General features: G+C 42.0%; 6 protein-coding genes and 1 long non-coding RNA gene across 19 annotated transcripts; 3 read left to right on the top strand and 4 right to left on the bottom strand.

Annotated features, from left to right (window-relative positions):
- The first annotated feature begins 237 nt into the window (after positions 1-237).
- LIX1 (limb and CNS expressed 1) lies at positions 238-35,348 on the top strand. The gene is made up of 6 exons (XM_081930763.1): positions 238-942; positions 11,551-11,714; positions 22,495-22,635; positions 29,231-29,326; positions 30,851-30,928; positions 32,790-35,348. The coding sequence occupies exons 1-6, from the start codon at positions 834-836 to the stop codon at positions 33,072-33,074; spliced, it is 873 nt and encodes a 290-aa protein (XP_081786889.1). The 5' UTR covers positions 238-833; the 3' UTR covers positions 33,075-35,348.
- On the bottom strand, positions 22,572-43,762 carry LOC309380560 (2'-5'-oligoadenylate synthase 1-like). 2 transcript variants are annotated; one of them, XM_081930671.1, is made up of 10 exons: positions 43,679-43,762; positions 42,144-42,309; positions 41,480-41,666; positions 41,155-41,345; positions 38,951-39,111; positions 38,636-38,760; positions 38,275-38,464; positions 36,939-37,148; positions 36,263-36,466; positions 22,572-22,688 (listed from the first exon to the last, which is right to left on the bottom strand). In XM_081930671.1, exons 2-9 carry the CDS (start codon positions 42,306-42,308, stop codon positions 36,310-36,312), a joined length of 1,386 nt encoding a protein of 461 aa, XP_081786797.1. In that variant the 5' UTR covers position 42,309; positions 43,679-43,762; the 3' UTR covers positions 22,572-22,688; positions 36,263-36,309. The 2 variants fall into 2 exon arrangements, with proteins under 2 accessions (XP_081786797.1, XP_081786796.1); XM_081930670.1 differs by lacking the exon at positions 43,679-43,762 and adding an exon at positions 42,879-42,933.
- Positions 43,763-54,156: 10,394 nt separating this feature from the next.
- Positions 54,157-96,502, bottom strand: LOC309380493 (leucyl-cystinyl aminopeptidase-like). 2 transcript variants are annotated; one of them, XM_081930446.1, is made up of 18 exons: positions 95,939-96,502; positions 85,684-86,530; positions 84,500-84,638; positions 82,181-82,312; positions 80,635-80,755; positions 80,046-80,200; positions 78,365-78,478; positions 76,683-76,814; positions 74,283-74,414; positions 72,367-72,530; positions 70,756-70,844; positions 67,127-67,310; positions 65,634-65,790; positions 64,443-64,627; positions 62,597-62,758; positions 61,635-61,775; positions 60,136-60,217; positions 54,157-59,490 (listed from the first exon to the last, which is right to left on the bottom strand). In XM_081930446.1, the coding sequence occupies exons 1-18, from the start codon at positions 95,958-95,960 to the stop codon at positions 59,359-59,361; spliced, it is 3,090 nt and encodes a 1,029-aa protein (XP_081786572.1). In that variant the 5' UTR covers positions 95,961-96,502; the 3' UTR covers positions 54,157-59,358. The 2 variants fall into 2 exon arrangements, with proteins under 2 accessions (XP_081786572.1, XP_081786573.1); XM_081930447.1 differs by lacking the exon at positions 95,939-96,502 and adding an exon at positions 95,701-95,817.
- Positions 96,503-113,154: 16,652 nt separating this feature from the next.
- On the top strand, positions 113,155-134,558 carry ERAP1 (endoplasmic reticulum aminopeptidase 1). Of its 3 annotated transcripts, none has more exons than XM_081930491.1 (20): positions 113,155-113,266; positions 114,975-115,487; positions 115,894-116,032; positions 116,488-116,622; positions 118,036-118,156; positions 118,317-118,471; positions 118,604-118,717; positions 120,648-120,779; positions 121,180-121,311; positions 121,460-121,537; positions 122,255-122,412; positions 123,067-123,146; positions 123,452-123,635; positions 125,994-126,150; positions 126,855-127,039; positions 128,140-128,301; positions 129,611-129,751; positions 129,844-129,925; positions 130,440-130,625; positions 134,426-134,558. In XM_081930491.1, the coding sequence occupies exons 2-19, from the start codon at positions 115,048-115,050 to the stop codon at positions 130,599-130,601; spliced, it is 2,757 nt and encodes a 918-aa protein (XP_081786617.1). In that variant the 5' UTR covers positions 113,155-113,266; positions 114,975-115,047; the 3' UTR covers positions 130,602-130,625; positions 134,426-134,558. The 3 variants fall into 3 exon arrangements, with proteins under 3 accessions (XP_081786617.1, XP_081786615.1, XP_081786616.1); XM_081930489.1 differs by lacking the exon at positions 113,155-113,266 and adding an exon at positions 113,374-113,585; XM_081930490.1 differs by lacking the exon at positions 113,155-113,266 and adding an exon at positions 113,374-113,544.
- Positions 131,754-191,972, bottom strand: CAST (calpastatin). 7 transcript variants are annotated; one of them, XM_081930509.1, is made up of 33 exons: positions 191,747-191,972; positions 179,139-179,198; positions 173,248-173,319; positions 164,236-164,295; positions 159,851-159,916; positions 158,703-158,753; positions 157,558-157,614; positions 157,355-157,468; positions 156,344-156,445; positions 156,203-156,265; positions 155,786-155,884; positions 154,337-154,417; positions 154,196-154,249; positions 153,070-153,168; positions 152,873-152,968; positions 150,443-150,544; positions 149,152-149,235; positions 147,652-147,699; positions 146,326-146,430; positions 145,787-145,885; positions 144,440-144,541; positions 143,272-143,373; positions 142,766-142,849; positions 142,029-142,076; positions 141,715-141,810; positions 140,975-141,085; positions 140,068-140,169; positions 139,165-139,257; positions 138,554-138,598; positions 137,857-137,946; positions 135,727-135,798; positions 134,393-134,453; positions 131,754-133,049 (listed from the first exon to the last, which is right to left on the bottom strand). In XM_081930509.1, the coding sequence occupies exons 1-32, from the start codon at positions 191,795-191,797 to the stop codon at positions 134,403-134,405; spliced, it is 2,559 nt and encodes an 852-aa protein (XP_081786635.1). In that variant the 5' UTR covers positions 191,798-191,972; the 3' UTR covers positions 131,754-133,049; positions 134,393-134,402. The 7 variants fall into 7 exon arrangements, with proteins under 7 accessions (XP_081786635.1, XP_081786634.1, XP_081786633.1 ...); XM_081930508.1 differs by having other exon boundaries at positions 145,787-145,888; positions 152,873-152,965; positions 191,747-191,970; XM_081930507.1 differs by having other exon boundaries at positions 145,787-145,888; positions 191,747-191,967.
- Positions 191,973-246,260: 54,288 nt separating this feature from the next.
- PCSK1 (proprotein convertase subtilisin/kexin type 1) lies at positions 246,261-276,806 on the top strand. Of its 3 annotated transcripts, XR_014172961.1 has the most exons (15): positions 246,261-246,797; positions 252,425-252,529; positions 256,249-256,359; positions 257,296-257,442; positions 258,066-258,142; positions 259,640-259,728; positions 261,901-262,073; positions 267,036-267,248; positions 268,892-268,992; positions 270,069-270,302; positions 271,259-271,416; positions 274,111-274,244; positions 274,722-274,883; positions 275,746-276,463; positions 276,693-276,806. XR_014172961.1 is itself a non-coding variant. In XM_081930554.1 (14 exons), exons 1-14 carry the CDS (start codon positions 246,615-246,617, stop codon positions 276,103-276,105), a joined length of 2,247 nt encoding a protein of 748 aa, XP_081786680.1. In that variant the 5' UTR covers positions 246,261-246,614; the 3' UTR covers positions 276,106-276,806. The 3 variants fall into 3 exon arrangements, 2 of the variants coding, with proteins under 2 accessions (XP_081786680.1, XP_081786681.1); XM_081930554.1 differs by having other exon boundaries at positions 275,746-276,806; XM_081930555.1 differs by having other exon boundaries at positions 246,668-246,797; positions 252,457-252,529; positions 275,746-276,806.
- A 523-nt stretch (positions 276,807-277,329) lies between these two features.
- On the bottom strand, positions 277,330-278,629 carry LOC309380679. Its single transcript, XR_014173017.1, has 2 exons — positions 277,985-278,629; positions 277,330-277,436 (listed from the first exon to the last, which is right to left on the bottom strand). It is a non-coding gene; the product is annotated as an uncharacterized lncRNA (long non-coding RNA).
- Between the last annotated feature and the right edge of the window lie 9,729 nt (positions 278,630-288,358).

Raw genomic sequence — 288,358 nt, forward strand, 5'->3', positions numbered from 1 at the left:
TCTGGGTCACGTGGCTAGCATGACTAAACCACTTCTGGTGCAACCAAACACTGTGACAGAAACCAGAGTGCACGGAAACGCCGTTTGCCTTCCCGCTGCAGCGTTACTTATTTATCTACTTGCACTTGTGTGCTTTCAAAATGCTAAGTTGGCAGGAGCTGGGACAGAGCTACAGGAGCTCACCCTGTCGCGGGGATTCGAACTGCCGACCTTCTGATTGGCAAGCCCAAGAGGCTCAGTGGTTTAGACCACAGCGCTACCCACATCCCTACTGTGAAATTTTGAGGTTCCTGCTCTCCCTTCTTTATCTTTAAATAGAACTTGGACCAGATAACCCATCAAATAAAGGGTTGTCCTCAGACAGCCCTTCAAGCAGTACATAAAGTAAGACATCGTCGAGCTATCCCCTATTAATCTTCTCATTTCCCTTTTCCTCAATTATTATTATTATTTTAAACAGTGGGGGTGAATTCTTATTAAGTCAGCAGAAAGTCCAACATTGTCTGCTTCAGCAGCTTCAGTCAATGTCAGGATGAAGAGAGGAATGTCTTTCGCATGCTTTGCTTCTCCCGCTCGCCAGTAGGTGGGTGTGTTTAACAGAGGAAAAAGCAAGGAGGAAGGAGCCTGTCCACCAGCCTCCCCAGCTAATTAGCTCAGCCTACAACAAAGATAAGCGAGCTGAGGAGGAGGACCCCCTGAAGGGTCTTTTGAATCTGGGCAATGTCTGATTGGCAGATGCTGAGGGAGATTCTTTGGTAATCCAGTTCATCAATGAGCTGCATAAATTCAGGAGAGGGCTGGAAGAATTCAGGCATGTGGTGGACACTTTGTGGATGCAGTCTGCAAGAAGGCAGCCCAAAATGGACAGAACCTTGGAATCTCTACAGCATATAATCTCCCAAGTCCTGCCTCACAGGGACCCTGCACTTGCGTTCAAAGACTGTAAGTACCAAAACAAAGTTTCTGGACTTTGCATTTGAGTCAGGCAGAAACCTGTAACAGAATAATGTACTATACGTACACACAGAATGGTTTGATTATATGTTTAATAAAGTTTTACCTGAAAACATGCTAAACTGTTTACCGTTTACAATTGTACCTATATACTAAGATTTACATATGTTCTTTCATCGTAACTCATGTCCTATTTATTTGTAGGAATAATGCTAGTTGCAAGTCACATTCACACTTCAAACTGCATCTGAAAGCAATCCCATTTATAAATACTGTTCAATAAAATTTGTATTAATGTCTCTTAAATTAAGTTCCAAGAAGTTCTCAGTGTCTCAGACTGCAATCCTGTACACACTTGATTGCAGGTAAGCACTGAGTAGGACTTACTTTTGAGTAGACATGCATACAATTGCATTATAAAACAGCTTCAATTTGCTGCCTTTAAGCAGAGACTGCTTACTTTCTAGTTAAAGCTTCGTTTATGGCTCCCTCTGTGAACTTTATAGGACAAGGTGTTAATTCATATAAGAGAGGGCATCAGAATGCAACCCAAAATCTCTTGACTCTGTGCTTAGAAGAGAAAATTCTTATATATTAAAGAGGAAACCAACTTGAAAATTCCCCAGAATTTATCGTGATGAATCAGACTAATAATGTAGTCTCACCTTCTCCATCAGCATGGTTTTTTTTGTTCAGTTCATTGCTTTTTCATAATTTGTGAAAACTGTCAGTTAGAATATTAGTCTAAATTACTCAGTCACATTTTAGAAAAATCACTAGGCTGGCTTTGCTGGGCAACATTTCACAGAGAAAGTTTATTATTATCTATATTACACTCTGCGGCACTCTGGGGGAGACACTCTTTGAAAGTATCTGCTTAATTTCTTTGTCAGGAGCTATGGTAAGAGTTAGCAACTCACCAGCCCTTTGCGTTCTTTCAAAAGGAGCATGGAATGAATGACTTTAAATAAGCAGCTGGTGAGAGAGAGCAAAGTTGTGTATCAGTTATTCCATACATAGTTTGACAGAAATCAAGAGTTAGACAGATAAACACAAATACAGCTCCTGAGGCCACCCAGAAGGAAAACTCAATGCCATTGCATCAGTCCCACGTTAAGCAGCAGTTAACAAACCTTGTGGAGGCAGAGACACCCCACAAGCACAAAGGATTTGATCTAGAAAAGGTGGGGAACTTCCCCCCTCCCCTCCCATTGTGGCAGATTCCTGAAGATCATCTGACAAGGTTTTGATTGAAAATGTATGTACTGGCCTCTCAGACAAAGTTATTGTGACCACCCACAGATTTGTGGGCTGGAAGGATGGCTACAATAAAGCAGGAAAGCACATGGGGCTGGAATACCATTTTCAATGGAATCTTATCACAAAGCGGGGTTAACCATTAAAAAAATAGTTCTTCCACTAGAATATATTGCATCCTGTTAACGGACTTTAGCCAGCTGAATGCTATCAGTCCCTACATTGATGTAGAAGAGGATGAACCTCCAGTAAATCAGTGTTTCAGAAACCTTGCCTTCAATATAAGTGTCTGCCATGGGTTTGTATGGACTTGCTTTTTACATTAATTTACTGTTCTTTTCTGTGTTGTCTTTAATGGTTTTATGGCTGTGCTTATTGTATTTTGTACATCACCTTGAGAAATGTATATGGGAGGCTAGTAGTAGTAGTAGTAGTATTTATACATATATTATGTTATTTATTTAGAAGAATTCTATTATCTACATGAGTCCCAAAGGCTGCTTATATTTCCCATTCACTTCCCCAGCAGTTTCAGTATATAAGGTCCTATAAGGATTAAATCCTTGTTCCTACAATTATGGTATTTGCCAACCCTTTGCTTTCTCTTTTCCTGAAGTCATTCTTACCAGTATCCAAACTTGAAATGGAGATTTATGTAAAATCACATATGCACAAGTAGTTTCATGGCACTATCTTAAAACTCAGGGCAGATGTATCGTATGCTGCTTTTCTGCATATTTTCTGCCCCTTTGGAAATGTATGTGGGAGTCAAACAGGAGTTTCATAGAATCATAGAGTTTGTAAAGACACAGAAGATCATCTAATCCAACTCCTTGCATTGCAGGAATATGCAGCTGTACCATATGAGGATCAAACCTGCAACCTTGGCGTTATCACCACCACACTATAACCAAGGCTGAACTTGAAATGTCAAATTCTGTCTTGAACAAGCTAATATTTGAACTTAAAATGCCCTGAATACATATACCAGATGCCGTTTCAGTATCAATGTTTAAGGGAGATATGTTGTTACAAACCAGATGAGAAACCTTGCTTTGCTTGGTCAATAGCATTCTCTAGTTCCATAAGCCAGAGGGAAACAAGAAGATGTGAGTTCTATGAATAGCACCACTAAAGACCACATATTAATAGGTTGTTATGTTATCCTAATCACCTGGGAATAAGTACCTTTGATAGCCATGGAACTAATTCAGAGTACTCTTTGTGCAATAGGATTGCTCTGTAAATCTCTTAAAGTGGGAACAGAGAACCTGTGTCCCTCCAGATATTGTTGGACTACAATTCCCATCATCCCTGACCTGCTGTCTGAGGCTCATGGAAGCCGGAATCCAACAACAACTGGTGATCACAGTTCCCAATCCCAGCCATAGAGGAAGCAAGCAGCACATTGATATTTTGAAAGAAAGATAATACCACAGCTACATGATCTGACCACCAAGGTCCATATGGCCAAGACGTGTTCAGTGCTGCAGCATTACAAATATGACATGAGCATCCTTAGACAACAGTAAAAGGGAAGATGGATTCTGTGGAATCTCAAAGGACTTGGGGTTATATGCAACTCAGTTCTACTCAGAGTAAACCCATTGAAATTAATGGACCAAAATTAGTAGTGCCCGTCAATTTCAGTGGGAAGGGGCACTCAACTGGTGTTTTATGGCAGGTGTGTTCTGCACTACATGGTTGACACATTAATAGTCCTTTAATGGTGGGTTTATTCTGCTTTATTACTTCTGTGATGGTTCCCCAGTGCTACCATATTATTGCTGTCTGGAAGACCACAGCACAACAAAAGCAGTACCAATATATATATTAAAAAAGGCCAGAACATTGGTGGTATGAAAATGTAATGGGATTTCAACAGGGAGGTACAAAAAGTATGGAATGCAGGGTTGTGTGTGACCGCCCTGACAGCATCATGTGAGCAATAAAAAAAGGGACATGTGCAGGGCATTGACTAGAATTGGATACAGCCCTTAGCTTATTTTCATCATGAAGCGGTTATACGATCAGCCCTTTACAATCTTCACATTTTTCTGAATTATTTGAGCCAATTACTTTGGAGATGAGAGAAGAAAATGCACAATACAACTGATGAGCAGTTCCCTCATATTTTACAAAAAGAGGAGGGGCAGCTAAAATGTACTGTGTATTTTGTATCACAAAACCAGCCCAGATGAGGTAAAAAGGGGCAAGAGTGGAACACTAACCTGCCCCTGTAAGGGCTCACTCACAGAAGCAAGGAAATAGTCCCTCAAGCAGCAAGAGGCCCAAAACATTACTCAGAAAGCCCTTTAAGAGGCCTGTACAGGCCACAGACCAGATCCGTTTGTCACAGGGAGGTGGGACACATGGACAGAGCGCTCCTTCAGTGTTTCAAGCTACTCGTTATTATGTGTTACGGTTGACTCAGGTTGTTCCAAGGTCAGCCAGAGGTAACTGAATTAAAAACAGGTTAGAAACCTACAAATTTGTGAACCCTCCACTCAAAGGCTATTTCAATTTCCCAGTGGTTTGGCTTTCTGCAAACTGAAAGGGAATTATGCCTTACAATAATTCCAGGTCTACCCTTGTTTGTAGGCCAATTACATAATCTGTAAAAACCACAAACAAATATCCATGGCCTCATCAAATGGCAGTCTGATGACCACAGTCTTTATGGATTTTTCTAGAATAAGCATGGCCACCATCATTCTTCATATTTATTGTTTTATTAATCATCTTGGGATCAGAACAGTACTTGAAATGCACAAATGAGAGCGCCTGGGCCAATTTCAAGACACATGAAACTCCTTGTTCAGGGGTCCTAATGCTAGTTTTGAAATTGTCTTTGGCAAGAGGCCTGCACAGGCAGGGAGCCAAGATCCCCTTCTGAAATAACATGATCCTCAAGGCCACCACCAGGAGACCTCACGGAGAAGTGGAAACACACGCTGATGCTCAACAGCTACACAAAGGATTATCTAGGAATAAATCACTGATAACTGCCTCAGTGGAAAAGCTTCATGACCTCAACTCAAGTCCTCAAGAGAGGGGAAGCCAGGAAAGTAGAAACATAACTGGATGTTTCAGAAATCAGTTCAGAGACAATGAGTGGAGCAATGCTAGAGAACCTGTGGCTCTTCAGAAGTTGTTGGACTTCAACTCCCATCAGCCCTGGTCAGCATGGTAAATGGCCAGGAATGTTGGGAGTTGTTGTTCAACAACATCCTGAGACACAGGTTCTCCAAGCCAGGAGTAAAGTCTGGCCCTCATTTGACTGCCTTCATTAATCAAGAATCTCAAGCAACTGTTTCAGCTTTTCTAGTGGTACTCCTATTCTTATTGGGCAAGAACTTATCTGATGAAACAGTACTATACTCTAAGCCAGTGTTTCCCAAACTTGGGTCTTCAGCTAAATTTGGACTACGATTCCCATCATCCTTGACCACTGGTCTTGATAGCTAGGCATGATGGGAGTTGTAGTCCAAAAACAGCTGGAGATCTAAGTTTGGGAATCTGCTCTAAGCTCAGGATGACTATGCATCCACTTCTTTTGTCTTCGAGGAGCAAATTAGACCTGTAAGCAGCAGGTGTGTGTTTCAGAATTGAATCCCTATTGATATATAGCAGGGATATGGAACCTGTCGTCTTCCAGTATTTGTTGGGCTGCATTGCCCATCATCCCTGGCCATTGGCAATGCTGACTGCTGCTGATGGAAGCTAGAGTCCAGCAACAGCTGGAAGGCCACAGATTTCCCATTCCTGCTGTAAAGGGATGAGAGGAGAGAAGCAAAGCGTACTAGGGTGGGGCAATAGGGAGATGCTGAATGGTTCCACTTTCTTCTTGTACCTCGTTGGGGTTTTATTGCCCTCCTGACACTGAAAGAGATCGCTTTTAAAAAGCAGTTTGGGATTAGAAAGTGTAGGCATCGAAAGTATCCCCAAATCACTTTAAAATTTGTCTCCTATCCTACTGTTTTATAGCAGCTTAACAGTACACCCAGTTCTAATGCGCAGGTTCACTGTAGTCCTCTTCAAAGACACCTGAGGACTCCAGGAGTTGTTCACAGAGTGCTCAGGATGCATCTCTTGCAAAACGCTGGCGTAGCTAAGAGTGGCTAAGAGATTGACCTGTGAACTGGGGAGTGCCTTGTTCTTATTTCCTCTTGTGAAGATGGGAAGGGTGGGCCTTGGGATGGAACCACGCAAGAATGGCTTGGAAATGAAGTGAAGGATCCGATAATGGAAGATGAGAATATGACCAGAGATGATTCAGACAAATGGAGGGTCGTACTCTTGTAATGAACACATAGATGCAAAATTTTAGGTTGTGGTGAATAAGGGTCTTTTGGGTAAATAGCAGTTCTCTCTCTCTCACTCACTCATGATACAGTAGTACCATGGAGACCGAGGCAACGTGTGAAGCAATTTATGACAGTGGTTATGGTCCCAATGCCCACATATGACCCTTCACCAGTCAATTGCTTTGTATATTTGTAACTCACACCACTTAAAGCTATCCCATAATGATATGCAGATCAGCATGGTTGTGCTGGCCCCCTGCATCTTTGGGAGCTCCTGGGACCCCAGTATCAAGTAGGAGCCCACTTCTGGACCGTCTTGGGTACCCCCTGCCCCTTGACTTCTTCCTCCTCCTCTTCTTGTCCCAGTGCTCTGATCAGCACTGGTCAACTGGTCTAGTTGCTATTTATATTTCCCACAATGCCCCTGGTGTACTGTTGCTCCAAGGCATGTGGGAAGTTGAACTGGTAGCTTAGACCTTGCTGCCCTGTGTTGCTCAGAGCACTCCCTGTTAACCACCAGATAAGCCTAACAGGAGCTGACAAGAGGGGACAAGACCCAACTGAGTCCCATGAAACTTGGAGACGTATCAATGACAGATTAGCCCAACTTATGGTCTTAGCAGTATGAGGGAGCTATAGGCATGTGCACATTTTACAGCATTTTGATTTATAAAATGCAACATGGCAACTGAATTAATATTATATCTCTTACATCCATGTAACGTAACTATTTCAGCCCCATGGCGTTGCTTTTTCTCATTCTACACATTTAAACAATCTGCATGTATCAAACTGAGCCCAACTTTTACAGCTTCAGTCGAGGTGTGTGTTAAATTATAGCCCCTAATGGGAGGCAGCTGTAAGAAGGTGTGCCTATAAGTTATGGTATTTGTTTAAATGATATGGTTTTACTGATTATGTGTCATAGATTGATTGAGGAAATAGAAGACAATTTTAGTAGCCTTGCGACAAAAAAAATAGTCTTTTACTTTAAAAAAAATACAACTTAAAAAACCCAAATATGAAATGTATATTTCTCTGCAGTCAAATGGTTATTTAATAATAGCCTGACAAGTTAGTTAAAACAACTCTTCTTCTGAAAGCCCTTTTAAAGTATAAAACTGACTAAGCAGGAAATACTTACCGTGTGTGTTCTTTATAAACAGATCGTTTGTGACAATGAAATATTCCCAGGGTTATGGCTCTGTTCCACATTGCCAGGAAGATTGCAAAACCTCTGCTTGGATAATCCTCTTCTAAAATAAAAGGCACTGTTAAGTTCTTTAGGCACTGTGTGTCCTGTTTATTTGCAATCTTGGCATGATACATTCTTGTTTTAGTGCCTTCCTTCGTAACTGTATCTATTGCTCAAAAGCTGAGTTTATTTTTTTAAATCGAGAAATACAAAGGTTCTTTGTATGGAGCTGATCCTGTTAGTGGGGAAGGGAGCATTCATGGTAGACCATTTCCTATGCCCTGTTGTCTCGTGATCACCTCCCCACCTCTTCCTTTTTCCATTAAAAAAAAAAAAAAATCCTATTGACACACATTCGTAGGTGGGTGCAGGAGATTAAGTCTCCATACATTCAAAGCACATTTAAAGCACATGGCTTCTCCCCCAAAGAATCCTGGGAACTGTAGTTTATTCCTCACAGAGCTGCAGTTGCCATCACCTTTAACAAACTACAGTTCCTAGGATTCTTTGGGGGAAGCCCTGTGCTTTAAATGTGTGTGGATGTGGCCCAACTACACAAGCTCCAGGGCTGGCTTTTGAAGAGCAAGCAGAAGGGTTTCTCAGATTTTAGTGCTGTGATGTTTCATGCCAATACAGTGGTACCTCGGGTTACATACGCTTCAGGTTACAGACTCTGCTAACTCAGAAATAGTGCTTCCGGTTAAGAACTTTGCTTCGGGATAAGAACAGAAATCGTGCTCCTGCAGCGCAGCGGCAGCAGGAGGCCCCATCAGCTAAAGTGGTCTTCAGGTTAAGAACAGTTTCAGGTTAAGAACGGACCTCCGGAACGAATTAAGTACCACTGTACTGGATATAATAGATACCCACAGCTGGCATAATAGGACATCAAAACGTTTGGTGCCCATCCTCTTTCCCTGCTGAGTTCAGGACAACCCTGAGACTAAGCTGGGGGAAGGGAGGAAGTTGACAGACAGTGGATGTGTTAGAGGCAGTTGTATTTTTCTAGAAAAAGAGGTTCCGGAACTCACCATGGCCCGTGTTCTCTTATACAGTGGTACCTCGGGTTAAGAACTTAATTCGTTCTGGAGGTCCGTTCTTTACCTGAAACTGAGGTACCACTTTAGCTAATGGGGCCTCCTGCTGCCGCCACGCGATTTCTGTTCTCATCCTGAAGCAAAGTTCTTAACCTGAGGTACTATTTCTGGATTAGCGGAGTCTGTAACCTGAAGCGTCTGTAGCCTGAAGCGTCTGTAACCCAAGGCACCACTGTAACGGCAATAGAGAGGTGCCGGAACTGAGTACCAGTGAGTCCAGCTGACAAAAGCCCTGGTTAGAAGAAGACAGGCAGGTGGTGGCTGGATGTGGGCAGCCTCCATAGACCAGCCTCTACTGCACAGACTTGCTGACCAGCTAGGAACAGACTCACAGCATAGACGTGCTCTGGCCCTCGGCCATTCTCTTTGCCCAGGCTTCCATTTTACTCTGTTCGTTGTTACATTGAGCTCACGACACGGGTAACCTATGCACATCCTTTGTATAATAATTTGATATCACCACCACAATTCCTGTCACACTCATAGTTTTAGACGGTTGAGGTTTAACATGTTTTTTTAAAAAGCCCTAAATATCAGCTTTCCCTTAATGGCTTTTAAATGGAATTGTTACGAGACCTGTGTGCATATGTATGTGTGTCCTTATTAGGGAAAGAGGAGTGATGGATGTAAATCTGGGCGCGATGCTGTTTTAACAGACCCGATCTAAAAATCTGAGTTTTGGTTTGGAGGGGTCCCCCCCCCCATCAGATATAATCCTTTAAGGCATGTTACCAGTTCTGATATTATCAGAAGTCAAAGCTGGGAGGGGTCGGGGAAGAATAAGGAAAGAATATCAGGGGAAGTCTTTGGTAAATGTAAAAGCAACAGGTCACCTATCATGCTTCAATCTACTAGATTGCTTTGATGACTTTCAGACATCAACAGCAAGTAGCAGAGCACATTAAATAAGCATTTAATAAAGTCTGCCGGTCTCAAGGGAGGAATACAACTTTAATTTGGAAAAACAATTCATTTCTTTGTGGCTTGGGTTTTCACCTTTGTTCAGTTTGTGTCAAAGCTTAATTCTACCATCACAGATTGAGATAACCATCTGTTTTCCATTTTAAGTTTTGGTTTAATTGGGGAAAGGGGTCTCCGTGACCTTCTGAAAGGTCGGTCAAATCAGTTTTTATTATTCCTATTATTTTACAGAGCCATTATATTTTCCACTTAGATCATCCATAGAAGTCCTTGAGTGAGAGACCAATCCAATATTTACATTCTATGATTCTCATAGAAAGCAGCTTTTCAGTATAGCTGGTCTATTAAAAAAAAAAAAGAATTTCTAGAGTGCCAATCACTACTTTGGAGGAAGACGCAAAATAAAGGCTCTTATTGAGCCCTTTCTGGAAAAAAAAGAATTATAATGCTAGATTTATTGGTTTTCAACAGGATCTGGGGACCTAATTCCCCACCAGTAGTTTTACATGCTACATTTTTCATCAACATGCAAGACATTGTTTCAGGTTGTCCTCTTTACCTGTATCAGCCATTTGCCAGAGGCAAGCCATCCCATTTGTGCCACAGATTTAAATAGACTTTAGTCAATATTTTGTTCCATGCCAACCCCCAATCCCTGAGTGGTGTGAGATTCTAGGGGGTTCCAGGCACTCACCCAGGGTCTGTGTTTCCTTTTGGAAATGAGGCACAGCAGAGACTGCAGTGTATTTATGATATATGGTTTATTTACACACACATATACAATCTGAGCCTACGACGAAGGGATTCACAGCATTAGCACCCCAAGAGGGTCTTGCTTCTCCCATAGGTCCAGTCTAGGATTCAAACAGACATCAAACATCGTGCTCTGCCTGCTGCTCTGCTTCTCTGTCACATAACTCCAGGCTCCCTACTCCAAGCTTCTGGTTCACATTGCTTCTCCCTCTCTACTCTCAACTCTGGCTTTATCTGTTGAAGGAGGGGCCCCACTCATTTGCTGCTGAATTCACGATCCACACACATATGGGAAAATAAAGCCACTTCTTTCCCCACCCCATTCTGTGAAAAATCACATGAGATGGACAGGGGTGTTCCACCCATTGACTCTACCCCAACCATCACATCCTCAGGTCTCTGTCCCACTGACCACATGTTGGGAGCATGTTGGTACAAGTTTCCAGGTAATGAGGAGAGCTTACACATGTTTATCGGGTTTACCTGTTCCGTTTATTTCTCCAGCACATGGATAGCATGGGAATGGGGCCAGGACAACATGGGTGAGATCAATGACTGATTTCTCCCACTCATGATATTGTATATGTGTGATGTATATTTTTTAACACATGAACAAGGTTTAGAAATGTGTTATTTAAAAGGGTTATATATAAATCCTAGGCAGGGCTCTGTAGACAGGATTGCAGCACTGCTTCTCCCTGAATAGAAGTGAGACCAGGAAGGGAGACTGGGCTGTATTTAAGGGAGCAATGCATTGTTAGTTCATTAACCATGAAGCCAACACAAAGTGGCCATTTGTGTCTAGTCTTGGTCAGCCAAAATCTATGACCTTTTCAGTTTGTGGATTAGGTCATCAGACTTCAGCCTTGGAAAACAATGAATTTATTGTACATCCAAATTTAATCTGTGGCTTCCTTTGCAGATTTCTTTCCCATGTTGACATCAATGTAAAGTTATAAAAGACATCCATCATTTTTTAATGCAGGGTTGTAGTTTCATTCCCATGCAAATGGAGATATATAGAATCATGGGTTATTACTAATGTATTGTCATTTCTCTGTTTTGGCAGTGAACGTTGTAGCAATGCTTCAGGAATTCTGGGAGAGCAAACAGAAACAGAGAGGTGTGTTTTCAAGTGAAGGCACAGTGGTCTACGAGTCACTAAATTCTCCTGGGCCTCCCTTTGTGAGTTATGTTACCCTGCCTGGAGGAAGCTGCTTTGGTAACTTTCAGGTAAGAATATACGCTGAAGCATTTTAATGAAAAAGGACTCTGCTGCAAGAAATTCAGCCTGCCATCATGACTATCACTCTCTCTGTCATAACACTAGAACTTTGGGTCAACCAATGATGTTGGTTTGGAACCAAAGGAAGTTTTTCTTCACACCATGCACACATTCAGATTATGTCTGGGCATATGGGCCAGTTTTGCTATGCTGCTTCTTATTTGAGAATAAAGCATTTGTGACTTATTTCCACCCTGATTCTTGAACACAACACATGGGAAGGATCAGGAGTGAAGGAGGCAGAGTGGCCTGCATGGCCCCTCCACCGACATTTCAGGAACCTCCTGTCAAGAGATGCATCAGTGAGACAAAACAAGTGTATACTATAGATAATGATGTATCTCTAAAAGAATTTCCAACTCTTTTTAAAATTCTTATTTTTCTCCAACCTGAATTACCATGTGTCCTGATCCCCTGGCCTACCTGGCAGACGGTGTGCCAAGACAAAGTCCCAAGTCCAGAAGACAATTCACACAAGCCAAGTCCAGGAAACACAGTCTGGGTTCAGTCCAAGTAAGCCAAGATAGGAGTTCAGTAGTCAGACACAGTCTAGAGTCAATCTCAAAGTAGAAACCCGTGAAGGTCCAAGGAGAATCCCAGGCAAGGTCCATCAACACGGGCAGTTAAGAAGACACAGTACCTCAGCTCTGCTTCCTTCTTAACCTGTGTCTGCTGATTGCAGCATCTGGGCTTGATGAGGCATGTGACCCTCACCTGCTCTCAGCTTGCCCCAGCTGAGGAATCACATGCCTCCTTCCCTGTCTGGCAGCTAGTGAACTAGGCTGCAGGCCCTGGCCTTCCTCTACTTCCTGGAGTGCCCTGCCCACTGTTCCCTACGTCTTAGGACCGGCTGTGTTCATGGGGACAGGGGCCTCTGACTCTGGTGAGGGGTCCCGCTACTCGGCTTCCTGTGAACTAGCCCCTGCTTCCTCATCATCCTCTGTCACCCATATTTTCTACTGAGGTCCAGCGCTGAGGGCCTTCTGGCGGTTCCCTCACTGCAAAAAGCAAGGTTACAGGGAACCATGCAGAGGGCCTTCTCGGCAGTGGTGCCCACCCTGTGGAACACCCTCCCATCAGATGTCAAAGAAATAAACAACTGACTTTTAGAAGACATATGAAGGCAGCCCTGTTTAGGGAAGTTTTTAATGTTTGATGTTTTCTTGTGTTTTTAATATCCTTCCCCATCCCCACCTTGCTCCTGGGTGACCCACTCCCAGCTGCACTGCTCCCCAGGATCCTTTTCCTCCTCCCCAAAATACTGCCAGTTCATGACACCATTTTACTGTATATTGGGTGCAGCGATAATTCTACATTCTCTTTCAAGAAAAATGGCACTCTTACAAACAGCAGAAAACTCTTAACAAGAGAAGTCCCCTTTTGAAATCCATGCCCCTTGCCGTTTTCCTTCAGTTACTCATTCTAGGCCTTCTGTATGTTGTTTTTAATATTTATTTATCTGGAATATTTATAAACTGTTATAACATTATGAAATACCATAGCGGTGTACAAAGCAATAAAAATAGAACAGATAAAATAGTTCTGAAATCAGATCCTGCCCACCCTTCTGGGAAAACCTGTAGAAAGTTTTCAGTGTCTGAGGAAATGTAGGCAGTGTCAAGAGTCTGTCTAACTTCAGTGGCTGGTGTGCATAGGAAGCTCTCAGAAGTGCAGTGAGCAGATTTAATTCAAGCTGGATAGAATTTCTTGAACTTGCAAGGTATTTTTAAATGCTTGTAGTGAGACTGGGCTGCCAAAGTTAGTCCCCCCCCCATTTTACTTCTTAAAATATTATGTGAGAGAGAATTTGTGGTTAAATGTGGTGTGGTGAATTTGCTGTATGCTTTTTATAAAAACATCTCACTATCTTATATGCCATCATCGCTGCATAATAATTCTCTTTGGTTTGCCATCACTTCCAAATACGTCAATAAGCAATCATTTCTATTACTCATGTCACATAAATGTCTCCCTTGTGCATTCCAAAAGTGCTTATAATGCACTTTTAATGCTGTTTGCATATATGGGTCATCCATTATGTTTAGCCTCAGTTATCAATACTTGTGCATCAATACCAACTTAGCTCTAGTTGTGGTAGCTGTCCAAGAGAACATTGGGCAAGTTACATAGGATTGAGCCCATCTTCTCTTTGGATGTGTCCCTCAAAAGCTTTTATAAATTGATCCCTCCCAGAAGATCGTCAAAAGGGAGCAGATGGGTCTAATTGCAGAGAGGAATTTCCAAAGAGTAGGGAATCAAGCACTGGAAATGTCCCGAACCCCTGGCAGAAAGTCAGTATTTCAAGTCCAAAGTCCAGGTCCAATGGCCAAGCCACACAAGCAAAGAGCAAAGTCCAAAGGACAGTAAACAGTCCAGGGTCAATCCAAGTAGCCAAGTCTGAAGTCCAGCAGTCAGAATACAGTCCAGAGTCAAACTCAAAGCCCAGTCCTATAAAGGGCCAGGTGTATCCAAGCCAAGATCCATCAACATGGGCAGTTGAGCACAGCGCCTCAGCTCTGCTTCCCTTTGGCACTTTGCATGCAGATTGCAGCATCTGGGCTGGATGAGGCATGTGACCCTCACCTGCTCCAAGCCTAGTCCAGCTGAGGAATCACACCCCTCCTCCCAGAGCTAGAGAGCCCCACCTAGCCAGCTAGGGAGCTGGGCTGGGGGCCTTGCCTGCCTCCGCCTCCTAGAGCACCACTCCCGCTTCTCTGTATGCCTCAGAGCCTGCCATGTTTATGGGAACAGGGGCACCTCTGGCTCTTCAGATGGGTTCTGCTGCTCTGGTTCCTGTGCATTGACCCTGGTCCCCTTGCCATCCTCTGTCACCCTTTGACTACTTACCTCCCCATCCCCTGCTTGCCCTGGTGCATCCCAGTCCCTGTCAGGGTCCTCTTCCTGCTCCCCATCATACCGCCAGTTCATGACAATACTGGTGGAGGATGGGGGGATGACGTTGGATGATATCTTTGGGTTTCCACCAAGCTTGTGATTTAGTATATGTAAGTCGGGTGTTTTTAGTAGAAGGGACAACTGAAGTGCTTAACTTTGTTACGTTAATGGCACTAGCTGAGCCTGCTATGCATCCTTCTTCATATCTGAAGAGCTGGTTACATATGGATGTGTTGCCATGACAACAGCTGGCTGGTGATGCTCTTTTAGGATGGGATAGGCCTCTCCTCCTTCACCTTGCTGGAGGCTGTGTCATGTTCTGGGTAGAATAGCAACAGGCCAGGAACTAGTCTGGTCTAGACTGCTCTGGAGCTGGAAGCTGGTTAGACACGAAGCTGGACTTGCTGTCTGTGCTGAACGTGCAGAAGCCCCTGAAGTGTCCTACAGCTCGGAGTTTGGGGTGCATGCAAGAATACTTTGCCTAAGAGGCATGCTTCCCATCCATAAAATTCTGGTAAGTTTAATAACTTGGATCTATAAGATAGCTTAAGAAAGTTCACAGAATAAAAAGTGCACAATCAACCAACAACCATATTTGACTGGTTCCTTAGCCTACTAGTCCAGTGTTTCCCAACCTTGTGCCTCCAGCTGTTTTTGAACTACAATTCCCATCATCCCTGACCACTGGTCTTGCTAGCTAGGGATGATGGGAGTTGTAGGCCAAAAACATCTGGAGGCCCAAGGTTGGGAAACACTGGTCACAAACCCTAACTGGCTTCTTCTAGAATAGAAAATAAAATACCTTTAAACTTATTATTTGATTGGCTGAGATATTGGCATCTTTATTTTTGTTCCATTTGCCCATTGCTCAGCGATGTGTTTGTGGCTCAATTTCAGTATTAAGCAGTGGGCAATTTTAATTTTGCAGAAATTTGATGGATTTTTCACAGGCAGGTGAGTAGCTGAGCTATCCACCCCTACCCCCGCCAGGGAATAATGCAATCCTCTGGCCTACATGAAGTATGCATCAAGATATCCACATTTTCCTGATGTCATTTGTATCAGGATGTCACAAGTACAGCCATTCATGAAAAAAGTACTTTATTTTCCAGTTGCAGCAAAGCAGGGCAACTTGAGGCCTATCTGATAAATTTCTGGCTCCCCTTTTGTTGAACTCTGATGTCAACCCACTCATAATGCTAGCAGATGTTTTTGCTTTTCTTACCAATAGGAATGTCACTGCCCAACTATTCATTTAAATATAGTGAAATAGGTTTAATACATCTTTAATTAACAACAAATGAATCCATATAACTTTTTTTTAAAAAAAATATTTTTTACATATGGGGATTAAACTGGGGGGGGAGGAATGCCTTAACCACCACTTGACCAATACTATCGTAAAGATAAATCCCCTGTACTTTGTCAAGGTTTGAACGCACCTGTGCTGGATGTCAAAGAATCATATGATTTAGGCTGAGTCTAGATATTGTGCCCCCTAAAAGCTGCTCCAGAGGATTAGGAGAGTCCCAAGATATATATCACTGGATGTGACATTGAGGAAAGGGGCTTGTAAGGGGAATCTTCTAGCCTTTGTGCCTTGGTTCACCCCCAGCAAATGCTTGTTGGGGCCCCAGAAACATGTTTCAGCTATGCATAGACTACAAGGACTTGTGATGTATAAATAACACCTTACTTGACATTGCAAGCAATTCCCCATTTATGTAGGCGATTACATTCCAAATGCAGAATCACATAAAATGTGGAGTCGCCATTAGCTGTAGGGTGAGGAAGAACTTTCCCCACCCTCGTTAGCTGTGTGAGGGCCATGCTTTCCTCCAGTTCACGGTACATACAAAGTTCGGACATCTTGCTGTGCATTAGAAAACATCGTGATTTGAAAACAAATGCACTGCTCACCTGAGAAATAGAGAGAACAGTGCAGCTATCATGGAATAATAAATCTGTGTACTGAAAACAAGGCAGATCTTGCAATAAATATTTACGGAGGTATCTCACTGCAGATTACAGTTCCTGTGACCAGACGCATGTCAGGTATGCAGCAGCAGACTTTATCTATATCCTAGTTCCTGTTATCTATCAATCCTAGTGATTGATATAAATCTTTGGAAAGGGCCTGTGTTTCATTTTTACTATCGCCCAATGCAAGGATGTTATTGCAATATTATTCATTTGTATTAAGTTGTTTTCCTTCTCCTTGCCTGCAACACATCCTCTCACACTTGCAGACTACCTAGCCCCTTTCAGCCTTCTGAAGACTCATCCAAAACTGCAAAAGCAAATGGTGTACAAACTATGTTTAAACTAGGTACTTTTAACTCCTTTTATATAAAGCTCTGCAAACTTCTGAGATATGCAATAGGGTTTCTAATATAGAATATGCCATTATTTATTTCCACCCTGGCAAGAGCCTAATTTCATTACCTGGGTTTATTGTGATTTACAGAGATCTTTAATTCACTGGGCATGGAGAATCATCACCTCAAGTATATGAGCATATGGTTTTCATCTCCTTCATTGTAGCCTTAGGTAACTTCCTGAAACCACATCCTTGGCTATTACAAGGCATGCAGTTGTCCCCCAAGTCTCTGCCTTCTGTTTCCATCCAGTGATATTTTGCATTCCCTTCCTTTAATCTCTAGATTCCATCCTTAAACTGCTGCAATGATTAAAATAAATAGGGACTTTAAATTGCAGAACTCAGACCACATAGTTTTCAATTTTAGCCAAAAGCGAGGGGAGGGGGGAGTTAGAAATCATTTAACCACATAATTTGCCTGGTTTTTCCATCCTCGGGTTAAACCTTCTTTCAGTTAATCCAAATACATTCACAATCTTCTGGTTGTGATGCCCTCAGATCGTTCCTGGGATCTGTGCATGTGAAGAATTTCATACATGCTGATGGTTGTCTACTAGCACCTATTCTTCCCCCTTCCCCACCTTATGTAGACTCCCGGTCCTCTCAGACCCAGCCATGCAATTCTGGGCTGCATCAATAAGGAGTATAGCATCTAGATCAAGGGAAGTAATAGTGCCACTGTATTCTGCTCTGGTCAGACCTCACCTGGAGTACTGTGTCCAGTTCTGGGCACTACAGTTCAAGAAGGACACTGACAAACTGGAATGTGTCCAGCGAAGGGCAACCAAAATGGTCAAAGGCCTAGAAACGATGCCTTATGAGGAACGGCTAAGGGAGCTGGGCATGTTTAGCCTGGAGAAGAGGAGGTTAAGGGGTGATATGATAGCCATGTTCAAATATATAAAAGTATGTCATATAGAGGAGGGAGAAAGGTTGTTTTCTGCTGCTCCAGAGAAGCGGACACAGAGCAATGGATCCAAACTACAAGAATGAAGATTCCACCTAAACATTAGGAAGAACTTCCTGACAGTAAGAGCTGTTCGACAGTGGAATTTGCTGCCAAGGAGTGTGGTGGAGTTTCCTTCTTTGGAGGTCTTTAAGCAGAGGCTTGACAACCATATGTCAGGAGTGCTCTGATGGTGTTTCCTGCTTGGCAGGGGGTTGGACTCGATGGCCCTTGTGGTCTATTCCAACTCTATGATTCTATGATTCTATGATCATAGCCAGTGGCCAGGAATGATGAGAGTTGTAGCCCAACCGTGTCAGGGGAGGGCTACAGGTTTCCAAACTCTGCAGTAAGGCAGCTTCATATTGTTACATCACCTCAATCTCCACACCTCTGTGATTCCAAGGGTTCCAGGTTACCCAGGGTTCATGTTTCTTTGGAAATGAGGCACAGCGGAGGCTGCTGTGTCATTATGATACACAGTTTATTTATACATACATACAACTTGAGGCTGTTCAAAGCATTACACTCAAAGCAGGTTCTGTCTCTCTCATGGCTGCAACATTGGAACCAAAACTGAGACCTTGGTAAGAAAGGCTTCGGAGGGGGCAGTTGTGGGAGGCACAACCAGTGCCACCCCGGTTGTGTACGTACCACCAGGCAGGTAAACGGAAGTATTTCCTCCCAGAGATTTACAGGGGGGGTGTTAGTAGTTTGGCCAATATGGAAGCAAAAGATTACTTCAAAATTCAGGGTAGGATGAAATTTGGGACACTGGTGGATGCTGTGCATAAAGATGGAAGAGAAAGTAAATTTGGTTTTCATTCTAATAGGAACCTACCAATTTTGATCTTACATACAAACTGAAAAGCAGCCGTCATTCAGGCATTTCACTTCTCCAGATTTTATGGTGTGGTTCTCCAACCAGTTGATGTGCATAAAAGTGTATCTGTTTGGGGAAAAGTTTGCATGAGAAAGCGCTCTACACTCCATCAGTTTACCTTGCCTATACCATGTGCATTTCCAAATCAGAATGTCTATCAGAAAGGCGATTAAATAGCAGCACAGAAAGAAACATTCCAGCGGTCTTTGCAACTAACGCTGAACTCGCAGAAAAGGTGCTGACATTAAGTTAAAAGGAGGATCCTGTCAGAGCTCGCTCAGAATCCTTCAGACTCTACAGAGAAGTATCCAGATTGTCTGAGTTGTGTTGATTTTTTTTAAGGGAGTTAGGAGAAACCGCATTTGCTGTGCAACAGCTTCTCTAAGCACCAGCTAATTCTCCTTCAGTTCTAGTGGATTTGGGTGATGTAGGCAATGTTTATCCTAGCATAGCAGCACTAGCTAAAAGGTGTGAATTTACATTGGAGGGTTATGTGTGATGAGCCTGTCAGCAGTTCTTCTCCTCAGATTTAAAAATCTGCCTCTTAAACTATTCTTCAGAATTTAAAATGCCGCTTGAAGGAAATGCTTGAAAACTCAGCGGCAAACCAATGGCTTGATTGTGACCACAGACCACACAGAAGGATAATGGGGTTTGGGGTTTTTTATTATTATTTCAGTTTGTGCCCCTATCTGACTTCTCCCCCATACCAATATTTCTTTTTCCTTGGCCTCACAGAAGAGGAGAAATAAGCACTCAAAACCAGAGAGCAAATCCTTACTTTGCTTGTTTACTCAATGTGTGTGCATTTGATAAAATATCTCCTGCCAAATCTACTCCTGTAATAACTTCTGCACTAACAAGTTCACTTCTGCGGTCTTTCGTTATTCATTTATCCTTGCAGAAATTAGAAGGCTTAGTTTTCCCCTCCATTTCTCCCTAATGGCACAGAGTGCAGCAAAGTGATCCCATAACTGATTTTGGATTGGCTTCTCCCAAGCCAGGCTATTCACTGCAGGCACTGAGCCAATCTTGACATCTGAAGGACTGCTCTGGCAAATACTGAGGCAAATTGGGCAAGTAGCATCCCAGAACAAAAGCATCCTGGGGGCTTATTTATTTTAGCTCAGGGTGATCCCAGAAGTTTCCAGCAAAAGTTTTAAGATGCATGTAAGCTCTTTGGAACAAAAAAAATGGTGAAAGATGCAAAGGCAACCCCATTGCCCAAATAGCATGTAAGGTAGAAGCAAAGGTCTGAAGAACATATTACGAAAGAGTACATAATAAAGCCCTATGTGGCCTAGGACCCACATACCTACAGGACCGCCTCTCCTGATATGCCCCGTGGAGGACCTTAAGGTCCACAAATGACAACACTTTGGAGGTCCCAAGTCGCAAGGTGGTTAGATTGGTCTCAACTAGGGCCAGGGCCTTTTCAGTACTGGCCCTGACTTGGTGGAACGCTCTGTCACAAGAGACTAGGGCCCTGCGGGACTTGACAGAGCTGTTCTGCCTGGCCTTTGGTTTGGACTCAGTCTGATCCTTATGTTTCCCTCCCCTTATGGATTTGATCTATGGGCTACTATTAAAATGAGGCTGCACTTTAAATTGTATTTTAACCTGTATTTTGAATTGGTTCCCCCCCCCCAATTATGTTTTTATTGTATTTTATTGGTGTTGGCCGCCCTGAGCCCGGCTCTGGCCAGGGAGGGTGGGGTATAAATAAAAAATTATTATTTATTATTATTATTATTACAATGCAAGAGACTATATACCAATAAATTAAAAGTGCATTGCATGAGCCAATCGGGACTAGCCCTACCAGTTGGCAGGGTGAGGTGTCTGCCTCAGGCGGCAGATGCTGGGAGGCAAAAAACAGCAAGGCATTGGAGGACACAGCTGTGTGTTGCCTGGACTGCTCTGCTACTTCGATACTTTTTCTAACACTTGTTTTGAGCAGTCCTTGTAGACACCTTTGCCCTGAGAAAAATTAAAGGGTTGAGCTTTTAACAAAACTCTTCAGGGCTCATTTCACATAAGTTCCAATGAGTCCTGCTTTCGCAGGAGGAACTATTTATATTGCGAGAGGAATATTTTGGGAAATTAATTACAGAAGGCTGCAGGAGAAAGTCATGTGTCAAGGAGCTAAACAATAATTCTCAATTTGCTTAAGCTTTTCTGTCTGCTATTACTTTCAGAAAGAGAAGTAAAATATTCCTGATTTGTAAATCTCTTGGCCTGCAAAGATTTGCCATTTGCTTTCAGACTTATGCAGCTTCTTTGATCTGCTGCTTTCATGGTCTTACTTAAAATAAATAGTTACTTTTATCTTTCCTTTTACTAGGTTTAATCTTCACAAAGATGGTTTAAATCCAAATTATTTGGATAGGTTTCTATTATAACGTTTATTATGAAAAGCACACAAGTCTGAATTTTGTCTTGGAATCTGAAAAAGTAAACATTCATTTTAACCCACAAGAGAAGGTTGAAACTAATATAAGAACTTGGTGAGTTATGTTCCTCGTGGAATGAGCAGATATAGGTGGACTTATCAAAATACAGTTTTAAAAATGGTTGCTGAAGAGGAAAATGACATTTAATTTTACATAAGGTTCCCCCACCCTTTTCAAGCTAGGAATAATAAACACAGCCCAACCCAATAAATGTTTAATGTCCCTTCAGAACATAATAGCCCTGATGGATCAGACCATCTACTCCAGCATCCCATATCTCACAACTCAAAGAGTTCCCACGTGTTTCTGGGAAGCCAGGAGTGGAATTCTAACCCAAGAAGAAGGTGGGTCCCACAGATGATGTGAGGCATCCAATACATGGGCCTTGTTGGCACATCATGGTCAGTCAAACTATGTGTGAATGAGCTCGCTCACACCTGCTTTGTTCCTCCCTGGCTTTTTTAGCTCAGTGAGGCTCAATTCTGTAGCCAAGGTTATACCTATGGTTACAGGTGGTGGTTAAGGAAGAAATACCTTAAACACAATCCTGGGTGCCGATGACAAGGTGCTAAAAGGACACGGGAGGAGCAAAGTAAGTGTGAGCTCCTCTCCATGGGTTGCTGTGTTAAGGTGGTCCTGGTAAACCAGGAGAGAGGAGCCTTGGGCCTGAAAGCCAAATGCAGCCCTTCTGTCTGGTCCATGGGACTTTCTTCAGGTCGTGGGAGAAAAACTAACTACCCTCATCATCTTAATGCCAAGAGGGGATGAGGTAGAGGGACTCAGAGGCTTCATTGGTGCCAGACTTCAAGGGTATCGTTGTGCCCATGGGCACCGTGTTGGCAACCCCTGCATTAAGCCCACAGACTGAAATTACCTAACTACACCACTGTGTGCTATAGCCTTTTTTGAGATAGGTGGACAAGAACATTTGGGGGAAATCTGAGCCCGTACAAAAGAAAGAGAATTGTAGAATCAAAAAGAGGGAAAAGTCAACAGAAACCTGGGTGGGAGCATCCAATTCAGGATGACTCATCTCTCAGGAATGGTGGTATAAATATTCCAATTCACATTATAAACGACAAAGTGTTCTATGGTGTTTGGAAGCTTCTCTCTTACCAGTTGAGGCAAACCCATCGTGCAAAGCTCTTACAACCATTTACTTCTATTTCAGTGCTGCCTCAGCAGAGCCGAAGCAAGACGAGATGCGGCAAAAGTGGCGCTAATCAATTCTCTCTTCAATGAGTTGCCTTGTCGCAGGATCACAAAGGAATTTATTATGGAGAGCGTTCAGGAAGCTGTTTCGTCCACCAGTGTAAGTTCAATTCCATGGCTTTGTATGCTGTCATTGGCTGCATTTATGGTAAACTGCAGAACAGGAAGACAATAATTAATGTAAGATTCCAGATAAGAGTATCTCCATTGATAGGCTAGTGCTACTATGATTCATGTGCCTTTTCTTGACCTTCATTTCCTTCACATGTGGAGTCCACTTGGCTGATGGTGAGGTCAAGGATCCTGGGAAGTGGTTAATCTGGGCTGATCTCCCTCCCAAGAAATGTGGATAAACTTTATATTTCCTGCAACCAGGGAGTCCGTCCTTTCCCTAATCTTCTATTAGTCTACGTGGCTGCACATACCATGAGTAACCTCAGTCAACATGGAAAATATTTTAGACCCTGTTGCAAATATATGGCAGGTCAAGGTGGACCCATCCATTAGGCAATGTTTTTAGTAACCACATAATGCTTGGAGGAGAAGTTAACAAGACATACTCTTACATTTCCCAGCAATTATCAACTTCTCTCCAGAAAGACTGGAGATAAGAGATGAACTGGGTAGCAGGTCCAGGGTAAGGAAATCAGATAGGATAGTTTTTTCAGATTCTAAGAATACAGTCATGCTCGGCAGCGGGCTCAGCAAAAGTGGAGCCTAGGAAGCTGCCTTAAGCAGAATCAGACTATTGGTCCATCTAGCTCAATATTGTCAACACTGGCTGGCAACAGCTCTCCAGGAATTCAGACAGGGATCTCCTCCCGCCAACCTAAAGATGCCTGGGATCGAAATTGGGACCCTCTGGATGCAAAGCAGATGATCTGCCATGAGCAGTGGTCCTTCTCCTACCCTGAGCGCTCTGGTGGAGCCGGGTGCTGGAGCTGTGATGCGAGATGTCGCGTGTGTGCTACGCACACTGGACTCCTCACTTCATACAAAATATTGAGGGGGCTGAAGACACTTCAGCCCCCTAGAGCTGGTGCGCCTGTATCAAAGGAAAATGCATCTCATTGCATATAGCTTGGACATAGTTCCCCTTTCCAAGATGAAACTGGAAAAGTTGACTCACCAATCAATAGTACATCGACCCAATAAAAGGAAAAGTTGTGCACGCTCTACCCTCACTCATACATTCTTTAGAGTATTAGTTAAGAGCAATGTCATTACGGATAAAAGATCAGAAAAGTCTGCTTGCAACCTGCTACTTTCCCCAAGGGCCACAGCCACTCTTGGATTGAATAATAAAATATAAGGGAAGCTAGCAACGGTTTCTTTTCTTGGGCTCCATGATCACTGCAGATGGTGACAGCAGCCACAAAATTAAAAGACGCCTGCTTCTTGGGAGAAAAGCAATGACAAACCTAGACAGCATCTTAAAAAGCAGAGACATCACCTTGCCAACAAAGGTCTGTATAGTTAAAGCTATGGTTTTCCCAGTAGTGATGTATGGAAGTGAGAGCTGGACCATAAAGAAGGCTGATAGACGAAGAATTGATGCTTTTGAATTATGGTGCTGGAGGAGACTCTTGAGAGTCGCATGGACTGCAAGAAGATCAAACCTATCCATTCTGAAGGAAATCAGCCCTGAGTGGTCACTGGAAGGACAGATCCTGAAGCTGAGACTCCAGTACTTTGGCCACCTCATGAGAAGAGAAGACTCCCTAGAAAAGACCCTGATGTTGGGAAAGTTGGAGGGCACAAGGAAAAGGGGACGACAGAGGATGAGATGGTTGGAAAGTGTTCTCGAAGCTATCAGCATGAATTTGACCAAACTGCAGGAGGCAGTGGAAGACAGAAGTGCCTGACGTGCTCTGGTCCAGGGGGTCACGAAGAGTCGGACATGACTAAATGACTAAACAACAACAACAGCAATGGTTTCAAGACTAGGGCTGCCATTACTGGGATTTCAAAGGCGGAATTGACGTCTGGGAGGAATTTCCAAAATGTGATCTGGATCTTAGGCAAGTCAATCATGGGGTTTTTTGGAGTGTGTGTGTTTTTGTAAAAAAAAAAAAACTCAACAACCTTCAGGGTGTCCTGGTTTTTGAAATATAGCAACCGTATTCAAGACTAAACCAGTGCTGTAAAGTATCCTAGTCTTTCCATTCACTTTCCCACATCTCTGTTTCAGTCTTTTATTCTCTACTATGTTACTGCCTCTGGCAAGGAAATGAGTTGGCAGGAGCTTTTGTCGCTAAACATGCCGAAACCGAATCAGACTGCTTACATCTGCATTTGAGGTTAGCTTCAGTTTGCGTGGGTTGGCTTGGTGATGCTGTAGATTGTCCTCAGCTACTGGGTTCTTTCAGGGAAACATCTGCATTTACTAATGGATACAGATTCCTTGTATGCGCTACACATAGCATAGTATTTATGTATTTATATAGACACAGAAGCACTAGGTAAATGCAAGCTAATTCTATTGGAGAGGAACTTATTTTCAGTACCTCACCCACATTATTGATTTATTAAAAGCTAAGTGCATTCACAGCCTTGGGATTGCTCTGCAAATAATCAGAAATTAATGTACCGAGTTAAAAGCCTATCAGAAAGTCCCGTGATACTCTGTAAATGTCAGCCCAGGTTTCAAGTTTCTTAAATCTGCACGTATGAACATCTTGAAACTGGAGATGCCATCTATTTTAACTTTCCCTAAATCTGTCTAAGGTGCAATTAATCCCTGTATATAATCACTCTCTGCACTTTAAAGCGCAAGTGGCCCTTCTGGTGCTGAATGACTCCATCTCCCATCAGCCCCTTGTAACTTGGTCAATAGTAATGGAAGGTTGGGGTTGTAGTTCACCAGATGTTGGGGTTAATTCTGTGTCCAGGGCAGCTGTTTACCAGCTCCATCTGGTACGCAGGCTGAGACCCTACCTGCCTGCAGACTGTTTTGCCAGAATGGTACATGCTCTAGTTATCTCCCGCTTGGACTACTGCAATGTGCTCTATGTGGGGCTACCTTTGAAGGTGACTCGGAAACTGCATTTAATCCAGAATGTGCCATCTAGACTGGTGACTGGGAGTGGCTGCCAAGACCATATAACACCGGTCCGGAAAGATTTTCATTGGCTCCCAGTACGTTTCCGAGCACAATTCAAAGTGTTGGTGCTGACCTTTAAAGCCCTAAAGGGCCTCGGCCCAGTACACCTGAAGGAGCTTCTGCACCCCATCATCCAGCCCGGACACTGAGGTCCAGCGCCAAGGGCTTTCTGGCGGTTTCCTCACTGCAAGAAGCCAAGTTACAGGGAACCAGGCAGAGGGCCTTCTCAGTAGTGGCGCCTGCCCTGTGCAACACCCTCCCAGCAGATGTCAAGTCAATAAACAACTATTTTACTTTTAAAATACAACTGAAGGCCATTGGAGGGCACCAGTTTGGAGAAGTCTGGATGATATAATAACCTAGATTCAAACCAAGTTCCCCCCATTTCCCACTGAATTTCAAATGAAATATCACTTAGAGGGAGAGGATGGAAGTTATTTCTCCTTTATCCCCCATTATCATGCTGAAAACGTGTCCATGTGGATTAGGCCTTTGCAATGGTTAAAAATAAGTAATCTTATTGCAGGCGTGTTACAGCTTCTTACAAGTTGCTCAGATTCAATATTTTTAGTCATTGGCAGCAGGGGGGAAAATACAGATCAGGAGAAGCATGTTGCTAATCCACTGAAAAGTAGAGCAAAATTCATGAAAGTTTTTCCCCCCCTTTTTAAAAATGCTGGCTCAGTGAAAGACGCATGCTGCTTGAGACTCCAGAAGATTTAACAAAATCCTCCCATCTGTGCAGAAGGAACTGCTGATAAGCAAACGGGAGATTTGAAGCGACTTGGGAAGAGGGTTAAGAGCAGTGTGAGACACACAATTTGAAACTGTTCCTCTCTGATTGTAAGATTCTGGGGAGGTGGGAGGAGGAGAGCAGAGCAGTGGGGAAGGCCTGGGGTATATCTGGCTTGTGGATGAAAGGATGCCTTTCTTCTTGAGCTTTACGAGTCTCATGCCCTTTTGAGGGACAATCCCATACATACATTTTGGAAAATGGACTATGATTTATTTGGAAATGATTTCGAAAAGAAAGTTCATTTAATGCAATTCATCATTTTTAATGGAAATTTTCTAAGGCGAAAAGCTTAAAATTGCAGAGTTTTAGACAGATGTCCCTTGGGATATTTAAAAGCCAGCATAAATATTTCAGCAGCAGTGTGTTAATGTTACTGCATTTCAAAAGCTATAAATTTGCTGACAGTTCTGCTAAAGAAACTGTCTTATGTACAGAGTTGTGTTCAGCTCTGCATAGCTTCTCTAGAACGTTAAGGATTATGAGAAGAATTATAAGCATTTGACTCACAAATTGTCCCTCCGAATGGAAAACAACAAATCACTGTGTCTAAAGTTTCAGTCCTCCACGTCTACAGGGTTGTGCTAATGGGTTGCCCTACCAAATGAGAATATGCAATATTATATATTCCAGTAACTTGAATCTACAACAGGTATGGGGAACCTGTGGCCCAACAGGTGTGCCTGGGCTACATCATCCCGAACCATCCTGAGTGCAGCTGGTGGGAGTTAAGAGTCCAATGATATCTGGAGGATCACGAGTATCTGCTCTGCAAGTATGATCCAAACCTTTTGAAGGATGAGCAGGTTCTTGGTGGGTCTGAGTTCCTCTTTGACCCTTGACTGCACCCCAGACTGGCTGTAAAACTGGACAGCTGCTCATCTCCACACCTAGTCCAAGTGTAGAGTTATTCTGCATTGAACTGCAACTTCAACAACAATGACAGCCTTCAAAGACGACCAAGCACCTGTTTGTAACACTTGATGGAATGCCTGTACCCTGAGAGTCAACATCTCAGGCACCCCCTGATGAACCTCTCTGGGATGGAGGTTTCAAGGGAGAAGGCCTTTTCAGTATGGCTGCCCATGTGCTGTGATGGGAGGGATTGGAGGGAAGGCTGGGGGCAGCAGCCCCAAGCGAGGGAAGGTGCACAACGCAGTGGCCCAGAATGACTTCCATCAGCAGCTCCAGCAGTTCCTATGTCTCAGATTCTCTCTCTCTCCTCCCTGCTCGCCCTCCCTATTAAAATGGGTGCCTCCCATTTTATGCAATTTCAGTTATGCACGTGGGGGCTGAGAATATAACCCCCTCGTAAGTGTGGAGACAACTGTAGTGGCCCTTATGTCTATGACGTGCTGCCTGGATGCCCATGTTATCATATTTTCGGTGCCGGGTTAAGATGTTCCTTTACTTCCAGACCATTGATGGAATGGAATGCGCTGTTTGTTTTTTGTTTAATGACTTCATGCGAATTTAATATTTTATGGATTTGTTGTTTGCTCGCTTTTGTTTTCAACCAGGGAAATTTTAATTGTGAGATGCCTTGAGTGCTCTTCTAGAAAATGTTGTCTGATAAATTTTAATAAACTAAACTAAACTGTCCCAGCTGGACTGTCCCCTTCAGCACCACATAAACATCTCCATCTCAAACCAGCTGCTCTGTGGAAAAGAATCCAAGAGACAGAAGGGCAGGTGAAAAAAGCCAACTACACAATATGCCTGTTTCTGCTTGGCTGGTTTTGTTTTGCTTTAAGTGTAGGGCTTTTAACACTTCCATTGTATCTTATTCATTTTGTGAACTGCTTTGAGGACTACATGCAAAAATGTTAGGTACTGATTTACTAAGCAAGTAAGTAAATATATAGCTTTGTAAACTGGTCTAAGATGGTGAAGACACCAAACAGGATCTCTTGTTGGATGGATTTTGTTGTTGTTGTTAAGATCTGCTGCTGCTGCTCCGAGGCACACTCAAACCAGACCTACCACAACTAGCTCACACCACCCAGTTGTGGTTATAAGTTACCGCCTTATATTCCAGTTGTTGAAAATCCTCTTTCAGCATCATTGAAGGAAGATGTGAACATTTCAGAAAACCACGTTTTATGTTAGGAAGATGCACATAGAAATATATGTGGTTTAAAACTAGCCATGATGATGTTTATGTCTCAATGTTATACCCTGGTCTGTAGCCAAAAGGAAGGAAGAAAAAGAGGCTATTGTGAATGGTTGTCTTCCACTTCCCAGATGATGGTGGTAATGGGAGGCATCAAATACTGTGATTTTATTATGGTTTTTGTAGTAGAAAATGGCCTAGTTCAGGCAACATGCTAAATCATAGTTGAGCATTATGAGAATGAGCTACAGTGAAACTCAGGCTCCCAACTTTCTCCCAACTCTGGCATAACTACCAGGAGGAATCTGGAAACGTAAGCTTCTGGTTTAGATTAATTGCAACCTGTCCAGTCAGTTGAACCTGTCAAACTGTGCTTAATGCTAACTGTGCTTTGGTTAAAACATAATCTAGTTCCATAATTTAGGATTCTTCAGAAACTTGCTAAACTATGGTTAATTGAAACTGGAAGAGAAATTTTCCAAATTCCTCCTTGCGACCGTGCCAGAAGAGAGAGAAGGGAGAATGCACAAGATTCACTGTAACTTGTTCTGTAATTCTAAACTATGGTTTAGCCTGATGTCTGAACACATCCAATTTGTAATCTGAGGATCTGGAAATGGTTTGCATTTTCCCCCACCTAAGAATGTGTTTACGTAATTCAGAAAGTTCCTTTCTTCTTGTTAAAGGGTACTTTAAATGATGCTGATGACCCAAGCACAAGTATTGGAGCCTATCATTATATGCTGGAATCAAATATGGGGAAGACAATGCTGGAATTTCAGGTACAATTTAATTCTTTCAGACGAACCAGTTTTTTAAAGGTTTGCAGCGCTGTGTTCAGTGGGTATATAACTTACTAAAAAAAGGATCTCAGCCTCAATAAAACGTATGGCTTCATTTATGTTTTGTACCTCCCTCCATTTCTTCCAACATGAACATTTATGCTATTCATACAGAGTAGGGCAGAAAGCAGCATCTGAAAATGTTCAGTTGAATATTGAAAAATGAACTTGCAAAAGTAACTAAATAAGGCTTGCGGCTGTGTATGTGCACATGCTTTTTCCATATATTCTGATTTGGCTTTTTCCCTTTGTACCCTGTTTTCCAGATTAGATTCCAGTTGGAGAGAAGTTACCCTTTATTCATCTTTACAGTGATTTAAATGTGTACTGGAAAACTAACTAAGCAGTCTGAGCTGATACTACTTGATGTTCCAAAAAAATTATTCAAGTCATATTTCAAAATCTGCCCCATGAACAAATTTCCTTTACAAGTATAGCTATACCAGCTTTGCTTTTGATGGTTGTTTTTCTTGTGTCTGATGAAAGGCAGACCATGGAAGTTTGACATAGCAATAGAATATCCAAGCGGAGGCAAGATTGTGCCTTTCTGGAACAGATGACAGCATGTTTGCAACACAGAATGCTCATAAAGTGAAACGCTGGACCCCTTCCAATTTAAGTCTCATTTCAGACAAATGGTGATGCTTACACATGCCCCATTGTAACCCCATTATTATGAAGGCAGTGTCTAAATTCTTATCTGGGTCCATTCTTCCAAATTGTTTTCTACATCCTTTTGCCTAGGACAATGACCGAGAAAACCATAAAAGATAATAGAGAAAGAGGCGCATAATCATTGTTCCAGGTACTTCCATGGTGCACTGAATAACTTTACTTTTATAATAATGCAATTACAAAAGTTGTTCTATAATTTTAAAAAATAACAAAGAGATAGGCAACGATAAACTAATAATTGCCAGTAATAGACAAAAGGGGTCCCTGTACCTTTACCTAATAGACAAAATAATTGTCTCAATACATACTTTAGAATCTCTCTCTAGTTATTAATGCTACTCTCTTGATAAATGTCAATATTCCAACTAATTTAGGAGCAGCATACATTGGGTTTTTGTTTTGTTTCACTTTTTGTTTGAAGGGCAAGTGATCTGGTGTGACTCAGACTTGGTTCCACTCTAATCCACGTACAAGCATTCAATAATGTTCTAGAAAGTCAAAAGAGTTCAGACATATTAGAGCAATCATCTTGAAGGCAATACAGAAAGACTAGATAATGGCTCTTCCTTGTGAACTCACACAAAGTTCCTGTGCAGGTGGAGGAATTAGTTCCACGGCTGGAACACGAGGTTCCAAAACAGCCCTTCCTTGATGCTTTTCAAGATGGAAAAACACATTTGAATCTAACCCAGTTCTCCCACAGCAAATCCCCACTATTGTTTCGCATACTGAAAGAGAGATTCGACTTTGAAGCAGTTCAGTCAGAAGCCATTGGTTTTTCTTCCATAGGAACTGATGATAGTCTTTCAGCTGCTGCACTGGAATGGAAGCCTCAAAGCTTTGCGTGAAACAAAGTGCTCTCGACAAGTGAGTACCACAGCACTAATAGTGCACCCGTATCCCCCACAGCAAAACTATACTCACTTCACCTCTACCCAGTATGTTCCTTATGTTCTATAGACATGGTCCATTCTTAGGTGCCATTGATGGGAATTGAAATCAGTGGGATTTTTAAAATTTAGGCACTCAGTGAATCCCTCTGAGTCTGAGACACCTCCCAAGTTAAGTGTGTCCACAAATTAAGATTCCTCTTTGAAGACTGTAATGTCATTACACATGTTCTAGGTTTAAAGGGATCCATTAGTGGACAAGTGCAAACCTAGGGTTGTATCCAAAAAGTCCCATTAGCACAAGGACTTCTATCTACACAGTGGACTTCACATCCTGAGTCCCTTCTCCCCAAATCTGTTCTATGGTTTTCTCAACCTTCCAGAGCAGTTGGGGAGGAAGAAAGACATGGGGAGAAGAAACGAAGAGAAAGTCCTGTTGCACAGGTGGAAGTGCTTGAGATAACAGGATGAATTACCTGGATGCAACCCATAATTCTTTTTTTTAAAGAATTATGTAATTTGTATTATAAATATATTAATGGGTTTTTTAATAAAAAAACACTGCATTTTAAAAATTATATACTTTCATAATTGCATAATTAATGTTTAAATAATTATGTAATGAGTTGTCTTCTTTAAATGTTAAGACCTGCATATTCAGTTACATGAAAAATTAATCTCTTTTAAATAACCCAGTGATTAAGGACTATGCTCACTTCTACCAAACAGACAAAGGCCTTTGAATGCCAATTGTCAGGAATTGCAGGTGGGGAGAGTTCTGCTTGTGGATTTCACATGAGCATCGCTTGGTCACTGTGTGAACAGAGTGCTGGATGAGATGGGCCTTTGGTCTGACCCAGCAGGACTCTTCAAATGTCCTTAAACCTAAGTGATGAGCTGATAGTTTGATAGAGAAGCATGAATGAATGATGGAGCAGCAGGTTAACAAAACCAAATTTGCTATGGGTTTCAAGTTCTATTATTTCAAATAGTAATGGGGCAAGAGAGCAGTTCAGCTCGCGCAGGGCAAGACCTTGCTTTTGGACATCCAGGCTCCTGCACAACTAGAATTTCTTCAAGCTACCTTAACTACAATTTTTTTGTTTGACTTCCACGGTCAAACACATTTCCAATATCTGTTCTGAAATGTCCATGTCAGTTGCAAAAGATCCCAGAGCAGAACCTAACCCATTATTTTAGAATAGTGGGGAAGGAGAGCTGGAAATAATGCCGATATATTTCACATCTGGCAACCAATGTGCCCCTTTGGTTTCAGATAGTACATGGGTAGGCAAGTCTATAAAGCCCAGGACACAAATCTTCATGGCCCTTTAGCAGCTATGGTGGCTAGAAGTACTAGAGGTAATGTATTTAGTGTTAACTCTGTAAATGTATACTCTTTTCTGACCAAACTAAGCCTCCTGTTGTATATTGTGCTCTAAGAGGCTTAGTTTGCTCAGAATCAAGTATACATATCCAGAGTTAACACTAAATACATTACTGCTGATAAATAAACCACCATAGCTGCTACAGTAACGTCCCCATTCCCTGGGGACAGTCCCCGGATTTACAAATCAGTCCCCTGACAAATCCATCTATTTAGTAGGAAGTTGAAAAGTGTCCCCAGATTCATTGAAAAAAATCTGGTACCCTTACACTACAGGGTCATGAAAATGTGTGTCCCAGGCTTTTTAGACTCATCTACCCATGTACTATCTGAAACCAAAGGAACACATTGGATGTCAGATGGGATTCCCCTGCCCCTCCAGCTCTCCTACCCCACTACAAAGCAATGGTGTATTTGTTGCTAACTCTTTTTTTTTTTGGATGGGCAACAGGAAGTGATCTCCTACTATTCCCAGTACAGTTTGGATGAAAGGATGAGAAGTCACATGGCTCTGGACTGGCTTATGAAGGAGCAAGAAACTCCGGGCATTATTTCACAAGAGCTGCAAGTGGCCCTTCGAGAGCTGGAAGAAACCCGGAAAGCTGGACAAGAGCTGCGGTTTTACAAAGAGAAAAAGGAAATTCTGGGCTTAGCACTGAGCCAGCTGTACAGTGATCAAGCTGCTGCCTCTTCAAATGATGATCGTATGAGTCTAGCCCTAAGTGGCTATCGCTAGGGCAGCCTAGGGCGCCGTTTGTATGAAACAGGTTTGCAAGGCTGGTCTGTAATGAGCTAATCCTGAATCATTCAGATCAATGTGAAACAACAGCTTGCCTTCAGCTGATTGTATAATGTACAAAGCAGAAACTCTCAAATCCCCCCCCCAGGTGAGCAGCATGAGTTCCAGGTGCATGTGGAATCCACACATCTCATGTGCAAGTTCACAGAATGCGTGAAGAAGAAGCATTACTCACACATGCTTCCTGTTTCACTGCATGTGAAACAACTAAAGCGGCATTACAGTGTGAAATTCTGTGTGACGAAGACAGATTTTTAGAATTATTATTTTTATAAAAAAATATAGCTTAGGTTTGTAAGTTCTTAAAGAACAGCAACAATCATTTAATAGCGTTGTATAATCAAAGTAAGTGTGGCAGAATTGTTTAGTATGTGAATTGAATTAATACATCCGAGAGATGTACAGAAATAAGGAGTGAAATGTCCCTGAAATAAGCAAAAACTACCGGCTGATAGATATATATATATTGTTATTTAAAGTAGTGGTTGAAGGGACAACAATAGGCTTCTAAACTTAGGGAAATCTAAGACACAAAAGCAGAAAGCCAGTTGTTATACTTGAAAAATGACCAACGTGGACATTCTTCTAGAAAAATAACTTGAGTCCTGATAATAAAATACATTAGCTACAGCAAAACCTTTGTAGATTTTTTTTCTTGTTTATATGAGTAGTAAGTAAAATAACAACACTGCGATAGGCCAGTATTTGCAATGGGCAAGCCCATTGCTTCTAATAGGAACACAAATCTCAACTTTTCATTATTTTTGCTCATTGTACTGTATCAATACAGCAAATGAGAAAAAGACAACAATATATTTGATCAGCACCTGGAAGCAGTGGCTGGCTGTGCCCAGGGCCACATTCAGTTTTCAATGCACCAGTAGTAAGACATGTGGGGCTACTGCATTTCTGAACATCAGAATGTCATCAAAGAACAACTGACAACATCAATGATAATATTTGTGTGTGATGAAATCAACCCTTTTGCAGGGTAAATGTAATGAATTGCTTTTATTTCTTGGCAGGGAAACAGACAACCATGTTTAATTTGTTTAGCTCACTACACTTATACTAGTTTCCTTAGCAAATGAGAAAAACAGCTTAGGGAGGATTCAGGGTGATTTAATAGCACTGAATGAAGTAGAGTCGTACCTTGGTTCTCGACCAGAATGCGTTCCGGGAGTCTGTTCAACTCCCAGAACTGTTCAAAAATCAAGGTGTGGCTTCCAATTGGCTGCAGGAGCGCCCTGCAGCCAATCAAAAGCCACACCAGACATTCAGCTTCCGAAAATCATTTGGAAACCAGAACACTCACTTCCAGTTTTCAATCGTTCAGGAGCCAAAATGTACAAGTTCCAAGGCATTCAGCAACCAAAGTATGACTGTACTGCTGCTGCAGCTCAGGACCAACCAACTTAGTCACAAAATTGTATGCTTAAGTTCTGGGTTCCAGGTTTTTGAGAAATCGCCAGTGCCTGCAAATCCTTTCAGCTGAGCGAGATCTCACTTGCCCCACAGCTGACATTATATATGACACTGTATGGAAGATGGGCAGGTGTGGCTTAGTCAAAATGGCCCCATGTGCCAATTGGGGAGGTTTGGTGAACCTTTTTGGCCAGTGAGATGAAGGTTTCCCATCCCTGATTCAACAACAACAACAATTTCAGAAAGTTCAACTGTACTTTGGAAGTAAATAATAATAATGACTTACAACTTTGCTCATGATTTTCAGCATTTGGTGAAGATCTTCCTAAATTTGAACCAAATTATTGGATGTTGTCAATGCCTGCCTTGGCTCTAACCTAAGCTATCTCTTCCACTGTCATGATAAACACTGCTCTGCTTATCAAGCACAATGCAGCCAATCCTTTCTGCTGGTTGTGTACTTGTGACTCTTACAGGAATTTCCATTGCAAGCAGATCAGATACACATATTCAGGCCTTTTTTCCAGACAGAACAGGTGGCTGCGGATAGCATGGCGACTGGTGCAGTGGCCCCCCCCCCGAAAAAAGCCCCAAGTTCCAGCACCTCTTTTTCTAGAAAAAAAGCTCTGCACGTATTATGAAGAGCCCTTGACAATGAGTTATCAACACTGTGTTGCAAAAAGGAAACCAGACTGTTCTTTCAAGATTCATCTATAGCTGTCATGGGTCTACTGCAGCAAATGGTAAAGAACTATAATACTGGGAATTAGAATCAACCATTAATTTTTTAAAAAGTATTTTACTGCCTCAAATCTTCTGTATCTTATTTGATCTCACTCAAGTGTTGAATTTGGGCAATCATTTTGTAAAATAAACCGTTGTGAAAACATTACAGGAAATATGTGCTTATTGCGAGCATTCCACATATTGTATGCGAATATTACAACAGTCTGCTTCTCTCTATGGTCCGTGTGAAAAAAAGTAATGTTTAAATCACTAAGCTTAAACATGCTATGGAATGTCAATGGAGAAGTAACCCCCCCCCAAAAAAAACCCTACTCATGCACATTTCTTATTTACTTCTAACCTAAATATTCTTGACTTTTTCCAATCTTGGCAGCAATTCTTAAAACCTTGACCTCCTGAACCATAAAATTGCAACCATTTTTTTCTTTAAGTTTTAAAGAAACAACAACACCTGGCCAACACTGATTTTTGTTTTTGAAAGGGAAAGTTACCGTAGTTTTATTTGCTGAATATTTCAGTCAACAGCCAAAGAGAGACTGCTTTTGGTAAAGCCTGAAAGGCCCTCTCTCTCTTTCTCTTAGTGGGGTTGATAAAATGTTTGCTCATCTTTCCTCTTACCTCCACCTGCTGCTCTCCCCTCTGAAACTTCCCACACCAACTGCTTTTAACCTTGCCAATGCTTGAGACCTATAGTTATCTTGCAGACATGGGACTGGAACCCCATGGGAGCAATCGCAAGTTGGGAGGAGAGGAAGCAGAGGAAAATGGATGGCTGTAGGAAGGGTTAAGCACCCCCTTTTACCTCATCACATTCTCCTCTCCAGATTACCTTCTCCCACAGCTGCTTTCCTCCGGAGGAGGCAGTTTCATTGCACACAGCAGGTGCACAACTCGTCGTTTTCTCTCTCAAGTTTTCATTCAGTTTCAATACTGACATTTTCCCATGGCAGTACCTGAAAACTGGGTGCTCATTCTTCCAGAAGCGAGGCCAGGTTTGGTTTCACCAGTTCTCTGCAAAAAGCCAGGGCTCCTTTGCTTGGATGCCATTAAAGAGCGGTTTAAGGAGGCTCTGCCTTGCCACATGAGCTACTTCGTCCCAGGCATTGCTGTTCTCGCACACATTAAAGGTTGGGTTCGCAGGATCCAAAACAAATGGCCTACGGGAGGAAGAGAGGCGTTGTCCATATGAACAAAGACAGGAAGTGCTAGGTGCCTCTTTTACAGTACATTCAAATGTAATGCTGTTTTCACACACAGAGCCTATCGTTTCAAGACCTCTTGAGCTGGAAATAATAATAATAATCATTATTATTATTATTTATTATTTGTACCCCGCCCATCTGGCTGCGTTTCCCCAGCCACTCTAAATATTGATTATTGCCTCATAAGAAAAGCTTTTAAATAGAGGGTGAGTGGGTGGAGGAGAGGTGGAAAGAATAACAAATATGTCCATGAGTATGGGGCGCAATCTGGACAGTTCTGCCAGGGGCACAATATCACCTAGCTATGGCTCTGGGAAGGAGAGGTTGGTGGAATCAGCTTTTCCTAGCAGTGGAAGCTCTAGATTAAATTTCAGCTGCTGGGGGCATGTACTAAAGAGGCAGACAAGTATATAATGGGCTTACTCACCTGGTTTGCTTTAGAAACACCTTTTGGAAAATTGGAAAATTGGGTCTGTAATGTTTGTGCCATACAGCACAGATTTCTTGATACTGAACCAAAAGCTTCAGGACGGCTCTCATTCCCTGTACATAGCTGAAAAACATTGGTTTCCCAGCCAGCTCCCATACATAGATGGTGATGAGTTCCACAGCGTAGGAGGAAGGGAGCCTGCGAAACCTAAACACACACACAGCACACAGTTAGCAGCTGCACAGAAGGAGCTGCCACAGGAAACGGTCAAAAACAAAAGCTGTAGATCAAATAAAGGCTAGAGACAGTAGCAAAATCCAATTTGGGCCTCCCGTTTGATTTAATATCCATGCCTTGCAAAGAATGATAAGCCAGGAGTAGCTAAGAAAATATACCGGTAGATTAAATATTGTTTCCCCCCTGGTAGGTATGCTCTCTCTTTTTGCAAGTATGTGGGTCACTCGCTCACAAGGGGTTGAAACAATGCAAAAAATCTACAGATTGCATTGTACCTTGGGAAAACAGAAGGATCTGAAGTTGGTCCAGTACTCAAAAGCTTGCCTTGGCTGTCCATACTCTACTAGGCCAGGATCCAAATTATTGGGTTATTTTGCAAGGCCCTTAACAACTTGGGTTCAGGATTATTGAGATTTACAGAGGAGTAACAGATAGTGGTCTCCCATGGTTTGAATGTGCAATTCATATTCATCAGGAGTCATTACTGAAATGAGGCTGCATTTTAATGTTGTACTTAATCTTGTTTTTAAGTTGTGTTTTAATCAATTGTTTTTACCTGGTGTTAGCCTCACTGAGCGCAGTCTTGCCTGGGGAGGGCAGGATATAAATAAAATTTATTATTATTATTATTATTATTATTATTATTATTATTATTATTATTATTAATTCTCTATTGTGTGCCCAACCAGGTCAGACGGGCTCCCTCTCTGTTGAACTTCTGGCACTTACTGAAGACACTTATATTTTTTGTTCCAGCAGGCATTCTAAACTGAATTGTGATACTATAGCCTTAACCAATTTTTTTATTTTCATTGTATTGCATTTCTTGTGTATAAATTGTTTAAATCAAAGGGTTCCCAAATGATGGTCAGTGGTCTGTGAGCTTCATTCAGGTGGCCATATGGCATCTGGCACAGTACATTACAATTTCTACAACAGGCAGAAAAACCATTAAGTGTTCTTGCCAAGACCCTCATCAATTTTCAAGTGGTTCAGGGGAACAAAGTTTGGGAACTGCTGGGCTTAATGGCAACAGCAGCAGCAGGAAGAGGAGATGATAAATGATTTCAGTTTTGTTTGGATACGAACAACCTACTTGTTTTCTTCTCCTGGTGTTGCAAATGAAGTTTTGAACCAGTGCTTCATTAAACGTATGAGATCTTTCACCCTCTCTGTTGACGCCTTGACAAACTCAACTTGGTACTTCAACAGGGCCATAGCGTACAGCTGGATTTTATCACTGTCACTGCAGTGGTAGAGCTTGCGGTAAAAGCTCTCTTTTAAACCTGTTAACGCCAGACAAGAGATAAGGCTAATGACACTCCCTTGGTCTCCATTTCTTAAATCAAATCGGACAGATTTCGGGCTAATGGAAATATTGTTGCAGTCTGAATTACAATAAAGGTAGTATTATTGGACAGTGAGGGGGGGGGGCACCACCCCCAGCCAGCTCTTACCTGCTGATAATGTAGGCCCAAACATGTCATAACAAGGCATTATGTCAAACAAGTGGCCGTGGTGATCTTTATAACAATTAAAGTAGAACCTTAGGGAAAATGGTGTCCTTTCCTGCAATATTACCCTAAGTAGAAAAGAAAGGGGAGAATAAGGCTTTAATTCTACCTCTACTTACCTGGGAGTAAGCCCTATTGAATTTCATAGGACTTACTTCTGAGTAGGCATAGTTAGAATTGCACTGTTAATCAGTGGCATACTAATGACTTTACAATAATTGGGGGAAATGAAGGGAGAACAAAAATCTCAGTCCAAACCTGTTGATCCAGGAAGGTTTAGTTAGTCTTTTCCCTAACTCTTCTAGTACTTCGGGAATTTTTCTTTGGCAGTCTTCTAAACTTTGAAATGCGCTGCTAAAAAGAACTATGTCCACATCAGATGAATCTTGCACATCAGTTCCTTTTATATATGAACCGCCCTGTTAGGTAAGATATTAACAGAAAGTTGGTTAGTCCTTGACTTTAACTCACCTAGTACCAATGTTCCCAAGGAAGAGCAAGACTACCCATGTGTCAGCTGTTCAACCCAGGCAATCTGCATCACTTTGGATCACAAATGGAGGACACTGCTTCACAGTAAAATGCTTATAGAGTAGATGATTCTGGATGGCTCCCATAATGTAGGCCATATCACATATTCATTAATGTGACGACTCTGGTTCCAAGCATCAGACAGGACTCTGATACAGAAGAGGAGCAGTTAAGTCTGTCTTACCCACCACAACTTGGGCAGAAGAGTGACACCCAACCCTGGAACTGGACCTTGAGACCATGGCGCCACAGCACCTAGAAATAGGCCCCCCATCTGCAGCACACAGTTAGAAGGAGTATCATGCAGTTTAAATAGCCATGGCTTCCCTCAAGGAATCCTGGAATTTGTTAAATGCACTTAGAATTGTTAGGAGGTTCCCCTTACAAAGATACAACTAGCAGAATGGTTCAGCATTCCCTCCCTCTTCTGATGGGACTCTGGGAATTGTAGTTCTGCGAGGGGAATGGGGGCCTCTCAGCACCCGTAACAAATTACAGTTCCCAGGATTCCCTGGGGGAACCATGGCTGCTTAAAGTGGTATGATACTGCTTTAAATGTATAGTGCAGATGGGGTCATAATACTTCCTGTGCATGTCGTACCCCAAAATGAACGAAGTCTCATTATGGTAGCCACCTCCCATTTTCCCATACATGGAACAGATGAAAGTAAGGGAAGGACACACAAGTGCTTGGATCCAAACCCAAGAGCTGTCCTTTAAAGTTATCCACTCCACTCCTTATGGATTGAGGATAGCATGGAACCCATAAGGATATAAATATTCCTTTGGAGCTAGGACTTCATCAGAACAAGTTGCTTGCTCCCAATGATCTGTCCATGGTCCTGCATGCCATGTATCTGACCCTCTTGTTTCTCCTGAAATCCAGACCCCTATCATCATCGTGGACTGTCATCTCCCTTAATTCTGGTTCTTCCTATCTTCTCCAACCACTGGTTGGACACTCTGTCTTCTGGGCCAGGCATAGCCTCTGCCACCTCTGGACAAGACAATTAAACCATGCAGGTTCTTGAAAGTGATGTTCACCTGGGACATGGCCTATCATAAGAACATTAGACAACCCTGTTGGATCAGGCCAACGTTCCATCTCACCCATCATCCTGTTCTCACAATGCCTATGGGAAGCCTGCAAGCTGGACACAAATGCCACAGCACTCTTTCAGCAATTCCCAGCCACTGGTATTGAGAGACAAACTGTCTCTGTCAGCGAAGGTAGGACATAGCCTTCCTCTCCATAAATTTGTCTAATCCTCCTTTAGAACCATCCATGCTCCCAACATAAATTGTATTGGGTTGCAAGCCAAATAGCTGCTTCACTCATGACATCTTTCCTCCATAGAGATAACGCACACCAACACAGTATGCTGTGCTGTGTTATGTCAATGTGAGTGTTTACTTTGCCATGAATACAGTATATGCATGTACATATCAGATTCTCAGCTGACATATTCATGGCAAGTCACTAGGTCTTGGCTAACTTCATATGTCTTTTCCCTTACATAGAGATTAAGAGTGATGAAGCAGCCCCAAGCAGCTTAAGATCCTGACTTACCAAAGTCCATTGATTGCAATGGGCCTACTCTGACTTAGTCAAATACCACCTTTTTTATTTAAATGTTTTGCCTCGTGCCCCAAAATTTCTCAGCCCATTGCTGTATTTGAAGGGAAGATTTGCATATCCCCCCAAGCAGGAAACTATTGCATTTTCAATTCTTATAAAATAGCATACCCTCACAGCAGGATAACCTTGAGGGAAATGGGATGTGTGCAACAAAGAGGGAACTAATGCATATTCATTGCATAAACACACACACACACAACTGTTTGCAAAGCTCCTTAGACATGAAATAGCAGATACAGGAAGTGCAACACTACTGTGATCAATCTCAAGTAGAATGTGGCATCATCAGTACCTTCGTAACATATGTAATTGGTAATGGAAACACTTCTTCAATGAACTCAATGATCTTTTCAACTTCTGATGCACAGCCCCACCTTACAGCATTTGAGTTTGGTCGGAGTTTTGCTTCCACAAATTTCGTTAATTCCGCAGGTGTTTTGTACTCTAATATGCTTTCAGGTTTAAACGCAGTGGACATTTGAGCTATACAAGAGAGAAATCAAGGTGAATTATGAGTTTTTGCCTGAAAAGGAAGGGATGAGGAGAAGCTCTTAAAAAGTAAGGTTTAAAATCGGGTGGTCCTTGATCATGCGAGCACTTCAAAACAGCAGTGCTACCTCTTTTGCTGGCAGTGAAGTGATGCTCTTGTTTCTCATGGTACTCCCTGGCATGGGCTGTTCCAAACTGCCTGGGGCACATCCTACAGGATGTCAGTGTTTCCGTGGCCACAAACTTTGTTCTCCTCTTACGAGTCATATCCCAGTAGCTTCTGTGATTGCTGGTCAGTATCATTTCGTGATCAGTCTGTTAATAAAGAAGAGAAGAGATGAACGGTATATATATCGAGCTGAGATGCAGGGCCAGGAAAGAGATTGAAGATGGGAGCAAGGAAGTATATGTGGATAGTATTCTAGTCTTTAAAATGGTATAGCAGAAAGTAAAAGGCCCTTTTTTTATTTGATATCTGGTTTTATGTTTGTCTTTCTTAATGTAGACAGGTGTATACAATTGTTTGCATTTTTGATCAGCCAGACATTTTAATCATTTTGTACTATTGTTATGATATTATCTATTTTATTGTATATGCTGCTGTACACTGCCTTGTTATGCTACATGAACTTGTGATAGATAAATGTTTTTACAAATAAATGGATAGTATTTTATCTTCTCACATTTATATACTGCTATTTTTCCCACATGAAACCAAGATACCAAAATAAAAATAAAAGTTCATTTATTTGCTTGAACAAAGGAGGAGGAAGATGACACGTTCCACCTTACCTTTGCATGCTGCAGAAGACACTCTCGCAAAACCTCCTTGCCACAAGTTTCACAGTGAACTCTCCCAAGATGTTTAGCTTGAAAATGGTATCTCAGAGCTGTGCGGCTGACAAAGTCATTCCCACATCTCCCACAGTTGTAAGATCTGGGTCTTAGGCCCCACATCCTTTAAAAGGACAAAACAAAAAGTTAACTATTCACACACACACACACACACACACACACACTGGGGGGTGGGTATGGGAGAGTATCTCAACTATAAGAATAGCTAAATTAGGAGTGTTATACGTCTGGAATACTGCATCCGGGCATAAATTGGGGAAATGTCCTGGAAAATCTGGATGTATGGCAACCTATGTTGGCAGTGCCAGTTTCCCATAAAAATATATCAGAAACTGCATTTTTTGTGATTTTGCCCCCAAAGCTCAACAACTTTGGGCAAAAACAAGGAAAATATCAAAAACTTTGCCAATATAAGCTCAACAATTTTCTGTCCAGATTTTCACTGATTGAAATATGCCAGCCGGTGGGTTATTTGTACCATACAGCTTAATTCTTTCAAAACTAGTTGATCAGAGCCTGTTCTGCTTGTGGCAACACAGCGAGGTGGCCACTCCCTAAATCATCTGACTAAATTATTCCATGTGCTTCTGCTCCTTCCCCGTTTGTTTTTCAAATACACCCTATAAAGGGGTAAATTACAAAGGAAGGGTTTTCTGCCAAAAATAATCTTACCTTGGCAAAGCCATGCTGTCTGCATTTCGTAGCAAGTGTGTTTATGTCCTCGTTTCCCAGTTACAGTCCTTTGAGGACAGCACATTTCTCAAGTATGTACCACCCCCAGATGCTTAGAATTCTGGGAATTGTGGTTTGTGCCTCCACTGTTGATTGTTCTCTTTGGGAATTGATAGTTATCACGCCTCTGGTCAGCCCTGGAGCCACAAAAAGACGGGATGCAGCTCCTTTTTATACTCTTAGAAGCTTTGCAGCAATGCAAAGAATTATCCATCAGATGCAAAACCTTTTCTTTCTCTTTCTTTCTTTCTTTCTTTCTTTCTTTCTTTCTTTCTTTCTTTCTTTGTTATGGGAGTTCTTTGCAAAGCTAGTGTTGTTCGTCACCTGGACAACACTTTTTGGCAAATATTTGATTTCCCCCACCACTTGGTTTATAGACTGTGGTTTAATGTGAGCCCCGAAACCCAGCCCAGTGTCTTAACTACATTTGCGGGCCATAGTTTGTTCTTGATTTGTAAGCCCTGGTTTGTGTTATGTGTAGCTTAGTATTATGTGTGAATGCAGAAGAATGTTCTCTTTTGTCCTTTTCTTATTCATAAACATGAAACACACCTTTTTCAGGGCTTGGGTAATCTAAACTTCTCCATTTTTACATTGTTTAGTCTTACCCAACTTTCACAGCTGGTGATTCATATTGCAGTTCTAACCATGTCTGCTCAGAAGTAAGGTGCATTGAATTCATTGGCGTTTACTCCCAAGCAAGTGGGGTTAGGACTATAGCTTAGTGCATAGACACTTACCCATTCCTTGGGACAAATGTGACAAGCTCTGCTTTAAATCTTCTCCCTAGATCTCCCTAAATCATTACTGGCCCAGCACTCTTGTATACTTACTCTCTGCCAAAATCACAATAGAGGCAATTATGATGTGTAACACACATACATACACACACACACACACAGAGAGAGAGAGAGAGAGAGAGAGAGAGAGAGAGAGAGAGAGAGGCAGAGGGAGGGGACCACCAATATTTAAGTTATTTTAAATGTGAGGCAAAGGTGTTCTTGTTTGTTCAGCCATTTGGATCTTGATATAGTTTGATATTTGGCCTGTTCTTTGTATAGCACATTTGGGGTAGGGACAATTGTTTTCCATGTCAGTTCCTGGTGAATGGATGTTTTTAGTACTACCTACCATTTTATTACTTTTGGTTATTTTACAGTACATATATTGCTTTACTAATTTGTTGTAAGTTGCTTTAAAACTTTTTTTCCTGTAGAAAGCAATAAATAAATAAATAAATAAATAAATAAAGTGGTACCTGGGGTTACATACGCTTCAGCTTACATACGCTTCAGGTTACAGACTCTGCTAACCCAGAAATAGTGCTTCAGGTTAAGAACTTTGCTTCAGGATGAGAACAGAAATCGTGCTCCGGCGGCATGGCGGCAGCTGGAGGCCCCATTAGCTAAAGTGGTGCTTCAGGTTAAGAACAGTTTCAGGTTAAGAACAGACCTCCAGAACTAATTAAATACTTAACCCGAGGTACCACAGTAGAACAAACAAAACTGAAACAAATTTGCAGTCAGGTTATAGAAGCAGCAGGAATGTGGATTCTCCTGGTGCCTTTTGCTGTGCTGCAGGAACAGTCCCTCCCCCAGACTCAAAATGGAAATTACATCCTAAAGATGACTGCACAGCCAGTGGCAGACTTCGGGCTTTCAAATTTCAGTGGCACTCTGTGTGGCACAAAAATTTAGCACCCCCCTGCCTTTCACCTTATGTTATAAGCTGTTGTTGCAGCACACGCTGCAGCACTCTCTTGGCTTGGCACCCGGTGCAAGTGAACCAGCCACTCTCCCCTAAATTCACTTCTGGTGCAGCATTTCATAGAATCATAAAATTGTAGAGTTGGAAGGGACCACGGGATCATCCAGTCCACCCCGACCCCACCCCCCGCAATACAGGAATATACAGCTGTCCCATACGGGGATCAAACCTGCAACCTTGGCGTTATCACCACCACACTATAACCAACTGAGCTATAGAGAGGTTCAATAAATATTATTATTATTATTATTATTATTATTATTATTATTATTATTATTATTATTATTATTATATTTATACCCTGCCCATCTGGCCAGGTTTCCCCAGCCACTCTGGGCGGCTCCCAACAGAATATTAAAAACATGAAAAAATATCAAACAGTTAAAACTTCCCTAAACAGGGCTGCCTTCAGAAGTCTTCTAAAAGTCAGATAGTTGTTGATTTCCTTGACATCTGGTGGGACGGTGTTCCACAGGGCGGACGCCACCACCGAGAAGGCCTTGTCAGGTTCCCTGTAACTTTGCTTCTCACAGTGAGGGAACTGCTAGAAGGCCCTCAGCAATGGACCTCAGTGTCCGGGCAGAACGATGGGGTGGAGATGCTCCTATAGGTATACAGGGCTGAGGCCGTTTAGAGCTTTAAAGGTCAGCACCATCACTTTGAATTGTGCTCAGAAACATACTGGGAGCCAGTGAAGATCCTTTAGGACTGGAGAGCCAGTGTGGTGTAGTGGTTAAGAGTGGCGGACTCGTAATCTGGTGAACCAGGTTCACGTCCCTGCTCCTCCACATGCAGCTGCTGGGTGACCTTGGGCTAGTCACGCTTCTCTGAAGTCTCTCAGCCTCACTCACCTCACAGAGTGTTTGTTGTGGGGGAGGAAGGGAAAGGAGAATGTTAGCTGCTTTGAGACTCCTTAAGGGGAGTGATAAAGCGGGATATCAAATCCAAACTCTTCTTATATGGTCTTGGTGGCCACTCCCAGTCACCAGTCTAGCTGCCGCATTCTGGATTAATTGTAGTTTCCAGGTCACCTTCAAATGCCCGTGTGGTGGCCCACATCACTCTTAGGGGTGGGAAAACATGTTTTTAAGAATTCAGACCTCCATGCTTCATAAGCATTTAGAGATAGTGGCTAATTGTGGGCTTCCAAATCTTGTTGCACTCCAACTCCCATCAGCCCCAGCCAGCATGGAAGTTGTACTTCAATAACATCTTACCATCTGAAAGGCCAAGGGTTGGTCACCCCTGTTTAAAGCCAATTATAACTAAACATTTTTTTCTTCCATCCATATATATATATATATATATATATATATATATATATATATATATATATGCTTTCGTAGATTTTCACGGGTACAGGAATGCAGGTTTTGGTGTCCTCGGGTGTCTTCCCGTGTAAAAGTTGGGGTGTCTAGGCGGCGTTTCGACGAGGTCTCACTCGTCATCTTCAGGCTGGTGCTTTCGGCTTCTTGTTACTGGAACAGAGCAGGATCTCAGTGTTTGAGTTCCTATAAATACTGTTGAGGGGGTGTGGTGTATAGCCTCCAATGTTCTGGGCAGAGAGGAAGTTCCCAGGCTAGTGTGCCTTTTCTTCTTTTGTTCCTTAATTACTTGAGGGATATCTTGAGTGATTTCTTGAGTGATATCCTGAGTACCACTTAGGTGGGTCATTAGGTGTGGATTAGTTGCTAAAGTCTTTGTGTCTTGACCTCTTGAACTTTGTGAAGAGTTTTTCTGAGAAGATGGCTGTACTGCACTTAGTTGTGCTCTGGCTTGGCTTCGTGTATAGGGGCGAGCTGTGGTTTTGTGGCCTGTGTCAGCCAGATCTGTGTGGGGATTGCAGGGGGGTGCAGCATCCGGAGGTGCCACCATGGTTTGGCTACTGGATGGTGTCTGTAATTTATCTGTGGAGAGGGTCTGGGTTTGGGTCTGGTGTGGTTGATTGGTGATGGCGTTCTGTGTGCCTCTGGATCTGGTGTCAGTTTTTCGCTAAATTTCTCGCCAAGCAACTTCAGCCCTATGCAGAATCCATCTCTTCACACGTTCCAAACTCCTTCCAGTTCATAGAAACAATAAAGAAGCAAAACCTACATCCTAATGACCTACTTGTGAGCTTCGATGTTGTATCTCTCTTCACACAAGTGCCCATTAATGAAGCCTTGACAGCCATTCAAAACAAATACAATCCCCCCGAATACATCTTGGACCTGACCAACCACTGCCTAACCAACACGTACTTCATCCACAATGGACAAAGATACAAACAGATAGAAGGAGCACCTATGGGATCACCCCTCTCACCGGTCATCGCAAACCTGTACATGGAACACTTTGAAACCAATGCTTTAGACAAGTCAGAACACAAACCCAAACTTTGGCTCAGATATGTTGACGACACCTTTGTAATTTGGCCACACGGGAAGGAAAAACTGGATAGCTTCCTCACACATCTCAACAGCCTACACCCCAAAATACAATTCACTATGGAAATAGAAGCCAACAACCAACTTCCCTTCCTTGACGTCCTAATCTACAAAAAACCTGATGGCTCCCTAGGACACACTATCTACCGGAAAAAAAACACACACCAACCGCTACTTACATGCACAATCACACCACCACCCTGCACAAATAAACTCCGTAGCCAAGACTCTCATCTCCAGAACCAAACGCCTGGCTGACAAAGACCACTTGACAACTGAGTTACAGAATCTCTCAAATGTGTTAATTGCCAATGGATACCAGCAAAACAGGGTTACGAAGCTAATCCAAAAAGAAACACCCCCCAAAAACCAAGACACAGAAGAAAACAATGGCATGGCCCTCCTTCCTTATATCAAGGGCACTACAGATAAAATTAGCAAAATCCTCCATAAACACAATATCAAAACAGCCTTTTGCACCAACCAAAAAATAGCCAATATCCTCAGAAACCCCAAGGATAAAATCCAGTTGGAAAACCAAGGGGTCTATGAAATACCCTGCAAAGTCTGCCCAGCCACGTACATTGGACAAACAAACAGACGAATAAATGCACGTATCGCAGAACACAAGAATGCCGTCAAAAAAGAAGAAAAAACTTCCTCTCTTTTCCAACACATGAAAGAAACAGGACACGAAATTAATTTTGCAGATTCCAAATTGCTCTTTAACATGGAACATCACCACAAGAGAATAATCATGGAAGCCATCGAGATAGAGAAACACCCTCACAACATGAACAAGCGTGACGACACATCCCGCTTGCCAGACATCTGGAAATTAGCCCTCCCCACAAAAACTGACACCAGATCCAGAGGCACACAGAACGCCATCACCAATCAACCACACCAGACCCAAACCCAGACCCTCTCCACAGATAAATTACAGACACCATCCAGTAGCCAAACCATGGTGGCACCTCCGGATGCTGCACCCCCCTGCAATCCCCACACAGATCTGGCTGACACAGGCCACAAAACCACAGCTCGCCCCTATACACGAAGCCAAGCCAGAGCACAACTAAGTGCAGTACAGCCATCTTCTCAGAAAAACTCTTCACAAAGTTCAAGAGGTCAAGACACAAAGACTTTAGCAACTAATCCACACCTAATGACCCACCTAAGTGGTACTCAGGATATCACTCAAGAAATCACTCAAGATATCCCTCAAGTAATTAAGGAACAAAAGAAGAAAAGGCACACTAGCCGGGGAACTTCCTCTCTGCCCAGAACATTGGAGGCTATACACCACACCCCCTCAACAGTATTTATAGGAACTCAAACACTGAGATCCTGCTCTGTTCCAGTAACAAGAAGCCGAAAGCACCAGCCTGAAGATGACGAGTGAGACCTCGTCGAAACGTCGCCTAGACACCCCAACTTTTACACGGGAAGACACCCGAGGACACCAAAACCTGCATATATATATATATATATATATATATATATATATATATATATATATTGCAGTACCAGCATTTAAGGAACTTGATGGATGTTGCACTTGAGACTCTAAATGTAGGTGATTCCATTTCAACTACATCCAGAAGTTTCATTGACATTGTAAATGGTTATAACTAGATTACATTTTGGGCGAATTAACTACCATTTTATTGCTATAAAGTGACACAAACAAAATGTTCTTTTCAAAATTTGGCGGCATCTAAATAAAAGGAAAATGCTGCAATGTTTAAAAATTTGCCCAATGTTTTTTTTTTAATAAAAAAATAAAAAGCCTAAAAATACACAATATAGCTAAATGCATAACAGTAACGTTTACCATGTGGTGGAATGAAATAACCATGTGGAACATGATACAGTAACTCCAAGAGTTAGCATATACATCCGGATACATAAATGCATACAAAAGTGTATGGTTAGATGAAGCAACGTTGTTTTATATTTCAGAGTGCAATGAAAGATAATATCAGCACACACAGAGAAAAAGAGCATTCCCTTTAATGGGAGTCAAGCAAAAGATGTACGATCGTATATCAGAATCTCAGACTTCCTGCAGCACATATAGACAAAGGGGAAATTATTTAGGCTAGCCCCATAATTTTATGCAGCATTTAAAAAGCATACACAATTTAATCTTCTGCAAACTTGCTAAATACGTACAGGGCCAGGCTACACAGATTATCGAGAGCTCGGGCACATTTCCTCATGTTATGATCATGGGGGAGGGCTGAACTTCTTTATTTTAGTTACAGACAGACAAAATTATTTGCACACTACTACCATTAACGGTCAGACTAAAGGAGCTTTCCCAACGTTTAGGGCTATGGTTGCCTCCAGATTGTCAGAGGTTTGTGGGGAGGACTCCGTCGTATACCAGAAATGTTGCTTTGTAGAATTAAGGCAGTTTAAAGTGTACTGGCACAAGTACAGTGGTACCTCGGATTAAGAACTTAATTTGTTCCGGAGGTCCGTTCTTAACCTGAAACTGTTCTTAACCTGAGGTACCACTTTAGCTAATGGGGCCTCCCACTGCCACTGCGCCACCGCCACGCGATTTCTGTTCTCATCGTGAAGCAAAGTTCTTAACCCGAGGTACTATTTCTGGGTTTGCAGATTCTGTAACCTGAAGCGTCTGTAACCCGAGGTACCACTGTGGTCTGCTTAAAAAAGATATTTTTGCTGTTAGGAAAGTGACAGGGAAATGCAATAAAAAGTGTGGTATAACCTATCAATTGATGGGAAGATGTAAGAACATAAGAAGAGCCTCACCATAAGAAAGCATGCCAGTGCAAGTAGATAAATAGGTACTGCTGCGGCGGGAAGGTACACAGTGCTTCCGTGCGCTCTGGTTTCTGTCAAAGTGTTCCGGTGCGCCAGAAGTGGTTTAGTCCTGCTGGCCACATGACCTGGAAAGCTGTCTGTGGACGAACGCTGGCTCCCTTGGCCTGAAAGCGAGATGAGCACTGCAACCCCATAGTCACCTTTGACTGGACTTAACCGTCCAGGGGTCCTTTACCTTTACCTTACCTGCATACTCTTACACACCTCAGTCAGTAGAGCAGGAGATTCTTTATCTTATGGTCATGGGTTCAAGCCCCACATTAGGCAAACGATTCCTGTATTGGATTGGAGAACTCTTGTAGTCCCTTCCAACTCTACTATTCTACGATTCTATGTCCCACCCCTTTACTTGTATGACCTCTGCACAAACAAATCAGGATGCTCAATAAAGAGCAGGCACTGTACAACCTCTGTGAAAGCTTTGTGCTGGCAAATGAGGGTGAATACTCAACAAACAGGTGGTCTGTAATGTACTTGAGACCCAACCGATATGGTCAATGGCCAGGGATGGGAGAATGTGTAGTCTTAAACATCTGGAAAGCAGGACATTGTGGACTTGGAGCAGGACTTGGTTTCAAAGCTCCACTGATGCTCCCTGGCCCAGCTACTGTATCTGAGACTTACTTGCTTTCGTTCATTCAGCCTTTATTGGCATAATGACTTACTTACCTTGTAAGGACAAAAAAGGGAGAAGAACCATATAAGCGGCCATGAGCTCCTTGGGAAATGGCCGGAACAATTTTTTAAAAAATGTAATACTATGCCATTCCAGTTACTCATACGTTTTTGTTCTACGCCATTTTCTAAGTAAGACTTGTGGATCATTGGTAAGAAAGCTTTAGGTCTTAATTTCAATTAATATGATTGTGTCTTCTCTCAGAACAATTGCAACACGCATCATATAAATTGGCTGCTTTACATATTCCAACGTGGCGAAATGATGATGGGCTTGGCTTGCGACCCCATCATGTTCAAATCCTGTTCTGTACTTTGCCATGGCAGGAAGCCAAAAAGCTTGTGTCAGTGGTGTGGATCAAGTGTTAAAAGAGCTGGGGCAGAGATGACTCAGTTCAAGGTCCCCACCCCTGTTCTGCTTATGGGATTGACACAAACAAGAGTTGGTTTAAGGCTAAGTGTGGGATAATCACATGTGTGCTGCCTTCGGCATCTGACAGGAAAGATTACAAGTGTCATAGAGAATTCTAGATCGCAGCCAGCAGCTGCTTTAAAAATAAGAATTCTAGTTCAGTATGGCAGCTGTCGTTACTATGGACCGTTCTCTTTGCGCCAAGGAGACCTGCAGAGGTGAGTGAGAACCTATAGCTGCCTCATGGGGCAGACACACAAATGGCAGCCATTTCCATATCAAAGGGTTTACAGAGGCCTCAACTGGTAATCACAACAAGAGCAATAAGTCCCTCTCTCCCATGCAAACTGAAATATTAGGGCGAGATGCTGGCTTCAGTGCTCATTCTTAAGTGAAAAGGAAAATGATTAAGAAGGTTCAGAATATAAGTTGTGCCACCAAACACTGTCAAGCTATGTTGGCGGAACACAGAAGAAAACACTGCTACTGAACAATTGTGTTTTTAGTTTATGAGTGCTGAAATTCAGATGTTAACGATTTGTAGCTGATCTCCTGGTCACATTCAATAACATTATGGGTTGAAAAGAAGGCCACTCTGTAGCACCACTTCCCCCGTGCTTTATGGATTGCATACTCATGTGCAAACTTCAGAAGGGAAACCCTGGAAGAATAATCGTGCAAGCTTGAGAAAGCCAAGTAGCTTAACTCTAGGGTGCACTAATCAGATATTTGAGTCGTATTTGAAAACCACAAACATACAGGAAAGAGAATAATAGGTTTGGAGATGTAAGACAGCTGAAGTCGGTTCTCTGTGCAGAAAGCAGATCTGTTTACATCTCTGATTTACTAGCATAACTGCAGTGTTAGCATTTCATGTTTTAAGTTTTCCAATCAGTCGTCCAGTTTTAAACACATCATCATCTGTTCCCCATGCTATGATGCAGAAGACAGGCTGCTTTTTGGAAGGCTGAGTGGAAGTGAGGTTGGCTAACATCAGCCCCAGGTGGGAGCACTTCAGAGAGAGAAATATAAGTGCAGGATCACTTTTATTTATTTATACTTTCCTCCTCAAAAGTATGCGGGTTTAAGTTCTACGCAGATAAATAAAGGAGTCAGTTATCACATCTTGGTAGGTGGACAGTCTATAAAATGTGGTTTTTCTTCCTTCATGGTTCACATGAAGACCACACAGGAGTTTGACTCCTCTTCATTCCAATGTCTTCATGATTTGCAAGGATATGTAAGAAAGTGTGAAGGGGGGGGAGCACCTTTTCCAAGAAAGCAAATAAAAATACCATCCTTTCTATTAAACTTTGCAAGTTTTGATTTCAAAGTGGAAGTCTACAGTGCGTCAGTTTTTTATATCAGCATGGGGGGGGGGGGCTCGGGACCTGTGGCTCCCCAGACACTGTTGAACTTAAAAGTCCCACCATCCACGATCACTGGCCATGCTAGTCAGAGATTGTGGAATCTGGCACCCAGTGGCACCTGGAGGGTCACTGGATCTACTTGGTTAGAGCTTGATTCTACTGACTTAAAGCTCCCATGACACACAATGTGCCTGAGGAAGGGAAGTAGAGCAGAAAATTGTCCTCCAGGTTTTCACCACCTGCAAAAGAGGCCCATTTTCCTCTTTAGAATTTTACATTTTGGGTGGGTGCGTGTGAGATTGACCTAATATATTATTGCAGATTGGCTGTGGATACAGGCGTTTTTATTTAAGCGTTTATTTTACGGCTTTCTAATGAACGTTTCTGAAGTGTGCAACAGAAATATAAGACAACATGTATAGTAAAAATGAAATATCCGTTAACGATCTTGAAAAAATTCCTAATTACACACGTTCCGTATAAGCATACAATATAAAATATGTGGCGTAAGCTCTCTTTGAAATGCCAGGTTTCCATAGCCATCTAAAAGCAAGAATTCCGCAAAGCTGGAAGCACAACCTTAATGGGTGGGTTTCTACTTGATGTCCGGCATACAGATCAATTAACGATGCCTTATTTTAGAAATTAAATCATCAGGCAGGGGCATATGGGGCAAAGGCGATCCCCTCAGGTATTGATGGCAGGGGGTCTTTCTTCTATTAAAAGGTGTGTTTTTCCCTAGCACATTGTAGCTCCAGGCCTACACTTCCTGATCTCATAAAGCACCATGGGATGCTACTTCATGCTATCCTCTCCTGGGTTTTAATCAAACTACAAGAAGCTGGGGAGGGAAGTAGCTTTGGAGCACCCGAGATCAGTACGCTCAGATTTTGTTTGGAATGTCATTTTTATTTTTTAAATCTCTCAGCATTTTAAAATAAAAACTTCTAGGGGTGGGGACTCACCCACAGTGGCCAGGTACATAGCAGATAACATCCCTGACTTCTGCGCATGCTGTAAAACCCAGTGAGGATGTTATGGGGTTTTCAGAAAATACAAGCCCCAGGAAGACTGCAGTGTAAACACTGGGGATACAATTTGTAGATAAAATAGGGCACCTTTGAAAGAAAGCAAAGCAGACAAAAACTTCTGTACCCTGAAAGTTTCAGAAATGTTATCTTCCCCTTTGATAACTTTCAAATGCAATTTTCTCAATGCTTTTTAAAAAAATGTGTGTTTTCAACACAGCACTCAGTTGAAACAGTTCATCCTTTTGACTAGGGTGTATTGCTGAATACAGATAGCTGTACAGCTGTCCTTAACAGATTCTACAACACCCAGAGCACAGAAAGGCTCAAGATGCCACTCTCCTTGTACCCTTGCCTTCTGAGTCTAGAACAAGCCACAGCTCCTGCACCTTGCGACCTGAACAACTGAAATATTTCAGCCCATTAAATATTGCAGAATGCAGAGCATGGGTGAATAACTTGTGGTACTCCAGACATCGCTTAGATCCAACTCGCATCAGTCCTAGCCAAGTGACAGGTTTGGGAAGACAGAATTTGAGTCCAGTACCTGGGAGGGACACAGGTTAGACCTCCCTGATTTAGAATGTGTCAAACAATGTAGAAAGAAGTCCAAAGTCTCAGCTGAAATCCTGTTAAATACATCTGAGGAATCAAAATAAAGCAAGAAGAAAGTCACATACGTTTGTATTTAAAAGATTTTATTTTCATTTCACCAAAAATAAAATAAAACGCAACAGTGTTTGCAATACACATGCCCTTCAATCAGTGCTCATTATATGCACACCATTTTTATTTGAAATATAAGAAAATAGGCTTTATTTCTCCTTTACAAATTAAGGAAAACCAAAAATTTGCATATAACGCTTATACATGTACATATGCACACCATTTCCAAAAATCCTTCTCCTCAAGGTAATATTGTACAACTTGGGTCTTTTACTCTTTTACTATGCAAGGTTCGAAAAAATTCCTGTTGCAGTTGATATTCCAGAAATACTCTGATGTTACCATTATTAAAGCCAACTTCTTGTTATCAATATAACTACGGATCTGGTGCAAATTTACTCTCAAATCCATTCTCTCTTTTTCTGAAGACTTTGCAAATTAAAAGACTTCAGACTCCATCATTCATTCCAATTTTAAAAAGGTAACTATTTTAGATTTTTACAGTAATTTGCTACATGGTGCCATGACTAACTTAAAAAAGATGCCAGACCATTGCTTTTGATCAAAGAGATGTTGTCATGTGCAAAGATCTGAATTTCTGCTTCAAAACAGCAGGTTTAAGTAACACAGCAATTCTGGGAGGTTTAAGTTATTGAAGGCTAAGACCTGAGAACTTAATATGGCAAAAAAAAAATTTTTTTTAAGGTGGCTAGAACTTTAAACATTTCATTAAACAAAGGATAAAACATTGTAAACATTTAGGAGCATCGGAGCAAAGCAGAGTTTACCCATGCGTTTAAAAAAAAGTGTGTGCATGGGGGCAAAGGGGGGTTATTTTATGCATCTAAGCAAAGCCTTTGAAACTGAAATTAAGGAACATGTATCTAAAAATTCACTGGAGTTTCAGTTCATGAAATGCATACAAAGCATACACTTAAATGAGGCAACCTTTTAAATTTCAGAGTGCAATGAAAGATAACATCTTCCAGAAGAGATTTAAGAAAGCCAATCTATCAGGAGGAGGAATGTTCTAATGGAGAACAGGTGAAAGATACACAGCAATATAAATACAAAATCAGCTCAAAGGTCAGCATCCTGCAGCATGGTGCTAGTAAGGAAAAATTAAGGCCACATTCCTTAAGAGTATTATCCTTACAATGCACGCCTGAATTCACATATGGTAAGATGTAATGGAGGAGGCAACTTTTTTTAAGCAACAGGATCCATTACAAACCTGCCATATCCATCCCTACGCCTCACTCACAGCTAGAAAGATACAGATTTTACAGTTAAAATGCAGGTATATGCAGCAGCTTTGTGAGATTACCTTCAGCCAAGCTGATTCTGCAACTATAAGCAGCTGGATGCTTCTGAGAGACTATGTACCACTGCTCTAGCTAGAGGAGATTTCAGATATCCTATATTCTGTGTATCTCTCTCCTTTCCTGAATTGTATCCAACGGTAAAGACACACAGACGGGGTGTTTCAAGGCATTTAAAAACAACTTTATTGAAGTTTTCTCTGTGAACATTTGGTGTGTTTCAAGCTACTGTGACCGCTTCAGGGAATTCTAAAGAACACAGCACATCTTTCCCCTCCAAAGTTCTCCACCCGTTCAGAAGCTTTAAGTGTGAACGGATATTCGTGCAGCATTTTCCAGAATTACCTGAAGTTTGCACAGGAGCTCAAAACACAAATGTTTTTTAGATACTACGTCAAAACTTGTTTATAAGCACCACACGTTTCCCCTTTGTTTCTGAGGGTACAATTCTGCACGATAAAATCCTAATGTTTGAGCCTGGTGACATGTGGAAGCCGCAATCCGAAGGCAGTAGGAGAGATGGGACTTTTTTGTACCATTCGCCTCACCACACACAAAAAGCTGATAAATGGCTGTCACCAGTTGGTTCTAAGTAATTGAGTCTTAAGCTTTTCACACACAACCACCATCCGGCTTTCATTAAACTCGTGGGGGGCAGAGGAGGACTGTGGTTGGCAGCCCTTTCGCAACGTTGCATGCTCTGCTAACCTCATCCACCAAAATCTGAAAGAGGAACCTAGGTGAATACAGCTGTATGTTTATAAGACATCACACTAAATGGGTGAACATCACTGGAACAATGGGCATCTGGTTTTCATTTAAAGAAGATGTACAGAAGATAACTCTCCATTTGTGAACATTAGGTGTGTGGTACATACATGGTAGATACATGTTTCTATGTGTGTATTTATCTTTAAATAGCTGGATAACGTTTACCCAAGGTGGGGCAGCAATAAGTCTAACTATGTAACATCGAAGTTGTGCTTAAATTGTGTGAAGACAAAACAGCTGGAGGTGCGACCTATAAATTGGCTAAGCCAGACAATTTGGATGGAAGCCTATTTCGTCACAATCCCCCAAATCCAGGGCTTGGACGCATACATAGCAAAAAAGCATACTTCTATGTTTCCCGTCATGTGCACAACACATTTCCTAACACTGAAGAGAACAGGCAATTCACCGCATGGTGTAAAAGCTCTGTGGCTGCACTATGGAGCACCACAGAAATGTGAATTATGTTCCTTGACTTCCAGTCTCAAAAGAACCAGAAAGTACTTCTGAATGCAGTTTTCCTATCACCGAGTATGCATATAATTACACATTTCTATAGCCGTAAAATATTGTGAATGGAGGGTTTTTAAATAAAGAGACATCCTTTTATATATCATTAACATATTCCTTGTGCAATCATTACAATATACTCTAAGGCACATGAATCATTACTATTTGATTTAAAAGCACAACCAAGAACGATACCATTCTTTTCATACAAGATCCTCAAAGAAAAGCTTAAAATTAAATTCGGTATTTGATTAACAAGTGGGTGGGGACACACACACAGTTTTCAAATTTCTAAACTATATTTCTACACCGAGGTGATTGCTTTTAGAAAAACAATCTTAAAAAAATGAATCTCGAACACAATTTGAAGTCAATTACTTTAACGGAACAGAAAATTTACCAGCAAGAAGGAATACACCCAAACTAGACATTAGCCCTAGATTTCTCTTAAACACAGTAGAAAACTCTTTAACTCCACATATAATTCAGCTAGTGAAAATATATACTTTATTACTACAGTGCATTTTTCTCCTGAAAGAGACATCACAAAACAGATTAATATTAGGTTAAAACAAGATACAATACCTGTGAGCTGCCACTTACAGCTTGAATTTACAAAAAAAATAAAATAAAATGGGGGGAGGATTCTAATCCCTCCAGTTTGCAGTGAAGTAATTATGGTACCCAGCAGTTGGCATTAAACCTTGATCTCACTAGTATTTTCTGGAAGATTGATGAGTTTTTATAGCTTCTCCTATAGACTGGATCCTAGGTCCAGACAAGTTTGATTAATATTGTTTAAATAGAAAATGTCACACATTCCAAAACAAACTATTTTAAAAATAAATAATTGAAAAATACTCTTAATCCAACAGCGCTTTAATTTAAACAATACAGTCTTAATTCTAGAAGGCAGGTGCATTATATTTTCAAGTACATTTCACATTTCCAGTAGCAAGCGCATCTATATATAGAGGACAGCCTCAAGTGACTCCCTGCCCTTAAACAAAAAGGGAAGCAACAGAATCTTGACCATCAGTACTATTATATGGGGGGGAAATGAAAGGGGTGAAGTCGCAGGAGTGAACTACAAGCCAGAAAGAGGGGGGAAAGCAAAGCCATTCAAGCACTAACCAACAACCATAGTTCATGACAATAATTATCTCCTCCCAATCAAAGAATGAATGCATGGTAATGTTTTCCACTGAAAGATGGGAAGCTCTGAGGCCATTTTAGAAAGTGAAGCAGAAATTGATGAATTTCTACTTCAGCCTATTAGAGACCCAGAAGTATTAAATCTTTATTACCTTAATGTATACAATTATTTTTCTCCTCTTGTTGCAAATTTCAACCTATCTGAAAAAGCCACCATTTCACTGCATTTATTGTGAAATCAACGCAGAGGGGATATGCACAGAAAGCTCTGCGAAATAAAACTATGGCATGGTAAGTTCTGAATGCTTCTCTTGAACAAATTACCATGACTTTCTTCATAGTAGCCCAAAGCTGTTTCAAAAACTGAGGCCGCACAACCTTTGGCCATTTCCCTGGTTTGGCTCATTTGTTTCGAAGTTATATTATCAGCTGTTTCTAAATCATGGGACAAGTTACGAGGAAATGAAGTGAGCTTTACTGTATTGGGCTAATATAACACAGAAAAGTGGAGCGCTATAGCACTTAAATATTGGAGATCAACAGGGTTCCACAGCATGTATTAATGAGGATCCTCTGGGAAAAGTAAATTAAGTCAAATCAGTATTTAAAAAACATCAAATCAACCAGAACAATCAGAACACTCTGTTCTATAGTGTCAGCCAAACAACAATGGAAACTAGTTTTTTTATAAGTTCCCTAATGAGATAGGAGTCAAAATCTTTGGGGTTTTACTCTGATCAATTGCACAATGAAAACTCCCCTCACAAAGCTATTTGCAAAAAAAGCTGTTCACTACGTGGCACTGGTAGCACCCAGCCATGTTGCAGACAAAAAATAAGAGATTTCTACCAATAATTATATTATTTCTGATATTTGCATAATGTCTAGAAATTACTTTGATGAAACAAAACTCAGAGCTTCCCAAAATTCAACATTTTCACTTTAGTTGTTCACTTCCATATTGTGTGTCTTAGCAGCAGCTTATAATCGTTTTTTTAAAAAACGTGCTTCAGAGCAGGTACGGTATTTACCATTCAAGAAGCTACAGACATTGAGGAAGTCTGATTAGACAGCAGCCTGCAAAGAGAGAAAACAGATCACAGGAGAGTTCTCGTTTAGCTGCTCTTTTTTTTGTTGCTGTTGTTCAACTTTCATTCAATATGTAGAAAGTAGAAGTGGATTTTCCTATGATGGAAGGGAGGCTCCATGACAAGTTACTGTCTTTGTTTTGCGTGAATGTTTGGTCAATGAACGAACATTCCCTTAGATTAGCATCTCTCTGTCTCGTCTACAAGCACTGCAAAGAGTGCCAACTTAAGAGATGTACCCTGAGCTAACTCTAACCCTCGCAGCGCAAAGCAAGTTGCACTGTCCCTTTTCGCACACGCTTCTTTTTGCACAAAAGAGCAAGAACTGCCACATTCTAAGTGGCTAACGCGGACTCTGGTGGATGCGATCACTATAGCAATTTTTCCAGTGTCTCCAAGTTCTTCTCCATCCACTGGATATTCAGCTGAATCCTCTCAATGGCCTCTCGAACAAAGCGTAGCTGAGCAGTCTCCTCCGACTTGGATTCAAAGAATGTCTTAACCTGCAGAAGCAACGCACAGAACAGGAATATGTAAGGACAATAAAAAAAACTAACTTTACCCTTGTGCTTCCAAGTGGCATAACAGGGGGGTTGGTGGTGGGGAGGAGCCTTCATTTGGGACTTGGACAATCTGCCTCTTCTAGTTTAGTCCTAGTTACACCAATGCATACCAAGTAAATATTAAAAATCCAAACTATTTACTGAAATCCCCCTTTTTTGTAAACATTTGGAATAACTTCCTGATGGACTGAGGAAGAGGCTGTCTCAGAAGGTGGTAGACTCTATTATATTTGATGCTTTTGAGCAGCTGGGATAGCCATCCATCAGGGATGGAGGAACAGATTTCCTGCATTAGCAGGAGGTTGGATTAGATGACTTTTGAGGTCCCTTCCAATCTTACGAGTCTTTTTTTATTTTTATTTTTTAAAAAGCTTAATTAACTCCTTATTTTGCTTGTGTGATTAAAGGCAGTTAACTCACCAGCAGTGGTTTCTCGAACTTTAAATGCCATCTTCCACATTGCTGTGTACCAAGAATACACAGCTACTCAAAGCCAGCAGTAACAGAGCAAAATACAATGTTCCAACTTCTATTTTATATATTTCCCCCCCTTAAAACTCTTCGGAATACTTTATTCAAACAAACCTCAAGCAGATGTTCTTGTGTTGAGAACTGACAAGTTGTCGCAATCACAATACTTTGCATGGTGTATGATCCACGGTGAAACCTGAAGTTTAGGAGAATGAATCAAACGTTTATTCAAAGCATATTTAACTCAATTCATGCCTTACCTATTTTGGAAGCTCATGGTGAATTACAGTATTCAATGTTCTTAAAAGTGATCAGCATTTAAAGAAATCTGTTACTCCTGGTCGCTAAACTACTAGACATACAAAATAAGTAATGGTGTGCACTGACTATGCTAGACACCGTTTGGACCTTGATTCAATGCTCCAGAAAACAGTCTGATTTGGCCCAAAGCCCTTTGAAGGCTCTCTGATTAATCTAGGGATCCAAATTTGATACCTAATTTGAAAAAAAACACACACCCTCTGCATTGTCTTCTCCCATTTGAGGGCTTTTTTTAAAGGCTAGGGCTTTTTCCCTTTTGAAAGAATTAGACGAAATTGGTAGTCACAGTAGCCCCTCCTAAGTAGATGAAGCCTACCTAATTATGGACTTACAGGACACCTTTGGTGTTTTATCAATGCATATATTTTATTTTACAAAATGAATGGTCTACAACTTTCTTTTTTGGCAGAATGGGGTGAAATCTGCAGGCATGGCAGTTCTTTTGAAGGTACAAGTCCTATCACTTTGCCAAAGGATAGCTGCAATGGTTTTCATGAAAGGCAGCCTTGCACAGGCTTTTAAACATCCAAATCAACCCGAATTGCCTTTGAGGTCCGTGCACCAATTGGGGTGGCTCAGGCAGAATCCTGCTCAGGTGAACCCCAAAACTAAAAATGGTTCAGTATTCAACTAAAATAAGGCTCTGGTCAGATAAGTTCAGTATTTTTCACAATTCCAGAAGACAATGAACAAAGCCAGAGAGTACACACTGAGAACAACTCTTTTTATAGATCAAAAGACAACAGGTTAATTATACCGGGGACACCGAAGGAAATAAACTGGCACAAAGAATGATAAATAGCTACAATTCCGCAACGTGAGTGCCTGCACTTTTCAGCATTTCCTCTCCTTCTGATCTACCCTCAGCCATATGTCCATGTGCCTGAAACTTCATGAGTATGATGAAATGGGACTGTAGTTCAGGAATGCTTATGCCACAATAAATTTGTTGAGTTTTTGAGGTGCTTTAAGGTGTTTCAAAAGAAGTAAAAGACTCAAGTAGCAGTGAAATGTGCTTTTGGTGAGTTACCGTGATTTGCATGCAGCTTCAGCAACCCAGCAAGTCTCCACGTAGCACATGCTATAGTGCTGAAATCTTTTATTCAGTAGGTGTTTATTCTAAACAGCAACGACAAGGGCACCCAAGGCACTAGGGCAAGACCTGAGCAGCATGCTTATTTAGTGCCAGTAAAAATCCTGTTTTATATGTACACGTTTCTCTCTGTGTTTGTGTGTAGCAGAAGGAAGGATAAAGACAGAATTTTATTACAAGAACTGAAGGAAAGCCTTACTTCCTTATAAGCTGATCCCAGTTCTCCTTAACGAAATCCCATGCTAGTAAGTGTCCAGGCAAATTCTGACTGGCTGTTGTTATAACAGTTGGAAGATCCTGCGATCTGATGATACTTCCTTCCAGGCTTGTTTGCATTAACCTATGAAGCAAAACAGAGTCAAGATTATAGGCACATGTGCATTCTTTTTAGAGATCTAGACAATTTATAACAGATACTGTAAGGGGGCAGGGCCAATGAGGGCCATCTCACAACTAAAAATGTCTACGCTTGTATATGCAAATACTACCTGTCCATTCATTCAGCAAATAAATCTGAACCACCCTTTAGCTGGGATGTCGTATAAAATGTGTGGTTTTTTATCAGGCTGCCTACTGCTGGAACTGGTGGAAACTTTTCTATGCTCATTGGACAAAAAGTGAAATACAGAAACACCTCAGTAACCTTGCAACTGGAAATTAGAAGCATATGTTTTTCGAACTGCAAACTGACAAACTTTCTGGAAGGGTCGTGAGTTAGAGTCTCATGTTGGATAAAACGTTCCTGCATCGCAGGGGATGGACTAGATGACCCTGGTGGTCCCTTCCAACTCTACAATTCTATGAGTCCATTAAACGCTTTATTCTACAAATTTGTTCCTACAAGTATACCTAAATATTTCAAGGAAGGACAGCACAAGAAAAGGTAACTTGTAGCCTCAAGTTTTCAAGCAATGTATAACACATGTCTATAAAGCAAGGAGAGAAAGCTCACACACCCCACATACAGCTGCTGCCAAGTCAAAACTTGCCCTGACATTAAAGTCAATGAGTAAAATCTCTCTTGTCAGTGCAAAAGGTCAAAGAAGGGAAGGTGTGTTAAATGCTGCACCTATTTTTTTAGACTTCCTTTTACAGTGACATATAGAAATTGCTCTTAGGATTTTCTTTATGATTATATGTGTAATATATGCTGCTTCATACCATATCAGTTTCTTAACATCATCTGCACTGGCCAATGCTTCAAGGATTTTGAGCTTTTCTGGTTCAGACACCAAATATGCATACATGCTTAAAAGATAGTTCCAGCCACTTTCGGTTTTTGCTCCGGCTGTGAATATGATCTTCATAACATCTGCTGGCAGGCTACAGAGAGAAAGTGCAAACCTTTATAAGAACAGCCTAAAAAGAGTAAGTCACATCAAAGCATTAGCTAGCATGATATGAACCATGGCTTATCTCAGTAAGTCCTTAACCAAGAGGCTAATTTGAAGTCGTCTGATGAGTGGGAGGACAGGGATCCTACACTGGCTATATGCCCTGTTCCAAGCACAGAATAGGATATAGCAGCCAAGCCAGGAGGATTTCGCCACTGCTTATCAGGGATGAAAACCCTTTAGTCAGTATGTGTGTGTTTGTGTGGCAGAAGTGGTGGGAGATTCCCCATCACCACCCACTCGCTTAAAGGAAAAGCAGAGCTGCTATAAAGAGCACTTTTGCAAAGGACCAGCTCTCTGCAAAGCAGCCATTCCTCACCACCTCTCCTCTAACCATTGCTGCGAGCAGGTGGGCAGTAGTCTCTCCCACATTTCAATGATGAAGAGGAGATGGCTGCTGCAAACAGCACTTTTCCAAAGGGCTTTAAGACAGCTCCCTTGCTCCTGGCCTGAGCCTCCAGAAGCTCAAATGGGAGCGTGGAGGCTGCCCTAAAGCCTTTGCAAGTCTGTGTGCTCCGCCCCTTTAAACCTCCAACAAGCAGGGTTTAAAGAGGAAGTATGGGGAGATACGCAAAGTCTTTTGCACGTCTCCACACAGTTCCCTGGGAGTTTTAAGTGTGCAAGTGATCCAAGTGTAGCTGGGGAAACTCAGCCACATGGGTGGGGTATAAATAATAAATTTATTATTACTAGTAGCAGTAGTAGTAAAGGGAAAGGGACCCCTGACCATTAGGTCCAGTCGTGGACGACTCTGGGGTTGCGGCGCTCATCTCGCTTTATTGGCTGAAGGAGCTTCCGGGTCATGTGGCCAGCATGACTAAGCCACTTCTGGCGAACCAGAGCAGCGCACGGAAACGCCGTTTACCTTCCCGCCGGAGCGGTACCTATTTATCTACTTGCACCGCCGACCTTCTGATCGGCAAGTCCTAGACTCTGTGGTTTAACCCACAGCACCACCCGTGTCCCTATTATTATCCAAATGACATGTGATTGACAGGTGGGAGGTCCCACTTACCTGTCAAATTTGGCCCGTGTGGCAGATCCTGATAAGGATCTGGCCCATGGAGCCACAAAGCTTCTCCACCCACTGCAAAGAAGCCTATGAAACATCAGGAGTGAGGCAGGTAGAGACATCCATGGGGAGTTGGACTGCATAGCTGATCCATGCAGAAGCAGGCCTGAATTCGTTGCCCATCAGTGTTGGCTTCAAGCTTGATCAGCGGGATTTTGAAAGCACCACAGAGGGCTCTTTGAAGCCTGTGTGGTGCTTTCAAGTCCCGACGATCATCACCTGATGCCACTGTGATGTCAGGTGGGTGACATGAAGGCTGCTCCAGCCAATTTTCATATATTGTCTGTGAGAAGATGAAGAGATGAGAATCTGGCCCACAAGCCAGGTTAGGTTCTCTTCCTCTGATATAAAGCTGGAGAATGCTTAATCATAAGCAACTCACCTGAGGGAGCAAAACCAAGAGATGCTGATCCATATTTCTATTTAAACTTGTCAGGCTTCAAGATGCTTGACTGCATTGAGAATATGTAATAGAAAACTATTTCTGAATGCCATAGTACACAAGAGGCAGCTTGAACCAAGGAGCAAGTCTGTGTTTTACCTTTTTGTGCCATTGGAGTCTTTCCATTCGTTAAATAGCTTGGTAGCATCCGTGCTGCAGTCTTCCAAATTATGGGTGCAAGCAAAGGTCAGCAATCTCGACTTCAGCTCCTGTTCTGAAAGGGTCCCATCACTTGTCCATTTCTGTTGGTTAATCTTGTCTTTAAATAGTTGTAACATCTTATGCTGGAGAATAAAGAGGAAAAGTTATCACTAGGCAAATTCTGCCACAACAAGCTTGTGCTAGGTTGGAGACTATAAACTGCAAACATCCCCCAAATCACACAGTTCCTTGCAACACTCCTGTATCTAATGCTCAATTCTGGCAAGTCTGCCATTCAGTTCTGAAAAGAATTTCCTCACTGTCTTACATGTGCTCAATTCTCAGCTGGCACCAAAATGAGCCCAATGAGTCTTTGAATGACCTGCGGCTCAATAGGCTAGTTCAAATCTATATGAATTATATTAACAGGCACATAAAACCAGTCACACCATCTTTAACTCACTTTCATGGACTTTTTTTTTTAAACCCAACCCCACTTTCAATAAAATCTTTTTTATTTGTCTGGTTTGCAGAATTCATGAGCTGAAACAGTGATAGTTCTGCTAGGCACACATTCCACATTATCACTGAATAATAATAATCAGCAGATTCATGTGGGACCAAATTATTTGATTGTTAAGGTGTATGCTTTCTGCATGGTCAAAATGTTACAAAAATGCATGCTGTGGCACCTTAAAGACTAAATGGTTTGTTTGGGATGGACACGAATAGATGCTCTCCTCCTTTGGTATATGACTACAGAGCAAAAAGCAGCTGGTTACAAATTTAAGAGGACCCTAATAATAATAATAAATTATTACTTATATTCCACCCACTGGGCCGAGTCTCCCCAGCCACTCTAAAGGAATGCCAAAAAACCACCTGTTCTTCTATTTTACCTAAGGTATCCATCTCTTTGCAGTTGGGGTTCAGAAGTTACAAATGGCATTTACATCTGAGAATTTACTACTGAGAAAATACAACATGCTTTTAAATGGAAAGCTCATAAGCAACCCATCCAACATTCTAACACTAAACACAACAAAACAGTATAATTTAGAAACTGTACTTTCATGTAGTACAAACTATTTTGCCCTACTATGAACTTCATATCTAGCTTCCACCACCTGCCTGCTTTCAGTAACTTACCAATATTCTTGCTGAAAGGGTCTGCATTCCTCTTTTTTCAACCAGGTTGAGGATATGGTTCATTTGGTCCAATGCTTGTATGATTGGAGAAGTGCTGTTTTCTTTCACTAGGTAGTCAATCAGGTCAAAGGCTTTGGCCAAAGACACCTTTCCTAGTCTAAAGGGGGCATCAAAAACAACAACAAGAAGAAGATACTGTCAAGCATTCTGACAAGCCTAAACAAATGTAAAAGACCTTGTTTGTGGTACAGGATATAAATTCTTCAAATATAAAATTGTTTTGCTTTATTTCTTCATATTATTAGATTTATTTATTTATTCTGGAGGCAAAACCTCCATAACAGATGATAAGTTTGATTCATTATAAGATTCTATTGATAAGTCCCCAAGATAAGTGCTGTTAAGATCTATCAAACAACACTGGACTAAATTCCTGCATCTTTCACTCCTCTTGCAAACTCACCATTTCTCGCCCTTAACAGAAGGACCCTAAACTAAAACCTTTGCAATTTCATACTTAAAGAGTTTCGTTATGCGCAACAGTGAACATCTAGGATAACAAAAGGTAAAAAATAATTAACACATCCAGATTAGATAAGGTTCTCCTTTATCCTTCTGGCCCACCAGGCAGTCCAGTTTGACCCACAAGGTCATTTCCCCCAACCACACTCACCTGCCCACTCGTAACATCAGCAGATGGGCAGAAGGAAGGGTTAAATCCTGCAATGGCTGTGTGCATTCGTTCCCAGCAAGAACCAGGCACATGCAGCCAAGACAGGAGGATTTAAAACCTGCATCGCCTACTAAAATGAAGACAAAAACCCTCCCTTTTAGCAGGGTTTTCCATGAAAACCCAGTTACTGGATCAGAAGGGGTTTGCATGGAATTGTGCTGAAACCAAAAGCTCTGAAGTAGCCCACCACTGCACTCCAACAACCTGGACATCCAGGTGACTGACAGATGAGCAGCCTTGCCTACCAGCAGTGGGGAGAAAAAGATATGTCCCGTGGGCCAGAAAAGCTTCCCCGCCCCTTTCCTAGAAGGTTTGTTCTTAAGACTCCAGATTTGAAGATGGATATATCACAGACAGATATATCACAGTTCGAGGGACGCGGGCGGTGCTGTGGGTTAAACCACAGAGCCTAGGGCTTCCTGATCAGAAGGTTGGCGGTTCGAATCCCCGTGATGGGGTGAGCTCCCGTTGCTCGATCCAGCTCCTGCCAACCTAGCAGTTCAAAAGCACGTCAAAGTGCGAGTAGATAAATAGGTACTGCTCCGGAGGGAAGGTAAACGGCGTTTCCATGCACTGCTCTGGTTCACCAGAAGCGGCTTAGTCATACTGGCCACATGACCCGGAAGCTGTACACCGGCTCCCTCAGCCAATAAAGCGAGATGAACACCGCAACCCCGGAGTCGGCCACGACTGGACCTAATGGTCAGGGGTCCCTTTACCCTTTATATCATAGTTCAATGTAATAACTTTAAAGAATTACCCTGCCAGATTAAAAATGTTGTGGATCAAATTGGCTCTGTCTCTGGAACTCAGAGCAGTGGGCTCCGTCTTCAGCAGGTCAATTAGAGCAGTCCAGTCCTTTTCCGCATACTGTACAATATAGTAACCATTTGAGTCTACATTGAACTTCACCCACTGCGTATCACCTGGAAGTTCAATGGCATCTAGGAAAGGGGGAAAAGGAGGAGAGTAAGAAAGCACTGAACTGATACAGTCTTCAGATCACTTGCAAATTTCTAGGAGTATATCAGGGCACTAACACTTCACTGGCATCATTTAAGCTCTCTGCCTTCCTAAATTTTACTGGGAGCAGTAGGAGCCAGCCAATGATTACAGCTGCAGAGCACCTCTTATCTACAACTGACTTGCAGCCAATACTATCAGCAATCAATCTGAGACAATGACAGTGTGCACGGCAAGCCTTCATTGGACAAATCTGCCTTTACTGCATGCCACTACACACGGCAACATAGCAAAATACCTATGCAAACTGCCCTGCTACCTGCAATTGTCCCAGCAACCGTGTAAAAGGGAAGAGAGGAAATAACTAAAGCTCAAGGCGTACTGTGAAATGTGATGCATCACAAGATCTGATGCACATAACCTATTCCCAAAGTTAATACTGTGTTGATAGGCTATTAACAGTAATGCTGGCAGAGACCTCCCATGGGATCACTCCCTCTCAACCTACAGAGGTGACAGGAAGTACTCAGTTTTATTTATCTGCTGAATGGCCACATGGGCCAGAAAAAAAAAACCAACTGCAGAGAACTTAGCACATTTGATAGGCGTATTAATGTGTTGAATCCAGTCTTGCATTTCACCTCACACTATATAAAAAAACGGGGAGGAATCCCATCCTTGTATAAAGCTTTCTAAAGTTAATCCCGGTACAAAGATATATTTTGTAAGTCAACTTACCTACCGACAGTACAATTTTGCATTCTTTTTCCAGAAAATGTTGTGGATGGCATTGGTTTAAACCCTTTCTCCTTAAAATAGGTTTACTGCTTTTCATTAGCATATTTAACTTCTCAACTATGCAGCAGCCTGGATTTTGGCAGTGGGATATGTATATATTTTTAACACACGCTGCTTTCATCTTCTCTGGAAACCAGTTTTCAATTATAGAAATGTATCTGTCCAGAAGTGAATTACTTGAGTCTCTGTGGTTGGCACCATTGCCCCATCCTTTTATTTTTTAGAGGAGCCAGGTTACAGAAAGCTATCCATTACAAACTTAATTCCAATTTCTACCATGAAGCAGGTCTGCTATATCCAAGAATGTACCTCCAGGCAAACAGAAGGTAGGTTTAGGCTACACATCAAAGAACTGTTCGTCTCAAGGGAGGCACACAAGGAGAACAGCTCACTAATTAGCTGAGAGTCACATAAGTCCTTTTCGGGCTTAACAGCATTTATTCATTTAGATCAAGGTTTCCCAAACTTGGGTCTCCAGCTGTTTTTGGACTACAACTCCCATCATCCCTAGCTAGCAGGACCAGTGGTCAGGGATGATGGGAACTGCAGTCCAAAAGCAGCTGGAAGACCCCAATTTAGATGAACTAGTTTTGCTTTTCCACATCCTAACCTGGTTAAAAAACACAACTACTCGTGATGGACCATTGAGTTCATTTTATGCTCAGACCCATTCTGGACTCTAGGTTTGACTAGGCTCCTAATGTCACCGGGAATGCAAAACTTCCTCTCTAACCCATCCTGAGCTGCCTCATCCACCGAGAAAATAAAGCAGACCTAGAGGCCTTCCCAACCCAAACTCTTCTTGACCGCCCCCTCCAAAACAACAAAAACATAAAAGCCTTGCCTGGCAGCAGTACAGAAAGACTTCAGTCTTCATTTTCCCCTAGATGCTACAGGAACACAATCCCAGACAATTTGCTTCTAGGGTATCGTAGATTTCCAAGGTTTCCAAAGCCTTGTCAAGAAATATAAGCCTTGAGAAATTACTTTCCATAAATCCTGGTGCTGGGATGCTGCTGAGAATATGCTTTGGTGGCAGGATTTTTGGAAAGTACAATTTTACTAAGGACCTAAAAGAAGCTGCAATTTCCAGGCATCCTGGCACCTAACAAATGAAGGCCATTTCAGCTACTCCTCACTGCTGCTACCACGTTAATGTCTGAGGGAAAGAAGGTCGTACTATTGTTAAGCTGTGTTTGACCTTTGAAGTGATTTGGGATTGGCTCATAATTAATCCAAACTGGGAAAATGTATATTTTCAAGTCTCATGTTCTAAACTTTGGCTGCAATCTTGGTTAAAAAATTATATTCTATAGACACCAGAAGCTAATGCAATTTAAACTATTTGTTTCTTGCAATTATTTATATTCCATTTGTCAGGGAACAAATCCTACCAATGCTTTACTATTAAAAAGTATTTTTATTGTGTTATGCTTCAAGTTTCTTAAGTTCCCAAAGTCATATACAAGTACCGCCAGTAAAATAATAAAAATAAATAAATAAATAAATAAATAAATAAATAAATAATCTGAAACATTTCCCTGGTCTAACGTATGCCAACTCATGAAGAGCCAAATCAGAAGTGAGCACTAGTAAAGTCAGGGAGGGAACACTATTCAAATAAAATGCACCTGAAATTTAGATGATATTTTTTGGGGGGACAAAATGTATCCAAATGTAAAAAGATTACTACCGCTAAAAATCTAGGACAAATTTCTATTGGCCACAATTATTCTGTGAGGGACAAAATACACACAGGGCCCGCTATCAGAAAACTCATCCAAAATCTCCATTATCCAAACACAAGGAATTATACCTAAACCTCACTATACATACTGCTGATTCAGATATCCAAAAAGATAGAGTTTGCCCACTTCCTTAATTGTTTGTGTTTTGCTGGTGGCCAGGAGTCATTTTGGGCAGAAACTATGGAGGGAGGGAGAAAGACTGGACAAATCTTTATCTGCCTTCTGCTGACTGGCTGCAGCAGTTTCAGGCAGAAAGCATGGAAGTAGAAAGCATGGGTTTAAAATGTTCTCTTGAAAAATAATGGAAATGATTTCAGCCCATTGTGCAAATGCTTGCCTAACAATTCTCTGGGGAGCATATGGTGTTCGGAAAGCAGGACTTGCATGCACTCTTGGTTAACAAGGTGTAACCAGTCAGAAGCTACAGAATTTAGTTGCTACAGAAATTGTACTAGTTCAGAGGTTTAAAATCCTAAAATGCTTAGCATGTTACAACTAAGAAAATAATCATTTTGGTATGCCCCCCTTTCCTAACCATGCCCCCCCCAAAAAAGAAGTGTTTCGACTGTAAACACATTATGTAAATGAAGTAAATGAACTGTATTGCAAACCCAAAATAATGAGGGCATATGCACTTTTCTTCTTTCTTAACTATAAGCTCTGAACATTGATCATTTATTTTACAGAAATTAAACCCTAAAGAGTCCCCTGTCCTTGTTCCAACACTAGCCATCAAAGATCAACGATGATGCTTCTGAAAGATGCTCATAATTTGGCTCTGGAGACTCTCCAGGGGAAAACTATTCCACATCAAGAACGTGTTTGTGCATTGGTTGACTTTACCATCTGGGAGGACAAAAGCCTTCAAAAACATACATACCTGACTTTTGCTGCAGTAAATAATTGTAAGAACTGTAGGGTAAGCTGTCATTGCTGGTGGTATAAGAAAGAGGAATGCTCCACAAATAACTGGAAGAGGAGAAAGTGTTTACACAGTGTTAAAGATTGCTTATCCCAAGCATAGGCAAACTCGGGCCCTCCAGATGTTTTGGTACTACAACTCCCATGATCCCTAGCTAACAGGACCAGTGGTCAGGGATGATGGGAACTGTAGTTCCAAAACATCTGGAGGGCCAAGTTTGCTTATGCACTGTAGCTTAAAAGAAAAAACAGATATTGATATCTTCCTATGTTTGTGTGCAGAAGCATTGTTTATTAAACTTAACAGAATTAGTTGAGGGTACAGTTATAAAGATCGAGACCAAACCTGTGCCTACAAATCTTGTGCTTTACAGGTTCACTACGCAATTTGCTTTTGTAGAAGCAAACCAGTTTTGTACAAATGCACACACAAAACCATGGATCTACAAGGAGCTCTTATGTTCATGGTATGTAATACACTTAAAATCAATCAATCTTCTCCTCCCATTCTGCTTTTCTGCATATATTTGTAAGTAGCAATTGGCCTTAAGTGTTATTCAAATAACACAAGGTGCTTTTTTTTAACGAAGACATTCAATTGCCACAATCAGCAGTGACGTGTTAAGAAATTTTCCAGCTATGCAATATTTGGGCCATTCTGCGTTTCAGGCAAAGAAACATGTGAAAAATCACAGTAGTCACCTCCCCTCTTTTTACCTAATAGCTGGGTTTTTGACTTTTTAAAACGACTCTGCATGTGCAACCTCAGCTGCCCTTCATGGGATTGGGGCCATCATTCTAAATGCAAGACATTTCCCAGCATAACAAAGGGGGTGGAATTCATGGATTTCTCTGCGGAGAAGTTCAGCAAGTCCAACATTCCATTTTACACCAGAAAAAGTATGCAGGGAGGGTGGATACAAGTCATTTGCACTTTTGTGCAACTTGGAATGTACAAAACGCCTCCAGTTTAATACTCCACCTTTATTTTATGGCACAAACTTTTATGTCCCGCATCCCGCCCCCATTTAATCTCCTTGCCTTTCCCGGCAATGCCAACAACCTTGGCTAGTCAAAAAATATACTTCCTTGAACTAGGTTTCTGCCACAAAATGTTTATATAATCCATGTGTAAAAAAAACAGCAAAGAGTGGAGCTCATGTCCAATAGATTCATCAGCAACCAAGACACTCCTATGTGGACGGTATAAACCCACCTTCATGTCCAAAAGTGTCTTCTTCCTTATCAATTTATAGGCCCACCTTCCATCTTTATCTTGTCGCTGCCCCTCTAATCCATGTTTCAAAACAGATTTGAGGTGTACTAGAAGGTGAGTGAGCTACTATTCTCCAACCCACCCCTCCAAGAAGTTCCCAGCATTTTCAACTGTTCTCTCCCAACCTGGGCAGATGTGCTGGACCGTGTACCGCTCAACTTAATATTTACAGCACACCTCAGTGGATTTATTTGCCATCAGCAGTAAACATTCGGCAATCTCACTCCGTAAGCTAAAACATTGTCTGCAGAGTTAAATCACCCGAATTTATATATAAGAAAAAAAGAAATAAACCTGGCAGGTACGGTCTGGTTTTCTGATTCCACATTGTGCACAAATGGCTCCTGCTGCAGATGGATCAGTTTGCCTTCTCTTTTGACAGTCACCAAAGGAAATCCTTTCTGGAGAGTCCAGGTCTTCATGATTTTTTTGATATCGACACGGGTGTCATTTATCACCTAGGAAAGCACAGGAAAAATCAACTTTTGAGGAAGAATATATTATGGGATACCTTCAACAGCTGCCTAATCAATTCAGTCCAGGAACTGAACTCTACCTTCCTATTTCCACACTGCTTCAGCTATGCAGTGGAAGCATTTGAGAAAAGCAAGAAACTGAGAAAAAGTCAAAGCACTAAACTGCAGGTCATCTTTAGGTCTCTTTGCCCTTCTGAGAGACAACAGAAAAGGACCATGGATCTTGGGTCACAACACAGTAAACTTCCCATTTAAGAGTTGAAATTTTAATTTCAGAAAATTATATTTGGGATATGGCTCAGTTTTCTAGAGAGAGGCCTGTCGTAGGAAGGCCTAAGCTACCTCTTCATGGGGAAAACAAGCAGGACTAAAGGGGGAAGTTGTTTGAAGGCCACAAGCTGCTTCTTGGTTGTTGGCCGAAAGCAGAGCATTACTAATCACTTCTTCTAATCTACTGTCTTTAGGGGGAAACTAAAGCAAAATGGCAATCGTTTTCGCAAGAGAGAGGGAGCAAGAAGCTGGGCAGGCTACCTATAGACTTGTGGAAGCCAACAAGAGAGCAAGCAAACATCAACTTTGAAGCCGTTTTAATGCTCTATTTACACCTCTGCTTTCAACTGTGCTCATTCCTGAATGGCTGAACATCCACAGAGCATTTATTATTTATTTATTAAATTTTCATATGCTGCCCTTTATTAAGTTTTCATACCGCCCTTTATCCAAAGACCACAACATAAAAATACAAACACATAATAAGCCCCCTCCCACAGACACATTTTAAATGCCACAGAATGTTTATTGTTATTATTTACTGATTTTTGGAGCGGGGGCTGGCAGGGAATGGGGCAAGTCAGGAAAAGAAAATCCTGCCAAGCCACATTAAGAGATTGGCTTAGACCCAGAGTTCTGAGAGCAAATTCCACCCACAGATTGGGTCCCTTTTTTCTCCCCCTTGCAAGTTAATCAGGGGAACAGTGACCTATATCTAGTAAGAATGGTCTGCCAGACTTATACGGAGCCTCTGGGCTCAGTAACTTGCTCAGCTTCCTATCTGCAAAATGGGAATAATACGTGATCGCGTTATGTACATGTACACATTTTATTTAAATAAATTTAAACAACACTCTTCAACAATAAACAAGGGTTTTCAGAGAGGCTAACAATTACAATCGAATTAAAAACAATTCATGTATGCAGGCAAAGAAATATTTTTTCTACTGTTGTGTTCACATTCTTGCCTTTTGGCACGTTAAGGTACAAGAGAACCCATGTTTAGAAAAGGTTGACTCTGAAATTGCAGGGTTACTAAAGCATATATATTAATAAACATGCTATTTGCCATTCTACTATGGTTTCATGTTTATTACTGTGGCACTGATAGGGACAGGGCTTGCCCTATGCATAAAAAGCAGAGGCCTGAGAAGTTTCCCAAGTGACCTAAGCTTCCTAAGCATAGATCAGAGCAGTTTTTTCCCCCATTTGTCCCATCACTTTTCCGGGCAAAACCCACTGTTTACCGCTGAATCAGAATGTCAATTCACAGAAAAAACCAATGGACGCCTGTTCCGATTCAGCGGGTTTTCCCAGGGGGAAGAGCCAGGACAAGCAGACATGTGGATGAGCTCCCAGCAAAATCCATCATAGCACACTTTGCAGTACAATTCAGTGGTGGCCAACCTAAGTAACATCAACAAACCTTTGTTCACTTCCCCTCCCCTAGTCCAAGATTTTTACCTGATTCATGCTATCCCACAAGTCATCACTTTGGGTGGACCCATAGCTGTGGTCATGCAGATATAACTGAATACTAGCTTGGAAGATATCACTGTGGAGATAGTTTTTCAACATTGACAAGAGAGAAGCTCCCTGTAAAGAGAAAAATAGATCACATACCTATTTGAAATGCAGTGGCCATGTTTTCAGTTTCTGTTTACAACAGAGCATAAAGGTAAAGGTACCCCTGCCTGTACGGGCCAGGCGTGTCCGACTCTGGGGTTGTGCGCCCATCTCACTTAAGAGGCCAGGGGCCAGCGCTGTCCTGAGACACTTCCGGGTCACGTGGCCAGCGTGACAAAGCTGCATCTGGCGAGCCAGCACCAGCGCAGCACACGGAAACGCCGTTTACCTTCCCGCCAGTAAGCGGTCCCTATTTATCTACTTGCACCCGGGGGTGCTTTCGAACTGCTTGGTTGGCAGGCGCTGGGACCCAGCAACGGGAGCGCACCCCGCCGCGGGATTCGAACCGCTGACCTTTCGATCGGCAAGTCCTAGGCACTGAGGCTTTTACCTACAGCGCCACCCGCATCCCGGTACAACAGAGCATACCAACTGGCTTTTGCTTTTTCCTTGCTGAGGAAAAGGTACTTGGGCCACTATATAGATGGCTTTAAAAGAAAATTAGAACGAATTCATGGAGAAAACATCAGTAGCTACCAGCCATGATGGCTATGCACTGCCTTCACAGTTGGAGAAAGTGTCCTTCTGAATATTAGTTTGTGGAAACTGTAGGAAGGGAGAGCTAAGTAATTGACCATCAGGAGTTGCAGTGGTATTAAGAAACCCCATGTGGTTAAAGCCAGGAATACAGAAATGGCTACAGAAGTGGCTGCCACAGGGAGTTATATAATTAGTTTCCACCATGCTTTTGTATGTGTTCCTCCTCTCCCTCTTCCAGATGTCTGCAGGGCCTCAAGATCACAAGCAGCTGGAGATGGCTGAATATAAAGATAAAGGCTCAAAAAGGATAACGTGCCCCCAATATTATAATTCCCCTCCCTTCCATATCAACAGCTCGAGATGTGAACGAAACTTCACCTCTGGCCATGCTTACAGATGGGAGGGTAAAAGCCGGTCTCAGCTATTCCTCAAATCTGAACAAGATGTGATCTGGCCACAAATGACTAGGACGGATTGGAAATAGCAGATGAAAAAGTATCAGTTCACATACATCTGCTTTCTACACATTTATTATGTGAATTTAAACCATTATGTATACCTAGCGAAGTCATCATCTATACAGATACCAGTTCCCTTTTATACATTTACAAATATTCAAGGGGGTGTACGAATAGCCTTTTATTTGCAAAAGCCCACCTTGTGAAAAGAAACAGTGTTGCATCTAGTCTTGAAAGAACAGACACCTGATTTTATCAAAACAGCATTAAAGCTAAGCAAAGAGCTCCTTCTTTGAATCAAAACAGTGTTTATAAAAAGGGAAAACAGAAGTTTAGAAACGAAGAGTTTTATGGTGGATAATTATGAGAATTAACTGAAAACAGGAACTAGCAAAATTCAATCTAAATATTTATAAATGATGGCTTAGTGTAGATGTCATCCTTTTAACCACAAGAATTGGGGGGGGCGCACAGAGATTTGTGGCCTCCCTCCCTCTCTTCTTTCTTTTTGGCTTTTAAAATATTTTTTATTAAAGATTTTCATGAACTACAAAAAGAGCATGCAATGTCTCTCCTATTCATTCAGATTATAAAGTCTTTTGGTTACATTCAAAGTAAGACAATATGGTTAAGACACCCTGGTTAACAAAGAGTAACCATGGATAGCTCAAATGTTGTTTTCGAACTACCTGGTTAGTTCTGAACTCTGATGAAGGCTGAGAACTATCCCAGGGATGGGTAGCTTCCGGCCCTCCAGATATATTGGAGCACAACTCTCATTATCCCAACCATTGCCCATGCTGCCTGGGGCTTATGGGAGTTGGAATTCAAAGGCTACCTCTGCATCACATTCTGAAAATTGATACAGAATGTAAGGACAGCAAGTCTATGAAGTGCATCTGATCTTCTAGTCGTGTCTCAAAATGTTCAGAAACAATGGATTGATATTTCAGTGCAAAAGCATGTGAGAAACAACATTCCGTTTCCCCCCCACCACTGAGAAAAGGGAACGTTTCTAACCAATTCTTGTTGGGCTAAAATTTCTGATTAAAAATTGCTCATGTTAGTGTGAAAGGTTTCCATTATATGGTCCTCTCGCCCTGCAAACCCTTCCCCCCACCTTTCAGGGCCTGACCTGCTGCTGCCCACGTCAGGAATGTGATTTGAAACATATTTGTGCGAACTTTTCAAGCGCATTTAATTTTATTAGAAGCACATTTGCCAGTACTTTTGAAGTTACCTTGATATAGGAGACGGCATCAAACATTTGTTCGATCTCCTCTGATGACTGGACGGCAAGGGAGATGGGATGAGATGAATTCATGGAATCTTTCTCCATGGTCTTGAATTGCAGATTTGGAAAAGAGTAATCCTGAAGAACAGGAAAAAGTTTAAGTGAACTCAAGTAGATGCTAACATGAGGAATTTGACCAGTCTGTAAGTACTGTTATCAGAATTGGAGATCTGGAGAAATAGTTATCTTGTACACAATCCCTTCTAGATACTGGTGTGCCTTTGAAGATTTACAACTGGCCCTGTCCAACAGTCCATCTAGTTCAGCAGTCTGTGCTCACAGTGGACAACCTGATAGCCGTGGAAAACTGCAAGCAGTACCTGAATGCAACAGCACCCGCCCCCAAGTCACACCAACAATGCAGTTCTGAATGTAATAACCAGGAAGCAAGCTCCCCGGAACACAGTGGGATTTATTTCCAAGTGTGATGAAACTTGCTTTCCAGCATATGATGCATAAGATTGAAATACTGAGCCAGAACAATATTGAACAAGGTGCTAGCAATAAAGAGCTAGATTAGCCGTATGAGGACTATAGCCGATTTGGATTTTAGATTGTGTACTTCAGCTATAAGATATGGACTATATTTTAGGTTTCCACTTTACTGAATGAAACAGTAAGCTATTAAATGCCATAGGGCTGTCTATTATAATTCATTCTACACTCAGATTTCTACATAAACCGTTAGGGTCTGTTCCTCAATGCACCGTCCATTGGCAAACACTTCAGATGCAGAGGCCTGGACACAATGTGCAGGTTCAACCCCAGGTGACCATTCGTTTCAAAAGATTAGGAGAGCAGAAAAGGTCAAGGAGAAGATAGTCAATAGTACAAATCAAGTTGGTAAGTTTTCTGTCGCCCACAAAGAAAATGTGCATTCTTTAAAGCAATCTGGCACCACCGAGTGGTGAAGTTTTATTTCTTCAGGGCACCAATGTGTGCAGTTTTCTCCAAGCGATTCTTGACTTGTTTATAAGCCTGCAAAAACTATTTTACCCCAAGGCCCGGATTCAAACTTAACCCACACTTCAGGGGTAGGCAAGCAAAAATGAGCTGGGGAAAACAAAAATGCATGTGCCCCTATTCCTCTCTCTTATTGTTACCACCATACAAGCACCAGATGCAGACATACAACACTCTCTTCTCAATCAGTCACACACTTGTGCTCACACAAGGTGTGTATTATGGAAGTTGTCTTCAATGGGTTAGGCCCTGAAAAGGAGCCTAAATACGCTTTAAAAATATCCTAGAGTTGCAAGGGACCACGAGGGTAATCTATTCCAACCCGCTGTAATGCAGGAATCCATTGCCCAATGTGGGTCTCAAACCTCAACCCTGAGATTAAGAGTCTCATGCTGTACCAACTGAGCTATCTAATAAACACTCTCTCTCTCTCTCTCTCTCTCTCTCTCTCTCTCTGTGTGTGTGTGTGTGTGTGTGTTGAATTCCATATATATGTTAAACTCCACCATGGCTAGAATTTTACTACAAGTGCTTCAAAAGCAAGGATTTTTCTTTTCTTCGAACAATAGAACTCCTAAAAACAAAGTATAACTACGAAGTCTGAGACCAAAGCGGATTATGCCAAATTAAAAAAAATTTTGTACAGACCTCTTCACTGCACTTACAGTATATAATTCTGGGAAGACTTTCTTCAAAGCAAAATTTTCCATAAAAGTGGCAAATCCTTCATTCAGCCACAGGTCGTTCCACCATTCCATAGTTACCAGATTGCCAAACCACTAAGAATGCAAAGGAAATACATATTCCCATTATTAGATAAAATGCCCAAAGATAAATCCATGGATTATGTATATAAGAATAAAGATTTTAAAGAGTGTTCAAGGAGCTATGCAAGATAGATAGGAAGGTTTCATACTGGGAAACAAACCGTCTTCATCAATCATCTTCATCAACAGGAAGCAGTAAAACAGCCCATACTGCCTTGACATGTGGGGCTACATGCATTTTCTCAACTCAGGAAAACCACATTACAGCTGCATAGATGTTTATACTGGCAGCTTATCGTGCATGAATGTGAAACAAACATTTCAGAAGCATTCAGTGGGGCATGCTGCTGCAAATTGGCCTAACCACCCAGTTAACCCAAAACACAAATCTGAATGTAAATAAATATTGTATATACATATTTTTAAAATTGCTCATTTAATTGTTTTAATTTAAACTGCAAGAGTGCTTGTGAACAGAAATTTTACATCCCGCTCCCCCAGGGTGGATTTGGTTTAAATCAAATTGATTTAAATCACTAGTCAGTAAGACTTGATTTAAATCAATTTTTTTTACAGAAAGACTCATTCTTGCTGGTGTAATCTTAATATTTACAACCAGATGAAGGTTTCATTTTTGGAATAATAAATTTTCAGAGTAGTTTTTACAGTTATATCCAAAATTGCTGATTTGGTTATGCTATTAGAAATACATAGACAGATAATTATGAAATTATTGTGAAGTTTAATAAGTTAACTGTTTATATTTGGACAACTTTTCTGCTGTACTTTATTGGAAGGAGAAAAATAATCATTTCCTTAATAACAATTTAAACAATTTGTTTAACTAAAACAATAATATTATTGCATAAGTATCCATGTTTGTTAACTGATGTGGTTAAAGGATTAAAAAAAAGAAACTTAGACTGAGTTTTAGCACACATGAAAAACTTAAAACAAATCCTTATTTCCTGATGAATAGCCTTTGGACTATAATGTAACTTAAATAGAAATCTATCTTTAGAAAGATTTTTCCTCCAAAAGCATTTTATTTTAAAAATCCGATTTAAATTTTTAAAAAAAAATCCAGTTTCTTAAATAAAATAAAATCATTGATTTTTTTATCCACCCTGCCCCCCGAACCACCACTTGGCAATTGCAGATAATGCACACCAGCAGTTCATATCCCATCATGCTTTTCCATTGCTCCTAGTACAAAGAGTTACAACGTGTAGTCAAATTAGATTTTTTAAAAAAAACCTAGCTTGCAGTTGCTCTGTCTTCCTTATATGCTGTCTGGACAAATTTCCAGCGTGAGAAAATATAATCACTCTAGGGCTGTCTCAAAAGCATTGCTCCATCACGAGTGCACAGTCACAGTAATTTTCATTTGAGGCAGGGGGAGGGGAGAGAGAAACTACTTCCTATTAGTGGTGCAAAAGATGCAGCCTAATTATCTCAGCAGAAAATGAGAAAAGGCAAGCTTTCTTGTAAGCAGCATGAATCAGAACTGCAATGATTTTTTTTTTTAAAAAAAGAGAAAATCCTGCAGTACAAGAAGAAATTGGGAGATCCTTCATACCTGGTGTGCTAGCTCATGAGCAATCACTCTTGTTACTCTCTTTTTATCCATGGCTGAAGACGTCGTGTCCTCGTGAAGGAGTGTTGTCTCTCGAAAAGTGATCAAACCCCAGTTTTCCATTGCTCCAGCCTCAAAGTCAGGAAGAGCTACCAAGTCTAGATGAAGAACAAGGCACCAGTTTGTAAATAAACCAGTACTAAAATGGAAGGGGAAAAAAAACCTTACCAAGTTTAATTTAAAAAAAACCTAGTCAAACAGACTAAACTTTAAGCTCATAGAACATGTCCATGTTCCATGCTCAACATCATGGCACCTCTTGCAAACCTATGTCCATTTTGTTTATACTTTTAATGAGTCCCACAAATCTCAATGAACACAGGAAACATGCACTTTCTCAAACAATGTAACAAGGACGTAACAAGGACGTAACAAGGACTCCACTTAATTTTAGTTATGTAATTAATTATTTCCCCATGTTACAGTGATTAATTCTCCTCTACCTTTATACTATTAAAAAGCAGGTTAAAAACAAACTCATAAGAATATATGAACAACAGATGCAAACTCACAAGAATATAAAGCATCTCACCTAATTTTTGAAGCGGGTATGTTATATTAAAATACTTCTGATAAAACTTGAGGAGCTCCACTGCTGTGTCTAAGGCATATTCAGTATGGTTCAACTTCTGTGGCACAGAATAGACAGATACCTATCACAGTGGGGAAAAGGAAAGGGGTGGGGGTGGGGAGAGAGAATATGAAACAGAAAATCCCACAAGATGCATATGCTTCACTGATAGTTTTTAAGTGAGAAAACTGCTCTTATGAACACACTTTTACTAAAACAGTTGGCAGAGGCAGCATTTGCAAGGCAGCTCAAAGAACCGATTTCTGTGTTTTATGGCTGAGAACCATAAACAAGGCAATAAAACGGAATGCAAACAACATCGGGACATTTCCAAAGAGTTCCGCAGTTCTGAACAGCTTCTACTGTGTAAATACAACCTTGTTCATGTTTTAGCTTTATGCTACTTTCTGAGTAACTCCACCAGCAACACTGGTGGCTCATGGTCAGAGGGAGAGAGGGGGGAGGCGGCAGCGGTATCCTCCCAGTGGTTGTACTGGGTTTACTGGGACAGGGATGTGGCTGTGTATCCTTGGGGATTTGGTTGTGGCTGCCCCACAGGTGTGCCCACCCCCTGGATGGAGGCTGTGTATCCTTGGGGAACCTTTGATTTGGTTGTGGCTGCCCCACAGGTGTGCACCCCCTGGATGGAGACTGCCCTCCTAGAGGACCCCTGACCTCATCCCCATTGTCTTCTCAATGAGTCCAGGGGGATGTATGTGCTTCTACCACACACACACCCATGAGCCACCACTAACTACCACCAGAAGTGGTTGTTATTCCAGAGATTAAAAAAAAGAGAATACAGGGGAAATCAAAGGCTGCCTTCACAATTGGCAGCAGCAACCTCTGTGGTAAGGAAGAGCTGCCTTCCTAACACTAGCATCACATTAGCTTACCTGGATAGAGCTGAGGCAAGGCAAAGCAGTAGAGAGGCCTGCACTGCATGCGTGGACTAAGTAGAGACCAGGGTACCTGCGCAGCCCTGACCTTGCTGCCTCCCTGCCTCCCAGATACGCTGCAGTGAAGCAGGTGTCAGGAGTGCAGCTCCACGACTATGTTATACCCCATAGGCTGCTACTACCAACTGAGACTCTACAGAGCTAAATATGAGTTTACGGCTCCGACACACAAAATTTCATATTTGGGTCAGCAGCGGGTTTGTGGCCACACCCAAGAAAAACAACCCAAGGAAGAAGCTACCTTTCCTTCTGCAAGGTTATTTGTAATACCACTGCCCCACCTGCGGCAGTTCACAAATATACACCTATGTAGCTTATTTGGTTTAGCTGAACTTTGAGATTCCTTCATAGTAATTTGAAACAAGCAAGTAGCAGCAGCAGAGCTGGCTGGTTCTGGTGGGTCTAGGCCAGAAAACCACAACCTACTTCAGACAGTGTATGCTGGCACAAGGGAGGGGACACAGCTTTCTTCAATTCACACAAAGGGCACTTCCTGAAAAATTCTGAGAACGAAGAAGCTTACGCTCAAGAGCTAAAGGAACACATACCTGAATCCCGTTTGTTTCCTTAGTGCGATTTGCCAAGTTTCCAACGATGATAGCTACTAGGTAAGTGCTCATTTTCACACTTGGATAGAACTCATCTTGAACCAATCCATCTGCCAGAGATTTGGTTGCTTTCTGGAAACACAAACAAAATGTAAGTGTTTAATAGAAACCTAGAGGCCCTGGGGCAAGAGTAAAGCTCAAAGATGCCTACCCTGTGTTGACACAGTAAAAAAAATAGAGTGATGCAAACTATATACAGGCTAGAACTGGAATTAATATGCAAAGTGTTAAGTGTTGCATATCGTTATTTCCCTAGGCCCGTATTGCCCAATGGTTTGCAATTAGTATTATGATGACTGAAACTAAATAGTGGGCAACATATTTTATGAAAAACTTCACCCCCCAGGTAAGGAACCCTTTTTTCTGTCTGTTCCATGAAAAGTAGTTGAAACAGGGGACAAATGTTCACCCGAAGAGTTAGGACACTCTCTCAGTTTTGGCTCTGTAGTGATGTCACACAATTAATTTAGCTCAGTGATATCACCACAGAGTCAATTCAGACAGAAGGAAATGCTTCCTGAGCTCACTCTGATGTGGTTTCATAATATCCTTTAGTCAAACCTGAACGGCTTCATGGCTACATGACATTACACTCCTTGTATGACCTCTGTTGCCTCAGCAAGCTGCTCTTATTTTTTAAGAAAAACTGTGCTGAAGCTGCAGAATGGACAAAGAAGCAGTGGCAAACAGGCCGCGAATAGCTTGCAAAAGAGATAAAAAGATAAGCAAAGCATTAGGAAAAACTCATACGCGCTCAACTCCCACTTTCGCCCCTACAATTTTGATGCGGCAGTCCTATCACCACACATACATAGAATGAGGCTAACTTATTGATACACACAGACATTATATCTAACAGACTAAAACAAATATGATGAATCCCGGATACATATCTCATCAGTTGGGCCTCCCTAGAAGACACACTGCAGAGAGATATCCTATCTGCGGATTGCTTCTCAAACCACATTTTTTAAATGTCTGGCCAGAACCAGAAGACAAAAAAACTTATGTCTTTGGTATAGGGTATATAAAGAACACCAACACCTGTCTGAGATTTAACTGACTTGTTGATTGCTATGGCTGAGTCCTGTTCCCTGTTCCATCAATTTCATAGATGCTTCCTCCCCAACTCCATTTGTCTCAAGCAGGGGTAGAGAACCTGCAGCTCTCCAGATGTTGCTGGACTGGCTGGGGCTGATAGGAATTGGGAGTACAACATCATCTTGCTGCCACAGGTTCTTCACCTTCTGGGTCTCCTGGATCTTAAATTACATGGGCAAAATGGTGCTGCTGTGCTTTCCATTTCACCCCAACCAGCGCCATAAATAGCAACCAAAGAACTATACACAGCTACCATAACAGCACAGAGAACCAAGTACCACATTTCCCAGCTGGAAAATCATAGACCTTACTGCATTTAACCTTCCAATGGAAAGTGCAGAGATTACCAAATGGAACACCAGTTTCTGTGAGCAAGCAGGAGAAGGCTATGGCCTTCATAAACTGCTTGTGGACTTCTCAGAGGCATCCAGCTGGCCTTTGTGGAAAACAGAACTTTTTGTATGGCTCTTTTGTTTTCAAACTCCCTATAGCCACACAATGCCAACATATTCACATTTTTCTGCATCATAAAAGTAAAGGCAAAGCACAGAATGCCATGTCATGTGATGAACTAAACAGCTGTTTTGTGCCAACACTATGAGCACATTATTAAGAATGTAGTCCCATCTAGTCGGGCATTCTGTTCCCATAGTGGGCAATGAGATGCTTATGGGAATACTACACAGAAAACACAAAGGTGTTCTCCAGATTGTGATCGCCAGCCACTAGTGTTCTGAGGCATATATTATATACCAGTGGTTTGATGCTTTTTTCAGCTTGTGAAACAGATCCTCTGATAAAAAGTATTCTGGCGGCTGCAGGCAGGTCAGCCACAGACAAACATGGTTAGGACAGTGGTTCCAACTCTTAACTTTCTACAGTAGGGCTACATTACAACCATGCAAGAGTCAGAGGTTTCTCTCTCTCACGCACACCCCCCCTCCCTCTCCATACAGGTGAGTAAGAGGCATCACCACAGTTCAAGGTCACATTCCAGCCAGGCTTAAAGCACTTAAGGAGCAGAGGCAGTGTAGGGCATGACCTCAGGATAATTCCAAGGGTGGGAAGAGAGGCCAGAGGTGCCCATGCTATATATCCAGTGGAGCATAGCAGCATAGGTACCCATCTCCCACAAACAAAAATATGGGAAGATTTTACCTTTGGCATATTTGACAAAGCAGAATGCTGATTATCTCTCTTGACAGAGACTTGGAAAGTGGCTTTGAATGCTGGTTCATCAAAGCACGGAAAAGCTGACCTTGCTGACAAGGGTTCAAACTGGGTTGCTGCAAGCCACCTGATGAAAATCAAAAGAAAATCCATTTGCTATTATCATTATTAGCCATTAGCTGTTGAGAAAAATATACTTAAAAGGAAAATTATATAGCCCTATGCATTTGTTCAGGAAAGGCAATACTGCTACCCTGTCAAAAATTGTACCAAAAAAATGCCAAATTTATTACTACAACATTAGGATCACATGAATATTTGGCAATGCAGCTCCTGCTTGGAATTTGCATATTTATTATGATGTATATTTATTACTTCAGAATTGTATATGAATCTTAAAAATAGTTTCTCAGGCCACCTGTAAACAAGCTCTAAGGAGTTGTCTACCACTGTGCCTTTTACGTTCCTTATACTAGCCCTAGCTTAATGTACATTGCAAAAGATCTGCTGTATCCTAACGGATTAGGCTACACAAAGATCTGGCTCAAACAAAAATTCTAGATTGAATTCTAGAATTTGGTTTTGATCAAGGCTTGATAACAAAAACCAAACATAGTTTACAGTCTACATATATGCCTGCATTCTGCCTAAAGGAACAAAAACTAGTGGAGAGGATGAACACTTTCCTTTTTACTCCTGAAGAACACTTTAGCAGGTTTAATTCCCAGACCCAAAGGCACAGTCAATAACTGCAACATCAAAAGATTACAAAGGAAGTTTTCCTTGTTCAGAATGCTTGAACTTTTCAATACATACTTAACATTTTATGGAGTGCCTTGAATATTCAAAACACTTTGCATACACTCTCAGTAATTCTTAGAACAATCCAGTTAAGGAAAGCAATGTTATCATCTCCATGTTGCACATGGTTTAAAATTGAACGTAGCTTGCCCAAATCTATCTACTAGGTTTATGGCAACAAAGAGATTTGAACTAGGTTTATAATTTCGTCTTGGGCAGTAGACTTCATGTAGATCACTTGAAAAAATTCAAGGAGGTGGCAGGTTCCTTGAAATATGAGTGAGAATCCTGTGAGCTTCCAGATACTGCTGTACTTCAACTCCCATAATGTATTACAAATGAGGTAGAAATACATCATTTCCCAACTTTACCTTTTTGTTGAATTTCTGTTGTCATTGTTATAAGCGATTCGGTAAAAGCCAGAGTAACTTTCTGATAAATTAGAGGAATACTCCATGTTGATGTTATATTGTTGTCCTACAAGGAGAGCCTCGGGGGCAAAAATTGCAATCTGGTCATTCAGTGGATATTCCCGAAGCTCGGCTTGCTTTGGCTGGCTTGAGCCTGATGAAGAAAGAGTTACCTTGGTAATGTTAAGTTTTGAGCTGTGAAGAATGATATGCCAGGTCACCTGGAGGACTTTCACAGTTATCTGGACTGAACCCCAAAACTTCATAGTGGTTAAGTTTGGCTGCAAGACAATATCATAATGTACTGGCACAACGGCACCTGGTAGCCTGAAATTTGCCCATGGAAAGGGCTTTCCATTTGTTGCCAAAGGATATATATCGTCCATTGTGTGGTTTTGCTTATGACAGCCTTCTTTGGTAAAGGTACATTTGGGAAGAAGGTAGATTGCCATTATTACGGAGACAGCAATCACAAGAACAACAGCACAAATCACTGTGGTCCTTACAGATGGTGCAGAACATGATCCATCTGAACTCTGCCTGTAGCCCACTGTGTTACCGCGCAGGCCTGTGCTTCTATTCATAAAAGACATTCCCAGAAGTTTGGCTGACGATTCATAGTCCTCTTCATCCTCATCCATTTCGTGATCTCCAAGACCACGGACAAGGAGCCGAGAACTCCTTGGCTCATACTCCACTTCGTCAGGCTCCAAGGGATGCAAGCAGGGCTCTTTAGCCAGGTCAACCACATCAGGTTCTTCTTCAAACATGCTGTTTTCAATCATATTCCTAGGTAATGGAATTCGATCTGAAACACAAAAGAAGCATATCAGCTATTTGAATTGTTGGGTGGTTGGGGATTTGGGGCTTTTCAAGCATAGTTTGCATGTATGCAGATGGTTGTGTCTCTCATTATGGTACCCATGAAGGAACACAGTGGACATGTGTTCATGCAGGGACAACTTTATGCAGAAGATTTAATTAGCAAAAGTTGCTTAACAAGTGGATGAGTCCATGTCTATGCTAGCTGTAGCCAACAATGTGCCATGATAGTATGGAAATTGGGGCTATCCACTTGGCAAGGGGCTCTTACACACTTCGGCACCTGAATGAAACTACCAACACCACAAAGTAATACTTCTTACGTGAAACCTGTACTACATATAACAGTTTTATGCTACACTTTCACCACCAAACACTGTGTATTAGAAATGCCTTAATTAAAATGCAATAGATTTAGACTTTTATAAAGAGTATTAATGTAATACTAACTGTTTTAAATCTGGACAAGCAGCAGTTCAGAGAAAGTCATGAAATGGAAATCAAGCAATACAGAATAGCCTGGTCTCTGAGCACCTGTGACAAGATTCCTGCTCAATCTTTTATCGAAAACCTCCAAGAAGGATTGAAGTGCCTCTGTTAGTTCATGCATAAGGATTTTTACCAAGTCAGACCGACAAAGTCAGCATAACACTGGCTTCTATCTGTGACTTTTTCCAGAACAAAACATGCACCACAACTAAATCATTGAGATCATCATCATCATGCATTTGGTTAAAGGCTTTCCCAAACTATGGTTCACATTTGCATTTATTCATCTTTCTTGCCTTTCGATGCTCAAAGGCAATTGAGGCGGCACACAACTTTATAACAACTATGTCATATAAAACCTCACCTGACTTTTTTTTAAAGCAAAGCTTCAATATAGACCATTTGAGTCCAATAATAAAATTCTCCCCCACCCTACCCTTCAAAGCAAGCTCATTAAAAAAGAAAGAAAGCATTAGCAAGCAACATTATGCCAATAACTTGCCAAGTATAACCAGCACTATTTTCATTATTATGCAAATTATTTCGCTGCAGAAAATTGTACTTCCCAAACTAGCTGCCTGAAGCTGATCGGAATTGCTTTATTTATTTAACAAAAATTTATACACCGCCTGATTGTAAAAAAACAAAACAAACCTCAAAGCAATGTACAAATGATAAAACAGTAAAACCAAGAAAAAATATTTAAATTGTAGTCCAAAACATATGGAGGACATCTGAAGGCAGCTCTGTTTAGGGAAGTTTTTTATGTTTAATAGGTTATTGTATTTTAGTGTTTTGTTGGAAGCCGCCCAGAGTGGCTGTGGAAACCCAACCAAATGGGCGGGGTATAAATAATAATAATAATAATATTATTATTATTATTATTATTATTATTATTATTATTATTATTATTATTATTATTATTATAGTTTGGTGAACGCTACCTTAGAGAGCACAGTACAATTGCTGCTATTATGATAGCTGTATCACAGAACTTTTCATAGCACTTCTTTCCCCCAACCCATTGGCAATGACTGGTGGAATATTAAGACCCATTTAAAAGATAGTAGGCATTTAAATCAATATTCAAAGCGGTAGGACACTGAGTAGCAAATGCTCACCATAACTTCTCTCATCTATGTGCATTAGAGGAAGAGAGAAAGGGCTATACATTAATTGGTGTCCAAATTCCTATACTTTAGTTAATATGGACCTGTGTTGCACGCGAACAGGGAATCTGATCAGGTTTTTCTAGATCCTTTGTTGCTACAAGATTCTGTAAATGATAAAAACTGGAGAACTGTGAAATGCCCACATATAACTGCAGTAACAGCAGCTTCTGAAACTTAACATCTGTTTTAAGAGTTTCTCACCTGAGCTTATTTATAAAGATTTGCAAAAAAAAAAAAAAAACCTTCAGGCAACTTTGGTTCAAGTCCTTTGCAGAGAAAGGTATGCTGAACAACTTGTTCTGCTGAAATACCCGGCAGATGGTTACCTTGCACCAGTTTAAGAGAAACTTTTCATATATTAACTTATGAACATGAACTGGGAGGGGGGGATCAATAGAGACTGTCTGCAACATCAAAACTCCAACTCTGATGTGCCAGAAAGTAAGTTACACATGTCATACGTTAATTGAAAAACCACGTCTTTCGTATTTAAAGTTAACAAGTTCACTGCTACTCTGTAAGCTATGTGGTTAAAGCTGTATATTTAATTACATGCAACTGACTCACCCACATTTTCATGGTTCCTGAAAACTGAGAGTAGATGTAAGAAGTTAGTTGCATCCTGTATTGTTGTACCACTTTCGTTTACCTAGAGAACTACCCACAGCTGACATCTGCATAGGCCATGTTTTCCGCATCTTTAGTCTAATGCACTTTAAAAATAGTTTTCAATATTTCAACATTTTAACCAGTGAAAGGAACAAATGAGTACAAATCCTACTCAACTCTTTTCCTCTAAAATGAAAGCATAGCTCTTTCCATCCCTATCAGGGTCACTTAAAATTATTTACATTGCTCATTGCTCTCGCTAGGAAACAACTCCATGAACATATAGTTAATGGTGGAATTGTGAGGTATTGCAGGAATATAGGGAAGACAGGAGAAGCCATATTATTTCAACGAACTTGTTCCTCCTTGGTGAGGGAGGGGAGAAATGGGTTATGAACTCCCAAATATAAGTAGCATGTGAACAGCAAGAATTTCAGAAACACTTGACCAAATGCTAAAGAACAAAATTGCTGAGATACGTTGAGCAACACAATCCTTAGGAATTCAACCTAAAAACATAGCAAGAAGGTAAAGTCAAAAGCCATATCTCATTGAAACAAATGGGACACAGAGGGTACAATCAGAACTTCTTCAAAGGCTGCACTTGTCAAAAATCCTCCCCCTCTCTTTATCTTTCCTCTGCACTCAGGAAATCTTAGAAATCAATTTGGAATCCAGGTCTCTTTATAAACTGGACTTCATAAGACTCCAAAAGGAACTTGCACATTCCAACTTTTCTGCACGCTTGTCAAAAAGGAAACCCAAAACAAAGTTTTTAAGAGGCACACCCACAAAAATGGTGCTGAAGGACAAACTGCTTGTTTTCCACAATATCTTCCATTGGTGGTTCCTTTAAGGATTGCACTAGCAGTCTGGCGGCCATTTTTTAATAACATGATGGGGGCCAATCACATGGGTCTTTCCGAAGAATCAAGACACACATGCAGCAGACTACCACTTCCATGGTTGGGACCTCTCTGATCAACTCCCATCACATAGCTGTGTATTTTCAACATTAAACTTAAATTGGTCTTTCGCCCCCTTGGCAACTTAAATCAATTGTTTAAATTAATTCACCCTGTTATTCATGTGTTTCTATAAAAGGTCCCCTTTGCCCTTGGAGAATTACCTGTTGTTTTCCTGTATGCAATCCATCTCTCTGTCAGTATTTGACTGTATTGTAATAATTGTTTGAATCTGTGGGGGGTATTTTATTCCACCATAAAGTTATCATATGATTATAGCCTCTCTTCAATAGTGTGATGCTAATACTAGTACACATCCGGACGGGTAAGCCAAAACAGAGTAGCATACGAATGTCAGCAGAGCAGATAAGGGTCTTAACAAATGAGATTTGGATTATGGCCTTCTGCATTCTTAACCTGGCTGACCTTAATATTCCATCAGAAAGTGTCAATAGAAATAAAAACTACTAATGTAGTGGGAAATTACCAAAATGCTATGCTCATTCTCATTCAATCCTATACCAATCCTAGTTTATTTCTAATTCTTTCTTCCAAAGCATCTTTAAAAAAATTAGGAATTAAAATTAATTTAGTTGCATGCTCTTATCACATCCTTCCAATATACTCATTAAAGCGTAATCAGCTTGCCTGGAAGGGGGAAAGGCTAGGTATAAACACAGCCCTAAATCTGATACGACAACCACATAACCAGTGTTAGAAACTGAGAAATGAAAGCTAGGAGCTAAATGGCACCTTAAACCTAGGTTATGGGCGCAACAATGGACTGTCTAGGCACACTTTTTTATAACAAGAACACAAAGCTGAAAATTAATGAATTGCAGCTAAAATCTTACATTCATTTTTCACATGGTCTAGTCATCTTAAGACTACAGAGACCCCTAAATATTCTTCTGAGGGTCCCTCCAAACGGTGCCTTTCTGTAAGGCCAGCTGAGAGGCAGAACCTAACAGCTTGCCTGATGCTGTGATTTCTTGGAAGTCGAGCAGGCAGGAATTTCTCCTCCCACACCCTCAGTGTCAGGAGTGGAGATTTTAATCTGAAATCTTAGGCACAGTGCTGAGTCCAGAGCTCAGAAATTGCTCGCTTTTTAGCACCTAGAGCACCTAGAGCAAAATGCGCCTAAAACAATGGGAGTTTTGAACGCTGCACATAATGTTATGTTTTCTGAACATAGGTGGAAGAAGCCTGGAAAAAATTTAAAGGTTATTTACAGAAATACTGTAAAATTAATGAATGTTAGAAAAATGTTGGAATGAAGTTATAAGGCTTTAGCAGAAATGTTATAAGGAATTAAGTACAAATAGATTTTTAATGTATTAAAGGGAAAAATAAGGTTAGAATAAGTTAAGATAAATTACAGGACAGAAAACAGAGGAAGATGGAAAGGAATTGCTGAAACAGTTAATTGAAATGGAATACAAAAAGGGAGGTGTGAGGAGGTCGTGGAAACAAGTGAATGAAAGATAAGATACTGAAATTATTGGATGTGTTTTAAATTGTTTGTGTTTGTTTTGTTTTGTTAATTCAACGTTTTAGTGTTAGTGTTACGTAGTGTTTTTGTTTTTGTGTTGTATTGTTTTGTTGAATTCCTTTTCTTTCTTTTATAGTCTTTAAACTGTTAATAAATATTATTTTTTTAAAAAAATGTTTTCTGAACATAGTGGTATGAGAAAACACCTGTCATTCTGTAAAAAGAATCGAAGTCTCTTCTACAAGAACGCAAGACAACTTTTACTCCAGTACCTCCATTAAAACCTAATGATTCCTTGACCTACCTTTGGCAAATACCTTGTCTTAGAACATTAAACTCTCAATTCCAGAGATGCCAAACCCAAGCAATATATGTTGGAACACCTCAAACTGTTTCTTATGGAAATAGCACACAGTTCAAATAACGGTTAAGGTAAACCAAGAACACAACCACATATGCACATAGACTTAGTCACACTGAAGAAATAAAAGACTTAAATTGAGAACAAAACAAGACTATAGAACACAATACATAACCATTATCTCTCGGATCTTTTGGTTACATTGCAGGTGTAATATACAAAGGATATTGCTTTATGGTTTTAAGCTAAACGACTTTAGCCATTCCATTCTCTCAATTTTATCTCTGGCAAATTCAGTTTCGTATGGTGATACTACTGGTGTCAAGTAATAGCTTACTAACAAATCATTTCATCCATTTCTGTGACTGATTGGGTGCTAGCAAACACAATGCACGTTTACAAAAAAGTTATAAGGAATCATGTATTTAAATGGTTTTATGAGTCAGCCAGAAACTAGAGGTTTCTCCTCAGGCCCCTGAGATTCAGTCAACATAACAAGGCAGTACTGAGAAGAAGATAAATCTTGACTAGAGACCAGAATACATTTGCATTTCACTGATAATGATTTTTCTGTCTATACTGCATTTACACTACTTTGTCTTCCGTCTGTTTCTATGATTCTATAGGCAGGGGAAGGAGGAAGAAACAGGAAGAAAAAGGAGGACTCACATGTCTGTAGTACAGTAAATGACTTGTGGGGGCAGGTTAATGGAAGGCATTGGTGGGGGATAAGAAGGGGGTGGGGGTGTGAAAGAGAGAGAGAGAGCACTTCCCCACTGAGATAGGGAAAGTGGTGGTTTAAAAAAAAGGGGGGGAGAAGTTTGAGTAAAGCAAAGATGAAAAGACACTGAAAAGAACATGGTGGTTTTAAACAATGGAAGAGGTTTGAATAGAGCCCAGATGGATGGGCACTGAGATGTGGTGTGTTTTTTTTTAAGTTTTAACGGGGAGAAATAGCAAAAATGGATATAACACAGATGTAACTGAGTAAGAAAAAAACCCAAACATAATATGTGATTACCCTCTGAAACAGAAATACTTATTATTTCCTGTTCTGCCAGAACAAGAGTAAGCTTTGGCAGATCAGATTATGTGTCTCCTTTCCCTATTCAAGTGCTGTGGCTTAGAAGCAAGCAAAGAATTTAAATGCCAATATACTCTGCTACCTGAATGACGCTTGCTATAACATATGAATTCTTTAAAACACAATCATGATTCACAAGGCCTACAGGGCCGAAAGACACCACCTGCACTGTTAGGAGGAAGAAAGATGAGGGAGCAGGAAGGCACAGGCAACATCAGAGCCCGTCTCCTTCCCTCTACCAAACAAATGTTATATCATTTTAAAAAATCATAGAGTTGGGATCCTGTGTTTTAGTCATTTAAAATTGTAAACTGCCTTGGGTGCCTCGTCAGAAAAGCTATATATAAATGCAACAAAATGAAGAAGAAGAAGAAGAAGCCGCTATCCAACGGAGAGGGTTAATAAGACGCAAGATAAAATATCCCAGGATAAGAGACCATGTGAATTGAACCAAAGTGGCATTGGCCCAGTAGCCCATTTCTTCCTAATCTATATCATTTAAGGAAAAGGATTTTAGGACACTTTGGAGGACATTTGTATGGTCTTACTATAGTATCTCCAGTCTCAGGAAAAGGACCTGCTGCAGGTGCCAGTGGTTAAAAAGGCAATAACATGCTCCATAAATGAAACCTTGACATGTCTCAGAAGAATGCTTGAGGAACATTCTCATGTACAGGCAACTATGAACTATACCAAAGCAAAGGAGTACTGTCCGTTCCATCTATCTATCATCTATCTATCTATCTATCTATCTATCTATCTATCTATCTATCTAGATCTATCTATCATCTGTTTTTATATTGTAAACTGCCCTGTGATCCTTAGATGAAGGATCCTATAGAAATGTAATAAATAACAACAACAACAATAATAATAATAGTTACTATACTTTCTCAAAACACTAATCAAAGGCAGGAAACCATTTGTTAGGTGGGGGAAAGGGTTTACTTTTAATCCATCCACCTCTCTCATCTGCAAATGGCCCCCAGCCCCTTTAAGCAAGTTCCACTCTCTCACTTCCTGCCACAGCAAGTTTTCAAAAACAAAAGCCTTGCCCAGTTAGTGAGAAACAAACAGCCTTGGAGTCACTTAAGGGGAGGTGGGGTTGGTGGGTGGGATGTATCATTAGTCCTTCCCACACCTCAAATGCTCCTGTCCCTAGATCAGAGAAAGTAAGCTGTGCCCTCCAGCTGTTGTTGGACTACAACTCCCATCAGTCCCAGCCAGCATGGCCAAAGGTCAGGATTAATGGGAGTTTAATCCAACCAGAGGGCATCATATTTGCAACATCTGCCTCTGGTTATGCTGGCAAATCCGGATTTGGAATCATGCCTTTATGGAGGTAACATGTTGTCCCATGTATCTCTTATTTCTTGTGATAAACTCTTGTGAGCGTTGAATTCAATTTAAGCAATACGAAGTTTTACAGACTAAAGCCACACACAAGGCCTCTATATAGGGGGAAATTCCCAGGTTCCAATATTGATTCTGGGTTTTTTTGTTGGTTTTTTTTTTGTATGTAGGAAAATGTAGGAAAAGATCACAGAGATTCTTCCATAATTTTAGCATACTATCTATTTTAAACAGCTTTAAGACAGTTTCACACCTGTGAACTGTTACTCTTGCATTCTGCCTAACAAGTTTCCCTGACATCATCAATTTGATGGTGCCAGATAATGTTTGTCACTCTAAACTGTCATGTAGTTTGGAGATTTGAGAGCACCCGTTGCGTTTTACAGTTAAATTCTGGCAGGGAATGAAATCTTATACGTGAGAAACAACACAGTTGGTAAAAACAGGAGCGAATCTTATGACACCTTACAGGCAAACAAATGTTTTATGCCATAAGACTTCATGAACTACATTCCACTTCATTAGGTGCATGAAATGTTGTCCTCCTAAGTAAGAACACAATTATCTTCTGACTTCAGTTTACAATCCCCCGCCTCAACTATATGCATATATATACACATGTAACACAGGGCAACACTTCATTCATCTCCTGAAATAAACTAGTCTATGAAACCTCACACCATGTTTATTAAGTCTTGAAGGGAGCCACAAGACTCACTGCTGCAATCATCATGTAAATAGTATGGGAGTAAAACAAACAATTAATTTTGCAGTTACACTGAATGGCTTCAAAGGTTTTAGCTTTTTATAACCCCCCCCCCACAGCTGCTAACAATCCTTGCACTAAGAACTCAAGTAGTAGTCTTGGTTCTCCTTTTGTTTAGGCAAGATGTGGTTTGTGGATTTTCTCTAAATAGCATTAACTTTTAAAAAAGGAGATATGCAATTTTATTAAACAAAAATAATGGGCAATTATTTAGAGTTCATGGGTAGAGAAAGCAACGCTTCTTGTCCCAGACACTGAAGTGGTTCGCTAGGAGGTGTCCCCTCCCCAAACCAAGCCCCACTAAAGTCAAGTTGGTTGGCCTACTGAACAACAGTCAGCATGTCTAAAGTTTGTCGCCATCTTCCATCCTAGCATTGAGTCTTTGGGCTGAAAACAAAACCAACACAGCGGGGGCATTTGAGCAAACCAGCGCATAGTTCGAAGGAGCTTTTGGAAATGGAAAAGTCAATAAACCAAGAGAGCAAGTTACAACAGGTTGGGGAGCGTCTGCCTCATTCAAGATGGGGCTACTGCCCCAAGGCCAAGGTTGTGGCTCTTCGCAGGTACCTTTCCAAAGAAGGGCTCTTGTCCACACGGACAGGCCACTCCAGCCCCACTGAAAGCTCTTCCTCCCTGGAAGGGTCGCCTGGCTGGGCGCTCCTACTTTTCCAATCCAGAAGCGCCTCGCTTCAGGCCACGAGGCGGCTTCCTCCCGCCAAACTTTCCTTTCCAGGAGCCTCGGGGGTCGTCCGAGCTCGCTTAGCTAGAGCTTCAAGTTGCGGGTGGAGGCGAGGCGGAGGGTGGGCGCGCTAGTGCATGGCTCCTTCACCCCGGCGCTTTCCTTTTGGGGAGGCGACCCCCTGACCTTCAGGCTGCGCGCGGCCTTGCGCGGATGCAGCAAGTCTCCCTTTCCCGGCACAGCCGCCGGGGCGCCCGGCCTCTCTCTTGTTGCCGCCTCGGGGCCGGGTGCTTTCTGCCCCCCTCGGAGCTCTCCTCCTCCAGCAGCAACAACAGCATGAGGGGCGAGGAGGAGTCTGGTTACAGCTGGCGAGCCGAAAGGCCAGCCAGAGAGACAGAGGGGAGGAAGGAGCTGTCGTACTCACCGTTACTGGGGAAAGGCTCCATTTTCCCGCGAGCAAAAAGCCCAAACAAGGCGGGGTGGCGGGAGGAGGAGAAACACACACGCAAAGGAAGAAGAAGAAAGCAGAACCCCGCCGCCGCCGCCGCCGCTGCGGCTCCTCCTCACTCCGCTTCCTCCGCCCCGCAGGGAGACAGCTGCATGTTGCCCGGGCGGCTGCGGCGGCCGGTGCTCAAATCCGCTGCATGCATGCAATAATATCGGTCGACAGCAGGGAAAACAACAGCCCGGATGACGACGAAGGCAGGGGAAAAAGAGGGTCTCCGGCGCTGCTGCGCTTCCCCTTCTTCTCGGCACGGCGGCGTCCCCGGCTAGCTTCGCCTCTCGCACCAACCCCGGCCGACCATTTTCTGCTCCGGGGCTTGTGCAATCCCTCCCCCTGCCTGGGCTGGGCTGCTTCAGACGGAGCAGCGCCTGCCGCCTCGACTGCAAGAGCAGGCGGTGGGAGAGGAAGCTCGCAGCTTGCCTGGCTAGGCGCCTTGCTCCGCGGCCCTCGGTGCCACATCCAGGAGAAGAGGTCGACGCGCCGTTTCGCAGCACTTGCAGTATCTGTTCCTGTCAACTTTTCCCTTTTCTTGCGAGGAATCCTATTCGGAATAAGGCAATTTCCCTTTAAAAAAGGGAAACGTTGACAGCTATGGTGTGTGTGTATGCGTTTACTAATCTGGAATAATTCGCCATCGTTGTTTCCTATATGGCCAAGCATTGATCTGCACGCACACCCCACCCATAACCGGATTAGAATCGGATCCGGATGCGATCCTAAACCCACTGAGCCAAGTAGACGTGAGCTCTGAGTAAACACGCTTAGGATCGGGTTGCTAGCCATAAACATTCAGTAAAGACATTCTAGGAGCTACCATTTTCCCAGCCCTTGGTTGTGAGCGCAAGTAATATGTCTGTTTTAAGAGATCGGGGGTGGGGGCGAGTTAAATTATTTTGAGTATGCATTTGCGGCTTCTAGGGCTTTCCCCCTCCCATCTTTAACCTTTCCACGTTTCACTGAATCAAACAGGGCGTAAGAATTACCGCGCATACTGTTCCTATTGGGTAAAAATTATGACAGGGCACCTCTGCGTGACAACTGCGTAGCAAGTAGGAATTTGGCAGGCGATGCTTCTCCTCCACATCAACTGATAAATTATCTTCCTCCCACAACTGGTAAAGGTGGTGTGATATCAGTATCATTTTTGAACTGGAACTTGGTCATTTTGGAGGGGGATAAATGTGAGGATGACCCATAAGGGAAATGATTTACGATAGTGCAGTAGTTTCATGACTTGTCACCAAATGGTAACCTGATGTGTGTTGGCAAAGCAGCTTTTAAAAGAAACAAAAATGGCTATGGAAAACCAGCTGGCCATATACTCAGCTAAGATTTGACTATGCATGTTGGACCAATCCACCTCCAAGTTAATGTCATGGTGACGGGCATTGTCAATTAAGAACAAATGCAAGCTCTGCCCTCTTTTGTTGAGTCATATGATCCATCTTTTGGCCAAAACCTATATTTTGGGTTCCCATTTCCCCAGTTCCTTGCCCTGCCCCAATTTTAGCTATTGTTGATATGTCTAGATGCACTTGACTGTGCCATGGACCCATGAGTGGTGGATAAAAATGCTGTATCGCAGATGACACCCTCCCAGTTGTGTGTCTGATTTGTGGTGGCCCAAAGCATGTTCTGTGATTGAGACCCCCAGTTCTTGATTCCCCCACTCCATACATGTTTTGGCTGCTGCTGGTGAACATTAGTGCGCTTGACCATGCCATGCACTTGGAGGGGGCTCTGGGCCAGGCGGGATCCAATGCCATCTTGTAGAAGACCCTCACCTGGATGTGTGGGTGCATGATGTGTGGTGGCATATTTTGCAGGTGGCACCTCAGTTCCTGATTTGTTATGATCTAGGATATCATCTTGCATACTGAGTGTTTAGCAAGGATGGTAATTTGGATTGGTGAAAATTCTTGTTGTGTTTGCAGTGGAGAGTCCCCCAAGAAATTGGCCCATGTATAGATGCATTTCGATCACATTTTCCCACAAATCTTACACCTAGAGACAGTTGCCCTGTGCCAGAAATATATGCTGTTTCCTTGGCTAAAACTGAGAATCTCCTAGATGTGTTAGCCTTCACTACAGGATCTCCCTCATAATTTGGCTACACAACTTTATTAACGCAATCTGTGTTCTTACAGATGCCTGACCCAGTTCCCATTAAAAAAAACACAACACCAAACAATTCATACTCTGTCTCAACACAAAACTGTAAGAGGTCTATCATGTCAACTGCTTTATATACTGGTCTTATTACGAAGACCGAGGTTACGTGATCCACGATGGTTATTATATTGTACAGCTTCTGTTTATTTTCCTCAAAAGCTTTTGCAGAAAACTCTATAAGCTGCTGTGCAACTGGCACCTTTTTCCTGTTCTTGACAGGATGTTAGAAGCATCTTCACCTGATCTACTGTACCATCCATTTTGAGTGCTCTCTTGCAGTTTCATTGTAGTCTTTGTACTTGGTACAAATTTGGTAATGCATGTGCCCTGTACCCCTTGTACTACTGGTTAGGGAAATAAAATGCAAAAATAATATACAAGTTCTTTCAAAAAAGCTAAGTATGCTAATCAGGGAGAATATTTCAAAAGCCATGCATAGCAAAATCCATGACTGCATACCTTTCTGTAAGGGTCCAGCATTCAGTTAGCAGCCCCCCTTTTAACACATCTGGTGGAGAATCTGCTTTCTATGTATTTCCTCATATCCAGGTTTTCCTGTTCAAGTTGTACAGTCCCTTTCCAAAATAATAATAATAAAAAAATTGTTTCGACTATGGCAGACCAACACGGCTACCTACCTGTAACTGTCCCTTTCCACCTACCTCTTAGATGAGTGACTCCCCCCCCCTTTTTTTTCTTTTTGCTGAAAGGCAAATAGGCACTGTTCTGAATGTGCCTAAGTGTGGTGTGCAACCAAGAATGCAGAGCCAGGCAACATTTTCAAAAGGAAACTTCCGTTTATTGTAAAGTAAAAATGGATATGAAAGCATATAAATCACAGTGCAGTTGAGGACTAATTTATGTACAACAGCCTAAGCAGGTGCATTTGATTATCGCCCTAATACATTCATAACTCTTAAGTGGAAGAATTTAAGAATTCCATACAAGAAAAGGGAAAAATGGAAGGTTTGGAGTACAACCAAGTGTCATACAAATTCCCAGACAGAAATGGGTTGTAAAGATATACTTCTCTTGGCTCAGATTGGGAAACGCCTGGCTGCCGGGTGGATGAAAAGATGTGGAGGAGCTCTTGATTAAAAGCAGGAGTGGGATGCCTCATGCCTGCAAGGTTCATCCATCTGGGATATGCTCCAAACCTGGGGCACCAGGACCTCCTCCAGAACTTTGGGGCCTTCAGTCCAATGAAAGCTGCCATTGTGAGAGCACCTAGAAAGAGGAACCAGGTGGAGCTCAAAAAGGCTAATTAACATTTCAAAAACAGATTTCCTGGATATGCTTTTACCTCTCACAGATGTGTCTATCTGTGGGAGTGTGCGGGAGTGGTTTTAATGACAACCAAATGAAAGGTGAGAATGTCTCCTTGCTTACCTGAGAAAATGGTAGGGTCCCAAATTTTTACGGCTCTTCTCCTTGCCCCAGGGAAGATGTGCAGCACAACTTGTGCTGACTTAACAATTTTTAGATAAACAACCCTTGATCTACCCTTAGCCTTGCTATGAATGATACATAATGGGGAGAAATTAACCTCTAGTTAGGCAGTGCACTTTAGCAACAGGCCTGTATCAGGGACTCCTTTTTGAAGTCTGAATATGTTGTCTTGCCTTGCTGTTCAGCTGCAGTTAAAGCCAGGGTGCTTGCGTTCATGTCATGTAGCATTCAATGGAGACAAGAGGGCCAGAGCAGGGAGGAGGAAGGCAAAGGGGAATATGTCCCAGACTGCATTATGGCTGATACCCACACCGGTCTCTTGAGATGAACCAAAATTCTGGTGCCATGGGCAGTCCTTGGGTATGTGTCTGAGGCCTTCTAGCTAACTTCTGCTTCTTGAAGTAGTTGCAGATATCCATAGCTAAAGAAAGAACAACAGCTCTGCTTCTTTGCTTTCTCTAACAACCTAATACAGGAAAACACTGTACTTTTCCTTTCTACTTTCAACTGATCAATCCTGTAGCAAGCAAGTTTCTGTTTCCCAAGAAAGCAATTTTTGCTACCCATTTCCTGAGAACCATGTCAGCACTTTTCATTTCTGTTTTTGGCCACTGTCCCCACCTACCTCTCAAAAAGCAGGAGCAGGTCCAGGAACACCCCAAACTCACCACCCGAGTACCACAACACCTCTGTTTGTATTATAATTGTATTTCTAGGTTTTCCAAATCTTGTAACATTTACAGAAGCAGCATCACTACATCAGAATAAAGCAGCATGGAGATGAGCTGTCTGCTGGTCCAGGAAAGCTCTTTTCCAGAAAAGTGCTGTCCTGGCGTGGCATCCATCCTCAATAAGACCGGTCTCAGAGGTCACTCTAAACCTCAGTTTACTTACTACTAAATGTACTTCTTTATTGTAATGTAAGTGAACCCTTGACCTTCTCCTGTGGGCTCCCCCATGGATAATACACAGCCATAATGGCTAGTAGCCATTGATAGACTTATCCATGAATCATGATGACCCATGAATCATAACCTTAAGAAGAGCCCTGCTGAAGGCCCATCTAGTCCAGCATCCTGTTCTCACAATGGCCAACCAGATGTTCATGTGAAGCCTGGTCACAACAGTACAGTCGTACCTTGGATCCCGAACGCCACAAACCCAGAAGTGATTGTTCCAGTTTGCAAATGTTCTTTTGGAACCCAAAGATCTAATGGGGCTTCCATGGCTTCTGCTTGGCTGCAGGAGCTTCCTGCAGCCAATCAGAAGCAGCAATTTGTTTTTCAAGAGTTTTGGAAGTTGAATGGACTTCCAGAACGGATTCCGTTCGACTTCCAAGGTATGGTTGTACTCTCCCCATTTGTGTCCCATCAACCGAGAATCATCATCCTTTTATAAGAGCTGTTTAACTGGATCACAAAAATGGCCAGTCCAGTGTAGTAACATGAGGCTGCTTAAAAAATCGTTATAAACAATTAAAATTATTATTAGGATTGGAATGATGCTTGTAGTTAAAAGTTGGACTATGGTTTTATTGAAGATTTAATAGAATTGGATTAACAGAGAAGAGGCAAGAGGAAAAGTTAACATGAGGAACCACAAAAGGGGAGGAGGGAAGTCAAAGGGAACTTGTGGAAATTGTCTTAGTTTGTAAACCTGAAAATCTAAATAAATTTTAAAAAATGAGATGATACACACCAGAACTGGTTAATTGATACCAAATTAGTTTGGTGCTATTGTTTCAAATCTTGTATTATCAGCTGCCAGTTTTTAACTCTGAATTTCTTCAGTACCCCAAGATCACCAGCGACAGACATGGAAACTTTTTATGTAGGTTATAACGTGTAACTCACGTTCATGGTAAAAAATATACACAGCAAAACCATGGGCGTAGCTAGAATTTATTTTAGGGCGGGCAGGCTTTATGTTGTGGAGACAGAACCAAGTCATCTGTAATGCAATTGGTCAGTTCGTTAAGCGTTTTTATTTATTTACTTCATTTAGGAGGGGCAGTTGCTCCCCTTGCAACCCCATGGCTATGCCCATGAGTGAAACAAGCATCTAGTACTAGCACAGTAGAACAAACATTGCAAGGAAGGCAAACAATTTCACCAAGAAGATAGTTAACACAAATACAATAGATAACTAGTTTCACAGTGATCTTGTTTGCTTTACAAACAGGTGAAGATAGCATATTGCGCAGGGGATCCAAAGTCCTTCATGCAGAAACAGGAAGCATGTCACACATACCTGGGGGCAGAAGCAGTATTGTGTCTCACAGGGTGGTTCTCTGGTGCCCTCCTGACCAGAACAGGCTATGAAGGGCTTCTAATAGATAAAGGAAGTTGAAGAGAGCTACTGCCATGAGCAAGTTAGAACAGAAACATGGCGCTTTGGATATCGGCCTTAAGAAAGTCACAAACGTTTTAACTGTAACTAAATATTTGGAAGAAACTAATGACAATTACTTCTTTATTTATAGCTTCAGGACTGCTTTGGGGGATATTGAGCTTTCGTGGCACTTTGCAGAAATACTTTGGTCTTGGTTTGGCATTTAGCAATCCAGGAAAGGCAACTGCCGGTTCCAGACACCACCATCCCATCCATGCTTGCAGGATGTTAGAGCAAACAGGATTTTGTTCTTCTCTGGGCTGCCCTGCTTGAACAGAGCATGGAGACATTAATAGATGTGACAAAAAGCCACAACATTGGAGACTGAGGAAGAAGGAGAAATATTATTCCTATCAAAATAATCTATATCTTTCAGTCTGTAAACCAATCCCATGCTATCTTCACCATTCTGGAGACTGATTTCACAGGAAATTCATGCTAATATGTGACCAGATAGCAACCCACAGTGCAGACTGGACCAAGTGCTGGTGCAGTTGTGAGGTTAGGGTGTACACTATGTCTGGAATGATGTTGGCACCTGCCAATGCATCCCAACAATATTGTTCCTGATTTAAATGATTTAAAGAGTACAGCAACCCTTCATCCCATATACAACTCCCAGGAAGCACTACTTTATGTCTGTGCACCAGTGTGCATACAATCACACTCTCTTGACATCATATTTCCTCTAGTTACACTGACTGTAACAGTATCCCTACTAAGCAGTGACAAAATGGGTTATTTAAAACCCAAGAGGGATTTTAGGATGACAGGACAGATAAAATTTTAACACCAAATATTTTATGAAGGCTAAACACTGTGGAATAAAGCAGAGAGAAATTGTCACTTGCCGCAAATCTGCATACCAACTGGTAGCAAAACCAGGCAGCGGTTTCTATAAATATATGGTTAATGGAAATTTAACTGTTGCCTATTTAGTGGCCCAATTTATATATGCAGCAGGCTGCAAGGGCAGCAGCTTGTACCGTAGTTCAACCACATGAGCGGAGCATCTTGTGGAAATTTTGTGTAAGTGGCTCCCCACATGGTGTGAGTGGGTATTATTTATCATATTCTGTTTTATAACCATTCCCAAAGTGGCTTACAAAATATGCTTTAAAAAAACAACATTTAAGTCTGGCATCAGAAAAAGAACCATCCCAAATATGCATCAGTTTACAGAACATTTAACCAATCATGTTTTTCCTCGTTGCAAAGTAAACACAAGACATTAGGAAATTAGCACCACTCAAAAATGAACAAATGAAAGAGGAAAAGAAGAGAGGAATTTGAGTGGAGCCTCACAATACATGCAAAAATATTTTATGTTGTGCCAGCACTTTTTGTCTGGGTGTGCTCTTTATTTGCATAGTAATAAAATCATGCCAAATAGTTAAAAACTTACATGGTGTTGACTGTCATCTAATAATCATTCATAATCTCCCATATGATTCATCCAGTTAGACCCATAGCATCCTTACAGTTCTGCTTCCAACATAAATTTCACTAGATCATTGGCAACTATTGTAATTTTTAAATAGAAATGTCTTCACGGCAGAGCTTTCCAAACTTTTCTGCTGGGGACACACATTTTAGATATGCATCATTTCGCTACACAGTAATTCAGTTTTACTAGCAAACCGCAGGTTAAATTAACCCCTTCCCAGCCCCGGGCACACCTACACATTGCAGATGACAGTGTGTCATTACACATTTGTAAAGCTCTGATCCACAAGATTATTTAGGTGGTATTTCCTGCCTTCCTCCTGGTTCTTTATTTGGCCTCTGCCAACCAGGAAGTAGAATTCACTAAGGCCCTCCTAGGCAAGGGAGTGCAGCTAAGCTGCTGAAACTCGCTCAGCCCTTGTCAGGGAGAGGAAAACACAAGAGTGGGAAAGATTATGCCTGCTGCAAGCACCAGTACAATCCTATAGGAACTGACAGGTAGCCTTGAAAAATGTTGTTCTGAACTGTATAGAACTAAATAGTCATGACAGATTACGGTCATAGTGACAACCACTACATGGCTGCATTCAACAGAGAATTTGGATCTTAAGATCCGTGGCTTTTAGAAATTAACAGGATGTAGTTTATGGAGACAACTCTTGACAGTCGACAAATGAGCACAATGTACCTCAGATGATAAAGAGTGCTTCTTTTTGGTGTTCATTTCACAATGGAGGAAAACAACCACCATGCATTATAGAAGCACTGGAAAATAAGAGCGAATGAAACTGAAATGGAATTCAACACGGTAGCTTGAAATCCGACTGTAGTCAAAAGTGAGCAAGAAGATCATGGCTAATCCTCAAAATTTGCATTGAAAATATACCCGGGGGTGTTTGATGAAAGGTAGACCAGGCTACTTTTTTTCATGGGTTCTTCTCAGCCATCAAAAAGAATGTAAAATATCTGGATGATAGCCAGCGTTCAGAATTTACCCTCTTCTCCCCCACTCTGCTGCCCTCTGCAGACCAAGAGGCGGCTTCCAATATTAATACTGTGGCAGTAAAAAGCCCTGGCTAATACTGTATTTTTTGCTCTATAAGACTCACTTTTTCCCTCCTAAAAAGTAAGGGGAAATGTGTGTGCATCTTACGGAGCGAATGCAGGCTGCGCAGCTATCCCAGAAGACAGAACAGCAAGAGGGATCGCTGCTTTCACTGTGCAGCGATCCCTCTTGTTGTTCTTGCTTCTGAGAGTCAGAATATATTTTTTTCTTGTTTTCCTCCTCCAAAAACTAGGTGCGTCTTGTGGTCTGATGCATCTTATAGAGCGAAAAATACAGTAATTGTTTCTATTTGCAAATAGCTAAATTTACCATCTACATCATACTTCTGGTGTACAGGCAGGTAATTGGAAGTAACAGCTCTTACCAACATAGGCTTCAAAAGCATGATGCCAACAATACAGACCTAAAGCGCTTAACCATCTTCAAATATCTAAAGGCCTATCACATGGAAGATGGAGCAAGCTTGTTTTCAGACATTAGGTCCCGAAACAATGGATTCAAGTTACAAGAAAGGTGGTTCCGACGAAACACCAGGAGGAACTTTCTGACAGTAAGAGCTGCAACAGGAATGGTCTCACATGGGAGGTGATGGACTCCCCTTCCTTGGTAGTTTTTCAGTTCTGTCATGGATGTTTTAGTTGAGATTCTTGCATTGCACGGGGTCCCTTCCAACTCTACAATTCTATGCGAAACAACATGATCTTGAAATGCCTAAAAATATTATCTTGCCCATCCTCAGGATTTTGAAATCTCAGTACAGACCCACCAATGATTTCCCTGCATCTCTTTTAAACTACATACTACGCGGGTGGCGCTGTGGGTTAAACTACAGAGCCTAGGACTTGCCGATCAGAAGGTCGGCGGTTCGAATCCTCGCGATGGAGTGAGCTCCCGTTGTTCAGTCCCTGCTCCTGACAACCTAGCAGTTCAAAAACACGTCAACGTGCAAGTAGATAAATAGGTATCGCTCCGGCGGGAAGGTAAACAGCATTTCCGTGTGCTCCTCTGGTTTGCCAGAAGTGGCTTAGTCATGCTGGCCACATGACCCGGAAGCTGTACACCAGCTCCCTCGGCCAATAAAGCGAGATGAGCGCCGCAACCCCAGAGTCAGTCATGACTGGACCTAATGGTCAGGGGTCCCCTTACCTTTAGCTTTAAGCTTCTTTGATCATCCCGTTGATAACAACAGGTCAAAGTGTACCCTACAGCGGCAGCTGGAATTCTTAGGTATGATGCTTTGGGATAAACTGTAGACTACAGTCACTTCCCTATTATGTACAAAGTGGCTATAAGCACAGGAACTTCAGTGTTCTTAGAAAATCAGAAACCCACATACCCCACTCCCAAGTATTCACAAGATCCTTGTTAACTTATTGAGCCTTGCTGGCCTTAACATTTTGCTGTTGTTTGTCTTCATTTATAATGTTTTGAAATTCTGTTTTCTAAAGGTTTCTCTTTTTAAAATTTGGTTTGTACTTTTAAAGTTGCCTTTGCTACGCAAAGCTGACTAATAAATGTTCAATCAATAAAGAAATAGTTGCTGAATAGGGATTGCACTTGCGGGACTTAAAGGGCCATCAATTCTGTCAGCTTTGACAGCGCTGACCATCTGTTTGGAAGTGTGATGGGGATTAAATGCTGGTCCCAGTACTTTGCTCCACTTTCTGACAAGTAAGTGGCACTGTCAGAGCTGGCCATGCAGGCCATCTGTTGGGCAGCTGCACGTGTCTGCAAAACCCAGCATGCTGCTACACACGTCTTTGGATCAGAACCATACCATTTCCAGATTCAAAGTATCCTTTCGGTGGCTTACACCATGCTATTATTTATTGCTTAAACCAAGCTATTTCCAGGTTCAAAATGTAGTCTTTAAGTTGCTTAATTCGTTCAATTAGATGCTTCCCTTAACCCAACACAACAAGCCATTTCCCCAAAGCCGTAGTATGGGGAAATATTTTCCCCAAAGCCTTGGTACGGGGAAATATTTTCCCCAAAATCACCCTAGCAAAGTGTATGGAAGAAGAAGAAAATGCAGACCACTCAATTTTCCCAAGTCACACCACACATTAACTAGTTCAACATTTATTATCCTTTGACTCCAGATCGTATATGGGCCCATCCTCAAACTTACTCTCCTGCACTATCAAGTTTAAAATCAGTCTGTTTAACCCATTTTCTGACTATAAGCCATAGAACCTACTGCCCCCACCAATTTCTCATTCTCATGGTGAAGTCAGTCAATGGTCTTCCTTCCTTGGAGGTTTATAAGCAGAGTTTGGATGGCTATGTGCCATGGATGCTTCAGATTCCTGCAGGGGGTTGGAATAGATGACCCTTGGGGTCGCTTCCAACTCTACAATTCTATGAACCTTAATGACTGTTGCCCTATAATATTCTGAAAATTCCCCCCCCCCAAAAAAAGCTTCTCTTGAATTCACAGTACCCGAGTTCTGAAAAATAAATCACACCCAATCCATTTAGAATGTTTTCTAAAAACCATTTTGACAAACTGTTTTCTGAAACTACTGTCACCAAACTTAAAAGGGGCATTTCCCCCCCCCCCCAGCAGCACTTCTACTAGTATAAGTAGTACAATTTTGTTTTGTTTTCTTTTTCTAAGACAACAGGCCTTCGGGGACATGCTTTGACCTGCTGTGTTTTAGTAAAGCATTTGAGTGCTACTGTTTTCGAAGCTACTAACATGAGTTTGACCAAACTGCGGGAGGCAGTGGAAGACAGGAGTGCCTGGCATGCTCTGGTCCATGCGGTCACAAAGAGTCAGAAACGACTAAACAACAACAACATACAAATAAGTGGGTATGAAAATGAAGAAACAACTTCACTTCAGCCGTGAAATTTATTGCATCTTTATTGTAAACACCCTGGCACAGGAAAGGTGTGCAAGGAAATGGTATATAAAAATTAACCTTGCACGGAAATATTATGATGTATCTGCTTACTTTACAGTTGCTTCAAATTTTATTAAAAATGCAAATTGAGGATTTAAACATGTGATATGTTTCTGATATGCCATAGAGCAGTTCCGATTTGAGGTGTCCAAAGTATACATTTTATACTAACCAAAGTTTCCAGAAGGTCTGCAGAGCTGCCCTTGAAAACAATTCAGTTGGGCATATTTCAGAATATAAATAAGCTGTGGCTAGGGCAAAACTGTCCACAACCACCACTAACACAATGATCTTAACTGGTGAGAAGTACTTCAACGATGCAAGATCTAATTTAAAGATGGTAAGATTTTGTTACTTTAGTTTATTGTGCTTCAGAAGCATACAGAATGACTTTCTGTGAATAAGCCTGCTGTTATCTCAATTACACTGATAGGGGATGAGAGACAGCAAGTCATTCAAGGTTATCAGGCAAGGTTGTGGATGAGGAGGCATTTATAGCATTCTCTTCTAGAACTTGTCTGAGCTGCCACCACTGGCCATTCAGTTAGAAAGGGTTTATTTATTAAATTTATATCCTGCACTTCCTCCCAAAGGGTGGCAAACAACAAGAGTTAAAGCAACAAAAACATCTTAAAAACAATTCCAATACAGATGTAGACTGTACTGGGGAAGATCTCAACTTAAACTGTTCGTTGAAAGATGGAGGTATTCAGCAGGAACTGAAAAGAAAAGCGAGATAGTGTCTATCTCTCATATTCAAGTGACGGGAATTTTTCAGGGCAGATTCCACAACATTAAAGCACTCACCTCCAAAAGAGATCCAGAGGGTGCTGAACAGGCCTTTTCTGTGGTCGTTCCCCATTTGTGGAATGTTCTCCACAGGGAGGTTTGCCTGATGCCTTCGTTATATCTTTAGGTGCCATCTTAAAACATCCCTCTTTCAACCAGGCCTTTGGCTGTTAATCTTTTGGGGGTATTGAGTCCCCCTCTCTTTTACTATTATGCATTTTGTGTTTTATGTTGCCACCTGCCTTGTGGTCTCTTGAGGAAGGGAGGTATATAAATTTAATAAATAATAAATGCCCAATTCATAGAATCAGAGTTGGAAGGGACTCAAAGTGTCATCTAATCCAACCCACTGCAATGCAGGAATCTCAACTAAACCATCCATGACAGATGGCCATCCAAACCCTGCTGGAAAACCTCCAGTGATGGAAAGTCCACAATCTCCTGAGGGAGAATGTTCCACTGTCAAACAGCTCCTACTGTCAGAAAGTTCCTCCTGATGTTTAATCAGAATCCCTTTTCTTGTAGTTTGAAGCCATTGGTTCAGGTCCTAGCCTCTGGAGCAGGAGAAAACAAGCTTGCTCCATCTTCCACGTGAGAGTCCTTTAGATATTAGAAGATGGCTACCACATCAGCTCTCAGTCTCCTCTTATCTAGGATAAACACACCCAACTCTCTCAACCATTCCTTATAAGGCTTGGTTTTCAGACTCTTGATCATCTTGGGTGCCGTAAGCTACAAAAGTTCCAGCTTATCAATATCCTTCTAAAATTGTGGCACCCAGAACTGGATACAGTGCTCCAGGTGTGGTCTAACCAAGGCAGAATAAAGTAGTACCGTTACTTCCCTTGATGAGGACACTATACTTCTGTTGATGCAGCCTAGAATATTAGCTTTCTTATTTTTTGCTGCTGCTGCTGCATCATACTGTTCACTCATGCTACACTTGAGGTCCACTAAGACCCCTATTTCCTTTTCACATGTACTGCTAGTAAGCCTTACATTTGTTCCCTACACTGTGCAGAAAGGATATCCTGACCGTGCAGAGCACAGTGATCAAGTGGGCATATACAAGGTGTGAGATTATCTTTCAGCTATGACCACTTATCTAGGTTCCGAGATAGCATTTGATTTAAAAGCGATTGCAACAATTCTTCTAGAGTATTTTTCAAAGTACTTCCATATAAAGGTTTTATCTGAAGATCCTAGAAACTACAACACGGCCATGGGCACAGGGCAGTATGCTTACTATCACACTGATGCTATAAAGTTAAAACATTTTAACTAGATTTACAATTTAATAATGCCTTACTGCCACAGAAGCCTTTTTTGATCCTTCCAAATAACCTGTAAGCAGACAGCCAGAGGTGAAAGTATTTAAATCAGTAATCAAGTCCAAATGGCTGCAAGCTTTAACCAAATGGTACTCTGATTCTACTCATTCCTTTGGAACAATCATAATTGCTTTCAAATGGTGACAGACAGACAGACAGACAGACAGCTCCCAGATGGAAGGCTCTTGAGAGCTCTGAACATATTTTGCCTTCTTCCCTGGAAAAGATTAATGTCAGGTAATTGACAGGCCCACACTATAAAGCTATTTCAGAATAATAATGTTTAATGAAGCCTTGGTGCATGAGTGATCCCCTTTGAAATTCATGAATGTTCTGACCTTCTCACTTCAGGAAATAGTTCTCTGGAAAAGGTACTTTAATCTCCGTACTTCATTGCACACATTTTAAATGAAAAACACCCATACAGAGAAGACAATATTCCTTGACTTCATAAGAATCTCTGATCTTGGCCTCCCAGAGATGCATACACATTGTATAAATGGATGGAGAATGATGTCTCTTGAAAACAACGAAAACACCAAATGGCATATCTTGCCTTGATCTAGAGACCCTTGTGGAAACAGCAGGCAGGGTGTAGTAGCACTAGAATAATAGAATAGTAAAGTTGAAAGGGACTCCAAGGATCATCTAGTCCAATCCTTTGCAATACAGGAATCTCAACTAAAGCATCCATTCTATACAGGGTAGCATGCATTTTTGTAGCATAATCTATCTATCCATCCATGCATCTGGTATCAGCCTACTTCAGATGCATCAGCTAGTGTCAGGCATAGGCATACTCGGCCCTCCAGATGTTTTGAGACTACAATTCCCACCATCCCTGACCACTGGTTCTGTTAGCTAGGGATGATAGGAGCTGCAGTACCAAAACATCTGGAGGGCCAAGTTTGCCTATGCCTGGTCTAAGTCACAGTCCTGACCACCCCCACCCCCGCGCGCATTCATTATAAGACTGGATCTTAAGATTAAAACTGTAAAATTTGAAATATTTGAACTCTTCCACCCCCCTTTTCTGGTTTCTGATTTAGCACTACAGATACTGTATTCCAGCTCAGTTAAAACCAGTTTTAAATTATTCATGTACCTACTTCATCACCATTACCGCTATCAAACATTTATTTGGTGCCAATATTATACAGTGGTACCTTGGTTCCAGAAGTGAACGTTTCGGTTCTCGAATTTTTTTTAGAAGTCGAGTGTGTCCTGAGTCGTGAGCTTCCATTTTTAGTGTTGCGCCAGCTGAGCCGCTTTGATGAGAGATCGAGATTGAAAGATCGCACTGATTGGGGCAGTGGGGGAAGCGTTTTAGGGGTGGTTTTTCAACAGCCTGGAATGGATTAATCCGTTTTGCATTACTTTCTATGGGAAAGCATGCCTTGAGTTTTGGAATGTTTTGGTTTTGGAACGGACTTCCGGAACGGATTAAGTTCGAGAACCAAGGTAAGACTGTACTGTCCTTGCCTGGAAGCCTTATGATGTGTTAGTATTATAGGATAAGAACAGATACGTGGAATGAAGGAAACAACTGTGAACGTAAGAGCCTGCTGTTTCCATTTAATAATTAACTTGGACAACTGATAGTGCAGCATGTTTAATTTTTGAAATCATGCATTTATTTCCTTAACTTGTAATATATGCCTGCCTATTTCAGTTACAATAGCAGGAAGTGAAAGAATAGCTGGCTGTTATTTTCCTTTACCCTACTGTACAGTTTCTTCCTAATTCATTAACTTCATGGCTCCATCGTAAGAATAGGAAAAGAGCCACCTCTGGTGGCAACAAGCTGAAAGGTACTATGTAAATATCCTACAATACAGAAACTAATCTGCATGGCTATTCAAATGTACACCTCACTACTTTCTCAGAAAGGAATTATAGTACATTACAAAAACATTCCTTTTTTTCCTGGCCGTTGTCTAATTAAAAATCTGGGACCTTTTAAACTGTGGAGGCAAGGGCGGGAAGGCTGTATTTGTTTGTTACCATGTTATGTATTTTTGTGTTTTTTATGTTGTAAAGCGCCCTGTGATTCTTGGATGAAGGGTGATATAGAAATTTAATTAATAAATAAATTTCTTGTTTGGGTATCTTGTGGAATCCTGACAGATATTTCAACACACAAGAGCAAGTGGTAGGGCTGTGATTGCTTCCAAATGTCCTATTCATTGAGCATTCATCCCAATTTGTTTGCTCAAAGTTTGCAGGAGTTTTCTATGTTCACTGCTTTTTGAAGATTCATTCTTAGCAAAAATAAAAACCTGCTTTTGGAGAGAGATGGGGAGCAGAGTTGTTGTGCAAGAATAATGAAATCCACTTTAAATACTACCCACAAAATAGTAACAGTCTCGAAGCAGCCTTTGCTGACTTATCGCTTCTGAAAAGACTTTGCAGTCATGCAAGAAGCTGGAGCATAGGAGTTTATGGTTCTATACCGCAGATATACCCCATTTCAGCTCCCAGTGCCAGTGAAAAACACTAGGAGGGACGGAGAAGGTTCAAATGCACTTTGTTTCCCTCTCTGCACTCACCCCACCCCTTCAAATGTTGGAATTATTATTATTATTATTATTATTTCATTATTTATACCCCACCAATCCGGCTGGTTTTCCCCAGCCACTCTTGGTGGCATTAACTTGGTTTGAAGGAAAATAGCAGCCTTTTGCCCATTTGCGGACTCCCTAACATTTTAATTGTGTCAGAGCCAATTTAAAAATAATGGGCGCTATAGAGAGCCAGTATGATGTTTTAGCTTGTGTCAGAGTAGGACAGGAAAGATCCAGGTTCAAATCCTTACTCGTGAAGCTCCAAGCGACCTGGTCCTAGTCGCGCTATTTCTCAGCATCACCTGTCACAGGATTATTGTGATAAAATAGGAAGGGGGAGAGCCACGTACTGTCTTGAGCTCATCGGAAGAAAATAGAAATGTGATCAAGAACTACAAAATAGTGTTGCCATATATAGCTATCCCATTCACTGCTGGATATTCAGAATAATAAGATCCAGTGCTTTTCCTTGTGGGGGTACTCAAGGGTACGAAGTACCAGCACAGTTTTTTCAAATGTTAGAAGTATGGCACTTACTTTAAGAAGACATCTGAAGGCAGCCCTGTTTGGGGAAGTTATTAACGTTTGATGTTTTATTGTGTTTTTAATATTCTGTTGGGAGCAGCCCAGGGTGGCTGGGGAAACCAACCCATTTAGGCAGGGCATAAATAATAAGTTGTAGTAGTAGTAGTTGTTGTTGTTATATGTTGTTGTTGTGGTTGTTATATTATGTAACAACTTCATGGTAAGTACCAAAACCTTTCCCTTTTTCCCCTGAAAACACTGCTTATAGCTTACTTTTCTCCCAGGGCAAACAGCCTGATCATAAAACCATGCAATACAATTGAACCATTTCAAACTGTTCAAGGAACTGCTTACTGCTTAAGGAACATACTGTACGTCCAACACTGGACCACGACAAAACTAATCATAGGCTCTCTACAAATAAGGGACTATCTTAAGGCTGCAGCTGTGAACGCAAAAAAAAGAGAGAGAGAGAAAGAAGCAGCAACAAGCGCTTTGTTTGGGTACATTTCCCCTTTTTTTCGAAACTCAAAACCTGCTCGAGCAGGAAGCTGATCTTCCGCCAGCCAAGGTTGTAACGTTGGGACGATATGCTTCAGAAGCAGGTGCACCGGCGTAGATAAAATAGATTTGCTTCCTCGACGTCGTAGTTAGTAATATATATAAATTAACGGCACACAGCGGGGCTTGCAGACGCCGCTTCCTCGCCCTGGTGCAAAGGCTGGGCAAAAGGGCGCAAAAGGCGGAGATCCACTAAAGTCCCCGCGACACCGAGACGAGAAGCGAGGGGGGAAATTCGCTTTCGCTTTCGCTCCCCCGGCTCTGAGGGAAACGAAGAGGCAGGGGCTGCGGCGGCCTCCTCACGCTCCCTTCCTCCGAATAGGTACGGGGGCCGCGCCAGCGCTGCGGGAGCCGGGAGAGCAGGTACCGCTCGCGGGATAAGGGAAGGGAGCGCAGGGGAGGCGGAGGCCTCTCCGCCGAAGGGGCCTAGCTTTGGCGCGCACCTCTTTTCGCAGTAGGAGCAAGAACGCTCCACTGCGCATGCTCACCCTCAGCAGGCCGCCTCCGCCTCGCTCCCTTTTTTGAGGCGCAGCGCAGGAGGCCCAGGCCGGGTTTGGGGGCAAGGTGTCGGAGGGGCCTGGCCGCGTGCGTCGCCCCTACCCCACCCCTGTACCTTTCACCGTCATAGTCAGTCCAGGGATTCGCCCGCAGCCCGCAACACATGTTTTCTCCCCCACGGAATCATGGGAATTGTAGTTTACCCCTTCACAGGGAGCCATGTTTTCCCGGCACCTTGAAACTACAGTTCCCAGGAATCTTGAGGGGGTGGTCAGGGGGAAGCTCGGGTGCTTGAACTGTGGAATAAGTAGGCAGCCGCAACGACAAAAATGGCCGAAAATTAAAACTACCTGGAGTTGAGGAAAAGTTGCTTCTCCTCCACCCCACCGTGCTAAAAGTCCAGCTCGCTTTGGTGGAATTAGTTGGCAGTAAAATGAGGACAGACCAAGAACTACTGGCTTCTAGCCTGCCCCAAGGGGTTCCATGTGTATCCCTGGGACTGAGTGCTTGGCATATGGGGCTGCAGAAACAAGCCTTAGACTTGTGCACCTACCTGCTGTGCATATTTTATTTATTTTGAAAGTTTTACAGATTATCACAACGCTCTGTGTGGTCTATGTGAAAATCTGTAAAAACTTTTTTTTAACGAACATAAGATGACTTAGGCTGTGCACACACCAAACTTTGAAAGCAAATTCATAGCCCATGTCTTCCCCCAAAGAATCTTGAGAATTGTTGTTTACCCCTCAAAGCTGCAATTCCCAGCAGCTTAGCAAACTACAGTTCTTAGAATTTGGGGTGCAGTGGTGCTTTCCATTATTGTTTCTTAAATGTACAGTATGGGGTATACACAGTGCTAGTTACATATCTGGGTAGGCTTGCTAAAATGAAAAGTTTTCCCGTAGACATCTGAAATAATGTAGCAAAGGCACCTGCCTCTACTATCAATAGGCAGGGAGTATCAAAGTATAGGTGCCACCACACTAGAAGTTCAGTTCCTTGCAAATGCAGAACAGACATCATCATGGCATTTGTAGAAGGGCAAGATCTGCAGATCAGAGCAATTGAATAAGACATGTATGATGCAATGGAAGTGCTCCTTCAGTCTCCACTTTATAAATCCAAAGTGCATGGAATTCTGCACTGTTGATGTTTTTCTGACACAAAAGATTGGATTGATAGAGAAAGCCATAGGTGGTAGTCAAAGACGTTTTAAAAGGTTTTTCTATTAATTTAATAATGTTTCTTTATTAGATTTGTCACTGGATACAATAACAACCTGACACTGAGATTGCTGCTTCCAGATTATACCTTGAAGAAGCTGAAAATGTTTCTATTGCTAGTCATTTTAAGTCTTGTTCCATTTTTGAGCTGTAATCAGTTTCCTTGGAACAAAAGTAGGCTTCCCAAGCATGTCGTCCCAGTTCATTATGATCTTCTTATTCATCCAAATCTCACCACTTTAACTTTTACTGGACTGGCCAAAATAGAGATTATGGTAATTGAACAAACTAGTTCAGTCATCCTGCACAGCAAATATCTCCGGATCACCAAAGCTACCATCCAAGGAGCAACAGGAAGCCTTGATGCTGATAAAGAAGTGACTGTTTTAGAATACCCACCATATGAACAGATTGCACTCGTTGCTACTGAACCACTGCAAATTGAGCACAAGTACATTATTAGCATTGAGTATTCTGCTAATCTCTCAGACAGTTTTCATGGATTCTATAAAAGCTCATATAGAACTCCAGAAGGAGAAGTAAGGTAAGTCTATTTTCATTTAGATTTGTATGTATCTTTTTGAACTTCCTGTTTCCTATGATTCATTGCTTCTGTGCTTATAAAGTTCGTGTCATATAGAATTGCAAAACACACGCAAAAAACTTGCATATGTGAGGAGCTCCAATCCCACATTAAATACCTGTCTGGAAGCACCTTTAGGTTGCAGTCATATGCATATTTATATCAAAGTAAATTTCATTAGCATAATGGAATCTGCTTCTTAATACACTGTTAAAAGTTTTTTAAATATCTCTTTCTTCAATGAAGAAATGCAAGCTGATTTCTATTCATTAGGTGAAATGTTCATCTTTGAATATTTTTACTGTACTACTATGTACTGTACTACTAACAAAGCATATATGTCATGTATTCTTTTTCTTAATTCCAGGGTGCTTGCAGCAACACAGTTTGAAGCAACAGCTGCACGTATGGCTTTCCCTTGCTTTGATGAGCCTGCATTCAAAGCTAAATTTTCTATTAAGATCATAAGAGAACCGAAACATCTTGCACTATCCAATATGCCCATTGTAGGTGTATACTTTGTATTCTTTGAACTGCCTAGTTGAGCAAGATAAAGCAAAGTAACGTAGAAAACATTACCATTGTACACTATAAACCACATCTCATAGGAGTTTATGTTCATGTTGTGTTCACTTTTGGTGCTCACATAAGAAAGCAAAGCAGAATTTAAAAATAAATATATTCATGTGCTGGAAAAGTGTAAATCTGTTGAGTAGGGCTAGAAATAGGGGGCAATTCCCTCCTGCTAGGTTGCCCTTCTTAACTGATCTGTTTCTAGCTTCTTCTTAGATGTAGGTTTGCAACTGTGAAATGGAGATCGTAGCATTTAAGCCTTAAAAGAGCTATGAGGGAGATAATATATAGTGTGTGTGTGTGTGTGTGCGCGCGCGCGCGCAAGACCAGAAGTAATGAATGTACTTCAGAGCTAGAGCTGAAATGTAATAGTTTTTACATTTTTTAGGTGGAATCCATAAACATCGGAGGGCAGCTCATTGAAGACCGTTTTGATGTCAGTGTAAAGATGAGCACTTACCTAGTGGCCTTCATTGTTTCAGATTTCAAATCCGTTTCCAAGATGACTTCCCGTGGAATTAAGGTAAACTTTTCATATCAACTGAAGTGTTGCATATTGATATTTTAAAATTGTAGCAGTTTCAATTTTTAAAGTAATTAGAGCCTAGAAAGGTTTTTAAGAAATTATTATGGGTTAGAGCTAGACTTAGTCATACTTAGAGTAGATCCATTGAAATCAATGGTGCTTAAATTGGTTGTGGCTAACTCTGGATCCAACCCTATAGAATTTGAAATATTTTTTCAGTAGTTCTCAAAACGTCTGTTACAATGCTATAAGAAGCAAAAGTTTAGACTTGCAGTGGTCATGCTCCATTTGTTAAGCATCAGTTATATGGATAGCAGCCATTGCACAGCTGTTTACATTTGTTGGTAGAAATGTGTACCAGTAATGCTTAATTTTCTAAACTGCTGGGATAAAAATTAAAAAGCTTGAGTACATGCAGTTGCAAAATAGATTGAGCATCTGGATAATGAGATAATGTGCCTTTAAATTAAAAAATAATCATAAAGGCAGTCACAGGGCACTTCATCTTTCCTAGTTAGACTTTCAGTTTATCTGCGCTAAAACACCATGAGGTAGCTTAGTATGAGATACATACAGCCACTGCCCCAGGGTAATCCTGTGTACTTCATTTCTAAGCAAACATTTGAACTTGGTCCCTGTCCAAATTCAACTCTCTACCCACCACAGTGGCTCTTCCCTATAGAATCATGGAATTGTTGATTTGGAAAGTGCCCTGAGGGCATGGGCATAGCCAAGAATTTTGTTAGGGAGTGGCACGACTTTGTTAGGGGGGCAGGACTTGGGGGGCAGATTAGAACCAATATGATTGGTCAGTATTTCTGTTGTTTTACTTGATCTAGGGGAGGCAACAGCTCCCCTGCCCCCACTTGGCCACGGCCATGCCTGAGAGTCATCTAGCTCAACTTTCTGCAGTTGATAGCCACCCAACCTATGCTTAAAAACCTCTAAGGAAGGAGAGAGCATCACCTCCCGAGGGAGACCATTCCACTGTTGAACAGCTCTTACCATCAGAAAGTTCTGCCTGATCCTTAGTCAGAATCTCCACAAGCAACCTCCACAAAATAAAATTGTCTTGATTCCAGGGTTTGACAAGGTTAAAAAGGTTATATAAGAAATGGATACTTTCACTGCCATTGTTAGTGTATTTTTTGCTAAATTAAGATCCACCTTCGGAGTCCTTTAATTTGAATGGATCAGGACTATGTCTTCCTAAGAAACATATCCTCTGCCATTGGTTTTTACAGGAGTTTGCCTATGCACAGAACGTAGGAAAAGCTAAATCAAATGTTGGATGCCTTTCAACTTTACTCTCATTTTAAGGTGTTAACAAATTAATTATCTTTTATATTTTCTTAAGTTGGAGTTCAGAATTCATCAATGTTTGTGTTTTGTTGTTGGTGATGATTTTAGGTTTCAGTATATGCTGTACCACATGTGATCAACCAACTGGATTATGCCTTGGATGCCGCAGTAAAACTGTTAGACTTCTATGAGGGATATTTTAGCATTCCATATCCTCTGCCTAAGCAAGGTAAACTCGCTACTTTACTTTGGATAGAAATGTTGGTTTAAGTTACACATACATGCAAACGAAACCTACCTATGTGTATGTTTACTTTCAAAGTTGACTTGTGAATTTATAAATGGAGTGAGCAGGTATGAGGGACAACTTTTTCAAAATGTATTTGCAGACCTTGCAGCTATTCCCGATTTTCAGTCTGGTGCGATGGAAAATTGGGGATTGATTACATACAGGGAATCTGCTTTGTTATACGATCCTGAAAAATCCTCAGCGTCAAGTAGACTTGGAATTACCTTGGTTATAGCCCATGAACTTGCTCACCAGGTAAGTTATCATTAATTTTATACATGAACTTGATAGCTGCGCTAGTCAGTGGATTCTTCAGTGTAATGAAGGCACCAGAGGATTAATTTAAAACAGTTGAAAATCTCTGCTATCAGATGTTTTCTCTTGCAGTGGTTTGGAAATCTAGTCACCATGGAATGGTGGAATGATCTCTGGCTCAATGAAGGATTTGCAAATTTTATGGAATTTGTGTCTGTAAATGTTACCCACCCAGAACTGAAAGTTGTGAGTATTAACATTCCAGTTTTTATAATACTAAAATGTTTCTTAAAATCAATGTTGATTGCTCGCTGAAGATTATGAATTATTATTATTATTATTATTATTGGAAATAAGTCAAACCAGCAACAATCACCTGAAAAGATTCTTGTCCATAACTCCAGACACCCTGGACCACAAGTCGTATACTGCTATTCATGTATATGGGATGGGGCATGGGGGCAGCATGAGTTTCAGGGCTGGGAGACCGATAAAGGACGTGTCCCTCTTGGGCAAATAAGCATCCTGGCATTGGCAAGCTAATTTGAGATAAAAGCTGCTACCTTGTTTCAGGTGACAGGCGAAATAACATTCTTAATAGGGTAGCACTTCAGTCACCAGAATTGAGATAACATGTAATTATCCCACTACCAGTGACAATTAGCTTGCCAATGTCAGGATGTGTGTGCTGTCATCAACACTGATGTGATGTGTGAACGGCCTATAATTGTTTAACAAAAATACATCACTGTAATGGTTTTACATCCACTTTAATTGTCACTGTTAATATTTTTCACATTTCATTTTCCCCTGATTTCACTGCTTACATTTTTCCTCTCTCTATATATATATTACACGTGTAGGTGTATATTCCTGCCAATTTAGGATAACACTTCATGCACTTATAAAGCAGGGGTCCTCAAACTATGGTTCGCGAGCCAGATCCATCTGCCAGGGCCCTGAACCCGGCCCAACCCAGTAGTTGCAGAATCCACCGCTGTCTTACCGGGTCTATGGCCTCGGAGGGCGGCAGCACCATCACCACCCCTAGCACAGAGGAGGCAGGGGAAAGGGTGTGAGGGTCTCCTCGGCCCTCCTCCCTGTTCAGCGCTCCCTTACTCGCTCTAGGCCAGGAGCTGACAAGGCTTACCTTGCCTGGGCTGGTTCACTGCCTCAGAGCCCCCTCCATGGGTTGGATCATTTTCTGCATCTCAGCAGACTCAATTTTCTGCATCTGTGTCGATGCGATATCCGGCGCTGCGCATTCCCTTATTTAGATATCCATCTAACGACCATCTCATTAGCCAAAAGCAGGCCCATACTTCCCACTGAAATACTTATAAGTTTATGTTGATTAAAATCACAAATAAAATATGTGCAGTGTGCATAGGAATTCATTCATATTTTTTTCAAACTATAGCCCTCCCCCCAACAGTGTCTGAGGGACCGTGAACTGGCCCCCTGTTTAAAAAGTTTGAGGACCCCGTTATAAAGGGAACTCTAGCACAAAAAAGCCTATGGTATAATAAGTATTAATCTTTAAGGTGCCACAAAACTCCTTCTTTTTTGTGAAACAGACTAACAAGTTTACCCTCTCAGAAAATCAGTCAGGTAATTGGGGGGGGGTTTTCAAAATTTATTTTTCTTTTAATTCACAAACTTGCATCCTTAGGTACATTGTATGTTTCAAAATCAAAAAGCAGTCGCCAAATGATGGAAAGGCAGGATATCAATCTGCTAATTAATTAATAAAGAGTACAAATATTTTTGTCATAGAAATTAAGTAAAAACACTGATAGCTTTTCAGCTATACTTTTAAATGACACACTAAAACAGCTAACACACAAGTTAAGACTTGCAAGAACAGTAAAACACAAGGACACTTGCTAGAGAGTGGTGGAACTTAATTGGCTTTACAAATTCACCAGAAAACAGAAGACCAGTTCCTAAGTCTTTCATGATACCCATTCTCCCTCTACCCCAAATTTATACAAATGACTACCATTATAATGTGTGAATTGTTATTATTACAAAGGTGATTGTATCTCCTGAGTTGATAATTGTAGTTCTTTGGTTTTGTTAACTTTATGTAAAACCTCTGAAAAATGACAATAAGTAATTTTTAAAAGTGACCTTCAAACCCTATTAAACAAGTACTTTGTTTTTCTTTTATTAGGAAGATTATTTTTTAGACAATTATTTCTCTGCTATGGAGGTAGACGCCTTAAATTCTTCACATCCTATATCGACCCCTGTTGAAGATCCATCTCAGATTCTAGAAATGTTTGATAGTGTTTCCTATGAGAAGGTAAAATTTTAAAAAATTTCTTATTTATGTATTCTTTCCTTAGTTCTGATGAGATTCTTATAAGCGCTCAGGGGCTTCATGTGCCCTAATATTTTGAGGATATCGACCCACCTTTTTGCCCTTATGCACAGTTCATTACACTATTTATTTTATTCTGTGTAAATGCACTCCTTCCCTCAACCATCAAACACATAATGAATACGTTCTGTAGCATTTGTTTTAATTTATATGGACAAAAAACTAATATAAAAGCCGGAACCCAAAGATGAGAACTTTATGAAAGATTAGGGCTTAGGAGTGTCCTAATCAGAGCACCTGAACATCTTTTTGCTCCAGATATAGATAAGCAGACATTGAAAAAGCAAGTGTAGAATTTATCGTTTCACTCCCGTCTTTTCAGGGTGCTTGTCTTCTAAATATGCTACTGCATTATATCAGCCCAGAAGTGTTTAGAGCTGGAATTACAAAATATCTGTCACAATTCAGCTATCAGAACACAGAAAACGAAGATTTGTGGAAAAGCTTGTCAGGTGTAAGTATTTCTTGCATGTTTTCTACCAGCATACCTAGTGAGCAATGTCATAATTATCAAAGCATTGCTAGCCAGAATTGCTCTTTGAGCGGTATTGTTGCATGTGTTTTGAAGCCTTAGGTACCTAATTTCTGAGTTTTGTTGCTAGGTTTGCCTTGCAGAAGCAGCAGGTCGAGGACAAAATGATGGGGTTTGTGGCAGAAGCCAGGAGACAGTCTCAACTTCCGTGAGTTTGTGTTTTATTGCGTGCTGTATTTCTGTTTAGAAATTTATAAATTTCTTACTAAAGAGGGAGTAACCACCCTTTCCACGAGTGAGGGTGCATAACACTTAACTGATATTCAGAGACCAAGGCATCTGTTACTTAGGAGAAAGCATCAGCACCTCATGCTCTACATTAATGGTTTCCTTCTACATGAACAAGTTATGATGAGCCTCTGGTTCCCTTTCATGCCTATGAGGAAGAGATTGGAATCTCTTTCTGCTGATTTTAAGCAATCTGCAATTCTCAGTTAAATCCAGAGACAGTGAGCTGTAGTTTATTTAAACTATGGTTTGGAAGAAGTCATGGTTGAACACTGGTTTGAGATAGGTTGTTCTAAAACTATACTTTAAACCAGTGGTGGCCAAACTTGAACCTTGCAATCTTTCTGAATTGTTAGAAACCTGTACTTCAGTGGAAATCAGATCCCACCTCCAACCAGCTTTATTCTTTGTGTGGTTAGCATTGATGCAAAAATGGAACTGGTTTTTGTCACCATTTTAATGTTACAGGAAACCATTCATTCTTAAATGTTTCTCTGCCATACGTCAAAAATGTCACCCCACACTATTGTTAACTATGGAAAGTCATACAGATAAGACAGATTTGTTATTTTTATCTCTTTGCTGCTACTGCCCAATGAGCAGCATCTCAGTTCATATTTTTGTCCCTGATTTATAGCACTGGACCCAAAATGGGCTTCATGATGTGAAGACCATGATGGACACTTGGACACTGCAGAAAGGATTCCCAGTGGTAACTGTGACATTAGAAGGGAAGAAAGTCCATGTACACCAAGAGCGCTATGTGAAGGCTTCTAGTTCTTCTGCACCAACCGGGTAATGGCAAAGGAGCAAGTGAAGCTCCACCACTGGCTAACACTTAATTATAAAAATAAATAAATAATGCAGATTGCACTGTGATTTCTTAACTAGTTAGTATTTAGGGAAGTTTTTTATGTCTGGCATTTTAATGTATTTTTAAATCTTTTGTTGGAAACTGCCCTGAGTGGCTGGGGAAAGCCAGCCAGATGGGCAGGGTATAGATGATGATGATTATTATTATTAGAAAAATCATATTGAATATTCTTTTACATCATACAAATAAATCAGCTGAGGGCATTCTAGACTTCCTAAATGACAAAAAGTTACAATTTCTAAACTGGAGACTGGTTGAATTTTGTCCTGTAGGGAATTTCACTTGTTACATTTCTTTGAGAGCACATGTGACTGATGGCAAAGCCTTAAGGAAACAAAAGCATTTTCTTAAAGATAGGTACTCATAGTAGAGAGTTAATATGGCAGGAATCATTAACCATCTCTGGAAATGCAGGTTTGCTTTTAAGTGTGTGAAAACAGACCTTGCAGCCATAGAACTCTCAACAAGAAACCCCTCTTTACATCCACCCAGTCATGCAGCTCAGTGGTCAGCTTAGATATGTGTTCATACAGGCTGTTGAAACAATCAGCTAATCATCATTGATTTTACTGTAGGAATCTGTGGCATGTTCCATTAACGTATATTACCAGTAAATGTGCTAAAGTTCAGAAGTTTTTGCTGACAACTAAAACAGGTATGTTTGACTGAATTCAAATGGGTAAGAAGTACAATTATGTTTTCAAACTTAAATAATTTTATTATGGAAGATTATAAGAATTAAGAAGATACAGATGTTCGAAGCTATCCATTTCTTTAGTCCCTGTAAGACACACAGAAGTTTTTATCCACAAAGCAGCTGTGTAGTAGACATTAAGGCTAGGTTTTTAAGTAATTTTAACTATCACTAATCAGTTATTTATCTGTGGTTGATAACTGTAAATGAAATGAGTCATCCTGCTGGACAGAAAAATACAAGGTTGTGATATATTTTGTGTGTAGATGACATCATTCTCCCAGAAGAAGTGGAGTGGATAAAATTTAATGTTGGAATGAATGGTTATTATATTGTGCACTATGGAGATGATGGATGGGATGCCCTAATTCGTCTTTTGAAAGAAAACCATAAAGCAATTAGCAGCAATGATAGAGCAAGTCTCATCAATAGTGTATTCCAGATGGCGAGGTAAAGTATGATAAAAGGTAAAGGTAAAGGTACCCCTGCCCATACGGGCCAGTCTTGACAGACTCTGGGGTTGTGCGCCCATCTCACTCAAGAGGCCAGGGGCCAGCGCTGTCCGGAGACACTTCCGGGTCACGTGGCCAGCGTGACATCGCTGCTCTGGCGAGCCAGAGCCGCACACGGAAACGCCGTTTACCTTCCCGCTGGTAAGCGGTCCCTATTTATCTACTTGCACCCGGAGGTGCTTTCGAACTGCTAGGTTGGCAGGCGCTGGGACCGAGCAGCGGGAGCGCACCCCGCCGCAGGGATTCGAACCGCCGACCTTTCGATCGGCAAGTCCTAGGCGCTGAGGCTTTAACCCACTAAATGTCTCTTTGGTAAGCAATGTGCCATTTTTGTTCTATACAACAGTAATACAGATAACACTACTTCATCACATAATAAAATGAGAGAGACACTCCTGTATCATTTGCAAAATTAGAAATCCAGAACTTCCCCAGTGATGTTGCTTAGGCCATTCCTGCGTGAATAACGGGAGAATTGTGACACTACTAAAACAGTAAGAGTTAGAAAAGATAAGAGCTTGAGATCTCAGAACTAAATACTGCTTGCTGTTCCTATAAAATATAATAGCTCTCCTAGTTCTTGCCCATTGATACAAGGTCATCTTGAACCAATCCTTTGCAGACGTCACTACACTTTTGCTAGCATAAGGATTGAACACATACGTGTTTTATAGCCTTGTTAGACACAGACTTTCCCCCTAGAAATTGGCCTCATGATACAGTGGTGCCTCGCAAGACGAAATTAATCCGTTCCGCGAGTCTCTTCATCTTGCGGTTTTTTCGTCTTGCGAAGCACCCCTATTAGCGGTTTAGCAGATTAGCGCTATTAGCGGATTAGCGGATTAGTAAAAGGGAAAAAAGGGGGAAAAACTCGCAAGAACTCGCAAGACGTTTTCATCTTGCGAAGCAAGCCCATAGGGAAATTCGTCTTGCGAAGCACCTCAAAAGACGGAAAACTCTTTCGTCTAGCGAGTTTTTCGTCTTGCGAGGCATTCGTCTTGCGGGGCACCACTGTATTTGGCACAGCCATTACAAGAGGTTTATAGAACGCTCCCATCCTACTTTATAACGAAAATATTTCTTCTGAGTAGAAACAATACCTGCAGCAAAGTATCTGTTTATACTTTCCCTTGATCCACATGGGGGGGGGGAGTATATTGCAGAAATACAGCAAGCCCACAACTTTTGTGGTTACATTCCTAAAGCCAAAATTGTGTATAGTCAAAATGCATTGGGTTCAATGGCAGGTGGCATTTCCAGAGTCATTTTCCCTGGAGCACCACCCCTTTTCTGCCCCCTTTCTATTTCTTTGCCTTGTGCGTAAAGCTTGAATGCACACAAGTTCAATGTGCACAAGTTGTGTATATATCTTGTAATGAATATGTTGTGTCAGGTAATGTACACAGCTGATGTACATCTCTGAGACAGCACATGATAATGAACGGCAGCCGGGACGGTGCCTATTTAGCAAAGTAATTTGGTCCCTATTCCGGAGGCAGCCCTTGGTTGAGGTCCCAGAGCTGAGGATATCTGATAGAGCCAACTTGCTTTGCTAAGCAGGGCTGCGTCTAGTCAGTGTCTGGATGGGAGACTGTACTGAGAGCCTTATGTATACCAACTTCAGTTCCATGAAGGAAGAAAAGTGGGGTATAAATGTACTAAAAAAATACATAGCCAGAGACAGGAACTATTGTTGGTTAAGAAGGGGGTTGGCCTTCATGTGTGTGTGTGTGTGTGTGTGAGAGAGAGAGAGAGAGAGAGAGAGAGAGAGAGAGAGCGCATGCATGCAGATCAGTACTGTTCTGATGACCTGTGGGCAGGATTGCAAAGCTGTGTTAATTCAGGAAGACCACAAAACCTGGTAAAAAGCACGAATAAATATAGGACGTATAGGATAGAGTAGGAAGTATGCAAGACAGAGAAGCCTGGCAAGACAGATAATAAGCAACGTTGCTGCTGAAATCTCTTCATGATACACATAACAGTGGATCAGCTGCTGGCAGTTTTAATGTATTATCATATTGCTACACTTTCCTGAACTCAGTGTATATAACACAACATGCAGACAGCTGCAGAAGTTCAACACTCCAAACCATGTTTTGCTTTTGCACAATTTGCCATTGCGGGGTGCAAAAATTCAGGAAGGTTTCATTCATAACATTAGCTGTTAAAAAGGAAAACACTAAGATTAGTGTTGCTAATATGTATTAAAAATGAAAAAACTCTGTACTCTGAATGGTTCAGCCCCTTTAACAAATATTTTAATGTGTTATTACTGACACTTTGTTTCCCACAGTGCTGAAAAGCTGTCGATTACTAAAGCTCTTGATTTAACAATATACCTACAACATGAAACTGAAATTACTCCGGTGCTTGAAGGATTGGATGAACTGATACCTTTGTACAAACTTACGGAGAAGAGGGACATGAGAGACATAGATAATCAATTAAAGGTAAGAAGGGGAAGACTGAAAAATAGCCGCCAACACTTGCAGGCTGTCAGCTCACATACTGAGGTTATTGGCAATAATTTTATGAATGTATATGTGTTGTACTGTAGAATGAAAGAAAGCTGCTTTATTATTTTGATTCTCACAGGATGCAAGAGTCAGTAGGGGCAGCATCCATCACAATATAGAGTGTACGATCAGCATGTCATTAATGGAAAGAAGCCAAACAATAACTGTTAGTATTTAAAGAAACAGCAAACACTACCTGCTTAAAGCAATTGGAAATTAGATAAGGTTAATATGTTATGATTTTATTTTAATATGATGCATGCTTCTTTTTTAAAAGAAAAAGTTCATCATGATGCAAGGGAGCAGGGTTCCCATTTATGTAGGTTGTTGTTTTTCTGGAACATAGATACGAAGCTGCCTTGAAACCATTAGCTCCTGTGTGCATGTGTTTTATAATCAGAATTTCAGGTGGTTAATTATGATACCTACTTAAATCATTTATTGTTCCATTGTGTTTCAGTTTGGTTATTAAACAACTGCTTCCTTCAGCCATGGAAGTACATTTGTCTGTGTGTGTGTGTGTGTGTGTGTGTGTAATTGCCTTTCCCATTCTGCTTATATATACAGTTTTTAACAGATTTGGTTAAAAAATTGATTTCATGTGTATGTTTTTTTGTATGTTTGTGAAATCACTCTAGGGATACATAGTCAATCTAATGAAAAACATGATTGACAAACAGTCTTGGGACGATGCTGGGACAGTGTCTGAGCAACTACTTCGGAGCAGTCTTCTGGGGTTTGCTTGCGTACGAAAGTACCAACCGTGTGTGGACAAAGCAAAAGAGTTCTATACAAAGTGGAAGGACTCCGATGGAAATTTCCAGTACGTGTTTCTCTTCTGTAAGCAGCATAGCATCTTCAGGCTTCACAGGGCAAAAACATGCATCGTGGCAACTTAAATGCTGTAACGCCACCCCAATTTAGCATACAAAACCAGGGAAATAAAAAAAAAATCCTTCCAGTAATTTTTTAAATTTTATTTTGACTACGGCAGACCAACACAGCTACCTACCTGTAACTAAAACCAGGGAAGTCGCTGTGTTGTGGCTGCTCAGTCCAGCTGGGTGGGAGAGCATGAAATCACTGGATAGAGGAAATTTGCTATTACCTGTGAATTTGCCTTTTCAATGACTCTTGAGATGAGGCAGTCTGACTTGAGTAGTAATTTGCAATTGAATCCAGACATGGAATAATAGAATCGCAGAGTTGGAAGGGATTGCAAGGGTCTGTGGCAATCACACAGGGTTCCCGGATGTTTCACCGTCTATTGATCCCTGTGCCACCACTTTATTTCTCGCTGCCACCACCCAGGCCCTACCTGGTAAAATACTGAGTCCAGTCAGGGTTAAATTGGAACATAAACTTCTGTTTATTTATTGCAGTTTAACAAGCATGTGGTTTCATAAACAATCTCAGTCAATTACAATCATGGGGTGCCTAGCCAGGCCTATATCTTCCGCTACTTGCTCTCACTCACTAAACCACCTCTCAGATATTTACTTGTCTTCCCAGGTCCTAACTGTTCCTGACTCAGCTTATTTCGCTACACTAACTCAACCTACCCACAGACTCTATCCTAATTCACTCCCACTCCAACCAACTCCCAACGAACTCCCCCTTTGTCCCTCCCAGAGCTGGTTTTATAGTCCCTCTGACTCCACCCCCCTGGGTTCTGATTGGTTAACCTGTTTAACTATTTCACCTCCAGCACTCTCATATGTTAATGTCACAGCATCATCTAGTCCAACCCCCTGCAATGCAGGAATCTCAGCTAAAGCACCCAAAAGAGATGGTCCTCCAAGCTCTGCTTATAAGCCTCCATTGAAAGAGAGTCCACAACCTCCTGAGAGAGTCCATTCCACATAAGAAACCAACACCAAGAAATGCATGTCAGAACTAACCTGAAGCCTCCATTTGTTGCAGTTTGCCCAATGACATCAAGTTTGCGGTATATGCTGTTGGAGCACAGACGGACGAAGGCTGGGACTTCCTTTTCAGCAAACACAAGCTGCCCGAATTTAATACTGAGAAAAGGATAATTGAATCTGTTCTTAGCCTAAGCCCAAATAAGGAGAAGCTTGAATGGTGAGTACAGTGGAACCTTGAGTTGCGGACATAATCTGTCCCGGAGGCACATCAAAGTGTTCGCATCCAGAAGTGCCGCGTCTGCGCGCAGCACAGTTTAGCGCTTCTGTGCCTGTGTGAGTGGCGAAACCCGGAAGTAACCATTTTGGTACTTCCGGGTTGCTGCGGGACGCAACTTGAAAAGACGTAACCTGAAGCAGACGCAACATGAGGTATGACTGTATTCTCTGGAAACATCAACGGCTTTAAATTAAAAGAGAGATGTTGTAAATGCAAGGCCACAGCCACCCGTATTTTCATCATCTCTCAACCATTGCAATGCTACAAGAAACAACAACATTGTAACATTGGATTGGAACGAAGTGTCTCACAGTTAAAAGGTCAGTGCACACACCAATTGCACATTTTGTTCATGTGCACTGGCTTGAAGCATATAAATGCTGTTTCACTTTGTGGCAGTTCCTATGGAATTAGAAGCTGGAACAGGGTAAGGCAGGGCAGATCAGATTTTTAGGTGAGGTGCAGGAGACAAAGGTGAACAAGTGGTGTCTGATCTTCAGCTGCAGGCCAGCTTTTTCATTCTTTTAGGTCTGGGTGCGTTCTGAGCGTTCTGTCTCCCACTGCTCGTCTTCGCCAAAGATTTCAAAGAGAAGGAACCCTTCCCCACAGCACAGATGAGATTAATCTGAATAGTTAATTTCCCCCTTTGATACAGATTTTCCCCATTTCAGCTTTTCAATCAAACTTCTCTATGGCCCATAGGCTCTTCCACATTTTGTAACTAGGGAAGAAACAGCCTCAGCCCAGTATACCCCCATCTTTCAGCCCGAAATCTAGCTTCAAAGGCCTTCTGGTGGTTCCCTCACTGCGAGAAGTGAGGTTACAGGGAACCAGGCAGAGAGCCTTCTCAGTAATCGTGCCTGCCTTGTCAGATGTCAAGGAAATAAACATCTGAAGGCAGCCCTGCATCTGGAGGTTTTTGATGTTTGATGTTTTATTGTGGTTTTGTAATTTGTTGGAAGCCACCCAGAGTGGCTGAGGCAACCCAGTAAGATGAGCGACATATAGAATTTATTATTATTCCTGCGTGTGGCACAGTACCCCCTTTCAGCACCTTTTCTTCTTTCCATGCTGACTATATGAGAGGATGCTTGGGGGAAATGAAGAATAATCTCTCTGCAGCGAAAGCTAAGGGTATGAAATCAAATAGCCATTACACTGTGTACCATTTATTCGTACTCGAGTTTTCCTGTTCCTATTAAGGTAATAATATTATTTCCTCACACTGAGGTTTCTTTTCTTTGTTTAGGTTAATGGAGCAAGGTTTACAGGATGACTTAATAAAAATGCAGGATCTTCCGTATATTGTTCTCTACATTGGAAGGAACCCTGAGGGTTATCAGTTAGCCTGGAAGTTTCTAAAGCAGAATTGGCAGACATTTGTAAAAAAGTAAGTTTTAAATATTATCGCTCCTTGTACTCCTGTTTATTTTCTTTCTAATATAAAAATATTTACTTCATGCACTTCTTCGGTTTGCATAGGTTTGAACTTGGTTCGAATACCGTTGCACACCTGGTTACTGGATTGACAAATAAATATTCCACAAAGGAACAACTTGAAGAAGTAAGCATATCTCGCAACCTGCATTATATGTCCGTGTGACTCCATGATTTCATTTTTTTTTAATTAATTGCTTTTCACACATGCATCTCAAGGCAAAGTGCAGCAGCAGCAGTTGTTGTTTAAAGCAAAATTGACATCCATGGCAAACTGACAAGTTGTATTATTATAGGTTCTTGGAACCCAACATATAAATGCGTGAGACATTTATGATACTTAACTGCTCATATGCTGTTCTGCTTCCATTTATATTATCTCTTTGTAAATCTGAAGCAAAAGGCCTTTGAAAACACTTGTAATTCATGTACAATTTGGACAACAGGCACATTTCTTTTCTTTATGCCTCCATGACTGAGAATCTCTTATGACTAAATCCAGGCTGTACGGTTAGTGGCATTGGTACAGGAAGAATAGGATGCAGTCTCCTACAACGTTTTTTTCTTTTTTCAAACCCCATTGAAGATAATGGGAATAGTACAAGAATTTATTGTGGTATTTATTTATTTTTACTCAACAGGTAAAAAGTTTCTTCAACTCCCAAGGCAAAAAAGTTTCAGAGCTCCGTGCTGTCCACCAAGCAATAGAAACCATTGAAGAAAATATTCAGTGGATGGATAAGAACCTTGAAAAAATCAAGGAATGGTTACACACCAATAGCGGAATGTGGAACTCTGCATGAAGCACGATTTCAGAATGAAGAATGGTAAGTTCTTGAAAAGATATGAAAAATGCTACTTTCGTAAACGTATGTTTTTATAAAATTCTAAAAACTGGAACGCTGATTAGTACATATATTTGAGCTTATTCTAATGACAGAGGTTGGAAAATATGAAATATACTTCCAAAGTGGAGGAAATAGCATTAAGGCCTTGCATGCATGTCAAGTTATGAATTTACAACAGGAGTGGTGAAAATTGGACCTCTCTTAGACCAGGTCTTTATGCCTCTCTAACTAGAGTCTGGGACTCCTCCTAGGCCATTCCCATCTCAAATGCTTGTGTGTGACTGAAACATGTCCTAGAACTGATTATGCCTCTTGCTTGCGTGGATGGAGGAAGGGAAGATATCTGTGTGTTGGGATGTAGAAGATCTGACTTTTCCATAGCTGGAATGTTGCCAACTATACTGTAGCAAGTAACATCCATTACTTCACCTACAGAGGATCAGGACCTTTTGATTCAATAGGTCCACTTTTGCATTATTTCTGAACTCAGATAAGGTATGGTTAACTCTTAACTGCAGTTTATGCAGCTGTCCGTTTCAGACCACAGTCTCAGATAATACTGAACAGTATTTAACTGAAACAAGTACTTCTGATCTGATGACTGCCCCCAGAGGAGACAGTGGGTGGGAGTGGGAGCATGCAAGCCTAAGGCTTGCCCCCTTAATGAGAAGCCATTCTTCCAGACGCAGCCGTAAACTACAAGATCCAGTAAAATAAGTTGCACTATGTTCGAGAGCCCATTCCCAGCTCTGCTGAACATACGCGAAATTTTAAAGCACCCAATAGTTCAGCGATCGAGAAAAGAGCATAAGACTCTTAATTCCAGTGTTGTGGTTTTGAGCCCCCTGTTGGGTGAAAGATCCCTGCATTGCAGGAGGTTGAACCAGATGCCCCTTGTAGCCCCTTCCAACCCTACAATTCTGTATCAAGGGTCTGATCCAATAACTGAGTGTGCAGCACTGCTGCATTGGGATAGAGGAGATATTTCGGTTTGGTCGAAACCTGTAAAAGGTACCTTCTTCTAGACACAGCCAGTGTTCTTGTCTAAAAATGGCAATAATAACCATGTATTAAGGACACAGTTCACAAACACAATTTACAAGGTAATACATTCTAAAACTTTATTAGTGTGACAGGCAATCTTAATACAGACTTTCAAAAACAGCCCGGTATTAACATTAGATTGTCAAGGACAGTCAAAATTCTGATGTCCCCAGAGGAACACCTCCTGCGCTTGCTCCTTTTGAAGTAAGAGCGATGGCAGAAAGTGGCCACGCTCCTGTGTAACTCCCATGCAGTTCAAAGGGGCTTGCACAGTTGATATTCCTCGCAGGTTGCGGCTTATATATTTGACCATGGTAGTCTAGAGAACTAGCTACCTGGAAGCAGACTTGACCAAACCAGGAGTAGCACATTACTCCAAAAGTCAATAAAAAAATTGCTACTCACAATGCAAAGCATATCAGAACCTGCTGTTGGAGCCATAGCTTTTCTCACTGCAAGGAATACCAAAAAGGGGGGTGGGGAATAAAACATGGAAGTTGAGCAAGCATTGCATCCAAATTAGTTCACAAAGCACCTCTGTATTCAGCTGTGATGTGAATTTATACATCAGAAACAAGCTGTGTAATCTGGATTCTGGGGGTGGGGTGGGGGGAGCTATACCAGTGTAACTTATAGGAACATATTGGAGTCCTATGTGCATCCTTTCTGGAGTACCCCTATGCAATAGCAATTCAGATGCAATATGACGCCCTTTCTGCAAGCCACTGACAGGCGGTCACAATCAGAACTCAAGGTTTCAAATGAAAATACTAGCGGCACTGTTCATATTGAATACTATGTTATTAGAAGCCAAGGAATGAGAAACAATCGCTTCTACTCTTCTCCCACGTTTAAATCTTAGCAACTGATTACTCACTTCTGACGAACTATTCTTCAAAAGGAATACCCGCAGGCAGATGATAGCCAAAACACATTATATTCCAGAATATTTAGAGCATTCATTATACTAAAAAACCAAAAACCAAACCACAGCTTTTCTGAACTCTGCTGAGATTTGCAGGCACTATGTGTAGATTATGTGCAAAATTTGCAGACTTTTTTTTTCTTTTTGCATTGCTATTAAATCCGTAGAAATACTTTTCTTACAAATATAAAGCGTCCGTTCCCTCTCATAACTGAATAAAATTACAAAATAAGAGACAGTAAAATAAATGGAAAAAGGTCATCCTTGAAAATAGTAAGATTCATGCCTCCCATGCCATTATATCCAAATACCATGATACAAAAACCACCCGGGAGACTATCTTGCTTCTGCAAAATAGCTTCTTCTTTTTTTTTTGTTCAAGTGCAGCAATCCACCAGCAAAACGAAGACTTTTTTGCATTAGCGATGAAAAGCCTAGACAGGGAGGAAAGGAGAGCACATTATTTAGCCAGTAAGGGGAGGAAACGTTATCTCATAAATCAGAATTCAGCAGGTTCCCAACAAAAAATAAATATGCAAGTTGAAACCACCAGCATGGTCTGTCTGTGGGCTCATGCAAACTTCCTTGCAATTTGTTCTGATTCAGTGGTAATCGGCAGATTTTCCTGGGAAAGCAGTAGGACAAAAAAAAACCCACTCAGGCGCAGACTTAGAAAGTGCAGACTCATGCCTGGAAAGCACATTGCAAAAGGAAGTTTGGATGAGCCCTGTGTGTTGGTCCTTGTGAGGCTGTACAAGTATCAGCTCCCCTTGCCTGCCCTGTTCAATGTAATTTGCTCACTCTGGTGGTGGTTGCTTGCCTCAAGCAGAAAACAGGTGCTGCCAAAGCAAGAAACTTCTCTCTCTCTCAAAAAAGGAGAGGCACTAGAGGCTGCAACTGAAGCACACAGCAGCAATTCTGTATAGAAGCATGAAATAGGTGAAGGATCTTCCAAGGACCCATAGGATGTTCTCTGAGAGAGGTCTCAAAGCCCCTCAGAGCTGCCATGAAAGCCTCTGCAGCAGTAAGAGGAAAAGAGAGGGATGTGCAGGATCCAAAGCCAACTTTGATCCAGATTCAACTCTCTTGACATGACCATGAAATGCAAGAAAACTTACATTTTTAGACCCTTGTTTTTTAGAGCTGGTATTTTAATTTTCAGAGCTCTTGGGAAAATTAATACCAATTGATAGAATTCCTGCTACTTAACAGTATGTGAAATCTCATGCATTTATTTTTCAAAAAGTATTTCAATAATAAATGCTGGTGTCCTTTTTCTGGAGCCATTCCAACATTTTAAAGGTACTTTACAAAGATGCTTTACCCATATATAATGCATGTTTCTCATGTTTTGCTATTTGCTAAATGCAAAAGTAATTTTTAATATACTGTTTGAAAGACAATTTAGCATGCCAGGTGCAGTGTGAAACACAAGCATACTCAGAGCTTTTACTAAAGTGCAACCAACCAATAGTCGGTTTCTTGGTTGATCTGCACTTAGAATATTCTATGTAGAAAGCAGCTCTGCACATGCAGTATATAAATATTGTGGGTCAGTCCACACATTAGGAGTTTGGTAGATGTGAAGCCTCACAAACAAGCTAATGTTGCCAGAGGGTCTGGGGGAGAACCCAAAGGTGGAGGAACCAAAATGCCCAAATCCCTGCTGGGTGCACAATGGAAGGAAGTGGAAACACGTATTTTCAGAAAAGTCAATTCATTCTTCTTCCATAAAGGATGCACACAAATTTGCATGATTAAGTCGAACAGTTCTTACCTGGTAACATTTAACTCTTTTTCTGTTTCTCAGATTTTGCGCTGGAAGACTGCTCCTTTGCCTTAATGGGAAAAAGTAACAACCATGTTATTGGCTGGAATGCTGAGGTCACGTAACAATGTGGATAAATATTTGAAATAAAACACAGCCATTTAAGTAAAACAAAGCTTGAAATCAAAGTGTTTGTCATGAATAAGGAAGTGGAGAGACACACATTTGAGAGGGCTAAAAACTACACAGGAGACACATGAATGGCTTTTCTGAAGTTTTGTTTTTATTTTCATGCATCCCTGGAGAGAGCCAGCATTTGATCATAACAGTAGCACAGGGGAGCTGAACGCTCCCTTCCTTCAATTGTTGCTGATTAAAGCACTACCTCCCTGTGAAAGATGCTGTCAGTTTGAGAGAGAGAGGGGAATACAGGTATATGTTTTCTACATACAAATGCACACTAACCATCACCAGGAGGCCCACAATTCTAGATTGGGGGAAATGCAGGGAGGGAGAAAGAGTTGCGCACCCCAATCTTCCTCTGTGCCACAAATGTTGGACACCCTATATAACACATACTTTGACATTTAAAATGAATGGCTACATTCATGATCACTGTGCAGTGATTATAGTCATAAGATGACTTACATGATCTTTGATGGTTATTTGTGCCATACATCGTTCAATGTAGCCTCGAGTACAACTGCATGTGCAACTGGCCTTCAAATTGGGTGTTTATTTCCACTATTCAATCACAATTTTTTTACACTTGAACACAGCTCTGATCATTAATCAGTTAGGATTAACAAAGGTGAAACAGGGTGTATAATCATGTTGTACATCACTGTACAAGAGGCTAACACAGGAACAGCAGGCAGTTTACATTTACAGTGAAATAACAGTGGATCTAAGGTCCTGCAAAACAGATGCTTTGTGGCTAAAATGCCACAGATTAGGGGGAAGTCATAGAAATCTGGGTCCTCAGTTTGGCACTCGCACAACATATAGTGAGAGAGATGGAATATACCATGAGGGTATGTGCTCTATACCTCTTGGGACAGAACATGCCTACCCAGAATTCTCCTACCGATGTTCCCACCTCCCTTCATTCCCTCCCCTATTCTCAAATCCTTCCAAGAGTGCACAACAGCAGCTTTGTGAAGGTTTCTATTCCAGCGACGGTGGAAAAGGAGAACAAGCCTCCTGGCCTGCAGTAGATGCGGAAGACAAGTGTTGAGGAATTGTGCAGAGTGTCTCAGAACTGCCTGAAGTTTATAAAATGGGCCATGGCTGGTCTAACTACACTCTGCAAAAATTCATCTTTCTAATCAACAATTTCATACCTTTCTGGATTTGGATTTCTTTTCATCTTTTCTAGCTGGTTTTGATGTGGCAGCATCTTTTGTTTTTTCATCCTATACCAGAGAGAAAAACCACATTAATATTTGGATTAAAATGCACCTGAGTCTGAAAGAGTTTGGTAAAAGATTTTTCAAGCAAAGTGTTACTTCTGCGAGAGCCACACAAAGTGGATCAATTGGGATGACATGAATAATCTGGAAAAGCTGCACACGCAGGCAGCAGTAAGCATGGTGGTGTAACCACCCTAAAACTAGCCACTCTCTAAGGGCAAAACTTAAAGGGCAAAACAAGGGATGCGGGTGGCGCTGTGGGTTAAACCACAGAGCCTAGGACTTGCTGATCAGAAGGTTGGCGGTTTGAATCCTCACGACAGGGTGAGCTCCCGTTGCTCAGTCCCTGCTCCTGCCAACCTAGCAGTTCGAAAGCATGTCAAAGTGCAAGTAGATAAATAGGTACCGCTCTGGCGGGAAGGTAAACGGTGTTTCCGTGCGCTGCTCTGGTTCACCAGAAGTGGCTTAGTCATACTGGCCACATGACCTGGAAGCTGTATACCGGCTCCCTCGGCCAATAAAGCGAGATGAGCGCCACAACCCCAGAGTCGGTCACGATTGGACCTAATGGTCAGGGGTCCCTTTACCTTTACTTTTAAGGGCAAAACTGTGTTTCCATATAGTTCCATGGTTCTTTTAAGGAGACACTATCTTTTATACAGCTACTGAGACTGTAATCACAAGTGGAAAACAGTCTGAGGAGAAAGTAACTTATTCTCCACCCCCTTGTACCCTATATACTGTTTCCCAATTAAAATTGCCCATCACACCAAAGCTGGTTTTATTCCTGCCAAAAAAGATAATGAGACTTTCTGCCAGTTCAACATATAGAGTAGGTAGATGATACCATTTCATATATACTGTTCATGGGATAAACTCATCTTACACTCTGGAATAAGATCTAGTCGTTTCAATGGATGGGAATTGGAGCAATTATGCATATTCACCATTGTGTTGGAGACAAACAGGCTGCCTTCTACAAAAAAAAAAACCAAAAAAAACCTGGCCCTTTGAGTGGTAAGAGAGGCAGCTCCATAAATATGTCCATGCTTGAGACAGCTTTATTGTGAGAAAAGGTCTTTAAATGTCACAAGAGTTTACAGTTTTAGCAAGCATAAGATATGTGCCAGAAAGGGTAGAGGGAAATGTGAAATAGAGCCAACCATTATTTTTTGAGGTCCAATGGAGAGATGGAAACTTCAACAGGAGTTCTAGGATTCATATTCAAGTGGTTGATGAGTGCCAATAAAACTCAGGTTTAAACCCAAGACATAAAATAATTATCTGCATGGATGTAATTAAGGGGCATTTAACACTTTCATTATATTGGCCTTTAAGAAACTCTGGCTAATGCTCCAAGGAGGGTAACCTCCATGAAATAAATAAGCTGATTATTTCTGAAATCTTTGGATAAAAGCAGCATAAAGTCTCCCTTTTCTAGAGAAACTCTTTACACTACATTCAAAGCCTTATAAACCCAAGTGGAATCAACCTCAGAACAACCTCTTTGTGGCGGTCCTGTTAAGAGCAAGGGCAAGGCTGCCAACAGAAGTAGCAATGCTGAATGAGTCAAAAGAGTTTCTGCCTGTAGAAACACAGACCACTTTTAAGATGTAATAAAGTCTTCCTTCCTAAAGGAGGCCAAAGCCCAAACTCCTGAAACAACAAGGCAGTGGGAAAGTAAAATTCTGCAAGACAGAAAAGAAAATGCAAGAGCATCTACAGGTAGATGTCACTCTTGAGCAAAGTCATATGCAGAAAGTGGAAACGAGAAGGGGTGACTATATTTTTTAAAACAATGTATTAACCAGGCTAATCAATACTGTGCATCTTCAGAGCGGTGCCAGAACTGTTTTGCTCAGAGCAATTGAACTGCAAATAGAAAAGCAGGAATCTCATTTGTCAGTTGCCTATTTACAACCAGTTGGGGTTTTAGTAGCATGCATAAAAGCCTGTTGGTTGTTGTTGCAATCTTTGCCTTCACTTATGCTTACTTGGTGATTTAAGGAGCATCTTAAAAATGAGAACAAACACTAGTTTTAGCAAAATGGGCCTCCTCACCTTTGTTGAAGGCTGAGAAACAGGAGGTTTCCCACAATGATCAAAGTCCCCTGAAAGGGCATCAATAGCTGCCGAGTCATCAGCTGGCTTCTGCAATAAAAAACAATAGTTTAAAAATGTGAGTATTTAGTGATATGGAAAATAAACGCCTTACTTAAGCATAGCCTCCCATTTCCAATGTTTAAATTGTTGGTTCTACGCCCAAAAAAGAATTTTAAGCTTCTACTATAAGTGCCACCAAATCAGCAGGTGCCATTAAAATAAGGAACCTTTTCTGAATTATCATTGTACAGCTCTCTTTTTTTGAGGTCTATGTTAGTCCCTCATTGGTCACAAGTAGAATGAATTGAGTTAGAACAACAGCATGGAGCAGAGGGACAGGTATAAAGGTGGGCTACTTCATCTGCTTTTCTGAAAAACCATTTCATTTGGTTTTCATTCAAGTTGCCATTATAAGAAATTTGTAACCTTAAAAATTAGGGCTCAAGTTTTCTTTCCTCTCCTCTCCCATTCTTCTTTCCTTTTGTGTTTTGCCTTTTAGTTGGTAATCCTGCTCGTGGGGATTATCTTATTTGATACTCATTTTATGTAAGCCACTCTGGGAGACTTTATAGCGGAGCAGCCCTCTTCCAAACAGCTACGTAAATGCAACCCACAGGCAAGTAATAGCATTTAGCTAAGAGCAGGTCCTTCTTACCTTTTGTTCTTTGGGTTTCTCAGCATCCTTGCCTGTTGGCTTCCCCTTCAACAACAAAAAGCAGCATTTATTTATTTATTTAAGGATTTGCATCCTACAAAATTTAAAATTACCTATAAAATGAGATGAACATCTTACGTTAAACCAGTTACCCTAAACCTTTTCAAAATAAAGCCAGTTTTTAAAATGTGCATTATAAAATGTATCATTGTTGATTTTACTGACTTTATTTTATAAGGCACATTAAAAGAACATGGGGACTTGACTACATAAGATCCATTGGGTCCTCACTTCTGTTATGGTAAAATGTGGCCCTCAACATATATTTTATATTGTAAACCACCCTGGGTTCTTTGAATGAAGAGCATAGATGAACTATGATATGATATATGACATGACATGATAAATATATATGTGCAAAATCTATCAATATAGATTAGGGGTGGGGAACCGCTGACTCTCCAGATGTTGTTGGACTCCATCTCCCATCACCCCGAACAAGAATGGCCAAAGGCCAGGGCTGGTGGGAGATAAGACTCAAAACCGTCAGGAGGACCACAGGTCCCCCACCCTGGTATAGATGAATTTGGATTCAGAAAGGATTAGCTTACCTTCTCATCCGAGTCAAGAAGATGCCTATAATCAGGAGGGATTGTTTCATCTTTCTCTCCAAGTTTGTCTCTATGCTCAGATTTAGCCTTTTCCTGTAAAAGCAACAACAGGAGGTCATGTTCTTAATTTTTCTGGAAAGCTCAACCCAAAGAACACACTATCTAAACTTGTCCTCAAATTGTAGAAAATACAAAAAAAGTTGCCATAAATTTTGAAAAAAACCAACCATGAAACAAACCCCCAGATGAACACAATTATCACACCAAATATTGTAAAAAGTAACATAGTCCATTAGAGCTTCCCTAGGAGAACTAAACACAAAATAGCAATTTGTGTAGTAACAACTTATTTTTAACATTTTATCATTGCAATGTTTGTTGCCCTGGGCTACCTCAGAAGGAAGGGCTGATATAAATTGAATACATAATAATGATTCCCCCCGCCTCCCTGCTTATTTGTGAACAGGCTGCACTTTCTGAAAAACAATCCAAAGACAGAAAGAACGCTGCAAAAATAGAGGTTTATTATATTTACACACGTCCTTTGGCAATTAAAAAAATACTTGTCACACACCTCCTGAAATGCAAAAAATACCCTGCATGGACCCCTGCTTTCGTAGCTAAATATACCTTGTACAATATGCAGAAATCAGAAGACCCTCACTCTGCCCTCAAGTGTTGCAAAAGACAAGGGAGGTAGTATGGTGGGCTAGGAATGGTGAGGGGGTGAGCTTGAAAGCCATAGACTGAACCCCTAGCCCCCAAAGCAAACAAACCAAAACCACCACCACCCGGCTCAGTTCTTTCAGCTTCCTATGCAGATTTGGGAGATGAATATGGTATCCACAACCATGTCAAGGCAGCTGTACTGCCGGGGGGGGGGGGGACAAATACTTTTCTCACCTTTATTTTATCAACAAGTGGTTTGTTTTCATCTGGGTCAGGTTCTCTTTGCCCCAATGAATCTGCGAGAAGATCTGCAGCATCATCGAGTTCTTTCCTACCCTAACAGATTTGAGAAGAGCAAAAACAAAATATGCCACACGCAATCTCAGAAATAAAAAACGTCGAAGGTATCAGAGTTGCTTTAGTCAGCATGATAGAAAGTTAACTTCAGAGCACTCAAAAAACTTTGGAAAGTTACAAAATATGCATAGCCAGGCAAAAAAACTAAACCATTCAGCTGCAAGCAAGCAACTGTGGCTTCCAGTGTACCTCAACCCATAACTGTTTTATAACTCTCTGTAAAACAAATTTGATTAGCCTCAAACTATGATTCAACATTACTCAAAGCAGTTAAGAGGCTAGCCGCTCTACCTTAAAATGGAAAAATAGCATCCCATATAAAAATGACAATTTTTGTTCCAAAGATGGTTATATGCACAGATCTTTCCAAAGACAAAAACTCCAAAATACAACTGAGGGACATGGCTGCACCTTTACATGCACAAGGTCTCAGATTCAATCCTTGAAATCTCCAGGTAGGGTTGGAAAGACTGTCTGAATCCCTGGAGAGTTTTTGTCTGTCACTGAAGACTAGTCTCCATCAACCTGGTGCTTTCCAGCGATTTTGGACCACAACTCCCATGACTGTAGTCCAAAACATCTTAAAGGCACCAAGTTGGTTAAGGCTGCTGTAGACCACACTGAACTTGCTGGACCAATGATCTGACTTGGAATAAGGCAGCTCCTACATTCCTATAATCAACAAGCCTTTAAGCGATAAGGAGGCTAAGCATTTTTAAAGGGAAAATAAACTGTGGCTTTGGTCACAGAAACTAATGCAGGTAGGAAATATTATTCTGCTTACTGGGGTAGCTGCTGGTGGCGGAGGAGCCGATGAATGGACTGCAGAAGCAGAAACAGAAGAGATCACTTCTTCAGTAGGTGCAACAGCAGGTTTGCCAGCACCTGTAGGTTTCTACAATAAAAACAATGGGTTCATAAACACGTGCCAGAAGACAGTGAAGGATAATCAGATGGCAGGAACCAGGTATCTGTTTCACACTGTGTCCACATCATTTTGGGCTACAGTCAGCTCACTGCCATGTGCCCTGCATCCCATACGGTTTGCTCAGATTGGTATTCTGAAACCACTCTGCACTGCGTCTACAGCACACCTTCATAGAAGCTTGCCCCGTGTCAGGTGTGTTTCTTCTTACAGGCATCACCAACCTCCTAAGTATTGGGTGCAAAGAGAAGAGACCTTCCAGGATAGTCAAAGTCATTTTGTGAGAATATCTACCACTGGTGGTTTTGACAAGTGTAATTAAATAACAGCAAAGCAGGAATGTGTGCGCATTGCTTACAATGAGTGTATCAGGAAGAACTTTCTGACAGTAAACCCTCTTTGGAAGGCACTCAGAAGGTGGTGGAGGTTTTTAAACATAGGGTGGATCGCCATCTGTCATGGATGCTTTAGTTCAGATTCCTGTATTGCAGGGGGCTGGACTAGATGACTCAACAATTCTATAATTCTTTGTATGTAACTGTCTCTCACTATTCTAAAAGTTAAATAAAGTCTTTTTTATACAGAGACACATGACTTACCTGAGGTGCAGCTGTTGGGGCAGCCTTTGACCTTGGTGCTGAAGAACTAGAAAACCCTTCTGACAGAGCATCAATAAGTTCGCTTTCACTCAAGGGCTAGAAATAAATATATATATTAGAACAAATGTTTCATTTTATTCTTGAAAACTAACTGGAAACCAAACACTTTATTACTTTTTCTCAGTTTTTTTGTTGGAAACGTAGAAGGAATATGCCAACCATTTGTCCAGTCTCTGGTTGTAATAAATTTTGTGCTTCGTAAACTTTATTTTAAAAAATGTAAAATAGCCTGTTAGAAGCATTTTTTTACCAACCTGAGGTTTTTCTTGAGGTTTTGGTAAAAGTGGCTTCCCATCTTTATCCTGCAGAGCAAATATGACACTTGTTAACTACTACAAATGAGCTATGACAGGTGACTGAATTTGACATAGTACCATTATGTATAAAATGCAACACTAACTGATCGGAACAGTAGAAATCCTGAAAGTGTTTTTGGACTCTTATGTTTTTTGATAAGCACGTTCCTGCACTTTTAACCAACTGCCTGTCCTAGATAGGACCCACTCATCATGAATAGAGGGGTTCTTGCTACACTGCTCCATTCTTTTGCAACCTCCAAGCAGCTTTTGTAACCTCCAACACTCATATGGTGTGTGATTTACGCAGTGCTGCCTCTGAAGTTGATGGCGGAGCTTCAGTTACAGTAAAATGCAGCTGTCTGCCTACTTATGAATATTAGATGGATCAACTGCACTGCCCCCAGTCATGGGTGTGCCCTCCATGGCCTAGGGCTGTATATTTAATTCCTGCTTCATCCAAGCATGACAATCTCTGTTGCTAAGAGAATAGACTAGAGTAGGGCTGGGACTTTGCTGATTATTCTATGAACAACTTCCTGAAAAACTGAACACCACGCTCGCCCCCCCCACTCATTGACACACAATGTTTTGTATCTTGTACCTAAGGTGTACAATTACATGCAATTATTGAGATGCTGCTCATTCAATTAATTTGACTTAAAAGATCATGCAACAAGTGAAAAATCAATCACCTTTGCTTCAGTTAATCTATAATCAGGAGGAATGGTTTCTTCATCTTCTCCAAGTTTCTCACATTCCTCTTGTTTTGCTTTCTCCTGGATGAGCAGGGGGAAATGAAAGCTCTCAACATGTATAAAGAGAGACTTTTCCCAGTCATTTGGTTTCATAATAGTACATGTAGCATAGAAGCATATGAAAGTGTATATGCCAATTTATTTATTTATTTATAATTAAAGTTGCAATCAACTAAAACACAGATTACTGGAACTGCCTACTTACTCTACTTACTGGTATTCCAAAAAATTAGTTGTAAGTCCAGTTTGCATTCTGTGGACTTCCTATTTCCTGCCATAAAAAATGACTACCTCCTATGAGATCAGACCCCCCAGGAGTGCCAGAAATTCAGGGTTCTTTAACAATTTGGTACCCTCCCCCAAGGGAAAGTAAGAGAGACCCAATAGTTACACACAGATAGATAGATGTTTGATACGCCCCTGGACTCTGATCATTTTATTACCTTCACTTTATCCACGGCAGGCTTCTTTTCTTCTGGTTGAGGCTCCACTTTTCCTAGACTTCCAGATAAGGCTTCCAGGGCTTCATCAGGTACCTGTGAAGTCGAGAAATAATATTATTTTAAATCAGCTTAGTGCTTTGGAAAACAATGTTTGAAGCAATATTCTTAAGAGTGCAAACGATGGAGCGGCTGACAAATACATTTATTAAAACTTAACCACCCAAGTATTAGTTTTATGGGAGGTGATTCACTTATTTATTTATTTGTTTGTTGTTGTTGTTGTTGTTTTGTATACCATCCTATGCCCATAGATCTCAGGACAGTTCACAACATAAAATTACAATATAAAACCACAAAATACATAATACAAACTAGAACAAACCAATAATCCCCCCCTTCCACAACACATTTTAAGGGGCATTGGATGTCAATCAGCCAATGGTTAAAGAGGAATGTCTTCACCTGGCACCCAAAGGTGTATAATGAAGGCACTAGCTGAACTTCCCTGGGGACAGCATTCTACAAAGCAGTATTAATATGATTAACTGACTGCAGGAGTGGCCCATGTGGTTGTGTGGAGCCACAGAACCACCTTCTTGATACCAGCTTACATGGACAGGACTGGGTTGGGACTGTGCAAGTACACCGGTGGAGCCAGACCAGTTTTCCCTCTCCATTGGACTGACAGAGCTCTACCCTTGTCATCATATTCCCCCTGTCCCAGCACCATCCAAGTCAACAGGGTGGCTTTGCCTGACAGCACAGACTGCTATTGAGTAACTGTCTGCTTAGGATAGCCTAAGTACCTTAGTGCAGAACTTATTCATATTTATAAATTAGTTTTCTGTTATGTGCATTGGCAAAATCCACATGGAATCTTTGCTAGCTTGGCCCACTTAAAATGAAGATCTACTTTCACACAAGGTTCTTTTAAGTTCAATGGGACTTTAAGAGTTCCCATTAGTTAAACACATCCAACAGTTAATGAGCAAAGGGAGAGAAAATCTACAATCTAAATATCCCAAATAAAATGGCAAACAATTTTGTACCAACAGTTTTAAGCAATGTGCAGTGCATATGTGTTAAGGAATCCCTGCAAAATCAGCCATTCTAATTTTTATGTAAGTGGCACTTGAACCTTTGTTGACCTTCACAAATGGTTACTCACTGGAGAAGTTACTGAGGGAGCTGAAGATGCCACAGAAGGAGCAGCAGCAGCGGACACCACTTCTTCTGTAGAAATCTTTTTGGATTCAGCTGCTGAGGGCTTCTGAAATAAGAGAGCAGGAACAAGATGAGTCTAAAAAGCCCAGGACACATATTTGCACAGCCCTGTAGCGGCTATGGTAGCTCATTTACCAGAAGTGATGTATTTAGCATTAACCAAACTAAGCCTCCTAGAGCAAAATATACATCAGAATCAAGTATACAGTGGTACCTCGGGTTAAGAACTTAATTCGTTCTGCAGGTCTGTTCTTAACCTGAAACTGTTCTTAACCTGAGGTACCACTTTAGCTAATGGGGCCTCCTGCTGCCACCGCACGATTTATGTTCTCATCCTGAAGCCAAGTTCTTAACCCGAGGTACTATTTTTGGGTTAGTGGAGTCTGTAACCTGAAGCGTCTGTAACCTGAGGTACCACTGTATACTAGTCATATTGGTCAGAATCAAGTATATACTGCCAGAGTTAATGCTAAATACATTACATCTGGTACATGAGCCACCATAGCTGCTAGAGGGCCGCACAAATTTGATAAGCATCCCCTCAATTCCTTCATCCAAGTTGTTTATAAAGATGTTGAACAACAGGCCCAGGACAGAACCCTGTGCCATCCCACTAGTCACGTTTTTCCAGGATGATGAGGAACCCCATTAATGAGTACTCTATGGGTTCAGTCAGTCAATCAGCTACAAATCCACCTAACAGTTACTTCGTTCAACCCACAGTTTACCAGCTTCCTCGCTAAGTATCCCTAGATCAGGGTTTTCCAAAATTGGGTCACTAGCTGGTTTTGGACTACAATTCCCATTATCCCTGACTATTGGGTCCTGCTAGCTAGGGATGACCCAAGTTTGGGAAACCCTGCCCTAGACTATGAACTTCCTTCTTCAAAGGGAGTGTGACTTCAGAACAGGCAAGTGGTCAGTTTCCTGGACCTGAAAGCCACCCATCCACAGGGCATCTGTCTTGGTAGGATTCAGTTCCAGTTTAGTGGCCCCCGGCTAGCCCAAAACTGCATCCAGATGATAGCTCAGGACTTGCACATCCATGCCTGTTACATGGAAATCAAGCCAAGAGTAATCAATATACTGTAGATATCATGCTTCAAATATCCCAACAGGTTCGTTTAGCTGTTAAAAAGCATTGGGGACCAAAGAGTGCTCTGTAGCACCTCAAAACGTAACTTCCACGAGGCAGACACAGAGTCATTCAGTGCTACAGAGTGACATGCACAGGTATGGCTGGTGCCCCCAAAATATGGGCTTGGCTTTGGATCCAGAAGAAGCTACTCACTGTAGAACCTCCTGATGGAGCTGAAGGTTGCACTGAAGGAACTGCAGGGGATGTGGCCACATTTTCTTTGGGAGTTTTGGGGGGCTCAGCAGCTTCTGGCTTCTGAAAGAAAACAGCAACTAATGGATTTTGAAAACTGGTATCTATTATTAGCTTGAGAACAGCGGAAATTGTAGCACCTAAACCTCCATTCCCAATGAGTAGGTGAGCTTCACAGGAGACCACAGCATGGATGGCCCACCCACCTGCCATCTTTGTGCACACCTCCCATGGGCTTATATCAAGCAGCTGATATAACTCTCAACCCTTGTGTGGCTTTGCCCACCACCAGCCCTGGCCCCTGGTATGTTCCCAACCCACATCTTCACCTTGCCCTCACACTAAGTACAAAAGTGACACATGGGGAGGAATATGAGGGAGGAAAGGAGGAACGGAAATGCTATACCTGAATTAAGCTTACTTCACCTTTAATTCTATGCATCCAATGCAATGAAAGATTCTGAATTTTAAGGCAGGTTTCCTAGGCAAAGTAAACTTACCTTAGGCACATCAGCAGGTGTAGATGGTTTGGGTATTTCTGCGGGAGGAGTGGGACAGGCAAAATCTTTTGAAAATTCATCAGCTAGGTCAGAATCGCTAAGAGGCTGTAAAAACAAAAACAAAAAATTAGAGGAAGACCAGAACTGTGTTGCTGATAAAATAAAGACATAAGAAGTGGCATTTATCAGAGGGCCTTCTTGGTAGTGGTGCCCACTCTGTGAAATGCCCTCCCATCAGATGTCAAGGAAATAAACAACTATCTGACTTTTAGAAGACATATGGAGACAGCCCTGTTTAGGGAAGTTTTTAATGTTTGATGTTTTATCGTGTTTTTACTGTTCTGTTGGGAGCCACCCAGAATGGCTTGGGAAACCCAACCAGATGGGCAGGGTATAAATAATAAATTTGTTGTGGTTGTTGTTAGAATGCAATAGAGGAAGCTTGAAAATGGTGGTTGAGCAGCTGGAACTCAGCTTACAGGACTCCACGGCATGCTTGCACTTCTTTTACAATGGATTTGAATCTGCATACCCAGCAGAAATAGCAGGTGGTCAGTGTGATACTGACCACCTGTAGTTGTAGGGAGAAAGAGGGAATCTTGGTCCTCCTCCCTCTGGGGATTCAGTCCACCCCTCTAAATAGGTTAGCTGGCACTACACAAGCTGGCAGAAAACATCACCTGTGATAAAGCCAGGAGCATAAAGGCTGCTGCAGCATGTGTGCATGTATATAATGTTTTCAGAAAAAACACCCAACCTTTGATTTGACTCAGCTGTATTAGAACTATTTTATATCTATGAAACACAAAACAGGAGTATGCCTGCATAATTATTCCGCAAAACAGGAGTCACCAACATGGCACCCTTCAGATGTTGTTGGGACTCAAATTCCGATCAACTGCAGCCAACATAGCCAATGGCAAAGGATGATGGGAGTTGTAGTCTAACAACATCTTAAGGACACTGCATTGGATACTCCTGCCATAAAGCAAAGTAAGTGTTTAAACACTGAGACAAAGATAATTGGCTGAATTGTCTTCAGTAACTGAGCAATAGGCATTTGTGCCACAATGCTAAAATAGCAAAAAATGAATCAATTTAAAACAACACAAATGTGCCTCTGAATTCAAATATTCATTTTGCACTGATCCCAAATATTAAGTAAACCATCTGTGTTAGAAACTGCCTTTTGAAGTTTACTATGCTTCCTTCTAAAACATCTCAGGCATTACGAAATCACAGAAAAATAATATGTAAAAGTTCAGCTTCATCATTTGTTTACAATACAGGTGAAGGAAAACAAAACTAATAGAAACGCTTAAGAACCTTTGGTTTTTCTTCAGGCTTTGGCAACAAGGGCTTCCCATCTTTATCCTAAAAATAAACAGGCAGAATTATGGTTAACTTTGCCATTTACACTGCACCAACTTTAAAATACTCTACATTGTTGTTTTATTTAAATTCTCAATATATAAATTTACTCCAGAGGGATCCAAATAGTCCCCGCAATGGGGGGGGGGAAATATCCCCAGAGTTTCTCCACTGAACATATTCCATTTTGGAATTCCACTTATAAGACTAGCTAAGAATGCTGAGCCAAAAGAATAATTCAGGCTGAAGGAAGAGAAGAAACTACATACACTAGTGATTATTTCTGGTTTCACATTTCCTTGGCTACCTTTTGGAAATAACTGTAAGGAGTAGCTAAGAAATCATCACTCTTCTGATGTGAAAATGATCAGATGCTTCTATCCTCACCTCCCCCAGACACACACAATTGCAGGGTCCAGGTAGGTTCATATGAGGGAAAGCACTCTCTAAGGCAGTGGTTTTCAACCAGTGTGCCATGGCATCCTTGGATGATGGTCATGGAGGCCCACTGGCAACCGTGGCCTCTGTCCTTCCCTCCCTCCTCTGATGCCCTCTCGCATCTCTGCCTCCCAAAGGCTCGCATAGCTGTTTGTTGCAGCAGCCGTGGCTACAAGCTACCCAGGCAAAATGGTGCCTCTGGGGCTGGTCAGGGGGTGCTGGTTGCTAGGAGCTGAGGCAACCTCGGAGTAAACAACCAAGTGGGTAAGGGGGCCCTGTCCACCTGCCCTTGCTGTTGGAAATAGACTGATAAGTCCCAGGCCCTTGTGGGGCAGTGTGAGGAGGCACCTCTCTTTGGGGCAGAGGGGCAGCTCAGAGACGAAGGGTAGTAGCAACGGCTGACCAGAGGACTCCCAAGGAGAGGGGAGAGGAGGCGGCGGCTGAGGGAACACTCCACAAGGGAGGGTGTTCAAAAAAGGGTGAGAGGCTGCCAGCTCTGCAGGCAAGGGGTGACATAACTGGGCTCCTGAGCCCCACATGGGTGCTGCAGAAAGAATGTAGTTTGTCAAGGGAGCAGTGGACTTAAAAAGGTTGAAAATCTCTGCCCTAAGATATTAGGGTCCTAAGCTGTAGAAGGCTGTAGAAATCATAACTGTGAATTGATAGCAGAAACTGATAGCTGAATTAGCTAGGATAGAATCAGTTTTATGCATTCGGACTATCTGGTCCCAGTCAACCATCTGCACATGGGATTCTGCATTAGTTGCAGTTTCTAAACTGTCTTCAAAAGCATTTGCTTGCAATACTCTGATCTGCAGGTGGACAGCAGAAGATACATTTAAATAATTGGAGGAGGGGGCTTTCTAGCTCTAGCTTGCTGCTGCTGGATCATAGCCAGCAGGGAGTTCAGAGTGCTGAAAGAGCTGTTGTTCTTCTATTTTTCTTAACATGGGCTCAGTATGGTAAAATCTGGGATTTTATAGCATATGCAATGAAAAGTAGAGATGAGAACTTTACCAATTCTGGTTTTAATCTGTACTCAGGAGGGATTGTATCGTCGCGTTCACCAGGTTTCTTCTCCTTCCTTTCTTTGGCCTTTGGCTGAATAGTAAGAATCACAACATGTCAACACTTGAATTGCATTGCTAGATCTTTTGCAAGCAAATTGGAAGTCAGGGGGATTGTGCTATAGAAACGTGTTAAATTTGAAACATATTTCTATGCATACACCCCCCCCCTCATATTTGGCATATTTCTGCTTCCTCCAACCCCCATTTCTCCTGCAGGCAACTCATAATCTTTGAATCTATATTTTTCCTTTTTCCTAAACTAAATAAAATAGCATGCATACATATTACAGATGCAAAAGAACTGTTATAGGTACTGTATCTGTAACATTTATTCAGGGGCAGAGGTGGAGGATCCTGAAAGTACTAATAAAAAACACATTTTCTCTGAAGTGGCCCAATACTTATATATTTACTTATATTTATTTATTTACGGCTATTAGCCCATAAAATATGTACAAACATAAAAGCACAGAAGCATAAAAACCAATACATTTCTAGACTTGTCAGCTTTGTTTCTCAAGATTAACTAAGAAAGAACTTTTATTTCTTTTATAGGAACTATAAAAGTTTGAAGAAATAACTAGGCAAAATTTAAAATGCATTGGGCATTTTCTGTGAATTAAAGTATTCCTTTATAGCACTTTTTGCATATTTCCTGTTGCTTTTGCTACACATCTGAAGAGAGTAATCCAGCCAAAAGTAAGCATTTTTCAGCTGAATTACTCTCACAAGCAACATTTTCATCATGCATTTAACACATTGAAGTCAATGGGGCACAGAATCCTAGAATTGTAGCGTTGGAAAAGACCCCAAGGGTCATCCACAATTTATGCATGTCTACATAGTTTCAAGACTTTCAGTGGTATCAATCATGTACTAATTATTTATACAGCAATTGATTCACTTGCAATCCAATCCTATATTTACTCAGGAGCAAGTCTTGCCTTGCCCAGCTGTGCTCATTCCTAATTAGATGTGCACAAGATTGCAGCCTTGGGAGTGTTTTATTTTTTAAAAAAGGTCATACAGTACTGCAAAACTGCTTGTTAACAGAAGTCTTCCCAGTCATTCTCACACATTCCCACATTGATGAAGCTACATTGTAGTTCAGAAAAGAAGCAGGCCACTAGCTACTACTACCATAGAATTCAAAGTGCTTTCAAAGGTTTCTGCTAGCAGCAGACAAAGCAGTATTTTTTCCTGGCATGTTTTGCAAGATTTTGCAGTGTAAATAATACCTCTTCCACTTCCACAATGGAGCTAAGGTCTACTTCCGGTTCCGGTTCTGGCATGCCAAGCGTATCCACAAGAGCATCCAAGGCGCTGTCACTAAGGGCTGCCTGCATCGCAAAGTGATAAAAATGACCATGGGCTATAAAAACAGCATATGTCTCATGATCGATGCAATATATACTGAGATCATTAGGACTCCAGTACACTGATGAATCTGGCATCCTTAAACAGCAGGATACTGTAATCTAGACACTCTGTCTAAAACATTGCAGTGTAGGAGGGTAAGCTGTGTATTCTTCAGCTATTGGGCAACATGTCAAGCCACTTCAATCACCATATCTGTAGGAATCTAGCTTTTCTGTAGCAGAGGCTAAATTGTAAGTGAACCAGAACGGATGAGGCTTATGCATTTTGCCACTACTAAATCCATCTCTGGGTCTTGAAACTTGATCCAAGTATTTTATTTGTGGTCCAAGAGTGGTGAACTCAGACAAAGAAAATGACACTATATGGAGAAAGTCCACTGATATAAATTCCCATTTAACTAAATCACCTATTGGTTGTTGGACTGCTATCTAACTTCAGGTAAATAAAATGACTGGGTGTTATTTCCAGTTACCGTATTTTTCGCACCATAGGGCGCACCAGACCATAGGGCGCACCCAGGTTTTTGGGGGGGAAATAAAGGGGGGAAAATTATTTTCCCCCCAGGTGCGGGGCTGGGGCAGGGGAAGCTAGAGCTTCCCCCGACCCCAGCCCTCAAACAGGCAGCTCTCCGCAAGCAGCGGGAGCGCTCCCGCTGCTTGCGGAGAGGTCCGCGAAGCCTGGACGCGCTGAGCTCAGCGCGCCCAGGCTTCGGCATGCAGGCACCTCTCCGCAAGCAGCGGGAACGCTCCCGCTGCTTGCGGAGAGGTCCGCGAAGCCTGGACGCGCTGAGCTCAGCGCGCCCAGGCTTCGGCATGCAGGCACCTCTCCGCAAGCAGCGGGAACGCTCCCGCTGCTTGCGGAGAGGTCCGCGAAGCCTGGACGCACTGAGCTCAGCGCGCCCAGGCTTCGGCATGCAGGCACCTCTCCGCAAGCAGCGGGAGCCCAGCGCTGGGCTCCTGCTGCTTGCGGAGAGGTGTGCGAAGCCTGGAGAGCATGAGGGGTTGGTGTGCACCGACCCCTCTCACTCTCCAGGCTTCAGCGAAAGCCTGCATTCGCACCATAGGACGCACACACATTTCCCCTTCATTTTTGGAGGGGAAAAAGTGCGTCCTATGGTGCGAAAAATACGGTACTTAATGCTTATTATTCTCCAATATCTGGACGCAGCAGGTGAATGTGGCTTTTTTAAATGCATATATGAGAAATAAAATGTACCGTATTTTGTTTGTTTGGCTTCCTCAAACCACCTCAAGGAAGTTTTAACTTTTGAAGGCAGGATAACAGTATTTCAAAACAAATAATATAGTGTTAAGCTCATCCAGTATCCTTAATATCAGTAGGCAATGGAAAGGCTATATGCAGTGATACCTTACTCAAGCAGAAAGTAAAAACAGAAGCCAAGCCAGCACCCAGGAAAAGCAAGGGAGCATTCATTTGTCAGAAAGGAAAAACCACCTCTTAGATCAGGCACCCCCAACCTGCGGCCCTCCAGATGTTTTGGCCTACAACTCCCATGATCCCTAGCTAACAGGACCAGTGATCAGGGATGATGGGAATTGTAGTCCAAAACTTCTAGAGGGCCGAAGGTTGGGGATGCCTGTCTTAGAGCAACAAAGGGAGTTAAATTACATCCTGACTCAAACAGCCAATACAGTAGAGGTAATATTTTGAATCCCTAACCGTCACATTTGTTTAAAAGGCTACTTATGACCACAATGAGGGCTATATTTCATGTTTTCAGTATATTTCAGTTTGGAACCTTTTTACTACAGATTCAGGCTGCGTACCCAAAGGTTCAAAAGCTTCTAATCTGTACTGTTCCAAATAATTTCACAATAGCAGCCAAACTGAAGTTATTTCAGAATGAGTAATTGATTCGTAAAAAGGTGAAACTTTTAAATCAATAACTGTTTCCAATCCACAAGAGTGTGCCCACCTGGAATCTTATGCGCAACGCACCATCATCATCCCCCAGATTTTAAAGGCATCTTGGCCATTGGACAAAGGGGGATGCTGAAGTAAAGAAGGGGGATGAAGGCAGGCAGGTGGTTTCTTAATAGAAATGTACCTTCCTCCAATAGGTTGCAGCCCAGTCTTCAAAAGCTTAAATACCTTTTTACTAAACAACAAGATTTAGCACTGACTCTTATATTACAGTTTGAACATATATAATTTATGTGGAGCCCAGGGAGTCTTTCTCTCTCTATAACTTTGTAATACTATTTTAGGATATCAGGTTCTCTGTGGTTATTTCAGCGGGGTAGGGGACCAGAGTACTTAATTTATACCTCTTCCATTCTGGCTTTCTTTTCTTTCGGAGGAGCTGAACTGCTGATCAAACTTGCAGACTCTGCTTGTAGGACTTCACCTTCTTCTGCAGGCTTCTTTTAAAACATGAAACAATTTAAATGTGTTGAGTTTTTCACAGGATTCAGATTGTAAGTCTAATAAAGAGACCCTTTCAAAAAGATAGCAAAAGCAGTACCTCTTTTGGCATGTCTTTCTTCTCTCCAGCAGATGTTACAGCACTGCAAGTAAAATCAGATGACAGAGCATCTGCAAGGTCATCATCTGTCATTGTTGGCTAAATGAAAACACAAACTGGGTTACGCTTTTCACCAGTTGCCCAACAGCAGCTTACAGTTTACGGGCACTTGCACATTTATGGATGCAGAGCTGTGCTGTAGGGTTGTCAAATCCTGAGCTAAAGACACCATCTCTTACTCTAGCAACTCTGTGGAAGTTACAGTGGCTTATTTTCCCAGTCCTGACGTAGAAGCAGAAAGGGAAATGGGGCAGAAGAACAGACACTGGAGTGAGAATCACTCTACTCACATATATATTTATGCCCTGGAGTTTTTAGAAAAGCAGGTTGTCATCTCGGGTCAAGAGCTGACAATGTACCTCTTGATGGGGAGACTGCTTATAGAAACAGGAGGATTTTGCAGGTGATTTGTGTCTGCAACCCACAATCTGCTAAGGGAACTGCAGAATTACAAACTATTCTGAATTACTCCTTCTGTCAGTTGTTTGCAATTCTGCCCTGTGGCAGTCTGCATCAGCAATGGACAAATAGCAGATTATGGTCTGGATCCAGATATTGATCCCTTGATTAAGGGACCACTACATGTTGTGGTGAATCAACTAGCATAAATATCTCTTGCAGGCAACATCTATCAATTTCTAGAGTCTAGCTACTGACTTCAACATAAATCGAATGAAGAGATTTTAGCATTGGCCATACATGAACCACAGCTGTATACTAGAAGCTGGCACAGTTGTAGTTTAACCATTTAAACCTTTTTATATCAACAATACCAAGACTACTCAAGTGCAACAGCACAGCACACAATATGTTGGAGAAATTACTGATTTCAATGGGACTAAAGCATAAGAAATTTAGGGTGATATTTAGCGAGGTTTTTCTCAGAATTGACGCAATGAAATTAATTAACATGGCTAAGTTTAGTCTGTTAACAGGTCTACTCTGAGTAAAACCACCATCCATCCCATTGATTACAATGCAAAGTTTATAAAGAACTAGGCATATCTTCAAAAACCAGTAATATATTTTCCATTTTCACACTTTGTGCCAAATAAATAAACCATACCTGAGATTCTCCAACCGCCACTGGCGGGGGAACTACTTTGCCATCTCCTTTACCCTGAAAAACAAAGTTTTGTGAATGAGTACTGCAACTAATGTGCAGTAGAGAAAGCATCCAAGGCACAGTTTTGGTTTTACTACTTACCTCTAAGAGTTTTCTGTACTCTGGAGGAATTGTGCTCTCCCGTTTACCCAGCTCTTCTATATATAAGGAAGACATTGGGTCCTGCATCATGTAAAAAATATTGTTGACTCTTTAAATCAATGACTAATGTATAAATATGTACAATTCATTCATATAAGATTATGGTTTACTACAAAAAACAGAGAGCAATAACATTCAAATATTTAATATTTGTTAACCATCTAAACTTACTAGTTGCTGCAAAAAACAACAACAATTCATTCAAAAACATGGTTAAAAATATAAACCATGCAGGTTCACAAGTAATGAACCATAGTTTAGATCAGCTTTCCCCAAGCTGGTGCCCTCCAGAAGTTTTGGATTACAACTCCCAGTCATGCCTGACCATTGGCCATGCTGGTTGAGGATGATAGGAATTATAATCCAAAACATCTGGAAAGAACAAGAATGGGGATGACTGGTTTAGATTACCATGAACAAGATTGCAGGAGTCTCAAACTCACACATTCCCTCTTCCATGGGAATAAAGAGATACACTTCCCCTCTATACCCAATCTGGAAAATTATTGGGTCCCACACCTGCTATTGCTAGATGTATTTTAAAAAAACAAAAAACAACAACTGCATGTTCAATCCAAATACGTATTTTCAAGTTTGGCCCTAACTGAGTTCCCTCGATTCAGATGCTTTTTTAAAAATTGCTGAAAGGACTTCTACAAAGTCTTGCTGTTTTTGCAAACACATTACATATTTTCCTAAATTTAGAAGTTGGAAAATGGAGAGATCCAGTGACAATCTAGGCTTCGAGCCCAGTTTATGGTGAGGATGAAGATAACATAATTCTCAACAACAGGAAAAGAAAGGGAGAGGTCCAGTCCAGGCAACCATCCATCCATTCTAAACTGTGTTTTAGATGTTTCCGAGTAAGACGGCATGAGCCTCAGGCTTGTATGCATCTCCTTCACCACTTTTCCACGTGTGAGAGAAGAAGAGGAAGACAGCTTGTTTTTACTTTAGAACAAACTGCAGTTCCCTGCTACGGATAAGCTCAGAGCTGTTGCTTATTCATAGGCATCTCCTGCCTTCCAACAGTGGAGGTTGAACGTAAGACATCATGGCTAGCAGCAGGGCTTTGTTTCCAGCCAGAGCTCACCAGAGCTCAGTTCCAGCACCTCTCAGGTGGGTGACATTACCATTCTAAGAGAACAAGGGAGAAGTTCATGGTGAGCTCCAGCACCTCTTTTTCTAGAAAAACAGAAGCGGCTAATAGCCACTTGTAACCTTGTCCTCCATGAATCTGTCTAATCCTATAAAGTACAATTCAGATCAAGTTCACTACTGATTTGAAGTACAAATTCATATACAAATAAGGCTCCTGCTACCAAAACAAATAAGCTCACAAACACAGGCCTAATAAATAAGGCTCTTTAAATACAGGAGATCTTATACCGAAACTGTTGGTCCAGTATATTCAGGAGTAGGTGGCTCGTTTTCTTCAGGACTTCCAAGGGTATCAATTAAATCATCTAAGGCAGCATCTATGTCAGACTAGAAAAAAAGATTTTTATGAAGTACATGGAACTTCAGGTAACTTATAGATATCCCTCCCAAATTCAGCATTCTTGCATTGCAAGGGGTTGGGCTAGATGACACTCGTGGTCCCTCCCAACTCTATGATTCTGTGAAATGATCTAACTCAGTGATGGCCAAACTTGGCCCTCCAGCTGTTTTGGGACTACAACTCCCATCATCCCTAGCTAACAGGACCAGTGGTCAGGGATGATGGGAATTGTAGTCCCAAAACAGCTGGAGGGCCGAGTTTGGCCATCACTGATCTAACTAGACAGCAAATGAACTGTTGCTTACCTTTTCAGCTGGTTTACTTTCTGCAGCAGCTGGGGCTGGGGCTGGCAATTTGCCTTCTTTAGTCTGCAAATAAGAATGCATTTCTGAGAACTAAGCATAGGATTACATTTGCATCCGATTAATGCCAAACACTAAACTTACCTCTGCAGCTGCAACAGTCAAGCCTGCAGCTGCTGCTGCTCCAGCTGTGCCAGCAGCTGCAACAGCTGCCTTGGTGGGCAATGACTTGTCATCAGGTTTAGCCTTAAGTGGAGAAAAGTTAGAGAGGTCCAGGTGAAACTTTGCCATTAATATTTTAAGGCAGCCCAACTACAACCTACACAAAACTATGTTGCAGCATGGACACGATGTTTTCCCTTCCTGGAGTTTTAATTGCATGACAGCTGGGAAGCGGAACATGGGAAAGCACACATATAGCCAGACATTACGAAGTCAGCCTTGCAGAAAAAAATGATCTATAAGAAATCACATTTTATTCAACACTTACGGGGAACTATATTAATGTTCTGTAATTATTTTACTGCAAAGAAAATAAAAAACATCCAAGTGTATTTATGTATTAAAGGTAAAGGTAAAGGGACCCCTGACCATTAGGTCCAGTCGTGGCCGACTCTAGGGTTGCGGCGCTCATCTCGCTTTATTGGCCGAAGGAGCTGGTGTACAGCTTCCGGGTCATGTGGCCAGCATGACTAAGTCGCTTCTGGCAAACCAGAGCAGTGCACGGAAACGCCATTTACCTTCCCGCCGGAGCGGTACCTATTTATCTACTTGCACTTTGACGTGCTTTCAAACTGCTAGGTTGGCAGGAGCAGGGACCGAGCAATGGGAGCTTATCCCATCGTGGGAATTCAAACTGCTGACCTTCTGATCGGCAAGCCCTAGGCTCTGTGGTTTAACCCACAGCACCACCCGCGTCCCGTATTTATGTATTACTGTATATTAATTTATAACTAGAAAAAAGCAGGAAAAATGCAAATCATTTATTCAACTTATTTATGTTGCTAAAATGGTATTAAGCCTTGCATTGGTTCAGTTAAAGTTGGGTTTTATTAAATTTTTGTCCCATCCTTTGAGGCAAACACTTTAGATACCTAACCTTGGGTGTGCCACTCAAAAAGCTTTCTGAAGAAGGTTTTTCTGCTTATATTTTACCTTTGGTTCTACTTTGGATGTAAGCTGTGTTGTTGTCTTGTCAATCTGACCAGAGGATGCTTTTCCAGTACTTGGTTGCTTAGGTTCCACTACAGGTTTGCTTTGGCTTTTTGCCTACATGTACACACATAAAAAGATGAATGCCCTTACATAAATTTGCATTGTAAAGAATTATATCTCCTAGTAAGTAAAATAAAAATTACCCCTCCAGGTTCTTTTTGCTTCTCTTCTGATGAACGTTTAGACTGAGAATCATCTGGCTGTGTGAAAAGAGATAGCAATATAATTGATCAAATTTAAATGTAAACAAACAAATAGTCAAAAGTATTTTCGCTGTGATGGAACAATACAAGCCTGAACGTTGTCCAAAAATCCAAAGGTTGTATTTGTATCACATGTCTATAAGCACAACTGCATGAAAATTAGGGGTGCTTGGTAAAGTAAACACCCCCTCTGAATGTCAAAATCAGAATGAATCTGGGATGGGCACAGCCGCTGCAAGCAAGCCTTCAACTGAATCTGCACTGACTTGAAGCCCACCTCTCCTTCATCTGACAAGTCTTCCTGAAGGATCAAAATACACTCACAGGAATCATAGAATAGGCAGAAGTGATATGTGCAAGTTTCATCAAGTTTTTAAGTGATACTGTGCAACTCATTTTGTGTCCAGTAACTATGGGACTTGTATTCTAACTCTTCATTCCCCGAGTGCGGGGAGGGTCTTTGCATCATTTGCTCTCCTGGTGCTGCTGTCTTCCCCCCCTTACTGACATCCTTGTGGACATGCATTTGCACAGGCAATGTTCCTAAAAACTAACAGCCACTGTGCTAATGGAAGCTCATTTACTGATACATAGTTTACAAATCCTATTTGTTTATACCAGATTAAGTGCATAATGGAAGCTATTTATTCCTCTTGTTTTGTATCCTGCTTTTCCCTAAGTGCTCATTTGCTCTTATTAAAATGCATCTAGGAACTAAGTGTAATCTCCACTGATTTCAGTGCAACTTAATTTCAGGCTGCTTTCCTTTGACACTGTGCGGAAATGGGAAATGGGCAGGGATAGTCAACTGTGCAAGCTGCTACTGTCAGAAAGCCACTATTTTCTTTTTCAGAGTTATTGCAAGCTGCAGAATAGGCATTACAACATCCCATTAAAAGCAACCTAATAGAGTGATAAAACATTCAGAAGGCCCTGAATTAAACCTTATAGATTATGAAATCCAGAACTTTTGTTTAAAACAAATAATGATTAGTCAAACAAGCAAGCTTCATCACATATGTAAATGCTTATGAGATATTAGTTCAGGGCACAGCAATTCAAAACATAAATGTATGTTACCTTACCTTAGCTAACTGTGCTGTTTTTTCAGCTTCTGCTTTGGCTTTTTGGGCTGCCTACAATATGAACAATGTCAAATGAAAAAGCCAATTATTACATTAAAAATAAATTGATATCCCTTAGAATGCAACAATATTTACAAGCAGAAACAGCATGAACAAAAGTTGATGAAATGGGCTTTCCTCCTCGGGAACATTCATTGGCTACAGCAGAACAAACCCCTGAGAGCTGTTACTGATAGGGATTGCAATATTTTGAACCGATAGCTAAGGAGTAAAAAAACAAAACTATGACTCCCATGAGGCTTTTTTTGCAAGACGTATTTTAATTGACCAATGAATTCTTAACTCTTGTGTGGCACAAGATTGCTTATTAACCGTGAAGCTAGCAGAATGAAATAAAGCAGAGCGTAAAGACAGGCAGACAGTTAAGGAATTATAAAATACAAGTGTTGAGGAATTATGTGGGGAGAGCAATTTAAATGGTGGATTAGAATGGAAAGAGGGGAGAGAATTCCCAGTCAGGAGAGAGAATTTATAGCAAGTGATACCTCGGGAGCAGCTTTACTATCATTGAACCAACAAGCGCTTTTTAAAGCTCTCAAAGAACACAAGCAACACAGCTGTAAATTGCTCACTTCAACTCAAGTGTTACATGTTTTAGTCTGGATTAGCCATCATTCTAAAATTTGACCTGAAACATTTCTCTAGTGCCTATATATATATACACACACACAAGCCACACAGGCACACATTTTATAAGTATGCAAGACCTCCATTATAAACAGAAAGTGAGAGCAGGAAATCCTAGGTTTTCTGTTTGTCTTGTAGCCCAAACAAGTCTGCTATAGCTGTATCCATATAGTTCTCCAATAGTCAAGTTCGACCACTACATGGATATTAACCACCACGCATCTCTAGCTAGTAGTTTGCATACTGTGACGCCACAAGAACACGGACACAAATGAAATTACGTTTGATGGTTTATTTCCATGGTGGAGTGTATTCTTTGGGAAAGATTGCAGCGTGACTATATGCAACTAAAGACAGACACAAAATGAAGTTTATTAGTTCAAGACTGATGAATGTGCACATGCTGCTGGTGTAGCTGGTGTTATTTTCAAACGCACACACAAAAACCAATCTCTTTTCACCTGCTTCTTGTTTCGTTTCCTTTTGTGGGATTCCACTCCACTGGCCTTTTGCTGGCTTGAAGAAGCCTAATATTGAGAGCACAAACTCAGGGTGCTTACAGAAATTGTGTAAGGCATGCCAAGGAAATGTGTTTCAAAAACAGGGGGAGGCCGTTTTAGAGCATAAAGCACTGAAAAGAAAATTGCCTTTCCTTTTTAAAGGCTTTCTGAGGAAGTGTTTTATTTTATGAAAGGTTGAATTTTTAAACACGACATTTTCAGTAATAAGAGCTTCCATGGCAACATGTGTTCCACCCTTGTTTCCAGCACAGATGCACGTTACAGGAATTAGCAGGTGCATGTCTGAACACCATAGGTACCCATGTATTCCTTGTAATGGTGAAAACTTTCCCCTTTGGTGAAAGGCTTATTGGTAGGACACAGCCTTGCCATATAAAAAATCCCAGGTTCAGTTCCTGGGATCTGCATAGAGGGCTGGAAGAGACTCCTGCCTAAAATCCTGGAGAGCTACTGCTGATCTGTGTTGACAATACTGAGCTAGATGGACTAATTGTCTGAGTCAGCTTCCTACTCAGCTTGAGCCATGTTCTTTAAAAGTTACACTGACCTGGAGAGACTTGTCTTGGAAAGATATGAAAACACATGTCAGGGCTATGCCTCTGTTCACCCCTCCCCAACTCTCTCCCCCCCCCCGAACATACAGGTAACCGGCATCCAAAAAGTTAACAACCGCCAACAGTTGTGAAGGTCAAGTAAGTGTTGCGCTTGCATTAAAAGTAACACTGAACTTAGGTACCAATCAGAACAATGTCAGGGCTATGCCTCTGTTCACCCCTCCCCAACTCTCTCCCCCCCCCCCGAACATACAGGTAACCGGCATCCAAAAAGTTAACAACCGCCAACAGTTGTGAAGGTCAAGTAAGTGTTGCGCTTGCATTAAAAGTAACACTGAACTTAGGTACCAATCAGAACAATGTCTTTTCTAGCTTCCTGTTCTGCACAGAAGGTTTACAGCCATAAAACACATCAAAGAAAGAGAGGAAAACAATGGAACTGAATTGAGCATAGCCTTTCCATGCAGCGTTTATGCTGCATCACTGGCTTGAGTTAGTAGGTTGCAATGCTCTGCACACTTACTAGAAAGAAACTATGTTCCAGGAAACTAAAAAGGACTTCTGGGTAAACAGGATAACACTGTTAGAGAACAGGACATATGCTGACTGATTGTTTTATGTAATATTATGCATTGCAAGAGCGGAGCTGTGAAAAGATATTCAACAGATGATCCTTCAGCTGGATTTGCAGCTTCTTTTTGTCGCTTCCCATCCTCATTCTCTTTTCTATTAAGCTGCCTCTTTCTGAACTCAGTTGCACTAATGGCCTTCACTTCTTAGCCAACCAGCACAAATTGCACCTTAAAGCTACAGGAGCAGAGGGAGTGGGGGTACCCTTTTTTCACTGCCAGAGGCCATGTGGGCATTGCTCCAAAGTGTGGCACCCATCTGAAAAGGATGGGAGAGATCCCCTTGATTTATCCAATGTAGCTGTCCTGGAAACTGAATCTATTCTTTTTTCAGCCCTTGCTGTGTTGTGTAAGTAATGCTAAGAGATTTTCAATATAATTGTGGATGGAACTCAAGTTTAAAATTCAGAAAGGATCCAGCTCATGGAGAAAAGAAATGGGTTGAGTGGGAAAGACAGAAGAATAGGACTGGGAATAGGCCAGTGGTACTTGCAGTCTGAGGCAGGGATGCGGGTGGCACTGTGGGTTAAACCACAGAGCCTAGGACTCGCCGATCAGAAGGTCAGCGGTTCGAATCCCCGCGACGGAGTGAGCTCCCATTGCTCGGTCCCTGCTCCTGCCAACCTAGCAGTTCGAAAGCACGTCAAAGTGCAAGTAGATAAATAGGTACCACTCTGGCGGGAAGGTAAACGGTGTTTCCGTGTGCTGCTCTGGTTTGCCAGAAGCAGCTTAGTCATGCTGGCCACATGACCCGGAAGCTGTATGCCGGCTCCCTCGGCCAATAAAGCGAGAGGAGTGCCGCAACCTCAGAGTCTGCTACAACTGGACCTAATGGTCAGGGGTCCCTTTACGCTTACTTGCAGTCTGAGGACAGAAAGGGTCCCATTTTAACACAAAATCTGCTCACAATTATATGTGCTTCTGTACCTGAGCCATGAGGATAAAAATGTGAAACAGACCTGAACATACATATATATATTGGTGGCTCAGATTAAGAAATCCCTTTTAGGTACACCCAAGGGGCTTGAGGATTCTCTGTGAGATCAATGACTTTTTTTCCTTTTGAAAAGGAGACCACAATGTCATATCAATAAGCTTCCCTTCAGTTTTCAAAGGGGTTTTATGGCATGGGAAGCTGCTGTTTGATAATAGCAAATGGCAGCTTCCTATACATTTTCTTCATGCCATTCATGTACCACTTCACTGTAAGAGAGACCCACCTGGGTTAGGCAGAAAAGCAATTACTGAAACATATAGCAGCAGGGAAGCAAAAAGATTAATGCTCTCTCTTCCTGCAATCAAGGAAGCTAGAGCAGTTAAGAATGATTTTCAACCACTTCTTCTCCAACAAGCATTGATAACCTCCTTATCTAAAGTTCTGCTCTTTAGTAAGGCAACTCCCCATCAGGTAGATCAAGGCAAAAGGGATATGAGGAAAAGGCACACCCCTTTTTTGTTTCAACAAGTTTCAGAGGTATGAAAGACAGAGATCTAAGAAGTAAGCAGATATCCCTCATTCCAAATTGCAACACTACCCTAAGCAGAATGCACAGAACTTTAGTTTACCATGTAATTTCAAAGGTGACTGGGTGATTTAAATTTTGCAGAAATGATTATTAATAGGCGCTTTGAAGGCCTGACTCAACCACCTCAATATTCCTCTGTGACTCCTCTTCTTGCTACATTAAGCAACTTCTACAAAGCAAAGGTATCACACAGGTACAATTCACACATAGGAAAGAGGAGGAGCGATCATTTATTTTGTTCACAAGAGAAGAGCAGAACATTTCTAGTCTGATCTAAATTGTGTGCAAAAACAGGCTCTGCATTTCTAGAGCTGGGTTTTTGGCGCCCTCTGTAACAAGGTAAGGAACGTGCCAAGTGCTTCTAGTAGTCATTTGAATCTATAAATAGGATGCCCACTTTGCCTATTTATATGAGCACTTGAGTTCCAGTCCCATGAAGGTGAACACCAGAGCGCAAGAACAGCTCTCTCAGAGTTTGGCTTACACTGACAAGTCATGACACACCTGCCTTAACAGAAACATAATTTACAACTGCCAAGTAAGCAAGTTAATAGAAGCTAAATACTCTAGACCAGGAGTATGGGACCTTTTTCAGCTGGAGGGCTGCATCCCCTTGTACAGAAGCTTTTAGGAGCCACATGCTGGTGGAGGGTGCAATCAAAGGCAAAACCAGATAGATCAAGTAAGCTCTCCCTCTTGCTGTGCTGGCTTCAGCGATAGCTGCGCAGCCTGCATTCGCTCCATAAGACACACACACACATTCCCCTTACTTTTTAGGAGGAAAAAAGTGTGTCTTATGGAGCAAAAAATACGGTAGTTTACTGCACCAACAATGGGACTGATTACATAACAGGCAGAATGAGATAGACTTGTTTTTATGAGGTTAGCCTGCTGTAGGATTTGTTGAAGTCAGAAAATGAGAAATTTAGGAATCAAGGTTATGGGGATGAGGAAGTAAAATAGAACATGCAATTTTACATGGTCAATAACTGACCTACCTGGGAAAGTTTTTCCCCTCTTAAGCAATGACAATTTCAGCTCACTACTATCCTCTCTCAAAAGAAGGAATGTTGTCTAGGGAGTTGCATATATGACTAAACACTATTAGTTGCAAAGGAATAAAGATTGCCTATCAGTTATGCACATATGAGCAAACTGAAACATATAATTTCACCTGACACATAAAACAAAGATTAGCATCACCTATATGCTGTTGTTGTTTTAGAGAAACTGATTGTGGACATTCCATTCAAATCCTAGCACTGAAACCATATCAGTAGGAATTGGTTGAATAAGTGGTACAATTTCCATACAGCCAATGATATGTGATCACAACAGAATTGTTCTCCACAACAGTTCTTAAGCACTGTTAATATTTATTACTTGCTCATATAAACCATTTTGATGGGGATTAACACTGATAGTACACCAGTAGTGTTAAACTCTTGTGTTAAACCCTACTTCTTGGGTCAGTCAGCAACTTGCACTCACTTATAAGTGCTCAGAGATGGGAAAAGATCACATAGCAATTTCTTATAATAACAGCTGCTGTAAAAGTAGCACAGAATCAGACTGGTATAAATGGACACTTGCTTATCCTTTTTCAGAAGACATACCTTTGTTTCAGAAGGCTTCATAGTGGGTGCCTTTGAGGAAACCGTGGAAGAAGACTGAGCCTACAATGTGCAAAAAAAAAAAGATGTGAATTAATTGCCCACCAATGGGAGTTAACTATTTTTATATATTTTATAATTCCATCCCAATACAGCAAGTTGCAAATCTGTATCCCAAAGCTCTCATTGATCTTGGATGTTCATTGATAGATGTGAACACTGACCCTTTCCCCCACAAATTGCACAGAGCATATAATGAATGGGGAGTTGCGTTTAAATACACAAATAACCAAAATTCCATAGACTCATTACAAGATTAAACAAGATGTAACATACTCATTCATTAGTGGTAAGACTGAACTAAAGTGCAAAGGTTTTTTGGGAGGGGGGATGTGCTATAAACAAGTAGAAGCTTGAATAGTCAGAATAACCTAGAGTGCTTGTATCAGACACAGATGTTTTTTATTAGCCATGTTTGGTTTCCTTCTGGAATGAAAAGTGGGTTACAGATAACCAATAGAATGAAATAAAATTAATAATACTAAGCAAGTTGTTCAAGGGTGTATTACGTTTTGATAATCTCTTAATAGAGGCAAACTAACATTGCTAGACTTAAGAAAAATGCAAGGACACAGGAGAAATGAAAGGGCACAGAAGAGCAATTATTACAGGCTGCTTACAAAACCAATTAATGTTAAGATATTAACCTTCCCTCCCACCTTTCTTCAATATGAAGGTTAATGATGTACTGAAACCAGAGATGTATTTTTATGCTTATAATTATCTCTTTAAGAGTCATTATACTGTCAAAATTATTTATTGAAACAAACCAGGCTAACAATCCCATCTTAATCCAAGCTTTCCAGAGCTGGCCTGAAGAAAACATTAAAACTCAGAATTACAGAACTGTAGAGTTGGAAGGAACCACGGGGATCATTTAGTCCAAACCCCGGCAGTGCCAGAATCTTTTACCTAATACGGGGCTCATGCTCTACTAACTGAGCTATCATTTGAAATAAGTGGTTGTAAGCTCTGGCAAGTCCAAACTCAGAGTTTTACATTTACATAGGAGCCACATGGAACAGGTCCCTTATTTAAATTTTCTGTTTTACCAAATTCAAAAAACCATTTTCTTTTGCACCCTCACTGCATAAAATGTGTCAAGCAGATATTCTATTGTTAACGACATGTCTTCAGTGATGGACTCAACTTCAATAGATTCTGAATGGCATGCCAAAAGGCTTTCACGATGTAATTTGACTATATTATCCACCTATATTTTTCCAACAAGTAAATGCTAGGCAATGAAGTCATACTTTCGTTCTACAGTAAGCCACCTTCACATAATCAAGTTACTTGTGCAAAGTCTTCCTCCTCCTGGATACAGGACAAGTATCTGTTTCAAGCCTCTTTAAAATGAGTCACATTCATTATTGTCATGGAGTAAACATGTATCTGGAAGAGGCTGCCACCACCCTTGCCTTATAAGAAAGTCCCATGCCTACCCTACTCAAACTGCCAGATTTGAGGCAATTGGATTCCAGGACTTGGGGAAGCAAACTGTCAGTCCCCAAGTGGGTGTAAAACAGCCCTGTGGGGTTCCAGAGCAGCAAATAAACAGGGAAGTGTGAAATAAAATTTTTAAAAAGAGCCTGTGAGGTGTTGAGATCAAAGCAGTAATCATGGAAAGAGAACAGCAGCTCATGGCAAACTCTTTAGACTGGAGATGAGATACTCAGGGAGAACAATATAATAGGCTAAGGCTTCTTAAGCATGGAGGAGGACAATTTTAATCCCAGTCATAACTGGGGGAGAAAAGATAAACCTTCCCTTCTACGTGTGTGACGGTCTACATAACAATCTTAAGCTTGCACACACCTGTAAAGACTCACAGGAGGTTTGATGGGATCAGCAGCTACATTATGTATCATTTCTTCAACTGGACTATAAACAGAGCAGGTTTGAAACTGAACATGAAACTAGAGGGAGCTTTTTATTTAAACTGAGAATGGTCACAATTTAGTTTTTCAGCACCACGTGTAATAAAACCCTTAGGAAGAAATGGCAAGAGTGTGGCCAAGGGAAATTTAATCTGTCACAAAGACTGCAAGGAGACAATAATAACATTTACATTGTACACATCTAATGCTGCAGTGATGTCTTTCTTCATCACAACTCTACAGAATGTTATTTGTTTCCTCTGCTGTTTTCCTTTCAAATATTTATCAAGCAGCCATTAAAAAATAAAAAAGCTTTTTACCACTTGTTCATAAACAAGCAAAGTTTTGCCACTGATGAACCATGTGAATACATATGTTGGGCTTGGAAACAAATATGAAAAGAGTTGCCTGGTAACCGGTAATAACTGTATGATTCATAGCTAAACAGAACTTGGGAGCGATTGTAGCGTGTTTGACCAGAGGCACACCCAGTTTATAATACAAGAATTGTGAACTAACTGGTGAACTGAATAAATCTGGCTCTACTGGAAAAGGAAGAGCGAGAAATTTCAGATTTCAAAAACACAGCAGGAACAAAACCACAGTGTGGATATTTTCATGATAAAATCATAGCACCACTATAGAATATTAAAATAGCTGTTAGTAAAGAATAAAAAATGCTTCACAGTATAGGTAGGGCAAGCATAAGTCACACCTGAATCTAGACCTGGAGGGTTTATCTCTACCTTAGCTTCCTAGAGACAGTATTATATACTTAGATATATAAGCTAGATGCCAAATGGTTCCTTACACCAAGGTTGAAGGCACCAAAATGGAATGTCTAGTTGCATTTTTGGGCAAGATGGCTCTAAATTCTTATTTTTCAAATGGCTCTAAAGTCTTATTCTTCAAATGGGGGACTGACATCTTGTGAGTTCAGATGGCAACCTTGAGCTAGCTTAAGAGCTTTGAGAAGTTAAAGTCACTTGATCCTGGGACAGTCCACATATATAATGGCCTATTCTAATCTCTCTTTCTTAATGGTGACTGCTCCTGCTCAGGCTGCACAGAAAAACAATTTTGGTTCCAGAAATTCTTTCTCATTGTGCAGATAAAATATAACTTACTGTATACAGGATGGTGTTTTAGTGTGTGAAAACAGTCCAGATCCAATGATCCCCAGATAGTGAAAATGTTAGGTGCCACCCTGGCACCCAGGCATCTTCACTTGGTCAGAAGCAGTTGAAAAGCAGGTGCAAAATGTGCCTGGCATCTCGCTAATTTCAAACACTGTCTAGAGATCAGAGTCTTGAGCTGGAAGTAGGAGCCTAAAGAGTAGCAAGCAAAAGGTATTACTGTGTTGATCAAGAGGCAGGAGAAGATCAGGCTCCTACTATTTAGACCAAATCTGACCAATCCAGGGGCTTATTACTGCCTGTCAGTCTTTGGGGCGATGCCGCAGATTGAATATGCCTCCTACGTCTGAAGAGGGGCCCAAGAGCATGGTACACAGACCATGGGCTATGGCCCAGCATAAAAGTAGTGCGGTTCCCAGTTCAGGCCATCAACTCCCTAACAAGTCCTATTTGCTAAACACCCAAAGTGCATAATCAACATGCACTCAAAGATTCAGGCAAATGACAGCTACCATGTGGTGTCAAGGTCATCACCACAAAGATAACTGGAGGAAATAGCCAAATTGTCACTTAATTGCCCTATACCCATGCTCTGGAGCTAGTTATCCAAAAAGCACATATCTAAAACCTCCAAGTTTCATTAAGCTATTTGGCCCGCAGGAAAATGGGCATTTCCCATAACTTGGTGTAGGGAGATGAGGGGAAAATTAAAACAAGAGTCATTTTTGAAGGAGGGCAGGGGCATAACATTTATAAGAGAGATATGATAGCCATATTCAAATATCCAAAGGGCTGTCACATGGAAGATGGAGCAAGTTTGTTTTCTCCTGCTCCAGAAGGTAAGACCTGAACCAATGGATTCAAGTTACAAGAAGGGAGATTCTGACTAAACATCAGGAAGTACTTTCTGATGGTGGGAGGTGTTCGACAGTAGAACAGACTCCCTCAGGAGGTTGTGGGCTTTCCTTCATGGGAGGTTTTTAAACAGAAGTTGGGTGGTCATCTGTCATGGATTTAGTTCAGACTCCTGCATCATTACCATCAACAAAGTAACAATAATAATTTATTACTTATACCCACCCATCTGGGCGGGCCTCCTCAGCCACTCTGGGCAGCTCCCAACAGAACATTAAGAACAAGATGTAGCATCAAACATTAACAACTACCCTAAACAGGGCTGCCTTCAGATGTCTTTTAAAAGTCAGATAGTTGTTTATTTCCTTGGTATCTGATGGGAGGCCACTACCAAGAAGGCCCTCTGCCTGGTTCCTTGTAACCTCACTTCTCGCAGTGAGGAAATCCTCAGAAGGCGCTCAGAACTGGACCTCAGTGTCTGGGCTGAACATGGGGGGGCGGGAAGAGATTCCTTCAGGTATACCGCATTACAGCAGGTTGGACTAGATGACACTTGGCATCCCTTCCATCTCTACAGTTCTATGATTATAAGAGGTGGCAGCAGAGGATTTTCTTCCCTGCTGCCTTTCCTTAAACAAGAGTTTTTCCACTGCTAAAATGGTGGTGGAACTGTGAAGAGAGCACAGAAAATGATGCCATTTCAATGGATGTCTTGCCCCCCTTGTTGCCACACACATTGCCAGGTGTGATTTGAGTGAAAGAGCAGTGGTAGTGATGATTAGTAGAGTACATGATAAGCTAGATCCCAGCTTGGACGGGGTTGGTTCATAATACATAAATGGGCATATTCTCAAGCCTGCCATTACAAGCCTCCCAATTTCAACCTTCAACGTCACTTCCTGGAGCAGAGACATCATATAGAAAGTTTCAGCTTCAACATTCTACTGAGTTGAGCGGGACCTATTCCCAGGTAAGAATGCTTAGGATTGAAGTTTAACTCAGCCAATTAACTCCAAACCCCAAAACTGAAAATAATTGTTTTCTAAAACATTAAAGGGGGGGGATTGTTTATAATTTCAGGGGTCGGGCGGAAACATTTTCCTACTATTGTTAGCTTAGCAACAGCTTTAGTCATTCAGCTTCATTGTTATGGAATAATATACATATAATATAAAGTAAACACCACCTTTGGGTTGGTAGAGACAATAGTTACCTGGACATGCCTGAACAGAGAGAGATATCCTGTACAGATCACCACACCCTGAATTACACAGGTTCCAAATATACACTGAATAGACAGTCAGCAATGACACACCAAATTTGTAAGACACCATTATGAGCTTATGACAGTCAATTCAGGGGTTTTTTAATTAAAAAAAAAAGATTATGAATCATTAGATCTATAGCCATAAAGATCTTACTCTCGAGATTTTGCTAAGATCTTACAAGTCACTGCTTTCACAACAACCTTTCTGATAAAAACACGCCAGATAGTCAGCAGCCCCTTGCAGAAAAGCCTATTCTTCTCAGGGCTAGAAAGCAAGAGTAAGAGATGTAAAACTCTGCGACTCCAGAAATAAAATGCTCCAGCCCACTTACTAAGCACAACACTAACTAATTCAGCAGTTCATGTTCTGCAGTAAAGAGCACTGCAGGGTTGGAGAAGTAGAAGAAAGCAGGAAGTACGTAACGCAGTTAGACCGCAGTACTGACAGTAGCAAAAAAAAACATCCCGGAAAAAGAGTACTCACTCCAGGCAGCTGGTATGTTCCTTCCCAAGCTCTAAGTAAACAGACCACACCGGATCCTTATCGCAAGCTTGCTTTCATTTCAGTTTGTATCAGTTCTAGACATGGTTTCAGTTTTAACGCAGCCCCTGGAACAAACCCATGCCAGTGAAGATGGGACGACCAATCCGAACAGCACAAGCAGACACACTCAGTCTGCAGGCTCAAGTTGCTCCACCTCCTATGAATATTCAAATAAACTTGAGAGATCCTCACAAGGAAGGTGGGGACAGGCAGCAGCTAGGCTTTGCCAAAATGGAACAGGAATTGCTGCCAAAGTCAAATGCGGGTGTTTTACTTATGTGGCTTGTAGTTAAGAGAAGACAGTAGACAAAATTGAATCACCAAGTTTTATTGAGGCTTCTGAATTTTCTGAGTATTTTTTTTATAAAAAGCTACCAAAGGCACAAGGAAGCTTGAAGTGGGAGTACTAATAACCTACTGGCAGGGGATTTTGTTTTACCAAACTGGGAAATGCATATAGCAGGCACCCCCAAACTCAGCCCTCCAGATATTTGGGACTACAACTCACAACATCCCTGACCACTGGTCCTGTTAGCTAGGGATGATGGGAGTTGTAGTCTCAAAACATCTGGAGGGCTGAGTTTGGGGATGCCTGGCATATAGCCTGAAGACCGCTCTATAACATATAAATGCATTACAAAAACCAGTTAAGGCAGCCCTTTCACTGCTCTCGTTTATTCACCAGGAAGAATCTGTGGGCACAAAAATATTTGAAACTCTTCATAATATGACTCTAGCTTGATTTCTAAATAAATTTTCAGCATGTTAACACTGTTATATGAAAACATCAACAACAATGTACCACATATCTTTTGAAACTATTCTGAATATTTTTAAAAAACAAATCATTTGCATATTGAAATTTGTTTGGCAATTTCTCTTAATCCAGAATACAGAGAGGAAGAGAACTATATTTTCAAAATGTTGTTTTTGAATTCTATATAGCAATAAAGCCATTTTAGTGTGCACTGTATAGCACATGTAACATTCTCTTTATCAGACAATATTTTATTGCTGCACATAAAACTGTTAGAGCCAGGGAACAAATTAAAAGTTTACACAAGAACAACAGCTTATAGGAGCTGTAGTGCTTCAGGTTTTCTTTACTATATGCATTATATATAGATGGGGACAAACCATAGCACACTTGCAGAGTGCATACTTCATGTGCAGAAGCTTCCATAGTCCACCCCAGACATTCCACTTAAAATAATGTTAGCTAGAAGAGCAGGCAAAAACCGCAGTCTGGAGAGCTGCTAGCAGTCAGGGTGGAAAATAACAGAAAAGGTAGATCCAATATGATAGTTTCCTACAGGTATTTCACCACCACTCTAAAAATAAATATTTCCTCTTATAACACAATATCTGTGAAATAGATAAACACTGAACAAGCTGCATTAATGGCTCAGCTAAACATCTGGAAATCTCATCCATTAGGAAAGTGCCTATCTGGTGTTGACACCAATTTGTCCGCATAACCCCAGCCTTGCCACCACCCTGCCCTGACACCATCCAGGTAAGTGGCAGCCTGCTTCACCAACCCCTCCCAACCAAGTCAACTCACAATAATTAAAATCAGGTGAGCACAACTCAGAGACAACAAAAACTCAAAACAGAACACAGCCTTCAGTAAAATCACTTCAGTCTGGCAAATTAAAAAAGTCTTCATGAATTACAAGAAAACACTCAGAAGGAGGCCATTTGAACCTCATTGGGCAAACCCTTCTATAATGTTGGTGCAGCCACTGAGAAAGCCACCTTCCTTGGCCCACCCAACAGCGCTTCCACTATGACCTTCCTCCTTGAGTTTAGTGAACAGGTAAGCAGACATGGGAGGAGGCTTACTACCAAGACTTTGAACCGTGCCTGGAAACCAATAGGTAAAACATAGCTTCACATGCATGCATGTTTTATGATTATCTCAATGCAGGATGTTTTCAAGGGATTAACATGATGCTGGCTTCCTCACAGTGCTGTGAAATACCCAGAACCCATCATAGCACCTCAAAATTTATCACAAAAGTCTGCAGTTTTCATTCAGATATTTTATACATGTATGTAATTGGTGTACATCAACCACATATTTCATTTGAACCCTGATTTGGAGCTTTCGTCAAAGCACTTTCTAGGTACCCGATTTATCTCAGGGTCTGTCCAAGTCCACGCTGTCTGCCAACCTGCTGGCCATTTTGCTTTTGGAAATTCAGCAATGGTTATAAACCATTTTTTCTTCTGACATGCATGCATTTAATCTGCAGGCATATTTCCCCCTCCAGAGTCAATAAAGCCTACCAAATTACAGACAGATAGATCAAGGCACTTTGTGCTAGATACCTTTGATTTATTTTATTTTTTAAGGAAATGTCTAAACTCCTTTTTATTTTGGGGTGAAATTTGATGAAATTTGCAGGTAAGGTCACACCTTCCAGAGGCATAAATCCTCACGGCAGACATCATTCTGTAATTTGTCATTTTCCCACAGGGACAGCCATTACAGTTTTGGAAGGGGGGAAACAGAAAAGAAAAAGAAAAAAAGACTCGTTTAATCTTCACTAGTGTTTCATGGGCAATATGAAAATCTCCACTCTGGTGTTTGCTCGCCCTTCTCTCATTACTTCACCATCATTATGGCAAATTTAAGAGACATTACTTTCAGTTTCAGCAGAAGCTTGTCTGCAGCCTTTTCTGGGGAGTGGGGAAGGGGTGACATCTGTATTGTCAAGGCATCACAACTCACTTCAGGGGCCACTGTTTTAACTTCTGTGCTCCCTTCCAGAGATTCTGCTTTGCCTCTTATATGCCAAATATCCACAAGGCCCTCCTACTCATTCTGTTGAATAGGGCACTGATTTTAGTAACTTGACTACAGCACTTTTTAAATCATTGTTGGATTGACTTGTACAGATCCCGATTCACCTCAGGGAGGCAGAAGATCCCTCTGAGGCATTTCATTACACTTCAGGATTCATATGAATCCAATGCACATAGCCTTAAAACACACACTTAAAGTGGCTGAATCACTGAGAACATTGAAGTTTCAGTTGACTGATATACCACTCATCTATATTATTAATTTAAAATATGAATGAGCCACATTTTAGGCTCAAACCCTCCAAAGCCAGCTTCCAACAATCTGTCAACAATATAAGAACCCACAGTCAATTTAAAGACAGATGACACCAGCATAAACATTCAAGATTAGATAATTAGTAAAGCATTTGCTGGTCATGCTTCCAGGAATATGACGAACAGTTCTATAACCACTCAAGTTACCTTACTGATGGAAGATGTCCCACTTGTTTGTGTTTTAGGAGATTCAGTAAGGCTAGCACTTTCAGGTTTCTTCTACAAGACAAAAAAAATTTGAAATATTAATTTAAAAGTAAAACACTAATGCTGTAGGGAAAATCTTCAGTAAAGATAGATGTTGTATCCTATTTTCAGAGCTTTTTTCCTTGCCATGTTGATGATGTACTGATTTGCAGTCAGCAGTTTACTAAAGTGCAATTACTTTAATTCACTCATTAGCAATCTTTAGGTATCATGTGAAAGTATGAATATAAATAGGAACATAGAAAACTGCCTTAAACTGAATCAGACCATTGGTCCTTCGAGTTAAGTATCACTACACCAACTGGCAGTGACTCTCCAGGCAGGGAACATTCCCAGTCCTACATGGAGACAGCGGCGTAGCGTGGGTAGTCAGCACCCGGGGCAAGGCAAGTAATTTGCGCCCCCTAACCTGGGGCAAGGCAAGTAATTTGCGCCCCCTAACCCCTAACCATGGTCATTAATACTGACGGCTCTACTCTGGGGCAAACTTCGTGGTGACTACTGCCCTCCGTGATGTTGTTTTTGCAATTAAAGGACCCCTGCCTCAAATAAAGCATCTTGGGGATTGGGGACTGGGATTTGTCAAGGGAGCTGGGAATTGCAGTTCAGTGGCGGGTCAGGGGGAGAGGGTCCCTTCCGTTTCTGGGTGCCGCGGGCCCCTTTGCGCCAAGACGCGCGTCTTTGGGCGTCACGGCGCAGCCTTCTCGGTCTCCCTCCCCGGCCCGGCTAGCCCCGACGCGGCTTCTTTCTGGCGTGGGGAGGGGGCGCCTCTGGGGCCAGTGCACCAGCCGGCCTCCAGCGCGGGTGGGCGGGCCCCGTCGGGGCGGGTGGGCGGCGTGGCGCTTGGTGCCGGAGCCTCCGCCCGCAGCGCCCCATTGGGAGACCCGGCCGGAAGGAGCCTCGAGCCGGCTGTCGGACGCGGCTGAAGCAGCCAGGGCGGCATGGCAGGCGGCGGCGGCGGCGGCTCCCCGGCGACTCCACGCGGCCAGCCCTGCGCGCTGGCCGAGCCCTGCAGGCGAACGCTGCCCGTCGGTGAGGAGGGGCTGCCTGGCGCGCCCTCCGCGGCGAGCGCTGAGAGCCGCTGCCATGGGGCTCTGGGCGACTCCGGAGGCAGCGAGCGCGCCCCCCCAGAAGTTGCGCCCGGTGCGGCCGGCCCCCCTTGCACCCCCCACGCTACACCACTGCATGGAGATACCAGGGATTGAACATGAGACCTTCTGCATGCAAAGCAGACGCTGTATCACTGAGCTATGTCCTTTCCTGAATAACAACTCTGCCGTTACCCTGGATGAAGACCTGCCCTGGGAAGGGATGGAAAGATTTGTGCTCTGCTCACCTTTTAGTCAGCTTAACAGGTGATGCACAGACTGTGAATGAGATGTGTCCTCCCCTTTTGATTTCCTTTTTAGTATTAACCAAGGGGTTGTCATAATTGGAAAAAATCAGCAAACCATGGCAGGGACTTCTGGTGACGGATAGGTAAACTTTATTCGCATTAGCCAATGGCCATAGCAACATAAAACAAGCAATATGTACAACTTCTGGTAATGGATTGAAAACCATGGTTGCAAGCAGGTTGGAAGGGGAAATGATTGCATCAGCAAATGATGCCTGACATCATGGCAAATAATAGTTGATACCAGAGGCAGTTTTAGGGTGACGTAGAATGGAGCACAAGTGGTGGGGGGCACAGAAAACCGAAAGTGCACCACTGTTAATACTACACCTGAAATGCTCTCAAATGGGCTGGCTCTTTAAATAAGTAGGTCTCTATAAACAGGACATTGCATAGACAATCAAGTACAAGGAGCTTCTCCTGGCTTTTAGCCTTTTATTATAAATACATATTTTCTCCTATATTAATAACACAGGATGGATTGAAAGATGAAAACTAAGAATGGTGCAAAAAGTCAATGCAAACATAATTAATTAATTGCCCTTCTCTGTCAAAGTTGCAGCATCTTAATATGAAAACAAGCAGGCAGATCTGCAGACTGCTGACACACATGTAGGCAGTTTATCCACAAAAAATTTTTAACCCTTCTCTCCCACTCTCATCCAACCTGCATGAAAACCTTGGAGTCACTTAGTTACTATCTCATTCAAGAATTCAAACATGTCAATGAGACCAGGCTGAGCTGGTGGTTTTTCACACTGGCTGTCAAGTTAACACAAAGAGTTGCCCTTCTCCAAACATTTCCATGATACTCATATTGGTCCCTAGCTCATGAAGAATCTCCTTAAGATGTATCTTTTTAGGACACACGCTATTTTTGTGGTTGTAAGCTGCTTTAAATTGTTTTTAATGTTCTATTTCAAACTGTTGTGACCCATCCTGGGACCTTAGGGTGAATAAATCAAATTAATAACAAGGCAGCCCTGTATCAGGAAGTTTTTAATGCTTGATGTTTTATGTTTTTAGATATGCTGTAAGCTGCCCAGAATGGCTCAGGAAACCCAGCCAGGTGGGCAGGGTATAAATAATAATAATAATAATACCTGCCAAACAATTTCCATCCAAACGTAGTGTGAAACAGCCTTAAGAAATCTATTTAACCCAGGAATGCTTGGAGCTTTCCCCAAGAATAGTAAATAATATACTAACACTGTAACAACATCAAACGTCCCAGATGATGTTTTAGAGTGTAACAAAAACAGCTGACACATGTCCGTGACTTGTGCTTCCAATCTGAATTGGAGATTTTCCAAGTTGCTCTAGTCAAGTGAGACAGTAGACAGCACATCACCCATGGCCTCCATCAGTAAAGATAGCACCACTCCCTCAAAGAGGCATTAATGATCTCTTTAACCAGTGCAGGTAGTCATTCCTAGCTTAGAAGTGCTTATGTTACAGATAGGTAGCCGTGTTGGTCTGCCGTAGTCAAAACAAAAAAAATTCCTTCCAGTAGCACCTTAAAGACCAACTAAGTTAGTTCTTGGTATGAGCTTTCGTGTGCATGCAGAAGTGGTATCTGAGGTATCTGAAGAAGTGTGCATGCACACGAAAGCTCATACCAAGAACTAACTTAGTTGGTCTTTAAGGTGCTACTGGAAGGAATTTTTTTTGTTTTAGAAGTGCTTAGTATTGGCTGGGCCATATACTATGCATTACATAAATTATTTATATATACATAATCTTCTCTGTAAGATTGCATATATCAGAAAAACATCTAACACACTACAAACAGCGTCATAGAAATGATGTAGCACCCATTCTCCTAGCATCTTATAGTTAATGATCAATTTGAGGACTGTGTCTATTAATAATGCGATGAATGATGCCACAACAATATGAAGCTCGCTGGGTAGCCTTGGGCCAGTCAAGGTCTCAGCCTAACGTACCACAAAGGGTAGTTGGAATTAAATGAGGAGATAGATGCATGTAGGCCACCTTGAGTTCCTTGGATGAAAAGGTGGGATATAAACAAAATAAACGAATTGTCCGATAACCAACAGATGATAACTCCAAAAAGACATCTCTTATGCAAGCCACTCTGTGCATTTCTACTGAAAGGTGGTATATTAAGTGCTATAATACTGTTATGATTTTGGGGGGCAGACTCCTCATAATCCTAAATTTAGTAATGGGGTAGAATTTAGCCAATTTTGGGAGTATGAGGGGAAGATGCCAGGCCACTGAAACATACAGGCTGAACCAGTTGTCTTGTTCATGAGACTGCTGAGAGTGATGCCATGGATATATAATCCTGCAAACATAGGTGCCAGCTCCCTGGGGCCCTGGGTGCCTGAGCACCCACAAAATCCCCATGAAGAGGCTGGGCACCCAGAAATTTCAGCACCAGGGCCATGCACACTGCATGGCACCCACAACCCCGGGCACGCACAGTTTCAGGGCCAACTGGCACTCCTGCCTGTAAATGTTAGTTTGGGATGCTAGTCATTCATTCAAAGTTTGACATTTTAAGAGAATAGCAAATTGCATAGAAATAATATTATGAATGCACACCTTCCTAGAAGAACTGGGCTCAAACTTATTTTGAAGTAGGAACACTCATGCTGGCCTTTCAGCAAGGGCCCTGGAATAGAAATGTTCCAACCAGAATTGTTTTGCCCTTTTACTCCCACCACCATTACCACAAATTGTGCAGTTTCCAAATCAAGGAGTAAAAATTGGCATGATGCAGGGAAGATTGGTTCAGGAGGCAAAAACATAGCACTGCCAATGTTATTCAGACAAGTAGATAGTGCCAAACTCCTCCTTGGAAGTAAGCAATGTACAAGGCAAGGCAGTGGCGTAGCGTGGGTTGTCAGCACCCGGGGCAAGGCAAGTAATTTACGCCCCCTAACCCGTGGATTTGCGCCCCCTAATCCATGGATTTGTGCCCCCTAACCCCCAGATGTTGCGCCCGGTGCAGCCGCCCCCCTGCACCCCCCACGCTACGCCACTGAGGCAAGGCATTCAAAACTTGACACAGAAAAGGAAGTACCTACAGTGCATGTATATTACTGCTACTCTGTGCACATACCACCTACCAATGGATTATACACTTTGACAGTGCAGAATGAGGAGATAGGAAAGGTAGGGACAAATGGCTAAGTTAGAAAGATGCTGAATGTGCCCATTCCTTAACTGAGAACACTAATCTCAACTTAGAGCAGGGAGTGGAAGGTCTCCAGTGGCTGCGTAGCCTCTTATTGTTGTCTCTCCTTCCTGGACTGGGGCCAGTAATGATTCCTAGTAATGTTTGATAGCTTTCTTATACTTATGTATGTTCAATACAATGGAAATGCAAGTGTGCCAAGTTGTTTTCATAATTAAGCTCTCAGGATTTTCTTCTTTGAAAGTACAGCACAATGGCTGATCCATGATATGCCAACATAATAGTCATATCCACCTAAGTCATACACTGGGTAGATCCATTGAAATCAGTGGACTTGCAGATCAGTGGACTTGACTTAGCTGGAAACATAGAACCTATTAAGCCGGACTCAACTAATGAGTACTGCCAACAAAAGTCCACACAAGGACTTCCAATCGTGCAATGGGATTTCTGCTCGGCAAGCTAAAATGCTTACACTGACGGAAATATTGCCATAGCCCTACATTCAATTCCACCCACTGTCTATAAACAGTTATTCATGCATTTCCAGTTTCTGTGTCTTCAGGAAATCGGAATTCAACACAGCACAACACCCTGCTTTATGCAGGTAGGCTGAAAAAAAACTTAGACGATGAAAGGATTGAGTTGACAAAGTCAGAGGAGATGCATTACAGCAGCCCTTGTTCTTCAGGCAATACAATATCTACTCATCTGTCTAATGAAAGGCAGAAGAGATCACGTTACAAGCAAATTGCCATTTAGTCAGGAAGTCTCAGAGATTTAGGTGACATGATGGCTGGTGTGGCTGAAATGTCAGATTGCTGCTCTTCTGAATTGAGAGAATCCTGTTACAGCGCTCTAGGAAGGAATCATTAAACAAAGCAGTTTGCTCTGTTGTACCTCTCAGCTTCCTCGCTCTCTTCCACACTATGTTTCCTTCCCACACTATTGAAATTACAACTGGGTTCAGTTACAGATATTGGGCTGCAAATATTTATGTAGTGCTTCATCACTCCTTTCATCCTCTAAATTATGGCAAACAAAGCAATATTACTTGTTGCTATTTTCAAATCATGAAATCTAAGCAAACAGTGCACCGTGAGAGCCTTCACCAGTAAACGTTTTTTAAAATAGCAATTGCACACAGGAAAATAGAAATTATTTATGCATTTTGAGTTTGTTAGCTGCCTTGACTAGCACAATAATTTTGGTCAAAATTCATTACTGTAACATAATCCTAGTAATAAAAACATAATGCTTTATAGTTACCTCCACTGCTTCTGCTCCTTTTTTATCTCCCGATGATCCACTTGCATTTTTAGGCCCACGCTGTAGGAAACATAAAGACAAACTGTAAATTAAAGCAAACAAATGATACAGCCAAGATATTGGCCGTGACCCATGAAGTACAAACCTATTTTTCTCCACACCCACTAAAACTTTGGACTTCTATTTCTTGCAGAGAAATATCCCTTTCTATACCATGTGAATCCAAAGCCTATGATCACTATATTTTGAACAAGTCAGGATCTGAAAATACAGTTTTTAATTTGTTTAAGATCCAAATTCACTCAAAATCCTGGTACCCCTAGTCTCCTAGGTGGGAAATAACAGGAAACTGTAGTTAGTTTAAAATTATTCAGTCATGGTGTGCCAAAAAGGGAGGAGTGCAGGGATGGTGTGAAGGCACTGTACAAACCACTGGTCATGACCCCTAGAGGCTTACATCACTGATGATGGGGAATTGTAGTTCTGCATGGCCAGAGGTCAGGAATGATGACAGTTGTGTGTCTCCAAACATTGTTGAGCCACAACTCCCCATCATCCCTGATCACCGTCCATGCAGGTTGAGGCTGATGCAAGTTGAAGGCCCAACAACTTCTGGAGAACCTCAGGCTCCCTATTCGCGACTTATATGGCATGGGACCAGGATACTTGAAAGGTCCTCTTAACCTGTATGAGGCAGCTCACACATTAAGATAATCAACAGGCACATAGCTTGCCAAGAAATGTACATCCTAACTAAGCAGGCACATCCACTGTGTGACCCAGAGGTGATGCACAGGGGAGGCACCGTGTGGCACTGCTGCTTGCTCACCTGGAGAGGGATGGGACAGGTGCAGTGGCAGCAAGATTAAAGAAGAGTTAAGTTGGTAGCAGCCCAGTGGTGTGTGCACACCAGCACGGCTTCTGCTGCCAACCTTGGATCTTCCCCCCCCCCAATTTTACCTCTTCTTTATCTCATCCCTACTGAACGAAAGGTGCTGCTGCTCTACCCCATTGCACATCCTTAGTGATGTAGCTTCATGTGAATAAAGAGGCTACCTGACAGCAAAAACAATCATACTAATCTACCATAATAAATCTACTATATCAGCTCAACAAACTGCAGTTCTACAAAAAAATTGTACTGTACACTTTACACGTGTACCATTTGCAACCTTGCAAATAAATTGCACTGTGTTTGCCTGTAACTGTTCTGGTGCTGAGAATGATATAGGATACAGAGTATATGATGCAGCATTTCTATAATACAAAACGTATAACCACAGAGAGCTTTATATTGTGTCACTTCAACAGTCCTGTGCATATAATGGAGACTTCATCCCACAGGAGATAGTATCTCCCCTTGCATGAATGCTTTTCCTGCGAAGCACACATTTCAGGAATTATGTGCTTAACTCTCTAATCAGCTAAACCAGCACCTAATGCTCTAATTAAAAGGAGGAAATAGCTTGCAGCATGTGTACGCCTCTATAAAGCACACTATTTTAGGTATTAATATTTCACAAGGTGTTTGCATTTGCTTTTGAACTAGCACTTTTAAAACTTTGTGAAATCATGCCATAAACATACTTGATCTTCTGCACGCACACAAACCCATCCAACCAATAATTCCAGTTGGTATATCCAAGACCATCCATTGATGCTGCATCTATATACCCCTACATCTTGTTTTATTGCATATATACCCAACAAGTACAATACGGTGTATATGATTCCCTACTGCTTTATCCTCACTATATCAGTGGAATGTATTGCCTGACTTTGGGCAAGCTTGTCCAGTGGTTGATCCAGAATTTGAACCTTGGTCTTCCTTGTACTAGTCATACAGTATAAGCACAATGCTACATTGGCTCTTACATGAGAAACATATTCACTTCATCTTCTAGTGCACCATGCTTCCCTAGAGAGCTTTTCATTTAAGGAACTATTTTGTGAGGCTTGTTCACATATACACCACTTGATATGTTATCATTTGATGCCTCTAAACGAGACAACTGAACTATCTCCATTGGACAGTAATAAGCTTAGAGTGAACCTTAGGTGATGGGTCTATTATTGGTGATGAGTCTGTGGTGGCTCATTCATAAATCCAAGTCATTGCATAACGCTACAGTCAATAACTGCTGGAGATGCATGTGTAAACTAGCCCTAAGTCAGTCATTCTACATCACTATGATCCAGCTATAAAAATTCTAAAGAGTCATAAATTGTCACAGATGTAACACAGCTTTCCCACCAATGTAAGTAAGATTTCTATCTAAAGAGCAGCATACAGCTATAGGAATGTGCTGCATTCAGTCACAGAATTTTGAAACTTGAACCTGTATTTTCTTTGGGTGGGGAATCAATGCAAAGGCGGCGGCACAAATCCAAAGTCCAACATTTATCTGGCTATTGATGTTATTACTGTACCAAAAGTACTACCTGGTGTTTAACTAGAACCACACTTTCTTAGCATACCCAAATAAATGGAGAGCTATTAACAACAGTCTAAGGAGTACAAGTAATTTCTTAGCTTGTAAAACCATAGCAAATCAAAAGAAAACTTTGAGAGGCTAAAGTTGGATAGCTATTGAACACGACATTCCAGTGAACAGCGTTTTCAAGTTTCTTCACAAGCATGAACAATAGCGTTCAATGAAGCAGACTGAAATGCCATAAAAGCATGTTCTTTCATGGCCACACCTGTCAGCTCTGACTCCTTGATCAGTCAAGGTAAGCCTCATAAACTGGAAGGCACAGCCCTCCGTAAAGACAGAAGCTAAAATGTATTTGGAACACGTTCAAGATTTCTCTCATTGACTTCTATTATCTTTGGAGCAGACACATGAAGACTTCCCTGGTGATGGAATGTTAACAACAACAACAACAACAGATTTATAAATCACTTCCTATGAGGCATCGGGGGGGGGGGGAATCACACATAAAACATTGACAATATAAAGCAACAAAAACAATAACTGCATATAAAAAATAACTTTCCAATCCAATACAGATGCCAAATGGGAAAACAAACTCAACTTTGAAGGTGTTGAAAGAGAAGTGTCCCACAGCAAGAGATGAAGGAAAGTTCAAATGTCAATGGACACTGTACATAAAGTATTACCTCACCCACATAGCTGAACATCTTTATCCATGGACAGCCTTCTCATTCCACAAAATCTGTGTTTGCTTCTGATGACAGGAGCATCCCAAGTAGAGTTTCACTTACACAATGTTCCTGCCAGTGGAAGCAGGGGGGCTTCCTTCAGACACTTGTACCCCCTAAAAATCTGCTCCAAAGAGTTGGGGGCCCCTCTGGAGCAGAACAAGCAGTGCTACTGGAGGGAATCAATGTCTCTCCCATACACTGCTATAGATGGATTTGTTTCCTGTTCATAGAAGCCTAATTACAGAACATTGGCTTGGATCCTCACAAAATATTTTATTCTCTGTATTTCGAGCCCCAGTAAATATATATATATATATATATATATATATATATATATATATATATATATATATATATATATATATATATATATATTTGTGGTTAGATTGAGGAAGGAATCAAAAGGGAGCTATTAAATAAATAAATAAAAGCAGTATTTTTAAATGTGCATATGATGTACATTTAAATGTAATATTGTTACAAAGTTGCTTGCAAACTAACAGAAGGCACAAAAATGTAATTTTGTATCATTTAGTGGACTACAAAGAAACATTGCTATTAGTATGGTGCATACCACAACTGTTCATGCCAGTCCTTCACTTTTTTCATGACTGAGTTCATCCTTTCTTGACTTGTATGTAGCAGTAATTTTCAGATACTGAGGCATTTGGTATAGCACACATTTGCCATTATGTAGCCATGCAATGTTTCTATTTGGCCAGGATATAACACACAGCAATGTATAAATACAAGATACAGTAATATGCAAGATACATACATACAATTGTAACTTGCACTTTGCACAAGAGGATGCCGGAAATGTTGCAACCACGAGAGAAAATCCCATCAGGTCACTCAAGGCATCTAGGCAGCCTTCCCTCTTCAAAACATGCAGAAAGACACACCTGCTATTTCAATGAAATTTGCATCCAGTTTCTGGAAGCAAATAAATAATTGTTATGCCATGCCTCATCCGCTGTGCATGAGCACATATGTGCAATATCACATACTCCAGATTCTGAAAATTATCGCTGTGTATTAGCCCACAAATGGTATCAGTTTGAAGCTTTGCTGATAAAAGCACACAACTGGTTGGCTATCTGACTGCCCTGTTTATAAGAGAGATGAAGAATCTGTGGCCTTTCCAATATTGCTGACTTCCAGTTCCCATCATCCCCTACCGTTGGCTATGCTGGCTGTGACTGATGAGAGCTGAAGCCCAACAACTTCTGGAGAACCACAGATTCCTTTATGTGCAACATGAGAGTTCGGGTCTTCTGCCCTGGAAAAAGGGGTATCTTATCTTGTTCATTTTATCACTTTTGCATTTAATAAGTCACTTAAAACCAATCAAAATGGCCTACGTGTATATCTGTCACAGCCCTTTTAGTATGTGTAGAAGAAGAAGAAGAGTTTGGATTTGATATCCCACTTTATCACTACCCTAAGGAGTCTCAAAGCGGCTAACATTCTCCTTTCCCTTCTCCCCCACAACAAACACTCTGTGAGGTGAGTGGGGCGGAGAGACTTCAAAGAAGTGTGACTAGCCCAAGGTCACCCAGCAGCTGCATGTGGAGGAGCGGAGACGCAAACCCGGTTCCCCAGATTACGAGACTACCGCTCTTAACCACTACATCACACTGGCTAGTATGTGTGGTTGTTTAACACACAAACCATATGTGCAGCAGGGCCATCCCAAGACTATGATGCTGCCCAATGAAAACAACATTGGTGTGTCTTCATTCAGTATAGAGGTGCCAACTGCACTTGCATGTGATTGGCAATGGGATAGCATACTCCACCATGCTAGAGGGCAACAGGTTGGTTGGGGAAAGGTGCAGGACAGCCATGTGACACATACAAACACAGCATCAGCCACATGAGAGAGCCACCCTACCCTACCTAACAGCAGGAATGGCCCTGTATTGGCCTACATTTAGTCCCTGCAATTAACATAATGCTGCTGAAGTAGATTTAGGCACAAGATCTTAATACAATCTTGAGCACCCATGATTACCTGACTTTGATGGCCTTGCCAGACACTTTAGTGTTCATTTACCTGTGGATTGCTGGCACAATGTTTGGTTTTCAGTGGTATCACTGGTAGCCAGTTAGGACTCAAGAGATCTTTGTTTTACATACTAGGATGCTAAACTTGCAAGTTATGTCATTTCTCATAACTGAGGCACAAGTGAGATAAAGAGGTTGACTGGAGGTCTATGGCAAAGTTGTAGGCCAGCCACATTTTGCCAAGCCTTGGAGATTTGTCTGTACACAAACACATAATGTGTGGTTTTGAAAAGGACTCTGTATTCTTACTGTTTCACTTATAGACATACTGATTGCAAAACTAGAAGCCCAAAGTTTATACCGCGTTCCTGGAAAAATTAATACTCCAGAACATGCAAGAAAAATTATTGTTTACTTCAGGCGTCTGCCTGGAGAATTTAGAGCTAACAAGAGGCGTTGGGTTCAACTCATTTTATGCACAAAGACTCCCTGGGTGGTTCTTACCATCAACGTGCCCATAAGCACAATCTGTATATGACAATCCACAGCTGCTTCATTATGCTTCTACTTGAATTCCCAAGTCTAATTAAGAATACCAACTACCTTTCATCTACACCTGCTAATAGAAGCTAATTGATTCAGATGTAAAGATAAAACAGGAACTGAGAAAGAAAATTGATATTAATTGAATTAAAAGTATGCATATCCTAATCAATTCCCTCTAGCAATGGGGGATCATTTTTTCTATCCTCTTAGTACATTCCGAACTGAATGTGTGGGTCAGTCCTGCTATAAGCCATCGGTATTGCCAAAGAGGGGGGCAGCTGCCCCCACTAAATAAAAATCAATAAAAATACTTAACTGAGGTTTTCCTCCCCCTAACAAAAGCCTGCCCTCCCCAACAAAAATCCTGGCAACGCCCATGCTATAAGCCAGAGATTTCTTTCAAAGCTCCCTTCAGGTGGGAGGCTGTCCAATGCTGAGTTGCCGTCTGGTTTATGTTTCAAAGCATCAACTGGGCCAGATGTTAGCCAATCTGGTCTCTGCTTTCAAATGCATCCTTTCTCAGGAGGGAGGCTGGCCAATCTACCACCTGAGGAGAGATTTGAAAGTACAAACTGGGCTAGCAGATAGCTGGCCAATTCTGCGTTTCCAAAGATGGAAACCAAAGTCCAGATAAAATTAAGCAATGGGCCAGATATAGATTGTGGGTCATGGGAACCCTCCCAAAAACACCCTGTGGAAATCAGTATTTGAATATTTTGCACAAATCGGATAAAGTTACTAAATCTGCAGTCCTATCCCAAATTATCTTAATCAGCAGGACTTGCAATCAAAACCTAAACATATCTACTAACAAGTAAGTCCTACTGAATTCATCGGGGCTTGCTCCCAGGTAAAGGAGGTTAGGGCTGCAGTCTTGATCCAGAAATGGGATTAAGCCCCAACTGAATTGAATAGGTCTTACTTCTGAGGAAGAACTGTGCTACAAATGCATCTGTGTTGAGTAATGCACTCAATCGCTTTTATTTCTCAATTATGGCTCCAATGCTGGGCACATATTTTGTTCTCCAACCTAAGCAACCCCCACTGTAGCCTCTTACATGTGGCCGCAAGTCACCTGCAGCTGTGCACAACCAGTTACATGCAATACCTGTTTGTTTAGAATATTCATACCACCACATTTCCTTATATTGAGTTTAGTGGCCCTAGTGCATTTCTATCAAGACATTGACATACTGTCAGTCAACTGGGATCCAGATAACTATCACTGTATGAATGTAGCTACCTGCTTCTGCCCACAGATCTCCCAGGGTGTATTATTCCGCCACCACCCCTTTACTGCAATTTTACAACTATCCACTAGAATTTTCAAGGTCAGCAAATTGAAGGGATGGCTGTTTTGGTTTCTTTCTTTTTGAGTAATTGCAGGTTTACTTGAGATGATCTTGTGTGATGGGAACTGTCAAACTTCAAACAGTTGTGATTTATTTTAGGAGGTGCCCTCAAGCCAGAAATACCATTAAAAAGTAAAGCTCTTAAAGCCAGGAGCTTTTTTTTTTTTTTAAGTGAAATGCTAAACTCTTTTCCAATAATGCAGTAAAGCTTACTACTGTCATTTTAGCATCAGAAAAACGAACCTTTCCCAATTAAATTCCTTTTCCAATTACTGAGGGTGGGGGAAGAAAACTGATTTTTTAAGCAATCTATAAAACCTTGCAATAATACAGCCCAAAAGTTCCACTACAATTCTAACCATGTCTACTCAGAAGAACATCCAACTGAATTCAGTGGCATTTACACTCAGGTAAGTGGGCTTAGGACAGCATGCTTAGAAGACCTGTCATTAATTTTAATTAGCTGTGGGTTGTATGTCTAGTCTCCATAATAAGAAGGAATATTAAAGCCTGACTTGTCACAATATCAGCACACATCAAAAACCACGAAACTACCAATAATTTCCTAAAAGATTCACATGCCATTCTCTCAAACCATCCAATGTCATGAGTGCCAACCGATCATTCTTGACAAGCATGAGGAAGTATTGTACTAAACAAATTGTCCACGGTCTACTTTATTACATTCCAGGCAAAAAAAACAAAAACCATGCACAAAAGATTTATTCCCCAGGTCTCCCGAACCACTTCCACTTTCCCTCTGTTGTGACGCCCCAAAAGCTTTCCACGTTTTAAAGCGAAAAGTGCTGCAATGGAATCCTGCGAGCTACTCTCCTCCGCATACCATAAGTGGGTGAAGTTTCCTGTTCTGTGGGAAAACGCATACCTGGCGTAACCTGCGCATAGGTGTGCACTTAAGCTCTCCAGCTGAGCTTTCCCCTCCATTCACCCTTTATCTACACAATTGCCCATGATGACTGACACTCCCTGACAAGATCTATACACAGTCAGCAGCGTGAAGACCAAAAAGAAACAGCACAAAACCCACAGCAAACAATCAGAGTACATCCCTCTTATTTACCGTCGCATACCACCAGCTTGCAAAAGCCATCCTGGGTTCCTGCTTCCTCCTCTCCGATCGATCCCTCCAAACTTCAGCAGCACCAACTGCGCGCTCACAAACTCAGCTACGAGTGGCTGGATTGCATTGCTTCCTCTACTAGGGCGGGGCAGGTTGGCGGAGGGGGAAAGGGGGCGTGGCCTGGCCCTTGTTGCCATCGGCCCCGCCCCTCCACGGGGTGAAGCCAGAAAGGGCGAGGCGGGGGTGGGGTGGGGGTGCTTTGCGCCTGTTGCGGCTGCTCCTTTGGGCTTGGCGGCAGTGGCACAAAGTTAACCCACAGCGGGCTTGGAGCGCATAAGTTCCAGGGGGAGAGGGAAGATCTGCGGCTAGTGACGAGCAAGGGCGTGCTCTGTTCGCCTTCAGGGTACAGAACCTGTAGTGGGACCTCCCTGGTGCTGGCGGTGCTGCCTGAGCCCTGGGCTAAGTACAAACCATCAGTGGCGTAGCGTGGGTTGTCAGCACCCGGGGCAAGGCAAGTAATTTGCGCCACCTAACCCCCAGATGTTGCGCCCGGTGCGGCCGGCCCCCCTGCACCCCCCACGCTACGCCACTGCAAACCATACATCTCCCCCCCCCCGCAATAATAGATTTTATTCATATTTAAGCACGATAAAATAAGGCAACAGATGCCAAATAAAACGAAGCAGAAGTACTGTACAGAGAGCCAAACAGACCAAATCACACCACACATTTGAAGCACACATCCCCGAATCACAAGAACTGTAGTTTGTAGTTGTAAGCTACAAATCCCGAAGTTTTGGGAGTGGGCACTTTCAATGTATGGTGTGAACTGTAAATGTTGAGTGTGGGTTGAGGTAGGATTTCATGCCCCCCCCCGCCTAATTCATAGTGGGCAGGCAGGTCCCAAAGTTTTCTGTTCCTCTGCCCAAACCGATTTCTTTCAGGAGGAAGGAAATGGCTCTGTCCTTTTCTCCTACAACTACCAGGGAGAGCTTCCCCTATTCTGCTTCCTAGTTGGATGGGATGATGTTGGCAGCCCACAACTAAGGAAAGGCACTCTGCACATGGCCAGACGCATGAGTGTAGCCAGGGGAGGGGGGACATCTGCCCTCCCCCAAATCAATAATCAAATAAAAAATCAATAATAAAAATATTTAAAGAAAGATCGGTTCTGTCCCCTCTAACATAAATCCTGCCACCCCCCCACCCCCCAATAAATCCTGGCTAAGTCCATGATCAGAGGTAAATGAAATGCTTTTTGTGTATGTGGAGGGAGAGTTTTTATATCATTCAGGTCCTCTTTGAGGGGGAAGGGGCAGGTCACTTACTCTAGAGTAGGTTGGGTTTAACCTCACTGCAACATTGTCCCCAAGTGCTTTATTCCACCCACCCACCCACACGGGGTGAGGGGGGAATTGCAGCTAATAATATAGACAAAATGAAGTAGGGGGCATTATGAGAAAGGGAAGGGTTGTTCACACCAGCTGGCAACTGCAGAACTCGGTAGCGGACCTGGTCACGGGGAAAGCTGGCAGAGACAGGGAATGCTGAGGATTGGCTTTATTGCAGACAGGGAAGGGCTGGGACTGAGCTGTGGCTTTAGACACTGGTCTCAAATTAAACACTGAACTGAGCTACGCCAGGCTGCCATCTGCTGTTCTACAGAAACACAAGCAGCTGCCTTGCTTATTTTTCTAAAAAAAAGTTATTTAACAGAATTTATGTACGACTTGATTGCAATAAAGCCACTAGGTGGTTTACAAGAAATAATAAAATTATAAATAAACACAGTTAAAGACCATTAGAGCAGTTTTAAAATAATTAAAAATAAGGGTAAAAAAAAGATCGAAGAACATCAGCTTGTCTGAATAGGCTTGCCTTAACAATAATGTTCTAAGCAGGCTCTGACTCAGACCATTGGTCCATGCAGCTCAGCACTGTTGGCAGAACCTCTTCAGGGTCTTAACCAGTGCTACCAAGGGATTGAACCTGGAACCTTCTACATCAGGCATAGGCCAACTCAGCCCTCCAGATGTTTTGGGACTACAATTCCCATCATCCCTGACCACTGGTCCTGTTAGCTAGGGATCATGGGAGTTGTAGTCCCAAAACATCTGGAGGGTCAAGTTGGCCTATGCCTGTTCTACATGCAAAGCCAGATGTTCTACCCCTGAGCTACAGGCCTTCCTTGGTTATAGGAGGAGCAGCTCTAAACTTTGTCTCCCTGGTTGTTTTGAAAGTGAAGAGTTATTGCCCAAGACATATCATTTCCCCTTATTTCTTCGAGAAAATGCCCTGGACAATCTCTTGTCGCAACTCCTTAGATCTCAATTGGATTGCTGTCTCTCCCACTCTAGGGACTCCTCCAGATCACTTATTTATTGAACGTTCACCCTGATCTGCTTTCACAAACCTTTTGTGGCACCTGGACTATACCAGGTTTTTTTTACTGAGAATTCATTCTGATTTGTTTGTGCTGAGGTTTCATGACAATGAACATCCATCCTGATTTGCTTGTGGAGGATTTCTTCCTGTTAATCATTCCACACATTTCAGTTCAGTTCATTGTAGTACCCTATCAGTTTCCTAACCTCAGAAACTTCTTTTTTAATAGTACTTTTGTTGCACTAGGACAGGGGTCTGCAACCTTTAAGACAAAAAGAGCCACTTGGACCCGTTTCCGAAGGGGAAAAAAAAACTGGGAGCCGCAAAATTCGTCATTATAAAAATAACTTTTTTGTCACTTTTTATTATTTCTTTGTTTGACCCCTCAGAATTACTCCTCCTCATAGAAATAAACATTAAATTAACAAGTTACCTTTTTGTGTGTGTGTGTTCTTCACTCGCCTTCAAAACAGTGACCAGCGTACATGCCCCCTTTCAATGCAGTGACCAGCGTACATGCCCCTTACAATGTAGCAGGCGGGTGGGAAAGTGACGTCGGGACGGTACGTAACTAACGCACGCACCGCCCCCATGCAACGTCACAGCCAGTACAGCGCCCGCCACAGTGGGGAGTGTCGGGGCGCACAATGCGCCTCCTCCCCTCGCTAGTATCCGCCCCGGAGCCGCGGCAAAGGTGTTAAAGAGCCACATGCGGCTCCGGAGCCGCGGGTTGCTGACCCCTGCACTAGGACAACGGGGACATTCAATCTACTTTAATTGCCACAACTTAAATTTCACATTATGATGTCTGAATCTCTTGAATGTGCTTGAATGCAAAATACATACGGTCTGGAGGGATCCTAGAAAGCTGCTTACATCACCCATCATAGATTTGTAGAGTTGGGTCCACAAGGATCATCTAGTCCAACTCCCTGCAATACAGGAATCTTTCACCCAACGTGGGATTCGAACCCACAACCCTGAGATTAAAGAGTCTCATGCTCTACCTACTGAGCTTGCTTACAGCCAGCAACACATTTTCAGGGCCCATGTTTGGTCCTGGAATGCATGATGTGTTGATGACAAATGCCTCTGAGCATATACAGAGTGCCTCCCAACAGAGGAGCCAGAGGCAGCCCACTTGCGCCTCGGACTAATAGGCAAAACTTCCAATTTCAAAAGCAGGGCCTCGGGGCAAGCCTGACCCCTTCAGTTTACCAACTGCAGAGAAGAACCAGCACATCTTGTGCCATTTTTAAGACTAACATTTTGGTGTGGCATAAACTTTCAGGGACTGGAACCGAATTGTTCCTTTTTATTTATTTATTTTTTTTTAAAATGGCACAATACAGCCATTGTCACAGGCTCAACAGACTAACAAGGGCTACCCCCTCTGGAATTTGTCCAGAAATGGTTAGTCACCGAGCGAGCCTCACACACCCAGAGCCTAAGGGAGGCGCCCTGAGCTTTAATCTCCACCCGCCATGATACGACAGGGGAGGAAGACCGCTCACTCGCTCCCCACAATCCCTCGCGGGGGACAACTCCGCCGAGCTCTGCCCGGACCTCTAGTCCTGAGTCGAGACGCGCAGATAAGACACGCGTTGCGTCTCTTCCTGGGGCCGGAGCGAGAATGTTAGCCGTCTGTCGGTGGGCGGCCCTCTCCGAAATACGCCCCACTAGGAAGGAGGGGAACTGTCACCTTCTCTCAGGACTGTTCCTGGGGGCGAGTGTGGGGCAGACTCCCTGGCCTACCCTCTCGCTCAGGGGCTGCGTCTGAAGGGGCAACGGGAGAGTTGCGCCAACCTTGCGCTCCCTCACTTGCGCCGCTGCCGCCGCCGCCTCGCCCCACCCAGCCCCACCCACTGTTCTCGCTTGTCTCCTCTCCTTCTACCTCAGCCCCACAGGGTGCCGGGGGCACATTCCTCAGCCCGCCCCCCAGCCCGCTTCTCTCCCTCAGCCTCTTGCCCCGCGGCAAAAAAAACCCCAGCACCAATAAAAACAACCACTGGGAACTTCGTCTGACAGACTCGCTCCCAGGCCGTCCGCCCGCGCCGCTACTTACGGGTCTGCCTTCTTTGGCGGGAGTTTTCTTGCCTTTCTGCGGCTGGGACATGTTGACAGGCGGGTGGGTTTGTTTCCCCCCTCACGTCCTCTGTGGCGCGAGGACGAGGCAATAACAACTCCCGCCAGAGGGAAGGCGAGCGCAGCGGGCAGGGTCCGGGCGGCTATGAAGCAGCTTTTCCGACGGCCACCCCCCCCCCCGGTGGTGCCAAAAGCCAGGCACCGCTAGGTCCCTCCTCTTCCTGCAGCCGCCGCTTTAGCAACAAGCAACCGAAAAAAAGCTCTCGGCTTCGGTTGTTTGTGGAGAAGGGAGGGACAAAAAAGACTCGGTGGCGAGTTTGTTGTGTTTCGTTCGCTGGCTAAGACGTTCAGCTGAGACTCCTGACCCGGCTGGGCGAGGCTACATTTTTATCTTGTTTGAACTGAGCGCAGTTCTCTCAGGCAGACGGGGCGCTGAGCGAGGAAGAAGACGATCCCACTTCCTTGCTGCTTTGGAGAGACTTTGTTTCTGGCAGGCAAAGACGAAGCCTCAGCCTCAAAACAGGAAAGTTCGAAGGTTGTCGAGGGCCTAGTTGCTGCTGGATTGTTTAAGAGGGCGTGTAAATGGTGGTGTATTAGCCAGAGCATTTGGGTGCTCCCTAGTTTGTCCATTCTCCCCCTTTTCTTCCTAACTGAACACTGTATGTAACGCTAATGTCTCGCAAAAAACGAAACTGATCTGTAGAAAACGCAACTTGAAAAAAGAGACAATCCACTTATTTTTGTAAACTAAGAAATCTTTAATAAAAACTTTTGTAAGAAAAGAAAAAAGAACAGGAAAGTTCCCTGGCCACTTCTTGAAAGGGGAAATGGTAACAAACTGCAAAGCAACTTTCAAAAAGCCCAGAAGATAGAAATCATAGGCCAAAACATCTGGGGGTTGAACTTCTAGCCCAGCCAGTACTCCTCCTACATGATAAGACTTGGCTCAGTTCAAACAAGATAAAAATGTGCCTCACCCACCAGAAGCTTAATATTTCTCAGCAGAATAAAACCTACCAGATATGTTTGCACAAATAAAGAAAACCACTGCTTCCTGAAGGCACACAAGTCTGGACCAGATCGGTGCCTGGATGGGGGAGTGCATACCCTCCAACATTTCTCTGATAAAAATAGGGATGTCCTATTTCATCAACATCATAATTTTATTATTTATACCCCACCAATCTGACTGGGATAATTAATGATAATACCCCACCCATCTGACTGGGTTTCCCCAGCCACTCTGGGCAGCTTCCAAACAAATATTAAAACATAATACAACATCAAACATTAAAAACTTCCCTAAACAGGGCTGCCTTCAGATGTCTTTTAAAAGTACGGTAAGTTAGTTGCTTATTGCCTTGACATCTGCTAGGAAAGCATTCCACAGGGCAGGTGCCACTACCAAGAAGGCCCTCTGCCTGGTTCCCTGTAATCTCACTTCTCACAGTGAGGGAACCACCAGAAGGCCCTCGGTGCTGGATCTCAGTGTCCGGGCTGAGCGATGGGGATGGAGATACTCCTTTATGTATACAGGACCGAGGTCATTTAGGGCTTTAAAGGTCAGCACCAACACTTTGAATTGTGCTCAGAAACGTACTGGGAGCCAATGCAGATCTCTCAGGACCGTGTTATATTGTCTCGGCGGCCACTCCCAGTCTGGCTGCTGCATTCTGGATTAATTGCAGTTTCCGGGTCACCTTCAAAGGTAGCCCCATGTAGAGTGCATTGCAGTAGTCCAAGCAGGAGATAACTAGAGCATGCACCACTCTGGCAAAGCAGTCTGTGGGCAGGTAGGGTCTCAGCCTGCGTACCAGATAGAGCATACCCTGGGTAGCTTCCAACATATATAACAAGATAATTAAACATTTATAAAACCTCCTTATGCAGGGCTGCACCTTCTGAAGGTTGTGTAGTTACTTTTCTCCTTGGCTCGGGGGTTCACATAACTCCATACCCTCCAACATTTCTCTGATGCAAATAGGAACATCCTAAGGAAAAGCGGGACATTCTGGGGTCAAATCAGAAACCAGGATGGCTTCTGTAAATCTGGGGCTATCCCTGGAAAGTAGGGACACTTGGAGGGTCTGGGAGTGACGTCCTGTGTATGCCACCACAGTAAAGGAAGAATATAAGAAGAAAGGGCCAAAATCTTAGTGTACACACCTGGAAATAAGCCCAGTTGAACTCAGTGGGACTTGCTCCTGAGTAGGCATGCCTAGGATTGTGCTTTAAGTGCAATTTCAACCCAAATGTATGCTTGTTTAGAACATTTCAGTACTGTTGTCAAAATAGGTTCAACTTGGGCATAAATAAATAAATAAGCTAATAAGCTGCTAGTAAAAGAAAGTGAAATGTACAGATCTGTCCAGATATAAACCTAGTAAACCATGGAAATGTGAGCCCACAGCATTAAATCATCTGTGAGATTAAAATATCGTGCTCGCTAATGGATCCACCTATGAAACTGGTGGTAGGATTCTGATCTTTTTACTCCCTCACAACATGGTGTGGCATTAAAATGTTAGCTGCCGAGAGCTGGAATTGCTTGATTACACATTTATTTGCTTTTGAGTGTTTAAATTGCCCTTGTGCCTTGACTATGCCATCTGTGCCTTAACTAAGTACTTAGCCCAGAATTTCACCACTACAGTAATATGGAAAGTGAGCCCAAGCAATCACCACTTCAGGCATGGTTAAACACAAGGTCCCTCCAGATATCCTTTCTATTGTGCCATTTTCATTTCTTTTTGCATCTGCAAAAGTTTTGCGGCAGACCTGCAGCTTCATTTCTTTTACCTTCTTTTTAAAAACAAAAACAAAAAACCACAGGTGTTTCGGTTTATTTATTTTATTGCCTTGGTTGTGCTATAGTACAAGAGTGGCAATAATGTGGTAGCACCAAAGAAGCATTGCAGAACAACTAATAAAGCATAATGATGTATGAATGGTCCCGTATAAATCCACCCTAATGCACTATTATTGTTCCAATGACATGCTGAAGAATACATTTGGGAAGGGGTGTGTGTGTCAGTCTCACATTAATGACGATGATTACACCAAATATGACACACACTAATACGGTTCCAGTGTTGACACAAATCCTACTTGGCCACTGCAGAATTCAGAGAGAAGGCGCCTGGGAAAAGGATGAAGAGCACTGAACATAATGCCTGCATAACAACAGTCATGCTATCACAAATCACAAGATAGCTGGTTTAGATGCCAGGGCTGTAGCTGCCCTTTGCACACATTGTTCAATTGCAAGAGTCAGAGAGTTTTGTCTAGCATGAAACAGGATGGTGACCGGCTTGCGCAGCCCCTGCACTGACGAGAAAGTCCACACATATGAGTCCAAAACTGTGAAGTGCAGCAAGCTATCCTTTCCCCGCTAACTCCCATAAAGAGGCTCTCTATATTGTAGGTTGCCTTTATTTTATTTTTACAAACCCATCTCCACCAAATGTGTCCCAATGTGTCTCTCGAGTGCAGAGGGTGCCTGTCCCATTTGTAGCAGCTTCCAATGTGTGTCACATGTATCATATCCACCTTGTAAGGTAAACCATTATTATTATTATTATTATTATTATTATTATTATTATTATTATTATTATTACCAGATCACACCCATTATTATACCTAAATTGCAGCCTTTTCAGTGGTGAAGCCCTGCTGTTGAAATACTCTCCCTGGAGAAGTTTGACATATTTTGGTGTCAAGTGATAGCCTTCATATTTCCCCAAGTATTTTAGATTTGATTTTTAAAAAACCAAAAACCCTCTGGTTGCTTCCAGATGGAAGCATTCAACCTGATTTTTATTTTTATTTTTTTGCTGGACAGTTAGGCAACATTTCTTATTTATGGAGTGGTTTGCAGGAAGGTTACATAGCATTGTATCAAGCATTTGATACAATCAAGCATTGTATCAAAAAGCTCCTGTCTTTTTTCTTATTGCAAAAGATCAGTTTTAGAGGAAAGTGGGTTTGTTGCGCAAGAGCACTAAATCATCTTTAAGTCTGCAACCTGAATTTACCAGTATGTGATTAAAAAGCTGTTTAATTCATGGGTTTTAATTGTTGTAAGCCTCTCTGAAAATCCTCTGGATTGAAAAGCAGAGCAGAAAATGAAAGAAAGAAAGAAAGAAAGAAAGAAAGAAAGAAAGAAAGAAAGAAAGAAAGAAAGAAAGAAAGAAAGAAAAAGGTAAAATCTGCTACTCTGAGTTTGTGGTTCTGATCTGAAGTGGGGACTTTCAGCTCATAGCTCATGCACTTAACATGTGTTCAGAAAGTAAGTAAAGAGAATGCAACAAAAGAAAGGGTGTGTCTTATTCGAAACATAAATGATCTTTATGTAATTCTCTGAATAGGTATGCCTTTTAATTGTAAGCAACAGCTGAGCATCAGCAGCCAACAGGTCTAACAGACTGCACTGCATTCCTGAGGGTTCAACACGAAGAATCCTACTCCCTGTTATAAATGCTGCAATAGAATCAAGCATTCTTTTCATTGCCCTTTTCTGGAAGAACCAAGGAATTAAACACACACACACTTATGCCCAAGGATTAAGGCTTTCTGGGAAATGATATATAATGAAATGAAAAAGGTATTTAAATATACCTTCCTGAAGAAACCAGAGGCCTTTCTCCTGGGCATGGTCGGCCAATTGGTGCCAAAGAAGGATAGAACTTTTTTTATGTATGCCACAACAGCAGCAAGAATACTTATTGCAAATACTGGAAGACACAAGATCTACCCACTCTGGAAGAATGGCAGATAAAGATGATTGACTATATGGGATTGGCAGAAATGACTGGCAGAATCCGAGACCAGGGAGAAGAGTCGGTGGAAGAAGACTGGAAGAAATTTAAAAACTATTTACAGAAATATTGTAAAATTAATGAATGTTAGAATGATATTGGATTACCAGCTGTAATGCTTTAAGAGAATATGGAAAAAAAGGTTTAGAAACAGGTTAAAATTTATTGATAAGGATTTGCTGAACTAACAATTTGAACTGGAATACAAAAAAGGGAGGTATGAGGAGGTCTGGGAAATAAGCTAATGAAAATAAGCATTGGAAACCTTATGTGTCTTTTAAATATTTTGATTTTTGTATTTTTGTTATTTTTTATTTTTATTTTTTTCTTTTTATTGTATTATTATTGTAAACCTTAATAAACATTCTTAAAAAAATAAAATAAACACACACACACTTAATAACAGATCTCAGACAAAGGATCCCAAATTCTTCATTTTAGGTCATTTTAGTTGAACACTGCATTTTTCTAATCACAGTTCACTGAAAGAAATTTAAACATTTTCCAGAATGTTAGCCATACCCTCCAAAACAGGGACGACCCGTTCCCTAATGATAATTTTACTATTTATACTCCACGCATCTTACTGGGTTGCCCCAGCCACTCTGGGCAGATTCCAACATATATAAAAACATATATAAAACATTAAACTTTTTTAAAAACAAAAACAAAAAACTTTCCTATACAGGATTGCCTTTAGATGGCTCGGGGGTCAGATAACTCCATACCCTCCAACATTTCTCCAAGGAAAATAGGGACATCCTAAGGAAAAGTGGGACATTCTAGGATCAATCCTGCACCCACTTACCTGGGAATAAACCCCTCTAAAATTAATGGCTTCTGAATAGACATAGATGGGATTGTACTGTTATAATGGTATAAGGTTTTTGCACCAAATTCTGCCCAATCTCACCAGTGGCGTAGCGTGGGTTGTCAGCACCCGGGGAAAGGCAAGTAATTTGCACCCCCTAACCCGTGGATTTGCGCACCCTAACCCTAACCCCCAGGTGTTGCGCCCGGTGCGGCCGGCCCCCCCTGCACCCCGCACGCTACGCCACTGAATCTCACATAGCCAAATAGCAATGAAATCCAAAAAGTCTTTAAGTATATAGCTAATTAGGCTCTTAAGCAATCTCAGGCAATCTTAATCATGTTTACATTACAGCATTAGTTCAGTGTGGTTTTGATGGAGCACAAGCAGGACCAAAACTGGGGCAGGGACACTTTGCCACAATCACAATTAGCATTATGCACATTATTTACAAAAAAGAATATTAATTTTAATCATGTGGATACTGGTTAGAAAGAATTAAGTCTACAGTGTAAAAGGAAGTTAAATATGACAAGCTGGGCGTTGCCTGTTTGAATTCCAGGCATTACAACCTGGAGGGAGTGCCTGACCACTTTGTAAGGGCTCCCCAGCCTCTTCCATATCAAGCTAATTGCTTTGAGATAAATTAATGAGCCTGAAGGAGCAACCTCCGTGATCCACCACCTTAAAATAGACTATGGACTGAAGCAGAATCACTGATAAATACCAGGTGTCCACTGCGAATGTGAAAAATAGAAAGAAGAAATAAATGGAACCTGCAACAAAACTGCTGCCTTTAGAGACCCCTATTTTCCAGGGACAGCCCCTGGATTTACAGAAGCCATCCCGGTGCAATGTCCCACTTTTCTTTAAAGATAAAGGGACCCCTGACCATTAGGTCCAGTCGTGGCCGACTCTGGGGTTGCGGTGCTCATTTCGCTTTTTTGGCCGAGGGAGCCGGCGTACAGCTTCCGGGTCATGTGGCCAGCACGACTAAGCTGCTTCTAATGGACCAGAGCAGTGCACGGAAACACTGTTTACCTTCCCGCCAGAGCAGTACCTATTTATCTACTTGCACGTTGACGTGCTTTCAAACTGCTAGGTTGGCAGGAGCTGGGACAGAGAAATGGGAGCTCACCCCGTCGTGGGGATTCGAACCGCTGACCTTCTGATCAGCAAGTCCTAGGCTCTGTGGTTTAACCCACAGCGCCACCCGTATATTTTCATCAGAGAAATTTTGGAGGGTATGGAGTTATGTGACTCCTGAGCCAAGGAGATACAGTGGTACCTCAGGTTACATACGTTTCAGGTTACACACTCCACTAAGCCAGAAATAGTGCTTCAGGTTAAGAATTTTGCTTCAGGATAAGAACAGAAATTGGGCTCTGGCGGCGCGGTGGCAGCAGGAGGCCCCATTAGCTAAAGTGGTGCTTCAGGTTAAGAACAGTTTCAGGTTAAGTACGGACCTCCGGAACGAATTAAGTACTTAACCCGAAGTACCAGTGTAATTAACTATACAATCTCTAGAAGACATCTGAAGGCAGCCCTGTATAGGGTATTTTTTAAAATGTTTAATCTTTTCTAATGTTTTTATATTTGTTGGAAGCCGCTCAGAGTGGCTGGGGAAACCCAGTCAGATGGGTGGGGTTACAAATATAACAATAATAATAATTTAGGACGACCCTATTTCCACCACTTAAATGTTGGAGGGTATACCTTTACATTACAGAACAATCGCCTTTTCATAAACAGCATTCGGTTCCTGCAAACGATGAGTCAGCAAGCATGTGGCAAATTGACAATGTTTGTGACATCCCAGCCCCCTTTGAAGAATTAGTAGAAGAAAGTTTGCTGGCTCTTCTTCTTTCTTTTAACCTTCAAGTAGCTGAGCCTCAAATCTAGCTTCTGTAGTATTCTTCAACGGTATTCTTCTACTCCTCCCTTTTTCCAGGCCTTTAATCTCATAGAGTGAATTGGCTGTTTCGTTTTGTTTTCTAAAATACTGAAAATCATCTGGTGGCAGAAATTCCAGTTGCGAGTATCCTGACTTAGCTCACTTACTTTATTCAATTCAATGCTTGGTTTTCCCGTCAGCAAAAGCAGGAATTGTTGCTTCTCCATGGGGTGATTTTAAAAGCCAGTTGCTCCCCCTCCCTTAGGCTGTGATTTCAGAAGCGATGAGTCATGCCATAGCTCTCCTCTGAATCATCAACAAACAGTCTGGTGAAATATGCTTGGCTTGCCTCTCGAAAAGCCAGAGGCTGATTAAAAAGGAGGGTTTGTTTTTTTTAAAAAAAAGAACAATAATCAGAAAATGATAATGCTTTTATAAGACATCTAGTAGGCTTTAGCACCCCCTTGTGAAAAAAGGTCATAAAAGCAGACTTTAGAAAACATACAGTGGTACCTCAGGTTACATACCCTTCAGGTTACACACTCCGCTAACCCAGAAATAGTGCTTCAGGTTAAGAACTTTGCTTCAGGATAAGAACAGAAATCGGGCTCCGGCGGCACGGCGGCAGTAGAAGGTCCCATTAGCTAAAGTGGTGCTCCAGGTTAAGAACAGTTTCAGGTTAAGAACGGACCTCTGGAACGAATTAAGTACTTAACCTGAGGTACCTCTGCATTCCCATTTAAAACTGCAATTCAATTTTCAATTTTTTGCCTGATTGTGGTTTTCTTTCATGACACTGACTTGCTCTGTCCTCAAGAATCAAAATATGGAAGCTTGTCATCAAACTGATAGTGTCGGGTTATTGTAACCAAATAATTGCTTTATTTCTTCCAACTTTCTCTTTGTAAACCATGCTTTGTTTTCTCTAAGCAGTTGTATTTTACAGGAATTCTTAAAAATAATTTTAAAAAGTTACAGTACTGTCTATCAAGGAACAATTGCCAGGAGTGCCTTTTATCAGCTGGTTTGCTTATCAGCATTCATGTCAACAGAAAATAGACCTTGCAACACTCAAGCCCTGGCTACATCCAGATGAGACTCCTTGTACCACACTCTATGTGGGACTGCCCTTCCAGACTTCTTGAAAGCTTCAGCTGGTTTAGCAAGCGGCTCCTTGGTTGCTTGCGAACATACAGCACCAATTCTGTTGCTGGTGCATTTCAGGTACCAATTTAAAATGCAGCTAATTACATGTAAGGCCCTAAATGGCACCTGTATGAATCTGCCTGGGGCCTATGATGGAGACCAGGGCTTTTTTTTCCAGCTACAAAAATAGCTCCGATGGAGACAATTTTCAAGGACCTGTAGGTAAGTTTCATCAGGCTGGTGGGCACAAGCGACAGGACCTTTTCAGTGATGCTCATTCTTATGGACTTTTCTTTTAAGGCTTTAAATGCTTGGATGCTTCAGTCCACTCTTAACTGAGCAATGATGCTGATCTAGAAGACATAGTTTTAATGGGCGTAGATTTGGGGGGCTGCTTCTGGTCTATGATCATAATAAACTGATTGGTTGACTGATATTTTTGGTTTATATTTGAAATTGAATGTTGATGCTGGTGCTTCTGTTATTTTATTATTATTTATTTGTACATTGCCTTGAAAGTGTGTGTGTGTGTGTGTGTGTTTTATTTTGTCTGGTTTTCTGCTGTTATGTATCTTGTTTCAGTTGCCAAGGCAGGAAGAACCGGGAAGGACGGTTTGCTTCCTTCTAGTATTTCAAGCGCTGCTACATTTCATCTACTTGGCACAGGTGGGTGACAGATGGAACACACATAGGAATTCTCTGGCAGTGGGAAGTCTGTCGGTTTGAGAAAGTAGCTGCAACCTTGCAATGTAGCACATTGGTAAATATTGCAGAGGAGAGGTAGGACTCATGAGACCAATGTTTTTGTTGGAAGCCTTCTCCACATGCTGCAGACCCAATTCTGTGGCCCCCTCCCAATCGACAGCAAGTATTTAAAGGGTGGTGTGCAATTATACACACACACACACACACATCTTTTTTATTTGATTTTACAAATATAAATTTAAAACCATACCAAATGTACATCCATATAAAGAAATTACTCTGAATCTTGAGACTTTCCCCCATCCCCTCCATGGGTCCTATTGTCAACATTTTCAACTGCATATTATTTCATAATCTATATTTTATATCTATCCATATTGTCCATAGTGTTTGTTACCTTACAAGCGAGGTTAAAATCCTGCTAATGTTTTCACCTGCTTACAGTGGTCTCCTAGATAAATTATAACCTTTTCCCATTCTTTCTTGAATTTCTTGTCTTCTTGGTCCCTGAGCTTTCCAGTCGGTAGTTGCTTATGTGCAATTAATGCTGTTTCTTGGTTTGTTTATTTATTTAGCACATTTATATACCACTTTTCCCTCCAAGGAGCTCTGGGTGGTGTACGTGGCTCTTCCCCCCCCCCCCATTTTGTCCTCAAAACAGCCCTGTGTGGTAGGTCAGGCTGAGGGACTGTGACTGGTCCAAAGTCACTCAGTGAGATTTGTGGCTGAGTGGGGATTCGGACCCTAGTCTCCCAATTCTAAACACTGCACCAGACTTGCTCTTTTTAGGGGACAAATCAAAGTGCCCCATCTTCATTGGTTCATGAATTGCAGCTGGGGGTTTGGCTGTGTATCTTCCAGGCTCCTCCATTCATGTCAGATGTATGATTAACAGCACAATCCTACTCGTGTCTAAACAGAAGGAAGTCCTATCCAGTTCATAAGCTTTACTCTCAGTCTCTTTGCGTATAAGACTGCAGCCTAAGAACCTTACTGAGGGAAGAACCCAAAAGGATTCGATTGGGTTTAAAAAGAAAGATGTCACATGAACTGTATTCCTTTTGGCTTAATCCTGTCAAGTCTCATGTTTCACCAGTTTCCAGCGTGCAGAAAGGGAAGGGCAATTATTTGCTATTTTGGGCCTGGCAAACTTCCCAACATGGTATGTGCAAGTTCACTTAACAAGGGCCTGATGGTGATGTCTTTTGGCTGATATTTTTTCCTGTTTTAATCACTGCCATTCTCCATATAATTGTATTCCAAGGCGATGGTTTCTCTTGACAGATGAATTGCTTTCATGCTCATCAGTAAGGCATTTTCCTGCAAACTGAGATGGACAGGTAATATTGTGACTTATGAATGCTGCCTATAACATGTCAATTGCTTTGTTGGGTATTCTAATTGTCCCTTCTCAGAAACATCCAGTATACAATAATATTAAAAAGACCAGACTTATCTGTTGAGAAGGATTTCCCCCACCTTCACACAACCTTTCCGTTTAAATTACACTTTTAAGTAGTTTGATATGGAAGATCCTTTCGAAGAAGAAGAAGAAGAAGAAGAAGAAGAAGAAGAAGAAGAAGAAGAAGAAGAAGAAGAAGCAGCAGCAGCAGCAGCAGCAGCAGCAGCAGCCTGTTGGACTTGACCAGTACTTTTGAGTTTCTTTGGGCAGAGAAGGCTTTCCAAAATAATGTCTCTACTGAGGAACACCTGAGCATCTGTAGTGGAACCAAGGGAATCAGCTTTCTGATGCTGAAATGTTTTGAACTTTAAGGAACTGGGAACTAAAAGTCAGCTTCAGCATAGTCTCCAGGGATCCAGTCACTTCTAGGATAAAGAAGCAATCAAACAGTGGTGGATCCTCAACATGTTATACCAGCAAAAACGGCATTTCAGAATGTGCTGATAGTATGTGCTGATCACTATGCAACTGTCCTGGAACCTTATCTGTGCATTACAGGATAGCATTAGAGGCAGCTGTGCTGAAATGTGATTCCCTTTGTCCCCTGAATCTGTGAGTCATTTATTTACCGTCAGCTCTGCCGCTAGCCATTTCTTTCAGTTTTCTTCTGTATACTACTAGGAAAGATCTTTGTTAGTGACCCTGACTACTGGGTTCTCTAGCCAATTCAGAAGCTGGAATAGTACTAAGGGCTGTGCCGTTAGAAATCAGCCTTCTACTCAACGGTAGTAGGATGGACATGGATGCATAAATTCACGGGACATTAAAGATTATGCTAATAGTGTGGCACCACTGTTAATCAGAAGCGCCAAAAGGGAAGTGAAATAAAAATAACCTTCAGTAACAGAATGCATATCTTCCCCGCCAGACAAAACTGGGAAGTTGCTAATTAAAGTGAAATAATGGATTCTGGTGCCATCTGCTGGCTGTTTGCATGCTGCTTAGAGAAGTTCCAAAATAAAATTTCCTTTATTATGTACACTCTAACGCTGTTTGTTAAATATGCTTCCCTGTCAAAAGATACCACAAAACCAACAAAACAACCTTTAGAATAGCAACAATATGTAATATGGTTATTATTTTCACTCTACTATTCTTCTGCTTATTGTTATGCTACGCCTTTTTTATTTGGTGTGTTTGATGAATGTTGTTTTATTATGCTGTAATCCACCTTGCAATTTCTTTGATGTGGAAGGTAGTACAGTGGTACCTCTGGTTACATATGCTTCAAGTTACAGACTCCGCTAACCCAGACAATAGTACCTTGGGTTAAGAACTTTGCTTCAGGATGGGAACAGAAATCTTGCTCCGGCGGCACAGCGGCAGCAGCGGGAGGCCCCATTAGCTAAAGGGGTGCTTCAGGTTAAGAACAGTTTCAGGTTAAGAACGGACCTCCAGAACGAATTAAGTACGTAACCAGAGGCACACAAATATTTTTAATAAATGAATGAACAAAATCCTCCAATTCCGGGTCGGAGATTCACCCAGACATTTTAAACCACGGTCTCCAAACTTTAGAATTCAGCTGCAGTCACACAGCGCCATTTATCTTGTCACTTAGGATTCAAACTGTTTACTTCCACTTTTTATTTACTTTTTTATTTTAAAAACCCAATTAATTCATGCAAGATGGTTTCATTCCAGCTTCACCTGATAGGCTTTTAATTCTTCAGCAAAAAGCAAGTGCCTTGCTGCCCCCTGTTGTCACTTAATATATGGTTATGGCCTCTGATCATTTTGGATCAGGGGTCAGCAACCTTTTTCAGCTGTGGGCCGGCCCACCATCCCTCAGACCATCCCTCAGACCAGACTATTTTTTTTTGGGGGGGGTGTAATGAACAAATTCCTATGCCTCACAAATAACCCAGAGATGCATTTTAAATAAAAGCACACATTCCACTCCTGTAAAAACACACTGATTCCTAAACCATCTGCAGGCCGGATTGAGAAGGCGATTGGGCCGCATCCGGCCCCCAGGCCTTAGGTTGCCTACCCCTGTTTTGGATGGACATATTTTAAAAGTATTTTCTACCTAAATCCAGAGTACAGCCCCAATTTCTCTTGTGAAACAGAGAAACTGTTCAGTCACCAGGGTGAAAGGCAAAGCCAGCAGGCTGCATTAGCTTGATATGTTCTACAGAGAAAGTAGCAATACAGTGGTACCTCGGGTTACATACACTTCAGGTTACAGACTCCGCTAACCTAGAAATAGTAACTCAGGTTAAGAACTTTGCTTCAGGATGAGAACAGAAATCGTGCTCCGGCGGTGTGACAGCAGCAGGAGGCCCTATTAGCTAATGTGGTATCTCAGGTTAAGAACAGTTTCAGGTTAAGAACAGACCTCCGGAACAAATTAAGTACTTAACCAGAGGTACCACTGTAATTTCCAGGAATCCTATTGTATCAATCAGGGTGCTGTAGTATTCAGCAGAAGATGGTACAATTCACGATAACATTCTTATCCTTCTCCATCTTGAAATATTTTGACCCTGAATGGAAATTGACAAATATGAATATGAAGCCAGTTCACCATTCACTGTCAGAAAATGTTTCCTGATATTTAGTTGGAATTTGCCTTTCTTGGCTTCAGGTTACAAGAAAGGAGATTCTGACTAAACATCAGAAAAAACTTTCTGACAGTAAGACCTGTTCAATAATGGAATGGTCTCCTCTGGGAGGTTGTGGGCTCTCCTTCCTTGGAGGGTTTTAAGCAGAAGCTAGATGGCCATCTATTATTCTATTGTCAACAAGAGAAGATTCATCTAGGACACAGGTAGCCGATATTGGTGTTGGACTCCAACAACCTTCCATCACAGCCAAGATGGCTGAGGTTCCAGGCTAGTAGGATTTGGAGTCCACAACGCCACAATGGCTACCCCTGGTCTAGGGAGTTTCATCTGGGTCCAATGTTGTAGAATAAAACAGGTGTTGAAGAAAAAGGTTTCTAGCAAATTGAAGTTTTTTAGCCAGGAATGAGGCTGACCAACAGCAGGGAATGATTGGATGCTGAACTCGAGCGACCTTGATCCAAAATATCTGCTGGAGTTTGCACGCTTCGTGACCCAAGTTTGCTTGTGGTTTCTACATTGAAGTCAGACAAATTGCACAAATTCTGATGTTTAGTAAGACAGGAAAATGTTATTCCTCCTTTAGGAGGAAGCAGCTATTCTGTTAAAGACGCAATGTGGCTCACTAAACAATGAATCATTCATTCGGAGAGAGGTCACCAAAGCATCTCATGCCTATGCAAGGCGTAGTACAGACTGCAACAATTTCACAAGTTCTCAAACTGTATCACTTACAGTTTATTGCAGAAAAGGTTATGACTTGTTAGAGCATCCATCTTTGACCTTGAGTCCTCAGTTGTTGGACTCATCAACCTCTGCCAGCTTAGGCAAGGGGCATGGGTGATTAGGAACTGTAGTTCAACAGTATATGGAGCCCAAAGACTGAAAAAGGCTGCATTAGTGGAAATTGACTGAATATGACATGCTGGCAATTTTCTGCATCAAGGAATCCTTTTTACGTGATAATTTTCAGAGGGGCAGCCATGTTAGTTGATTTCACAGAAAACCAACAAAGGCTACATACCAGAGGCACCACATTCGGAAGAACATTGAGGGGGCCCAACACAATGTCCTGATGTTGTACATCAGGATCCTGACATCGCTCTACGCCCAGCTCCATGCCTGGCCTGAACAATGGAGGGACCCCGCTCCCTCAAAAAATGGTTTAGGGGGCCCAAAGAGCCTTGGCCCCTTGGAGCCAGTGCCTATGCTACATACGCAACATATATTTAAGGCAAATGGCTCCCCTCCCCAAGAATCCTGGGAACTGTAGTTTATCCCTCAGAGCCACGATTCCAGAGCCATTAAACTAAATTTCCCATGATTCTTTGAGAGCAATGATGTGCTTTAAACATATGGTGTGTATGCCGCCGCTGAAACTTGTGTCAACTTAAAGCATAACTAATATATTATGGCATAAACTTTCATGGACTGGAGAGTCTACTTCATCTCGGATGTCAAATGTCGCATCCTGAGTTACAGTAATATATATACATGATTTGGCTGGGGGCTGCAAACAGTGACAGCGGGGTCTTCACACGGGGCAACATGCAGTTGTGTGAGAGCTCACCTGCAGTCTGAGGTGACACTGCCCAGGAAAATATTTCCTGCCTCAGTGAGAACTAGGCCACAGCTAACATGGTGATGATACGAGTGAGAAGTTGCCATAGCTACCAGCTGAGTCATTTATGAAAAATGAAACGCTGATCTATGGCTAGGCTGACATTCTCTGACATTCTCTTATTTTAGTTTAATTCATAACGGTATCTTTTGTGGATCTGATTGAAAAGGAAGCTATGATCCATTTGTTAAAATATGCAGCCTATTTGACAGTTTCCAACTCAACACTTATCAAATTTGAATTATTACATGAAAGTTATTAGGCTTTAAGGGGAATAGCTATCAGTTTCGCAATTTATATTATTTTAAAATAAGCCACTATTGTCATGTTCTGTAGCTTACATTTTTTGGGATGAACAAGAAAAGTGATCTATTTCACTGCAGTCATGTTTTTCGGGTAAGAGTTTGCAAGCTTTCAAGTCTGCAGCCTACGGCAAAATCTACTTTGATTTTTTTCTTCAAGCACATTACTTAGCCTGCTTTATGGTAAACGTAGTTTCATCTTACATGGTTACTGCTGAAAACTTCAATGCTGACAGCAGTTTATATGATTATTTACCCCCCCCCCATATACTTTAAAAAATATTCTGCTTAAAGAGCATCAGGGCACTTGGCGTGTACAAGTTATGTGAGCATGCCACGTGAAATACTTGCATCATGCACATACGTCACAGCTGAATATTGAGGTGGCCCTCCTTGAAAAAATTGGGGTGCCCTTGACCCCTCAGCCCCACCACCAAGATGGTGCCCCTGACTGAGACTGAAATGAGAAGGGAATTTGCTTGACATGGGAAGAACTGTTAAGCAGCAAATGTCTGATCTGCTATGCCTTCCAGACAAAAGATAAGCCATTTTGTGTTATCCGAGAGTAAGAAAGCCTCAGCTTCTGCAGCAGAAGAATGATATGGTCAGCCACATTGCCTCAAAGACCATTGCATTGAGCCAAGTTGCAGCACCAGAATTCCAAAGCATTTTATCACTTACAGCAGTTACAGCTTTCTTTTTGCCAATCAACCATGAATTGATGTTTGCCACAGCAAACGTCCCCCAATCTTGTGCCCTCCAGATGTTCTGTATACCGTTTTGTAAACAAAACCTCTAAGCAATTTATAAAGAATATAAAACATACATTGAAAATGTCAACAAAGGTTTTTAAAAAATCGGAATGGAGATAAAATGACCCAATATCCCTGAAGGAGTGTCTCCACCTCCATCGTTCTGCCTGGACACTGAGGTCCAGCTCTGAGGACCTTCGGGTGGTTCCCTCACTGCAAGAAGTGAGGTTACAGGGAACCAGGCAGAGGGCCTTCTCGGTAGTGGTGCCTGCCCTGTGGAACACCCTCCCATCAGATGTCAAGGAAATTAACAACTATTTGACTTTTAGAAGACATCTGAAGGCAGCCATGTTTAGTGAAGTTTTTAATGTTTGGTGTTTTTAGTATTCTGTTGGGAGCTGGCCAGAGTGTCTGGGGGAAAATTTATTATTATTATTATTATTATTATTATTATTATTATTATTATTATTATTTCAATTGTTACTAGAAATTAAATCAATTATAATTGCAGATTATAATACATGTCAGCTTTATGGGAGTTCCAAAGTGCAGGAGCTGCTGCAGGAAAAGGTCCATTTCTTACAAATGTGGAATGAACATTATGTTGCTCTTGTTAAAGTGCCCATTCCATAGATTGAAGAGTGGAGGCCACTAATGGAAAGTATGTGCATTTACTTAAGCATGATTTATTTTAACATTGTAATTTGTCTAATTGTAGAAGCTGAGAGTCCTCCATATGTGGAATCAGACAGCCCTAACCTCACCATTGCCCCACTCCATCCTCTTATTGGTAAGCAGCAAAGACACTGGTGTCAAGGGGGAGGGGCAGTTCCATGGCTCTGTCCCACCACACACAAACATGACTGGGGAAAAGTTACCTCATGATGCCTTTAACTGAAGTATGCGCACCCAAGGAACCTGCAGGGTGGAGACTGCAGATGAGATTATTTGTACAATGCAAAAACTCGCAAACACTCCTCAGTCACCTCAAAAGGAAGGTAAATAGGACAAAATTCCTGTGCCCTACATCCATTTAACAGTTTTTGAATGCAAATTCTTTTCTCATCTACAGAGAATGATGGTGGTTGTTTTGTTTTTTAAAAATCCCCTCACTTTTACGACTTCTGTAAAACAGAGATGTAGCTACTAATATTGTCATCCCTTGGATTTTGAAATGCCCTATGGTGCTTCACAATTTCCAAGGCCTTAGACTATTGATCCTATCCATTTTTGAGGTAGGTCTTCTGAAGAAGCCACAAACTGGGTACCTCATTGTGGAGAATTTGCAGGGATGCTAATTGTGTTACCCAATCTGACCTGAAGGTGATGTGATTAGCTCCAAAAGTGTATGTAAATCACAGAAGCCAATTATTTCAGAATTAATGCACCACCCTTGAATTTGAGTCTGATGATGAGCAAATTGCTTGTTTGTTGGAAAAGAGGCAGCTGTGTTTGTCTCTCTCTCATTATGTGCCTAACCAACTGTCTGTAAATAAATCAGACAGACCCAGAGGACTTTACAGACCAGCAACTGCAATGAGCAGTATTACTACATCCACAATTTTACTGTGCTCATCAAGGCCAAATGTAAGCAGGCAATACGCCACTCAACCGCAGCTTCAGTTTCATAAATACAAATCAAGGAAACGTGAGTTCACATGGAGTTTTCCCTATATGGGTGCAACACAGATACAGCGCAGAAAAGTGTATTTCACTAGATCCTATGGCCTTCTGTGTCCACAAGTCTGTGCCATTAGCCAACCCTCTGTCCAAATAATCACCATTCTTTCCAATGTTTGCTGTTCTTACGCTTATTTCCCCAGGTGCTTGGAGTTTTTGAATCAGGCAGCTTCCTAGAGTCCACGCAGGGGTAGCCAACATGAAGCACCCAATATGGTACCCACAAGAGTTGTTGAACTCCAGCTCGCATCAGCCCCATGGCCAATGGTCAGGGATGATGAGCATTGTAGCCCAAAATATCTGTAAGGTACCCCTGCCCGTACGGGCCAGTCTTGCCAGACTCTAGGGTTGTGAGCTCATCTCGCTCTAGAGGCCGGGAGCCAGCGCTGTCCGCAGACACGTCCGGGTCACGTGGCCAGCGTGACAAGCTGCATCTGGCGAGCCAGTGCAGCACACGGAACGCCGTTTACCTTCCCGCTAGTAAGCGGTCCCTATTTTATCTACTTGCACCCGAGGGTGCTTTCGAACTGCTAGGTTGGCAGGCGCTGGAACCGCCGCGGGGATTCGAACTGCCGACCTTTCGATCGGCAAGTCCTAGGTGCTGAGGCTTTAACCCACAGCGTCACCCGCATCAAATATCTGTAGTGATGTGCAAATATTGCTATACTTGAATTTTAGTTTACTGAGATGACCTTCTGTCCTATGCACTTATGTGTAATTTCTCTGATGACATTTACGGTACTTTCTGCTGATGCCAAATGATTTCCTTCCCTTTCCGAAGCTTTTCAGTTTACATGCACAATGAATCTCCCATTATCCCCCTTATTCCATTTTCCTTAAGCGATGCTGTGCTCTTTCTCTCTGAGCTGCAGGGACTTAATGTACTTTCAGACGTCGCTTCCCCCCACTGCCAGAGTGGACTCAACCACCTGCCCACACCTGATTGTGCAGCTGCTTCCTGTTGATGATGGGGCAACTGTTGACACAGACGTCATGAAGTGATTCAGAGCACCCTTACGCTGGGATGCAGATGGGTACTATTCCAGTATGCCCATAAGTACTTCTAATAATAAAGAAGGCTTACATAAATCTAGATGGGAAATGGAAAAATATCAGAGCACCAAAGGCAGGCAGCTCAGTTCTATGAAGGGATAGCATTTTAGCATTAAAGAAGGAATCAGGACTATCTCAAAAATGCGAACTGAGGAAAAATATGTTCAAGTGAACATTTAATTGAAAAAGGAAGCAGAGTTTATTACATCTGTGATTTCTGTGGAACTTAGGTCCAAGTAACAGCCCTTGGGTTGTGGTTGTAAGAGGATAAGCTACAAACGACCTGGTCCACAGGATCAACTGATGAATGGCATCTCAGTGAATCGCAATGAGTCTATGGTCACAAGCAGAGGTATACTTAGGGTCCTTTGCATCCTTGGCAAGGAGCTGTATGACACCACCCCTGAAAAATCACTTTACCACAATAGCTGCATTAGAGATTACTACATTCTGCACACCCCAAGTACTCAGAAGTGTCTGGAATGAGGGCGAGACGAGGAGGAAGGGTGAAAAAATCCACAAGTCTTTGTGCTGCGGTGTGAGAAGGCCGGAAAGCTTCTCCCACATTTGACCTTGCCACAATAGTGGCTGTGTGCCACCACACACAAAATATGCCATAGTCTGATAGCTGTTATTTGTGCCTTCCCCCAGGCCTGCACCTCAGATTGGAGAGTGGGGTGGGGGTTCTGCCAACCTTTAGGGATAATGTTTTGTAAACTCAGGTTTTTTGAAAACTTAGGTAGAAGCAAGGTAGGGTGATTTCTGATCCCAGCTGAGATTCTATACCTGACCCATACTTTAGGGCCATTACCAAGAAGCTTACCTAGCTATTTCAACCATAGAATCTCCCAAACTCACAACAATACATTAAGAATAATATTGGAAGGGGGAGGGAGGATGAGAGTGCATTAATTCTAGGATTTTTCATGGCCATCAGGTGGTGCAGTGAGCTACCATAAGACTTATTAGAAATGCACAGCAATTCTAATCTATGGGTTTAGATGTATTTGTCCCAATCTGAGTGTCCCCATCCCTGGGGCATCACTCTGAGCACTGAGACAGATGAACTGAAGAGGGCTTCCAAGTGTATGCAGTGTTTCAATGTCTCCAAACACCTGGGAACTGACAGCACAGGGTTCACCTGAATGCAATAGAAACTGCCTCAGACCTCCATGCTCAGCACGCAAAGGTCTCCTGTTATGATAGCGTCGTTGGAAGGAGAGCCTGTGTGCATTACCCGGCTAAGGCTCTTTATGCATTCAGTTTGAACACCTGAGAAGAGCTTTGCTGCAATGCATATGTCAAAAGCAACAAGTTGCTTCCCTTAAGCATGCAGGAATTCTGCACTGTCAGTTCACGAGACAATAAAAACAACAACAACCATTCTCAAGTCTAAATGTCAGTGGTGGCAATGATCATCCCTATCTTACATTATCACATCAAGAGGAAAAATAAACCTGTTACTGAAAAGCATTCAAAACTGTCAAGCCAAAGAGCCTGCGATAGCAAAAAGAGTCCTGATCCTCTCTTCTAAAGCTCTCGGAATAGAAGTTGCTATGATTCCGCATTTGTGATTACTATAAAACTCTTGTGGAAAGGGAAAGATCATCAGTGGCTCTGACTCATTGTTCATTAGCAGCATATTGAGACACAACTTGGGTTTTCCAGAAGGCAAATTTACGTCAGCAAGTGAGAAGATAATCACTGCTATAAATCTTAGATCACGTCCTCGACTGCTGGTTTGTTTTATGAAAAAAGCAAAAAAAATCAAATCTGTTAAGGCAATATTTCATAGCTTAACCAAATGCAGAAACAAGATGTCACAGGGTGCAAGTGATGACTTAGTTCTAGTGTCATAGATCTTTACAGGCAGTCCATCAAGAAGCCAGGTCATCGCACAACTACCACCTCAATACTTGACCATTATGTTCTGAGAAACTGGAACGCACACAATAGTTTACTAGTTTCTTCCAAAACTGCCCCCTTCCTTTCAGAGATCCATTCCACGAACATCAGAAATACTGTGGCAGATCACTTAACAGTTCTATTGAAAAATCACAGATGCTGTAAACCCCACAGAGCTGTGTGCTGAAAAAAGGCTGTATCTTACACAGCAGTCCTTTTGCATGTCTCCTCAGAAGCAAGCACCACAGAGCTCAGCAAGACTTGGTCCAATTAAGTGTGTGCAGAATTGCATCCAAAGAAGTAAATATATATAATTTTTTTTACACAGAGCAAGTGGCCAGAACCACAGCAGAACAAAGTACTACAGTGGTACCTCGGGTTAAGGACCCAATTCGTTCCGGAGGTCCGTTCTTAACCTGAAACTGTTCTTAACCTGAAGCACCACTTTAGCTAATGGGGCCTCCTGCTGCTGCCACGCCGCCAGAGCATGATTTCTGTTCTCATCCTGAAGCAGAGTTCTTAACACAAGGTACTATTTCTGGGTTAGCGGAGTCTGTAACCTGAAGCGTCTGTAAACTGAAGCGTCTGTAACCCGAGGTATCACTGTATACAGTTGAACCTAGGATTGTCTAAACCTGGCAAGTCTCTAAATGAAGCAAGGAATTCAGGGTACAATGAGATCACATGGATCTTTCATTTCCTGCTTTCAGGAAGGAGGTGAAGATAATTTTACTTAAGTGGGCTTTCTTCAGGATTCTGATCTTCTGTTTGCTGCTATATATACATTCACCCTTTCTTAGAACTGATGATATCTCCTCAAACAGTGACTCACAATTGAATTGGGGGAATTGTGTCCTTTGAAAAATACTGTTCTTGGCATGACATGAGGCAATTTTAAAACTCCATTTGGTGATATTTGATATGTGGCAGCTGTTAGACCCATGTAGGTAACATCACAGTCCTATGTATGTGTTTGTGTGAATGTCTGCGGGCTTAAAGTGCGAATCGTGCTGAGAGTGAAGGTATGCAGGGATGATCTAACTGTGTTCAGAGCTAAATGCTTCCACCTATGGAAACTCTGTGCTTTCAGGATTTTCTGATGCATGCATTCATATTAATGCACTTAGAATCCTTCTTCAGATTTTTGCACCAGAGCTTGCTGAGATACTGGAGGCAGAGGTTTTGCATGTACCTCCACCCTCTCCCCACTGTAAGCCCACCTGCATTCACTCAATGAATGAATGAATGAATAGGACTGTTGCAACCTGCAGGTTAAAAACATGCACAGGTGAATTCACCTTTAGTTGTCCATAGATGGATTGCAACACACCAGCTCAATGAACCTTCTGAAACCTGTAATACTACATGAGAGCGATAGCACTATTGTAAGCATCTTAACTTTGAAATAAATCCCACAGGGGTCAGCAGCAGTTTCTTCCTTTCTGGTACATGGAATCATAGAATTATGGAGCTGGAAGGGACACTAGGGGTCATCTAGTCCAGTGCAGGAATCTCAGCTGAAGTATTCAAGACAGATGGCTGTCCAACCTCTCCTTATAAACGTCCAAGGAAGGAGAGTCCACAACCTCCAGAGGGACACCATTCCACTGAGAACAGCTCTTACTGCCATAAAGTATTTCCGCATGTTTAGTCAGAATCTCCTTTCTTGTAACTTGGTTTGGGTCCTACCTTCTGGAGCAGGAGGAACAAGGTTCCCCCCTCTCCCATCTGACAGGTATTTGGATACTTGAAGATGGCCATAATATCCCCTCTCAATCTCTTTTCCATGCCAAACATATATACAGTGGTACCTCAGGTTACATACGTTTCAATTTACAGATGCTTCAGGTTACAGACTCCGCTAATCAGGAAGTAGTACCTTGGGTTAAGAACTTTGCTTCAGGATGAGAACAGAAATTGTGCAGCACCAGCGGGAGGCCCCATTAGCTAAAGTGGTGCTTCAGGTTAAGAACAGTTTCAGGTTAAGAACAGACCTCCGGAATGAATTAAGTACTTAACCTGAGGTACCACTGTACTTAGGACTGCAGCCTTCATAAAAACTGCCATGAGAGGAAAAGTCTGTTTTATGTTTTACGTAAAACTTACGGTATATACAATTAGTGACAGTTATCTGATTGATTGATCCTCAGCAGCAATAGACAATGAAATGAGTGGTGGAGATTTTATCAACACACCATTAAAACAACTGATTCTCTTAGCAAAATGTAAAAAAAAAACACCCCATTGCTTTCAAGCCTGTATGAAAGCAGAATCACATCCCTGTAAAGATAAGCACAGACAAAATTATCTGAATGCTACTATGGAGTCATGAGAGGAAAGTATATCACAAAGCTTTTTTTACTCCCTCCAGGATACTCACTCAAAAAAGCTTTCTTTACTCCCTCCAGGATACTCACTAGAAGCTGTCAATTCCCTGTCTGCTATGTCTTCCATTTTCCTTTTTGTTCCCCACCCCAAACTGTTCTCTAAGATTCCATGTCCCAACAGCTCCCAGCCGTAGACTTAAGTGATAAGAGTCACATCTTCCCTTTCCAGCTGTGATCCCAGTGAAAATCCCCCTCCCCATTTACAGTGGTACCTCGTGTTACAGACGCTTCAGGTTACAGATGCTTCAGGTTACAGACTCCTCTAACCCAGAAATAATACCTCAGGTTAAGAACTTTGCTTCAGGATGAGAACAGAAATTGCACGGTGGTGGCATAGCAGCAGCGGGAGGCCCCATTAGCTAAAATGGTGCTTCAGGTTAAAAACAGTTTCAGGTTAAGAATGGACCTCCGGAACGAATTAAGTTCTTAACCTGAGGTACCACTGTATAGCAATCTGCATTAGAAACCAAGCTCCCATTGGTGCCCCTCATATTGAAGCAGTTTTTCATTGATATTTTTGCTAGCAATGTGTTAAAATTCCCCACATGTGAAGTCCCAAGGAAAATCACTAACCACATCTGATAATACCCAAGACATGGCTGCTATCTAGGCAAGAACATCTGGTTAGATCCCTCGTAAAGAATGTGGAGATGGAGATCTTCGGCTCCCTCCCCTTTCTACATGTACTTGCTGCAATCATTGCATGTGATGTGTTAAACTTTTAATAAAATATCTATTTTTGCAATCATAACCGTTTGCTAACGACTGAGACTTCCCTTAACCAGACCCTATCACTTTCCTTTGAGTCACGTCTTACAACACATCGGTAGAAATAAATGATTTCTGTGTCATTTATTGGGTATGATCCATGAAGCAAATTGCCTCATTAAATTTACAGTGGGTGGCTTGCTTATTATTTTATGCCCAACCTCATAAAGGAACAAGTCAGGCAACTTCCATTCACTCATTCGCACCATGGTGCATTCAGATTACATGCTGAAATGGACAGGAAGGGAAAATGGAAGAAGCCCAAGAGATTATGCATGCTGTTCTGTATATTACTTTTAGTATTTCTCTTGATCGAGCTACAACCTTTTGCAAATGCCAGGCCTGGTTGTCCCAAACTTCACACAGCCCAACCAGACTTTTTGTAAATGCACCTTAAAATGGCTTGCAAAAAAGCTTTAGTAATTACATATTTAAGACGTCCAAAAGGAAAATAGAATACAATTAATAAAACCAGCACTAAAATACATAATTTCAAGCCAATCTATTTATATTTATTGTCATGGGGTTTGGGGTAAGTCTGAATGATGCCTGTGGATCGCTTCCAGGGCTGTGAGGTTTAGAATCCAGTAGAAAAGGCTACTGAACCAGTCAGACAATTTTCTTTGTTAAGGTAATGGCTTTCGGCCAGTTAAGTGCTCTCATCAGCATCTCAAAAAAGGGAGCTATGTAGCCATAATGACAACTAAGTGATGGCACTTTCCAAGAAGGCAGCCAGCATTTTCCCCAATCACAACCCCTCACCTGGCTGGATGTCACATCATCCTAAATAGGGAACAATAGGTCAAGAGAGAGAGAGAGAGAGAGAGAGAGAGAGAGAGAGAGAGAGAGAGAGAGAGAGAGAGAGAGAGAGAGAGAGATGAAAGCATAAGCTGGAGAAACACAGGCATGTCTGCTCTGTGATGGACCCAAGGGTATGAAGTGGGGCTTCCTTGGAAATGCTAATGGATGAGCAAGATCTTTTGTGGTGGTAAGGCTATGAGCCCCTCCCACCACCCCTCAAATCCTATGCTTGAGTGGTATATATGTGTAAATAAAACCACATATCCTAAAGACACCACAGTTTCCATTGACCTTCATTCCAAGGAAACCAAACCCTGGGTAAGCACAGGCTTCTTATTGCTCAGAGACTGGGGGTGTGCAATACCTTGTCTGCTGTTTGGTAACCCTGTAGCTCAGCAGAAACCCCATAGCTCAGTGATAAGAGCATTTGCACTGCTGAAAGAGACCTCTGCCTGAAACCTTGGAGAGCCACTGCCAGTTAGCACAAGACAATACTGCACTAGAGGCAGAAATGGTCTGACTGGGTGGAATGGACTTCCTATGTTAGGCAAGAGCTGTAGCTGAGTGGTAGCACGTCTACTTTGCATGCAGGCTCACTATTTTTTTGCTGTGTATTAAACCTCTTGCTGGCACCTTGTACATGCTCGCATCATGTCTGCATATTTTATCTTACAAGCTCCTCGGTTCAAGAAGCCAGCTTCACATCTTTTATGCCAAATGAATGCACCCGTCACAAAAGACAGGTAACACCCTGACACAACTGGAATAGCTCCACGTGTCAATCTCTGTATGCAACATAATGAAATCACACTGTGTTTTGCCACTGCCAAAGCCCTTAGCTCGTTATTTGCATCTATGTGTCACTAATAATAACAGTAACGGACTTAAAAAAACCACATCTGGGTCACTCTGTTCCAGCAATATCGGGCCTACAAAGACTCCATGAGTGGAAAATCCACAGAGCTATGATTTGGTTCGTGTCAAACCTAATGGAACAATTTTCCATAATATTCAGTGCCAAATATAGTGCATTCATCGGAAGAGTTCAGAACATATTCAGGATTCCTGCTATTCCATCCAATTCTCCCACTCCGGTTTTCTATTCCTACTCCCACAACAGGTCCGTGATCATTCACCTTTAGTTCAACCGCTGATTATAGGAACTACTTTCATGTGTAGTTCGGAGATTTTTGAACTAGTTTGGTCAACTATGTTCAACTGAACTAGTTGGTTCCAAGCACAGGGGAGCAATGCAGGAGGAATTCAAGGCTCACTGTAGCTGACACATGCAACATTGAAACACACTGGCCTTCTTCATAGAATCATCCCTTTTCCTGCACTCTCTCTATTGTAAAAAAAAACACACAAATTTTTTATTGGTTTTTAAACAAACAAATACAATAACCAATAACCAACAACCAATTACCGTATCCAGCAGTACTAGCGGTGTTTCTTTTATCCATTGTCTCTAGACATATACTTACACATTCAACATTGAAACATATTACTATATATAACCTCTCCACTGAAAATATTGAATGGTTGGTATAAGAAGATCTTGATTTTGGTTATATTGTGGTTAGGTGATGCACTGCTTGACAACCCCTTGGCCTTTCCCCATCTATTTCTTTCTTAGAAGAGCATGTTAATAAAGATGCTTTAATTGATGTTTTCCCTAGGTGATACCTGTGTGTTTGCAAGACGAAGCAATCTTTTTTTGTACCTTAGTGTATGCACTAGACACAGGAAGGCTAGTGTGAGTTTACTTTCATTCAAATGGTCCAATAACTTGCTATATATGAAATAAATAAATAAATAAATAAATAAAATTGTCCAGTAGAACCTTAGAGACCAACTAAATTTGTTCTGGGTATAAGCTTTCATGTGCATGCACACTTCTTCTGCATGCACACAAAAGCTTACTGTATAGCCAGAACAAACTTAGTTGGTCTCTAAGGTGCTACTGGACTATTTTTTTATTTATTTCGACTGCGTCAGACCAACACGGCTACCTACCTGATGCTATATATGGGATGCTACATTTGAAATCATTCTTACAATTTAACAACAACATCAAACCATAAAATACTAGAACAAATTTTTTCAAATTGCAGCATTTATGTTAAAAAAGAAAAGGCAACATCTCCCATTGTTGACATTTACAAACATTATGTTTAAAAAGACAGGTAAAACTGTGTCCTGGTTGGGTGCATATATTATTTTTTATCACTGGAATGAGGCAATTGCTGAAACTGGCATACTTTCTCTCTGTCTGCAGAACATCAGAAGAGCTGAAATTAAATCAGTATGAAACCCACACACTGGTATCTGATGAAAACAGGAAATACGATCTGAGCAACGGCCAGAATTCCTAGACCTGTCTTTGTTTAGCAACACGAAGCTCATCTCCCAGGGACCATAGTTAGTTTTTTTTAAAATAAATCTATGTGCTTCCTACAAGCCATGATCAAAGTCTCTGAAAAAGTTGTCATCCATCCATATAGGTGCCAGTACTCACCATGAAGTTGTTATAGTAAGTGCCAGACTTTTAACATTTGTGGGGAATGGTGCTGGTACTGCGTATGCTTGAGTATCCTCAGGGGGCGGGGACTGGTTCTTTGAGTTAGTAGAGCATAAGACTCTTAAAGCTTAGGGTTGTGGGTTCGAGTCCCACCTTGGACTAAAGATTCCTGCATTGCAAGGAATTGGGCTAGATGACACTTTTGGTCCCTTCCAACTCTACAGTTCTGTGACTCTATGAATCCCACAGCAGCCACTAACAACAATCCTTATGAAAGAATCAGTGACCTTGATTAATGGCAGACATTGAGATTCCACACATGACCCGTGTGACAAGGACTTGCAATACAGTACAATACAATCTCATACCATTATCTTGATAGGTTGTGTGTGTTTCAACCACAGGCAAGTGAATCAGGAAGCATAACATTACAATAGTGGGCAAAACCTCTATGGCACAACATACTTGCTGTTAGCAAAATATTGAGGAAAGGCAATGCAGACTACTTTATGGTACTTGATCTCCAAGGACACAAAGAGACAGTTTGGCCAGAGGCTGCAAAGGAGAACCTCAGGGAGTTTAGCTGTGTCCCTTTGTTTTGGACAGATGGGGAAGTTCATAGTTCAGGGGCAGGGAATATTTCCATATTTCCAGGGAGTGAGTTAGAAACATCTGCTCTGCCACTCACTGTGGCCCCAAACCCTGTTCTGCATGTCTGCTTGTTCCCTGAACACCTCTTGCTCCTGAGAAACAGAGAAAGAGAGAGATATTGGCTAAGATGAGATTGCAGCAGAGAGAGTTGCTAGGGGTTCAGTTGAGCATCTCAAATGCAGCCCCTCCAGTGAAATAGGTATGTGTCCTGCCAAAGGATAATGAGGCACCTAAATTCTTCTCCAGGGTCTGCTCTTCTACCTAGAAGCAGCCAGTTGTTGGCTACTATGGGAAGAATGCTGGACTCAATGTATACCCTCCAACATCTTCTCACCCAAATCCAGGACACACCCACCCCATGCACCATGCCACCCCTTCCCCTGACTGCCACTGCTGCCCCCTGCTGCCACGCCCCCCACCTGCCACTGCCTTACCTTTGCCATGTCTCTCTCCTCCTTCTCCACTGCTGCTCCCTTGGCCTCCTTGCGGCCTCCTCGATCTTGCTGCGGCCGCCGGAAGTGGTGTGTCCGCTTCCGGAAGTGTGCTTCCAGATGTGCTCTGCTCACTTCCTTCCAGGACTATGGCGGGGCTGGCAAAGGCCACGTGGTGGAGGCCATGGTGGAGGAGGCTTTCAAGGAGGAGGGAGAGGAGGAGGAACCGGGACACCTGGAATTTCAAACAGAAGCCGGGGGGGGGGGCATCTGTAACTGCAGGATGTCCCGCTCAAAGTGGGACAGTTGGGTGGTATGTTAGTGGCCTGATCTGGTAGGTCTTTTCTCATGTCCCTTTGGATGATGATGATGATTGAAATATACTCAGAGTTGAGAGTGGATTTCATGTTCTTTATTCAGCTCATAGTGGTGATGAAGAATGGAAGCTCCCCCAGAATGTCTGCTTAAATACATTATTTACACAATAGGCCCCACGTGATTGGCTAATTCTGGGTTTCACCTGTAAGCCAATCAGGTTGTGGATTCACTTCCACCTGGAGTTGGATTGGGTGGCTCCTGTGGACCAAACAGACTGCTGCATTCTGGACCCTATTGTTCTAGGACCAATCAGACTGCTGCATTCTGAATCCTATTGTTCTAGGACCAATCAGACTGCTGCCTTTTGGATCCTATTCAACTCAGTACATAACAATGATGATGACGATCCCACCTTCCCTCCAAGGAACTCAAGATGCTGTACTTATTTCTTCCTCTCTCTTCCTTTTATCCTCCCAACAACCCTGTGAAGTATGTTAGTCTAGACCAGTGATCACCAAACTTGGCCCTCCAGCTCTTTTGGGACTACAACTCCCATCATCCCTAGCTAACAGGACCAGTGGTCAGGGATGATTGGAACTGTAGTCCCAAAACAGCTGGAGGGCCAAGACTGGTCTAGACAGTGACTGGTGCCAAGTCTTCCAGTGAGATTTGTGGCTGAGTAGGGATTTGAACTCTGGTCTCCCAGTTCTGAGTTCCAACACTCTAACCACTACACCATCCTGGTTATATTCCCCCTACTCCATAATGCACTGGTGCGTTGAGCATCTCTTTCCTCTTGTAACTGAGTGCCTGAAGATAGGCTGACAATACAGAGCAGCATGTTTTGCCATGTGTTGGAGGCAAGTCTCCTTTTTTCATCCTGGATCTGTTTCATCAGCTGATATAAAAATATTATACAGAGGGTAAACACAGAGGATGGTGCCTCTCAGTACAAAGGCAACAAAAGTAAACACACAAACGGATATACTACATTAACTTAATTGAGTCTAAAGGAGCAACAGCTATTATTTGTCACCACTGGCCTAGCTCCAGCTGTTGGCACAGCTCCAGAGAGCAACTATTATGCAAGTATATATTGTTTGTGATATAAGGTGCCATGTTCAGGGAATTTAATATATATTAAAAATCCACTTACCCTTGCAATGATTACAAACTGAGCAAGTTGAGATGAAAATATCAAAAAATATTGCAGCCATTAAACAACCATGCATCACACAGCTGTGAGCATAGACCACCTCTATAAAAGCACTTTGCCTTTTAGCTAGTGCTGTCAAACTTATTTGAGACAGGGCAGATGGCATTTCACCTGAGACTCCCATATCATCTGCCTCTTTCAGAGACATGTAATTTCCTTTTATTTACAAATACTGCTTTGAGCAGTTGTTCTTTCTAACTGAAAAGATGAAGGCAAATTTTCATAATCCCATTTGGCCAGGATGATCAATGTCGGTTAAACTTTGAGCCACAGTGACATTTCGCAATGCCAACCTTTTAAAGAACTCTGTATGTACCATTTCCCTTTGCATACAAGGGAGCAGACTTCAAACTGAAGTGCCAGACTGTCATTGAAAGAAGATTGCAGAGGCTGCTTTTGCTTAGTGTGGGAGACTGGGGGTCAAGCAGGGCTGTGGTTGTTGTTTTTAACAAACCTCCTAACTTTGGGCCTCCACATATTTTGCCAAAGAAAGGTTATCTGTGACAAAAACCCCAAATGCACTAATAACCATTAATGCTCAATAATTAATATGTTCAGAGTTAGTAAAGGTAAAGGTACCCCTGCCCGTACGGGCCAGTCATGTCCGACTCTAGGGTTGTGCGCCCATCTCACTTAAGAGGCCGGGGGCCAGCGCTGTCCGGAGACACTTCCGGGTCACGTGGCCAGAGTGACGAAGCTGCAGCTGGCGAGCCAGCACCAGCACAGCACACGGAAACGCCGTTTACCTTCCCGCTATAAAGCGGTACCTATTTATCTACTTGCACTTAAGGGTGCTTTCGAACTGCTAGGTGGGCAGGAGCTGGGACCACAGACGGGAGCTCACCCCGCCGCGGGGATTCGAACCGCCGACCATGCGATCGGCAAGCCCTAGGCGCTGAGGATTTACCCACAGTGCCCCCCGCGCTGTTCAGAGTTAGGCCCCACCTAAATTTAAAGCAGAATCATGCCACTCTGAATAGTCTTGGCTTCTCCAGCAAAATTCTAGGAACTATAGTTTGTTAAGGGTGCTGAGAGTCATTAGGAGACTCCTATTTCTCCCTGAGAACTACATTTCCCAGAAATCATTGGGAAGATGGATGGATTGTTAAACCACTGTAGCGCTCTGTGTAGAATAGGGGTTGTCTAACAACTCTCAGCACCGTTAACAGATGTCAGATTGTGACCTAGTACTGGGTTCCAATGCATGTGCTGAAGACCAATGGTTTAACACTCTGCCCCCTCTGCAAAACAGTAGAGAGCAGTGTCCCCCCCAAAAGAATATCATCTACTTCCTGCACATATTTGGCTGGTGCCACTATTCTTAGACAGTTGTTGGCAAAGCACATCATGCACTCTTGCCATCTCATCCCCTTCAATTTAACCTTCCCAGTTCCAGGTAATTTATGTTTTCAACAATGCCTCAGAAGTTGGGCTGACATCTGGAATACTATGTGGGAGCAGGAATCTAACATGCTTCAAAGGCATAGTGTGTTTGGGGAAATGACCACTACTACACAAAAAACAACAACAAAAAACCCAGCAACCATGGTGCATTGCCCCACTAATCTCATCCTACCCTCAGCCAGTCCCCACCTGTTTGCCTTCTTCATTACAACCAGCCCATGGTCGTCAACTTCCTTCTCCTTAGTCAGAATTCAGCAGAGGGGAGATTGGAGACAAAATAAGGAGGAGCTGGCTTGGCCTGCCATTAATTTTGCCTCCATCGATTGTTTGGGTCCCTTTCCTTCCACCCTACCAGCCTCAATGGGTACTAAACACCACTAGGTGGCTGCCATGTTTTTCCTTTTCCCATACAATGCCCCAGAGGTTGACTCAAAATCTTGGGCAGAGTGGAGGGAAAACTTGGTCTCTTGGGGTTCTGCCATCTGAGGTGACTGCTCACCTCATGGATAGGCCAGCCCTGCTTCAATGTAAGATGTGATGCTTGCCAAATGCTGGTTGAACCCTGCCCTGGTTGGCTGTCACATAAAGCTGATGAACTGCATTTTGATGCAAACCATCTGGAGATAAAATAGATAAAAGTCCTTAAAGGCCAAGGATATGAGACAGAAATGATGTGAGTAACAGATAAATAAATACTTGGCTCCCACACCTCATCCCGATGATTATATGAAGGCTGGCTCTCTTCTCCCTCCTCCAATTGGGCTGCAGCAATAACTATTTGCCCATCGATCTTCCCTTTCCTCCTGAGCGTCAGTTTGCTGTTTTCTGTCATGCTTGAAAGTGCTGTAGGCACCCAAGATCACACTGATATTTTTAGCAAAATGGAAAATAAGATCTCGAGAAAGGTCACTCCTTTCGCAGTGCTAATTATATTGCTCTAGAAGGAGATTACAGCACATTGGTGACCAGGAATAATAGCTGGAATAGCTTATAAATCTTCAGCAGGTAGCTCTCATTAAAGCAGACCTTTTTTTCTGCCACTGAGTCACTCAACAGCCAAGGTTTATTTTCTTTTATCTTCATGCCTCAGTGGAGCACCAAAACTCTTTTGAAAATAACTAATTTCTATGCATTTCTGTTTTCTTAAGAAATAAACTCGACGTTGAATACTGAATTCTTTAGAAATAAAATTCAGACTCGAAAGAGGATTGTGTTAAATGGGTCATTTAATAATGGTCACTATTGTGGCTTTCCATATTTCTTCATAAAAAGGAGCCTTCCCAGTGGTTTTCATCTAGCTGTTTACGGTTCCCTCACACCAGTTTTCTCCACCTCCTTCATACGTGTCCCTTTGGTTCTGCACAGGGTCCACAAAACTCTTACCTATCTAGTCAAAGTTTGCCTGAGCTACTTTGGTTCAGCTATAGCATATGCTACTTGTAGTGGGAGATTAGCAGCCAAATCTAACTGCATATTCTTGCTAGCTAGCATGACAAATACTCAGACCATAGAGTGGTAGAGTGGTAGAGTGGGCTCTGTGCAATGTCATTTCCCATCTTCTCTTGAAGAGGAAGGAGCATAGAGTATTTAATGTTCCTCTTTTCCTTTGACAAGCGAAGGAAGGAGAAATGTCTCCACTTGCACCAGCTCAGGCAAATGCCGGAGGCTTGTAAATATATTTTGCCTGAATAGATTTTACTGCTACTGTTGCTGTGAGACAATGAATGATTATAAAGCAGGTAAATATTATTTTTAAAGTTACTTTACAAATTGTTTCCTGATTCTTTGTTAAGCGGGGTAAGAATAGGGGGGCAGCTTATTTCATTATAAAACAAGCTTTCATAGCCTAATTCCTATGCTTTTAATTTTGCTGCCATGGGCGGGATTTTGAAACTGTTCACCTCACAAATGTGGGTGCCTGGAGGAATAAATTGCAATTAATATGTCATCTCATACCCATTAAAACCCACCCCACAGCTGTCACCAAAATAATCTGAAAAGATTCCCTAAATTGGCTCACCTCTTGATTGGTACTGGAGTTGTCTTCCACCTTTCTTGTTGCCTGTGAGTGTTCTGGTTTGCAAACATTTTTTTGGAAGCCAAATGTCCAACATGGCTTCTGCGGCTTTCGATTGAGTGCAGGAAGCTCCTGCAGCCAATCAGAAGCAGCGCCTTGGTTTTCAAATGTTTTCGGAAGTCAAACGGACTTCCGGAAGGGACTCCATTCGAGAACCAACGTACAACTGTATTTATATGTACTGCATTTAAAAAATAAATATAGCTCCTGATCAATTAATCTGGAACATCTTTTTAAGTCAATTCAAAAATTTTAATTGATTCATCTAACTTATTCATCAGCTAAACATTTCAGTCCTGCATGTAATCACTTAAAAATGGGCGTCCAAAAGAATGCAACCCTCAACCATAAATTCCCTCCTGAATTTAATTCTTGTTGTTAAAAAAACATAATTCTTGACAGGGATTACTCATTCGTATTCCAGAAGTATGCTAAAGACGTCTTTCCACACTGGTTTTTGCGAACAACTCCAAGTCAGACAACAGGAGATACAAAGAAGTTGATGTATTCAAACAACACGTTCTGAATACTAAGTTCAGTGAAAATGACAATTCCTTTTCAATACTTTTTGCTTGGCAATTAGAGCTATATGCAAATTGGCTGCTTCTATGTACATTTCATGCAAATTGTTCTGTCTTTAGAGATTTCATCAGATTATGTAATGAGACAGCTGGCCTGGCCTTGGTACTGCAGAGTAAATAAAATATTGCTGTGGAGATCATGGCTATTAAATATTACTGTGATGAGTATTGAGTCTCATTTATAAAAGGACGGAGGTGGCGGTAGCTGGATTAAGTCCACCTAATAAGAAGCATAGAGTGGATGAAATGACACTATGAACCAAGCCCTGCAAAAAGGCTTCATAGAAGCAAGCTTTCTGATGCCATTCCTCAGCAGCATAGCAACCCCTAGTGGGAGAACCGAAGTTGTTGAGCCCAACAACCACCGTAACACCACCATGATACCCTACAGACCCCGCTGCCGCCCTACACCCCACTGCCGCTACCCCGCCTAGCTATGCTACTGCCATTGAATCAGCTCTCCATCCCCTAAAAAACACCAATTGGAATTCCATATGCCTGTGAATGTGGGGATAATAGGTGTCACTACACAGAGAAAGAAGGGGGCATATTCTGAGTTCAGTATTTCTACTCCTCCAGATGTTTGCTCAGTATTCATCCTGATTTTCATGCACAAATCTTAGGGAGTGGTTAGATTAGGCCTGGTCTTTATTGAACATTCATTCTGATTTGTTTATGCAACAATGAGCATTCATCCTGATTTGCTCTTGGGAAACTGACAGTCTTGCCAACAGTCCACAGGTGGAAAACCTATGCCCCCGTGGTCCAATTTTGGCTCACCAGGGGGTCCAAGTTGGCCCACAGGGCAATGTCCCCAAACCACACCCACCTGTCCATCACCTGACATCAGTGAATGGTATCAGCTGATGATGGGCTTGGTGGCAGGGTACAATCCTGTTTCACTGGCATGTTCCTGTATAGGGAACATACCAGCAAAGCAGACCACTGCAGCCAGCATGATTGCATTTTGCACTCATCAGCTGATGAGCAGAAGGTTCAGTCCTGCTGGGTTCTGCTCCACCAGTGTGTTCTCTGTGGGTAACATGCTGGAGAAGCAGATCCTTCTCTCCACCCCACAGGTCAACTTTGGACAGGTGTGCCCCACTAACAGTCATCTGACACCATCATGACATCAGATCATGACGTCAAAGCTGCTAGTGGTGGGAAGATACCTTCCCAGGTGGGTGAGCCCCATTTGCCCCTCGCTTCCCTTTACATCATGCGCATAAGCTACCTTCTTGACCCACTATTGGTGTTATGCACTCAATCTGCTTGAGCCTGTCTTCACTGAGGGTTGGAGTCCCATTGGCTACCCTCACCTAGCTTATCCTACACTTTTCAGTGCATTTCCCATCATTTTTCAAACTGCAAAAATAAATCTGGGTTTTTAAAAAGTGTATTTGTTGCATACTGGTGATACTGGATTAAAGTGTTCTGTTGCCACAGTGCAACAAATCCACTAGCACAAGCGTAAAGTTCCAAAATACTGATAGCTTGGAGGCACTCATAAATTCTAAGGTTTATGGATAAGCCTGGAAATTCCCCTGCTTTAGTGGGCAGGTGGCCTCCCCACCCCCACCAATCCAAACAAGTCTCTGTTTGACATCCCCTGTTTTTCACTGAGTGCCAAGTTCAGAAAGCAAAAGGTCAAGGGCATTCAAGGTGAAATCTTAAATATGAGATGAAGAATGGACGGTTCTTTTTAAATTAGAAAAGCAGAATACAAACTGCCATATGCATCTTGTGCCTTGTTTTTAAAAGGATGCTAGCAAGTTCAGAAGGGAGTCTTCACTCGAAATGTCAAAAAGAGCTCTGAGCTCTGAAGGTTGTTTGGTAGGGCAACAACTTGAAAAGGACAAGGAGCTACTTGGTAAGGTCACAGAATGAAGAACGTACACTGTGTTTTTAAGGCTGTCGTCTTGCTACCCTAAAAAGAAAATACTTCTAAGGGGGGCGGGGGGAGTCACTCCAATTTATTTAACTTGCAAGTTGTGCTTTCTGTTCCATAATAGTAAGTATACTCCCATTTGAACCCTGCCCTTCTCACAAAGAGATCATTCCCCTCATTTCACAACAAACCATGGAAGAATGCAGGGGCACCAATGCCTGGGGGCCCAACTCTCCCCCCCCCCCATATTTTGAGGAGCAGGCCCCCAATGCTCAAAAAAGTCAGGGGCTAGCAGGGAGCCAAGCATGGTGTGACTTCAGTGGCCGGCTCCTTCTTCTCCTCCTGCCATGGAGGGGAAGGAGAGGGGAAGCAGCCACTGGCTACTGAAACTGCACTGCCACCATATTTGGCTCTGCCCCCTAGCTTCTCTGACGTCCTGACAGAACACCAGCACTTCACACACACGATGTTGGCACCCCCAGTTTCCCTCACAAGTTGGTGCCTCTGGAGGAATGTTCGAATGGACAGAAAATACAAGGCTTTGGACTCAGATATCTGGAAAGCCACCTTCTTGCATATACACCTGTCCAGATTTTGAGGTCATTGAGTGATTCCCCTCTTACAGTGTCAAAGTTCTCTGATGCATAGCATGTGGTGATTTGTGAGAGGGCATTCTCAATAGCAGCATCCTAGCTCTGAAATGTTCTCCCCTCTCAGGCGCAACCAGCACCCACACTAATGACGTTTTGATGCCTGCTGAAAATGTGGCTATTCAGCCCAAGCTTTGATTAAGGTATACTCACTTGACTGATGTAGTTATGTTGATTGTATATTGTTTGATTTTATATGAAGCTGCATTTAAGTAAGATGTCGCTCCATTGCATAATGACGTTCTTCATTTTGGAATTGTGTGAACAGCGATGAGTGGGTTATAGATAATCTGAAGAAATAAGTAGCCAAGGTTCATGCAACAAGTTTTGTACCTGGGTCTGAACCCATGCAATGCCACTACACAGGGCAGCATATTACCAATGTCCGTCCCTGAGTGAAGAAATACCCCATTAGCTTCAGATGTGTTATTTTCCCCAGGTTCACTGCTAGAAAAGTCCCCTATCAAGCTTTCCCATGATAACTACAACTTTCTTTGCCATCTTGAACATGACACTTTGCCTCTTTACTTGTGATTCAATAGGTGCCAAGCACATTCTCTGATAGGGCAAGCATTTGTTCCCATGGGGGTGATTGTAGTCATTGCAATCTGCTTTGTGCGGGTGAGTGCAAATAGGAATTTGCTGCCATTGAATGCTCAGCCTGCTTCTGAAATAACTTTCATCCATAAGGCTTTATGAATTAATCATCGGCTTAATCCATAGAAAAGCCGTGCTTTGATATCTTTGCTCCATCACCTGCTACTACTCTTGGGAGATTAAGGTTTCTATTGAGGAAACGAGGATATTATTTCCATATAGGTGGGGGGTTTGGAGGGGAGCATTGCAGAATAAGAAGTATGCCGTAGTAAATTTGGAAGTGAGAAGTGTTTGTTAAGGATCATCCACCTTAGCTAGTTGTGTGAGAAATTTGTGCAACACACACACACACACACACACACACACACACACACACACACACATGCTTGGTTCCAATCTATGCATAGGCACTAGTTTCATACATATATACTAAAGCAAAGGTAACCCTGCTATCCCATAAGAAGAAAAAAATCCAAAGCCTTTACTAGGCCATCCAAAGCATCACAAAATAGTATGCAGACTTCTGAGTTCATCAGACCTCTTCATCAGGCTAGACAGTAAACCGAATGCAGGTTCCATGACATCATCATCAACCACCTTTTCCCTCGCCCCCTCAATCCTTCCTTGCTCTCTCTGTTGGGCAAAGACTGTAGCTTAATGGTAGAGCATCTCCTTGGCATAGAGAATAGGTGGTACCTCTGGTGGTGGACATGCTGTGCTCCTTCTGGGGTAGTTGGTCCACCTTTGGTCTCCACCCAGCACTCAGTTCTCACCTGTGGCTCCTAGAAGCTGTCAGCATGCAGTAGCAGTCATAACCCGGAAACGGCCTTGACTGCCTGGCTAAACCAGGTGAGGGTAGCTCAAGGGCCACAAACCCATAGTGAGTTAGGGACTTCTACATGCGAAGATGAGTGGATGAGACCAATAGTGGGTCCAATGGTCAAGAAGGTGGTTTCTGCGTGTTCTGTAGAGGGAAGTGAGGGCAAGATGGGGCTTGTCAGAAGGAAAACTCTGATCCAAACCTGCTCTGCCTTGTGGGATATATCTGGGAGAAGAAAAGGCTAAGGAGTAAGCCCTACACAAATCTGGAGTGGAGTCCCTAAGACAGTTGGATGGCACCTTGTCCTTTTGGCAGCTCCTGCAGCCAAGCTGGTTCCAAATGTATTGCTCTACTTTCCTTTGGATCACATCAGCAAGGCTGAGAAGGAGGTCCTGTTGTCTGAGAGGGAGGTCTTGCTGTTGTTGACCTCCATACAAACTGCCCAGGTTTGCACCCTGCTAACTCAGCAGTTTGACTTCACTCCCAGAGACACTCTCAAGAGAGATGGATGTCAGCAATGACAATATATACAGATTCATTGACTTAAAGAAAATTACATACCACTTGACTGTAAAAGTGGTTTACAAAAATCTGAACTAAACCATTAAAATTATTGATTAAAAGAAGAGGTTTTCTAAAATATACAAAGGATGATCAAAATGAACAGTAGCTAAAAATAAATAAAACAGATGTGACATCTACATATCGGGATTTTCATATATATTGGATCAAACTAGAAATGAAATAGGATTTATGAATATACACATGCAAAACTGATACAGGCATTAAATTGACTGATCTATGCATCCCTCCATGTGGAATAATATTTTGAGGTCTGCCCTACTAGAAAATGCACATAGAAAACGGCACATGTCAATATTTCCCATATCAAAAGCAAATCTGTCAGAGAAAAGGGCAGACAGGATGCACTCACCTTGCCACACACACTTTCCCTGTGCAGGGAGTTGTATTGTCTGACGGCATTTAAATATGTGATGGACTAGTTACATGCTGAAGTGATACAGTACCATGAAGACTGCTTTTTCTGAATAGCTGAATAGGTTCTCAGTGGATGAGGATTATGTAAATGCTTTTATTAACTTATTATTACAGCACACACACACAACACTTAGAAAACAAACTACAAAAGAAAACACAAAATAAATGATAAACATATATCCATAAATCCACAAGTATCTGCACACGGACTTATGTTATCCAGTCTTTAGTTCTTGTTCTATTCTATTAGACTTCCTCCTCAATGTGGGTCTGATTTTAAACTTGATAAACTGTTTCTTTCTCATTTCGTCTTTTCTTCCCTTCTCCATATGCTGTATTTGTAAACCACGTTTTGTTTTGCGAAAATTATTTGAAGCAACTCCAGGTTTTAATTTGAGGGCACTGGTTTTTTTAAAAAATAATCTCTGTACTATCCCCACGCTTTCTGAAATTTTTGTTTAGACTGTCCCCTAATTGCATCCATCATTTTTGCCAACTCAAAGTAATCAAATAATCTCTCTTTCCACTCTTTTTTTTTGTTGTTGTTGGTTGTGTTTCATTTTTCCAGGTTTTTTTTTTTTTTGCAATTAGTATTCTTGCTGTGGATGTTGCCTAAAGGAATATTCTCTTATTTTCATTTGTGGTATCTGAATCTATTATGCCCAATAGAAATGCTTCTGGTATTTTTTACAAAAGTTTGTTTAAATAATTTTTCCAACTCCTCATATACCATGTCCCAGAAGCTCTTAATTTTGTTACAGGTCCACCGCATATGAAGTAGCGTCCCCTCTGAATTATGAGGATTATGAACATATTTTTTTATATCTTACAGTAACCATGTTATGAACATAGAGACCACCTAATTTTTTGGAGTTCACTTTATGAAAGAGCACTTTCACAGAGACAGAATCAGGAAAGCAATAGAAAATGTATCCACTGAAACTCAAGATGCCCTTTCTTTATTATTTCTTTTTCCAATAAAAATATAATTTACAACTTAAAATGACAAAAAGCATCAGAAGCCAATTGGACTTTACTTGGTCAAAAAGCAAATAACCCGAGCTAGCCATAAAGCATGCATGATGAATTTTGTAATTCAATTCATCTTGAAGATGTATCTTAGACTATTTGAACAGTAAACATTGAAACAGGATTCTTCCCAGAAGCCTGAATCAGGGCTCATCCTTTTAATTGAACAGAACAGATCAGTTAATGGAGATCTGTTCAAACATGCCACAGACAGCAAACAAAAGACAAAAGAATTAGCATGTGGAAAAGGGCCTAGAAAAACACACTGAACATAATAGCTCTTTTCAAAGATGAGAGAGGCAATTAACTAGCTCATAGGTATTTCCAGGCTAAAGAGGATTATTCATTTGTATGATTTTAGGCACTGGTCTGGAATTGAATTTCCAATAGTAAACAGCTGCTGCATTTTTGTTTTGTTTTATATATGTTGATGTGGATTGGGGGGTGGGGAAGGGATCCTAAACAATTATTTGATTTTTTAAAAATACATGTTCTGTGCATTTTCAACCCACTTTTCTGTTAAATATTCAAATGTTCCCTAGCAGTTGTAAACCTACCATAAGATAAAAACCTGTTTCTCTGAAGGGTAGCAAATTGCTGCACATCCCTATGCATGTCTGCTGTGAAGTGGGAATGGGGCTCACTGCTTGTCTCTGCTCAGGTAGTGCTTGTGGTTCTCATCACATCACTTTGGTCCATGCTCATACTTTGTCTCCTTTAGCATTGTAAGCTTGGCATATTGATCATGAACTTGGCTCTGCTGCTGTGCTTCAGTCTGGTGAGCTGAAAATCTAGCTCTAGCTCCAAAGTGTTTGTGGCTCTCTAATGCGATTCATCTGCTTGCTGGGCACAGACGTCTAAAACAGACAACATTGGTTGTTCTACTACATGACTTTTTCTTCTTTGATGAGATTACCTGATAGGACTAGCTAAAGTACCTACCCCACCCACCCTGCTCAGAGATGGACACATTATTTTAACTTTTGTTTTATTTGCCTAAGGAATGACAATAGAGTCCTTTTGTATTTATTCATTATTTTTGGCATTCACTTAACAACTAATGAAAACTGAACTTTCATATCAGTTTTTCATTTGTTACAAAATGAACACATACATACTCCTAACTGAATAGAAATCCCAGAAAGAACCAGATTCACTTTTGGGTAGATTTGATTGCTAGAATGACCAGCTTACCCTGCCTTGAGACCTCTGGTCATTTGTGACATTGCCACGACACTCAGGAAGTATGAGAAGTTTTGTCCTCACAACTGCAACACAATCCTATACTTGTACTCAGAGGCTATGTTAACTGAGTCTTACTGCCTTAAAACGTGTATTTAGTTGCTGTTTAGTCATTCAGTCATGTCCGACTCTTTGTGACCCCATGGACCAGAGCATGCCAGGCACTCCTGTCTTCCACTGTCTCCCGCAGTTTGGTCAAACTCATGCTGGTAGCTTCGAGAACACTGTCCAACCATCTCGTCCTCTGTCGTCCCCTTCTCCTTGTGGCCTCCATCTTTCCCAGCATCAGGGTCTTTTCCAGGGAGTCTTCTCTTCTCATGAGGTGGCCAAAGTATTGGAGCCTCGGCTTCAGGCTCTGTCCTTCCAGTGAGCACTCAGGGCTGATCTCCTTAAGAATGGGACTCAAGAGTCTCCTCCAGCACCATAATTCAAAAGCATCAATTCTTCGACGATCAGCCTTCTTTATGGTCCAGCTCTCACTTCCATACATCACTACTGGGAAAACCATGGCTTTAACTATACTTTGCATACACAGAAAACTCTCTGTGTGTGTGTGTGTGTGTGTGTGTGTGTGTGTGTGTGTGTATTTAGTACTTAGTGCTATCTGTTATCAGTAGCTTAGAGACCAACACCAGCACACAACCGGAAGCGACAATATCAGGTTTATTGTCTTCTGGAACTGCTGGCTGCTAACTGCTATGAGTGTCCCCAAGCCACTCCACTGTGATGCATGAATCAGCTCCAGGTTAAGTAAATGCTCATGAGGTTTTGTCCATTATAAACAGCTGTCATTAGCATGGCTGTAAAGTAGATTGAACTGTATTTAAAGGGGGGGGAGAGCAAGGAAAACATTATGCAGAACAGCTGCCTTTCAGTTTGCTGTTCTTTACCCTAAAGGTGTGTGTGTGTGTGTGTGTGTGTGTGTGTGTGTGTGTGTGTGTGTTCATGTAGTCCTGCCTGCACACTATCCCTGCCTTTTGGTTGAATTAACCTGAGAGTTTCAGTAAACAGCTGCAGACAGGTTGTGAAGAATGGAAAAATGAGGTTCGCTCACCAACTGTTTCCTGCCAACTCACGGTGGACAGAGAAGGTAATATATGCTGTCATTATACTTCCATTCATTTGCATGGCTGGCTTGGAGGACATGTTTGTGTTTCATTTATTCACATACTCTTAGCCATGTTTGCTGTTTGCCTGCAGTAAAACTGAAAGTGTGTCATGCGCTATTACACAAGCTAATGTAACGTCTCCAAATAAACGCTCACTATTAGTCCTGCAGACAGTCAATGGAAGTAAAAACAGGTGTTTCCTATATTCTTTGTGATTGCCTACACATACAAACTCTCTTTTATTAGCTTTCAATTACTTGGGAATGTGAGTGCTAGAAGGGGAGAAAAAGGGAAAGTGCTCAGGTTTTTAAAGAGTTCTTCAGCGTGCAGACGAATTAAATTTAGCCTGAATAGCCCTTTTAGGTATTTAAATAGTTATAGTAAACGAGCAACTGCTGAAAACTGTTCAGTCACTAATTAGGTTTTTCATCTACTGTACTTCTTCGTTGAATTTAGTAAATTAAAGTCAAATTCTGCATCATAGGTTTTTAAAATAAAATAAAAAATGAAAATGAAATGAAACACCCACATTAGTAAGTGGTGTTCAGCATAGAAAACACACTATATAATTCTGACACCACTCTGATATATTAGGGCTTTTCTAGATAGAGCTAGGTAGGGTGGGATACGTCTATGACGGGGAGTTGGTCAAAGAAGACTGCCTTGAGCACAGCATAGATGACCTGGAGAAGCTGAAAGAAGCAGAGAGGTTTATGGACAAGGACATGACAGAGATGTCCCATTTCCAAGGTGTCACCTTCAATACTTGCATGGAGCAAAAGTGCATCACTCCAAGGAATGCCCATTTTTTAGGGGGGTGAATGCAAGGAATATGCGAATGAGGAGCAGAGGGCTCCTGGTAGTGGATGATTCAATAATTAGAAATAGATATAGCCACCCACATCACCCAGCCTAAAAGAAAACCTAGCTTACTGGGGAAACACCCAGAGCTCAAGAGGGGATGGATGGATAAAGTGGGGGGGGGAGCTTTTAATTTTGATGGACAGGTCAAACTTTAAAGGTGTTCTGTATGAAACCATCTGGATGTACCCACCAACAATTTAGCAACCTTAAGTCACTCTGGAAGGGCCCCTGTGTCTGCAAATTTCATCCACTTTGGCCACATAGGGGAAAAAACTATATAATGAGGTGAAATACCTAGATACAATGGTACCTCAGGTTACATACGCTTCAGGTTACATAGGCTTCAGGTTACAGACTCCACTAACCCAGAAATAGTGCTTCAGGTTAAGAACTTTGCTTCAGGATGAGAACAGAAATCGTGCTCCAGCGGTGTGGCAGCAGCAGGAGGCCCCATTAGCTAAAGTGGTGCTTCAGGTGAATAACAATTTTAGGTTAAGTACGGACCTCCAGAACGAATTAAGTACTTAACCCGAGGTACCACTATACCTTGAATTCAGTAGCGGACAGAGTGATGAAGCACTTGCTGGTGAGTTTCTGCTGCTTGCTGTGAGGAGGTGAGGCAAAACAGTGGGAAGGTTGGTGTGGTGCATTTGCAGTGGCAGAACCACAGAATTTGCTCTGCTGGTGCATTTGCACCATGCTGACTTCACTGCTGCCTTGTCCCTCCCAGTATCCCAGTAAGCAGCAGTAGCAGCTTACCTATTGGGAGGTCAGGTGAGCACCTCTGCCTTGCCAAGCCATCTGCACCTGCCCAAATTTCTGCGCCCTAGAACAAGTTGTTGGTGGGATCAAGTTTGTGATGGAAAGTCGAGAGAGTCAAATCTCTCCAAAATTTTTGAAAGTTTTTTTCAACTAACAAAAGTCTAGCTAGACTGTACGCTGCAGACTGGATCCATATTGCAGGATCAACTCCCTGGAGAAAATATGTTTGATTCACAGTTCTTAGTTCAGGGAACTATAGTCCTGTTTCTTCTATTTTAATCTCACAAACATCTCCTTTGTGAATCTAATTTTACTCTACTATTGAACTGGGATTCTAATCACGTTAGGCTGCAGTCCTATATCTACTTACCTGGGAATATGCTCAAACTGAACTAAGTGTGATGAATCTGACTATATATAGGATTGTGCTGTGATTATTCCTTCCCCTCTCACCCACAACATCAGTTACTCTACAGTATAATATGCTTAGTGACAATACCACTGGGTATTCCACAGCATAAACAAACCTATTGCTCAGAACGGTGCAGCAACATTTATGGAACAGGAATGCATCTCTTGATGCTGCTATGTGGGTTATGTTTATACATTCAGTCATAAAGCAGACAGCAGGAAAGGAGTCTGGGGACATTATTTATGAACCAAAAAAAATCAAATGCTAGCTTAGGTGTTTAGTACTAGTAAACGAAGGGATGTGGGTGGTGCTGTGGTCTAAACCACAGAGCCTAGGGCTTGCTGGTTGGCGGTTCGAATCCCCGCAACAGGGTGAGGTCCCGTTGTTTGGTCCCTGCTCCTGCCAACCTAGCAGTTTGAAAGCACGTCAAAGTGCAAGTAGATAAATAGGTACCACTCCGGCAGGAAGGTAAATGTCATTTCCGTGCACAGCTCTGGTTCGCCAGAAGCGGCTTAGTCATGCTGGCCACATGACCCGGAAGCTGTCTGCGGACAAACACCAGCTCCCTCGGCCAGTAAAGCGAGATGAGTGCTGCAACCCCAGAGTTGTCCGTGACTGGACTTAACGGTCAGGGGTCCCTTTACCTTTACTAGTACACGATGTATAAGGGCTTCTTTCCATGTTTGTGGTAGGGAAATTCAGTTTGGTTTAAATTTAAAGGCAAGCCTACCAAAATTGTATTTTTAGAATATGTGAAACCAAACACAGACTTCCTTTTAGATTCACACTTCTCCAAATTTTGCAATGCAGTAATGCATACAAAAATGCATATACAGGGTAATTGTGTGCACACAAATGCATATATTAGTAAAAACAACATACAAAAATGCATTATATTAAGGGAAATTGCTTTGCAAAAAATGTGTATATCAGGCAAGATTGCCTACAAAGTATATATAATATGGGCAATTCACATAAAATGCTGATAAATTTCCGTAAGGCCTCTTTTTCATTAAAAAGAGAAAAGAAAAATGATGTGAAGATTAGAGAAAAGAGAAACCAAAATGGACTTCTGAACAAAACCGTAGCTCAATGGGCTAAGTCAATAACAGAGATCAAAAAGTGCATGTTTTGGGAGGGGACACCAAACCAGGTGCCAGTAGCCACACCAATATCTTCACTGTGCCGATGGCCCGGCTGCCTCCCACCATGTGGCAAGCCTCCCCATCTCCTCCCATCCTAGAGGAAGGCAAGGAGGGAGACAATGGGAGCAGAGGTTTTTGGTAGCGATAAATATGCAGCAAAGCAGGCAAGAATATAGGGCAGTGGTTCCCAGCCTTTTTTTCTGGCCATCTCTAAAATCCTGACCCCCCCCCCCCCCGTGACATATAATTTTTATTATTTAAAAAGTGAACTCCTATTCATGTGGAGGAAGCCTAAAAGGTCTTTAACTGTTAATAACTCATTCTCGAATTGCCCCCCCTTTAAAAATCAAATTGCCCCCTGTTGGGAACCACAGATGAAGGGGGAGGGGAAGAGGCCCCCACCACTAAAGCGATGACCCTCCCACAGCTAAAAGGAAAGTCGGTGAGGAAGAAAAGGAGTTCCTGCTGCCACCATTGCCCTCAAGAGGGGGGGGCAGAGACCAGTGCGGATTTAGGGCAGCACAACTGGTCCTGCTGCAATGGGTGCTGCAGGGTGCCACAATTAGGAGATAGTAAATTGAGCAGAACAGAAGCCAAGAGACAGGGAGTGCCAAATTTTGGGCTCACACCACTGAAATTTGAAAGACCAAAACCCACCCATGCAGAGATAAAGGGGAGGTGAAAGCAATGAAGGATCACCTTCTTAGGCATGGACCTGCCAGCAGAGGTTTAAAAATAATGCTTCTTGGAGCAAAGCCTAAGCACAGCAGGAGGCTCACATATTAACAGGGGTGGGGTAACTTGGATTCAAGCCTTTTACAACTTTAAAGGTCAAAAACGTTGGGAGCTAATAGCCAATGTCGCTATTCATCACATTTATGATGTACTTTCTTTGGCCAGCTCCCACCTACAGGCAGCTGATTATATACATAATCCAGTGATCTGGGCACTGAATTGGATCCAGGCTTCTGCGACTGAAGCCCCGTTCTCTCAGGCCTTGGCTCTCCCGTCTTCTCCCTGCAACCTTCTTCTCCTTGCCTCCTTGCTCGGGAGAATCCTCTGAGAATGTGTGGAAGGTAATGTGAGAGGCTACAGGGGAAAGTTGGAATGAGGGGTTTCCTTCCTCCTCTCCATTCCTAGAATTCTTCACCCGAACCAAGCTCCTCCCTTCCATGTGTGACATGGCAACTTTGGAGTTAACCCACTACAGTGGTAAAGGTAATAGTAAAGGTACAGAAATATTGCAAAATTAATGAATGTTAGAATGATGTCAGACAGAAATTAAGTGGTTTCCAGCTGTAATGCTTTAAGAGAATATGGGGAAAAAAGGTTTAGAAATAGGTTAAAACTTATTGATAAGGATTTGCTGAACTAACAATTTGAATTGGAATACAAAAAAGGGAGGTATGAGGAGGTCTGGAAATTAAGTTAATGAAAAATAAGTAATGGAAACTCTGTGTTTTTAATTATTTTTATTTTTGTATTTTTGTTATTTTTTTCTTTTTTTCCCTTTGATTTTTATTGTATTATTATTGAAAACTTTAATAAATATTCTTGGGGGGAAAAGTAAAGGGTGCCCCTGAAGGTTAAGTACAATTGCAGACGACTCTGGGGTTGCGGCGCTCATCTTGCTTTATTGGCCAAGGGAGCCGGCGTACAGCTTCCGGGTCATGTGGCCAGCATGACTAAGCCGCTTGTGGCAAACCAGAGCAGCACACAGAAATGCCATTTACCTTCCTGCCGGAGCGGTACCTATTTATCTACTTGCACTTTGACATGCTTTCGAACTGCTGGGTTGTCAGGAGCAGGGACTGAGCAATGGGAGCTCACCCCAGCGCGGGGATTCGAACCACCAACCTTCCGATCGGCAATCCCTAGGCTCAGTGGTTTAGACAACAGCACTACCCGCATCCCTACAGTGTCAACTACACTGCGTCAACTACAGTGTTAGTTGAAATGAATAATATTTCTGTCCCTTTACAGAATGTGCACAGTGTGCACATTTAACCACCTGCAGCAAAACTGGGTAGATTTTCTCATCACAGAATGTTGCATGTCCAAAAGGGTGGGTGCTGTTACTGGATAAACATTTGGAAAACTTCTCTTTGATTTGGTTATCCATGGCTTCTCTCCCCTGTGCAGCTGAATGAAGAAGTTTTTGAGAACTGTGGTCTTGGTATACACCCAACCACAATGTCATTAAATAGGTATGGATATATACACCTGTTACTGCTCCCATACTTTTTCAATGGGACACACTAGGAAATAATGCAAGATGAATCTGCCTTGTGCTTTTCATATTTTGAATGGAACTTAGTTTATGAAAAAGGACTTTTCAAGGACATAAGATATGTAATACAGTAGGCTCAGGGACTAAGTAGAAAGAAAAAAACTATAGTTCAGAGTGCATTGAATGCAGAATGTCATGTGTAAGCAGTCTAAGAGTCCCCCAATTCTCTGCAGGCTCTTCCTACATTAACTTAAAGCATGTCTCATGCTGCAACGTTCTGTTTGTATTCAGAAAACAAACGTTTCCCCATTTTTTTTAGCATGGAGCTGAGGTGCATCTGTGTCTTTTTTAAAAAACAGAAGTGTAAGTTCCTCTAGAGGAGGTGACACCAGGAATCCACCAGCACGTCTCAATTTAGCTGTGTGAGAGAGAGTGGGGAGAGAAGTGATAGCTGTATCTATCTGTGGGCATAAATAAAACAAATCACTGTCAGCGTAGCCAAAAATATATAATCCAATAAGGATGCCGCTCACAGTGACACAGGAAATCTGTGACCAGGAATTCCATAGGTGTTTGGGGTTTTTTAGGTTAATAGCAGAGGGGATTGTATTGTGGCCAGTGTGGTTGAGGAAGGAGAAATAACTAACCAGTTGCCAGTTCATTATTCTGTCTAGTTTAAGATGCTCACACTAGTGGTTAAATTCCTAAATGACTAAGGCCCCAAATATCTGAGAGCCTGCCTCTTTCCCTTTCTGGGATGTTACTATCAGCAGAGGGGGCTCTCTTGGTAGTTCCTCTACCCTCAGAAGTTGAGGGGATAGACTAGGACAGGACATTCTTTGTGGTAGCCCCAAGCTGTGAAAGGCTCTTTCCACAGAGCAGCATCTGATACCATCATTATGATGACTCACATATTCTGAAGACTCACTTTTTTACTCTGGCCTTTAACATCTGGGTGGGACGCAGGTGGTGCTGTGGGTAAAACCTCAGTGCCTAGGACTTGCCGATCGCATGGTCGGCGGTTCGAATCCTCGTGGCAGGGTGAGCTCCCGTCGTTCGGTCCCAGCTCCTGCCCACCTAGCAGTTCGAAAGCACCCTTAAGTGCAAGTAGATAAATAGGTACCGCTTTATAGCGGGAAGGTAAACAGCGTTTCCGTGTGCTGCGCTGGTGCTGGCTCGCCAGAGCAGCTTCGTCATGCTGGCCACGTGACCCGGAAGTGTCTGCAGACAGCACTGGCTCCCAGCCTCTAGAGTGAGATGAGTGCACAACCCTAGAGTCTGTCAAGACTGGCCCGTACGGGCAGGGGTGCCTTTACCTTTACCTTAACATCTGGGAGATACATTTTCAAGACCCACGCTTTCTTGTAACTGTAATTGGTTTTACACTGTTTTTATTTTGTTTTGGTTTTTTTTAAAATTACATTAACCTGCCCTGGATGAATGGCAGATAAGAAATTGAAACAGCAAGAGGAAGTGGTCCCTTTCCCTTGTGCTGTTTTCCCCAATGAAAATCACTACCAACACATGCCCAAATTTGCTATTTGCCCCATGGGAGAGAACAAAAGGTACCACCTCTGCTCAAAATTGCTGCTTGATATCCATCATTGTAATACTGAAACAAGTACCAGAGGCACTCTTGGCTTTTAAGAAAATCAGCAGGAGCAGGGAATGTTCAGTTTCTGGCCACAGATTAAACTTCCATTGCAAGACCAAGAACATTGCCAGTGTGATGGCTAGACACTCATCGGAAGCAAATACTGTATTTTTTGCTCTATAAGACTCACTTTTTCCCTCCTAAAAAGTAAGGGGAAATGTGTGTGCATCTTATGGAGTGAATGCAGGCTGCGCAGCTATCCCAGAAGCCAGAACAGCAAGAGGGATCGCTGCTTTCACTGCACACCGATCCCTCTTGCTGTTCTGGCTTCTGAGATTCAGAATATATTTTTTTCTTGTTTTCCTTCTCCAAAAACTAGGTGCGTCTTATGGTCTGGTGTGTCTTATAGAGCGAAAAATACAGTAATCTACCCTCTCAGGAAACTGAGCATTGCCTTTCTAGCATGCGTGAGAGACAAGGAGTTGGAATCAATAATGTTGGAAAGGGAACTTTGACAAAGAACCTTTGATGGATTTGCTACCCATCAGAGAATACAGCTGCTGAGCAGAGAGCATTTACCAACTGTTGAGGGAAACTGATTCCAAAGTGGACACGATTACCTTAATTACTTGACATGTGTTAACCCTGGTATGTTGTATATTTGTTTTCCTTTGCTTCATTTAAACACCAAGGTCCTAGACTATGGACCTATGTTGTATGTTTAAGATAATATTTTGTTCTCTGGCTAATGATGCTGTTTTAAATGTGTATTCTATATTTGACCTCCTTTTGTAATGCTTTATTTTGAAATCTTTCAAGTAATTTAATTTCCCTCTTATTTATATATTTATATATGATTATATTTCATATTTTTTTGTAAGGTTTTATTCTGGAATGTTTTATTTGCTCTTTTAAAGTAGGTTACAAACCGCTTGGATATCTTTTTCTTAAAAATATAAAGCAGTATAGAAATGAAATGAATAGTACTAATAGTAACAGTAGTAGTACTCTGGACCACTGATGTCCAAGAATTGAAATCTTCCATGGAAGTTTTGCATGAGTAAGGCAATCTTCTTTCCTTTATAGTGTACCAAAATAAAAAAAGACCCTTAAATCCCTTGTATGCTGCATGGAATATTCCATGCTAATGAAAAAGGCCATGATTACATATTTCTTAATTTTTTAGGTTTAAAATTATTATAATGGATTTGTGCAGTGACTAATGCTGTAATCCTATTTATGCTTCCCCATGAAATATACTGGAGACTTCCTTCTAAGTAAGCATGCATAGGATTGTGTTGTAAATGAAGCATGCATAGGATTGTGTTGTAAATGAAGTCAGTGCCCCTAACTTCATCTGCAAATATATATTCCCTATTACTAGCTGATTTTCTGATATGCCCAGAAACGAGAGTGCCTGTCTTGTCCGTGCTTGAGCTTCTCTCTCTCTCTCTCTCTCTCTCTCTCTCTCTCCCTCCCTCCCTCCCTCTCTCTCTCTCTCTCTTTCTCTCTCTAACAAGACTAACAGAATAACCACTACCCTGACTAACAATCCTAAATGGTGGTTTGAATCCCTTTAACACACACACACCACATTTTAATCATTTGCAGGCCCAGAACTCCATCCCAAATCCAAACCATTCCCACTACCATCAGGGGAACCATCAGAAAAGTTTGGTGGGTGCTGCATACTTCTTCCAACCTTGTCCACTCCCATCAGAGTCAATGGGTGGGAAATTACTCTCTCCAGGTCCTGTCCTGGCATGATTTCTGTTGTGTTCACAGGCAAGTTCATGGGATGGAAAGACTAGGATCTGGTGTAGTTGGGTTCCTCCATTCATGCTGCCCACTTTCAGCCTAGGATTCAGGGAAATAATTTTCCCAATGGAGGGGCTCCGTGGACTTTCTGTACAGCATACAGGGGCATTTCTGCAGGCTTTCAACTGGAATTGGCAGCCTCCATTTCACTTCAACTCCCCTTGACCCATGAGCCAGTGAGGATAGGATTGCACCCTTTCGGATGAACTAATTTGCATTAAGTGGCGCCATGTCTCATCCTACTCCTAGGCCAAAAGGGTGACAGTTCATCACTACCGCCACCACCACAGCTAAACCTAAAATTAAAGTTTAGGTTTATTTGTTTTATTGATCTTCAGAATCATGGAGGACAACTGAAAGACCCATCTAGAAATCTGTGCAGGCCAATATAAAACAATAGCACAGCAAAACAAAGAAAATAATTCTCAATTGTCCCACTACTTAAGGCAAACCTCAAGTCATCCTGATAAGCAAACACCCAAAGCGGGTGATGAGGATGGAACAAACTCTGATTTCAACCACCATCTCCTCTTGAAATTTAAGGAAGGGATATAGAAGTTGGAGGTAAACTGGGGCTGTGATAACTGAAACAAACAAGATAAAAAAATTCCTTCCGGTAGCACCTTAGAGACCAACTAAGTTTGTTGTTGGTATGAGCTTTCATGTGCATGCACACTTCTTCAGATACACTTGCATGCACACGAAAGTTCATACCAACAACAAACTTAGTTGGTCTCTAAGGTGCTACCGGAAGGAATTGTTTTATTTTGTTTCCACTATGGCAGACCAACACGGCTACCTACCTGTAACTGAAACAAACAAGGTCAAGGAAAGAAGCAATTTTCACAAGATAGATAAAGGAAAGTGATTGCAAGAGAAGAGGGGGTTCAGAGGGGGGATAAAGACAGGCAACTAACCAGTGCTTATGAAAAGTGAAGTCGGTGTTTGAGAAAGAATCAGGAACGAAGGTCATTGGGGACTTATAAGAAAGAGCGACAGTGCAAAGGAACGTGATAATGGTAACTGTGGGAGCCAAGGAGAAGATAGCAGAAATGGTGAAACAAAAGGAACTGCACAGTAAATTTTGCGCATTAAACAAAATGCAGACTGCAGTCCTATACACCAGGGATGGGGAACTGTGGTCTACCTAGGGTTCTTGGACAGCAGCTTCCATCATCCTTTACCATTGGCCATGGTGGCTGGGACTTTGAGTACAACAACATTTGGAAGGTCAAAAGTGACTGCTTCCTACTAGACACAGTTATAAGTAAGTGTGAGTAAGCTCCATTGAATAGGACTTTAAAATGTTAAAAAAAAGGTAAAGGACCCATGGACGGTTAAGTCCAGTCAAAGGCGACTATGGGGTTATGGTACTCATCTTGCGTCAGGCTGAGGAAGCCGGTGTTTGTCCACAAACAGCTTTCCAGGTCATGTGGCCAGCAGAACTAAACCACTTCTGGCACAACAAGACACCGTGACGGAAACCAGAGCACACGGATATGCCATTTACCTTCCTGTCGCAGTGGTACCTATTTATCTGCTTGCACTGGCGTGCTTTCAAACTGCTAGGTTGGCAAGAGCTGGGAGCAATGGGAGCTCACTCTGTTGCGGGGATTCGAACCGCCAACCTTCTGATCGGCAAGCCGAAGAGACTCAGTGGTTTAGACCACATCTCCACCCGCTCCTCCTGAATAGGACTTACCTTGGAGCAGACATGCAGAGGATTGCACTGTCAGTGCATTTGCAGGAGATGCTGCTGCCCACTTCCTCTCTCCAGTGACTTGTAGCCATCTTTGTAGATGTTGATGACTTGTAGACATCTTTGCACCCACCACCATCTCACACAATTGGGCAGCATCACGGCTCCCATGGAACCATTTTGGAGGCCGCATGTCTCTAAATGCCAATTGCTAGGAATCACAAGACTGCTGCTGCACTCTGATCCTGCTTGTGGGCTTCCCACAGACATCTGGTTGGCCATTCTAGGAACAGGATGCTAGACTAGATGGGCAAGTGGGCCTGATCCAGCAAGACTCTTCTTATATTCTTAAAGGGATTATAAGGTCCATATGACACATAGGAAAGGCATATGCTATGGGGAATTGGAAACATTAAAATCAACATCCTGACTTGCAAGCTCTAAGCTCTTAAGAGGCATATGTTGGTGTTGACTCATGCCGGACTCTGGTTGGAGATACAGGTAGGGAACATGGAAGGGGTCGCTAGAAATGGCTTGATAATGCCGTGACAATAATGATGTCGAAGCCAAGTGAATCCCAGGAGTCTAAGGCTTATCTGGTGAGAAGAGCAGCATGGATAATGCCATTTTGGACTTGGAATGGAAGACTGTCAGTATATATGGTTCCTAATGGCTTTGTGAATATTTTTTTCCTGTTTCAAACAGCAGGGTACCAGTTTCTAAATAAAGTTTTAAAAACCCACCTTCCTCTACAGTGGAGAGGAATGCCAGCTTTTTCATACATTTCCTGCCTGGAAGAAACCTCTGTGATTCAAAATATGTGCCATATTGGGGTAGCAATGATGGAGAATCTGCAGATGTGGACAGATGCATGTTTGTTCTACCACATTCTCTTCCTTCTTCCCACTGCATGCAATGCGCCTAGATGTATAACCTCCATTCTCACTTTGTGGAGATCGCCTTTCACCCTGTATAGAACTGGAAACCCCCTTCCCTGACAAATTTTGCGGTTTTGAAATGCTGTGCTTGTGATTTTGTGCATTTTGTACACTGCCTCTAGGCTTTGGCGTAGGCGAGGCATGAAACCCTAATAAATCATCTTCTCATCAGGAGCTGTGAAGTTGCCCCAAAAGACCTGCATGTGGGGTCACAATAACTGTTCTTAGGTTGACAGGGCAGACTCCTCCTCCCAACTTTAGAAAGGGAAATGATCCCCAACTGCACACACACACGTACATTCCTTACGGCCACTTCTTTGAAATCTGTTTACAAGCAAGCAGCCCATCAGCTAAAACCTCTCTCCCACCTACCCCCCAAGATCTTTATCGATTCTTCAGTGTTCAAAGCTTCAGAGCTTCAGAAAGACAGTGACCGGAGGCACCGCATCAGGAAAGCAACAGGAACAATATGTTGATCGAAATGCCCATCCGTTTGCGGGCAACCTTCATGTTACAGAAAGAGCTTTGCTTATCTGTAGGGAAGCCGGCGGTGGGTTGTCAATTCATTCAGAGAGGGGAAAGAGACCGACAGTGAGACAGATTGCTGGAGCCTTCGTACCATGGACAGCTCCTGGTACAGAGACGCTGGAGAATTTCCCCTTCCTCTTGCGTGTGTGTTAATAATAATAATAATAATAATAATAATAATAATAATAATAATAATAATAATAATAATAATAATAATAATATCCTGCAGTCCACCCCCTATATTAGAAAAACGCCTCCAGCTCCTCCTCTCCCTTGGGAACAACCATCTCGATCCGAGCCCGGGAGATCTGACGTCAGGGATCGCTTTCGTCGTTTTGACGTGTCAAGCCCTCATTTCCATTCTGGCTGTGGCGGGTTGGAGTCCTGCTCAAGCATGAGCCGGGCAGAAACGGGCGACCTGTGATCGCAGCCAGGCACTTTCTTGAGAACAGCCAGCTCCTTCTCCACCCCCCGCCCCGCACCAGCCTTTCTCCTGATCGCATAGCAACCAGAGTGGGGAAGGAGTTTTCCACTCTTCCTCCTTTTTTTTTTGAAGCACGAATCCTGACTTCTCCAGTGCCTGACTCGATTCCTTGATCGATTCTCCTCGTTCTCTCCAAAGCGCCCGGTCCTCCTTCTTCCTCGCCGGCTGCCATGGAGAGGCGAGGCTGGGCAGGGCGCAGCGCGGCCGTGGCTTTGCTGGCTGCCTGGAGCGCAGCCGTCCTGCTGGCCCGGGCGGAGAGGCAGTTCGTCAACGAGTGGGCAGCCGAGATCCCGGGAGGTCCGGCGGCAGCCCAGGCCATTGCCGACGAGCTGCAGTATGAATTTCTGGGGCAGGTAAGGCTCCCCGCTTCCCTCCCCACTCCACCCCTCTCCCACCCCATTGCGCAAAGAAGGCAAGTTTGTTTCTCCCGCTTTCCCGAATAGGAACCGGGCGGCGCGCGTAATTGACAAGCGATGCCATTGACTAGCAGCTGGAGATAGTGGCTGTGCGCTAATGGCTCTGTTGCTGAGACAGAGCTACACACGTCACGTGCTCCTTTCTAGACACTGACTCCCTTAAGCAAGGAATTCTCATGCTATTATTATTATTATTATTATTAGGGAGTGGTAGGTGGGTTTCCTAGCTCAGGATGGCGAGTTCACCCTCCATATGGCAAACACAGTCTCCGGGGAAAGTCCTCAGAGTTCCCAAGCTTTCTCTCCTGCTACAGGATTCTTTGCTTTTCTACGCACACCACTGAATAATAATAATAATAATAATAATAATAAATTTAAACAGAGTTGAGGAAATGACTTTAGGGATAGCACACTCCCTTGCGTTCTGCGAGAGGTGGCTTTCTCGGGGACAATGCCAAACGGAGTGGAATCGGCAGCAGGCGCTGGGAATTGCAACTCAGGGGAGACGAGAAATGCTTCCTCCTTTGCATTAACCCCTACAGCTCCCCAAGGCGAAGGTGGAATGCCTTTAGCTGGGGTTCCAACCTCAGGATCCGTTTCAATTGCCAGGATTGAAACGAGAGAGAATTCAACAATCGAGAGAATTCATAATTCCCCAGGGATGGGTGAAGCAGTATGCAGAAGGAGGATGCGTGTGCAGAGTACTTCCCCCATCCTTCTGAGTAACCACGGACATCTGGGTTTATGCAGGAGGAAGCCGTCATTCCGTGGAGCGAGCTTTCAGACAAAGAATGAGCTCTGTCTTTCTTTCTTCCCTCCCTCCTCTTTTGATAAAGTTCTACCAGCCCAGAGCATTGAAACCACTTGCCGTTTCTTTCCGCAAACCCTCTGCTCTTAGGGACATATTTGTGCCTCCGTGGTTTGGTGAAGGTGCCATGTGGATTGAGCAAAAGCAATCCTACACTGTATCCTAAAAGTTAACAGCGCCAGGTGTTTTCCACAATCTCCTCTCCCTTCCCTTCCCTCCAGCACACCTCCTCCCCCCGTCTGTCATGCCATGACGTCACTGTTGTCAGGGATGAGTAACTTCATTTACGTAATAGCAACCTTGCCCCGTTATCTAATTGTAGAGTTTCCTACCTGTATCCTGTACCCCAGCAGTTGACTCCAGTAGTGCAGAAACCAAACCCCTCTGATCTGGTTTCTAAAGAAACAGCCTAATATGTCTGTGTGTTAGTCCAGTGATGCAGAGCACGGAGAGGGTGGAGATCAAAGTCTAACATCTGCTTTCTCTTTTATGATCCTCACTTACCTCTTATGCTTGAAACAAGCTCCGTTGTCACTGCTGGAAGCAAATTTAACTCCCCGCGCCCCCATAAAGGTGGTGCTGACGAACTGCTGAGCTGGCAAATAGAAGTGCATAGGATCTGATTCACTGCTGTATCCTGTGTCCTTGTGTCAGCGACACAAGCCTACCCCAGCCTGTTACACAGCAGTGGGTGTTGACAATATTGCATTGGCAACGACTCAGACCACCCAATGAAGCAGAACAGAGTCACCCAGGAATACAGCGTATTTTAGAGATGAGCAATGAGGGGCAATGTAGCCCAGGCAGTGCTGTAGCTGGGGGGGGCTAGCCAGTTTTTTTTTTTTTTTTTTTGTCCCTGGTGAAACCTCCAGAGGAGCGCCATTGAGGCTTCCAGCCTGCCTGTGTGTGTGTGTGTGTGTGTGTGTGTGTACACAAATGTGTGTGGGGGGGTGCCAAACTGGGTCTTTGATCTGGGTGAAATAAAGCCTAGTTTTGCCCCTGAGTCCAGGTCCAGAGACCATGTGATGAGCTTTTGTACCCCAATCGAGTCAGCTACTTTGGCACAATCTAGTGCAGTGAGCTGTTGCAAAGAGATTGCAACTGATAGGGAGTGTGGCAGAGTTAAATGACCCCCTTGTTTTGCAGAGGGTTCTCTCTACCTGAGAATAAGCCACTGTGAATTTTTGTAGATATGCACATCTCATGGCCAGGTTTCCTATATACAAGATCAACTGATTCATAGGCACTTCGATACTCCCCTCCTGTCAGAACTTAATTTGAGTCAGCAAGTGTCTCTGATTCCATAGCCATAGCTCATCCCTGGAGCTTGTCAAGTAATAATAAAGAAAAGTCTGCCTTTCTTTTGCCACGTATATATCTTGATTTGGAAGACAGGCTTTCTAGCTCGGAGGGTGTTGCTCCAAGCCTGTCGAGAACCGCTTTGGCACCTCTCGTTTTAGAAATTTTGATTTGTTTATTTTAAATATTTCCGCCTTGCTAAATTTCCCAAAGATCTAAACACGGATAATACATGGGAGTTGCTGTTTGTAATGCATTTGGAATTCAAGTAGGAATTTGCAAGCACTCTAATGAAGATGTGTAGCACTTAGATTGCTGCTGCATTAAATGGGAGGCGGTAATGTTGTTCTGAGATGAAGCTAACAGGGGTGACATGTTATATGGCCCAGGTCCTAGTGCTGTAAATATGGTGCTGGCTGCCATCAGCAGTAAACCACTTCCACGTGGTAGGAGCTCCACAACACAGCCGCAACACCTATAACTGGCTCTGGCAAATGTTTGCCAGATCCACTGGGGGCAGTGGCCCTAGCATGGCTATTTACTAACCGCTGGCAGGCTTATATGAGTGGCTACCTGGAGCCCCAGAAGTGATTTCAGTGGCAACCAACCTGTGTTCATACTGCCTGAATCAGGCAACAGTTGTAGCTCTAGGAGCTCACATTTCCTGTCCCAATTAAAAACCCGGTAATAATTGTTGCTGAGCAGAACTGAAACTCAGCTCATTTAGTGCTTAACAGAAGGCAGAATCACTCAAGCTCTTATCTCTGTTTTAACACTTCCTGTATTATGCCACTAGCTGGGTAGTTTCTAGGCATGCATTGATCACCTCTCCTCCATCTAGATTTCCACATGATTCCTAACATTTGCTCATAATTGCATTTAAATGGCTGGAGTCTACGACCTGCTACTGTTGCGGCCAATGTGCCAGGAATTTTAAAACAGAACCACGCATGCCAGGCCATTAGAACCCAACAAATAGGAGTTATGTTTCTGGTGCCACCTAAGCAAAGGGAATTAGATCTCCATCCATGCTGATTTAGACCTGCTTTTCTGCCCAAGTAAATGTCCTCTCAAAAATCTGCATATCCATGTAACATGAGTTCCAACTGCCAGAACACAAAGTAGGAAAAATGAGGATTCTAAGCAAGCCAGAATTTGTAAGGCTGCTGCACAAGATCACTGTGGCATTGCTGAAGCAGGCTATTTCAGCAGAACAATGCAAACAAAACTACTGTAGACATTTCTACCAATTATCATTTCGGTGATGATCACTTGGTAATTAGAAGTGGAGGGCACTGAACATGTTGCACTCAGGCCGACAGCGATTCCATATATCATTCGCTCTAATATCCCAGAGATGAGCAAGACGACTATATACGGGGGGAAATCAATGTTACAGAGAAAGAATGGGAAATGATGAAATGAGCTGTGGGGAATCCAAGAAGTGCTGTCTAATGAAATCCAGAGCAAGGCCATTGGATAAGAGAAAAGCGAGGAAGACAGAGTGGAATACATCATGAGGTGGCCGTGCTCTGCCTCCACAGTTGGAGTCAGCATTGCTTCTGAGTACCAGCTGCTGCGAAAGGGAAGCAGGTGGCGCTGTGGTCTAAACCACTGAGCCTAGGGATTGCCAATCGGAAGATTGGCAATTCGAATCCCTACAACAGGGTGAGCTCCCGTTGCTCGGTCCCTGCTCCTGCCAGCCTAGCAGTTCAAAAGCACGTCAAAGTGCAAGTAGATAAATAGGTACCACTCCGGTGGGAAGGTAAACGGCGTTTCCATGTGCTGCTCTGGTTCACCAGAAGCGGCTTAGTCATGCTGGCCACATGACCCGGAAGCTGTACACCAGCTCCCTCGGCCAATAAAGCGAGATGAGCGCCGGAACCCCAGAGTCGTCTGCGACTGAACCTAACGGTCAGGGGTCCCTTTACCTTTACCAGCAGCTGCAAACCCCAGAAGGGGAGGGTGTTCTTTTACTCATGTCCTGCTTCTGGGTTTCCCACAGGTATCTAGGAGCCATGGTGGGACAGGAAGCTGGGCTAGAGGGGCCTGTATCCTGTTTTATGTGATATTTATTTATTTATTTATTTATTCTAATTTACATTTCAAAATATTCATTTAGACAACCTTAAATCTATTACTTCCCTTCTTTTCTTTCCGTGGTTCATTTTGCATACCACACACCCCTGCATAGTTTGCATGAACTAAACCGCTCAGTAATCCATTGCTACATCCATCAAAACTTATTTACACTGCTGAATTTATCTTAATGCTACCAGCGTTTTTAAATGAACACAATTTTCACCCACATATTCAGTAAACATTTTCCAGTCTTCTTTAAACGTATGTTCTTCTTGTTCTCTTATTCTATATGTTAAATCTGCAAGCTGCGCGTACTCCATCAGCTAAGTTGCCAGTCTTCTTTGGTTAGGACCTCGCTTCTTTTCCATTTGGGGGCTAGCAAAACATGGGCTGCAGTAGTAGCATACATAAATAAGCTTTTTTGACACCTGGGACTCCTTTGTGTTTGAATCCTTTCAGTTCCCTATCTATCTATCATCTATCATCTATTATCTATCATTATCTATCTATCATCTATCTATATCTATCTATCATCTATCTATCTATCTATCTATATCTATCTATCATCTATCTATCTATCTATCATCTATCTATCTATCATCTATCATCTATCATCTATCTATCATCTATCTATCTATCATCTATCTATCTATCTATCATCTATCTATCTATCTATCTATCTATCTATCTATCTATCTATCTATCTATCATCTATCATCTATCTATCATCTATCATCTATCTATCTATCATCTATCTATCATCTATCATCTATCATCTATCTATCTATCTATCTATCTATCTATCTATCTATCTATCTATCATCTATCTATCTATCATCTATCTATCTATCATCTGTCTGTCCATCTGGAACTGAAAAGATTCAAACAGGGTCTGATGAGGAGAAGCCTTGGCAAATGAAGGTAGGCAAATGCATTTACATGTCCTCAGCCTTTGTTTTGGTTGAGGATAAGGATGGAGAAATCCTATGCTCTAAACAAAAAGCACCTAACAGTTAATCGTCTGTACACATAGATGGGTAATAGAGTTGGAACCTATTTGTTCCTTTTAATTCTAAGAAAAATCCTGTCCTCTGTGCATATTTTCAACACATTGCTCTATTCAAGACACATTACTATTAGTTTAAAAACAGTGTATGTTGACAATTATTCATGTGTTTAATTGCTTGGAAAATATTGGTGGAGACACAGTTCTGTTCCCACAGTCTTTGCACTTCTGCTTTTGAATAAATATTTTATCCAGCAAAATTTAATGTTCTTATATTTGAAGCATTTCTGGGAAATTCCAATTATCCGTTGCTATTGACTGTTTGCTCCCTGTGGGAAAATATCTCAGAAATCATCCTGTGTATTGCAGATTGGATCACTTGAAAATCATTATCTATTTAGACATAAGAGCCATCCTAGAAGGTTGCGAAGGAGTGCTACTCACATCACAAAAAGACTCTTGGATGATCAACGCGTAAGTATTGCATTTGCAGTTTCCCGGAGATTGCAAAACTGAATACACTTACAAGGGAATGAGCCCCCATGAACCCAGATGGGCTTACTTCTGAGCAAACTTACATAGGATTGCAGTCTCCTCTGGCCTTTAATTTATTTATTAAATTCATATCTCCCCTTTCCTCAAGGAGATTAAGGGATTGCCTATGGTTCTCTTCAACCATTTTTATCCCTACAACAATCTTGTAAGGTAGTTAGGCTGAGATACACTGTCTGGCTCAAAGTTACATGGGGAGGTCCACAGCTGTCACAAGTTTGCTCTGTCGGTGTCAAATGGCTCCCCCCACCCTTAGTTTAAGGTACAGAAGCTGACTGGACCAGCAGTTGAATCTTAGGCCCCAAGTTTACCATGATACCACTTTAAACAGTCATGGTTTCTCCCAAAGAACCCCAGGAATTGTAGTTTGTTATGTGTCCTGAGAGTTGTTAGGAGACCTCTATTCCACTCTATTCCATTTCAGTTCCCAGAGTTACCTGGGATTGCTTGTTGAACTACTCTAGAAACAGCAGCTCTATGGTGGGAATATAAGTCTAACAAATCGCAGAACTCTTAAAAAACTACAGTTCCTAGGATTCTATGGAGGGAGCCATGAGTGTTTAAAGTGACACGAAACTCCTTTAAATGTTGCAGATAGGGCCTTATTTCAGCTCTGGCAATGGGATGTTATCCTCCACAGCACTTGAGGGCTTAGCAGATGCCCAACAGGCTGTGTGGCACATACACCTCTGATTTTCGACAGGTGGAAGTGACCAGGTGGTTCAGGGGAGCTGCTTCCTCCTGGTATCTGCTGCCTAATGGTAGGGCCAGCCCTGAACATAGGAGAGTGAAGCAGACTGCTGAAATTTATGGCAAGTAGATAATGTTTGCATAGTAGGGCTATTGTTGCCTCATGGTGTCAATATCAAGATTTGCCCCACAAAAGGGTGAAAAATATAATCATCAGAAATTTTGGGGTTCATTGAGGAACTAGCCCAAGGGGAGTCTGTGGAAATTGGCAACACTCAACAACTTGCCAAAAAACAACAACTTTTGTGTCTGGGTTGTCATTTTTGAAATATGGCAATGCTACTTAAAATGCAACAGATTCCTTGCTTTTTAAAGAAAACAAAAGGTGAAGGAAGAGGGAAATTGTGATGACAGTGCAAATTCTAAGAAGCAAAGTGTTAGCAAATGAGAAGGTCCAGATCTTGATGTAGAATCTTGGCCAGCAGTTTGACAACTGGCTACTGGAATTATGTACTTAGGAAACAAGACAAGAAGCAGATGTGTGTCAGATAACAAAGGGCAACATAGACCAGCTGATTGTTGATATCTTAGTTCTTGGTATAGCCACTGGGAAATCAATTGGGTGTATGTTCTTTTGTTCACACCACAGCAGCTTCTCTGTCGTGTCTCTCTACACCGGGGGTGTAACCTGCAACAGCCTACAAAGTGAAGAGTGTTCACACCACACCAGATGTCTTGGTGGCATCGTCATCAGACATGATGGCAATCGCTCACATCCTTTGAGCATTCTCAGCAACTCTTTCCCCCTTCCCAGTTCAGTTCAGAATTGGATTCAGCCAACTGAGTTCTCTCATGTTGGGGCGAGGGGGAGAAGCTTTGTGTATACTGGATTCTATCCTATGCCCACTTTGAGCCCAACTGTGCTCCCAATTACATCACCAGCAGCCCAACTGGGTATGAATCCCCTCCTTACATTGTGAGACACAAACCTAATTGCCTGACTAATGCAGAAGTCTGCTGTTTCTGTTTGCTGAGTCAGTGGCAGAGACAGAGTGAGATCTCTGCCTCCTCTCTCCCCTCTTTATCTCCTACCCACTCCTTCCTCTTTGGTTCTTGAAATACCGCTATGCCAAATTGCAGGCCCTAGGAATGCCGGGATATGCAGGTTTTGTGACATCCCTGTGCTAGCATTTCAAGTACGAAGGTGAAAGGAAACGAAAGGGAGTAAGACTTTCCTTGCTGCCATCACTGCAGCCACAGCCAGATATATAGGTAGGAAGAGAAGTTCTTTTTCAGCTTGGATTGTAACCTGAGCCGCCAAAGAACTATGGGGCTGGGGTGATTGGTTCAGGTCAGTATATTCTAGTGTGCTTTACAGGCATGGCAGATTTGCCTTCCAAACTGCATCATTGCAATGTTCATTGGCATCAATGTTTTCCATGTGAAATTTGGTGCTACACATGAAATAATCAGCAGGGAGATCCACTTTGCATAATGGGAATGGGTGTCAGTTAAGTAACCTGCCCTCTGCCCCCTCAAACAACTATCTGTCGAAAATGAGCACTTATCAGAATGTGGTCCTCCAGGCTTTGTAAATGCAACGGCTTGGTTGCAGAATTTGTTTTCCGTATTAGAGGTCAACTCTGACATGTGTGCAGTGCAATATTAATTACATTTGCACTAGCAGCAGCTGCTAAAGAAGGCCAGCTTCCTGGCTCTTGCTACAACCTTTTGCAAACAGGGTTATGCCTAATCTGCAAGGATATATTACAACATGAAATAGAGCATGCCTGTCTTGTGATTTAATGCAAATACCCTTTGCTGGGATAGTTCAGTTGGTAGAGCAGGCTTGAATTACCTTTTAGAAAGAAAATACAGTATGTTGAGTTAGAATCATTTAATATAATTTCCTAAAGTAATAAATCACCATATGCCAAGACTAAACAACAACAACCCAGCAACCTAAAAAAAAATAAAAATAATTATACCTATCTTCCAGTAAGTAGGATGCTCTTAATGCTTCCATAGACAGACATGCTAAATTAAATAGGGTGTAGTCCTCTGTCATTAATGCTCTTATTCTATTATATATCATTATTAGATGTGATCTAATAGTAACAGTTTTCTTAATATGGAGATTTGCAATGAGATGTAGTTACAGGGCCAGGTGGAAGAGCATATGGACTGTGAATAAACAACTTTGATACTGGTATAACAAGAGAGTATATCTCCCACATTCACTGCTATAATTGTTTTTAGTTCACACAGCTAAATGTTAAACTGTAGCTCATGGATAAGGTTTTTTTATACATATGAGTGAGTCTTGTTGCTTAAAAAAGGAGAGAAATCATTTTCTATTACTGATGTGCCAAAAACCTGTATGCCTGTTTCTCAAAAAGAAAAAAGGAAAAAAGCTTTCTTCCCCTGTGAAAGAGGATTCTGTTTTTCTACTTCACTTTTGGAGTGCTTTAGAATTTCAGCAGCTGTGTTATCATTGCAAGGTTGATCTGGGTACTTTTCTTTCCATTAAATATTTCTCCAGTTCTCAGCAGCCTCCCCAGTGGTTTGCACTTCCAGGTCTAGAAAAGTCCCATGGACATCATCCCTGGATTTTAATTAAAGTTGGGAAGCTGGAGAGGCTGTGGAGATCAGTGTGCTTGTTGATGTTGTTTTTAAGGGAAGTTCTTCCTTTTACCTTTATATATATATATATATATATATATATATATATATATATATATATATCCACAGTGATTTCTCTACAATTAAAAAAAGACATAAATGTTGTGAGTCTAAAATGCACCTCTGAGATTCTTAGGAAAGGGGTGGGATAAAAATGCAATAAAAATAGTTTGGTGCACTAATACTACTACTACTAATAATAATAATAATGATAATAATAATAAACTCAAGGTTCTTTATAGATGTTGCTATTGGCAAATATATTCCAGGTGTCTTGGGCAGAACAACAGTATGAAAAGAAGAGAAGTAAGCGTTCGGTATTGCGGGACTCAGCAGAAAATCTTTTCAATGACCCCATGTGGAATCAACAATGGTATCTGGTAAGAGCTTGCATTTATATGTAGACTCTACATGTCTTAAGAAAAGTCAAAAGTCATCTATGAGCTGCGGTGCAACCATTTAGGCTGCAATCCTAAACACCCTTCATAGGGAGCAAGTACCATTGCACTGAACCGAGTGGGACTTACTTTTGAGTAACAATCCATAGGATTGTACTGTATGAGACATGCAAGGTATTCAACTCTTGACAAGCAATTTTCTACTCCTTCTACTCTCGGCTTCCAAATTATAAAATTAAGAGCATAGGGCACAAGAACTTTTGCAAAATGTTTTCACCTTTTGAGATGGATTTTTCTTTTCTCTAATAAGTTTCTTATTGCTCATGTAACTGGCCACTGGCTACCAACTATTCCCCCCCCCACACACACATTCAGGTTCTGAAAATGGAAAATTCAACAGCTATCAAAGAACAGACTGGTGGTTTGGAATAAACTCTCGACTGCAATTGTTAGAATAAAATGCATTGAACTTGCAATCAGAAGCAAACTAAGGGAGCAGGAAGGCACTTCCACTCACACATTGGGGGGCGCAATTTCTGCCAACTCCATCAGCAGCCCATTGTGCCATACCCCACACTCTGTGTTTGCTACTGTGATACAGAGAATGGGAAATCCCATCCCACAAGTGAGCATGGTTCCGACCCAACAGACATTATTTATGAGGAAAGAAGATCAGGCTACCAGGGTACAATTTACAGCATGCTTACTGGGAACCAAATCCCATTAAGTATGATATGACTTGTTTTTGCTTAAGATTGGGAAGTACATTGCAAGAATTATTGGGCATAATCCAAAGTTAAGCCCTGCTGATCTGACTGGAGAGGAGGAGAGCACATGCTTTGCAAGCACGAACTCCCAGGTTCAGTCCCCACCTTCTCCAGAAATATATATGAATGTATTATCCTTTATTTTTCCTAGCAAGACACAAGAATGACTCCGTCTCTGCCAAAATTGGATCTCCATGTTATCCCTGTGTGGCAAAAAGGGATTACTGGGAAAGGTGTTGTCGTAACAGTGCTTGATGATGGCTTGGAGTGGAACCACACCGACATTTATATTAACTATGTGAGTTTTATACTTCAGCAATCAATCAGTTATTATTTACCAATGGAGTGGCTAGACTCTTGGGGCTTGGATGTGGGAAATGAGTTTTATCTCCCTGCTCAGCAATGAGGCTCACTGGGTGACCTTCAAGTCACTCTCTCTCTGCCTGAACTGCCTCACGTAGGTACTGTGAGGATAAAAATGGAATCCTTCAATAAAGGCTAGGAGATTACAAAGACGACAAAGAAAGTTAAACAAATTAATATTGAACAATAGTTCAAGTGTCTCTCACGAGCTCGTGTGTGTGTAAATATAAAAAAACTGTTAGAAAAAAACTAACAGGAGTAGTCACTAAAATATATTATCAGTGCTATTTTTCTAGAAAAAGAGGTGCTGGAACTCACCATGAACACCTCCCTTGTTCTCTTAGAATGGCAATGGCATCTACCTGACAGGTGCCATAACTGAGTTCCGGCAACTTCCAGCTGAAGAAAAGCCCTGTATATTATCATGCTGCTGCAATTGCTAAATAAATAAATAAATAAATGGGGGGTGTTTTCAAAAAGTTAGAATTAATTTATCTCTGCTGCCTCAGCAATTTCAGAAGTGTTCTTTATCCATCCTCTTCCTTTGTTTCAACTTAGGATCCTGAGGCAAGTTATGATTTCAATGACAACGATCACGACCCATTTCCTAGATATGACCCAACAAATGAAAACAAGTGAGTAACGACTTGCTGTTTCTCTCTTTAATATATGCTGCTGACAATCTCTGCCAAACAAATCTTGGTAGTTGACCATTGGTGAACTTTGGCCACTTTCATAATATGTACGGTGCTATTTAAATGAGCCAGCACAGGGGTGGGAAACCATTTTTCTGCTGAGGACTGCATGATGGCTGTCAGCAGGGATTGAGCCAAAACTGAGTGTGAGCAGATCCAAAAGTGGATGGCTACACCCCTTGTTCTCCCTTTTTCTCCATATGAACCAACCCGGAACCTGCAATCATCATCCAAGGCCCTTCTTCATATGCCTCCTCCGTGAGAGGTCTGGAAGGTGGCAACACGAGAAGGGGCCTTTTCTGTGATGGCTCCCCACTTGTGGAATGCTCTCCCCAGGAAGGTTCACCTGGTACCTTCATTACATATCTTTAGGCGCAAGGCAAAACCATTCCATTTGCCCCAGGCCTTTGGCTAATTAAACAATCTATAGCCTTTAAACTCTTGGGGGGGAGTTATAGTTTTTGTTTGTTGCTGGACTACAATACCCATAATCCCTGGCTATTGGCCCTGCTATCTGGGGCTGATGAGAAATGTAGTCTAACATCATCCAGTTGCGGGCCACAGGTTCCCCACCTCTGTTCTAGCCAATCAAATAGTACAATATGGTTTTTCGGCAGGCTGGGCCTTGAACGATAGTTTGAGAAGTCCAGGGCAAGGAGAATTGGCTCATTTCAAACATGGAGTCCAGCTCAAGTAGTTGTTCCAAGCCAATTAGAAGGCCAGTTTGTAGTGACACAATAAGGAACTTACACGATGGTTCGCCAGCATCTATCAGGCAAAAATGATATTTCATTTACTACATGGATGCTCTTATAACAGAAATAATATCACCGGAGTAGACGGTTTTCAACGGATTAATGTTTCAAGCCTTTTGAAAATCCATCACTCGGCTTCTCTGCAGCAGTTATCGGCAATGGGAGACCATTATCCTCCAATTCAAATGGCATTATCTCTAAAATCTACCATTTCTGCATAACATCAGCTCTTTATTAATATGTAAATGGAATTCAGACTGGCAGCGTTCAACAGCTCAACTGCATACAAAGCTGTATTACTAAATAAGGCAGCTTTTCATCTACAGAAGGTGAGCAATCATATAGAACACATCATAGAAAACATGTCACCATTTACCCTGGGACTGGCAACAAGGACAAGCCATACATATAAATTCTGTTTTCTTCCTCCTAGATACCTTGGTATCTTGTGTACTGGAAACAAGGCAGGCTTTGCTTTATAGTATTTTCCTTTTTTCACTTGAGAAACTAAGTTTGCCCTTGGAATTAATTCATTAAAATCGGCTTATCATTCAAATGAACGGCAATGACAGTACAGTATCTGATCCTTGTGGGCTCCATGTGAATCTGATACATTCAAATGAATAATCATTCATAATAATAGTTGTAAATGATCGGTATGGACTTGTGGGTTTTGTTGCAGACATGGAACACGGTGTGCAGGAGAGATCGCCATGCAAGCCAACAACCTGAAATGTGGAGTAGGAGTTGCATACAATTCCAAAGTTGGGGGTAAGAATCCAACACAGAAATTCAGTTTTAATAGTGTTTCCTGCCCCTGATGTGCTCGAGGTCTAAGCAAAGGATGTGCTCGAGGTCTAAGTAAATGGAGCAACTTGCATTGTGAGACTGTATTATTAGAGGAAGTCTGTTATATGCAATGGCCATGCAGAAGGGCTGGAAAGTATTGCTACAAAAGTTGCATGCTATAGAAGGCTTATAACCTTTCCCCAGGGTCATTGCTCTATTTTATTTTAAGAGAAAATAATATATTCACTTAACCCTCATGTTTTTTTCTGCCTGTGCACCTGTGCAAGAATTAGGCTGCTAATATGCGCTTCTTCCTATCTCCCTTTAAAATGGGCTAAAATTCAGTTGTGAGGCTATACAATGCACTTTCACAAATGTGGAAGGGGCCATGTAAATGCTTCTCTGCACAGCCAAGAACTCGGCTCCTATGCCAAAGAGGAAAGGTCACAGTTAGGACTCCCAGTACCAGGCACAACTTGAAAGAAAAAGATCTTGTTCTAATGGGAAATAATAGGTTTTCTAATGGAAAATGCTTCTCTAATGATTCTGAAAGTGGCTTACTAATGGGAAAATTGGTGGAAATACTATTTTTTTAAAAAAAACCCAACCCCGTTGTGGATGTTTAAAAGATGAAAAAATAGTAGTCAGTCTAGTAATGTTAAATAAATATAAAAATGCAAAAATAATAATAATAAACAAATCTAGGTATGTTTTCCAAAACTCCTAAGTGCCATTTGTTCATGTCTAAGTGAAAGAGTAATACGGAAATAGATAGGGGCTTGTTTATGTTTTGCTTTTTAAATCTGAGAATGACAGGCATGTAGTTCAAATGCCTTGTCAAGAGTAATGTAGCCTGCAAAGTAAAAGATTTATTTTTTTTCTACACAGCTTTTCTCACAGTGTCATCAATCAAATTTCCCAATTACCTTGGTGGTGTCCAGGTCATTTGCTTGTCTTATGCTCAAATTGTATGCTAATGTTGTACAGCCCCTTTTTACCCACCCATCCGAATTTTAGAAATCTCGATTAACAGAGGATTCTGAAGCAGTACTAAAGGGGGCAGAAACATTGCTCTTTTTACATATATATAAAAAAATGAAAATGGGACAGTTGTAAGTGGAGCAGACAACTGTGCTGGCTGCTGTCACATTTGAATTCCTCTGAGTTAACAGCCTTCTCTCCTGCCTTGCAAGCTATCAATCATGCTACATTCCAATCTGACTTCATCAACCTGCTTCACACCTTTCTAACATCCTAAATGAAACAACTGCCTCTCAAGACAGAATTGGCCCAGTCATCAGAATGTGAGGCTGCTGATGAAAATGGTAGGAATAGCATGTCCCTATTTTCAGTGAAGAAATGTTGGAGAGTATGGAATTGAATCTCCTGCGTCAAATAAAGCCCTGGATCAGTCTTCCCCAACCTGGTGCCCCCTGGAAGTTTTGGACCACAACTCCCATTAGCCCATGTCAATTGTATTTTAGTTTGTTTCCCCACCCCACCCCCCAAAAAATTATTCATTTTATAACACAACTAAACAACACAAACAGAAAAACAGACAATACAAACAAATTCTTGTCTTATCCTTATTTTTTCTAAACATTGTTAGGTGAGCTTCCCCAAGTCCCCCCTATCTGAGTTTCATTTTACCTCATCTTTAGCAGTTTACATATATCATAATTTTTAACCATTTTTAATCAGACTTACTTTTACCATAAAAATCTTCACATTTTATCACTTACAAATAATACTATTTTAAAATACACTATCTTCTAATTCTAACCCTGCAGCCTATATCCACTTCCAAAGCTATTCTAGGATTTAAATATTAACATTTTTTTCAAATATTCTTTGAACTTCTTCCAATCTTCTTCCACCGTCTCTTCTCTCTGGTCTCGGAGTCTCCCAATCAGTTCAGCAAGTTCCATATAGTCCATCATCTTCATCTGCCATTCTTTGATAGTTGGTAAATCTTGTTTCTTCCAATTCTTCGCTGCCAATTGTATTTTAAAGCCCTGGCAGCTTATATTGGATAATAATATATTTCTATTCTATAGCGACAAGAAATGTTTCATAATACTAACGTTGAGAAAGCATGAAATAACCACTAGTTTGTCTCTGTCTCTGTCCGTCTCTCTGCTTTCTCACATTAAGGCATAAGAATGCTGGACGGAATAGTCACAGACGCCATAGAAGCAAGTTCAATCGGTTTCAGCCCAGATCATGTGGATATTTATAGTGCCAGTTGGGGCCCAAATGATGATGGGAAAACTGTTGAGGGACCTGGCCGTCTGGCACAGAAGGCTTTTGAATACGGCATCAAAAAGGTGAGGCCTCTTAACCGAGAAAATCACAGTATTTTTAAGCAGTTCATACATGTCAGGGTATAGGGCCTGGGAACTTGTTTCGTTCCAAGGAGCAGTATTTATGTGACTTGTTCCCTTGTTCTGCTGTTTTAGAAAAACTGGAACTGTTCTAGAGAAAAGTTGAGCAAGAGTGGCTGAATGCTTTTACATATCCTCCAACTTTCCTCAGATGAAAATAGGGACATTTCTCACCATCCCTGCCCCCAACTGACCCACCTCAACTCCCTATTTTTTGTCCACCCAGCACCCCAGCATTTCCTATCCTAGCAGTCCTACCACTGCTAAACCAATGGGACACAACACACATGCCCTCCACCATCTTGAGAAAACCCCTTAATCCCGATTCTATTTTATCATTTTCTTTCGTAGATTTACAAAAAGAAAAACACACACCAATAAATAAATTTTAGAGAGGCACAAGATTAGACACACAAAATATTTTTTTAAAAAATAAAAATCAAGACTCCTTGCACTTTGTTCCGCTTCTTCTTTCTTTCTAACCAGGGCAGCCCTGCCCTCTGCCTGCCCCTCAGAGCCACGGCGGCATGTGGGGCTGGACCTTAGTGGTAGCAGCCTCATCCTGGCTTGCTCTCCAGCAGCTGCTATGAGCTGTCCAAGGGAGGAGGCCAGCGGCAGTGGCCCTGGAGAGGCCATAGAGAGGCAACAGGATGCTCCCTCAGCCGCCACAGCCTCCGCCACTGCTGCCACTCAGGACAAACACCAGCTCATCTTCCTCCACAAGCGGTGGCAGCAGTGGTGAGGAAAATAGGGACATTCCAGGATCAAATGAGAAGTCAGGATGTCCCTGGAAAATCAGGGCACTTGGGGGGGGTGCTTTTAGACTCTAGGGCTCAGCTCAAGATCTCGATAGCAGCAGCCCACGTTGTCTTTCAGCTCGTTTCCTTGACTGCCTGTTTTGCTTCCAATACTAATGGGGGTCTTGTGTGTGCAAAGAGCTGCTATAAAATATTGATGGAAACTTTCTGCTTCATGAATATTGCATTTGTCTCTCTTTAACATGCCAAGATTTTATGCATTATTTTGTAATCCCATGGAGTAACTCAATCCAATTATAATTAAGATGGTGAGAATGCACATTGAGGGGGGAGAAATTCCGTCATGCTAGCTCTTTAGTCCAGCTAAAAATCATGCAAGCCTTTACTGGCATCTTTTTATTCATGCCTACCTATGAAATACACATATACCAAGCCAGCGCTGGGAGATCAGAGGGCCCAGGGCATGGTTGGTTGTAGTGTGTTTTGTTTGTGTGTGTTGGGGTGTGTGTGTTGCTGAGTCAAATTAACAATATCAGTTTGTATGCTGTTGGAGGGGACTGGTCATTACAGTGGTACCTCAGGTTACATACACTTCAGGTTACATACGCTTCAGGTTACAGACTCCGCTAACCCAGAAATAGTGCTTCAGGTTAAGAACTTTGCATCAGGATGAGAACAGAAATCGTGCTCCAGCGGCATGGCAGCAGCAGGAGACCCCATTAGCTAAAGTGGTGCTTCAGGTTAAGAACAGTTTCAGGTTAAGTACGGACCTCCAGAACGAAATAAGTACTTAACCCGAGGTACCACTGTATCTTGTTGGCCTGTATATGTAATAAAGGAAAATAATGTAGATTCTGAAGGTAACGATGCTGTTTGCTGATCCAGGAAGGAAGATCTGTTTGCATTGTACTAAAGGTGCTGACATGCATGACATGGGGGGGTCATTGTGTGCACATGATGTCACACATGCAACACACACATGTGACATCATGCTCATTGGGCGGAGGCCACAAAGCCCAATGAGGCCCTTTGCCACTGAGGGTAGCTCCAGGGGGGCCCCCCACCATTGTGGGGAGGCCTGGCAAGGTCCTCTGCTGTTGCAGGGAGGCCTGGCAGGGCCTGGCCCCTCAAGATTGGGATGCCTCAGCCCCATAGATTTGACACCTATGCATTATACCCACATAATGGTGCCCATCTGGGCCCATTTGAACAAATAGGATGCATCTTTTGATGTCAATGGGAATACTCAGCCACGTCCTAGTAGCACTTGCAATAAATCAGCTGTCTGGGATTAGATTTGAGCAGTGCTATTTTTCTAGAAAAAGAGGTGCTTTTCTAGAAAAAGAAGTGCCTCCCTTGTTCTCTTACAATGGCAATGGTGTCCACCTGAGAGATGTCGGAACTGAGTTCCAGCGACTTCCAGCTGAAAAATAAAAAGGCCTGAGTTTGAATAAGGGCCTGTGTATAAATCCAATGGAAGTTAATTGTATTTGCTTTTAATATATTGCTCCATTTTTGTAGTTTGCCTGTTGGCCCACATAGATCGCACCACAGGGAGCCCCATTTTAGCTGGCAGTAACAACTTGCATAGACATAGTTATGAAAGTGATCCATCAACAAATGTACAGAAAGCAACTTGGCTGCAAGGCAGTTTAGAAGACCAGCAGCCTTTCTAGTGCTTCACTTATCTTTTTCATAGTTATCACTACAGGAAGGTTATCTCTAGTATGGGGAAAGGTTCCAAAACAGGCAACCAAAGTGACCAAGAAGTTGGAGCTACTCCCTATTGAATTGGTGGGGTTTTTTATTTTTGCTTTTGCTTAGAAGGTGAAAAAGTGGATAAGGAGAAGTTTTCCTCCTTGCCTTATCCTTCTTAATTAATTGTGCCATGTCAGCCCTGGACTAGTGCATGGCCTCTGTTGTGGCCTATATGAGGGTGAGTAAACTGATTCTGAATCCTGGCAAGATGGAGGCATTGTGAGCGGGTGGCTCCTGAGTCAGGATAACTGATCAATGGCCTGCTTTGGGTGGGGTTGAATTCCCCCTGAAGGAGCAGGTACATAGTCTAGGGGTGCTCTTGGATTCATCTTTGTAGCTGGAGACCCAGCACAATGTTGCATTTTATTCATCACATGTTTGCTTGTTGCTCTGACTCAGGCATGGGGAGCCTTTTTCAGCCTGAGGGCCTGAGGACAACCTTCTGGGGGCCCCATTCAAGGGTGGGTGGGTCCAAAGGCAACAGTGGGTGGTGGAACAGATTGTGAGCTTTTAGTTATATCTATCTAAGTTATATGTAGAGTAAACCCATTGAAATTAATGGACATAAGTTAGCCACATCCATTTATCCCACCCATGGAAAATCAAAGGTTTCTGACTTTTGACAGATACGTTTGACACAGACACTTTTTATCCAGGCAAGCAAAGAGGCATTGTCACAGTCCAATGACAAATTCTTGCCAAGCAAAGGCAGTCGGGAAGAGCATGGAGCAGGACTGGGGAGGGATGTGTTTGGGGGAGAATTCTATGGGTCAGATAAAGAGTCTTGGAGGGCCAAATTTGCCCCTGGACCTGAAGTTGCCCACCCCCACTCCAGTCAATCAAATGCATTCCTTACAAACATTACCAGCAATAATTTCTTTCTTACTACTCTTTGTCCTCTTTGGAAATTCACCCAAGCAGATTAATAGTCGACCACACTGTTCTTTATAGTGAGTGTAAGTTCATTAATTCATTTTTTTTAAAAAAAAGACTCAACATAAACTATCTGCTGAAAGGTCACCAGTAAGCTACTACAAGATCTAGCCAATATATTTTTTTCATGCTGCTCTAGCTCTGAGTGTTTGCATTTTTATAGCTGCCTCTCACTCATCACCCAAGACTCAAAAGGCAACGGGGGCGATTGGTCCCTGACTTTAACTAATGGAGAGTCATGGATTTTGAAACAACAGGAAGGCACAGATTATATATTTTGCTATTCCGCTGCCATGAAAGTACACGCCAAACATAGAACACTTGAAATGCCAATGCACTTGTGTGAATCATACACTAGTCACATGGGTAATAAATCAGCAATATTATACGTGAAATTCATGGAAATGAAATGAATTCTTAGCATCTATTTAAGTGTTGTTTTAAAAATATATACCTGGAATCGGTGGTGTTCCCTCAGAGCAATTATTTCTGTTGGTTACATTTTGTTTTTCTGTGTATATTGACTGTGTATTGTTCCGTTGAGCAAATCACAGGAAATTCAGATGCAATTGCTAACACCACCCCTATTGTAAAAAGTGATGTTAGATACTGCTAAAGCTTTAGAAGTTGTTGTTCTATGTATCTAAGGATAATTCTGAATGTTTCTTTTTTTAAAAAAAGAAATGTTCATATACTCAGTATTGTCTTCTCTGAACGGCTGTGACACTCCAGAGTCTCAAGCAGAGAGCTTCCTCATCACCTGTCATTTGATCTTTTTAACTAGAGATTTCAGGAACTGAAACCGGAGCCTTCTACGTGCAAACCACATTCTTTAGTATGGAGCCTCAGCCATTCATCAGCCACACAGCCATGCTATTCAACCAAGCACCCCTCATACCCCTCCATCACTAAAAACCACCTTGTCCCCCAATGTGAAGTTTTCACCGCATATTCCTCCTGTCTCATTCCCCTTAGCCTTAAGAGGTCAAGCCTTTGGAAACCCCTGTGTCTCCAATCCACCGTACCGCACTAGACCACATGTGAGGGTTTCCCTAATCAAGTTATCCTTTCATTTACAAGAGAGAAACTGCATTCATTTTCAAGCTTCCATGACTGACCCTTCCCACTTCAGACTGTTCTTATAGCTACTCAGTGAATGTTCATCTACTTAGTATTGTCTACTCTGTATGGCTGCAACTCTCCAGAGACCTTATAGCCATGCAGCGAATGAAGTGCTGTACTCTTGCACCAATTGCAAATTGTTATATAGTGTTATATTGTATTATTCCAAAAAAAGGGAGATAACCTTTTCTCAATCAATTTATATAGCTCACTTATTGCTGATGTGTTCAGTTCAGCCTACGAAATGGCTGCAACAATGATTTTTTGTGGGAACGTACAGCATAAGGGGCTTCTACCCTTGTGATAACCATGCTGTTCCTTTCATTTCCTACAGGGGCGAAAGGGGAAAGGTTCTATTTTCGTCTGGGCTTCTGGGAATGGCGGCCGCCAAGGAGACAACTGTGACTGTGATGGCTACACAGATAGCATCTACACGATCTCCATCAGCAGTGCTTCTCAACAAGGCCATTCTCCCTGGTATGCAGAGAAGTGCTCTTCAACAATGGCCACAGCATACAGCAGTGGGGATTATACTGACCAGAAAATTGTAGGTTGTTTTTACCAGATTTAACAAGCTTTCATTTTTGAGGGGAGGGGAGGAAATCGCCTGATCCATGTTTTATGTTCTAATATGCCAAGTCCTTCTGTAGTGGGCTGTAGGATACTGCATTTCCCTAATGATAAGACAAAACAACCTTTCACTTAAGAGCAAAAAGTGATCTATAATTTTGTCTTCATGGTGTTGATTGCTGAAAAAAAGAATGTCACTTATGGGTTAGAGGAGGCTCTCTCAAATCTGTCACCCTGAAGGACCAAACTGCCTCTGTATCACTATTTATTTATTTATTTATTTATACCCCGCCCATCTGGCTGAGTTTCCCCAGCCGGCTCCCAATCGAGTGTTAAAAACAATACAGAATTATTAAAAACTTACCTAAACAGGGCTGCCTTCGGATGTCTTTTAAAGATAGGATAGCTGCTTATTTCCTTCACGTCTGAAGGGAGGGTGTTCCACAGGGCAGGCGCCACTACTGAGAAGGCCCTCTGTTTGGTTCCCTGTAACCTCACTTCTCGCAATGAGGGAACCGCCAGAAGGCCCTCGGCGCTGGATCTCAGTGTCCGGGCAGAACGATGGGGGTGCAGACGCTCCTTCAGGTATACAGGACCGAGGCCGTTTAGGGCTTTAAAGGTCAGCACCAACACTTTGAATTGTGCTTCTTGGACAGGGAATTGGATTGAATTTGCTTTCAGTGTTTGGGTAGAAAATTTGTGGGTTTCCTGTTCCTTTCATGGCAGGGAACATCTCTGCTCATAGACCAACTGATAGATTTAATATTGCAGCGAACAGATCACCCTTCTTGTCATGTGTGTAAAACAGGAGGTAGTATGCAAACCCACTGCAACGCTTTCAGAAAACCACATGGAAGTAGCAATCATATTGCTCCTATAGCATGGAAGGGCGGGGGGGGGGAACCCTGGTCTGATTGTGAAACAGAGATGAGGGTTAAAATAACTGAATTGTGATTGGTCAGAAATACTTCCAGTTTGGGGTTGACTTATAAAGCTAAGTAAGTGCAAATAAGAATATGCCCTGTCATTAGTTCTTCACTTCCACACATTGTACCTTTCCTTGCTGACATGTTGGGTACTTTATCTAAGTGGGAAACTTCATTTTCTAATAAATCACCCACTTCATTTTCTGAATGACTGTGTTCTGCTTCTGTTGGAGGGGAAGAACAGCATTCAGTCTCAAACTCTGTGATTTTAAAGCCAGAAAGCTCTTTATAAATTCCTAAACCCAACATAGCAATGTGCTTTATGATTCATTTGTAAACATGGAAAGCTAACTTGTATGCTCCTTGAGATCTCAGAATAAGGCAAGTTGCTTGACTTGGACATATTTTCCTTCAGTGCAAAAAATGTTTGGATCCAAAAACTAGAATTAAAATGCATGCAGCAAAGAAGAGTCTTCCAATCTCATCCACGTTATTTTATTAGAAAGAGTCAAATGTGTCCTCAGGTTGGACTCATTACAAAAATGGGAACTAGATCCAGGCTCAACAATCAGACATGATTATTGAGTTTGTTCTAAGCATAACTCATTCTGGATCCCACCCATAGACAAGAGTGTTTTAGTGCATGGAGACAGTAAACTCAAATTCTGTAATTTATGATGTTTATCTCCTTCAGATAAGTGCTGACCTTCATAATGATTGCACTTCCACACACACTGGGACATCTGCTTCTGCTCCTTTAGCTGCAGGGATCTTTGCTCTCGCACTGGAGGCCAAGTAAGTCTTCTTAAACTCCCTTTTAGTACCCATCTCTTTCTTTCTTGTTATCATCACTGTGAAAATTATGGCAAAAACCCTCCAGCAGTTCAGGTCTTGAAAGTTAGCTGGATTGTTTTTAATCGGCTCTCACTGTTCTTCACAATGTTTAACATATAGGCTCGTCTCCAGACTTAATCATGTTTAGAGTAGATCAATGGGACATACAGGTAGTCTGCAATCCTAACCCCTCTTACCTGTGAGTAAACCCCACAGAATTAAACAGGACTTTACTTCTGAGTAGACATGGTTAGAACTGTTCTGTAACTTACATCCCCCTGGTTCCAGGCATGACTAAATATGGATCCAACGCAGGGTAAATATAAAAGCCACTGGCATTGACAATTATGGATTTAGATCCTAGGAATTAGACGCCCTGCAAGTTTCAAGGTGGTGATCTTTCTCAGAGGCTGAATGAAAGAAGGGTGGGAGAGAAAGAACAAAGCTTTAATCCATAAATCATTATGATCTTCCTTGTTCAACCCCAAAATTGCCTTCATAAATGTTTACAGTGAAGGCTGCAGATATATATAATGGGGAATAGTATTATGACACAATAGTGAATCGACTTAACAAATGTTATATAATGAAGTAGCATTGATCTTCTAACCCAGTGTTTCCCAACCTTGTGCCTCCAGCTGTTTTTGGACTACAATTCCCATCATCCCTTGCCACTGGTCTTGCTAGTCAGGGATGATGGGGGTTGTAGTTCAAAAACAGCTGGAGGCACAAGGTTGGGAAACACTGTTCTAACCTACTATTCCAGCCAACACAACATAATCTCTTTCTCTGTAAAAGTCCCTGCAAAAACATGCCTGGAGAACCTAGTAGGGATCTGTTGACTGATGGAACTATGTGAAGAACAGTGGACAGCATGAAAGCCCCAGGATATTATGCTAAGAATGCCAAAATTCATGAGCTTAGCCCCACCCACTGGAAAGAATGTGCTGAGTGTGTGGAAGAAAATTCCAGTGGATTGTGGCCAAATACCATTAGGTGAGATATTTAGAAATTGACTAGAATTTTGTTTGTGATAGTCCTAATCTAACCTGGAGAGATATGCAACATTTGGTAGTCTGGACATCTGAATTTGATCCGTTGGCCAACAATCCGGGATGGAAGAAGAATGGAGCTGGACTGATGGTGAACAGCAGATTTGGATTTGGATTGCTCAATGCCAAAGCACTGGTAGATTTGGCTGACCCTAAAACCTGGAAAGAAGTACCCGAAAAGAAAGAGTGCATTGTTAAGGACAGCAGCTTTGAACCAAGGTAAGAATTCCATTGTTAGTTAATAGCCTATGTCTACCAGAAATATTTTATCCTATTAAAGACACTTGAAAAGCCTAGAAGGTGAGTCACTGTTGCTTATCAGGAGAGAGGAGAAAGGCAGCAGGGTGGTCAGGGTGGTGCAAACAAAAGCGGTTGCTTCCAATTGGCTCTGTCAGTGCATTTGCATTGTGATTACCTCCCTGCCACCTCATCCTGCTCCCTCCATGTAAGAAGCAATGATCCACCTGCTGGGAAGCTAGCATAGAGGGTCTGGTCCAGTCAGCAACTCACTTAAGTTAAAAAAAAACAGTGTTCCTGGTCTACTGCTTCCCTTTCATGTGCATTAGAACAAGAAGAAGGTGAAGAATTGGAAAGGGACTACTAGTCATTGGTAGCAAAACATCTGGCTTTGCATGTAAATGGTTCCAGGTTCAATCCAGTCAAAAGTCTTTCAGGGTAATGGATTGGACCTGGATTGCTGCTGCCAGAGAAGACAGAAATGATATCTGCTCTGTGCCACCACCACCCCAATACCAGGCTGCTTTGAAAACTTCCCCATGGCTCTCACAGGTGTATGTAGCATTGTAATCTTGGGCATTGTGGGAAATTTAGCCCATAGCTGCCTGGTACAGAGCAAGCATCAAAGACCAGTGGATCCTTGAACCTGGCTTAGGTTGTCAGTTCAAGTGCTGATGCTGGACCTGTGAAAGACTAGGGGTCCCCCATACAGTGGGATGAAAAAACCATTATACACGTTCCTGCTCCCAGAATTACACCCAGAATTTATTTCAAAGGAGCTTTACAGGAACAATAAATGAAGCAAAATGTCCATATCTTACCTTGAGACTATTAATATCACAAGTGTAAAAAGGCAACAGAACCTCACTGAATAAATGAAGAGAATAAATTGACATTGGGGGGGAAATAACTTGATAATTTCCTTGTAACATTGCCAGGTTATTAAGATCTAGTGGTGAAGTTACCATTGAAATTCCCACAACAGCTTGTGAAGGTCAAGAAAATGCCATTAAATCCCTGGAACATGTACAATTTGAAGCAACGATTGAATATTCCCGCAGAGGTGATCTTCATGTGACCCTGACTTCTCCATCAGGTACAGGAGACAAACTACCTAGTTCTGCTATGTCTAGTAATTATACCCTAGACACAACCAGTTTCTCTTTTCTTTTAGCTGTTTTGTAATGTTTTGGGAGCTGCAAAGATTAAGCATCCCTTTGGGAAGTGGGATGCTAGTATCAGCACACCAAAAAACCCTGAAATGTCAAACTAAAAATCAATGAGGGCGCTTTTAGATGGCAAATCATTGTTTGCCAGTAGCAAGCACAACTGCATGTCAACATGCATATCTTCTAACAAACCTACCAGAACTGAGCAGGCATTTGATCCAGAGATTTTCATGGGTTTGGGGAGGGGTGAGCCAGCCACCAGAATGCTCCTGGTGCATGTTTCAAGGAGAAAATCCAAAATAATGGAAAAAGAAATGAAAGCACGAAGGAAATTAAAAAGGAAACGAAATATCTTCCCCAATCTATATACTGTGTACCTGCCTCCAGCTCCCACTTCCTGGAAAATTAATTTACTCCATGGTTTTCTTGGAGATGGCCATGATTCATGTTCCCTCTGGCAAATTAAGCAAGGGAAAAACAATGGCTAAAGGCAGAGGTGTTGTACCTGGGCTCTTGGTAGCATCACCTTGCTGAAAGTACACATGGAACACTTTTTCAGTGATTTAAGAGGATTAAGCAAAAGGTGCGAAGAAAAAGTGGAGGAAGTCAATTGAGGCAACCATCTCTTTTTTAAAACCCAGAGTACTCTGAGAATGAGGCTGCACATCATGGTCTAGCACCATCCCCATTGGGGCTTTCTCAAAGAGTAGCACCTACCGAGATGTTGCTTCTTGTTGCAGAAAGCCTCTGAAAAGGTCCGCCACCACTTTCACTAAGATGCGGGGATACTTCCTTGGCTCCACCTTAGTTAGATTGTGTACATAAATCCCTGCTAAGGCCAATAATGTAAAGTAGAGAGGTCCAGCAGTGTTAAAATTGAAATATAACTCTCCCTTATTGAGGGCATGTGGAGTTTAATCTATTTGCAACTAGCCATTGTTGTCTTAGCAACAGAACTCATCTACAACAGAGCTCTCCTATTTTATATCTTCCATTTTATAGCTTCTAGGCATTTAAAAAAAAATTTATTGTTTCTCATGACCAATCCTCAGGGCCCCTTCAAGCTCTCATTAAAATTAGAAGTGAGCTTTCTGGTGCTTCATCCATAAAGAAAATAATAGTGTGAGAGATCACAAAACCTGTCAATTTGCAAAATAGGGACGCCACCTCCCTTATCTACTCCTTTAGGTTGTAATCTCTAAGTTGCTTGCTCCAGAGCATGCCGATTGTCATCAGGACTACTCTCAAACAAATGTGTTGCAGAAAGCAAATTGAGAGAAGAGAAAATGATAGAGTACATGGTTTGTATGCAGCAGACCCCCCTTTCAATTCCTAGCATCCCCAAGGAGGAAACCTGTTTCTGAACCTGCTGTCAATCAATTTAGAGCTGCTACCCACCAGTATACTAAGCTAGATGGACCATTGGTATGACTTAGTATAAGGCATGTTATTATGTTCATTAAAATAAATGACAAAGGCACTGATCATAGCCCATGTACTCCCACCAATACTATATTCTGAATCTTATTCCCCAATCATAAAATCTGAACCAATTACTGAAAAACTAAGCCAAAGCCAAGACTTTCAGGCCTTTAAGGGCCATTTCCCCTCCTCATGGCAGTTTCTTTTTTCCTTTTGCCTGTGCAGTATATCGACACATTAATGGACAAGTTTTTAGTTCCATTCAACATATGCAGAACATACAATCTTGCACAACAACTATATATTGAAGGAGAAGCAGAGCCATGCTACTATCCCCATCCTTGAGTTTGTGCATCTACCTGGCCCTACTCTTAGGCATGGACATCTAAGCAATGGAATTCGGTGTATGTTGACTCTCCATGCATAGGATTTCACAGGAACTGGAAACCTGGGTGATCAAGACTACAGCTTCTGTGGAAACCTCTTTGCATACTGCTTAGACCTGGCTTCCACTGCTCAGATGTCCATGTCCAATGTGTGGGTTTTGGTAGTGGAGCAGGAGAAGACTTCCAGTGTCAGGGATGGTGCTGGTAGTGTGGCCCAAGTATCTCTTTCAACAGGGAGCTAATGTTTAACTCGTTTTGATGAGTTTTGCAATGATGTGAAAAGCTGCAGATAATGGCAGGGATCCATGGAAGTCCTTGGAGAAACATTTGTTTCTAAACAATCACTGGAGAATCCCTATTTATGTCTTCTGACCCAAGGATCTCTGCATAACAAGCTGAGGTCCCTCCTCACATCCCACTTTATGAGCAGCTTGTCAAGCAGTGCAGGGGGCTGTTCAGTCAGAAGTTGTGGATTTTGTAAGTGACGGATCTCAATGCCTAATTTCTAAACTTCCAGGAAAGTATACAGTGTATTCAGTCATTGATTTTATTTGTTCAATGTGCTGAATCATTTTGGCAGTGCATTATGATCTACAGGAACTCAGTATTCCCAAATCCACATATTACTATAGCTCTTGAGAGAAAACAAGCTATTCCTTTATTCCTCAGTGAACCTAAGTGGTACAGACTGTGAAACTCAAGGTCGTTCTGTGTCTCCAGAGCTGACACTGTATTTATCACTGTCTGCTAAGCCTCATCAGTTTTCCTTGTGTGACCTTATCCTGGGATTCTTATTCCTTTCCTCTAATACAGGGACCACCACAGTCTTACTAGCCGAACGGCAAAGAGATAAGTCACCCAATGGCTTTAAAGACTGGGATTTTATGTCAGTTCACACTTGGGGAGAGAATCCAACAGGCACATGGACTTTAAAAGTTGTTGATACGGTAAGCAGGGGAAGCTACTGAAGCAGTCAAATGCATGAGTGAAATGATACGAGGGGTGTAAGCCCCTTCTGGCCAGAAGCGAGGAAATATAATCAGCGCCGCAAATACCTATCACTTTAGTTTGATTGGAAATTATCATCCAGGAGTTCAGCTGAGATAAGAAGATATCAATGTTTCTAATAAAAGATCAATGCTTTATTTTTGCACATTGTGACAGAAGCAATGATTCATTGCCAGCTTTAAAGAGCAGGCATGTATTTATTTTGAAGAAATTGGGGTACTGAGAAATAAATGCAACAGGACAATGTATGGATTTTAAAGAGTAACACAAACAGTGTGTAGAATGGTTAAAATGTTTATTCAGCCGGCCTACACACCATTTGTGTTGCACTTGGAGTCACTGCCACCACCAGTTTATTCTCCTCTGTCTCCCACCTGTACAATGTAAAAGACTAATTATTCTGCTATGACCCCCAGTCTAGACGATTGCAAAATGAAGGAAGAATTGTGAACTGGAAGCTGATTTTGCATGGCACTTCAGCTCGACCTGAGCACATGAAGAAACCTCGCATCTACACATCATACAATACTGTCCAAAATGACAGGAGAGGTGCGGAAAAGATGACGGATTTTGTAGAGGTATCAATCTATTCTCATCATACCCATCCTTGAAGCATCCTTGTAGCATTAGAATCAAACAGGAGGAAATTTCCCCTTTTAAAATGTTTTTGTCTTTCTGGAATTCCTCCATTCTTAGGTCTATGTATATCTAATTAATGTACAGAATTTGCAGGCAAAAAGATGTGGCAATGGCTATTATGTAGCTTAGATGGCTATAAAAGGGACTGGATAAATTCATGAAGGATGCAACAGCAACTGTTAGTCATGATAGCTTAATGCAACGTTTGCCAACCTGATGACCTTTAGATGTCCCTGGTGGTTCCTCTTTTGAATGGAAGTGAAGCTCAGCTTCCAACCATGGTGGCCACCTGCCAAAACACAGTGCCCCAGCAATATATAGATATGAAATATATGGATTCCATAGATCCATAGAATGGGTTCTGTACATTTTATCGAAGCATAGACCTTGCATTTTGGGTACATTTAGATGACAGGTGGTCACCATTAATGGAAGCATTGCTGGGTCAGAGCAATGAGGGACCCTTTTCAGGCTCTTAGACAATGCCTGACCTGGCTGACCACTGGCACCAGACCTGAACACAAGTGAACTTTGATAGCTCACATCACACTGCATGGAGCATTCTGTTTTATGGCCCCTTTGCACACAATAGCTATGAGGAAAGCTTGAGTGTGCTGGCCCCCAGCCCATGAACAGCTGGTTGTATGAGTTCAACCGCCACAGGCAACATTGAACTTTTGACTTGGGGTTTCCAATCTGCTCAGCGTTTGCTTTAAACATGTGGAGTTCTTTTTCCTTTTGCTAATATTCAATGGCTCCTGACATTTGGCGCACTCATACATATATATATATATATTTCAGGATCACACCACACTGGAGAACCTGAGTGGAAAAAGGAAGGTGACAGAAAGTACCACTGGCAAAGATAAATTACAGGAAGTGGCCTCGTCAGATGCAATGCTCCGGCTACTGCAAAATGCCTTTCGTGACCAGATGGGTGGGAATCAAGTACCAAAAAAGGTGCTAAGTGAAAACTCAAATATTCCCTATGAACATTACTATCAAGCTCTTGAGAAACTAAACCAAGCCTCTCAGCTGAAAGACTCAGAGGAGTCTCTGTATAGTGACTATGTTGACCTTTTTTACACTAGCAAACCATACAAGCATCGGGATGACAGACTACTCCAAGCCTTGGTTGACATTCTGAAAGAAAAAGATTAAGATATACATATATAGAATAAGGCACTAGGTTGGAAACATTCACAGCCACCCCATCTTCTTAATACTCCTCATTCCAGACTGGCTCCCACTTATTCAATCTGCATCATCATCATCACTTTTATGGCTTTCCGCATGCCAACTATCTTCTTTAGGAGAAAGAGATTGGGCTGCTTGTTAGATGTGAGGAAATCACACCTTTATGAAAGCTTTCAGTAATCCTGAGAACAGGCAGCTTCCTTCGGGAATGAGACAATTTCACCAACTTGAGAAAATACTAGAGATTGAATACAGCAGGCCCTGTCCAAAAAATTATGTTACCAATCGCAGTTAGGGATATTGTTTCAAGCAAAAAATAATAGTAATAATAATAATAATAATAAATTTTATTTATATCCCGCCCTCCCCAGCCGAAGCCGGGCTCAGGGCGGCTAACAACAATAAAACAGTACAACAGTATGACACAACACAACACTCTAAAATCATTCATTATAAAATTGGTTTGATTCAAATCAATGGTAACCATTGGGCCAGAGCTCCGCGAAGATTGCCGAAGGAGGGAGTCAGGCTGTGCCCTGGCCAAAAGCCAGCGATTATCTAACGTCTCCTTAATTGAAGTGAGTTCTTTAACCCATAGAGAAGATTTCCTTTCAGAAGGAATAAGGCAGTATTGTCACAAAATCCAGCCAACTCCTTTCAACCCCAAATACCCCCCACCCTGCCCTAGTTTGGATTCACATGTAAAAACACTCCTTCAAAAAAATTTCTTCCATACAGCCAATCAGTTTCTACCACTGTGGTTCAAGAACAGCAGTGGGGCATCTCTGGTCCACATGCCTAAATATACCTGCCAGACCATTTGGGACAAGCCACACCCACCCGCCTCTATAAGTAAAAAATGTAGCTGGGCCCAAGCACTGACAATCAGCTGACTATCTACTTTGTATGTTGAACCTCTTAGCCCTGATCCACTTATTAGGAGAATCCTATACGACACCTAGACCATGCTTGAATCTACACGGATTATATAGAATCTGATCCTGGGAAATGTAAATAGGATACTACCAGCACCAGTCTTCTTTAATAAGGCACAGGAAGAAATGCAGATGTGAATAGTACCATGCCAAAACCTGGGCATCAGGATCAAATGAGTCCAGTTAGGCCCTTTTGCTGGTGTTAAAACTCTATAGCCCTATTAGGCACTGAATGTGCTAATTTTACTCTCCCCCCCCCCCAAAAAAAATATCAAAACTAAGTCCATACATTTCAAGAGACAGGCTTCCTGGGGGAAAGCCCTAATATAACCAGAGAGTACTAAATATAAATAGCAAATGCTGAATCTAACCAGATCTGCGTGATTTTACTCTGTTTCTCATAACACTCCTGGAACAATGGGCTTGTCACTATCCCCAGGTCCCTACGTTTCTTTCTAGTAAGTACCATTTGTAAATCTTTGTTACCAATCAGGGGTTATTCTTCCTATTTCAAAAACTATGTCTCTTAGGAAGTCGGAAACTCCACCCAGCTGTAGACTAAGGTCCAAATTGAGGCAAGATTTGGGATAGCTGTTTGTAATTTGATAGCTTATAGTTCAGAGCATAACACGGAGTTGGCAATAAATCAGCTGTCACCCGTTTTCCTTATTGTCGGTCAGACTTGAGGAGAGTGGCAGCGTGGGGAGTAAACCCTCCGGACATTAAGATAACAAGGTAACAAGAAGGGCTTTTTTTTTTTAGAAGCAACAAGCTAAAAGAACTATTAAAACTATTTAAAAACTCTGGAGGAGTTAAAATATATTATAAAAGGGGTTTCAAGGGTTGGCTCGGTGTCGAGCCTATTTAAAAAGCAAATTTAGGAACTTGCCTCAGATAACCTCCAGAACTCCGATCTGGCCAGATCTGGCATTATTGTGGTGATTTTCTTGCTGTATGACACATTTGTCAACATCTAGCAGAGAGGCTATTTTGTCAGAAATGAAAAACCGGGGAAGAGAGGCACAAGGGCTTTTAAGAACAAATGGAAACTGAATGCAGAAGAAACATTTCAATGAAAGATACCTAGACTGGCTTGGCTGCTTTATTAGGTGAGGCAGTGTCTGTAGGGACCATGGCCAAGGCTGAAAGAGGTAAGAAAGAAAGAAAGAAAGAAAGAAAGAAAGAAAGAAAGAAAGAAAGAAAGAAAGAAAGAAAGAAAGAAAGAAAGAGAAAGAGAGGACATCAAGGAAATAACTAGTGAAACATAATGTGGGCACAGAGGCCGCAAGAGCAGTGAAAAGGAAATCAAGAGGACAGGAGAGAAAATGTGGGAAAGGGCTGTGGCAGAAAACATCACTCGCACATCATCTAGCTACAGGTATGGTGACTGCCAGGGGAAATGCTAAATCATCAGGTAAGGTTCAAAAGAAAGTATAAATTGCAGGGTGTTAAGTAGAATTGTACCTTTTCCCCATGTGCACATTTTTTGTGTAGAATAAGGCCATAATCTATTATGTTGAAGATGCATCCCAAAGGAGAAAATACACTGTTGAATCAACGAGTGCATTAAAATGTAACTAATGTAAGGTGAATAAATAGTGACGATCAACATCCCCCCACTCTACCCCTCTTTCCTCTATGCAATACAGTCATGGGGAAGGGCCAGAGCTCACTGGCAGACCATCTTCCTTGCACGGAGAAGGTCCCAACTTCAAGCCACAGCACCTCCAGATAGGACTGGGCAAAAGTCCTGCCTGGAATTCTGGAGAGTTGTTGTCAGTCACTGCAGACCAGGCTAACAGGACCAGTGGTCAGGGATGATGGGAATTGTAGTCCCAGACATCTGGAGGGCCAGAGTTTGCCTGTGCCTGCTGTAGACAATACTGACCAATGAACTGGCTCAGTGAGCTCAGGTGGACCAAGGAGCTGACTCAATATGAGGCAGCTACCTATGTAATAATAATTTCAAATCAAACTCTAGTGCCAACCAGCTGTGCATGATGACGTTGGTTCGCACCCATTGAACTTCAAAGCATGCAAAAATGTAGTCTTGATTACAGCAAGTGTTTATCTTTCCCCCCCTCCTTGGTGCTAATTACATTGGTTGTCACCACGAGGCATGCTCACTTGCCTTTTGAGAACATCCCTCTAGTAGCAATCAGTTTCTGCATGAGGTGAAAAATTGGCTGTTAAGGGCTTCACTCTTCATGAGTTTAGTTCCTTCTCAACCTTCCTCTTCTCCTTCTATTTGCCCCTCAACGTATGCCATGAACTTTACACTGAAAACTAGTGGCAGATTTGATGCGAGTTTTCTATAAAGTTCCCTAGTTCAAATAACATTTAGATCAAGGTTTCCCAAACTTAGGTCTCCAGCTTCTTTTAGACTACAACCCCCCATCAACCCTAGCTAGCAGAACCAGTGGTCATGGATGATGGGAACTGTAGTCGAAAAACAGCTGGAGACCCAACTTTGGGAAACCCTGGTAGGGAACAGAAAGTTCAATGATATAATAACCTAATAGAATGTAACAGTTGAAGTAAAGATGGGATGATTAATGGGAAATTGGAAAACCAATGCTAACTTCCTCCCTCTGCTAAGTTATCAGAACCTGGGAGCCACATTGTACATAATGCAGTGCTTCTAGCCCTCATTAACCTCTAGCTTAGATTGTGATAATTACTGGCTGCTTCCTTTAGGGAGCAGCAAAACAAGTAATTATTCATTATGTGAAAATTACCACTGCACACCTTAATTAACATCAGTGATGGACAATACATGATTGTAACCCTTTCCGAATACCTGGTTTTGTTTAGCCTTGTTCATTTAAGATCAGTAACCCATATTGTAACTAAAATTACATGAGACCTATATTTAAAGTCCTCTGATACAAATTCTGTTGCTTGAATGCTTCCAACCTAGAGTGCATTATATAGACGTTAAATTATTTTTGTTAGTCTTTTCTTGGTGCCAGTCTGTGTTTTGTGAAAAAGTAAAATGAAAGATAAAGAATGTCTTATCTCAAGGGGGAATTATATTTTCTTTACAGCTATTTATAACATATTAAAGCTTTTATCAGACACAATTTGAAAACAATAAATTATTACAAACTTTAAAAATAATAAATGACAGCAAACCATTTTTTTATTATTTGAGCAAAACAACTTCGTCCAATAAAGTATTTTTGATGGCTTGTTGAGTTGACAACAGCCACATGTATATGATGTGATGTGATGTTAAAATTTACATTTGTTTAATCATAGCATAATACAACGTAATGTGATAGCAGAGCCCAGAGTGTGTGGTCTTAACATTTGTAAAGAAGCACAACACAGAGACGTCACGTGAAATACATTTGCTTGCAAAGACGAGGCAGTGCTGTGAAGGGTTGAATCTAAGGAAAAGCACAGGACTGCCTCAAAGTGCCGTGGTGCTCTCAGAGCAGGACTTTGGGGGCAGAGGAATGCAGCAGAATAAACCAGAGGTTCCTCCAATGTAAGCAGTGACATCTTGAAGCAAATGAAGTCGTGCACATTGCCATCTAAAGGAGGGGTGCTGAACCTCTGGCCTTACAGGTGTTGCTAGACTACAACTTCCATAATCCCAATATCCGAAGGGTCACAGGTTAGTCATGCAGGATAGGTAAGTGGGTGGCACTGTGGTCTAAAGACTCTAAACCACTGAGCCTCTTGGGCTTGCTGATCAGAAGGTTGGAGGTTTGAATCCCCGCGATGGGGTGAGCTCCCGTTGCTCTGTCCCAGCTCCTGCTAACCAAGCAGTTTGAAAGCACACCAGTGCAAGTATATAAATAGGTACCGCTGTGGTGGGAAGGTAAATGGCATTTCCATGCACTCTGGTTTCCGTCAAGGTGTTCCGTTGCACCAAAAGTGGTTTAGTGACTTTAGTCATGCTGGCCACATGATCTGGAAAGCTGTCTGTGGACAAACACCCGCTCCCTTGGCCTGAAAGCAAGATCAGCACCACACCCCATAGTCGCCTTTGACTGGACTTAACCATTCAGGGGTCCTTTACCTTTACCTTTTTACCTATGCAATATGAAGACATCTAAGTCTATTAGATCCCGGGGTGTTGAAACCATTGAGTCTTGAGTCTAAAATCACTTAACAGTACTACTGCTAAACGGAAAGCTGTTGTAATGAATTTGACAGTGGTGGCTATTCCAGTGCAACAGCACCAACTTAAGCAGTTGGGACAAGATGACATTCAGAGTCAACGTGGGATATCAGCATTATGCAAGAACTACTGTGATGGCAGTCAGGTGTACTAGACAACCTAAATACACATTTGCCTATGCAATGGGTTGAGCAGCGTCTCCAGCTGTTTTTGGACTACAATTCCCACCACCCTGACCACTGATCCTGCTAGCTAGGGATGATGGGAGTTGTAGTTGATGCAAAGCCCTGCCACACCACCAGGTTGGGGGTGGGGGGAAATCTACACACACACACACACACACAGAGGAGCAGCAGCAGCAGCAAAACTGCATGGTGGAAAACCTCTCCTCTCACTGAGAGGGGAGGTGTTCCACAGAGGTTGCCAACAGTCTTGGCCATATAGCTGCAAATATGACGTTTTAAGTGCATTTTAAGTGCATTGTGCAAATCTGACACTAGATGGCACTGCTGAACCAATGGCAAATTCCATATATATATATATATATATATATATATATATATATATATATATGCAGGTTTTGGTGTCCTCGGGTGTCTTCCCGTGTAAAAGTTGGGGTGTCTAGGCGACGTTTCGACGAGGTCTCACTCGTCATCTTCAGGCTGGTGCTTTCGGCTTCTTGTTACTGGAACAGAGCAGGATCTCAGTGTTTGAGTTCCTATAAATACTGTTGAGGGGGTGTGGTGTATAGCCTCCAATGTTCTGGGCAGAGAGGAAGTTCCCAGGCTAGTGTGCCTTTTCTTCTTTTGTTCCTTAATTACTTGAGGGATATCTTGAGTGATTTCTTGAGTGATATCCTGAGTACCACTTAGGTGGGTCATTAGGTGTGGACTAGTTGCTAAAGTCTTTGTGTCTTGACCTCTTGAACTTTGTGAAGAGTTTTTCTGAGAAGATGGCTGTACTGCACTTAGTTGTGCTCTGGCTTGGCTTCGTGTATAGGGGCGAGCTGTGGTTTTGTGGCCTGTGTCAGCCAGATCTGTGTAGGGATTGCAGGGGGGTGCAGCATCCGGAGGTGCCACCATGGTTTGGCTACTGGATGGTGTCTGTAATTTATCTGTGGAGAGGGTCTGGGTTTGGGTCTGGTGTGGTTGATTGGTGATAGCGTTCTGTGTGCCTCTGGATCTGGTGTCAGTTTTTGTGGGGAGGGCTAATTTCCAGATGTCTGGCAAGCGGGATGTGTCGTCACGCTTGTTCATGTTGTGAGGGTGTTTCTCTATCTCGATGGCTTCCATGATTATTCTCTTGTGGTGATGTTCCATGTTAAAGAGCAATTTGGAATCTGCAAAATTAATTTCGTGTCCTGTTTCTTTCATGTGTTGGAAAAGAGAGGAAGTTTTTTCTTCTTTTTTGACGGCATTCTTGTGTTCTGCGATACGTGCATTTATTCGTCTGTTTGTTTGTCCAATGTACGTGGCTGGGCAGACTTTGCAGGGTATTTCATAGACCCCTTGGTTTTCCAACTGGATTTTATCCTTGGGGTTTCTGAGGATATTGGCTATTTTTTGGTTGGTGCAAAAGGCTGTTTTGATATTGTGTTTATGGAGGATTTTGCTAATTTTATCTGTAGTGCCCTTGATATAAGGAAGGAGGGCCATGCCATTGTTTTCTTCTGTGTCTTGGTTTTTGGGGGGTGTTTCTTTTTGGATTAGCTTCGTAACCCTGTTTTGCTGGTATCCATTGGCAATTAACACATTTGAGAGATTCTGTAACTCAGTTGTCAAGTGGTCTTTGTCAGCCAGGCGTTTGGTTCTGGAGATGAGAGTCCAGAACCAAACGCCTGGCTGACAAAGACCACTTGACAACTGAGTTACAGAATCTCTCAAATGTGTTAATTGCCAATGGATACCAGCAAAACAGGGTTACGAAGCTAATCCAAAAAGAAACACCCCCCAAAAACCAAGACACAGAAGAAAACAATGGCATGGCCCTCCTTCCTTATATCAAGGGCACTACAGATAAAATTAGCAAAATCCTCCATAAACACAATATCAAAACAGCCTTTTGCACCAACCAAAAAATAGCCAATATCCTCAGAAACCCCAAGGATAAAATCCAGTTGGAAAACCAAGGGGTCTATGAAATACCCTGCAAAGTCTGCCCAGCCACGTACATTGGACAAACAAACAGACGAATAAATGCACGTATCGCAGAACACAAGAATGCCGTCAAAAAAGAAGAAAAAACTTCCTCTCTTTTCCAACACATGAAAGAAACAGGACACGAAATTAATTTTGCAGATTCCAAATTGCTCTTTAACATGGAACATCACCACAAGAGAATAATCATGGAAGCCATCGAGATAGAGAAACACCCTCACAACATGAACAAGCGTGACGACACATCCCGCTTGCCAGACATCTGGAAATTAGCCCTCCCCACAAAAACTGACACCAGATCCAGAGGCACACAGAACGCTATCACCAATCAACCACACCAGACCCAAACCCAGACCCTCTCCACAGATAAATTACAGACACCATCCAGTAGCCAAACCATGGTGGCACCTCCGGATGCTGCACCCCCCTGCAATCCCTACACAGATCTGGCTGACACAGGCCACAAAACCACAGCTCGCCCCTATACACGAAGCCAAGCCAGAGCACAACTAAGTGCAGTACAGCCATCTTCTCAGAAAAACTCTTCACAAAGTTCAAGAGGTCAAGACACAAAGACTTTAGCAACTAATCCACACCTAATGACCCACCTAAGTGGTACTCAGGATATCACTCAAGAAATCACTCAAGATATCCCTCAAGTAATTAAGGAACAAAAGAAGAAAAGGCACACTAGCCTGGGAACTTCCTCTCTGCCCAGAACATTGGAGGCTATACACCACACCCCCTCAACAGTATTTATAGGAACTCAAACACTGAGATCCTGCTCTGTTCCAGTAACAAGAAGCCGAAAGCACCAGCCTGAAGATGACGAGTGAGACCTCGTCGAAACGTCGCCTAGACACCCCAACTTTTACACGGGAAGACACCCGAGGACACCAAAACCTGCATTCCTGTACCCGTGAAAATCTACGAAAGCATATATATATATATATATATATATGCATTTTCAAAGCATTTTTTTAATGTATGTGTAGATTCAGCCACTGTCCTCCCCTAGAGGGCAGGGAAATGGGCAAAGGAGCTGGGTGGTAGAACAAGTGTGCCGCCCATTGGCAGGGTGCTTCCTGAGGCAGTTGCCTCACCCTCATGCGGGCCAGCTCTGCTCCCTTCCTGATTATCATGTTTTTATCTTACCCTTCCTCCAAAACGTTCATAGCAACTGACCTGTGTTTATGTGTGTATTGTGTGTGTATGTAAGCATGTGCGTGTGTGTAACAAGACAGGGACTTGGGTTGCAATCCTACATAGGTGTATCTAGGCATAAGCCCCATTGAACTCAATGAAGAGACATGCCTCAGAATGCAGTATTCATGGGGCCTGTTTAGGGATTGCACAGTTTGTTTCAAATCTAGTGCTTTTTTCTAAAAATAAAATAAAATTAGGGGTACAGTGGTACCTCAGGTTAAGTACTTAATTCGTTCCGGAGGTCTGTTCTTAACCTGAAACTGTTCTTAACCTGAAGCACCACTTTAGCTAATGGGGCCTCCTGCTGCTGCTGCTCAATTTCTGTTCTCATCCTGAAGCAAAGTTCTTAACCTGAAGCACTATTTCTGGGTTAGCGGAGTCTGTAACCTGAAGCATCTGTAACCTGAAGCGTCTGTAACCTGAGGTACCACTGTACTCTCATTTTGACTCAAGAAAAATCACCATTTTATAGTTCAAATCAGGGGAAATAAATGGATCCAGTAAATGGATAAAAGTACAAAGATTCACAAAATGTTTAGGGGTATGCGTCCCCCTGCATCCCCCACAGCAAAAAAAGCACTGTTCTATATGTGTTTGAAAGACAGTCTGTATGCCCATATTACAGTAGCTTTGCTGATGTTTCTGTAAATAATATGCTTGTAACTCTTATCAAGCTATTTATTTTGTTACTTCTTTTCTGCAGTTAAAACACTGCCTTTCTGATCATTCACTTGAAGCATTTTAAAATTTTAAAACAAGGATGTGTGATGCGTGATTCAATGACAAAAGTGGTGGAGGGGGGAAGCTAGGAAGGAAAGAGGAAGCCCAATAAATTCATGAACCAATGATTACATAATGTTATAATGGTGGAATGGCCAAGAGGGGAGACAGTTCTGGCGGGGGTGGGAGTGGAAAAAGGAGGAGGAAGATGCCACCTGGTCCCAGCCAGGCTCAGGAGGTGGGCCTTGCCCTCTCATCTCTCCCTAAGATACACCCAGGCAAAATGCCTTTTGATGGAGACAAGTGTTATCTTCCTCTTACGATACTAGACAAGAACAAGGGCTCTGTAGCCAAACGATTATCGGGGAAATAGCTCTTAATGGTGAAGCTACTTCAGCTATTTAGATATCTAAGAATACACAGCAGAGAGTGATTTCTTTTCCCTTGCTGTGATATCGGTAGCCAAGAATAAATGGGTTTGCTCTTGTTTTATCTACTAATGTTTTGTTTAACAATACTTCTTATCGGTAAAATGTTCTGAATGCTAAAACATGCAGTAATGCAGGCCTGAACAGCCTGATAAGGAAGTGCACTTAGAATGAAAGATTTGCAGGTTTATTAATGAAGTCCAGAGTTCCTCTGTGGAATAAAGCAATAAAAGCTTGGCTAGTTATAAAGTCAATGCCATATGTCAGTCCCATTAAAGGCAGTGAGCCAGGGCAGAATCCTTTCCTTTGAGGATCATGAAGTCTCTTAACGCATAGCATGGCAAATATTCTTGCTAAGAAAGAAGGGAATGTTCCATCATCTGTATTCCAAAAGCCAAGTCAAATAGTGCGTGGCTCAGTGACAAATTTATATAAAAGAGATGCAAGATAACAGGAAATACAAGGGATGTGAAATATACTCAGAGTCGAGAGTAGATTTCATGCTCTTTATTCAGCTCATAGTGGTGAGGAGGGAATGAAAGTTTCCCTAAAGTATCTGCTTTATATACATTATTTACACAATGGGATGCACGTGATTGGCTAATTCCAGAATTCTCCTGTAGGCCAATCAGGTTGTGGATTCACTTATATCTGGAGCTGGATTGGGTGGTTCCTGCAGACCAATCAGACTGCTTCATTGTTCTAGGACCAATCAGACTGCTGCATTTTGGATCCTATTCAACTCAGTACATAACAGGATACTTAGCCCAATCACCACTTTTGCTTTGCTGGAAAAAAACTTCCTGCCACTCCTAGGATGAAGGACAAACACAGCATTCTCAATCTCTCAGGATTCAACTCAAATGTCCCATCAGCCTTGTGCAAGACTTCTGCTTGCTCAATGGGGCTTTCCTCCCCTCTTTTCGCCCTGCAAAGCAGAAGCTCAACCACTGAACTACGACCCGTCATTATTTTTTGCCACAGAGTGCAATGTTGGCACGTATAATTTCACCTGAAACAGAACTGAAATGTAGCCTGCAGAGGCAAAGATCTTTCCTGTTTACTTACATCTGCAGTGTGTGGGAGGGTGTGATGTTCAGGCTCCGAGAAAAGTAGTTAATTATGGCATTTCATGTTGCACACACAGAGGCTGTTATTGGGTCCGTTCCATTTGCCTTTGCCACCTACTATTTTCTAGGTCACCCAAGGAGCTGATCTACTATTCCTAATTGCTTTTCACATGGCTGGCACTGTTGTCAGTGAAACTACTGGAAAGAAATGAATCATGATAAAAGGGCACCAACATATTTTGGTGCTAAAATTAAGGGTGGTCTGTTGCTCCGGCTAGAATATGCCTCTAACTCTGGAAAACAAAGAGACACAAAAATGACTACTATGAGAGTTTGCCCATTTAGGAAATGAGCTGTTGTTAGGGATCCCCCGTGTTTTAACAATGCTTCAAAACAAAGGCCCATGTCACCCACAGTCTTGGGTTATCCATGTAGCTTATATGCATATTCTGTGCGACAGAATAGTGATATCAGTCTCACCAGACCAGCCTTTCTCAACCTGGTGTTAGCCAGATGTTTTGGACTCCAAAACCAATCAGCCCCAGCCAGGATGGTCAATGGTAAAGGATGATGGGAGTTGTAGTCCCAAAAAGTCTGGAGGTCTCCATGTTGGGGGAGACTGTACCAAACCATCTTACCCCTACCAACCATTTATGACAATGAAGAAGAAGAAGAAGACCAGCTATCTGTTTCTTCTAGTCTAAGATGGGAGAGCTGACTTAACCCAGAGACTTGGTGTCTTGACACCTTGCTCATTGCTCCTTCATGGTAGCTTTCTATCAAAGGAAGCAGTAGCACCAGACATGGGTATTGCAGCTAACATCTGAACAGGGATCAGGTGAGTAAAGGGGCCAATAATCTTCCTCCATAAAGTTTTGACATGGTCCTGGATTCTCTGTCTGGTACTTTGAACAACAAAGTGAAAAGTTCCCTCTCTCCCCTGGTTTGGTTGTTGCACAGATGGACTAATGGCGCAACACTGAATTCCACCCCTCAATTCTAACTTGGGCAAAAAAAAGAGCACCATAACACCTTTATCTTTTGGATTTAAATTAAACACTATCTGGATTTTCATAGGATGCTTCTTTTTATCAGGTTAAACTATTTGCCCATTTAACCCAGCATTGTCTGGCAGTAGCTCTCCAGGGACTCAGAGCAGCTTTCATCCCATCGCCGTTGCCGCTTCTCTTCCCTTTTTACCAGACTGGTTGAGACCAAGAGCAGAAAGAGTTGTGCCAACTCTTCATTGAGTGAGCAAATAATGCGTCACAGCCAAGATTAACTTTGGTTAACTCTCTAACTATGGAAAGATTAGTCATCTCCAGACAAATATCAGATTTCTGTTACTCAGAGCACCATCTGCTGTTCTTGCATTTGTCAATTTCACTTCCTATTGATTGTCTTCTTAACATAAACGTTTCCAGAAAGGTTGCTGCCTTTTATCTATCACAGCAAAAACAACTAAGACGCTTGTAGCACCTTAAAACTGAACACATCTATTGCGGCATAACCTTTCATGGACAAGAATCCACTTCAGTGATGCATGAAGCGTTATCTGAAGTTGGCAGGT

This window comes from Podarcis melisellensis (assembly GCF_964234715.1).
Source record: "Podarcis melisellensis genome assembly, chromosome: 11".
Taxonomy (NCBI): domain Eukaryota; kingdom Metazoa; phylum Chordata; class Lepidosauria; order Squamata; family Lacertidae; genus Podarcis; species Podarcis melisellensis.

Bases quoted from the DNA above. Each gene is read 5' to 3' on its own strand.
- ERAP1 (XM_081930491.1), top strand. From the start codon at position 115,048: ATGTTTCTATTGCTAGTCATTTTAAGTCTTGTTCCATTTTTGAGCTGT. The intron at 127,040-128,139 runs GTACGTGTTTCT...CATTTGTTGCAG, and splicing joins GACTCCGATGGAAATTTCCA to TTTGCCCAATGACATCAAGT. The intron at 129,926-130,439 runs GTAAGCATATCT...TTTACTCAACAG, and splicing joins CAAAGGAACAACTTGAAGAA to GTAAAAAGTTTCTTCAACTC.
- LOC309380493 (XM_081930446.1), bottom strand. From the start codon at position 95,960: ATGGAGCCTTTCCCCAGTAACG. The intron at 67,311-70,755 runs GTATGTATGTTT...CCCCTTTCCTAG, and splicing joins TTTACTGCAGCAAAAGTCAG to ATGCCATTGAACTTCCAGGT. The intron at 64,628-65,633 runs GTAAGTTACTGA...TTTATTCTCCAG, and splicing joins CCCTTTCAGCAAGAATATTG to CATAAGATGTTACAACTATT.
- LIX1 (XM_081930763.1), top strand. From the start codon at position 834: ATGCAGTCTGCAAGAAGGCAGCCCAAAATGGACAGAACCTTGGAATCT. The intron at 29,327-30,850 runs GTACAATTTAAT...TTTCTTCCATAG, and splicing joins AGACAATGCTGGAATTTCAG to GAACTGATGATAGTCTTTCA. The intron at 30,929-32,789 runs GTGAGTACCACA...GATGGGCAACAG, and splicing joins AAACAAAGTGCTCTCGACAA to GAAGTGATCTCCTACTATTC.
- CAST (XM_081930507.1), bottom strand. From the start codon at position 191,797: ATGTCCCAGCCGCAGAAAGGCAAGAAAACTCCCGCCAAAGAAGGCAGA. The intron at 143,374-144,439 runs GTGAGTAACCAT...TATTATTTCTCG, and splicing joins CTCCCTCAGTAACTTCTCCA to ACTTCACAGGTACCTGATGA. The intron at 142,077-142,765 runs GTGATTGATTTT...TTTGCTCTGCAG, and splicing joins ATAGATTAACTGAAGCAAAG to GATAAAGATGGGAAGCCACT.
- LOC309380560 (XM_081930670.1), bottom strand. The intron at 39,112-41,154 runs GTACTGATGATG...CTTACCTAACAG, and splicing joins CAATTACATATGTTACGAAG to GGCGGTTCATATATAAAAGG. The intron at 38,761-38,950 runs GTTTGGACTGAG...TTTTCTACTTAG, and splicing joins AAACCTTCCTGGATCAACAG to GGTAATATTGCAGGAAAGGA.
- PCSK1 (XM_081930554.1), top strand. From the start codon at position 246,615: ATGGAGAGGCGAGGCTGGGCAGGGCGCAGCGCGGCCGTGGCTTTGCTG. The intron at 257,443-258,065 runs GTGAGTTTTATA...GTTTCAACTTAG, and splicing joins CCGACATTTATATTAACTAT to GATCCTGAGGCAAGTTATGA. The intron at 267,249-268,891 runs GTAGGTTGTTTT...TATCTCCTTCAG, and splicing joins ATTATACTGACCAGAAAATT to ATAAGTGCTGACCTTCATAA.